Source organism: Oncorhynchus gorbuscha, linkage group LG03 (genome assembly GCF_021184085.1).
Source record: "Oncorhynchus gorbuscha isolate QuinsamMale2020 ecotype Even-year linkage group LG03, OgorEven_v1.0, whole genome shotgun sequence".
NCBI lineage: Eukaryota > Metazoa > Chordata > Actinopteri > Salmoniformes > Salmonidae > Oncorhynchus > Oncorhynchus gorbuscha.
In genome coordinates this window covers 29,643,182-29,868,572 of record NC_060175.1, presented here as the reverse complement: position 1 = coordinate 29,868,572, position 225,391 = coordinate 29,643,182, and the positions used below count along the sequence as shown (strand labels likewise).

General features: G+C 42.5%; 11 protein-coding genes, 1 long non-coding RNA gene and 2 pseudogenes across 26 annotated transcripts in view; 3 read left to right on the top strand and 11 right to left on the bottom strand.

The window, feature by feature from the left end:
* The window catches only part of LOC124031181 (natural resistance-associated macrophage protein 2-like), a 36,748-nt gene extending 18,171 nt beyond the window's left edge, over nt 1-18,577 (bottom strand). For 2 of the 3 annotated variants that reach the window (XM_046342120.1, XM_046342121.1), the window contains exons 1-4: nt 17,366-17,523; nt 13,748-13,848; nt 8,108-8,244; nt 4,222-4,341 (exon numbers count right to left, since the gene is read on the bottom strand). In XM_046342120.1, coding sequence (XP_046198076.1) covers nt 4,222-4,341; nt 8,108-8,244; nt 13,748-13,781 — 291 coding nt within the window. In that variant the 5' untranslated portion in view covers nt 13,782-13,848; nt 17,366-17,523. Of the gene's footprint in view, nt 1-4,221; nt 4,342-8,107; nt 8,245-13,064; nt 13,190-13,747; nt 13,849-17,365; nt 17,524-18,369 lie in introns of those variants that run through there. The other variant, XM_046342119.1, reaches the window with a different exon arrangement.
* An 11,030-nt stretch (nt 18,578-29,607) lies between these two features.
* Nucleotides 29,608-32,105, bottom strand: LOC124019402. Its single transcript, XR_006835775.1, has 2 exons — nt 31,930-32,105; nt 29,608-31,010 (listed from the first exon to the last, which is right to left on the bottom strand). It is a non-coding gene; the product is annotated as an uncharacterized LOC124019402 (long non-coding RNA).
* A 3,043-nt stretch (nt 32,106-35,148) lies between these two features.
* On the bottom strand, nt 35,149-36,945 carry LOC124031180 (EEF1A lysine methyltransferase 3-like). Of its 2 annotated transcripts, XM_046342118.1 has the most exons (4): nt 36,884-36,945; nt 36,486-36,643; nt 36,207-36,318; nt 35,149-35,928 (listed from the first exon to the last, which is right to left on the bottom strand). In XM_046342118.1, exons 2-4 carry the CDS (start codon nt 36,618-36,620, stop codon nt 35,531-35,533), a joined length of 645 nt encoding a protein of 214 aa, XP_046198074.1. In that variant the 5' UTR covers nt 36,621-36,643; nt 36,884-36,945; the 3' UTR covers nt 35,149-35,530. The 2 variants fall into 2 exon arrangements, with proteins under 2 accessions (XP_046198074.1, XP_046198073.1); XM_046342117.1 differs by lacking the exon at nt 36,884-36,945 and having other exon boundaries at nt 36,486-36,863.
* A 175-nt stretch (nt 36,946-37,120) lies between these two features.
* Nucleotides 37,121-49,929, top strand: LOC124031178 (syntaxin-16-like). Of its 7 annotated transcripts, none has more exons than XM_046342112.1 (10): nt 37,123-37,491; nt 38,612-38,641; nt 39,512-39,523; nt 39,667-39,774; nt 43,886-44,026; nt 45,523-45,685; nt 45,957-46,045; nt 47,889-48,032; nt 48,178-48,258; nt 48,409-49,929. In XM_046342112.1, the coding sequence occupies exons 1-10, from the start codon at nt 37,411-37,413 to the stop codon at nt 48,508-48,510; spliced, it is 951 nt and encodes a 316-aa protein (XP_046198068.1). In that variant the 5' UTR covers nt 37,123-37,410; the 3' UTR covers nt 48,511-49,929. The 7 variants fall into 7 exon arrangements, with proteins under 7 accessions (XP_046198069.1, XP_046198066.1, XP_046198070.1 ...); XM_046342109.1 differs by having other exon boundaries at nt 37,123-37,542; XM_046342116.1 differs by lacking the exon at nt 37,123-37,491 and adding an exon at nt 38,410-38,477.
* Nucleotides 49,930-50,318: 389 nt separating this feature from the next.
* On the top strand, nt 50,319-59,898 carry npepl1 (aminopeptidase like 1). The gene is made up of 12 exons (XM_046342108.1): nt 50,319-50,508; nt 51,383-51,568; nt 52,069-52,236; nt 54,534-54,623; nt 54,854-54,935; nt 56,510-56,652; nt 56,911-56,988; nt 57,139-57,239; nt 57,474-57,597; nt 58,246-58,422; nt 58,636-58,746; nt 59,184-59,898. The coding sequence occupies exons 1-12, from the start codon at nt 50,359-50,361 to the stop codon at nt 59,346-59,348; spliced, it is 1,575 nt and encodes a 524-aa protein (XP_046198064.1). The 5' UTR covers nt 50,319-50,358; the 3' UTR covers nt 59,349-59,898.
* Nucleotides 59,899-63,450: 3,552 nt separating this feature from the next.
* Nucleotides 63,451-76,155, top strand: LOC124031150 (cathepsin Z-like). Its single transcript, XM_046342103.1, has 6 exons — nt 63,451-63,624; nt 66,966-67,129; nt 67,895-68,074; nt 68,237-68,387; nt 74,099-74,264; nt 74,827-76,155. Exons 1-6 carry the CDS (start codon nt 63,509-63,511, stop codon nt 74,950-74,952), a joined length of 903 nt encoding a protein of 300 aa, XP_046198059.1. The 5' UTR covers nt 63,451-63,508; the 3' UTR covers nt 74,953-76,155.
* Nucleotides 76,156-76,344: 189 nt separating this feature from the next.
* On the bottom strand, nt 76,345-81,989 carry LOC124031166 (negative elongation factor D-like). 4 transcript variants are annotated; one of them, XR_006838083.1, is made up of 5 exons: nt 81,762-81,989; nt 81,258-81,559; nt 80,940-81,049; nt 76,822-76,951; nt 76,345-76,707 (listed from the first exon to the last, which is right to left on the bottom strand). XR_006838083.1 is itself a non-coding variant. In XM_046342104.1 (5 exons), exons 1-5 carry the CDS (start codon nt 81,776-81,778, stop codon nt 76,700-76,702), a joined length of 522 nt encoding a protein of 173 aa, XP_046198060.1. In that variant the 5' UTR covers nt 81,779-81,989; the 3' UTR covers nt 76,345-76,699. The 4 variants fall into 4 exon arrangements, 3 of the variants coding, with proteins under 3 accessions (XP_046198060.1, XP_046198062.1, XP_046198063.1); XM_046342104.1 differs by having other exon boundaries at nt 76,822-76,906; XM_046342106.1 differs by having other exon boundaries at nt 76,822-76,906; nt 81,258-81,556.
* A 1,688-nt stretch (nt 81,990-83,677) lies between these two features.
* LOC124031134 (lysine-specific demethylase 5B-like) lies at nt 83,678-110,568 on the bottom strand. Its single transcript, XM_046342102.1, has 26 exons — nt 110,253-110,568; nt 103,968-104,045; nt 101,997-102,119; nt 101,632-101,802; nt 99,499-99,624; nt 99,073-99,172; nt 98,784-98,884; nt 98,397-98,555; nt 98,011-98,130; nt 97,622-97,780; nt 97,135-97,316; nt 94,304-94,466; nt 94,097-94,216; nt 93,583-93,777; nt 93,124-93,305; nt 92,610-92,734; nt 92,145-92,295; nt 91,292-91,412; nt 90,700-91,055; nt 87,956-88,094; nt 87,502-87,681; nt 86,931-87,089; nt 86,105-86,627; nt 85,739-85,935; nt 85,093-85,350; nt 83,678-84,850 (listed from the first exon to the last, which is right to left on the bottom strand). Exons 1-26 carry the CDS (start codon nt 110,403-110,405, stop codon nt 84,716-84,718), a joined length of 4,476 nt encoding a protein of 1,491 aa, XP_046198058.1. The 5' UTR covers nt 110,406-110,568; the 3' UTR covers nt 83,678-84,715.
* A 787-nt stretch (nt 110,569-111,355) lies between these two features.
* Nucleotides 111,356-113,464, bottom strand: LOC124019387 (guanine nucleotide exchange factor MSS4-like). 2 transcript variants are annotated; one of them, XM_046334712.1, is made up of 3 exons: nt 112,768-113,464; nt 112,364-112,446; nt 111,356-111,478 (listed from the first exon to the last, which is right to left on the bottom strand). In XM_046334712.1, exons 1-3 carry the CDS (start codon nt 112,918-112,920, stop codon nt 111,406-111,408), a joined length of 309 nt encoding a protein of 102 aa, XP_046190668.1. In that variant the 5' UTR covers nt 112,921-113,464; the 3' UTR covers nt 111,356-111,405. The 2 variants fall into 2 exon arrangements, with proteins under 2 accessions (XP_046190668.1, XP_046190662.1); XM_046334706.1 differs by having other exon boundaries at nt 111,356-112,446; nt 112,768-113,448.
* A 2,943-nt stretch (nt 113,465-116,407) lies between these two features.
* Nucleotides 116,408-123,538, bottom strand: LOC124031094 (adiponectin receptor protein 1-like). 2 transcript variants are annotated; one of them, XM_046342097.1, is made up of 9 exons: nt 123,397-123,529; nt 122,701-122,774; nt 122,384-122,606; nt 121,722-121,829; nt 121,223-121,394; nt 119,086-119,272; nt 118,743-118,930; nt 118,301-118,494; nt 116,408-117,712 (listed from the first exon to the last, which is right to left on the bottom strand). In XM_046342097.1, the coding sequence occupies exons 3-9, from the start codon at nt 122,525-122,527 to the stop codon at nt 117,584-117,586; spliced, it is 1,122 nt and encodes a 373-aa protein (XP_046198053.1). In that variant the 5' UTR covers nt 122,528-122,606; nt 122,701-122,774; nt 123,397-123,529; the 3' UTR covers nt 116,408-117,583. The 2 variants fall into 2 exon arrangements, with proteins under 2 accessions (XP_046198053.1, XP_046198055.1); XM_046342099.1 differs by lacking the exon at nt 122,701-122,774 and having other exon boundaries at nt 123,397-123,538.
* A 572-nt stretch (nt 123,539-124,110) lies between these two features.
* Nucleotides 124,111-131,605, bottom strand: LOC124031118 (NADH-cytochrome b5 reductase 3-like). The gene is made up of 9 exons (XM_046342100.1): nt 131,447-131,605; nt 128,717-128,863; nt 128,440-128,512; nt 127,894-128,000; nt 127,534-127,663; nt 126,104-126,187; nt 125,894-125,979; nt 125,612-125,711; nt 124,111-125,153 (listed from the first exon to the last, which is right to left on the bottom strand). Exons 1-9 carry the CDS (start codon nt 131,459-131,461, stop codon nt 124,981-124,983), a joined length of 915 nt encoding a protein of 304 aa, XP_046198056.1. The 5' UTR covers nt 131,462-131,605; the 3' UTR covers nt 124,111-124,980.
* Nucleotides 131,606-133,148: 1,543 nt separating this feature from the next.
* On the bottom strand, nt 133,149-141,072 carry LOC124016770 (annotated as a pseudogene).
* Nucleotides 141,073-150,288: 9,216 nt separating this feature from the next.
* Nucleotides 150,289-162,370, bottom strand: LOC124031078 (annotated as a pseudogene).
* A 57,835-nt stretch (nt 162,371-220,205) lies between these two features.
* Nucleotides 220,206-221,762, bottom strand: LOC124016754 (probable G-protein coupled receptor 25). Its single transcript, XM_046332211.1, has one exon. It carries the CDS (start codon nt 221,760-221,762, stop codon nt 220,560-220,562), a length of 1,203 nt encoding a protein of 400 aa, XP_046188167.1. The 3' UTR covers nt 220,206-220,559.
* Between the last annotated feature and the right edge of the window lie 3,629 nt (nt 221,763-225,391).

Here is a 225,391-nt window from a genome sequence, read left to right as displayed (position 1 = left end):
TCTTATATCTGGAGTACTTCAGCTGATGTACAAAGGGCTATATAAATAAATTTGATTTGATTTGATTCATCTGACCACTTTTTATAGACCAAGTCACTGGTGCCTCCTGCTTTAATTTTTGCTTGTAAGCAGGAATCAGGAGGATAGTGTTGTGGTCATATTTACCAAATTTACAAACATTTGATATTATACAGCTTTTGATGTCCCGTTGGTAGGATATTTGTGATCGTACCTCGTCTAATTTATTGTCCAATGATTGCACGTTGGCGAGTAGTATTGACGATAACGGCAGCTTTCCAAGTCGCCTTCTCTGGGTACTGACCAGGCATCTGGCTGTCTGACCTCTGTACCTGCGTCGCAACCTCTTGCAAATAACAAGGATGTCAGCCCTGTGGGGTGTTTGGACAATGTCTTGCGCGTTGTCCTCGTTGTAGAAAAAAATCTTTGTCTAACCCGAGGTGAGTGATTGCTGTCCTCATATCCAGAAGCTCTTTTTTTCCCCGTAAGATACGGTTGCAGAAACATTATGTACAAAATAATTTACAAATAACACACACAAAAAAACCCACAATAGCACAATTGGTAGGCACCCGTAAAAAGCTTCCTGCCATTTCTTCCAGTGACATTTTAATTCGAGCCGATTTCAAATTCTCACAACAAAATCAGTAAATCAGCATTTTTTGCAGGTTGACCACCTGTTTAGCGAGTGCAGCAAGAAGCCAAGCCAAGGTAATTGCAAAAGGGTTTCTAATGATCAATTAGCCTTTTAAAATAAACTTGGATTAGCCAACACAACGTGCCATTGCAACATAGGAGTGATGGTTGCTGATAAATGGTCCTCTGTATGCCTACGTAGATATTCCAGCTACAATAGTAATTTACATCACTAACAATGTCGACGCTGTATTTCTGATCAATTTGATGTTATTTTAAAATGGACAAAAAAGTGATTCAAAAGAGAAAAATTCTAAGTGACCCCAAACTTTAGAATGAAAGTATATGTACAACATATTCAGAATGTTGATACCACTTGACTTTTTCCCACATTTTGTTACAACCTTACTCTAAAATTGATTCAATTGTTTTCTTCCCCCTCAATAGCCCATAATGACAAAGCAAATACTTTCAAATGTAAATTTAAAAAAATAATATTCTATTTACATACAGTACCAGGCAAAAGTTTGGACAAATCTAATTAAAGGGTTTTAATTTAGTTTTACTATTTTCAACATTGTAAAATAAGAGTGAAGATATCAAAACTATGAAATAACACATATGGAATCATGTAGTAAGCAACAAAAAAAGGCCTATAATTTTCATCATAGGTGCACTTCAACTATGACAGAAAAACAAAATAAATCCAGAAAATCACATTGTAGGATTTTTTATGAATTTATTTGCAAATTATGGTGGAAAAATAAGTATTTGGTCAATAACAAAAATTTCTCAATACCTTTGTTGGCAATGACAGAGGTCAAACGTTTTCTGTAAGTCTTCAAGGTTTTCACACTGTTGCTGGTATTTTGGCACATCCCTCCATGCAGATCTCCTCTAGAACAGTGATGTTTTGGGACTGTTGCTGGGCAATACGGACTTTCAACTCCCTCCAAAGATTTTCTATGAGGTTGAGATCTGGAGACTGGCTAGGCCACTCCAGGACCTTGAAATGCTTCTTACGAAGCCACTCCTTCATTGCCTGGGCGGTGTGTTTGGGATCATTGTCATGCTGAAAGACCCATCAGCAAGGGCATTGAAGATGACACGTGGCTGGAATGAGGTTTTTAACTCAAAATCTCACGATACATGGCCCCATTCATACTTTCCTTTACACGGATCAGTCGTCCTGGACCCTTTGCAGAAAAACAGCCCCAAAGCATGATGTTTCCACCCCCATGCTTCACATTAGGTATGGTGTTCTTTGTCCTCCAAACACGACGAGTTGAGTTTTTACCAAAGTTATATTTTGGTTTCATCTGACCATATGACAGCCCCAAAGCATGAGGTTTCCACCCCCATGCTTCACATTAGGTATGGTGTTCTTTGTCCTCCAAACACGACGAGTTGAGTTTTTACCAAAAAGTTATATTTTGGTTTCATCTGACCATATGACATTCTCCCAATCTTCTTCTGGATCATCCAAATGCTCTCTAGCAAACTTCAGACGGGCCTGGACAAGTACTGGCTTAAGCAGGGTGACACATCTGGCACTGCAGGATTTGAGTCCCTGGCGGCGTAGTTTGTTACTGATGGTAGGCTTTGTTACTTTGGTCCCAGCTCTCTGCAGGTCATTCACTAGGTCCCCCCGTGTGTTTCTGGGATTTTTGCTCACCGTTCTTGCTCACCGTTCTCATTTTGACCCCACGGGGTGAGATCTTGCGTGGAGCCCCAGATCGAGGGAGATTATCAGTGGTCTTGTATGTCTTCCATTTTCTAATATTTGCTCCCACAGTTGATTTCTTCAAACCAAGCTGCTTACCTATTGCAGATTCAGTCTTCCCAGCCTGGTGGTGCAGGTCTATAATTTTGTTTCTGGTGTCCTTTGACAGCTCTTTAGTCTTGGTCATAGTGGAGTGTGACTGTTTGAGGTTGTGGACAGGTGTCTTTTATACTGATAACAAGTACAAACAGGTTACCTGTATTAATGGCACGAGTGGAGGACAAGGAAGCCGCTTAACCTCTTGCTCCTACCTGACACGCAGGCGTCCCATCTAGACATCTGGAAATGCAAATGCGCTATGCTAAATGCTAATAGTACTAGTTAAAACTCAAACGTTCATTAAAATACACATGCAGGGTATTGAATTAAAGCTACACTCGTTGTGAATCCAGGCAACAAGTCAGATTTTTAAAATGCTTTTCGGCGAAAGCATGAGAAGCTATTATCTGATAGCATGTAACACCCCAAAATACCCGCAGGGGACGTAAACAAAAAAATTTGCATAGTCGTCGCTACACAAACCGCACGAATAAAATATAAAACATTCATTACCTTTGACCATCTTCTTTGTTGGCACTCCTAGATGTCCCATAATCACTATTGGGTCTTTTTCTCTCTCGATTAAATCGGTCCATATATAGCCTAGATATCGATCTATGAAGACTGTGTGATAAACGAAAAAAAATAGTGTCTTATAACGTAACTAACGTCATATTTTAAAATTAAAAAAGTCGACGATAAACTTTCACAAAACACTTCGAAATACTTTTGTAATGCAACTTTAGGTATTAGTACACATTAATAAGCGATCAAATTGATCACGAGGTGATGTATATTCTTTAGCTGTCCGTCTGGAAATAATGTCCGGGTAAATCTCAACCAAAATATCCGGTCGGAGACCTGAACAAATGGCTGGTCTCTTCTTCGTTTGACCAAGAAACAAAGCCTAGGCAAATGACAAGACTGTTGACATCGTGTGGAAGCTGTAGGTATTGCAACCTCAGCCCCATTTATTGTGGTTCGCCTTTATCAATGGGTTGAAGTGGCGGATGGATATATATTTCCATTTTCAGTGATCAGATTTTCCTGCGCTTTTCGATGAAACGCACATTCTGTTATAGTCACAGCCGTGATTTAACCAGTTTTATAAACATCTGAGTGTTTTCTATCCACACATACTAATCATATGCATATACTATATTCCCGGCATGCGCAGCAGGGCGCTGAAATGTTGCGCGATTTTTAACAGAATGTTCGAAAAAGTAGGGGGTAGGAGTAACAGGTTAAAGAAGTTACAGGTCTATGAGAGCCAGAAATCTTGCTTGTTTGTAGGTGACCAAATACTTATTTTCCACCACAATTCGCAAATTAATTAATTAAAAATCCTACAATGTGATTTTCTGGATATTTTTTTCTCATTTTGTCTGTCATAGTTGAAGTGTACCTATGGTGAAAATTACAGGCCTCTCATCTTTTTAAGTGGGAGAACTTGCACAATTGGTGGCTGACTAAATACTTTTTTGCCCCACTGTATCTACCACAATTACCTCGTACGCCAGCACATCAACTCGGTATTTGTACCCCATGTATATAGCCAAGTTATTGTTACTCATTGTGTATTACTTATCTATTATTTCTCTATTTTTCCTTTCTCTGAATTGTTAGGAAGGGCCCGTAAGTAAGCATTTCACTGTTAGTTTACACCTATTGGTTACGAAGCACGTGACAAATAACATTTGATTTGACTTGGTACCCCTGTCCCTTGAATGAAGGTTTGTGTTCACCTTAAAGCCAGCTTTAGCTCCAGACTGCAGGTCAGACTCGATGTTCCCTGGGTCAAGATAGGCAATGCTCATCAAGAAACCAGGTCCCGTAAAGGCCCAGAGTTTACGGAAACTGAAAACCTGAAAAGAGAGGATCGCAAATATTACAATCAACGCCTGAAAATAAATCTTACCATGAAGTATTACCAGTCTAAATTATTCTGTACTAATAGTATCTTTGTGTAGCACTTTATTCAGGTCATCAGCTTAGCATAATATGCTCTTTGAGGTCATACACACTTAGAAGATAGAGCCTATGGCATCACAGGGCCTATGACTCAACTGTGATGTAATATACAGTACCAGTCAGAAGTTGACATACTACTCAAACAAGGGTTTCTTCATTTTTCTACATTGTATAATAGTGAAAACAGCAAAACTATGTAACACATAAAATTATGTAGTAAGCTTAAAAAAGTGTTAAACTAAACATATTATATAGCCACCCTTTGCCACGATGACAGCTGTGCACACTTGGCATTCTCTCAACCAGCTTCATGAGGTAGTCACCTGGAATGCATTTCAAATAACAAGTGTGCTTTGTTAAAATAATTTGTGGAATTTCATTGCTTCTTAATGCGTTTCAGCCAATCAGTTGTGTTGTGACCACGGTAGGGGGGGTAAACAGAACATAGCCCTATTTGGTAAAAGACCAAGTCCATATGGTAAGAACAGCTCAAACAAGCAAAGAGAAACAACAGTCCATCATTACTTTAAGACATGAAGGTCAGTCAATCCGGAACATTAAGAACTTTGAAAGTTTCTCCAAGTGCAGTCGCAAAAAACATTAAGCGCTACGATGAAACTGGCTCTCATAAGGACCACAACAGGAAAGGAAGATCCAGAGTTACCTCTGCCGCAGAGGATAAGTTCATTAGAGTTAACTGCAACTCAGATGGCAGCCCAAATAAATGTTCCACAGAGTTCAAGTAACAGAAATCTCAACATTAACTGTTCAGAGGAGACTTGTGTGAATCAGGCCTTCATGGTCAAATTGCAACAAAGAAACCACTACTAAAGGACACCAATAATAAGAAGAGACTTGCTTGGGCCAAGAAACACAAGCAATGGACAATAGACCAGTGGAAATCTATCCTTTGGTCTGAGGAGTCTAAATATGAGATTTTTGGTTCAGTAGGTGAACGGATAATCGCTGCGTGTGTGGTTCTCACAGTCGTAGCTGAATGACGACATTATGAACATACAACTGGCAGGTTATACACTATCGACAGGACAGAACAGCAGCCTCTGGTAAAACACGTGTGTTTTTCTTACCACCACAGACCGATGCTGGCACTGAAACCGCACTCAATGAGCTGTATACAGCCATAAGCAAACTGGAAAACCCTCATGCAGAGGCGGCACTCCATGTGACTTTAATGCAGGGAAACAAATCAGTTTTACCTCATTTCTTTAGCATATTACATATGCAACCAGAGGAAAATAAAATTCAAGACCACCTTTACTCCACACACAGACGTGTCACTCACCCTCTATTTGGCAAATCTAACCATAATCCTATCCTCATGATTCCTGCTTACAAAAATTAAAGCAGAAAAGCACCAGTAATTCAGTCTATAAAAAAAAGTCACTTGCTTGATCAATAAGTGCATCGAGGACGTCGTCCCCACAGTGACGGTATCTACATACCCCAACCAGAAGCCATGGACTACATTCAACATTCGAGCTTAAAGGGTAGAGCTGCCACTTTCAAGGAGAGGGACTCCAACCCGGGGGATTATAAGAAATCCCGTTATGCCCTCCGACAAACTATCAGACAGGTAAAGCATCAATACAAGACTAAGATTGAATCGTATCGTACTACACCAGCTCCGACACTCGTCGGATGAGGCAGGGCCTGCAAACTATTACAGACTGCAAAGGGAAGCACACCCGAGAGCTGACCAGTGACACGAGCCTACCAGACGAGGTAAAAAAACTTCTATGCTCGCTTCGAGGCAAGCAACACTGAGGAATGCATGAGAGCATCAGCTGTTCCGGGTGACTGTGATAACGCTCTCCATAGCCGACGTGAGTAAGACCTTTAAACAGGTCAACATACACAAATCCGCAGGGCCAGACGGATTACCAGGACGTGTACTCCGAGCATGCGCTGACCAACTGCCAAGTGTCTTCACTGACATTTTCAACCTCTCCCTGTCCGAGTCTAATACCAACATGTTTCAAGCAGACCGCCATGGTCCCTATGCCCAAGAACACTAAGGTAACCTGTCTACCGACCTGTAGCACTCACATCTGTAGCCATGAAATGCTTTGAAAAGCTGGTCATGGTTCACATCAACACCATTATCCCAGAAACCCTAGACCCACTCCAATTTGCATACCGCACAAACGATGCAATCTATATTGCACTCCACACTGCCCTTTCCCACCTGGACAAAAGGAACACCTTTGTGAGAATGCTATTCATTGACTACATCTCAGCGTTCAACACCATAGTGACCTCAAAGGTCATCACTAAGCGAAGGACCCTGGGACAAAACACTTCCCTCTGCAACTGGATCCTGGACTTACTGACGGGCCACCCACAGGTGGTAAGGCTAGGTAACAACAGGAAACTAAAAACATTTGGCATGGGTCCTCAGATCCTCAAAAGGTTTTACAGCTTGAGCATCCTGACTGGTTGCATCACTGCCTGGTATGGAAACTGCTCGGCCTCTGACCGCAAGGCACGACAGAGGATAGTCCGTACGTCCCAGTACATCACCGGGGCCAAGCTTCCTGCAAACCAGGACCTATATACCAGGCGGTGTCAGAGGAAGGCCCAAACAATTGCCAAAGACTCCAGCCACCCTAGTGATACTGTTCCCTCTGCTACAGGAAGCCGTACCAGAGTGCCAAGTCTAGGTCCAAGAGGCATCTAAACAGCTTCCATCCCCAAGCCATAAGATGCCTGAACAGCTAATTAAATGGCTCCCCAGAGTATTTGCATTTCCTTCCCCCCTCTGGAACACTGCTGCTACTCTGTTATATCTATACTACCATATTACCTCGACACCAGTGCCTCCGCACATAGACTCTGTATATAGCTCTGCTATTGTTATTTACTGCTGCTCTTTAATAATTTGTTATTCTTTTCTCTTTTTAAAAAAAACATTTTTTTTATAGGTATTTTCTTAAAACGGCATTGTTGGTTAAGGGCTTGTAAGTAAGCATTCCACTGGGGTTAAGGGCTTGTAAGTAAGCATTCCACTGTAAGGTCTACTACACCTGTTGTATTCAGCGCATGTGGCAAATACAATTGGATTTGATTGATGGTTTGGGATAAGTTGGACCGCAGAATGAAGGAAACACAGAAAACAAGTGCTCAGCAGATGTGGGAACTCCTACAAGACTTTTGGAAAAGCATTCCTCATGAAGCTGGTTGAGAGAATGCCAAGAGGGTGCAAAGCTGTCATCGAGGCAAAGGGTGGCTACTTCGAATAATCTAAATTATAAAATATATTTTGATTAACACTGTTTTGGTTACTACATGATTACATGTGTTATTTCATAGTTCTGATGTCTTCACTATTATTCTTAATGTAGAAAATAGTAAAAAGAAAAGAAAAACCCTTGAATGAGTACGTGTGTCCAAACTTTTGACTGGTACTGTATTTTATAAGGTCATAATTGCACATGTGATGCCATAGGCTCTGGGTTCATCTGTGTGAGGTCATAGACTTGACGTCATAACCCTCGGAGTTAATACTTACTGTGATGTCATAGACCCTGAGATCATAGGCTCGGTGTTAATAATCCCTGTGGTTTTCTAGATAATCTGTGTGAGGTCCTGGGCTCTGTTTTAATAATGCCTGTGAGGTCATAGGGCACATGGCCTCAGTACCTGGGTGACATCCTCTGGAATGGGCACCTTCTCCTCAAAGTATGTGGAGAAAGGCTCGTTGTCTGAGGCCGGAGGGGAGGTGGAGCTGTACAGGCCCTGGGTGCTCTGGATGACCCCATTCTCCTGAGAAGGTTCCTCTGTGTGTGTGAGAGAGAGTGACAACAGCACAATTAGATCCAACCAAATCATGAGAAAACAAAAAGATAATGACTTGACACATTGGAAAGAATGAACAAAAAAACAGAGCAAACTAGAATGCTATTTGGCCCTTACACAGAGAGTACACCGCGGCAGAATACCTGACCACTGTGACTGACCCAAAATTAAGGAAAGCTTTGACTATGTACAGACTCAGCGAGCATAGCCTTGCTATTGCGAAAGGCCGCCGTAGGCAGACATGGCTCTCAAGAGAAGACAGGCTATGTGCTCACTGCCCACAAAATGAGGTGGAAACTGAGCTGCACTTCCTAACCTCCTGCCCAATGTATGACCATATTAAAGAGACATATTTCCCTCAGATTAAACAGATCCAAAGAATTCGAAAACAAATCCAATTTTGAAAAACTCCCATATCTACTGGGTGAAATTCCACAGTGTGCCATCAAAGCAGCAAGATTTGTGACCTGTTGCCACGAGAAAAGGGCAACCAGTGAAGAACACGCACCATTGTAAATACAACCCATATCTATGCTTATTTATTTTATCTTGTGTCCTTTACCATTTGTACATTGTTAAAACACTGTATATATGTATACATACATACATACATACATACGACACATGCATATATATGACATCTGTAGTGTCTTTGTTGTTTTGAAACTTCTGTATGTGTGATGTCTACTGTTCATTTTTATTGTTTTTTTTCACTTTATATGTTGTCTACCTCACTTGCTTTGGCAATGTTAACACATGTTTCCCATGCCAATAAAGCCCTTGAATTGAATGGAGTGTGTGAGTGAGTGACATGAAAACTACTGATCACATGACCCTGAGCAATATGAAGAGAGATTCTATTCTACCCACACTCTTCCCATGACCAAGCTATGTTGCACACCATTTGATTCGAGACAAGCAACACTGAAGCATGCATAAGACAATCAGCTGTTCCTTGACGACTGTGATCATGCTCTCCATAGTCGATGTGACTAATATCTATAAACATGTCAACATTCACAAGGCCGCAGGGCCAGACAGATTACCGGGACGTGTACTCCGAGCATGCGCTGATGATAGTGGAAAATATAGTTTAGATGATCAATTATGTATTCGTTAATGATTAGAAACCATTTATTCTAATACTATTATGTTATGATATGAAAAGTAAAGGTTATTGGTTAAGCTGTTACTGAAAATGTAAGCAGAACTAATTTGATTGTCTGTGCCTCTTGGGAAGGTCAAGGGGGAGAAAAAGCTTTTCAGACAAGATAAGAATGTTTGGGTTTTATTCCATTGTTGAGAGAAATCTGTATCTTTTAGACAGGTTGTAATGTCTGGTTTATGAGGGGAGTAGAAAGCATCTCCGGACCTAAACAAAAAAACAACGGGGCTATCGTGGGAAACTGATGATGTCATTTTGAGTTTATAACCTGTGGAAATCTGTGTATGGGCCAGTACTCTCTGGAATTAAAACGCTCTTTAACCTGGCTTTTAAGACTGGTCTCAATCTACTTCATGCATAATTAATGAACTTACAACTCATTAAATGAATTAGAAATGAGTGCTAATTGGTATTGGCAATTAAAACATTAAAGGAATTTAGAATTCCTCTATCAGCTGACCAACTGGCAAGTGTCTTCACTGACATTTAACCTCTCCCTGACCACGTCTGAAATACCAACATATTTAAAGCAGACCAGTCCCTGTGCCCAAGAACACCAAGGTAACCTGCCTAAATGACTACAGACCCATAGCACTCACATCTGTAGCCATGAAGTGTTTTGAACGGCTGGTCATGGCTCACATCAACACCATTATCCCAGAAACCCTAAACCCACTCCAATTTGCATACACACAAACAGATACACAGAGGTTGCACTCCACACTGCCCTTTCCCACCTGGGAAAAAGGAACACCTTTGTGAGACTGCTACTCAGTGACTACAGTTCAGCGCTCAACACCGTAGTACCCTCAAAGCTCATCACTAAGCGAAGGACCCTGGGACAAAACACCGCCCTCTGCAACTGGCTCCTGGAATTCCTGACGGGCTGCCCGCAGGTGGTAAGGGTAGGTAACACCACATCTGCCACTATAATCCTCAACACGGGGGCCCCTCAGGGGTGCGTGCTCAGTCCCCTCTACTCCCTGTTCACCCATGACTGCACGGTCAGGCATGACTCCAACACCATCATTAAGTTTGCCAATGACACAACAATGGTAGGCCTGATCACCGACAACGATGAGACAGCCTATAGGGAGGAGGTCAGAGACCTGGCAGTGTGGTGCTAGAATAACAACCTATCCCTCAACGCGATCAAGACAAAGGAGATGATTGTGTACTACAGGAAAAGGGAGGGCTGAGCATTCCCCCATTCTCATCGACGGGGCTGTAGTAGAGCAGGTTGAGAGCTTCAAGTTCCTTGGTGTCCAGATCACCAACAAACTATCATGGTCAAAACACACTAAGACAGTCTTGAAGAGGGCACAACAAAGTCTATTCCGCCTCAAGAGACTGAAAATAATTGGCATGGGTCCTCAAATTTGGCCGCCTTTCGTTCCAGTTCTTTGCTGCCTGTGACTGGAACGAATTGCAAAAATCGCTGAAGTTGGAGACCTTTATCTCCTTCACCAACTTCAAATATCTGCTATCTGAGCAGCTAACCGATCGCTGCAGCTGTACATAGTCTATCGGTAAATAGCCCAACCATTTTTACCTACCTCATCCCCATACTGTTTTTATTTATTTAATTTTCTGCTCTTTTACACACCAATATCTCTCTCTACCTGTACATGACCATCTGATCATTTATCACTCCAGTGTTAATCTGCTAAATTGTAATTATTCACCTACCTCATCATGCCTTTTGCACACAATGTATTTAGACTCCCTTTTTTCTTCTGTGTTATTGACTTTTTAATTATTTACTCCATGTGTAACTGTGTTGTCTGTTCACACTGCTATGCTTCATCTTGGCCAGGTCGCAGTTGCAAATGAGAACTTGTTCTCAACTAGCCTACCTGGTTAAATAAAGGTTAAAAAAAAAAATTAATAATAATAATAATAATTTTTTTAAAATTAAATCCTCAAAAAGTTAGTTCTACACCATCAAGAGCATCCTTACTGGTTGCTTCACCGCCTGGTATGGCAAGTGCTCGGCCTCCAACCGCAAGGCACGACAGAGGGTAGTGCGTACGGCCCAGGACAAGCTTCCTGCCATCCAGAACCTCTATACCAGGCATGTCAGAAGAAGGCCCAAACAATTGCCTAAGACTCCAGCCAACCTAGGCTTAAACTGTTTTCCCTTCTACCGCACGGCAAGCGGTACCGGAGCGCCACGTCTAGGTCCAAAAGGCTTCTTAAAAGCTTCTACCCCCAAGCCACAAGACTCATGAAAAGCTACTCACACAGCTACACCCATACGTAGAATGTATGCACACATGACTGTAAGTCGCTTTGGATAAAAGCGTCTGCTAAATGGCATATATTATATTATATATATATTATTATTATTATAGCTACTGGGACTATTTGCATTGTACTCCCCACACACACACATTTACACTGCTGCTACTCTGTTTATTTTCCAAACAGTCACTTTACCTATAATACATGTACATATTACCTCAACTACCTGGACTAACCGGTGCCCCTGCACATTGACTCTGTACATTGACTCTGTACTGGTACCCCCTGTATATAGCCTCACTACTGTTATTTTATTGTCGCTCCTTAATTATTATTTTTTATTTAATTTTTTTACTTCAGTTTATTTTAGTAAATACTTGCAGTTTTAAGAAAAGAAAATAGTATTGTTGGTTAAGGGCTTTTATAGCCTCGCTACTGTATATAGTCTTTTTACTGTTGTTTTATTTCTTTACTTACATATTGTTCACATAACACCTTTTGGTTAGAGCCTGTAAATAAGCATTTCACTGTTTATTCATCTACACCTGTTGTATTCAGCGCATGTGAAAAATAACATTTGATCTGATTCAGGTGCAAATTAAAGCAGAGATTCAATGGCAACCGTGCCACAGTCAAGAGATTGAAAGCCATACTTTCAGTCTCTACAAGTCTCTACAGTCACTTGAAAGCATGTATGACTAATGACAGAAGCGTTTGCCAACTTCAACAAGGAAGTGCCACATTAAAGTATGTAAAGGGAGTGTCAATCAACTCTTAACCTGGCTGAGTCTCCAGGAAGGGCCAACAAACCCATTTTTATGACACATTTTGAAACACTTCAGGTTATAAAGTAAAAGATATGTAATGTAAAACATTTTTTACAATATTTTTGTCACATACACCAGATAGGTGCAGTGAAATGTGTTGTTTTACACGATCAGCCGTAGTAGTACAGCTCCCTTGGAACAAATTAGGGTTAAGTGCCTTGCTCAAGGGCACGTCTGCTCATTTTTCACCTTGTTGGCTCTGGCATTCGAACCAGCGACCTATCCTTTACCAGAACAATGCGCTAACCGCTAGGCTACCTGCCACCCAATAGCTTAATAGAAGGTGTCATTTTTCTCTTTCAATGCACTTTTTACATGAATAGGCTACATCATACCTCTGAAAAGTAGGCTAAACAAAGAGCAATACTAAGGCCAAATATCTATTTGCGTAACAGGTTAAATATGAACAGAGTGATCACATGAATTGTCACATCATATGAATCAAAAGCCCAATAATCACATCATTACACAAGAATTCTAGACCCTTAATGCATCCTCCTCCTTACACTCTTACACTAACAGTGTACCACTCTACCGATGGTCTGATACAATGATCTGTACTTACTCAGGTTGGAATGTTCATTGGGCTTCTCTTCCTTCATCTCCCAAAGGTTCCTCTCGCACTACTGTCTCTTTGGGTCCAAGTCTACTTCTTCTAACAGGAGCGTTGCTTACATGGGCTATAACTTCCTATTTCAATACACGAGTCAGACTCAGGATGACAAAGACTAACTTACTAACCCGTTCCCCTTCAACCGAAGGAAAGAAAGCTTGGTCACAAACTCCTGATTTCTATTGCCACATCACCCCCCCCCACACACACACACACACACATATACACACATATACACACACACATATACACACACACGAGAACATAATAACACATCCCTTCTAAGTCCAAGGCACAAGTTCTTAAATTGAAAACAATGACCATGCTGTTTCCCAAAAGAGCAGTGTCACTTCTTGACACTTTAGAAGAGGGTTATCACACACACTACCACCAAGCTTATCTCATTGTGGTGCTGGGAGTTAATGCCCTAAAAACAACAAGGTGAATCTCACTTTGTCTTGAAAAAGGTATTGGATCGAAAATGTGCAGAGGTAAATCGTGTGTTCGGGAGTTATTTTTTCTACAATTTATTGTGTATACTGGCATAGAGCCTATAATGCACCATGTTTGCTGAGCTGACCACAGTAAGTCGTGGGAGTTAGTGTGGTGGAATGTCTTGTTTCTGTTAACGTTACCTTCCAGGAGGTCGGCTTCCCGCTCTGTCTCCATCAGTGTGGGTTGGGGTTAAAGGGGGGGCGGAGGGGGACCTCTGGAAACGCAGAGACTGGAGATCTGTCTGGAAACAGGCAACTGAAATTAAACTAAATATTAAGAGAGAAATATATATAATACAACACTGCAGAGACCAGTAACACTTATTTTGGGTTTGATAAAAGTATGCTTCCATCTCTAGCCTTAATTTCTGACCAATTACCCACAATGACCAGAGTTTATCTGCAGGCTGTCACTCCATTCACCCACTGAATCACTGAAGGATCAGTGTTAGTAAACAGTTGGTTTGGGATTTTATTAGGATCCCCAATAGGTGTTGCAAAAGCAGCAGCTACTATTCCTGAGGTCCACACAAAACATAATTTGACAAGAACAGCAAGGACAGAACTACATTTTTTTTAAAGGCACACGTAGTTTACATATCAATGCATACACAAACTATCTAGGTCAAATAGGGGAGAGGCGTTGTGCCGAGAGATGTTACTTTATCTGTTTTTTTAAAACCAGGTTTGCTGCTTATTTGAGCAAAATGAGATGGAAGGAAGTTCCATGCAGTAAGGGCTCTATATAATACTGTACGTTTTCTTGAATTGTTCTGGATTTGAGTCTATGAAAAGACCCCTGGTGGCATGTCTGATAGGATATGTGTGTATGTCAGAGCTGTGCGTAAGATGACTATGCAAACAATTTGGGATTTTCAACACAATGTTTCTTATAAAAAGATTAAGTGATGCAGTCAGTCTCTACTCAACTCTTAACAAAGAGAGACTGGCATGCATAGCATTTATATCAGCCCTCTGATTACAATGAAGAGCAAAACATGCCGCTCTGTTCTGGGCTAGCTGCAGCTTAACTAGGTCTTTCCTCGCCACACTGGACCACACGACTGGACTATAATCAAGATTAGACAAAACAAGAGCCTTTTGGAGTGTGGTGTCAAAAAAACAGAGCATCTCTATATTAGAGCAGTGGTTCCCAAACGCCCAAGGGGTCTGTGTGTTGGGGGGGGGGGGGGGGCGCGCGCAAACTCTGCTTTAAAACTTAATCTTGAAAGATTTAATAGTAGAATGCACAAGGTGCAATTTTGAAATTGAGTAGTGCATCATTAGTTCCTTTTATTACATTAGTCACTGCATACCTTAGAGAGCCATTTTTAACTTAGCAGAAATGTCCAGATAAACTAGACTATGTCAGCGAATGTTTTTTTTTTTTTAATTGGCTTTTTTTAGCCCATAGATATAGTTGTAATTTGTCTGTCACTCAAATAACACGAGTACACAGACAGGGCAAATGTATAAAATTACAACAACAAAAAATGCTTTAAAACTGCAACGTTTTCTTTGCACCTCGTGACAAAATGTGTAGAATTGCAGGAAATAAACTAAACCTGCAATATCATCTCCACCAACAAAACAGGTGTCAACAGTTTGTCATGAACAGTGCTTGTGTCCATAGAAAAATTCCAATGCTGGAAGCCCCCCCGAGTGAAAAAGTTTGGGAATACCTGGGTTAGAGTTCCATTTCTTTCCACCATTTCTCCACTTGGGTCTAAATACTGCTCTGCCTGAGAAGAGCAGGACCGCTATAGAAAATGGTGAGAGGCTGACTGGTGCATGCTTTAATTTGTAGCGCTAGACCAGATCTTACACAAGACAAGATAAACTAAAAAAAGGTAACCTAGAAAAAAGGTATTCACTACAATGGGAAATAAGCACTCTTGAAACTTGTATCAATAACCCATGACAGGAAACGACTGATATTGATGCTGCTGAGTAACTAGTTCTGCAACAGCAAAATGACTCAGCAAATGCACATGACTACTTCATTCAAGTTTAAATTCACATGTACAAGTACAGTAACGCCTTTCTCGCAAGCGCTAATCCCAACAGTGTCGTAAGCAATAGCAATGCAATACAAAAAAATATTACCCTGTGAGAATATTTGGTACAAAAGCCTTAAATTGACCTCAACATGGTCTCTGTGGTTAGAACACATATTATTCGGTAGCCACTGAGCAAATTTCACTTCCCTCAATGAGAAGTTAACAAAAACCTCCTGACATTCACACAGTGTACCTTCAACACTTTACAAATGCCCAAACAAGAAAAAAACTAATCAGGAGACGCTATTCTGTCAACCTTGGGCAAACACCCCTATCAATGTAAATAAAATAAGTTGTACAACACCTGTGTATATACTCAGTTAAAATTGTCAAATAAGAAGCCCGATCATTCATTCTTCCCAAGAAACAGAAGCATGAGGCTGAGGAGAATGGGGGGTTGTGAAAGCGTGCAACTATAAAGTCATGACTCATTGAAAACTTGGGTGGGAGAGAGAGAGAGAACAGAGTGGGAGTAGTTTGCTCTTCCCCTAACCTGGGGCCTTTCCTCTCCCCCCTCTCTCCAACAGACCTAATCTGTGAAAAACAGCTCACTCTATATAACCTCCCTAACGGAACAAGGACCTTGCACACACACACACACACATCTACTTTAAGGTATAGCAGCCTAGGAAGAAAACACAAACCTTTAGGCTATATTCTTCACATGACACAAGGAGTAGGCTTGAAATCAGGAAACAGAACAGTTTGGCCTAGAAATGTCTGAGGGCTGAATAAATGCCTGTGGCAACAGTCTGGCAAGTTTAGAACATATTATAGTTTGTCCAAATCAATGATTAGGCCTACATATCTGTCAAACCAAGGTCAGACTGACCATTTTCACATAAAATCTCAAAGGTTGTGGTTTAAACAGTGACGTGATTAAATGTATTTGATATTTATTCAAACTTGTGCAATGTAAAAACTGTCCATTAATTTCCATCTACACTGCATATACTAGATGCATTTATTTTAAGCTGTTTGGTGGCATGGGCTCACTTTGACATTGGAACACAGTCAAATCATGGGCTCACTTTGAAACCCAGTCAATAACAAATGACTGACAAGCAAGTGTGGTTAATAACTGGATAGGAAGGGGGTGCAGAAAGTCTAGACATTTCTATCGCAGCTATCTGAAATTAAGTAAAAGTACGCGTCAAAGGAGTACCATAACAAACCAATGGAATCTAAGCAAATGTAAGAAGTCAGTTGAAGTCAGCCAAATTTCCTGGCTGAACAGTATTCTGACGTCTATACTAACTAACTGTTATACATCTTAAGAAACATAGATTATCGCCAAAACCTTGGATAGGTAGCTAGCAAACCACAGGTAAACTAACTACATTCCCTGTCTAGCGCTGGAACATTGGGCAACTAACGTTAACATGGACTCTAGCTGGATAGTTACCAAACGTGTAACTTAGCTAGCTAACTTATGCTGCATTAATAATATAATAGTCGAAATAAGTGTTATTTAATTTACATAGCTGTCTACTTACATCATTTTACAGTAAATAATTGACAGCTAACTAACTAACCAGCTAGTTAGTTCACTTTGACCTATGATGTGGCAAGCAATTAGCCTAGCTAGCTAGCTAGCTAGCTAACGTTAACTTGGATGCCATGGTGTTAGCCGGCTAAAAAGCTAGATGTAAGTTAAAGTAAAACAAGCACCGGAATGAATGTATCAGCGTCATCTTACCTGGATATAGCTTATGTACAAAACGTGTGTTCATGTCAATTTCATTACGTTAAATAACGAATAGATAAACTGACATAACACTAGGACAGTAGGACGGTGTCCATTGACCCTGGTTTATTCGACAAAAGCAATGTCGCAAAAAAACAAAAAAATAAAGTCATTGCGACATGTGTAATGGAAACGGAAATTTCTAAAGATCGACATTTTTATCCCTTAGACTGAGGTGGATTTTTATTTTGTCTAACTTTCTTCATTGCGACAAATTATATAAACATTTTTTCGAATAAATAATGATTGCAGAATAATTTTAAGACACACGGGGCACGCGATGTAACCGCGTAACGTAACTATAAAGCTAAACTCCACGATTAATTCTAAATGCGAAATATGTTTTTTCTAATATAAAAATGTGTCTTTGCAGGACAATGATGGTCCTGACTTTAAAGAATTGCGTCACCTTGCATTTCTGGTTTGCTGGCAATATTTGTATAGCCTACATTATGATATTATTTGTATTTGTCAAATGCAGCCAAGCATCGATCATCATGTCACCAGAATAAGACCCTCGATATTTATTGGAAAGGTGCAACAAGCTCATCTCCTTGCACTTTAACCTCCCTATGAAGTTCATCATCATTCATTTAATCTGTAGCGTAAGAAACTGCATGTTTTCCTGACGAGTCGTAGTGGGTGGACCACACAAAATGTCGTGACTCCAGGTTTACTTTGATATGGTTATTATATCAATATTTTCGCATAAAAGCGTTTCTACCGATATATTTAATATGTATAATTATTAATATACGCCTACTGTATGATTACTAGCAAATTAATTAGCTAACTAAAGTTAGCCTATTTAGTTGGAACTTCTGAAAAATAACATGTTTTATTTCTACAATTTCCAAAAGATAACAAAAACATATGTACTTTTTACAAGACGTGTTTGTGCCGTCATGTGCATTAGTATCACAATTTCTAACTTATTTGCATTCGTATTTACTTACACTTGTATTTTGACTTCTCTATTGACGTTGTTTTTAAGTTTTGGCGGACATTTCTTAGCGGATGTACAATCGTCGCGAATTTAATTATGGGGAGTTTCAGGCCCTGGAGTGAACCTTTATGCACACTCCGTCTACAGTCCAAACACTTAAAAGACACACCCTCGTCCACTAACCCTCGCCTAAAACCCTTGGGAGAATACCCGTCGCCATCTTGGTGGGTGGTCCAAATGATTAGCCAAGCAAGGGAAGTTTGCAACGTAAGCCCCTCAGCCCTCGTTTTCAGTCAACTTTGCGAGTGTACAATTATGTTCTCTCCGAGGCCTGAAACTCACCAATTAGTGATGGGCATTCCGGGTCTTTTCAGTGAGCCGGCTCGTTCGGCTCTGGTCACCAAAAAGAGCCGGCTATTTTGACTCCCAAACGGCTCTTTAAAAAAGTATGTTTTGTATTTTTTCAAGTCAAACAGTTCGCGATATTTTGACTATTATTGGTGTTAAAACAATTCTAATTAAATTATTAAATTAAATACTCTACCTTAACCACAATGTATTTAAAAATGCATTGGTTTGTTATGAAAAATGCTATTACACATGTGCATTTAAAGTATAACTTTTTAATGTATATTAACAAAGTGCCTATAAATGTAACAATTCAAAACTAATACAATCTGAACAACATAATACTATAATATTGCACCATATCAAAGAAAAGTAAATAACAATGTGCAAAACTGCAGCATCCCACTTAAAACATTAAACTGGTCCCTCTTTTCTCTCTCTTCTTTATTGCCATGTTATTTTTTATTTCACCTTTATTTAACCAGGTAGGCTAGTTGAGAACAAGTTCTCATTTGCAGCACACAGCAATGCTGACCATATATTGCTTTTCTGAGATATTTGCATTCAGAAATGCAAGCTGCCTCACTTACGAGGGGCTGATTGGGTTTTTCTCTCAGTAATTATTTGTCCCGTTTTCGAGAAGACCCTCTCAGAGGGAACGTATGTGGCCACTATGCAGAGTCTCCCTGTCATGACTTCAGTAAGCAGTGGATAGACAGAGGCCTTGTTCTTCCACCAGCTCAGAGGATCTACAGATCTATTTGGAGGGGCTCCTCCAAATAGGATCGGACCTCCATTATGGCATCTGCTGAGGGATTCCTTCGTGCTGCATCCCCAGTTGCTCTCTCGTCAAACAGCAGACGTTTGTGGCACTACTGCTGGAGCTTCGGCTCCATCTGATCCATCTTCATCCTGTTGCCCTGGTGCCTGAGCCAGCTGACTGCTGGGGCTGTCACTCCCTGCTGATGAGGTTATTCTTTGAAGAGCCTCATCAATCGCTCTGGCATCACTGAAGGCTAACTTCTTAAACCTGGGGTCAAGTGCAGCGGTTTCTAATAGTACGTGATTATATTCCATTCTGTGGAACTTTCTGTCCATTGATGAACATAGGGTGTCCATCAACTCTGTCACAAGTCCTGTGGTTACCTTTGCTTCTCTCTGGCGGCTGGCTGTGATTCGCTGCAGATGCTTACACAGGACTATCATTTTTGAGGCTGTCACATAGCTGAAAAGAGAGAACAGTAACTTATTAGTTCAGGTTCATGTTTTGTCTACTGATACTACATTCTCATCTACTGCTCATATACAGTGGGGCACAAGAGTATTTAGTCAGCCACCAATTGTGCAAGTTCTCCCACTTAAAAAGATGAGAGGCCTGTAATTTTCATCATCGGTACACTTCAACTATGACAGACAAAATTAGAAAAAAAATCCAGAAAATCACATTGTAGGATTTTTAATGAATTTATTCGAAAATTATGGTGGAAAATAAGTATTTGGTCACCTACAAACAAGCAAGATATCTGGCTCTCACAGACCTGTAACTTATTCTTTAATGTCTGTCTGGCTGTTACATCTAGAATTGTGGTATGCTCGCAGTTTTGGACTGATATGTTAAACTGTCCTTTTTTCTGGATTTTTTCTCTCATTTTGTCTGTCATAGTTGAAATGTACCTATGATGAAAATTACAGGCCTCTCTCATCTTTTTAAGTGGGAGAACTTGCACAATTGGTGGCTGACTAAATACTTTTGTGCCCCACTGTACATATATAATACTGGATTAAATAATGATGTAGTAATAACTGCTTACTATATCTCTCTCCACTGATCTCCACAGTGTCCTGCTCAAAGGGTTCCAGGACTCTGCACACCTCCTCCCATTCCTCTTGGGTCAGAGCATCAACAGGTACATTGACAATGGTCAGGGTTGAGGTGATGGCATCCTTTGACTCAAGAAACCACTTCAACATATAAAATGTTGAATTCCACCTTGTAGTGCAGTCTTGTTTAGGCCTCAGTTCCGATATCCCCATCTGGCATTGGGTAGACTTTAGTTTTTCAGCACCTACTGTGCTCCTGTGGAAGTATTCCACAGCTGCTTTCACTTTGTCCACAGTGGGCTTCATCACCTTCAGAGCATCTCTTACAATCAGGCTGATTGTGTGGGCAAGACATGGATGATGGGTCCATTTTAAGATTTCCATGAGTTTGGTTATGTTAGCTGCATTTTCGCTAACACAACAGACCACTTTTCCATATACTTGCCATTCTCTGGCCACTCTCAACAGTTCCTCTGCCAAGTTCTCTGAGGTGTCTGTCGCTGAACTCAAAGCAGTCCAGAAGACAGCTATACATAGAAAAATCTTCAATGAAGTGACATGTAACCGACATGTAAGAAGTGGTTACCCTTGATGTCCAGGAGTCAGTGGTAAGGCTTTTTGGACTCTTTCCCGCACTGAAGCCTGCGTGCTCTCATACAGTTATGGATTAAGTGATTTTGAAAGGGTTTTCCTGCTTGGAATTGTGTACATTGGCCTTGTTTTGCTACAGACATAGACTTTGGCTGGTCTATAGAAAACTGTGTTGCTGTGGGTCGCTGAGTAGGCCTACTTGACTGAGTGGATACATCTCCACGTGTGGAGGTACTGGGTCCACCACTATCACTAGCAGGCCCGCTAGTTCCTGGAACAGCTAGCTTCACAGTTGTGTGCACAGTTCACATATGCCGATGTAGGTTGTGCGTAGAACCGGCTTTATATGAGATTTTGTTTATGGCAAATTCTACACTGTGCTCTGACATTGTCTACATTATTAAAATGCATCCAAATGCTACTGTGCTTCAGATTCATTTTCCAGCTGTTGTTTTCCCAGCTCCCCTTCCTCTCTCTCCTCAGCTGCTAAGTGTGTGACTGTGAGTGAGTTGGCTCTGCCTTCCCTCACGCGTCTTTGGTTCATTGGTTGACACTGCGTGTCTGATTGACAGGATCAACAGGTGAGGCTGTTAGTCTGAGCAGACAGTCAAAACGAATGTGTGTGTGCTTGAGCATTTAGGCCTATATTATTATTATTATTTTTTTCGTTCTTTGAATTAGTTAATTATATTAATTTAAATATTTTGATTATTCATATCTTCATTTTCAAATGTTTAAATAAATAGATTCGGCTCTGCTGATATGTGAGCCGCCTCCCAACGTTCACCTACAAGAGCCGGCTATTAATGTCGACTCATTCACGAACGACCCATCACTACTCCCCATAATTCAATAAGTGACGATTGTACATCCACTAAGGAAAGTCCGCCAAAACTTAAAAACAACATCGATGGAAAGGTCAACATACAAGTGAAAGTAAAAACAAATGGAAATAAGTTAGAAATTGTGCTACTATGTAAAAAGTATTATTTGGGAAATTGTAGAAATAAAACATTTCCCTTCTTCAGAAGTCCCATTTAGGCAGGCTAACGTTAGTTAGCTAATTAATTTGCTAGCTATCATACAATAGGTGTATATTATTAATTATGTTAAATATAAGTAGACATGCACTCAATTGAATGTAGCAAAAAACACCCACAAGCTACCGGTTGCTGAAAGAGTGGCCAAGAGTGGTCCATTTAAAAATAATTTCTTCAATCCAAATGTATTGATAGTGAGTGTGTTACTACAAATATTTGTACTACTCCCCTCACAGACCATAGGGCTATTTACAATGATATCAAAATATTTACCCCTGATACTAACCTTGGTAGAGCATCCTACTGGAAGCTAAATAGCTCATTATTAAATAATGATATAGTTAAATTTGAGGTTAAAAATCTGCTCTCACACTTTTGGGAAAGGGCTTATGAAGAAAAATCTTATTGCAAGAACTGGGAGCTTATCCTGAACTTATCCTGCCAACCACTATATGAAGAAGTTTAAGGAAAACATAAACTCAAATTGCTCCTTTTGTAATGACCACCCAGAAACAGTGTTGCATCTTTTTTGGCATTGTATGCATGTAAGAAAGCTGTGGCAAGACATCAGTAGGTTTATAATTGAACACATTTATGAAGATTTTACACTATTGTGGAGAGATGTACTGTTTGGATTATTTACATACAATAGAAATAAGATGAAACATTTTTATGTAATTAATTTCATTATTCCTTTGGCCAAATTTCATATGTACACATTTTTGTACCCTACAAAAAGAAATTGAACTGTATTTTAAGACTGTTAAATGCTCTACTAACAATAAAGCTGTTAGAATTGTAAGTATATGTATGTCCCTTAACGACTAGCAATCCCGGATCCGGGATTGTAATCATAGCCTCAAACGAATTAGCATAACGCAGCGGACATAAATACCCCTAGAAACTTTTCCTATTCATGAAAATCGCAAAGGAAATGAATGATATATATTAAAACACAAGCTTAGCCTTTTGTCATCTCAGATTTTCAAAATATGCGTTACAGCCAACGCTAGACAAGCATTTGTGTAAGTTTATCATGGCATAATGCTATGCTAGGCTCTGATGGCAGCAGGCAACATTTTCACCAAAATACGAAAAGCAACCACATTAAATAATTTACCTTTGAAGAACTTTGGATGCTTTCACTCAGGAGACTCCCAGTTAGATAGCAAATGTTCCTTTTTTCCAAAATATTATTTTTGTAGGTGAAATAGCTCCCGTTTGTTCATCATGCTTGGCTGAGAAATCGACCGGAAAATGCTACCACTACAACGCCAAACTTTTTTCAAAATTAGCTACATAATATTGACAGAAACACGGCAAACGTTGTATAGGATCCATCCTCAAGGTGTTTTTAACATATATATTAGATAATATATCCGTCGAGGCAATTGGTTTCTCATAAGAAGCGATTGAAAAAATGGCTACCTCAGTATTTTACGCAAGATTTTCTGCGGGAGACACCATGTGACCACTTGCTAAATATGCTCCCTTATGGCTATTCTTCAATGGAAATGTGTAAAAAGACGTCACAATGCTGTAGACACCTTGGGGAATACGTGGGAAACGTAAGCTCATTCGTAGCTCATTCACAGCTATATAAGGAGTCATTGGCATGAGGCGGTTTCAAAAAATGCGTCACTTCCTGGTTGGATTTTTATCTGGGTTTCGCCTGTAACATCAGTTCTGTGGCACTCACAGACAATATCTTTGCAGTTTTGGAAACGTCAGAGTCTTTTCTTTCCAAAGCTGTCGATTATATGCATAGTCGAGCATCTTTTCGTGACAAAATATCTTGTTTAAAACGGGAAGTTTTTGTTTAGGGAATTTTTATCAATAATGACTAATTATGTATACATTTCAATCAGGACTGACGAATCAGAATACTATTATGTTACTGTATATATACTAATCAGAATACTATTATGTTACTGTATATGTACTAATCAGAATACTATTATGTTACTGTATATGTATGAATTTTCTTTCTTAATCCTAGTACTGAATATAATGTGTGTAAATATAATCAAGAATTAGAACAATGACTGTCTGTTCCTTGGTAGAAATGAATGAACTATATCTTCAGACTGGCTAGAATGCTTATCTACACAAGAAGACCTTGGCTCGGCCATAAATTATATTAAATTGGTAGGGAGACGATTTGGGAAGGTTTGAGATACTGCCTTTGTACCAGGGTGGGAGAAGAGACGGGTTGGTACTGGAACTAATGATGTCATTTTCAGTTTATAACCTGTGGTAAACTGTATCGTGTTCAGTACTCTCGTGAATAAATTCTGCTGTTTGACTTTAAGACTGGGCTCTGTCCATTACTATAGAATAAGGGTCTTACAAATCCTTATGAATATTGTGTTTAATTTTAATTGGGTGTTAAAACATAGAGCAATTTAATTCCTGAAACAATTGGTCCTTCGAACCGGGATCTAAATATCCGTCCCTGCCATCTGGAGGTCGTACGCCGAATAAATTGTGCACGAACGGGTCTGGTCCCGTTATTTAAGACCTGGCCTCTGAATTGAGGGGAAAGACTAGGTCGATGTACACCCCAGACCACAGGGACGGTGACTAGATCCAAACGAACAGTGCTTTTCCCAGTCGGCAGCAGGTCAGTAGCCTTTATTCTCGAATTTGGAAGGGATTATTTGGGATATTTTTTGATTAAATGTTATAAAGGAGTTTGGATTTAATCAATGATAGGTGCTTGAATATTCTGAACAAATACAATGGGTTTCTACCTTGTGTTTTAACCAAAATCGATAGGAAGGAAACAGGTCTGAAATTGACCTGTGGTAAGGTGCACTACCATAAATAAACTAGAGCTTAATAAATCCTGGTTTTGCAAGCCGGAAGGTTATTAAGGAGAGATATAGTACGCATTGGGGAATAGGACACTTGTTCCGTACAAATAGGATAGCCATTAATTCAAAAAACATACCTAAATAAAGTTTGAACCTGAGTAGTCTATCTGTATATGGGAAGTAGTCTGACTATGAAGAAGTAGCAGATAGATATATATAAAACAGGTGAGGATAAATTAGGCTTGGTGAGAAGGCAGGGTAATTCTAGGCGAACAGAATAATTGAACCTGTACAATGCTGAAAGAAATTAATATCTAAGGGGAGGACAGGGTAACTTAGTCTAGAGTAGTGAGATATGACCTCAGTACCTCCAGGCTCTGATCAGGCCCTACACCCAAATAAGGGCACTGTGTTCATCCACCTCTGGCCTGCTCGCCTCCCTACCACTGAGGACGTACAGTTCCCGCTCAGCCCAGTCAAAACTGTTCGCTGCTCTGGCTCCCCAATGGTGGAACAAACTCCCTCACGACGCCAGGACAGCGGAGTCAATCACCACCTTCCGGAGACACCTGAAACCCCACCTCTTTAAGGAATACCTAGGATAGGATAAAGTAATCCTTCTCACCCCCCTTAAAATATGTAGATGCACTATTGTAAAGTGGCTGTTCCACTGGATGTCATAAGGTGAATGCACCAATTTGTAAGTCGCTCTGGATAAGAGCGTCTGCTAAATGACTTAAATGTAATGTAAATGTAATATGAGATATTAACATTGAAAGTCCCAAGGAAAATATCCTATGGGTGAAATGTAATGTCTGATCAAAAGTCATCTATAGATGAGGTTTCCAGGAAGGAAAAATACATACTGATTATCATTAAAGAGACACACACATAGTCAGACAGAAAAGCAACTAAAGTAACTAAGTAACGGTAAATGGCAGATTCATAGAAATACACACACATAGAAGGTCAAATTAAATATAGAAAGGCATAGATAAGTGATTAAATACCATAGCTACTAGTAATGGTAAGGATTAAGGATGGGTGGAAATTCCTCAAAGGAGGTGCCGGAACTAATGGGAGACTAGCGTTATATGGAACAGAGAGACAAGAGAAACATTGATTTCGGTCTAAGATGGAGAAAGAAATATGATTTTGATGGCCATCTAAATGTAGAAAAGCTGGAATCACTTATAAAACAGATACATAAGGAATGTGGAAAAAATGTGAAAAAGCAGGATAAACAGTGGTTATACACAGTTTGGCTTTCAGAAGCAAAAAAAGAGAGTTGGGGGGCAGATAGTAGTAAATCTAAAAATAGTCAAGATGCCCTGCCCTCCGCTCCCGCAGATGAAAAAGTTAACCAATTGGGTCGAGGTGAGGGTAACAAACTAAACTATCCTTCTTGATTATACCAAGAATACAGAGGTAATCCTGTCGATGAAATAGTGGTTGTGAGAATATGGTTGCAGGAGCTACCTGCGAAATTACCACCCATATATGTGAATCCTGCTGAAGCCGAGAGAGGTATAATAGAGTTAGAAAAGGGAATACAGTCGAGAAAAGTGGATAAGGTGAGTCAAAAGAAAAATATAAAATGTTTTAATTGTAACGAAATTGGATATTTTGCCCGGGAGTATAACACTCACTGCAAACGTCACCACCAATATTGTCATTTAACTGAGGGGAAGGTCAGAGGTGACAATCGGGTAAAAAAAAGAAGGGTCAGATACAAAGAGAGCGAGATTAATGAGAATCCTAATTGAGGGAAAATTTTGGGTCGTTAAATTAGGGGTATTTCCTGTTGTCCAGATGCCGGAGTAACAAATACAGACAACTGTTTGCGGAGAATCTCAGTCAGTTCCATAGTTTTAGTGGTATAGTGGTGAGCGTAGCAGTCTTACAAACTGCAGTCCAGGGTTCGAATCCCAGCCGAAGCGGTTAACTAAAATGTATTTTAGATTGTAATTCATCTATTTGTATGTTTTGCCTGAAAAAATACAGTCGCTCGTGTTTGTATAAGATATGAACTGAACGTTTAATATGTGGTTTTAGATTGAATTGAAAAAAGAAGTCATTAAAAATAATGGCGAGACAATTTCGATGTAATACGCTATTTTGCCCAAAATGATCTGCTGGAATAATGTATTGAGATGGGAGTCGTATTTAAATAAATGTATCATAGAAGAGAAAGTCACCTAAAGTTAAATGTAGGGATTAACGGAGAGATACGATACAATTTCGTGTTATCGGGATGTTATAGCTTTTTATGAATCGACTGATATACGATAAATTTGGCACAGAACATGGTACGTTTAAATGTTAGGGTATATAAATTTGAGAAGTTTGTTTGGTTATACTTCGTTGATAGAATTTAAAGCAGAACTCAATCTGAATAGGGATTCGGTTTACAATTGACAACACAGTTCCTCAAATTTAAACAGAGAAAATGGGTTGTGGCATTTAGAGGGAAAATGCGCGCATTATAGCTTAGAGTTACTTTTCGAAAAGTGGCTAAAAGTTCCAAATACATTTTTTTTTAAAGGAGCTAAATATCCGTAAGGATAGTCTGAAAAGATGCTACAGCTAGCAATTGCTAGGCATTCAATTGGGCTATATAGTGCAACACTTTGGACTATAAAATAGGTAAAAATAGTTTAATCGTAAAAAGTTGTGATTGTTTTCCCGAGTATTGATTTTTGGTTAGGTGACGCCAGTGAATTCGAACAAGAAGTTAACGTATTCTAAAAACATTATCTGTTATCATTACGAGGAACAAGTAAATGTCTTATCTTAAAGGGACAGTGCACGTTTATCACAGTGGTTTGAGTGTATGGCAGTGTATAAAATATTTTGGGACGACAATTTGAACATAGACTGAATGAGTTACATGAAACATCGAGGGATTTAAAACGAATAATGTGAAGGGATTATCATAATTATTAGGTTTCGTTGTTGTAGTAAAAGTTTGGGTGAAGGGGATTTCCCTGTTCCCAGAGACAAGATATCTTAAAGGGGTATACTGACATATGGATTATTAGGAGTTTTAATTAGACAAGTGAATAATGTATTGGGAATTAGAGTCGTAATTAAAATGCTAAGTCAAAGACGAGACAGTTACTTAAATCAAAAGGAATTCTAAATAATAACGAAGAGACAATTACGATTTATGCCCATCGAAATGTTTTTATAAAATTAGCGAATTTAGAGATGTTGGTTGATGTTGTAAATTATAATTCAAGATTTGAACAGATGTGATAAATTAGGTTTGGTTTATCGAACCCGTACTACTGTTGCTGCAGATAACCAACAATTATTTACAATTAATTGAAAATCGTTACGGATTGGGTCGAGGTTGAGCGCTTGTTGATGACATCACTCGCAAGGCACTTTTGTCGCCACGGAAATGATGTTGTGACTGGGGGTAACGGAGAAAATGGTTTGTCTTTTAGAAGGGAAATACGTTCATTAATGTTTTGACTCACTTTTCAGAAGTTGATAAAAATGTCAAAATACATTTTTAAAAGTAGTTTGTGAGTCGTCAGGATAGTCAGGAAAGAAAAACTAAAAACTAGCAGCTGATTCGCTAGGTGGGCATCATAGATTTCATAGATTTGTGGCGTTTATTTGGACTGTATTAGGCTATGAGAAAAGACTAGATGTCTGAATCGTGATAATGGATTCTGATGGTTACTGATTCCTGGTTTGATTGTTTATGTAACACCAGTGAATTTGAGCACTGTTTCCATTATGTGGAACAATGTTAGGGTATTAATGTTGAAATTTGGTTATTTGAGCTTTTCCCCTGATACGTAGACACGTAGACATCTGTAACAGGGGAAAGTTGTTTTTTTCTCTTGAGGAACAAGCTGATGATGATTTGTTTTATTGAGATGTAAATGTGAGTCTCTGAGTAATTTTGTCATCTGAAGCATTATAGTAGTGAGTTTTTGTATAGTTTGTTTTTTGCTGATAAAAGTGGTTTGTTTATTTGGTTACTGGTTATGGTCAATTTTAGGGGTTGATTTAACTTAGTTAAACATTGTATTCTGGTGTGTTTAAGTAGGATTCCTTATTCCGGGACGGATGGAAGTTATCTAAAATATGTAAATTGAAGGAGCCATGGGAGAATGTGATTGTATTTTTATTAAATATCTGGGATTAAATTACGGATTTCTTACACTGAGAAATGTACGACATTTGCGGCAGAGGGAAAAAGTAATACATTGGATAATAATGTTATCAGGTTAATTGTATCTAAGGGTAGCATGTTCATTTAAGTAAACATAGACGTTGTTTAAAATTTATGATTAATGATTTGAGTCAAAGGGGAATTATCATTAGGTTTAGTTTATAGTTCACTTTTGAGTTTCTGAATCGAAGTAGCATAGTGAATGCTAGTTAGGCGTGTTGTGTTCTTCTGGGAAAATGGAGGTTTAGGTGTCTCACTTTTAGATGTTTCCTGGGATTATAATCTTGGGGAGAGTGGGTGAGATTGCGGCCATAAACGACCAAATTGAAAAAGGCCTGGATGTTTTGATTATCCATTAAGGTTTGCAAATATATACATATAAAACATTTGTTAGGACTATTTGTTTTAGTGCAAAGATATTTTAAAGAGGCATGCTCACATATGGAACTTTATGAGTTTTTATTTTATGAGTTTTAATTACACAAGTGAATTTTATTTTAAATAAAGGTAAAATAAATACTCTGCTTAACTCACTGTTTGACACAGTTGTTAGGGGGGAGGTGGTGAAGAGTGGCAGAGAAAGGGGTTTTAGTGTTTCTCCAGGAGAACTTGGCAACCCTGCCACTCCACATGCGAGACACCAAGCAAAATATGGTCTCCTCTCTCTTTCTTTAGACTAACTTTCCTTTCTGTGGTGGCACAGAAAGGCCTTCTCACTGAGGTTGGCCATCAGAGGCTGTTGTGGGGACTGCAGCAGAGGTGAGAGTCTTTCAGACTGGATTGGCATGTTCTGTGGATGGGCTGGAAAGCCTGTCCATTGACCAACTACAACATGTCCTTGCTACCTATGCCCTCCAGGATCAGACCAGGTCCTCTGCTTCCACTCTTCTTTCATAAACTCATCTCCCCCTCCCCTTTCCCTATGAAAGTCTAGTACAGAGTAGTCTTGCTTCCTCGGAGTAGGCAGTGTGTAGTTTTTGTGTCTGTTAGCTCTCGGATCCCACCCTGATTACACAGAAGCCATGGCTTCTTTAGTGGTATATTTCTCAGAATGTTGCATTACTGGTGAAATGTTATGTGGGGTATTATAAGGTGAAGGTGGAATGTAGCCTGGAGGTTCACTAAACACTCGCTTCTGGTAGCTTGTCTCATTCTTCTTGGTGTCTGATGGGTATGTTATATAAGGAATGACCGGCTCAGACAAGCGGTGCCACATAGTTTGCTGTTTGTCCCTCCTCTCCCACTGTCCCTTTTGTCTTGGCTGAAGATGTAGTCCCGCCAGATGCATTGCACTTGCTATGGGTTCTGTTCCACTTCTGTTGCCCCATGATTCTCTCTCCAGGACTCTCTCACTCTCCGGTGCCCCCTCGTCCCCCGCCCTCAGCCCTGCCTCCAGGCGTCTCTTCCTAGGGAGTGAGTGGCTGCAGCAGGCCGCCCAGGCCTCCAGCTCCCGATAGTTACTGTCACTCAGACTTCTCTTGGCTGGCTCCCTCCTGTAGCGGACAGGACTACAGGGCTCCCACTTCCTCTGCCACCAATCCCTCTGCATCCTTCTCTCACACTCCCTTTCCCTCTCCATAGCTGCTGCTCTATGAGCCTCTCCCACCTGCCATTCCCTCTCTCTCTCTTCTCTTGAACCTGATAGTCCCTTAAGCCCTGGAGCTGTCAGAGCTGGTTGTCTAGAGCAAAAGGGAAATGAGGGATAGAGGGCGACAGATATTGATCAGTCCAGTTGGTATAGTCCTGTAGGACCCCTCCGGACCTAGAACCTGGTACTGTCCAACAACTGAGCTCCCTGCCCTGGTACAGTGGGAAATATAATGCCTGGTGCTTGTCCTGATATCTGTGGAAATAATAGGGTGGGGAAAAAAACATGAAGATTACCCCAATACCTAGCTTTGCAGGACACAGTGTAGAAGCATGTTACATGGACACCTAATAACCCATATAGAAAACAAAGAAAATATTGCATAAAGTAAATTCACTTGTAAGTGACATATATTTTGAATGAACACAAACAACCTTATTTACACATCTTTATGTGATACTAGGTTTCTTTTTCTTAGGGTTATGACTATTCTGCTCGGTTTAAGAACATTCTGCTCTGCTTCTGTTTGCGAACAAAGAGACATGAATACAAACTAAGCATAGCTATTTGTTTACACTTCTCATCTGGCAAGCTTTCACAGAGACAAACACACTAAATCAAATCAAATCAAATCAAATTTATTTATATAGCCCTTCGTACATCAGCTGATATCTCAAAGTGCTGTACAGAAACCCAGCCTAAAACCCCAAACAGCAAACAATGCAGGTGTAAAAGCACTATCACTTTAAAACAGCTTAAAGTGAACTGAACTCACACATGTGCAAAGTTTTGTCCGGGAACAGTCCCAAATTTGTCATATATAGGTGGTTGCCCCTCACTCACAGCCCAGAACTTTATCACAAGAGGTTTTAAACCAGAGATTGACTTCTGAAATTAATGTAGAGGAAAAACATACATTTTATTGTTGTTTCCCAAATGTAGATATGCCTTTTCAACTACAAAGTTGCTTTTAGCATTTTGAAAAATGTTTTCTCTATTTCATCAAATGAGATGCAGTTTCACTGTTGAAGTAGAAAACTAAACTTTTATTGTCCAGACTTGCATACAAAAGTCAAACTTTAGATTAAACCAACAAGTGTGAATTTGTATGAATTATAAATGAGATAAACTGAAAGCACATTTAATAATCCAATGACTGTCATATCACACATACCTCTGGTCAGTGTTTCTGGAGGAAGGTCCTTGCTTTTAGGGTATAATCTGATGCTGACCACACCAATTGAGCAACTTGTTTTAGAAAGAGAATGTTATTGATCCCCCTTCCTCGTCCCACACACCCTCACTCCCCCTTCACCGCCAGAGAGTCCATCCTCTTGTCCACAGCCAACATTCCCATTCAAAACGTCACAGTGGAATTATTTTAAGAGGCACACCCTGGTTGCAACAAACATTCCCCACCCAGTCACATTCCCTGGGCTGACAGATAGCAGGATGAGATAAGTGGGAATATAAACGGTGTCTGTACATACATACGGACCAATGTGACAAAGCAGTTTAAAAAAAAACTATGCCTGCTCCCAAATGCTTACTTCAGTGTTTTTTGGCTGAAGTTAATTGTTTGGGGCATCAATGGCTTTCTGTCATGAATTTACGGTCCTTGCTATCCGGTATCCTTGGGACGTCGCTACCCGATTTGAAGTTCAAATAAAAAATGGTTAAGGTTAGGTAAGTGTTGGGGTCAGGATAAGGGTAGGGTTTAGAGTAGAGACGTCCTAAGGATCACAAATAGCAATAACCTGAATTTATTGGGATTTAAAATCTGATAGTTTTGGGGTCAGATTGAGGATTAGGGACAGCAGTGGTGGAGGATTTAAAACCTGATAGTTTTGGGATCAGATTGAGGATTAGGGACAGCAGTGGTGGAGGATTTAAAACCTGATAGTTTTGGGATCAGATTGAGGATTAGGGACAGCAGTGGTGGAGGATTTTTAATCACATAGTTTTGGGGTCAGATTGAGGATTAGGGACAGCAGTGGTGGAGGATTTAAAACCTGATAGTTTTGGGATCAGATTGAGGATTAGGGACAGCAGAGGTGGAGGATTTAAGGATGACACTATGCAATATATCTTTCCAAAGATGTCATCCTTGGTTTTCATGTTTGCTTGTACAAAGCTGAAATGACACTGAGGTTTGGCACACTTCACATTGTGTGTACATGGTTGATCTGCTTAAAAGTGAATGACATTGCAAACCTAAGGGGAAAAAAGCATTACAACATGTCATCTATTATATCAACGACAATGCAGACAAGGAGATTGTTGCTGAAAGTTGTATACATTTTATTAACTTTATTTCTCAGAAGTTTTGGTTCTCAATCATTTGATAATTGAACAATTAATAATTTCTTACAGGCACTATAGGCATAGGAAAATAATGCATAACATTGTATTTTGTTGTACCACAGGTTACTTTTTGTCCAACTTGCTTGGGCATTATCATTACAATATCGATCAAAGGATTATTATACGCACAATGAATGACAGTTTCTCATTTGGGGACCTTGTGGACCACTAGTGGATATAGATAAGGATCTGTTGTTTTGTCGGGTGAGCTATAGCACAGAGAGAGGTGGGGAGGTAGGACGGCCGGCCTCTCTTTGAAACTATCCAGTGGAACAAACAGGCTTTTCTTTTCTAAACAGAAACTCTGCACATCAGCAGACAGCAGGAGAGTGAGGGGATGAAGTATGCCCAGGCGGAGGGAGTGGGGGCAGAAACTGTCAATTTTGCCAAAAAAGTTCTGCAATTGGATGGTATCAACAACATTTTCCCAGTAATCAACCCTGTCAAGCTAAACAATATAACACTTCCTCAAACCAGATCAAACACAACTTGGTTTGACTGTAGTAACCTGCCAAAGACAGGAAAATTCTATTTGCTATGCTTTTCCTGCCCACAAAACTATTAATTTGTTTCTTACAAGACTATACAGACTAGAGGTCGACCTATTATGATTTTAACGCCGATACCGATTATTGGAGGCCCAAAAAAGCAGATACCGATTAATCAGCAGATTTTTTAAATTTGTAATAATGACAATTACAACAATACTGAATTAACACTTATTTTAACTTAATGTAAAACATCAATAAAATAGATTTAGCCTCAAATAAATAATGAAACATGTTCAATTTGGTTTAAATAATGCAAAAACAAAGTGTTGGAGAAGTAATATGTGCCATGTAAAACATGTGCCATGTAAAAAAGCTAACGTTTAAGTTCCTTGCTCAGAACATGAGAACATATGAAAGTTAGTGGTTCCTTTTAACATGAGACTTCAATATTCCAAGGTAAGAGGTTTTAAGTTGTAGTTAATATAGTATTTATAGGACTATTTCTCTCTATACCATTTGTATTTCATATACCTTTGACTATTGGATGTTCTTATAGGCACTATAGTATTGCCAGTGTAACAGTATAGCTTCCGTCCCCCTCCTCGCCCCGAACCAGGAACACATCGACAACAGCCACACTCGAAGCATCGTTACCCATCGCTCCACAAAAGCCGCGGCCCTTGCAGCGCAAGGGAAATAACTACTCCAAATCTAAAAGCGAGTGATGTTTAAAACAATATTAGCGCATACCCAGCTAACTAACTAGCCATTTCACATTGGTTACACCAGCCATTAGTCATAAACAGCGCTGTGCTTGCGAAAAGCAGCTGGAAAAACGCACGAAAGTGCTGTTTGAATGAATGATTACGGGTCTGCTGCTGCTCAGTCAGACTGCTCTTATCAAATCAGATTTAATTATAACATAACACACAGAAATACGGGCCTTTGGTCATTAATATGATCGAATCTGGAAACTATCATTTCGAAAACAAAACGTTTATTATTTCAGTGAAATACGGAACCGTTCGGTATTTTATCTAACGGGTGGCATCCCTAAGTCTAAATATTCTTGTTACATTGCACAACCTTCAATGTATGTCATAATTACTTAAAATTCTGGCAAATTAGTTTGCAATGAGCCAGGCAGCCAAAACTTGCATATATCCTGACTCTGCGTGCAATGAACGCAAGAGAAATGACACAATTTCACCTGGTTAATATTGCCCGCTAAACTGGATTAGTAGTTATAACTAGTGATTATGATTGATTGTTTTTTATAAGATAAGTTTAATTCTAGCTAGCAATTTACCTTGGCTTCTACTGCATTCGTGTAACAGGCAGATTACTCGTGGAGTGCAATGGTTAGAGCGTTGGACTAGTTAACTGTGCGGTTGCAAGATTGGAACCCCCGAGCTGACAAGGTGAAAATCTGTCATTCTGCCCCTGGACAAGGCAGTTAACCCACTTCCTAGGCAGTCATTGAAAATAAGAATGTGTTCTTAACGGACTTGCCTAGTTAAATAAAAAGGTATAAAAATACAAATAAAAGAAAATCGGAAATCGGCGCCCAAAAATACCGATTTCCGATTGTTATGAAAACTTGAAATCGTCCCTAATTAATCGGCCATTCTGATTAATCGGTCGACCTCTAATACAGACCTTTTCATTCAACATGATGACCTATTGGTCTATATTTTGTTTAAAATAACACTTTTGGGAGCACTAAAATCAGAGTGAGGAGCCTTTGCTCTTTTGTGTCAGGTGCCTATTCTTTCTTATCCAGCTCCTGCACAAAGTTTTTTCGGAGAGGAAGGAACACCAGAGGGTTCAGAGAGTTAGGCACTGTTGTGTGGTTCTCTTCCAAGTCTCAACCTATTTACCGGTTCATCAGTCTCCCAGTCCTATCCAGTCTCATTTCTGTCACTGCTTCCCTCTCAGAGTAGCGCTGTAGATGTTGATGTTCTGTGTGGGGTCGCGGTGCTCCAGCTTTACATGGAACCTCTGTGGCAGAGTGTCTCCATAGAAGCCAGGCGTTCCGTGCTCTTCTCGCATCTTGGATGAGAGGTACACCACTGCCCTGTCCTTGCACAGGTGAGCCAGTGTGTCCAGCAGGAGGGGGTAAGTCTCAGACAGGTACACAATGTCTGCACCCAGTACCAGGTCCCAGTCCATGGGGAAGATGTGCTGGTCTTGGCCCCAGGAGAGGGGGAGGACGGAGGGGGCAACAGAAGGCCAGCCAGAGGACGGCATGTTGGCCGAGACGTTGCTTTGCAGTTGAGGGACAGCAAGGGGGAGGTCTGTCAAGGTCACATCCGCTCCTGTAACAGTGGGAAATTAGGTAAATACACCTTTATAAAATGATTATCTTTGTGATGTTTTACATTTTTATTGTAGTGTTTCAAAGTCTTTGAAAAGTGCATTTGCAGGCTATTGTGCGTGTGACAGGGTAGAACACAGTGTGATGGAAAGGAAATTCAAATTCTATAAACGCTATTAAAGTAAATAATAATAACTAGGCTATTGAAATAACAGTGGCTGCTACTGAAAATCGACATTGCCGACCTCTACTGGACGGACAAAGAATGAACCAACATACCCAAACGTGCTGCCAAAATGCCAACAATGCCAGTTCCTGCGCCCAACTCAATGATGCGCTTTCCTTTCAGGTTGAGCGAGTTTTCCTCGAAATAGCGGCATAGATGAAGCGCCTATTTAACCAACAGTAACCAAACAGTAATTACAACAGGCAGCTCATTAAATTCCTTGCATAACACTACTGTATTAAATGCACTACTACATAACCAATAAAGCTGTATTCATCATGTTCAGAATAAATGTAGCCAGTGTGTCCTAATGGAGTTAGTAGTGAACTTACGGCGTCCCACACTGGCGCTGCCACGCCGAGGTTGGCGCTGAACACCTGGCTGATCTTTAACTCTTGACCGATGAATTTGTACACGCTATCATCGGAAAATGTATCAGCAAATAAACCGTCGTCTACAGGCAACATGAATCCCTCTTCCTCTCCATATTCTGCCATTGTAAATAAAAATGGTTAGACTGTTAATGTAGTTTATCCTTAGCCATTAGCTTTACACATTCAAGGAAGCATGCGCAATAGAGATTCCAATGGGTACGTTCCTGTTCGCTGACAGTTACAGTTGGGGGTAGCGCTAAAAACCGAATATATTCCTCAATTGTATAGATGCCAATGCTTTTATTGCAATATAATACTATGCAATGCAGACCTATATATCATGCATCCTTGATTACCTTCATTATTTCAACTGTTCTTCAAAAATATCTGTGGACTGAAACCTTGTGGGATTGACCCGGAAAATAAAATGTTTCTCGTTTTTATGTATTTATTTTATTAATATAAAAGTACATAATATGAATATACATAAAATATGTTCAATGATGATTAGATTTAGTTTTAAAAATATATTCTCTTTGAGGTCTCCAATTCAAATTAAAAGTGTTAACCGGGAAGTGTTTGGTCACGAAGCTCTTATTGTGTGTTTACGTTTTCCACGTAGATGAGGACAGAACACTGACCTCTTCAGTACATGATTCATTGAAGTCAAACTTAATATTTTATTTATGTACTTCATAAAAGCGAAAGATAGAAAACAAACGATATGTTATTGTGAGGACAGAAAGGGGAATAACCCTTCGATTAGCCGGTACAGGCTAGCTCGCTAACTTTCCTTGCATTGTATAGTTAGCTAGTCGTTGTAGTCACTGTGCGCAGCGGGTTGTTATTTGATAGCTACACATCCTAAGTGTGTACATTAATCATGGCAACTAGGCGCTTGACCGATGCCTTCTTATTAATGCGGAACAATGCAATCCAAAATCGTCATATATTGGCTGAGCAAGTGAGTACATACGGCACCCGTCGTATTCTGAGTACACGTAGCAATGCTGCGGTGAGTCTAACGTTAATCGTCAGGATTTGACGTGTGTGTGTGTGTGTGTGTGTGTGTGTGTGTGTGTGTGTGTGTGTGTGTGTGTGTGTGTGTGTGTGTGTGTGTGTGTGTGTGTGTGTGTGATGGCTAACACATTTACTAAACTAGCCGTAGCTTGATTACGTCTCCTCGTTAGCTAACTAGCTTGTGGCCATCTACCACAGATTAATATAATGTTGGCTACTTGCAACTAGGTGCAGTTAGCTGTCAAGCAAGAACGCAACAACTAGGTACAGTTAGCTGTCAAGCTAGAACGCAACAACTAGGTGCAGTTAGCTGTCAAGCTAGAACGCAACAACTATGTGCAGTTAGCTGTCAAGCAAGAACGCAACAACTAGGTGCAGTTAGCTGTCAAGCTAGAACGCAACAACTAGGTGCAGTTAGTTGTCAAGCTAGAACGCAACAACTAGGTACAGTTAGCTGTCAAGCTAGAACGCAACAACTAGGTACAGTTAGCTGTCAAGTTAGATGCGCACATTTGCCTTGGCCTGAGTCATGTCACAGAGGCGTGCATTTAGAGTACTGATAGCCTCAACTTGCATTACCAATCATCTTAGAGCGTGCGTTCTCCTTTGGCATGATAAAGTCAATTGAAGCAATGCATTTGTCAAAGTAAGAAACCAATTAAAAGTTTGGCTTAAGCTAGAACATGAAGTAAATTTTAGGAGCAATGTTCAGTACTTGATAAAGAAGTCATAAGTGTATGCTGGAATGAGTTGGATGGTCAAATGTAACAATTAACGTGTTGCATTTTATGAGGTGTTTGTTTGTAGTGTGTGTACCCTTTTGCTTTTTAGTGATTTGCTTTCTCAACCCTACCCTTTTTAGATGGTGCTTTGCTCTGTTTTAGATTTAATTGATCCTGTGCTTGGTGTTGGGTTGTTAAACTGTTTAAGGTACTTTACACACACTTTACATTGATATAGCCTAGGCCTACTTGTTACTAAGATATTTGTATATGCTAATTTAGAATACCTAGTTTGTACTGTTGGTCACTGATATATATTTTCTATTCTTCATTATTGACCAGGATGCAGGGCCTTTTACAAATGCTGTCTATGTAAGTCCATAATATCTTAGCCTATTTATTTTGCTTAGTTTCAAAACTCTAAAGAGTTCATAGTTTTCCCTTTCAGTCCTTCTTTTATTCACCCTCCTACTTCTGGGCACTAAGGTGTTTTGACTATGGAACTGTTATTGTGTATAGCAAGTTCATAGTAGAACTCAAATCCAGACTTTGAAATGCCTTCTTTTCATCCACCTGATTGTGGATAGTCGAGGAAGCGTTAGGCCCAATTCATTACATGACAAATCAGTCGTCTGACGTTTTGGGGCATAGTAATGTTTGTTTGAATCAAAGAGCAAATCCAGTGTTTACTAGGCTTTGAGTTTCTGAAGTAGCTTAGGTGCTCCTCCTTGTTTTTATGGCATTATTTCTCTTGCATGGTGTTCTGGGTGCTCGTGCTGAGTGATCTGCATGCATATCAAAATCCTCTTATGTGAATCTTTGTCCTGCATCTTTCCTTTCTCTAGGCCTATATGAAATGCTTCTGTGCTTAGGCTAATCATTTGGAGATCAGGGACATAGGCTAGCCCTATTTCTTTGCCTTCGCACACACACTCTCATGTCACACTTCACTGACCCAATGTATTTAGGCCTAGCATAGATTTATCAAAGACAGGCCTACCTTTTTACAGGATGATTTTACATGTATGAAGAACCTCGATTGATATAAAATTGGAACATAACATTTTGGAACATTTAGTATGATCCCTCTTTAAACGGTATCTGTGACATTGCATGAAAAATGTCTGTATGAAGCTGATCACTGATTTTTGTCTGGGGCTCACTTACTGTTACTTCTCTCACTTCATCTCACCTCTCCCTCTCTCCTCATTGGACTTCGCTGGGGTCTGCCAATCACATTAGGAGCTTGATGAGGTACTGTCCAATCTCCTTGTATCCAAACTATACTATCAGAGTCACAAGGACCTATTTTTCTGGGGGAAACATAAACCATTCCCAGAAAGTCTGCTTGAAATGGGAAATTATATGCTGTGTATTATCTGTGATGTTCCTATCAGTTGGCTGATGACCGCATGGCCCTGGTCTCTGGGATACGTTTGGACCCAGAAGCTGCCATCGGAGTCACCAAGAGACTGTCGCCCAAGTGGGTAGATGGGGTCGATGAGGTAAGAACCAATCACATGCTTTCTACAGTACTTCAGTATGATAAGTTTTTATTTTGTCTTTACAGTGCATTCGGAAAATATTCAGAACCTTTCACTTTTTACACATTTTGTTGCATTACAGCCATATTGTAAATAAAATACCCCATAATGATGAAGCGAGAATGTTTTTTAGAAATGTTAGTAAATGTATTAAAAAAAAAAAAACATACTTTATTTACGTAAGTATTCAGAGCCTTTGCTATGAGACTCAAAATTGAGTTCAGGTGCATCTTGTTTCAATTGATCATCCTTGAGATGTTTCTACAACTTAATCGGTCAATTCAATTGATTGTACATGATTTAGAAAGGCACACACCTGTATATAAGGTCCCACAGCTGACAGTGTATGTCAGATCAAAAACCAAGCCATGAGGTAGAAGGAATTATCCGTAGAGCTCCGAGACAGAATGGTGTCGAGGCACAGATCTGGGGAAGGGTACCAAAACATTTCTGCAGCATTGAAGGTCCCCAAGAACACTGGCCTCCATCATTTTTTTTAAATGGAAGAAGTTTGGAACCACCAACACTCTTCCTAGAGCAATCGGGGGAGAAGGGCCTTGGTCAGGGAGGTGACCCAGAACCCGATGGTCCCTCTGACAGAGCTCTGGAGTTCCTTTCTGGAGATGGGAAAACCTTCCAGAAGGACAACCATCTCTGTAGCACTCCACCAATCAGGCCTTAATGGTAGAGGGACAGACGGAAGCCACTCTTCAGTAAAAGGCACATGACAGCCCTTTTGAAGTTTGCAAAAAGGCACTTAAAGGAGTCAGACCATGAGAAACAAGATTCTCTGGTCTGATGAAACCAAGATTAAACTTTTTGGCCTGAATGCCAAGCGTCACGTCTGGAAGAAACCTGGAATTATCCCTACGGTGAAGCATGGTGGTGGCAACATCATACTCTGGGGTTGTTTTTTAGTGGCAGGGACTGGGAGACTAGTCAGGAATGAGGCAAAGATTAACGAAACAAAGTACAGAGGTCCTTGATGAAAACCTGCTCTAGAGCGCTCAGGAACCCAGACTGAGGCGACGGTTCACCTTCCAACAGGACAACGAACTTAAGCACACAGCCAAGACAACGCTGGTGTGGCTTCGGGACAAGTCTCTGAATGTCCTTGAGTGGTCCAGCCAGAGCCCATACTTGATCTCGATCAAACATCTCTGGAGAGGAATAGCTGTACAGTGATGATCCCCATCCAACCTGACAAAGCTTGAGAGGATCTGCAGAGAAGAATGGGAGAAACTCCCAAAATACAGGTGTGCCAAGCTTGTAGTATCATACCCAAGAAGACTCGATGCTGTAATTGCTGCCAAAGGGGCTTCAACAAAGTGCTGAGTAAAAGGTCTGAATACTGATGTGAATGTAATATTTCCGTTTTTTATTTTTTTATACATTTGCAAAAATTTGCTTTGTCCATTATGGGGTATTATGTGTAGATTAAGGGGGGGAAATTATTTAATCCATTTTAGAATAAGGCTGTAATGTAACAATGTGGAAAAAGTCAAGGGGTCTGAATACTTAAACAATTGCACTGGATACAGTACCAGTCAACAGTTTGGACACATCTACTCATTCAAGTGTTTTTTTCTTTATTTTTACTATTTTCTACATGATAGAATAATAGTGTAGACATCAAAACTATGACATAACATATGGAATCATGTAGTTTAACAAAAAATTGTTAAACAAATCTAAATATTTGAGAGATTCTTCAAAGTTGCCGCTCTTTGCCCTGATGACAGCTTTGCACGCTCTTGGCATTCTGTCAACCAGCTTCATGAGGAATAGTTTCCCAACAGTCTTGAAAGAGTTCCCACATGCTGAGCACTTTTTGGCTGCTTTTCCTTCACTCTGCGGTCCAACTCCTCCCAAACCATCTCAATTGGTTTGAGTTCGGGTGATTGTGGAGGCCAGGTCCTCTGATGCAGCACTCCGTCACTCTCCTTGGTCATATAGCTCTTACACAGCCTAGAGATGTGTTGGGTCATTGTCCTGTTGAAAAACAAATGATAGTCCCACTAAGCGCAAACCAGATGGGATGGCTTATAGCTGCAGAATGCTGTGATAGCCATGCTGGTTAAGTGTGCCTTGAATTCTAAATAAATTACTGACGGTGTCACGAGCAAAGCACCATTACACCTCCTCCATGCTTCAGTGGTAACCACACATGCGGAGATCATCCGTTCACCTACGCTGCGTCTCACGAAGACACGGCGGTTTGAACCAAAAATCTCCAATTTGGATTCATCAGACCAAAGGGTAGAGTTCCACCAGTCTAATGTCCATTGCTTGTGTTTCTTGGCCCAAGCAACTGTCTTCTTATTGGTGTCCTGTAGTAGTGTTTTTAGTAGTCCTGATTCACGCAGTCTCCTCTGAACAGTTGATGTTGAGATGTGTCTTACTTGAACTCACAAACATTTATTTGGGATGCCGTTTCTGAGGCTGGTAACTCTCATGAACTTATTCCTCTGCAGCAGAGGTAACTCTGGGTCTTCCTTTCCCGTGGCGGTCCTCATGAGTACCAGTTCCAACGTAGCGCTTGTTTTTTTTCAACTGCACTTGAAGAAACTTTTCCGCATTAACTGACCTTCATGTCTTAAAGTAATGATGGACTGTCATTTCTCTTTGCTTATTTGAACTGTTCTTGCCATAATATGATCTTGGTCTTTTACCAAATAGGGTTATACTCTGTATACCCCCCTACCTTGTCACAACACAACTGGCTCAAATGCATTAAGAAGGATAAAAATCTGTTAATTGAAATGCATTCCAGCTGACTACCTCATGAAGCTGGTTGAGAGAATGCCAGGAGTGTGCAAAGCTGTCATCAAGGCAAAGGGTGGCTACTTTGAAGAATATAAAATATATTTTGATTAGTTGAAAGCTTTTTTGGGGTTACTACATGATTCTATATGTGTTTTATAGTTTTGATGTCTTCGTTATTATTCTACAATGGACAAAATAGCGAAGATAAAGAAAAACCCTGGAATGAGTCGGTGTGTCAACTATTGACTGGTACTGTATATAATATTTCTATTCACAGTGAATGAAGGATAACGATGTAAAGACATTGTACATTTTTCCTCTACCAATCTTTGAGGCTAAGGGAGGATTGATGTATTTCCAATCCAATAAAATCTGTCTGTGGGCCAACAGGGAGACAAAGGCAGTGTCATCTAGCTGTCTATTGGTCAGGGAAGGATTGTTGTTTGGTACTCCAAAAATAGTCTTTTCTGCACTAGGCTGCAACTCTATATCCAATGCTTCAGAAAGGGTCTTACATATAGTGGAACAATCTACCCGATGTGGACAGGACCAGAACATGTAAGTTAAGTTTGCCAAGGAGCTTTTACACCTGTCACATGTACCATCAATTTGGGCAGAATTTTAAGAATATGACCTTACTGAAATGGATACGGTGAAGTACCTTAAACTGTCTAAGGCTGAGCCGGGTACAAGAAGAGCTTCCATTTACTTTATTAAGTAAGCCACTACTTCAGACTTCATCAGAGATCTCTCCACCAAGTTTCTTTCCCTTTTGAGGACTATCTTTTTTAAACGTGTAGTTTACAATTTTACTACTTGATGTTAGATAGTCCCTCATCCTGAAAGTAGTTTATGGGTCAGGAGAAACTAATCCATGGTTCAGTTTTCTTTAAACAGCCGCACCTTACTTTAGCCACCACAATCAATGGTAGTGATGGGGACATGTGAGCATGTTAAAAAATATATATATAATATTCATGGCCAAATTACCTTTTTAAGTAACATCTAACCAAATATGGAGTTTCAGGGTGAGGAACAATCTAACGTCAAGTTGTAAAATAGTGAGCTAATCCTTTACGTTTAGGCTATTACATATGCCTAGTTTCCATTTACATTTAAGTCATTTAGCAGACGCTGAAACTGTTGAGCTGTAGATACTTCAGAAAATGTCATCTTATTAGCATTAGCCTATACCAAATTCCAAGGTTCCGTGTCAGTCTTCTTTAAAATGTCATTTTTATTGGAGCTTTCAGTGCATGTCCTGTTCTCCCAAGCATCTGTGTTAATCTTGTGCGTGGGCTTTCAGATTCAGTATGACATCACACGGGTCCAGCAGAAAACGAAGGAGCTGGCCGCCCTCCATGACAAGCACATGAACCGTCCCACCCTGGATGACAGCAGTGAAGAGGAGCATGCCATAGAGATCACTACTCAGGAGATCACACAGGTTGGTCAGTGACAGAGGAGTCCATACAAGAAACTCAATTGAAGAGAATATCATATTTATTATTCAAATCACTAATATTTATTATTCAAATCACTAATATTTATTATTCAAATCAAATTTTATTGGTCACATACATGTGTTTAACAGATGTTTTTGCGGGTGTAGTGAAATGCTTGTGTTTCTAGCTCCAATAGTGCAGTAATATCTAACAATTTCACAACAAACAGTGCACACAAATCTAAAATAAAGAATATATAAGTATTTGGACAAGCAATGTCGGAGTGGCATAAATATAGTAGAATAGAATACAGTATATACATATGAGATGAGTAATGCAAAATATGTAAACATTATTAGTGACTAGTGTTCCATTATTAAAGTGGCCAGTGATTTCAAGTCTGTATATAGGGCAGCAGTCTCTAATGTGCTAGTGATGGCTATTTAACCGTCGGATGGCCTTGAGATAAAAGCCATTTTTCAGTCTCTGTCCCAGCTTTGATGCACATGTACTGACCCCGCCTTCTGGATGATCGTGGGGTGAACAGGCAGTGGCTCAGGTGGTTATGGTCCTTGATGATCTTTTTGGCCTTCTTGTAACATCAGGTGCTGTAGGTGTACTGTAGGGCAGGTCGTTGGGCAGGTTGTTTGCCCCCGGTGATGCGTTGTGCAGACTGCACCACCCTCTGGAGAGCCCTGCGGTTGCGGATGGTGCAGTTGCCGTACCAGGCGGTGATACAGCTCGACAGGATGCTCTCAATCTGTAAATGTTAGTGAGGGTTTTAGGTGAGAAGCCACATTTCTTCAGCCTCCTGAGGTTGAAGAGGCGCTGTTGCGCCTTCTTCACCACACTGTCTGTGTTGGTGGACCATTTCAATTTGTCAGTGATGTGTACGCCAAGGAACCTGAAGCCTTCCACCTTCTCCACTGCGGTCCCGTGGATGGGGGGGTAGCTAGCTGTTTCCTGAAGTCCACGATCGGCTGCTTTTGTTGATGTTGATTGAGAGGTTATTTTCCTGGCACCACACTCCCAGGGCCCTCACCTCCTGTAGGCTGTGTTGTCTGCAAACTTGATGATTGAGTTGGAGGCATGCGTGGGCACGCAGTCGTGGGTGAACAGGGAGTACAGGAGGGGGCTGAGCAGGCACCCTTGTGGGGCCCTGTGTTGAGGATCAGTGAAGTGGTGTTGTTTCCTACCTTCAGCTTAAAATAAAGAAAGAAAAACCTCAATGTAGCCTATATATACAAATTGCACTATAATTATACATTTATGGATTAAAAAAATACATTTGTTTTCTCTTTATTCAACCCGACTCTTTATGAATCTAAACGCGCCTGCCCTACGTAGATAACCACGGGACTGTGGGTTGAGTTAACCTGCACATCACTAGTGTAGATATTAATGAGTTATTTTGAATTTAAATTGTACAAAGGTCAAATGTTTTTCTCTAATACAGCAAAGATATATTGAGTGCTTGCTCTTTTGCCTCTGTGTGTAGATGTTCCACCGGTGTCAGCGTGCGGTGAGAGGTCTGCAGTCTCGCTTTGGCCACTGCACAGAGCAAGAGGAGAGGCTTCTGAGAAACGTGGTGTCCTCGTTGGCAGGGAGCCTGCAGGAGCTGTCCACCAACTTCAGACACGCACAGTCCAGTTACCTGAAACGTAAGCGAGCACTCACTCAAACTGAACGGTGGTATTTCACCTTACTGTATTTACTCCTACACCTCTTCAGCTATCTTCCAACCCTCACTTCTCTCTCTTCTGACACACACACACACACACACACACACACACACACACACACACACACACACACACACACACACACACACACACACACACACACACTCTACATTTCTCTGGTCTTAGGTTTCACCTGCACCCTCATCATATGTCTCTTTTATTGTCATAATGTTGATGCTTTCTGTTACAGGCATGAAGAATCGCGAGGAGAGATCAAAGCACTTTTTTGACTCCGGTCCTCTAATGGAGGAGGATGAAGACATAGCACTATATGACAGGGTGAGCTTGGAACTGACACTGTCAGTGTATTTTGACATTTCCCTGATCAGCATTATTGCTTATACATACAGTTGAAGTCAGAAGTTTACATACACTTAGGTTACAGTCATTAAAAAATATCAGCTGATGTATGAAGGGCTATATAAATAAATTTGATTTTGATTTGATTAACTCATTTTTCAACCACTCCACAAATTTCTTGTTAACAAACTATAGTTTTGGCAAGTCGGTTAAGACATCTACTTTGTGCATGACACAAATAATTTTTCCAACAATTGTTTACAGATTATTTCACTTATAATTCACTGTATCACAATTCCAGTTGGTCAGAAGTTTACATACACTAAGTTGACTGTACCTTTAAAACAGCATTGAAAATTCCAGAAAATTATGTCATGGCTTTAGAAGCTTCTGATAGGCTAATTGATATAATTTGAGTCAATTGGATGTGTACCTGTGGATGTATTTCAAGGTCTACCTTCAAACTCAGTGCCTCTTTGCTTGACATCATGAGACAATCAAAAGAAATCAGCCAAGACATCAGAAAAAAATTGTAGACCTCCACGTCCGAAAGCCTAAAGGTACCAAGTTCATCTGTACAAACAATAGTACGCAAGTATAAACACCATGGGACCACGCAGCCGTCATACCGCTCAGGAAGGAGAGGCGTTCTGTCTCCTAGAGATGAATGTACTTTGGTGCGAAAAGTGCAAATCAATCCCAGAACAACAGCAAAGGACCTTGTGAAGATGCTGGAGGAAACCTGTACAAAAGTATCTATATCCACAGTAAAACGAGTCCTGTATCGACATAACCTGAAAGTTCGCTCAAAACCACCATAAAGAGCCAGACTACAGTTTCCAACTGCACATGGGGACAAAGATTGTACTTTTTTGAGAAATGTCCTGTGGTCTGATGAAACAAAAATAGAACTGTTTGGCCATGATGACCATCGTTATGTTTGGAGGAAAAAGGGGGAGGCTTGCAAGCCGAAGAACATCATCCCAACCATAAAGCACGGGGGTGGCAGCATCATGTTGTGGGGGTGCTTTGCTGCAGGAGGAACTGGTGCACTTCACAAAATAGAGGGCATCATGTGGAGGGAAAATTATGTGGATATATTGAAGTAACATCAGTCAGGAAGTTAAGCTTGGTCGCAAATGGGTCTTCCAAATTGAAAATGAGCTGAAGCATACATCCAAAGTTGTGGCAAAATGGCTTAAGGACAACAAAGTCAAGGTATTGGAGTGGCCATCACAGAGCCTTGACCTCAATCCCATAGAAAATTTGTGGGCAGAACTGAAAAAGCGTGTGTGAGCAAGGAGGCCTACAAACCTGACTCAGTTACACCAGCTCTGTCAGGAGGAATGGGCCAAAATTCACCCAACTTATTGTGGGGAGCTTGTGGAAGGCAGTGCTACCATCTACTAATTGAGTGCATGTAAGTGTCTGACCCACTGGGAATGTGATGAAAGAAATACAAGCTGAAATTAATCATTCTCTCTACTATTATTCTGACATTTCACATTCTTACAATAAAGTGGTGATCCTAACTGACCCAAGACAGGGAATTTTTACTCTGATTAAGTGTCAGGAATTGTGAAACTGAGTTTAAATGTACTAAGCTAAGGTGTATGTAAACTTCCAACTTTCTTTGTGTGGTGTATGAAGAGGTTACTGGACCGCAGGGAAAATTACCTGTGAACAGCACTATTCGACTGAACTATTTTCATAGCATTAAGATTGTAACAACTATTTTTTTCCCCTGCAGAAGGGAATAGGGTGCCATTTGGGACGAAGACAAAGTTTTATTCAGTGAGCCCATATTTCTGATCTCTCCCAGGGGTTTACAGGTGACCAGCTGGTCCTGGTAGAGCAGAATACAGTGATGGTGGAGGAACGTGAGAGAGAGGTCAGACAGATTGTCCAGTCCATCTCTGACCTGAATGAGATTTTCCGAGACCTGGCTGGATTGGTGGTGGAACAGGTCTGTGAGGGAAAACTCTATTCAGTGATTGGAAACACCATGTTTATACCTTGTGATGATTAACATCAATAACAAACTGTGTCGATATGGATATGACTTGGTATGTTTTCCCAACTGATTTGTTTCATTATTTATCCAATATCAGGGCACAGTACTTGACAGAATTGACTTCAATGTGGAGCAATCGTGTGTCAAAACAGAAGAGGGGTTGAAACAGCTACAAAAGGTAAGGACACAATGTTAGATTGTTGATGTTTCAGATGTGCGTTGCACAATGGTTCAAACGAAGCCCAATTGATGATTATGTCCATGAAAAAGGGTAAGATGTCATCTTGCCCACAAACTTAATTATAACATTTTCTCTGTTTTCTTGCAGGCTGAACAGTATCAGAAGAAAAACCGAAAGATGCTGGTCATTTTAATCCTTACTGTTATAGTTGTCGTTCTAATACTTATTCTATTTGGGACCAAGTTCTAGTGATTCATTCCTTTGCTTTTTGTATGTTGTGTGTGCTTGTATGAGGGTCTTATCTGTACTTCAAATGATGTTGATTACCTGTCCAACTTTTCAGTCAACATCTGAAGAATCATTCTTCCAGAATCTCGCGCTGTATGACTCATGGAGATGTTGAATGCATGATTCCTAAGAGAGGACAGCCAGGGAGAGTTCCTATTTAACTTTGGAACATGCCTGCACACACCCACTGTGCTCCAATACCCTCTTGAACATGACCATATCCATGTGTCATGGTACTGCTACAAAGAAACACAGAAAAAACATATTCAATTCCCTTGTGGTCGACTACTGATTTAATTGTTATGGCCATATAATTTGCTTGGTTTTGGAGAAAATAAGTGGTTTTCTTGTGAGAAATAACATCATCTGTCCAGTTTTAGTGTAAGCTATAGTTGTATGCTCTGCTCTTCCATGTATGTTATTCCAAGTGAAGAATTCCTACAATTCAGCTACTGCACAGATGAATACTGAATGTCTATGAACGAGGAACATTTTGTCTCGTGGTGTTGCTTTTACGGACCCTGGACTTTGCATACACTTCATTCGTTGAGCATTTGTTTCGTTTTCTGCTTTTTCATGGGAAAAAGGGAGGGAGAAATTACAATGGTTTTTGTGACTCAGTGGCTGAAACTGATTGATTGAATACCAATAGTTCTGTTTGGATTCAGACCATCCTAAATGAATGTCTCTGTACCAACAGCAGTGTCGTTCATGATGGTGCACATTTAGATCACATGACTGCTTTCTCTTGTTTTACGACCCTTTCTATTGTTCGGTATCACTAACTGATACATCAGTTGAGTTTATTTAGTCTTTTATACCTCTCACAGTTTGCACATATCGAAAGTCTGATGATTGGTTTCATGTCTGTCAAACTACTATCTGCTGTATATTATGAAATTATTTATTTTTAAAATTTAAATAATATAAAAGGTCAAGGGATTTAGTCTATGGCAAAGATGTATTGAATAGCCTAAATTGTGTCTGTGGCGGCCTGTGTTGGAATGAACGATGTGTTGCAAGCTTTTGCACTCAAATTACCTTGCCGATTCCGCTACAAAATCAACACTACAGTTTCTTATGAAGAATGGTCCTGTTTTTTTGTAAAGATATGTGACCCATTTCATGTTAAATTCTGAATAGATTTCAAAGTGTGCTCAAGTCTTTATTACTGATGATGAAGCTGAATTCATTGTGAAGTCCCAAATGGCACCCTATTCACTAAATAGTGTACTACTTTTGACCAGGACCAATAGCCAGGGAATAGGGTACAATTTGGGAAGTCTTGGACAGAATTAGCTATTTCCAAAACATTGTCCAAGTTCAGTTTTATATATATATAGATTTATACACACTTCAATTATAAATCATAATTGCTCATGTCTGGATGTTTTCTTTGGGTGGGGAAACACCTTCGTCCCAATGGTATATTATGGCTCATGTTATTCTTATGTTTTTAGTTTTGTTTTACGATTGTGGATATTAACGGTTTAAAGAAATAATACACGTGCATTGCTGCATTGGTTCGTATCCGCAGTTTGAGATATAGCTGCTTACCAAGAAAACATTATGCATAAGTAGGATTGGATAGTCTTTTCCACTGATTTACGGGGAAAATGGACTAAACGTACTGGTTTAAAAATATATTTCTCACACACTATGTACAACTATTGTACAGAAAAATCCAATCCTATTCAAGATCCGTGCTTAGTGCTGACTTCCCATTCAACCTCAGCAGTGACACAGCTCTTTGAAAAGCAGGATGTGCGATAAAGTGCAAAGGGCATCAATCCATCGGTTTGTCCAAAGATGGCGAACGTAGTGCTGGAGTTCAAGGCTTCTGCTGGAGATTCGGAGCCTCAAAATCGCCCTGTCCTAATTGTCGGTCAACTGAATAACTTGGCCCAAACAAACTGGACCCAGGTCAAGGGGAAATTGCAGCCACCTGTCAGCGAAAAGGTGGGGAACTAAGAAGTCGGGGCTGCTCGTGCTAGAGCTCCCCGGCAAGCACTCACTTGTCAACTGGCGCTGACATTGCAAGCTGGATAGTGTCAGTAAAAAAATCTAATTAGTAAGTTAGCTAACTAGTAATTATGATATGAAAAATGCTTAATTTTACTCTTGGTATTCTGTGAAATAGTTCCAATGGGCCATGCATAGTTCATTGGCTTGAATCTTACAATGCTAACAAAGTTAGCTAAATGCTTGCTAGCTAAATTAGCTATCACAAATCAAGTCATGCTAGCTTAGCTTTTAACATGCCCTCTCCACTCCAAACACATTGACTCGTTACTTGATCCCTGACAATATTTTATTGGCCTTTATTCTTAATTTCAAGAAATTCTCATTTACGTTTCCCCACCCCATTTTACTTGAAGAAGACAGCCTGTAGGAAAGTCAGTTTTACTGGATTAGCTAGTTAAATTATGTTTCAAGTTGCATGTGCCCGAATAACCTAGCTATTGCTCCTCGTGACTACTTGATGTTTGGTCCAGGCAGCTGCATGTGGAGTCAGACCAATTCTGATCTTTTGCCATTAATTGGGGAAAATGATTAGAATTTGGCTGCCTGTGTAAACGCAGCCTTTGATTACTATTTGGTCTTCTGCTTTGCTAATATATTATCACTGTTTGACAGCACAGTGTGTGCAACTTGCAGGTAAATTGTTCAACAATTTACCACATTGTCAGACAACTTATGTCATATGCTTTCACAAGTCTTACTGTATTCAGTGCCATTCAGAATCGATGTCAGCGCTTATGTGATCATCATAATATAGCACTCACAGTGACAATTTGCTATCAAAATGAAAACTTTTTATTTTTTTATCCAGGTCTGGCAGGCTGCTCTCACTGCTCTGAACCCTAACCCTACTGACAGCTGCCCTCTGTACTTGAGCCATGCAGCTGTGGCAGCCTTGCCCTCACGGGTTAGCAGACACAACAGCCCTTCCTCTGCCCACTTCCTTTCCCGTCTGGTCCGTACCTGCCTGCCTGGAGGGACAAGCCGCTGCATCCTGGTCAGTCAGTTCACTGCACTGGGATTAAAGACTAATTCGGAGCTATACGGGGCCGGTTTCCCAAACACATTAAGCCTAGTCCTGGATTTAAATGCACTTTCAGTGGAAGTTGTCCATTGAGAATAGTTTTTAGTCCAGGACTAGGCTTAATCTGTGGTGGGAAACATGCCCGTGGAGTTTAGGGTGATGCTGACCTTATCTGCCATTACGCGTCAGACACCAGACATTTATTATTCCATCCTTAGTGATAATGTGATCGTTAAGTCATAGATGGGCCCCTACAGCTGTCCGAAGTCTCAAACAAATATAGGTTAGGCCTACATGTGGTTGCATATTTAAAGTAGGCCTATGCGGTATTCTTTTGATTAGACTTTTAAGGCAATATGCCAAATTGCATGCTTTGTGATTGACACACACTGCATTTATTGATCATTTTAGCTTGACTGTTATTACAGATTTGTTATCAGACAGTGAAAGTATGTTTGTTCCTGTCTGTCCAGGTGGTGTGTGAGCGGTCTGATGTGTTTGCCTCAGCCTGTGCCATCGCCCGGGCTTTCCCCATATTCTCCCGTCGTTCTGCCTCCTCCCGCAGGACCGAGAAGAAAGTCACTGTGGAGTTCATCACTGTGGGCCAAGACAACGGACCACTGGACCCCACTATACTGCAGGTACCTCTAACTTCTATACTAGTCATTGCCAGAGCCATTGTGGACCTACATCAGCCACTGTTGTTGCTGCCAGCCACTGGTTTTGTAAATGACTGATCAAACTGACTACAAGATCTATATGGAGTGCTTTTATGATGTACTGCACAAGTATTCCTACCAAACCGTTTAGTATGGGCACATCTGTTCGGTCCGCACTGTGAACCTGAATGAATACATTAAAAAATATAAAAACCCACCTGGCCTATAGGCTATGCATCTTGAGTAAATCTGAGCTGAAAAAACATTGTAGGTTATTTATGTTAAAACCACTACAGTGCTGTGGCAAGTAAAACATTTTTTGGCCAAGCAGATTATAGATTTAAAAAAATAACTATCAAACAATTTACGCTACTCCAATCAGAATTGAATCGGTGTCCTCCGGATGCAATGTTTTGCTCATCCCAATCTCTGTAGTGCGCATCGGAGTCTAATTATTGTAGGCCAGCGTTGACAGGCACGAGCGGTCTTTCACTCATGCAGTCGCAAGATTGTTTTTTGAGATCAAATTGAGCTGTGTTTGCACTATTTGCATAAATGCAAATAAATTCATTAAAAATCCTACCTTTTTTTTCATTTTGTCTGTCATAGTTGAAGTGTACCTATGATGATAATTACAAGCCTCATCTTTTTAAGTGGGAGAATTTGCACAATTGGTGGCTGACTAAATACTTTTTTGCCCCACTGTACATGCTTTTTTCCCATCAGTCTACACACGTTACCCCATATTGACGAAGCAAAAAAAGGTTTTTAGACATTTTTGCAAATTTCTTAAAAATAAAAAACACGTTAAGTTTGCAGACCCTTTTGATATGAGACTTGAACTTGAGCTCAGGTGCATCCTCTTTCTGTTAATCATCAACTTGGAGTGCACTTGTGGTAAATTCAATTGTTTGGACATGATTTGGAAAGGCACATAACCTGTCTATATAAGGTCCCACAGTTGACAGTGCAAGTCAGAGCAAAAAACAAGCCGTGGGGTCGAAGGAATTGTCCGTAGAGCTCCAATACAGGATTGTGTTGTGGCACAGATCTGGGGAAGGGTACCAAAAAATGTCTGTAGCATTGAAGGTCCCCAAGAACACAGTGGCCTACTTTCTTAAATGGAACAAGTTTGGAACCACTAAAACTCTTCCTAGAGCTGGCCACGCGGACAAATTGAGCAATCGAGGGAAAGGGGCTTGGTCAGGGAGGTGACCGAGAACCCAATGATCACTATGACAGAGCACCAGAGTTCCTCTGGAGATGGGAGAACTTTCAGGAAGGACAACCATCTCTGCAGCACTCCACCAATCAGGCCTTTATGGTAGAGTGGCCAGACAGCAGCCACTCCTCAGTAAAAGGCACATGACAGCCCGCTTGGAGTTTTCCAAAAAGCACCTAAAGGAGTCTCAGACCATGAGAAACAAGATTCTCTGGTTTGATAATCAAGATTGAACACTTTGGCCTGAATGCCAAGCGTCATGTCTGGATGAAACCTGGCACCATCCAAAGTATGGTGGTGGCAGCATCATGCTGTGGGGATGTTTTTCAGTGGCAGGGACTGGGAGATTCGTCAGGTTTGAGGGAAAGATGAACGGAGCAAAGTAAACAGAGATCCTTGATGCCAACCTTCTCCAGAGCACTCAGGACCTCAGACTGGGTGAAGGTTCACCTTCCAACAGGATAACGACCCTAAACACACAGCCAAGACAATTCAAGAGTGGCTTTGGGATAAGTCTCTGAATGTCCTTGAGTGGCCCAGCCAGAGCCCCGACTTGAACCCGATCGAACATCTCTGGAGAGACCTGAAAATAGCTGTGCAATAACACTCCCATCAAACCTGACCGGGCTTGAGAGGATCTGCAGAGAAGAATGGGGTTAACTCCTCAAATATAGGTGTGCTAAGCTTGTAGCGTCATACCCAAGAAGACTTGAGGCTGTTGAAGCAACTTTGGCGGCAATTATAAAGTACTAAGTAAAGAGTCTGAGTACTAATGTAGATGTGATGTTTTATTTGTAATACATTTGCAAAAAATTCTGAACCTGTTTTTGTTTTGTCATTATGGGGTATTGTGTGTAGATTGAGGTTGGGGGGGGTTACTAATGAGGCTGTAACCTAACAGTGGAAAAAGTCAAGGGGTCTGAATAATTTCTGAATGCACTGTACATGCATAAATGTAAATCCAGAGTGCATGTTTGCATGGTTGTAATTCTCTCTGGATAGGAGCATCTGCTAAATGACAAAAAATTAACTTAATTTATGCTTTGGCTCTTGCCAGTGTCTTGCCAATGCTGCTGATGGAGTGAGACTGGCAGCACGGATTGTGGACACACCGTGCAATGAGATGAATACTGATCACTTCTTGGAGGCAAGTGATATCGTAATGTAGTTATCGGCTGCGTCACAAATGGCACCCTATTCCCAACATAGGGCACTGCTTTTCAGCCCTGTGGGCTTTGCTCAAAGTAGTGCACTATCGGGTTTAGGGTGCCATTTGGGACGCTACAATAAAGCAATAGCACACTCCAGTGACTTCTTAAAACAACTTAATTAAACAAAATGTACTTTTTTTGACTGGGTATGCCTTTTTGTCTTCAGGAGATTAAGGCAGTGGGAACTGAACTGGGCATTTCTCCTGTTATCATTCGAGGAGAGGAACTGAAACAGAAAGGATTTGGAGGTAGTGTATCAGGACAGGAGGGTCTTGGCTATGTGTTATGCTTGTCTGTTATGCTTCTATGTTTTGGACCAGATTATGTGAGTTTGCTAAATATTTTAATGAACTGAGTAAACACACCGGTGCAGAATGCTGAGGAGGGCCAAGAGCAAGAGAGGGAGTGTGTTGTAGTGTCCACAACTAGTCATCGTGGAATCTGAAAAGACCCGTATCCCGAAAGCATGATGGTCTACTTCGTCCACATGCTAAAAGAAAGGAATGAGGTGGGTAGCTAACTGTCATTGTAGAAAAGTATTTATAAACAATAAATCTAATCTCTTAATTTTCATTCTGTCTATACAATAGGCTATCATTGATTTTGGCCCAATAGGCCTGACATGTTACCTCTTTAAAGGAGCTTTCTGTTTTGATAGGGGTATACAAAATGTCAGGCCTACCTATAGAAAAATACAAAAACAACACTGCAATACTGCCTCCCTGGCAAGAGTGGGCCGAAGGGTGTTTAGCATCCCCAGTCGCTCTGCAAGCGCAGAGGTTATTCTCTGCTGCTGGCCTGCTCTGCAGGCACCATCACACGAGCCTGAAGCCACACTCTGAATTCACTTTTAGAAACAAGAGATTGGCCAAAGGCACTAATAATGAATTAGATTTTAATTATATTTAAGTCACAGCCTATATGCACAATTTATAGAGTACAATGACCTAATACAACAAAATGTTTAAATGCTGAGTGCTTAATGTTCCTGCCAGCCTAGTGTGTCGACACTCGCAAATGCTTCACTATTTATTTATTTGTAGGCTATAGCCTTGAAATATTAGGCTAATAATATAGCCTAAATGCATTTAGGCTACCCATCTGGTTCCTGACCTATTTAAAGTGTTTATATGCAGTTTAATGCGACACCTCGCCTATTTGAAATTGTGAATGCTTTTAGTTGCCTTTTCATGTTTATAAAAATACTTTATATAAAAATATGGTTTATAATATCATATGGTTTGTTTTCAATACTTCAAAACCAAGTAGTCACAAAAATAGATGGGTGTTGGTTAAATGGTGATTTTAAGGAATGGAGCGAATATGGACTGTCAGTTTATCCTGTGAGTGAGGATTGTATTTTCGAGGAACGGTTGGAAAGAATTTGGTATGCCAAAGCAACTCTGCTCTCATACTCTAATTGGGACTCAAATCTGTTTGGTGCTTTGCTTCCCATTACACAAACTGTGTGGGCCAGTTAGAAAAATATTTTTTAATCATGTGTATCAGCTCGCATGTATGATGACCACACGCTTTCTTCCACTTTCCTTTTGGAGTTTTTTGGGGGTTGGTTCTCCTCTCGGTCTTTGAATGCGCAATGTTTCTATTCTGATGTATTACTTTCTCAGTAAACTTGCTAATAAATGGGACCCAAAAGATTTAGGCCAAAAGGAATGTCAAATTAGTTTTTCCACATTGGAATAAAGCTTGTATTTTAGTTTGAGTTGTCTTGTGATGTAGATACACTCATGGTTGTTTTCCCTGATAACCACACTAATATTGAGTTATCAACTCAATTACTTTGGACTGTTTGGGCCCTCAGGCATCTATGGAGTGGGCAAGGCAGCGGTGAACCCCCCTGCTCTGGCAGTCCTGAGCCACAAACCAGATGGCGCCACCCAGACTATTGCATGGGTGGGCAAGGGAATTGTATATGACACTGGAGGCCTCAGCATTAAGGGAAAGGTAAAGGCAAGCATGAGGCTTGTCAGTTTAGCTGCATCCCAAATAGCACCATGTTCTCTAGTGCAGTACTTTTGAACAGAGCCCTATGGGCCCTTGTCTAAAGTGGTGTACTATAAAGGGAATGGGGTGCCATTTGGAACAGATCCATGATGTGCTCATTCTGTCTTTTGTATAATTAAATGGATATTTAACAGTAGCCAGCAAAATAAGTATTCAGTTTCAATGTTATAAAGGATGAATTTTTCCCCTCACATCAAGACCAACATGCCTGGGATGAAGAGAGACTGTGGTGGGGCAGCAGCCATTTTAGGAGCTTTCAAAGCTACTGTCAAACAGGTTAGATCTACCTACTACCCCTGGTTAATCTTTTAAATCAACCTCTTATTTTGCAACATTCGGTCCTGTTTGGAGACACCCTATGGGATTGTATTGAGCGTTTGAAAAGTTGTGTATAGACCTTTTTTGAAATGCATGTCTTTTTTTTAGGGCTTCAAAGACAATCTCCATGCCGTATTCTGCCTGGCAGAGAATGCAGTCGGACCTGCTGCAACACGGCCAGATGACATCCACACACTCTACTCTGGAAAGTGAGTACCCTCCTAAATGTTGGATTAATTTAAACCAGTTAGGCAAAGTAATGGGAAACAGGCTAATACAATGGCAAGCTGATGGAGGAAAGTAGGGTTTTTCCTTCTAATGGGCTTTGTGTGGGAAAGACACATTTGGCTGATATTTGACCAAGGATCCTTTATTATGATGCTGGCTTAGTTTGTGGTATGAATAGCGTTTTTTGTTCTCTTTTTGCTGCCTTTCTGATGAAGGACCGTGGAGATCAACAACACTGATGCTGAGGGCAGGCTGGTGCTGTCTGATGGTGTGGTGTATGCCAGCAAGGACCTCTCTGCTGACATCATCCTGGATATGGCCACCCTGACAGGGGCACAGGTGTGTGACTGGCAGGCTCTTCTATGGCCACAGCACTGCATCTTTGGCAACAACACACACCATATATAGGCTGAAATGAACATGTGCAAGGGTCAACAGGGCTTGTGACAGATAATTATACCCAGTAAGTTTTTTTTTATTTTGTTGATCTTTGCCCTGACTGAAATTTTTGTGGGCTACAGCTAAAACTCACCACATTCTCTGAGGAACTCAAAACAACGTATCAAGGTTGTTTCACACAAATGGATGGTGTGTTTGTGTCAAACAAAATCATTAGGCCTAAATATTTCCTTATAACAGTTGTTCTAACTCAAACACAGCTTGTGCTGACTGATAAAGCCACATCATGTGGTAACACTCATTATGCACTGATGAGCTCATTCTGAAAGTCACATGCACCACACAGTATTATTTTGGCTACCCAGTGAAGTAGTTCGCTAGTGAAATGTTAGTGAGGTCTGATGCACAAAAACAAGGCTGGTTTTTGTTGCTGCCCATCATAAGCGTTAGGTGAATTTGTACTCCATACATACATAATTGAACTTCTTATTACCACCTTTCACTTTAGTTCATTACCATAGTTCCTGTATAACAAATTACTACATAAGTATATGTTTCAAACCATGGTTTAATTTGTCTCTTTCCTAGGGGATCTCCACAGGGAAGTACCATTGTGCTGTGATGACCAACAGTGAGCAGTGGGAGATGGCATGTGTGAGTGCAGGCCGCAGCAGCGGAGACCTGGCTCACCCACTGGTCTACTGCCCAGAGCTTCACTTCAGTGAGTTCACCTCGGCCGTGGCAGACATGAAGAACTCTGTGGCTGTGAGTGGCACTACTACTCTTCTCTCTGCTGTATGCCCAGTCTACTAATCTTAGATCGGAGTACGATCAAGTAGCTCCGTACAAAGAGTTGATGCTTCTACAGCCTATCATGATTGTTGTCCATTTTCCTTCACCCTATTATATATTTTCTGGATAAGAGCATCTGCTGAATGACTAAAATGTAAAGGTATCCCTTTTCTGTGTGTGTGAAAGGACCGGGAGAATGCTACGAGCTCCTGTGCCGGCCTCTTCATCGGCTCTCACCTGGGCTTCGACTGGCCTGGGGTCTGGGTCCATGTGGACATAGCCTCCCCCGTCCATGCTGTGAGTGACTGGATATTTGGGTTTAGTGGGGGTGTTTTCCTGGACACCGATTTAAGCCTAGTCATGGACTAAAAAGCTAACTTAATGGAGGAATCTCCACTGAAAATGCTTTTTAGTTCAGGATTAGGCTTAGTGTCCAGGAAACCCCTTCTAATTAAATATTTTGGAAGTATAGACATAATCTATTAAATCCATTTCAGCCACTCTCATATCTTGACAGACTCAAACACTCTTCAGAACAAGTGTGCTCTAACCTGCTTCAGCCTAGCTCAAACAAATGGGGAACGAAAGGATCATCCTCTGTATACATTATCTATCTAGTGCTTGCAGATCGGTGAAAAAACAAATGTGTAAGAGCTAATGGAGGGGGGCTGGGAACAAAAACATATTTGAGTCATGGTGTAACCTGTTCTATCATTCTCTTCCTTCCTCTGCAGGGGGAGCGTGCTACTGGCTTCGGCGTGGCTCTGCTCATGGCTCTGTTTGGCCAGGCTTCCGACGACCCTATGCTCAACCAGGTGTCTCCTCTGGGGGCGGCCAGAATGAATGCTGCGTCCGGGGACCCGATGGTGCGCGACAGCAAAAGGCGGAGACTGGTGTAAAACCTCTAAACAGCCACCTCAGGACTCCTCTGCCTCACGAACTCCAGACCCACACACCTCCCCTCTTTACACTGGCATGCACTGTTCACCTAGAAAGCATTTCTTAGTCTACTTCTTCACGATGCAGTGAATAAAATGTGGGGAAAAGAGCAGGTGGCTACAATTTCTCTCAGATTTGTTTGTGTTGTATTTAATTGACTGTCTTTTGATTATTTGTCCCACAAAGAATTGGGAGGAATTATAGCATGTTGTAGACTTAAAGGTTTTGCTGTCCTTGAATAAATTACAAGAGCATTATCACAATTTGTGAAAATGAAATCAAAATAGTCTGAAATTGACTGTTAAAATAACTGAATGAGGTATGTGATCCAAGCGATCCTGTGAGCTAAGTGATTGTTTCCTTTTTCTTTCAATGTGTGTCTTGAGTAAATTCGCTAGGCAAACACATATTTTGGTTTGCAGCCATAGCTTATCCACTGTTGCCAAACTTGTCTTTATGGACATTGGGAATAACTTGTGAATAATAAAGAGATCTTTTGGAGTAATCTTATCTGCTTTATCTTATTCCTTGTAAAATGATAACTGCATAAAATAAAATGTTGACAAACTTGCCTGTAACAAATGTAGGGGGGGGGTTAGTTCAGTGTTACCAGCCAGGCAACATATTACCAAGATACACTTCTGCCATACTCCATCCCCAGGTGGCAGCACCAACTGGGTGAAGGGCTCTTCTCTGCCAGGAAGCCTGGCTAAATCAACAGGTGTGAGTAATCTGGATGATTGGCATTCTCTGACCAGAGGCTTCTTGGCCTGCCAGTGTTTGTGGGTTTTTGTTAGTTAACCTATAGTTTATGCTATCTAGTTTTATTGCTGTATATATTTAATTTGGGTTACCTCTTTGAACCAATGCTAATCTGCTTGGATTGGCCAACTATGGCACTCATGACTGAGCTATCCCTGGAGCTAAGGTGAAGTTGCTGTCTCCTGGGTATTTGCATTCAACACCTGGTCGCATAGGCTTACTTCTCACATTTATGCACACATCAAATCATGTTACAGACCATGTAGTTAGGCCTAAAACCCCAACATAATGGGCAGTTTTGTGGGCCGATTAAACCTAATCTTATATTCAATTTGCACTTTTTAAACTCAATTGACTGAAATGGCATTTCTCAGACATGCCCTAGTTTAGATTGGAAAAAGTCGGAAGTTTCCAGAAGGCTAGTGGCAGGTTCAACTTCAGATGAATGGATAGTGGCCCCCGGGTTGACCTTGGTAATGGAGGGAAATGGATTACTGGACATTCAATGATCAAAGAGCACCACCAAGGACTGACAGAAGGGCGGTTATCGACAGAAGCAACCCACTGAATGTGTTAGATTAAATACAGTTTCCATTACTGTTTCTGTATCTACAAAGTCAATGCAGCTGAGATCATTTGTTTGCTTGAGGTAAGGCTTTCATCTGACTATTTAGGGAAGGCCCATTCCTCCTTCCCTACAAATACTGAGGTTTTTGGCATCTGAAACCATTGTGAAACAGGAGATTTGTGTGGTGTAAGTGAACTGATTGAATGCAGATTAGTCCAGTCTGCACTGCTATATGTGAACTGAAAGACAATTACATCAAGTTCCCTGCAGCCCACGCCAACTACAAGGTAGAGTTTTATGAATATGGGAACTTGCCTGGAGTTATTGGCTGTATAGATGGATGTCATATTCCCATTAAGTATCCCTCTAATACAGCATATGCTGAGGAGTACAGGAATTGTAAAAACTGGTTCTCCCAATTTGCAGTTTTCCAACATTGTTGCACCCTGGAAAGGTACAATTCATGACTCAATAATTTTCAAAAATTCCTCTTTGTACGCTCAGCTTGAAGGAGGACAACATAGTGAAATCATACTTGGTGACAGTGGGTATGCATAGACCAATTTCTTGTTCACCCCCTCTGTTCATGCAATAAGACCTGAGCAACAAGGGTACAACCAAGCTCATATCCACACCAGAGGTGTTGTGGAGCTCATGTTTGGTGTGTTGAAGCCGTTTCCAGTGTCTCAAACACATTGCACTTTTAACCAAGAACGTTCTGCATTGTCATAATTGCAACAGCAGTGCTTCACAATTGAAGATGAGGAGGACCCAAATGTTCCCATGGTTGAGGTAGACAATGACAGAAATGGAATAGACTGCAGTGATGAGGCACTTCTCACAACAAAGATGGCTCAAGCTATTTTATCAAACAATAGCCATGGATTGGTTATAACCTGAGGGTTGGGGCCTCTAGAAATGTAATAACTCCAGAGATACTGGATATAATGTCAAGATGCTTGTCTCCTCCCTAACAATGTGACTTGTTGTCCCCATAGCGGAACAGCAGCTGTAAACCTCTCCAACCACTCTCAAATTCATAAAACCTATAGATGCAAGGACTGACCATGCATCCATGATATAAAAATTATAGTTTTCAAGATGCACTATGCAGAAATCGCTCCGCCATTTCCTGGTTGCTAAAAAGTCTAAAAGTTAGCCTAATTTCAGTTTGTGACGAGACAAGCAGTCATTGTGTATAGCAGGGTTCCCCAACTGGCGGCCCATGGGCCGAATTTGGCCTGCGGTGGTTTTATGTGCCCCCCCCAAGTCTTTTGAGCCCCAAAAAATAAAGTTTTTCATTTTGAATTTTCATTGTTGGACATAAGACTGTAATAACAGTGAATTTAAGTGTGCTCTCTCTAATTCTCTCTTTCTCTCTTACTTTCTCTCTCTCGGAGGACCTGAGCCCTAGGACCATGCCTCAGGACTACCTGACATGATGACTCCTTGCTGTCCCCAGTCCACCTGGCCGTGCTGCTGCTCCAGTTTCAACTGTTCTGCCTTATTATTATTGGACCATGCTGATCATTTATGAACATTTGAACATCTTGGCCATGTTCTGTTATAATCTCCACCCGGCACAGCCAGAAGAGGACTGGCCACCCCACATAGCCTGGTTCCTCTCTAGGTTTCTTCCTAGGTTTTGGCTTTTCTAGGGAGTTTTTCCTAGCCACCGTGCTTCTACACCTGCATTGCTTGCTGTTTGGGGTTTTAGGCTGGGTTTCTGTACAGCACTTTGAGATATCAGCTGATGTACGAAGGGCTTTATAAATACATTTGATTTGATTTGAATAACACCAGGAAATTAGTTCCAAGTGATATTAATTTAAGAAATCTGTTACAAGTGTTTCTACGGCATAATAGATACGTGATCGTAAACGTAAGCTAGCTTTGAAATGATTGTTTTAGTCAAACATCTGTTTTGGGCTTCTTGCGGTCAATTTGCAGTCTACAAGTTACTTGTAATTATGTTATGCCCCCCCGGCTCGATCTTGTTGATGATCACTGATGTAGAGAATCATTATTACATTTACATTTAAGTCATTTAGCAGACGCTCTTATCCAGAGCGACTTACACATTATACCATCTTAAGCCACTGTGAAATATATTTTCCATATCCCAAAATATTGTATTTTCAACTGTTTGAAGCTGGTGAACAAATTGAAAGTAAGAGAGACTGGAAAGCATAAAAATAACGCACAAACAACAGGTCTATTGCTTCTTAGACTTGCTTTCAATGAGAATGAAAGATTTGTAACTCACATATTTCTATGTGAATTTTGTCTGGTCGCCCAAAAAGTAACACATTGTAGCTTTAACTATGTTTTGAGGCTATCAATAGTGTTTGTTTACATTTTTTACACACATTGGAGTCAAACAAGCTTTTATGATTGGGTTTATCAATGGGTATATATCATTAAGTCTGCAAATGGACGTAGCAGCTAAAGATTCTTGCTTTGAAGGGCAGCAGTGGGTTCAGTTGGTTGGTTTATTCATTAATTAGAAGGTGCAACGTCTGTAAAACAAAATCAATTCAGCTTTTCCTGTTATACTGTATGTAGTGAGTCACTAATCATGGGATGAAATGTGCTATGTGGTTATGCACATAGGTCGAACTGCGCAGTGAGAATCATATCGTCCTGTCTGTAAAACTGGTAATCAATGACAGGGAAGTATAATACTTTTGACACAGTCTGCGCTGCGCCTGCGCCCTGTTCAGGTTGACCCTCGGGTGAAACCATACAAATAAAAGTTCCTAGGAAGTCATATGACTGATCTTTTCCAACATGGCTCGAGCACTGTTGTTGTTTGTGTTTATGTTGTCTGGTGTCTTTGCTGGACGCTACTTTAACGAGAAACAGCCATGCTATCGACCCAAGCTGACCAAGCACAATGGAGTCAGGTAACTTTAGCTGTCTTCTATCAGCTCATTTGATATGTTTGCTGTCTAAGTGCTTGCTCTCCAGCTAAAAATAGTAGCTAGAGTTGTTGCAACATGGTTCTAGTGATTTTGTTTCCAGTTGTATCAGGGTGTTTTCACACAGTCCTCTTTAAAATAACAGATCTCAGTTATTTAAAAAATGAAATCTGGGGTAAAAAGAAAAGAGCAAAATTCTTTGTATTCACGCTGCCCTTGCCGATGAATGAGGACTCAACTATTTTGCCAGTTCAATTCAGATATTTAGTGGCCCGAGTCATTGCATTCACATCACTATGTTTAGAAAGGAACCAAGATATTTTTCCAACATTCACTCAATGCACTCTGGGTTTTTGCGAAGTGCAGGACAAGCCATTCCATCAGACCTTGATGGAATGATGTACCTTGATACCTGCTTACATTTTGGAAGCTAATATATTGCATTTAATTAAGAGATGAGACTTAAAGGAACACATTTTTTTCCCACTTGCACTGACTTTAGTGATGAATACTTTGAGGGAAAATGTACTTGATACGATTGTGATGGCTTGTTGTTTCACGGTGCGATCTTAAGATGAACTCAGAAATTGTAAGTCGCTCTTGAAAAGAGCGTCTGCTAAATAACTAAAATGTATGAATGTTATGAGATACTATTAACATGTGAATATGATTGGTAACAGAATAAATGGCAGAAAATAACTCTATTAAATCATGCTGTAATTGAAGTGTACACCCGATGTAGGTTACTGCTCCTTTTAAGAGCTGTAATTGATTTTGTACACTATGTTGTGGTACTCCCTAAATATTTTGTCTCATCACACTAATCAAACCCACAATCGAATAAACAGCTTATGAAGCTCTCTTTGCAATATGTGATCTATAGGCTTTTCTCTGCATTATTGACAATCGCAAATGAAAAATCAAAAACAGCACACGTTTGTTGCGTGAACCTTTACATCATCTCCCCTTTGTGGCACCAATGTGAGGAGTTATGGCAGGGAAACGTTGCTGTAGCAGTCTCGTGCGGGAATAATGATAAGCGAACCTGGGGGACTTTGTATTCGCATTGCCGTAAGTGAACCGAACTCGGACCATCTCTCGAGTAAGTTTCGGGGGCTCTTTTGATGGGTTCCCTTGGAGTGTTCACACTGCACAAAAAAATCAGCGAACCGGGTTCCGAGTTCACAAAAGTTGTGTGAAAGAGACCGAGTGGGGCGGCAGGTAGTCTAGTGGTTAGACTGAACCGAAACCCTGAGCTGACGAGGTAAAAAAAAAAACTGTCGTTCTGCCACTGAACAAGGCAGTTAACCCACTGTTCCTAGGCTCATTGTAAATAAGAATTTGTTCTTAACTGACTTTTACATTACATTTACATTTAAGACTTGCCTAGTTAAAGTGTGAAAACACCTTCTGTCTAAAGATGGTCATTTATTTTGTACTTGCGCAACACTGTATAATTAGTCATTTTTGTGGTGTGTGTGTGTGTGTGTGTACACTCTGACAGCATACAATCACAGCCATCTCTCTGATATGGGAAGTACAGTGGCCAGCCAGCGCATGTCAGATGACTGAGTGCCAAAAGCTTGTTTCCGCATGGGTAGCGCCATTGAGGACTTTAACCATTTTTGAAGTAGTCAACTGGGATTTCCTGTGGGTTAAGGAAGGATCACATTATTCCATATGGGTCATCAGGAGGGATCAGTCAATTAATTATTTGTAAGCAAACAGTCCATAACTGCAGGTGGCAGGAAATCCCATCAACACCATTATCCCAGAAACCCTAGGCCACTTCAGTTTGCATACGGCCCAACAGATCCACAGATGATGCAATCTCTATTTCACACCAGACTGCCCTTTCCCACCTGGACAAAAGGAACACCTAAGTGAGAATGCTATTCATTGACTACAGCTCAGCGTTCAGCACCATAGTACCCTCAAAGTTTATCACTAAAGTAAGGACCCTGGTACTAAACACCTCCCTCTGCAACTGGATCCTGGACCTCATCACCAACAAACTATCATGGTCCGAACACACAAAGACCGTTGTGAAGAGGGCATGACAAAGTCTATTCCCCATCAGGAGATTTGACATGGGTCCTGAGATCCTCAAAAGGTTCTACAGCTGCACCATCGAGAGTATCTAGACTGGTTGCATCACTGCCTGGTATTGCAACTGTTCGGCCTCCGACCGCAAGGCACTACAGAGGGTAGTGCGAACGGCCCAGTACATCACTGGGAACAAGCTTCCTGCCATCCAGGACCTCAATACCAGGCGGTGTCAGAGGAAGGCCCTAAATTGCCAAAGACACCAGCCACCCTAGTCATAGACTGTTCTCTCTGCTAACGCACAGGCAAGCAGTACCGGAGCACCGTCTAGGTTCAAAACGCTTCTTAACAGCTTCTGCATATTCTGTACTCGATATCATTGGTCAGTAACTGAGTATGAGTTTATTGCATGTAATTCTTTCATACGTTTTAATAATGGTTCAAATGTTGCCAAGTTCCTGCAGGTTTCAGAATTGTCCCATAATGAAAATTAGCTGATTGGTAGGCTCCTACTTAACTTTCTTCTTTAAACAATATTCAAGTGCAGAATTTTTACCCCCTGTGATTTTGACTCAAGTGTTAATCAGTTTATTACAGAAAAGGCATATCATGGCTATCCAAAGTTTGAAATCAATGAAGCAATCAAAGCCGAGGGTGGAAACAAGGTAGCAAAGTTCTGACATGTCTGTGAGTGGAAGGAGATGACTGGGTCTCCAGTAGCATGGGCAGAAATAGTTTGGGACTTGACTTTTAAAGATTTTCATCCCATTTTGCTGTTGGGCGATCAAAATTCTGTCCTCTCCAAATATATAATTTGACAACTGCATGTCTACAGAAACATGCATGGCCCTTTCAACGGTAGTAGCTATTTGGCTTCTGAGTTTTGAAAGTATGATTGTGCTGTGGATGCTTTTGAGTGCTTGACCTTTGAATGGAGAGTCAGATATGCCAAGTTCGATCATGGGTGTATTCATTACACCTATTCTTTTTGTTTTTTTGGTTGCTAAACGTTTCTTAAACGAAAGCAAACTGCATGAAACTGGGAGGGATATACCTAAATTTGTCCAATTGATACTTGTTTTTCTTGCAACACATTTTGCAACTGTTTGGACTAATGATTACACCCCTGGTCAGGTTTTGAATTGTCCCGTCATGGTATGGGACCTTAAGTGCGCACTGCATTTTTGTTATCCGTCATGCTTGCTGAGACTGTTTTTAGCTGCTCTACATTAGAATTTTGTCTAGAGAACCTTGTACCCTGATGTCATGTCTTTCATCAGGACGTTGCCTAGACCCCACCAGTTCCTGAAACTCAATGAGCTCCCCAAGACGTGGGACTGGAGGAACATCAACGGCACCAACTACGTCAGCACCACTCGCAATCAGCACATCCCCCAATACTGTGGCTCCTGCTGGGCACACGGCAGCACCAGCGCCATGGCAGGTAGCTTAACCTCAAGTTCGCCTTTCCGCAGTCGTCCGACCTGTACAGCTCATAGAAATTAACAAACCATATACAATTTATTTGGTAGTTTTACAGACTCTCTTGCATCAGGAGGGAGCACCGTACAAAGGGACAAATGGATGATCAGATTGTGAAATTCTATTATTTGGCCACAGATGTCTCAAACCTCTGATTCACTATAAGTACAGTATTGCACATCTTGGTAATTCATCATCAAGATGGTCATAAAGATGATTTGTACCAAATTAAAGTCACTTGGAAACAATTTTATAACAAAGGTGGAGTAAACATTGTAATAATTGTTCAAACATGCATGTCTGTTAGGCATTTAACACATGACCCACTCCACTGACTCAAATTCAGGGTGGTATGGCAGGGAAGTGGTGAGGCAGTGAAGTGGTGGCAATGCCAACCTCTGAATGTGCTGACGTGCAGTTAAAGCTTCATGGTTTCCTGTAATTCAGGTTATGCTGTAAATCTTGTTCCTGTAAAGCATGTTTGTTGTAGAATGCAAAGTACAGTTCCTCCTTTGCTCATACAAGTAGTCCTTTGTCCTTTTATCATAACAATACCATGACTTCAGAGTTCTAGAGTAGTCCTTTGTCCTTTTATCATAACAATACCATGACTTCAGAGTTCTAGAGTAGTCCTTCCTAAGTTTGACCTTTGAACATCTAAGAGCAGATTCTGTCACCTGTACTGAATTAATGGACTGGTTGTTGGTGGTTTGCTCTCCTTTGTCAGATCGCATCAACATCAAGCGAAAGGGAGCCTGGCCCTCTGCTTATCTTTCAGTCCAGAATGTGGTGGACTGTGGTGAGGCCGGCTCCTGTCATGGAGGGGATCACTCTGGGGTGTGGGAGTACGCCAACAAACACGGCATCCCTGACGAGACCTGCAACAACTACCAGGCCAAGGACCAGAGTAGGGCCTCAAGAACTCCTAGCTGAACATAATTTTTTCTTGGTTGTACATTACATTTTTTTTCCCGTGACTTGATCACAAGAATTTCTGTCACATCAAATTAAGATTCTGTTAATTTACAATTTCTCAGGCTTAAAATGTTCTCCATATTGTGTCTTGCAGAGTGCAAACCATTCAATCAGTGTGGAACCTGCACAACTTTCGGGGTCTGTAACATCATCCAGAACTATACCCTGTGGAAGGTCGGAGACTTCGGCGCCATCAGTGGGAGGGAGAAGATGATGGCTGAGATCTACGCTGGAGGACCTATAAGGTTAGGAACTGGACCTGGTCAACATGGGCTGTGTCTCAAATGCAGGGGTGCAACTTTCACGTTCTGAAATTGCAATTTTGTCCCCTCCCCAGTTTTATCAATGCACTGTGATACAAAAATCGGCATGTGTGCTTTAGGACCATAGGGATGCCTCAGTGGTTGGGTAGGCTGTTTGGAGCCATATCGATTTCAGCCATATCGATTTTAGGGCTGGTCTCCGACACCACAGAGTGTGCAGACAGGCAGTGTGAAGACAAAGCTTCTGACCAGCACAGGGGTGCTGTCTACAGCTGCTGTCTCTTTGTTGTGCTTTTTCTCAGTTGTCAGAGCAGAAACTGGCAGCTCTTTATTTTACTGATGTAGCTGTCAAGGTAACTGCTGTTTGACTTAATAGAAAAAAGTATTTATTCCCAGTTCTGAGCTAGTAGTGTAACTGAAATGTAACGTCAGCTAATGTTTCATCTCGACTGAAATTCTGTTTGAAGAGAAACAAAGTAGCTAGCTAGTAGACCACAACGAGTTCAACTCTAGCGATCTATGAGATAGATCCTGCTAATAGCTGCTGTGTGTATGGAAATGTCCCTTGTGTCCCGTTTCAAGAGGTAAATTAACTTGGCAAATTTTTGTCAGTTGACGCACCATTAGAGCTAGCCAACTAGTTCACTCACTTGATGTACTTTAAAAAAAAGTAGACCTGAATAAAATCATGAAACCAGCAACCAAATGATTTAAGACCGATATTCTGCAGTTTTTTTTTTACAGCGCAATGTGAGTTTTTATTAGTCAGTATAGCAATGTAATGTTATTGATTTGTCAGATCCCCTACTTTTCACACTGATACAGTATAAACAGCTCTGCAGACTAAACTGTCATGGTACACAACACAATATTTTTATTTGATTTAACTAGGCAAGTCAGTTAAGAACAAATTCTTATTTTCAATGACGGCCTAGGAACAGTGGGTTAACTGCCTGTTCAGGGGCAGAACGACAGATTTGTACCTTGTCAGCTCAGGGGTTTGAACTTGCAACCTTCCGGTAACTAGTCCAACGCTCTAACCACTAGGCTACCCATGGCCAATGTGATTTATAGAGTATTTATCAGGATATTTTCTTACTTGCAGGCTGCAATGTTTATGCTTTATGTAGGTTATTAAATAGCTAGCAATGGAAATAAGTTACTTTTAGATTTGTATATTTCTCATTTAGATTGAATGTAGATTAACCATAGACAAGGATTTTGTGATGTAAAGATTATGAATGAAAATGTGCATATGAAAATCATGATTGGTAGAAATTGTCAAATTGGCACTCAGAATGGAAAATGTTGCTGACCGCTGGTGTAGCTCATTACCTACAACTTCAGGCCAGCAGCGGGAGGAGGGGGTTCGGGTTTTTTCCTTCTGGTTAGGCTCTCTGGCTCCTTGAGTCATTTATTTAAACAGCGTGTTTCAAACATATAGGGTGTGTCTCTATATAGGCCAATGGAGAAATATAAACTTTACAGAAAAGACTACTCTTAGTGCCCCCCCCCCCACTTCTATAACCAAAGTTACACTATGTAGGGAATGGGGTGCCACATGAATTTGTAACCACGGGCACCCTCATGGATATCATCCTGACCAACTTGTCCTCTAAATACATCTCTGCTGTCTTCAACCAGGATCTCAGCGATCACTGCCTCGTTGCCTGCGTCCGTAATGGGTCTACAGTCAGGCGACCACCCCTCATCACTGTCAAACGCTCCCTAAAACACCCCAGACTTGACTGCCCTTGACCAGCACAAAACATCCTGTGGCGTACTGCACTAGCATTGAATAGCCCCTGCGATATGCAACTTTTCAGTTAGGAAAGCTAAGGTTAGCTTTTACAACCAGGAATCTTGCAACACTAATTCCAAAAAATTTCGGGACACTGTAAACTCCATGGAGAATAAGAGCACCTCCTCCCAGCTGCCCACTGCACTGAGGCTCGGAAACCCTGTCACCACCGATAAATCTACTCTAGATCATTTCAATAAGCATTTTTCTACAGCTGGCCATGCATTCCACCTGCCTACCCCTACCCCGGCCAACAGCTCTGCACCCCCCCCCCCCCCTTCTCGAAAATCTCTCCGTCGCAAATGTTGCAACCCCTGTTACTAGCCTGTTGAACCTCTGTTTCGTATTGTCTGAGATCCCCAAAGATTGGAAAGCTGCCGTGGTCATCCCCCTTATCAAAGGGGGGAGACTCTCTAGACCCAAACTGTTACAGACCTATATCCATCCTGCCCTTCCTTTCTAAAGTCTTCGAAAGCCAAGTTAACAAACAGATCACCGACCATTTCGAGTCCCACCATACCTTCTCCACTATGCAATCTGGTTTCTGAGCTGGTCATGGGTGCACCTCAGCCACGCTCAAGGTCCTAAACAATATCATAACCACCATCGATAAGAGACAATACTGTGCAGCGTATTCATCGACAAGGCTAAGACTTTCGACCTTGGTTTCACAAATGACTGCCTCGCCTTGTTCAACAACTACTAATGAGTTCAGTGTGTCAAATCGGAGGGCCTGTTGTCCGGACTTCTGACAGTCTTTATGGGGGTGCCACAAGGTTCAATTCTCGGGCTGACTCTCTTCTCTGTATACATCAATGATGTTGCTCTTGCTGCTGGTGATTCTCTGATCCACCTCTATGCAGACGACACCATTCTGTATACTTCTGGCCCTTCTTTGGACACTGTGTTAACTAACCTCCAGACGCTTCAAAGCCATACAACTCTCCTTATGTGGCCTCCAACTGCTCTTAAATGCAAGCAAAACTAAATGCACGCTCTTCAACCGATCTCTCTCTGCCCGCCCGTCCATTATCACTACTCAGGACGGTTCCGACTTAGAATATGTGGACAACTACAAACCTAGGTGTCTGGCTAGACTGTAAATTCTCCTTCCAGACTCACATTAAGCATCTCTAATCCAAAATTAAATCTAGAATCTGCTTCCTATTTCGCAACAAAGCCTCCTTCACACATGTTGCCAAACATACCCACATAAGACTGAAAATCCTACCGATCCTTGACTTCGGCTATGTCATTTACAAAATAGCCTCCAACACTCAGACTATCCAATTTGCTATCACAGTGGCTTCCGTTTTGTCGCCAAAGCCCCTTATACTACCCACCACTACGACCTGTATGCTCTCGTTGGCTGGCCCTCGCTACATATTTCTTGCCAAACCCACTGGCTCCAGGTCCTCTTAAGTCTTTGCTAGGTAAAGCCCCACCTCCTCAGCTCACTGGTCACCATAGCAACTCTAACCCGTAGCACTGCTGCCAATGACTGGAACGAATTGCAAGAATCACTGAAGCTGGAGACATATCTCCCTCTCTAACTTTAAGCATCAGCTGTCAGAGCAGCTTACCGATCACTGTACCTGTACACAGCCCATCGGTAAATGGCACCCCCAACTACCTCATCCCCATATTATTTGTTTTGCTCTTTTGCACCCCAGTATCTCTACTTGCACATCTATCACTCCAGTGTTAATGCTAACTTGTAATTATTTTGCCTCTGTGGCCTATTTATTCCTTTTACCTCCCTAATCTTACTACATTTGCACACACTACATTTGCACACACTGTACGTAGATTTTTATTTTGTTATTGACTGTACGTTTGTTTGTTTAACTCTTGTTTTTGTCGCACTGCTTTGCTTTATCTTGGCCAGGTCGCAGTTGTAAATGAGAACTTGTTCTCAACTGGCCTCCCTGGTTAAATCTTCCTAGGTTTTGGCCTTTCTAGGGAGTTTTTCCTAGCCACCGTGCTTCTACACCTGCATTGTTTGCTGTTTGGGGTTTTAGGCTGGGTTTCTGTACAGCACTTTGAGATATCAGCTGATGTACGAAGGGCTATATAAATAAATTTGATTTGATGTGAAATTTGTAACTGGACTGGGTTAACATGGTGACTGCTTCCCTTCTCATGAGCTCCCACCTAACCGTGACTGTGTATGGATTCGCACAAGATGTAAAGCCAAGTCACAATCAAATAGGCACATATCTGATATGAAACAGGGTTTGTATTTGTACTATTTTCTACCTTGTAGACATCAAAACTATGAAATAACACATGGAATCATGTAGTAACCAAAAAAGTGTTAAACAAATCTAACTATATTTTAGATTCTTCAAAGTAGCCACCCATTGCCTTGACAGCTTTGCACATTCTTGGCATTCTCTCAACCAGCTTCACCTAGAATGCTTTTCCAACAGTCTTGAAGGAGTTCCCATATGCTGAGCACTTGTTGACTGCTTTTCCTTCACTCGGCGGTCCAACTCATCTCAATTGGGTTGAGGTTGGGTGATTGTGGAGGCCAGGTTCTGATGCAGTACTCATCACTCTCCTTGGTCAAATAGCCCTTACACAGCCTGGAGGTGCGTTGTGTCATTGTCCTGTTGAAAAACAAATGATAGTCCCACTAAGCGCAAACCATATGGGTTTATCGCTACAGAATGCTGTGGTAACCATGCTGGTTAAGTGTGCCTTGAATTCTAAATAAATCACTGACATTGTCACCAGCAAAGCACCATCACACCACCTCCATGCTTCATGGTGGGAACCACACATGCGGAGATCATCTGGTTACGCAGTCTTACAAAGGCATGGCGGTTGGAACCAAAGATCTCAAATTTGGACTCAGACCAAAGGATTGATTTCCACCAGTCTAATGTCCTTTGCTCATGTTTCTTGGCCCAATCCAGTGTCTTCTTATTGTGTCCTTTTTAGTAGTGGTTTCTTTGCAGAAATTTGACCATGAGGCCTGATTGACGCATTCTCCTCTGAACTGTTGATGTGTCTTACTTGAGTGCTGTGAAGCATTTATTTGGGCTGCAATTTCTGAGGCTGGTAACTCTCTAATGAACTTATCCTCTGCAGCAGATGCAACTCTGGGTCTTCCTTTCCTGTGGCGGTCCTCATGAGAGCCAGTTTCTTCATAGCGTTTAATCGTTTTTGCGACTGCACTTGAAGAAGAAACTCGAAGTTCATAATTTTCCAGATTGACTGACCTTAATGTTTTAAAGTAATGGACTGTAATTTTCTCTTTGTATATTTGAGCTGTTCTTGACATAATATGGACTTGGTCTTTTACCAAATAGCCCTATCTTCTGTAAACTACCCCAACCTTGTCACAACCCAACTGATTGGTTCAAATGCATGAAGGAGGAAAGAAATTCCACAAATGAACTTTTAACAAGGCACACTTGTTAATTGAAATGCATTACAGAATGACTGCCTCATGAAGCTGGGTGAGAGAATGCTAAGAGTGTGCAAAGCTGTCAAGGCAAAGAGTGGCTACTTATATTTTCTATTTTTGAAGAATCTATTTTGATGAACACTTTTGGTTACTACTTGGTGCCATTTCATAGTTTTGACATCTTCACTATTATTCTACAATGTAGAAAATAGTAAAGAAAAGAGAACCATGGAATTAATAACTTTTTAGGTGTTTCCAAACCTTTGACTGATTCTGTACTTCGAGTCAGCTGAACTCGTGGAGACCGTTTGTGTCTCTGTGTGTAGTTTGAAGGAAGTTGTTAACTAGTATTACCCATAGACTTCCAATCTGCTAGTCCATTCTGTTTCCTTTCACGTCCTTGCAAAAACATAAACAAAAAAGTGCTGACTAATTAGTTTCGCTTTAACTAAAGTTTTTGTTTTCTGTCCTTGGTAGCTGTGGAATCATGGCCACTGACAAGTTGGACGCCTACACTGGAGGCCTGTACTCTGAGTACATTGAGGAGCCCTTCATCAACCACATTGTATCTGTTGCCGGCTGGGGCATGGATGAGAACGGTGTGGAATTCTGGATCGTCCGCAACTCGTGGGGAGAGCCATGGGTAAAATTTGTACATTTTAGTCATTTAGCAGACGCTGTAATCCATAGGGATTTTTATTTTTTATAAATATATTTTTTAAATATTTCATTTTATATACAGTTGGTTCGTTCATTTTAAGGTAGCTAGGTGATATGACCACAGATCAAGTAGCTATCCACAAAGTCAGGGCTAAGACAAGTGAGTGCTGGTAAAAGTCTAGGATGTTTACATTTTTTTTATGGGGGGTTGGTGGGGCTATGAGGTTAATTAAGATGCATGGTGAAGAGGTAGGTTTTTTTTCCGGAAGATGGAAGTTATGGGGAAGCTTGTTCCATCCTCATTGAATGAACACTATGCATGCTATATTCGAGCTGGTAGTCTGTTGTGATCTTTCATGACACTAGCTGCAGCAGAGAGTTTAAAACCTCATGCTCTACTGTAGATTTACCAATCCCAGCCTTTAGCCGTTCCTGTAGTTTATTAACTTGACTATTACATAAACTTCACTTTCTATTGTTCATGTGTGTTCTAGCATCTTTATCTAGCTGAAACGCCAAATTGAGTAAATGTGTTTTCTTGCCAGGGTGAGAAGGGCTGGCTGAGGATCGTGACCAGTGCCTACAAGGGAGGAAGTGGCAGTCAGTACAACCTGGCATTGGAGGAAGACTGCATGTATGGAGATCCCATCGTGCCCAAGACCTACATGTAGACAACAGGGAGTGGGACCAACCAAGGTTTCTTCTAAAGACCTGGGGCCTCCATCAACCGTTGCGTAAATTTCACACTAAATATCTGTCCTCATCAAAACAGAGATTTTATGAATCAGACCTGTCGTAAAACTGCACGCGTGAACGAGTGTGAAAACTCTGCCTGAAATGCCCTCATTCACCTTTTTATGGTGACAATAATGCCCTTTATTTGCTGTATAAATTGGAACTATTGGAATTAGGCCACAGTTTCTAAAAGAAAGTACAAATTTGATCAAATGTTTTGAGGTGTTGACAGAATCTTAATATTTTGCAGAGGACAGTTTCTGAAAGGGAAAAAAAGTGTCACATTTGTGTGGACCTGTCAGTAGAACGTTTGAATTCAATGTTTTGCATACACTTTCCCCCACAACCTAAATATGCTGAACTTCCTGTGAAATCTGAAACATTGTCTAGTCTACTCTCAAACATTTTAATTTATGGTAAGCTACTGACAGTTCCAGGCTTTTACATTGAAGTATATCTTATAAACTGAGCTGCCTATGGGATTGCATGTGCTATATATTTACTAGGCCCATTTTAAATGAGATGGTAATTTGTTGTATGACTAGCATCCAGAAAAGGTGAGGAATTTATTCTGCAATGGTTATGAAAATAATTTCCTAACTATTTAAGATCCCAAAAAATGAAATGTGTACCTATACATTTTTGCTCTTCTTCTAACAGCAAATGGTTGCATTTATTTTTAAATAAGCGTGTCATCCACCATTTGCACAAAATACCAACTTGCCTGCTTAGAATACCAGACTTCAACCACTACAAAATGTGTGTTTGCATGGAGGTAAGCACATTTTCAGTTTTTATGAATGCCAACTTTTGCATGTAGGCAGCATTTATAAATGAGGCCCCTGAAGCTGTTACAAAGAATAGGCAGCATTGTATATCTATAGTTTTCTTTGACAATTTCAGGCTACTTCCACATTGTAACCATGGTAAAATCAGGAAGAGGGAAGTTATTTAAAAAAAATGTTGCCTTGATGTGCTTTCAGATCTTTTTCTTATACAAAATGTTACTGAACAAGTCATTATGTACTTTGTCTTTTGAACAAGTACAAGTGCTGATATTAGGTGCAATTTAGCTTAAGCTCAAAAGGCTAGGAATAATTAATTGTGGCTGTAAATGTTAAAGCTTTGATCAATTCTGATGCCACTTGTCTTTTGTTGTATGCACATTTTACTGAATGATTTCAGTATTCTGAAAGCAAGGCCAGGATTCAAACAAATGGACTGACATCTCACTGCACTTAGCTTAAAGGTAATTTATGCTTGTCGTCATGACGGTTTCCACAGTTCAATTTGTTTGAATCCAGGCCTGTTACAGAAAATTGTTTTAATAGTTAACAGTCAGTCATACATACATATTAACAGACCTAAACTTTAGCTCATACTAATGGAAACTACAGTGAAATGAATGGAGATGCACGAGTTCTCCACATACCTCCAGAGACGCAATAATAAACATCCTAATTCTGAGTCATGTGTTTACACCACATTTGAAAATAAAAAGTTGCAGGTGAAAGTTTACACCCAAGTGGTCAGCCTCAAAATCGGCAATGTTCCAGTCCTCGTTCAGCAGAACACATCCAGGGATTGGCTCATAACCAAAAGGTCCTGGTCTTCCCGCTACATCCTCAGTCAAGTTAAACCAAACCATTGTCATTCTCAGTTCATCATGATGAAGTTGGATTTTCAGTGGGCTGAAACGGAGCAAAATGATCAAATATAATTAAGATTCTATAACTGAGCAAAAGGAAAATATTAAACCATGTAGACACTTTTGGGCCATGAAAAAGATGGTATAAGAGATTGACCTATAAACTCCGCAACAGGGTCATGTTCTCCTTCTGTCCGAATGGTTCCAGCGACGCTGTCGTTCTCCAGGATGGGCAGGAACAGCTGGACAAAGTCCGAAGTGTATGGTGAGGCAATCAAATCCTACACCTGATAAGGCAAACACTATCAATATTTTACTACTATCCAACCAATTCAGTTTAGAGCATAACTTCAGTAGACTGCCTTTTCCACAAAGCTGCTGTTACCCCACTCTTCCACCAAGGCACCTGCAAATTCCCAGACATTTCTGGGGGGATTGGCCCTAGCCCTCACCCTCCGATCCCAGACTTACTCAATGGGATTCAGATCCGGGCTCTTCGTTGGCCATGGCAGAACACTGCCATTCCTGTCTTGCAGGAAATCACACACAGAACGATAGCCTCTGGAACTGCCGATCTGCAGCCAACAAGGCAGAGTTCATCTCAGCCTATGCCTCCCTCCAGTCCCTCGACTTCTTGGCACTGACAGAAACATGGATCACCACAGATAACACTGCTACTCCTACTGCTCTCTCTTCGTCCGCCCACGTGTTCTCGCACACCCCGAGAGCTTCTGGTCAGCGGGGTGGTGGCATAGGGATCCTTATCTCTCCCATGTGGTCATTCTCTCTTTCTCCCCTTACCCATCTGTCTATCGCCTCCTTTGAATTTCATGCTGTCACAGTTACCAGCCCTTTCAAGCTTAACATCCTTATCATTTATCGCCCTCCAGGTCCCCTCGGAGAGTTCATCAATGAGCTTGATGCCTTGATAAGCTCCTTTCCTGAGGACGGCTCACCTCTCACAGTTCTGGGCGACTTTAACCTCCCCACGTCTACCTTTGACTCATTCCTCTCTGCCTCCTTCTTTCCACTCCTCTCCTCTTTTGACCTCACCCTCTCACCTTCCCCCTACTCACAAGGCAGGCAATACGCTCGACCTCATCTTTACTAGATGCTGTTCTTCCACTAACCTCATTGCAACTCCCCTCCAAGTCTCCGACCACTACCTTGTATCCTTTTCCCTCTCGCTCTCATCTAACACTTCCCACACTGCCCCTACTCGGATGGTATCGCGCCGTCCCAACCTTCGCTCTCTCTCCCCCGCTACTCTCTCCTCTTCCATCCTATCATCTCTTCCCTCTGCTCAAACCTTCTCCAACCTATCTCCTGATTCTGCCTCCTCAACCCTCCTCTCCTCCCTTTCTGCATCCTTTGACTCTCTATGTCCCCTATCTTCCAGGCCGGCTCGGCCCTCCCCTCCCGCTCCGTGGCTTGACGACTCAATGCGAGCTCACAGAACAGGGCTCCGGAAGGCCGAGCGGAAATGGAGGAAAACTCGCCTCCCTGCGGACCTGGCATCCTTTCACTCCCTCCTCTCTACATTTTCCTCCTCTGTCTCTGCTGCTAAAGCCACTTTCTACCACTCTAAATTCCAAGCATCTGCCTCTAACCCTAGGAAGCTCTTTGCCACATTCTCCTCCCTCCTGAATCCTCCTCCCCCTCCCCCCCTCCTCCCTCTCTGCAGATGACTTCGTCAACCATTTTGAAAAGAAGATCGACGACATCCGATCCTCGTTTGCTAAGTCAAACAACACCGCTGGTTCTGCTCACACTGCCCTACCCTGTGCTCTGACCTCTTTCTCCCCTCTCTCTCCAGATGAAATCTCGCGTCTTGTGACGGCCGGCCGCCCAACAACCTGCCCGCTCGACCCTATCCCCTCCTCTCTTCTCCAGACCATTTCCGGAGACCTTCTCCCTTACCTCACCTCGCTCATCAACTTATCCCTGACCGCTGGCTACGTCCCTTCCGTCTTCAAGAGAGCGAGAGTTGCACCCCTTCTGAAAAAACCTACACTCGATCCCTCCGATGTCAACAACTACAGACCAGTATCCCTTCTTTCTTTTCTCTCCAAAACTCTTGAACGTGCCGTCCTTGGTCAGCTCTCCCGCTATCTCTCTCAGAATGACCTTCTTGATCCAAATCAGTCAGGTTTCAAGACTAGTCATTCAACTGAGACTGCTCTTCTCTGTATCACGGAGGCGCTCCGCACCGCTAAAGCTAACTCTCTCTCCTCTGCTCTCATCCTTCTAGACCTATCGGCTGCCTTCGATACTGTGAACCATCAGATCCTCCTCTCCACCCTCTCCGAGTTGGGCATCTCCGGCGCGGCCCACGCTTGGATTGCGTCCTACCTGACAGGTCGCTCCTACCAGGTGGCGTGGCGAGAATCTGTCTCCTCACCACGCGCTCTCACCACTGGTGTCCCCCAGGGCTCTGTTCTAGGCCCTCTCCTATTCTCGCTATACACCAAGTCACTTGGCTCTGTCATAACCTCACATGGTCTCTCCTATCATTGCTATGCAGACGACACACAATTAATCTTCTCCTTCCCCCTTCTGATGACCAGGTGGCGAATCGCATCTCTGCATGTCTGGCAGACATATCAGTGTGGATGACGGATCACCACCTCAAGCTGAACTTCGGCAAGACGGAGCTGCTCTTCCTCCCGGGGAAGGACTGCCCGTTCCATGATCTCGCCATCACGGTTGACAACTCCATTGTGTCCTCCTCCCAGAGCGCTAAGAACCTTGGCGTGATCCTGGACAACAAACTGTCGTTCTCAACTAACATCAAGGCGGTGGCCCGTTCCTGTAGGTTCATGCTCTACAACATCCGCAGAGTACGACCCTGCCTCACACAGGAAGCGGCGCAGGTCCTAATCCAGGCACTTGTCATCTCCCGTCTGGATTACTGCAACTCGCTGTTGGCTGGGCTCCCTGCCTGTGCCATTAAACCCCTACAACTCATCCAGAACGCCGCAGCCCGTCTAGTGTTCAACCTTCCCAAGTTCTCTCACGTCACCCCGCTCCTCCGCTCTCTCCACTGGCTTCCAGTTGAAGCTCGCATCCGCTACAAGACCATGGTGCTTGCCTACGGAGCTGTGAGGGGAACGGCACCTCAGTACCTCCAGGCTCTGATCAGGCCCTACACCCAAATAAGGGCACTGCGTTCATCCACCTCTGGCCTGCTCGCCTCCCTACCACTGAGGAAGTACAGTTCCCGCTCAGCTCAGTCAAAACTGTTCGCTGCTCTGGCTCCCCAATGGTGGAACAAACTCCCTCATGACGCCAGGACAGCGGAGTCAATCACCACCTTCCGGAGACACCTGAAACCCCACCTCTTTAAGGAATACCTAGGATAGGATAAAGTAATCCTTCTCACCCCCTCCCCCCTTAAAATATTTAGATGCACTATTGTAAAGTGGTTGTTCCACTGGATGTCATAAGGTGAATGCACCAATTTGTAAGTCGCTCTGGATAAGAGCGTCTGCTAAATGACTTAAATGTAAATGTAAATGTAACGAGCAGTATGGCTGGTGACATTGTCATGCTGGAGGGTCATGTCAGGATGACCTGGTGTAACTCGGGCAGTTGTTGTTGCCATCCTGTACCTGTCCCACAGGTGTGATGTTCAGATGTACCGATCCTGTGCAGGTGGTCTGCCACTGTCCGTCCTGTCTCACAGTATGGACATTGCAATTTATTTCCCTTTATTTCCCTCTGCAGTCCTCATGCCTCCTTGCAGCATGCCTCAGGCACGTTCACGCAGATGAGCAGGGACCCTGGGCATCTTTTGGTGTTTTTCTGAGTCAGTAGAAAGGCCTCTTTAGTGTCCTAAGTTTTCATAACTGTGACCTTAATTGCCTACTGTCTGTAAGCTGTTAGTGTCTTAACGACCGTTCCACAGGTGCATGTTCATTTATTTTTTTATGGTTCCTTGGACAAGTATCGGAAACAGTGTTTAAACCCTTTACAATGAAGATCCGTGAAGTTTTTTGGATTTTTACAAATTATCTTTGAAAGACAGGGTCCTGAAAAATGGACGTTTATATACACTGCATACTATAGGGTTTCTACTATACTCTGAGGGAAACACATTACATGCAAGAACAGAGAATTTAAAAAAGGTATATGATTAATCAAGTTTTTTTTCTAGGAGAGGAAATAAGAGTGAAAAAAACCAGCAAGCAAGCAGGTGTGCACCAGTTTTGAGCTATCATTCAGATCACAGCAAAGCATGGGTGGTTTGTCTTTCACTGGCGACTGATATCTTACCTCTCCCTCCACGGTAAAGATGGAGTCAGCCTTCTGGGGGTCAAAGTGCTTGGTCAGCAGACTCTTCAAGTGATTCTCTACCCGTTCCTGCACCTGAGCTGGATCTACACCTGCAATACACAGTCTGAAAAATCATACATTCCACTATGTGTCTCAAACAGTGTGAGAGGAACAAACAAAACACATTTTCAGTGTATGTGGAGTCCAGGGTTTTGTCCCAAATGGCACACTATTCCCCATGCAGTACATTACTGGTCAAAAGTAGTACACTGCATAGGGGAAAGGGTGCCATTTGCAGCCCAGTCCATTGTTGTTTACCCATCTGGAAGAGCCACTCTGCCAGCAGGTTGACAGTCTGGGCCACAGCGGAGTAGTTCTCTGACAGGAGCTGGATGACGCGTTCAGGGGAGCCACCAGCCTGAAAATATCTCAGAAGCCTCTGCAGGAAATGGTTTAACTCTTCACACACTAACGTTACTAGGCAGGCACACGCGATAGTGTGTTTACGTTTTAAGGGTGTTGAATACAGCAGGCTCCATGATGTAATCTCTGCTGGAGAACTTCTGTAGGCAGTCCTCCTGAACTTTCCCATCATTCTCCCCTTCAACATAGTCGTCCTGCTATATGAAAGTCACATCATTTCAGCCAAGGAAAGAACATTGAAGCTATCGCCATATAAATTCGCGATTTGGCTCTGTCAAACAATGAATCAACAGCCTGCAACAATGTAGATACAATATATATTTTTAGCTACATTGCCATTACTAGCGACATTGTACATTCACTAGCTGGCTACATACAGTAGCTAAAGATTGTGCTTACATTGCCATCCGGACCATCCCAGTCTCCAATATTCCTCTCGTAATATTCCTCGTCCATGATGAGAGAGTGAGTAGGGTTTATAATGTGAAGCACACGGCGAGTTATAATAAACCAGGCCTAGCTAATACTTTAGAAAACAATACAGTGTGTTTTCAAAACAATTGGATAACCTTTGCCTAAACTAACTTGCTAGTAAAAGAAATCTCAATCAGATATCTGAAGGTCCATAGTTACATGCGCCCATTGCGCCGCCTTGTGGCTTGGCAGAATAAATGCGTGTTTCCTGCTGTAGTGCAGACAGACAAACGAGAAATACAAACAAATATAGATTCATTCCAGTTGATTTGCTCTCGAAAACAATGGACATATTGTGGTGCGCCTTTTTTAACTGAAGATGCACGACTGTGGGGTAAAAAGGATATGGAACTGTTTTGATAACCGGTGTGAGGATTTGATAGAAGAAAACAAAATGGTGGAAAATAGAGCATTGGGGAAATACATCTCCCATCTTCACTCATCAGTGGTTAAAGAAAAGATGAGGACTTGGAATTACACTGAACACAAATATAAACGCAACATGTAAAGTGTTGATCCCATGTTTCATGAGCTGACATAAGATTCCACACATTTTCCATATGCACAAAAAGCTTATAAATTGTATTACATCCCTGTTAGTGAGCATCTCTTTGGCAAAATAATCCATCCACCAGACAGGTGTGGCATATCAAGAAACTCATTAAACAGCATGATCATTACACAGGGACACCTTGTTTGGGACAATAAAAGTTCACAGTTGTCGCAAGACAATGCCACAGATGTCTCAAGTTGAGGGAGTGTGCAATTGGCATACTGACTGCAGGAATGTCCACCAGAGCTGTTGCCAGTGAATTGAATGTTAATTTATCTACCACAAGCCACCTCCAATGTAGTTTTAGAGAATTTGGCAATATGTCCAACCGGCCTCACAACCGTAGACCACGTGTAACCAAGCCAGCCCAGGACCTTCACATCCAGCTTCTTCACCTGCATGATTGTCTGAGACCAGCCAACCAGACAGCCGATGAAACTGGGTTTGCACAACCAAATCAATTCTGCACAACCTGTCAAACTGTCTCAGGGAAGCGCATCTGCATGCTCGCCGTCCTCACCAGGGACTTGACCTAACTGCAGTTCGGTGTCATCTTCAGTGGGCAAATGCTCACCTTCGATGGCCACTGGCGAAGTCTGCTCTTCACAAATTAATCCTGGTTTCATATGTACTGGTCACATGGTAGACAGCGTGTATGGCACGTGTGGGTGAACATTTTGGTGGTGTCAACGTTATGAACAGAGTGCCCATGGTGGGGTTATGGTATGGGCAGACAAACTAGACACAATGAACACAATTGCATTTTGTCGATGGCAATTTCAATGCACAGAGATACCGTGATGAGCTCCTGAGGGCCCATTGTTGATGGCGGCGGCTGAATGGCACGACACATTTCAGGATAATGCAAAGCCCCATGTCGCAAGGATCTGCACACAATTTCTGGAAGCTGAAAATGTCCCAGTTCTTCCATGGCCTGCATATTCACCAGACATGTCACCCAATGAGCATGTTTGGGATACTCTTCATCGATAGCATGTTCCAGTTCTTGCCAATATCCATCAACTTCGCACAGCCATTAAAGAGGACAGGGACAACATTCTATAGCCTGAGGAAAATGGTCACATCAGATACTGACTGGTTCTGATCCACACCCCTCTACCCTTAAAAAAAAAACTATGACCAACAGATGCATCTCTGTATTCACAGTCATGTGAAATCCATGGATTAGGGCCTAATGAATTCAATTCAATTTGACCGATTTCCTTATGAATTGTTACATTTATTTAGATACAAATATGGAAAGAAATAGGCAAGCATCAGCGCGAACTGAATAACACAATTTGTAATATTTTATTGGAAGATTAGCATGTTAACAGTAGGGCTTGTTGACATGTACAGGAGGAGTTAAAAATAGTTTTTGGATTATATAATCCTACATATTTTATTGAAAGTAGCCAATATCATGTTTAGCCCACTCAGTACACCAGTGGATTATTATTCTCTGCCATTATAATCCCGTTATTCTTCAGATAATTAAATATTCTTGTCCATGGGACTCACAGATATTAAATGCCTACTTGAGGATAGCTTCTACACTGAGAAAATTACAGACAACATACTTGTGGGAACAAATTATTTTATTTCTTATGCAAACTGCAACGCATTAATCATATTTACCCAAAGGAGGAAAAAAGTTGAATGATACCCGTGGCAGTTAATTCACACAGTTCTTTATGTTAGCCATGTCGCAAGTCAAATCACTTTCAACCTACAAGGGCGTTCTATAGTATAGAACCATTTCTAAGCACAAACATAGCTCAGACAAACTGAACTCAAATTAACAATTCAGTTATTGCTCAGATAAATAATATTAGCTCTACAAGAGAAGAAAAGGGGTTCACATTGTTGTTCAGATGCATGTACAAAAACTGGGTTCCAAAAATGTTGTCCAATTGACTTCTTCTGGTTGAAAAATCCCTGCGTTGTCTTAATACACATGCAAGTAAAGTCAGTCATGTGAAAATGTCCTGTTTCCTCCACTTTATTCTGCTTCGTAAACAGTTGGAACCTCGCGCAGTACAATCTGCATCATGTCGCTGATGATTGGAAAGATTAAGTTGATTGGCTGTATAAAGCCAGCCACTATAACAAAACAGAGATGGAAGAGTCTCAATAGCTCTGAAAAGCTGTTTGGGCTGGGAAGGAGGAGGAAGGAGCACTGTTGTCACCAAGTAGAGCTAGATCAGGAAGGTCAATGAGGCGGTTTGGCCAGAGCATAGCTGAGAATGGGGAAGGGAAATAACTGGGTGGTTATACACCCAGAGCTGTGACTAAACTAAAACTGATGATCCTTCAAAACTGGTCTTCACTCCCTGGTGTGGTCTGGCTGTGTGCAGCTGATACAGATGTAGTCCTCTTTCTCTGCCTGCTCTGCAGACACTCCCACACAGATCTGGTGGAACCACTGCTGGCAGCTGCCATCACACTGGACCCAATTCACCTGAGAAAAACAGAGGGGAAATATAATGCACAACGCAGCATCATAAGATGCAAAATGCATCATACCGGCTGTATATCTGTATTTTGAAAGTGGAATCTTCCTTTAATACAAATCATACTACATACTATTTTCAATATACTACAATAAGTTTAATAGTCTAATTGTTAAAACAATGTGATGTTTGGGAAAACACACTGAAATGACCCACAACATAATAAGGTGGAGGTGGGTTTAATGCTAACCTGTTTCCCCTCTGGCTCTCTGCACCACGGTGCAGCACACAGGGTGAAGTCTTCATCAGAGTCTGAAAGGGAGAGGTCAGAGTGAGTGGTGGTGGGTGAACAGGTCCCCTTGGCCTCCTGACTCCTCTCCTTGTTCATCTTGGGCTTCTTCTTGCGGGGCTTCTTGGCTTTGTCCTTGCGCTCGGAGCCCTCCTTCTCCATGCACCTCTTGGTCCGCTTGCCGTTCACAGCCTCCTTCTTGAGACAGGCTACTCCGTTCTGGTGAAAACAGTAAACACGCATTTAAGTCACACACATGAATGTAAATGTTTTTGTATGAATGTAAATGTTTTTGTATGTATGAATGTAATTTTGTTTAAAATGTTATGTTTTTTAAACTTTGTCTTTTAAAATCATTAGAGGTTTGTTTTACCATCGTGGACCACTGAAAATAAGTGTTTTAATTAATGCTTTTAAGTGGCATCTTCTGGGATCCAGCACAGATCTTATATTATTTTTCACCCAAATAGATTCATTCAAAATCATTTTTAAAAGGTTCAACAAATGTGAACAAATGTTCAGAAACGTCTCAAATACATCAAAACAACCCTTTAATCAAGTGGTTGACCTGCTATCTGAGCCTCACAGTAGTAGACTAGTATGTTACCTGGTTGTGAGGGGGGCTCCCTCCCTGAGGGTTGTGCTGGTTTTGGTCCTGCTCTGTGCTGTGCTTGGGAGAGGGGCTGTCTGTGAAGTTGTGGGAGTCCAGTCTGGTGAGGGACATGTACAACTGCTGGGTCTCAGGCAGAGTCACCTGCAGCAGGAAGCCCTCCACCATCAGCTCCTCCAGCTCAGGGCTCAGTCCTGAAACACACACCAATAACACAGTTCAACACAGCCCTTAAAAAGGAATAGTTCATTTTTTGTATTCTGTGAACATACATTTTATGTGTTAGACATTGATGGAAATTTGATAAAAATGTGAATTGTTATGAGAGGTTGAGATATTAGATGTTGCTAGCCTGACACGGACCCTGCAGAGGAATGCACTGGTGATCCGTGTAAAATGATGCGCTGTATGGTTCCTGAGATGGAGCCGAGGTGGGACTGGATGAGCCCCAGCGCTGATGTGATGTCATAAGAGCCACCTCCAGCACCCCCTCTGCGGAGGCCTGCTGCATGCGGTGCTGCCAGCGGACTGTCCTCTCGATGAGGAAGCGTAGGGCATCTCCCTCAGGCAGCCGCACCCTGATGCGCTGCAGGGAGGCGAGCAGGGGAAGCACCCGGTCCAGAGGTGGCTTTTCAGAGCGCCGGCAATGGGGACACAGCCAGGCCTGGTTGGGTCGGGGGTCCTGGTTGGTGCCTGAGACACAGCTGCGGTGAAAGGTGTCACTGCAGAGCTCGCACTGCAGCATGGCGCCCAACGGGGCATTGTGGCACACGCACACCCTCAACGCCCCGCAGTCGCCCGCTTGGAGGAGCTTGGACTCATTGGAGGCCCTGAGAGCCAGCAGATTCTCCATCTCCTTCTGACGTACCTCGGCTAGAGTGGCCATCTACAGAAAGGGAAACCAGCACAGGTTGGCATGACAAAAACACAATACTTACTACCGCAACATGCATCTAACCAAACAGTAACTTACACAGTCATAGTATATGGAATTACAATACTGTATCAAACCATACATTTAATGATATGCACCTTCATATCATGGGTGCTCATATCAATGTGAAGGCTTCACTGATTGCGATAGTTGGCTGTCTTTAGAAAATAAATAAGTTAAATAAGTAAGTTCAATGGTCTGCTTTTGGTAAATAAAAACATGTCCCTAGACAGACTGAGTAAGAGCAGCACGTACAGCAGAGGCGGAGTCCTTGCTCTCTGAGAGGGCCTTCTCCACGTCACTCAGGCAGTCCAGCCAAGTTCCATTTCTCTTGTTGCACTGGGCCACATCCTTCGCCCTTTTAGACTTTGACTTCTGAGACCCCGTCCCAGCCTCACACCGAGGGCACAGCACCTAAAACAGACAGAGACAATGAGCCAAATCCCAAAAAAACTCAGGATAAAATTAACAACATTATCAGCACCGAAATAAAACAAATCCATTAAATAATACATTCAGCAAGAGGTATGGCAGGTTTCATTTTAAACTAATCTACCCAATACTGGGCTTGCCTCCACAACTATTTGGCAACTTAGTGCAAAACATCTCACCCGTAGCGACATTTTAACCAAAGATTCAGTCAGGAGATTTGAGTTGAATCCTGCACAGATTACAGTATCATCACAGCACCCATAGGAGTCTGGTCAAAAGTGGTGCACTATAAAGGGAATAGGGTGCCATTTGGGGTACAGACTGACTATTTAGTGAAACAACCCCTAAGGTGTCTGATTATGTGTTTCGCACTAGATTGTTGTAGGTAGTTTACCTCCAGCAGGGAGTAAGGGGAATTCTTCATTAGAAAGGTTTTGGTGGCGCTCTCCTTCCAGGCCTGCACATCAGAAACCAGGGCCTCCAGTCGAGCCAGAGGGTCCAGCCAGACAGGGATGGTCTTGGCCCGGGACACCAGGTCAGTCAGGGTATCCAGCACAGGGATACGGCCTCCCAGCTACACACAAACACACACTTATAAGCAGTCTGGCTTTTTTCCCCTTTCCCAACTTGTATTTTCAGTCTGGCATACCAGAAGCAGTTGTTTAAAAAAGATCCCAATATAGGACAGGTCTATATTCAGAGATGTCCCAATTACTTGGGTTAATAAATTAGAATTTTAGGCTATATTCCCTTCCTGGTGCACTACATTTGACCAGGGCTCTGTTCAAAAGTAGTGCACTAGATAGGGAGTAGGGTGCCACTTGGGACACACCCTAAGAGCCTCCTACCTGCAGGGTGTCTGTTTCCTGAAGCCATTCTTTAGCCTGGTCCACCGTGTCCTTCAGCAGCAGACAGTTGGGCAGATAAGCAGGGATACTAGCCACCTCCTGCAGAGCTGCCTCAAGAGTTTCCACACAGTGACAAGGCCTGGACAAAATACAAGCTACGCTTAAAAACACAAGTGGACTCAGTACTGCTTTTATCTTTAGTGTCAAGTTCTGTCAACACCTTTCACAACACCCCACAGTTCATATGGCTCTAGTGGTCACTTGTTACTTCAAATCAAATGTTATTGGTCACATACACATGGTTAGCAGATGTTATTGAGAGTGTAGTGAAGTGCTTGTGCTTCTAGTTCTGACAGTGCAGCAGTATCTAACAGGTAACATTAACAATTCCACAACAACACACACAATCTAGTAAAGGAATGAGAAAATATAAATATAAAATATATGGATGCACAGTGAGAGCAGTTAAGATCCAATATATAGTAAGAATTGATAGTGAAGGATACAGTATATACATATTTAAAATCCATAATGCGAGATATGTAAACATTCTTATTAAAGTGACGAGTGTTCCATTGAAAAATATATATATATTTGACCTTTATTTAACTAGGCAAGTCAGTTAAAAACAAATTCTTATTTTCAATGACGGCATAGGAACAGTGCCTGTTCAGGGGCCGAATGACAGATTTGTACCTTGTCAGCTTGGGGATTTGAACTTGCAACCTTTCGGTTACTAGTCTAACGCGCTAACCACTAGGCTACCCTGCCGCCCCAAATTACACTTGCATTTATTAAAGTGTCCTATGATATCAAGTCTGTAGGTAGGCCGCCTCTGTGCTAGTGGTGGCTGTAACAATCTGAATGCCTTGAGCGAGAAGATGTTTTTCAATCGCACTATGAGGAGTTACATTTCAGCATGTCTGAAGAGAACGAACCGAACCAATAGAATAAACCACCTCTGACGCAATGTTGCTTATGGACAGTGGAATTAGTGTTCTGTACATAACTTCTCTATTTCAAAAAGTTCTGAGTTCTCAAATAAGACCTTATAGTCTATGTTTCAATACAGGAGACCGCCACAGTTTACCCTCATAGCAATGGGAGCCAGCTCTGCAACTAGAGCCTGTGTATAAACTGTTGTGTGAGCCAGCTCTGCAACTAGAGCCTGTGTATAAACTGTTGTGTGAGCCAGCTCTGCAACTAGAGCCTGTGTATAAACTGTTGTGGGAGCCATCTCTGCAACTAGAGCCTGTGTATAAACTGTTGTGTGAGCCATCTCTGCAACTAGAGCCTGTGTATAAACTGTTGTGTGAGCCATCTCTGCAACTAGAGCCTGTGTATAAACTGTTGTGTGAGCCAGCTCTGCAACTAGAGCCTGTGTATAAACTGTTGTGTGAGCCAGCTCTGCAACTAGAGCCTGTGTATAAACTGTTGTGTGAGCCATCTCTGCAACTAGAGCCTGTGTATAAACTGTTGTGTGAGCCATCTCTGCAACTAGAGCCTGTGTATAAACTGTTGTGTGAGCCAGCTCTGCAACTAGAGCCTGTGTATAAACTGTTGTGTGAGCCAGCTCTGCAACTAGAGCCTGTGTATAAACTGTTGTGTGAGCCAGCTCTGCAACTAGAGCCTGTGTATAAACTGTTGTGGGAGCCAGCTCTGCAACTAGAGCCTGTGTATAAACTGTTGTGGGAGCCAGCTCTGCAACTAGAGCCTGTGTATAAACAGTTGTGGGAGCCAGCTCTGCAACTAGAGCCTGTGTATAAACTGTTGTGGGAGCCAGCTCTGCAACTAGAGCCTGTGTATAAACTTGTGGGAGCCATCTCTGAAACTAGAGCCTGTGTATAAACTGTTGTGGGAGCCAGCTCTGCAACTAGAGCCTGTGTATAAACTGTTGTGTGAGCCAGCTCTGCAACTAGAGCCTGTGTATAAACTGTTGTGTGAGCCAGCTCTGCAACTAGAGCCTGTGTATAAACTGTTGTGTGAGCCAGCTCTGCAACTAGAGCCTGTGTATAAACTGTTGTGGGAGCCAGCTCTGCAACTAGAGCCTGTGTATAAACTGTTGTGTGAGCCAGCTCTGCAACTAGAGCCTGTGTATAAACTGTTGTGTGAGCCAGCTCTGCAACTAGAGCCTGTGTATAAACTGTTGTGTGAGCCATCTCTGCAACTAGAGCCTGTGTATAAACTGTTGTGTGAGCCAGCTCTGCAACTAGAGCCTGTGTATAAACTGTTGTGGGAGCCAGCTCTGCAACTAGAGCCTGTGTATAAACTGTTGTGGGAGCCAGCTGAGCAGAGCATTGTCCCAACCCACTGATATAGTTAATCCATCAGTGAGCAGCTTTCAACTCCAAATGCAAACCTTGCAGTTTTCACTCTCTGCTGGCTGAACTTCTAAGCAGCTTTTCGCAAGGTAGGTGTCAGTGCTACATATTTACTATGAACTATGTCAGTGTGCTTTATTTGGTTTTAAATCTCATTCTATTTTAAACATCTTGTTTTGTGCATCTCGTAACCATTTCCTAATGAAAATATTATGTCTATGGCTTTACTATTAAAGTTTTTGTATTACTCAAGTTAGAAAAGGAGTCGACCTGAGACATGGCTGTAGACCATTACTACAGCTAGGATGAAAGGTGACAACTACTGAACCAAGAGTTTTTCCTGTACATCGTTTCATGTAGGATAGAACTGGTCAACTTGTATACTCAACTACAGTACTGTCTAAGGCGCTCTCCTCCTCTCACCTAGTCTCCATCAGGCTGAGAGCCCGCTCCTCCCAGTGCTCAGACATTGTAAGCAGCTCCTGCAGGCGCGCCATGGCTCTCTCCACCAAGGCATGCGAGGCCAGACCCACCCCCTGGTCTATCAGCCTCCGCATGGTGTCCAGACAGAGGCTGTGGGGCTGGCTGCTGGCCCCCTGAACCACCTCCAGCCAGCGCGCCTGCTCCAGCCTCTCCCTGAGCAGGCTTAGCTGGGGCAGCTCCACATCCAGGCTCAGGCTCACGTCCAGCAGGCTCTGCAGCTCCGCTGGGCTGGGGGCCTCGTCACAGAGGAGCCGCTCGCTGCGCTGCTGGAAGTCATCCACGCGGGTAAGCAGGTCCTGGGGGAAATACAAACAAGTAAAAGGGTCAATCAATGAACGCTGTTGTTTTGTTCAGTGTTATCCTGGTCCTGAAAGATCACTGAGCTGGACGTAGGCTTCTGCCACTGACTCCCAGCCTAGTGCATCATCAACTAATCAAGAATGTGCTGAGCGAAGAAAGGTGTGACAGCGAAGAGAGGAACACAGGAATTGTCACTGATGGTAGTGGATATATTCTGGCCCTATAGTTGTACCTTGAGTAAGGGGGCCTGGCGGATGCTGCAGGGCAGCTTGTGCAGCTGCCTGACAAACGCCCTGAGCTCCTCCACCGTCAACAGGTTCTGGCTCTGGGACTTCCCTCCACCTGAACGATACCTGACAACAACACACTAAAGATCAGAGAAACAGCTAGCCTACAGAGCACAAAAGCTGAAATTATTTTCACTAGGGCACATTATTGCTTTGCACATTAGTTAGGACTATTTGGCTAACCATGTCGCTAGCAATACGAAAATTAGAAGTGGTAAAGGATTTCAACTTTATAAAGTATCCAGCAGTTATACCTCACTGGTCATCCCCAAAGCCAACACCTCCTTTGGCTGCCTTTCCTTCCAGTTCTCTCCTGCCAATGACTGGAACTATTTGCAAAAATCACTGATGTTGGGAGACTTCGATCTCCCTCACTGACTTTAAGCATCAGCTGTCAGAACAGCTTACCGATCACTGCAGCTATACACAGCCCATCGAAAATAGCCCATACAACTACCTACCTCATCCCCATATTGTTTTTATTTACTTACACACCAGTATTTCTAATTGCACATCATCATCTGCACAACTTGTAATTATTCTGCCACTATGGCCTATTTATTGCCTTGCCTCCTTACTCCATTTGCACACACTGTATATAGATTGTTCTATTGTGTTATTGACTGTACTTTTGTTTATTCCATGTGTAACTGTTTGTGTCGCACTGCTTTGCTTTATCTTGGCCAGGTCGCAGTTGTAAATGAAAACTTGTTCTCAACTTGCCTACCTGTTTAAATAAAGGTGAATAAAAACATAAAAAATAATAATACAATAATAGAAATTGTGTGTGTAGCACACCTGGTCTGCCTTTTCCCATTGAGCAGTTGCTGGGCCACCACGGCACACTTCTCAGCATCCAGGGTAACAGTGCAGAGCTGCCGTAAGAGGTCACTCTGAGGGAACTGCTTCACCTCTGCATCCTCCACCAGTGACCTCAGCACCTCCAAGCCTGAACACAAACAAACAGTGCTTCAGAACACTGCTTTAGACACAGTCATCAATGCATCCAAAGAATCATGGTCCAATGATCAAGTGAACTGTACTATTAGCAAAGGGTAGAAAATACTCTAGTCTATTCTGGTATTATGTGTTTAATTAGAAGGGTGAAGAGAAGTAAAAAACATTCCATAACACATTTGAGAACATCCTGTCCACTTGGGGTTATGCAAATAAGCAACACTAAGTTTGTGTTATGTTATGACCAATTTCAATTCCATTGACGCCCGAACCCAAAGAGGTATCCTACTTAGGATTAGTACTTACTGCTTTTCTTGTCTTGTTTCGCCTCCAGTATGTTAGTGACATGCGAGACCCAGCCTGTGTAGGACTCGGCACGCAGTGTGACTGCTTCCATCATGGGGTAGAGCTCAGCCATGGTAAACCTGAAGCTGTAGACACACAACCAGGTAAACACAGGTTTATAATGTTTCTGGAATCTTGGCTGAGTAACAGCTGTCACAACTGTTTATGTTCTGGTCAGGTGACACGCGTTTGTTTCTCATCAGAAGGTTCTAGAAGGCCTTTAGACATTTCAATGCTGCACACTTTGAATTTGACCCTTACTTTAAGTTGATAGATGTTCTTAAAGGGGCATTTCAATTAAACTGCAAAACAAGTGTTATAATATGTGCATTGGATCTGAAAAACTAATGGCAATATTAACATGAGCTACTGTTGATTGCCCGTTTCTGTACAATGTGGGATGTACGTAATGAGGGATGAAAGTAAACATTTTAATGTGGGCATTTAGCATGAACTTAGCTGTTGATAGACCTACTTGAGTGTGAGGTTGTTGGGGGAGCAGGAGCAGAGGTTTTGGGCGTGGTGCAGACACACTAGCTGGCCAGGGTTACAGGGACAGGTGAGGGCAGACAGGTAGCAGGTGGTCCTGCACCTGGAACACTGGCGCTCCTCGTCTGGCAGCAGGTCGTACTCCACCTGCTGGGACTGCTGCACGCCCTGGGGACACAGACAGAGGAGTAGTGTCATAAAACACACCCACAGATTAGTAGTGTCATACTAGTAGAAACATGGATAACACAGGGAAAGACACTATTGGAGCAAAGTTAACTGTGGCCATTTGCTTCTCTAAGGATGTTGTCCAATTACAACTAAGATGCTTTGAATGGCATGCCTTTGAACAGGGGCACAGTATTGGTCAATTTGAAACCAGAAGGAAAAAAACATTGATATTCAAAAATCAAATTAATGTGTGCCAGCATGAGAGGCCCCTCACCATCTTGCCGACTTTGTCCCTCAGCTTGTCCTCCTCATGGAGCATGACGGCCATGTCCCTCTGCACGGCCGAGGCCAGGGCCACGTCCATGGTGTCTGCCTTGGATGCCATTTTGCAGACCATCTCGTCGTGGGAGAAGACACAGTACCTGTCCAGCTGTCGGTAGTGGTCCACACACATGCGGCCCATGGGCATCTGAAATGACAGAGCACAAGGCTTTGGGTTGAAACTGTACTATTCATTTAACAATATCGAGCTGAGCTGTATACAGTGCTGGTTACATCAGTAATACTCTAACTTGATCCAAAGAGCGACAAGGTATACAAGCCTCTTGTTCAATCCCAGCATTAACACACCTGACTGAGCAAATGTATTGTTCATCCAGACCATGATAAACCTGTACATCATGTAGCTCTCCAGGACCAGGTGTAATGACCACTGCTCAATAGAAACACCTTCCAGTTATTCAATTATTAGCTTATGTATGCTATTGAGGTACTTCAAATCATCATACCCAGTCCATCGTGCAGAAGTTGACAGCCTCAGCAAAGTTGAAACCCTGGTTAAATCCACTGTGGTAGGCTCTAGGGAAAGTGATGACAAACTCGCCAGCGCACTGATTGGTGCGATAGATCTAGAGAAGAGCGGGTATGAAGTTATGGTAAAACTATAACTATACTCACAGCGTGTGTGTGTGTGTGGGGGCGCGTTTGGTACTTACGGGAACACCGTGGTTCATGAGTGTGTTGGGGTTCATGATGGTGACCAGCTGGTGCAGAAGGTCAGGCTGAGACTCGAACAGCTCGGGGGCCAGTTTCTTCATCACCCCCTCCAGCTTCTCCGCAGCATACCCCGGAGCGCCGTACCAAGTCTTGGGCTCTCCCCTGAGGACATATGCCAGTTTGTCATAAACACTGACTGTTGTCACTCCTTGACCCAGAAAATATAAAAAACTAAATTGGCCTATTTTGAATCTCCCATTCCTCTCAAAAATGTTAGAAAAAGCTGTTGCACAGCAACTCAATGCCTTCCTGAAGAGAAACAATGTATACGAAACGCTTCAGTCTGGTTTTAGACCCCATCATAGCACTGAGACTGCACTTGTGAAGGTGGTAAATTACCTTTTAATGGCGAGGCTCTGCATCGGTCCTCCTAGACCTTAGTGCTGCTTTTCATACCATCGATCACCACATTCTTTTGGAGAGATTGGAAACCCAAATTGGTCTACACTGAGAAGTTCTGGCCTGGTTTAGATCTTATCTGTCGGAAAGATATCCGTTTGTCTCTGTAGATGGTTGTCCTCTGACAAAACAACTGTAAATGTCGGTGTTCCTCAAGGTTCTGTTTTAGGACCACTATTGTTTTCAATCTACATTCTACCTCTTGGTGAGGTCATTCGGAAACACAATGTTCACTTGCACTGCTATGCAGATGCACCAAAATTGCCTTTGCTGGAAGCCTGTGTTTCAGACATAAGGAAGTGGATGGCTGCAAATGTTCTACTTTTACACTCGGACCAAACAGAGATGCTTGTTCTAGGTCCCAAGAAACAAAGAGATCTGTTGAATCTGAAAATTCATCTTGATAGTTGTACAGTCCTCTCAAATAAAACTGAAGGACCTCTGCTTTTCTCTGGACCCTGATCTCCCATTTGACGAACATATCAACACTGTTTCAAGGACAGCTTTTCCTCATCTACATAACATTGCAAAAATCAGAAACTTTGTCCAAATTGATGCATAAAAATTATTCCATGCTTTTGTCACTTCTAGGTTAGACTACTGTAATGGTCTACTTTCCGGATAAAGCACTAAATCAACTTCAGTTAGTGCTAAACACAGCTGCTAGAATCTTGACTAGTACCAAAAAATGTGATCATATTACTCCAATGCTAGCCTCTCTACACTAGCTTCCTGTTAAGGCAAGAGGTGATTTCAAGGTTTTACTGCTAACCTACAATGCATTACATGGGCATGCTCCTACCCATCTTTCCGATTTGCTTCTGCCGTACACACCTACACGTACGCTACGGTCACAAGACGCAGGCCTCCTAACTGTTCCTAGAATTACTAAGCAAACAACTGGAGGCAGGGCTTTCTCCTATAGAGCTCCATTTTTATGGAATGGTCTGCCTACCCATGTGAGACACGCAGACTCAGTCTCAGCTTTTAAGTCTTTATTGAAGACTCATCTCTTCAGTAGGTCCTATGATTGAGTGTAGTCTGGCCCAGAAGTGTGAAGTTGAACGGAAAGGCTCTGGAGCAACGAACCACCCTTGCAGTCTCTGCCTGGCCGGTTCCCCTCTCTCCACTGGGATTCTCTGCCTCTAACCCTATTACAAGGGCTGAGTCACTGGCTTACTGGTGCTCTTCTAAGCCATCCCTATAAGGGGTGCGTCACTTGAGTGGGTTGAGTCACTGACGTGATCTGCTTGTCTGTGTTGCCCCCCTCTCGGGTTGTGACAGAGATCTTTGTGGGCTATACTTGGCCTTGTCTCAGGATGGATAGTTGGTTGTTGATATCCCTCTAGTGTTGTGGGGGATGTGCTTTGGCAAAGTGGATGGGGTTATATCCTACCTGTTTGGCCCTGTCCGGGGGTATTGTCGGACGGGGCCACAGTGTCTCCCGACCCCTCCTATCTCAGCCTCCAGTATTTATGCTGCAGTAGTTTGTGTCAGGGGGCTAGGGTCTGTCTGTTATATCTGGAGTATTTCTCCTGTCTTATCCGGTGTCCTGTGTGAATTTAAGTTCTCACTACCTCGCTCTCCCTTTGAGGACCTGAGCCCTAGGACCATGCCTCAGGACTACCTGGCCTGATGACTCCATGCTGTCCCCAGTTCACCTGGCCGTGCTGCTGCTCCAGTTTCAACTGTTCTGCCTGCGACTATGGAACCCTGACCTGTTCACCAGACGTGCTACCTGTCCCAGACCTGCTGTTTTCAACTCTCTAGAGACTGCAGGAGCAGTAGAGATACTCTTAATGGTCGGCTATGAAAAGCCAAATCAAATTTACTCCTGAGGTGCTGACCTGTTGCACCCTCGACAACCACTGTGATAATTATTATTTGACCCTGCCGGTCATTTATGAACATTTGAACATCTTGGCCACGTTCTGTTATAATCTCCACCTGGCACAGCCAGAAGAGGAATGGCCACCCCTCATAGCCTGGTTCCTCTCTAGGTTTCTTCCTAGGGAGTTTTTCCTAGCCACTGTGCTTCTACACCTGCATTGCTTGTTGTTTGGGGTTTTAGGCTGGGTTTCTGTAGAGCACTTTGAGATATCAGCTAATGTACGAAGCGCTTTATATATACATTTGATTTGATCACTTTGAAGATTGAAGAGTATTCTTGTGTTTAATACCATGTCAACCAATAAACGAATAAACTAACTCCAATACTAAGCAAGCAATTGTGTTTGACAAGATTCCTCAAAATGAAAGAAGCAGAGGCCATTTGCTTTGACCTATACAGTGCATTATACCACGGGCCAGGAGATTTTTCTGGTCCAGTTACAAGGTCAGGTAAAACTCCAGTGGGGCAGCCTTTATGTACCAGTGCAGGTAGTTGATGGAGTAGCTCCAGTGGTCCTCAATGTGCCAGCAGAAGGAGGAGAAGCACATGCCCACATACAGCCAGGGTAACTTCATCCCACAGATGTCAGCCGTAACATGAGTCAGCACCGAGGAGTCCATCACGGGCATGTTGTTCAGGTTCCAGCCACTGCTCAGGTAATCCTATGGGTCAGAGACAAGTTAAGTACAAGTTAAGGCTCGACTCAACTGCGGGCGATATTGGCTAGGGCTTAATCTCCTGTAGAACTCCAATATCACCTTAAATATAAGCCACAAGTGCTTCCGCTGTCTCTAAGAGCATAGATGTATGGGGGTTTTGAGCTATAGAACTATTTGCGAGAGTTATCCACAACAGTTCTCTTGGTCTGAAATTGTGTACTGTTGCCATGATGTTGTGGTACAGTCAACTTCAGAATCATCCCAATATCTAGCATATGTTAACTTGTAAGAGTAGAGCCTTTGTGTACCTCATCCTCAGGGGAGACATGGAATCGTCCACCCCTGATGGGGAAGCCGCTCCCAAACTCCTTGGAGGCAATGTCTGCTCCGTACTCCACAGTGACGTCCTCCTCGATGGTGCTGACCAGTCGCCAGAACTCCTTCTCCACCAGCTCTGTGGGAACCATCTGACAAACAGAGAGACAGAAAAAAACATTACCTCAACTCATTTCAACTACAGGCAGAGTTAAGTATAATACAGCTTATATCAGGTGGGGGTTAAGTAGGCACAATGACACTGGGAAAATACTTTGAAACAGAGGTTCCATCTTAAAACTTGTCTAATAGGAACATTTTCCTGTTTTGTCCCTGCTGAACATACCACTGATGAGGACAGTACATCTGCTGTCAAACTTACATGAACTGGCATGTTGAAATAGTCTGACTTGAAGGAGTCAGCCATGTCCCCAAAAGTGCGTAGAGAGTAGTCCCTGCCAGCCTGCTCGAAGCCAAAGGCTACCTGGGGTTTGCCACACTCCTGTAGGGAAGACAAGGATGAGAAGCACTAATGTAGCTAATATCAACATGAAGTTATACTTGCCGAACACCAACAGGAGTAGGATTCTACTGAGAAGCTCCGGTAAATAAGAACCACAAAATAGAGGTTTAGCATGCTTTTGTTTAGCTTTAATAAGAGTCGACTGCTGCTTCTGTATTCAGCATCCCCAGTGGATGGGGTGTGTGGAGTTTACAGAGTGACAGTGTAGTACGGTAATTGGGGCTGAGCGGGAGCATGTCTGTCACCTGAGCCAGGCACTTGGGGCATCTCCAGTCTCCTTTGGGGACATCATGCAGGGGCGGGATCAGACAGAAGGTGTGGTAGCTGTCATCACAGCCATCACACAGCAGCAGGCGGTCCTCTTCGCTCCCGCTGCCACACACCAGACACATGTACTGATCCACCTGAGACAGACAGAGACAGACAATGAGGTTTCTTATCCAATAATCAGTAAAAATGGCACCCAGGTGGGTGGATGGGATGAGTTTACATTTAATGGTTAGTTAAGAACTCAATAATTTGTACTTTTGTGAGAGATCTGAATAAATGCTATCCATTAGGATTATTATCATAGTCATAATGAAGAGACAATTAGCCTTGATTAGCTCAGCATATAAACGTATTTTTCTCACCGCAGGGTCGTTTTTTTTACTAAACACGCTTTCTTTGTCACTTGTTATTGGATCCTCGTGCTCAGTGAGTTCCAGTTTCACCTCAACAGGTTTCACTAGCACTGAAAAACATCACATGGTTAATGGAGGCCAGTGCATACAGTATGTATTCATATCAACACAACCCTGTTCTTATATAGATCTCAAATCTAATAATTATCTAAACTTAAATTAAACCAGAGAAACATTTTCATTTGTTCATGAAAAAAAATTACATTATTTCACAAGACTGCCAAAGGACTGTGTTTACCAAGCTGTGGCTCTGGCTTGGCCACATAGGAACCCATCCTCCTCCTCAGGTTGGGCCGGTTCTCACAGTCCTCCGCTGTCTCAGTCTTCATACAGCCTCCCTGTCAGAGAGAGGGGAGAAAAGGGAGGGGTTCATGCCACGTGGACTACGACAGGAGATGAAGAAAAAGCAACATATTTTTCTCGAGGTCACCACTGCACACACACCGGCTCTTTTGGTCAATATACAGAAACACACTCAAAGCTGTGAACCGCCGCTTGTCTGCATTGGTAAATTGTGCTACTGGACTTGTCACACAATGACTCGGACAAAGATGTCTTATTGGGTTCCCGGGAACTAATGTGGGTTAGAATTGTGACTTATGGGGAACCAGAGCCACTGACGGAGGTAGAACATTTACTTATGTGGACCCTGGAAGAGGTTCACCTCAGCTCTCATGCGCTTGGCTCTGCGAGCGATGCTGCAAGTCTCCAGGGGCTGTACAGACTGGCGCTGGGGCAGGTCATGGGGGATGTAGTCTGTATCCTTGGTGTCATTGGTCAGGGTAGGCTTCTGTAGGGGAGACATGGGGGAGTGAGTGGGCATGTAGAAATATAACACATTTTCACAGATATCAATCAAGGCAAATGACAATCATTCTGTTGAATGACAAAATAAAGTGCTTTACTTGCTCCTTGTCACTCCTATTATGCTGTGACAAATTCCATTTGCCAAGAACAAACTAGGCATCTATAAACCGAGGCAGGGCCATGTGGTTGTTTAGGTGCTTAGTTGTCTAACAGTTCCTTTGGGGGTTTGATTTCCAATATTTCATTGTTGCCTTTGAACAAAATAATTGTAATAGTTGTTGAATACCATGGCTTGATAATAAATTCAATCTTCGAATTCAAACTTCAACTGTTGATACTTGTTTTTGTCTTGCAAGATCAACACATGGGTCTCTGGTCTTTCTGTTGACACCACTCACATGACAAAGAGGAAGACAGGCAGCAACACTGAGGTGAGGTGGGGGTTGGGAACACTGACGCTCTGCTGTCTCTGGTGTATCAGGAGGACAGTGCAAGGGCAGCAGCCAGGCCAGAGACAGCTAGGCCTCTACACAGGGAGGGCGGGGCGAGAGGGAGGAGGGTGAAAGGGGAGGGGATCAGGGGAGGTCAACGCCAGCAGGCTGAGAGAGAGGCATGCAGCACTGCGGAGAGAGGATGAGCTGCTGCTAACCACAAAGCCCAACCAGGGCCCCAAGGTACAATCAGAGAAGCTGCAAGAGACAACTGAGGCCTTCAATAAAATAAACACGGAAAGAGGAAAACGGTACTAAGTTCTACAAAAATAACCCAATGGGGAGGAGAGCTTGCTAAAAAAAATGGTTGGCTTGTTGCCAGTTTGTTGTCAGGATTCAAGTCATGCTTTTTAAAAGTCCCAGGCTTCATCTGGCATATAACTCAATTTGTGTGCAAAACCCAGGCTCCTTCAACTCCTCGCTATACCAAGGAACAAAGCAGATCTACTGCAGTTAAGACTTACTGAATCGCTGGCCAAATATCAAACTTACAGAGTAGTGTGGAAAAGAGGCCATGTGAGTGCCAGTTCACTTCTGACGTGCCTCTTCTCTGCAGTAGTAGGACAGTTAATAATGAGATTGTCTGGTATTAGCTTAATTTAGGGTGATGCTCTACATTCAGACAGAGCAGGAAGTGACGAGTCACTTAATGCAGGAAATAATAACTGCCAAATATTTGTTCAGTTGACCCATTTATGAAGTTGACCCTGCTTCCATCTTGAGCAGATATTTAATGGAAAATAAATTCTCTCAACAGCTAAAACATGCATACATATATATACAAACACACCTGCCATTTCGCTATGGACAATGTCTACACCTTTGACGCAGCACAACCTCCTACACCATGCCCAAACCAGACCTCCGCATGTGCCATTGTCCCCCCACAACAAACAAGATCACAACACGCAGGTTGAAATATCAAAACAAACTCTGAACCAATTATATTAATTTGGGGACAGGTCAAAAAGCATTAAACATTTATGGCAATTTAGCTAGCTACCTTGCAGTTGCTGGCTAATTTGTCATGGGATATAAACATTGAGTTATTTGACCTGAAATGTACAAGGTCCTCTACTCTGACAATTAATCCACACATAAAACAGTCAACCGCATCATCTTTCCTCCTTCCAGGCTTCTTATTCTTCTTTGGACTTTATATGGTGATTGGCAACTAACTTTCATAATAAGGTGCATTACCACAACCGACCTCAGTTCAACTTTCAATCACCCACGTGGATATATGTTCCAAAAACCAATGAGAAGATTGGAGAGGCAGGACCTGCGTCACAAATGGAATCATCTATTTTTGCGCCTGGCAACACAGACGCTCGTTGCCACGGGTGCAACGATTGAATAACGTGTACATTTATTTTGAAGCACACGCGACACGACCGGTGTGTTCAGCATGTTAGTCCTCAACTTGAAATAAGAGCACATTAGTAAACAGCCCAGAGCAGAGTGCCATCTGCTGAGAGAGAGCAACCCATCTAACTCACCAGAAGGTTGGCTCCAGTCTGGAACAGGTTGTAGGGGTAGAGGATCCTCTCATAGTGAGAGCGCAGATGAGAGCCTATGGCCTTGCCTGGAGCAAAGCCCATCTTTAGGGCTATCTTAGACCAGCGTCTCTCTCTGCAAACCGCGTCAAATCCCCCATCATCGTTCACCAACTGGGAAAGAAAGGATGCCAATCAATGACCTTTACTGTGAGAGTGTTTACAAATGTGTAAACATAGCACAATAAGAAGCATATAGAGCTCCCATGAGTATATAAGTGTACAACACAAACGCCCCCTGGTTCATATCCAAGAAAAGCTGGCCAGTTTCCTGCATCCAGGGTGTGCCAGAAGTTGTAGCTACATACCTTGTTGAGTTGGTACAGGTCCAGATTCTTTCTTTCCACATGAGGGATTTTCAGGGTGCACCCTTGTAGCTCCCAGAACTTTGCGATTTGATCCAGGAAGTTGAGCTTGACTCTGGTTTGAGCCTACTCAACATCAACACAAGACATGGTCCATTTTACACATCACCAACATAAAAGAAAAAAAGAAAAAGCCATTGTTTCTACAATAATTCATCCCATGCTGTGCTACTTAAGTGCAGATGACAGGACATTAAGGTTAGGCGATATAGCTGGGTATTTTTTTAAATACCCACAGTATGATTTTAAATACCGTTGATACGAATGCTAGTTTACTAGATTTCGATATTTGTACTTTTAAATAAATACCTGTAGTCAAGTTGTGCACTAGGTTAAAGGATAAAGCAGATTGTGCTGTTCATTCCACATGTTATTTTTCACTATTACATTTACTGGTAGTTCCCCCAAAACAGCTGATCGAGCCCCTTTTTATTTATTTATTTATACACGTTTCTCTCAGAGAGATAACATTTCTTGTCCAAGAGAGACCTGGTCCAATAGCAGCAGGGGGAACAACATTTCAGACAAAACAACTTCAGACTAACACAGGATTAAACAAAACTATAAACACACAGTACAACAATTACATATTACGTTAAAAACACAAAAGTCTTGACTAAAAAAAACAGCTGACCTCAAGACAATTACACTCCATGGTAAATATGTCGATCAAGTGTTTCAACTCCACCAACGAAACTAGATCATCAAATAAAAAAATTCCAGGATCACGGAGCTGAGTAACATTTACATTACATTTAAGTCATTTAGCAGACGCTCTTATCCAGAGCGACTTACAAATTGGGTACCAAAAACGAATTCTACCATGACCTGTTCTAATTTTTGGTACTGTTAGAAGCAAATAAGAATGGGACCGTAATTGATATTTATTTACCGACCTGATTCAAAAAAAGAGAAAATAGCATTTTACCCAATATGGCCTTGTAAAAATCAGTGCATAAGGGGTGAGGTGAGTCACTCCCGCAGTGCAACTTAAGTGAGGTGATGAAGATACACTTGCATGAAATTCACTACTAATGTTCACAAGCTTCTTGAATCTTGGTAAAAGCAGAGACAATCCCCTCCTGGATTAAGATCCCGGCTGACTAATATTTGTTTTGTGTATGCTTAAACTGAGTAGCCTTTTGAGATACTTCACTTTATGAGCCGGGTTGTCTGTCCTTGCAATTTCATTTTGCATGCGAGCGTTAGAATTCAGTATGGGAACTCCTTAGTAGGTTAGCATTTCTTGGGGCGGGGTTTACCAACAAACAAAACAATAGCGGCCATTATGAGCAGCACCGGTAATAGCATGCAGCACCGGTATAGCACAGGCACAGTATTAAGTTATGGCAATATGGATACCACCCAAAACATGTATCAAAAGGGGGGGGGGGGTTAAAGAAGGTCTAGGTACCAGTGACCTTTGACTTGAGGTAATCAACTTTCTCTACAAGGCACACTTCAGGGGCCAGGGAGTACTCTGGCTTCAAAAGACACCCTGCTGCTGGGTGTTATAAGCCTGTTGAAGCCACTGTTCTACAGACAAATGTATCAATGTAGCTTTCTGAGTCACCTTAGCTAATTCTTTAGGCTTAATCTGACTAATGTTTTTATTTGTCCATTTTCTTTTATTTCTTTACCACTTAAAAGAGTAGGATAATAATGTGGATTGAGACGATGTACAAGAAAGGCCAAAACCCCCAAAATAACTTTCATTTTGAAAAAAGTCATCCACATATTCAAAATAAAAAAAACCTTGCTTACGTACATATTCAGTCTCTCATAATAACGGTAACTAAATATACTATTATTAAAAAGCAGTACTGTATGGATAAACCATTATTATTAACCATATTATTATTATTGCTATTATTATTATTATTATAAACCAGTTAAGTAGTAAAATGAACATACCTCCAATTCATTAAGTCTCTGGATCCGGGGAGTGAAGTGCAGTCTGTCCACATCACACGCAAACGGTGGCTGCCATTCCTGCAGGAGTAAACAACACCATCTTGTCAAACTGACTGAGGAGTCACTCACATTTTTCATAGCTCATCCTCCATTTTGAAGAATCATTATCAGTTGAGCCACATTCGATGCTGTATTTGAATACATGTCTATTTAAGTCATCTAAACTGCACCGTTTAGAAACATTGTGACATGGTAGGCCATGTTCCATACAAAAAGTAATGTAGGCTGTTCATCTTTAGTCTAAATCCATATTTGAGATGTCCTCCGTTACACTCTTCCTACTAAACACTTGGCTAAATGCCAATCAAACGTGAGTAAAATGGAGCAAAAATCTTAGAACACCTACGGATTCAAGGATGTTCTTTTTTACGATTTTCTACATTGAAAAGAAAATTGTGAAGACAATCAAAACTATGAAATAAAACACAGAATCATGTAGTAAACAAAAATAATTGTTAAACAAATAATTTGAGATATTTGAGAATCTTCAAATAGTAGGAATTTCTTTCCTTCTTAATGCTTTTGAGCCAATCAATTGGGAAATTAAGAACTTTGAAAGTTTCATCAAGTAGTGGCCAAAAGTTGAGAAACACACAAAAATTAATTTTCACAAAGTCTGCTGCCTCAGTTTGTATGATGGCAATTTGCATATACTCCAGAATGTTATGAAGAGTGATCAGATGAATTGCAATTAAAAGTCCCTCTTAGCCATGCAAATGAACTTAATATCCCAAAAACATTTCCACTGCATTTCAGCCCTGCCACAAAAGGACCAGCTGACATGTCAGTGATTCCCTCGTTAACACAGGTGTGAATGTTGACGAGGCCAAGGCTAGAGGGGGGCGGCAGAGTAGCCTAGTGGTTAGAGCGTTGGACTAGTAACCGAAAGGTTGCAAGTTCAAACCCCCGAGCTGACAAGGTACAAATCTGTCATTCTGCCCCTGAACAGGCAGTTAACCCACTGTTCCTAGGCCGTCATTGAAAATAAGAATTTGTTCTTAACTGACTTGCCTAGTTAAATAAAGTTAAAAAAAGAAAAAAAAAAGAGATCACTCCGTTCTGAATAACAGACTGTTCGAATAACAGACTGGAAGCTTCAAAAGGAGGGTGGTGCTTGGAATCATTGTTCTTCCTGTCAACCATGGTTACCTGCAAGGAAACACGTGCAGTCATCATTGCTTTGCACGAAAAAGGGCTTTAGAAAAGGATATTGCTGCCAGTAAGATTGCACCTAAATCAACCATTTATCGGGACTTCAAGGAGAGCATTTCAATTGTTGTTAAGGCGGCTTCAGGGCGCCCATGAAAGTCCAGCAAGCGCCAGGACTATCTCCTAAAGTAGATTCAGCTGCGGGATCGGGGAACCACCAGTACAGAGTTTGCTCAGGAATGGCAGCAGGCAGGTGTGAGGCAAAGATGGAGCATGACCTGGTGTGAAGGCAGCAAAGAAGCCACTTCTCTCCAAGAAAAACAGGGACAGACTGATATTCTGCAAAAGGTACAGGGATTGGACTGCTGAGGACTGGGGTAAAGTCATTCTCTCTGATGAATCCCCTTTCCGATTGTTTGGGGCATCCCTAAAAGAGCTTTTCCCAGAGAACACAAGGTGAGCGCTACCATCAGTCCTGTGTCATGCCAACAGTAAAGCATCCTGAGACCATTCATGTGTGGGGTTGCTTCTCAGCCAAGGGAGTGGGCTCACTCACAATTTTGCCTAAAAACACAGCCATGAATAAAGAATGGTACCAAGAGCAACTTCTCCCAACCATCCAGGAACCTTTTGGTGAGGAACAATGCCTTTTCCATCATGATGGAGCACCTTGCTCCAAAAGTGATAACTAAGTGGCTCGGGGAACAAAACATCGATATTTTGGGTCCATGGCCAGGAAACTTCCCAGACCTTAATCCCATTGAGAACTTGTGGTCAATCCTCAAGAGGTGGGAGGACAAACAAAACCCACAAATTCTGAAACTCCATGCATTGATTATGCAAGAATGGGCTGCCATCAATCAGGATGTGGCCCAGAAGTTAATTGACAGCATGCCAGGGCAGATTGCAGGGGTCTTGAAAAATAAGGGTCAACACTGCAAATATTGACTCTTTGCATCAACTTCATGTAATTGTAAATAAAATACTTTTGGCCACGTCTGTACAATCACAAAAACCATTAAGTGCTATGATGAAACTGGCTCACACAAGGAACTCCACAGGAAAGGAAAACCCAGAGTTACCTCTGCTGCAGAGGATAAGTTCATTAGTTACCAGCCTCAGAAATTTCAGCCTAAATAAATGCTTCACAGTGCTCAAGTAACAGACACATCAACTGTTGAGAGGAGACTGCATGAATCAGGCCTTCAAGGTCAAATTGCTGCAAAGAAACCACTACTAAAGGACACCAATAGGAAGAAGAAACTTGCTTGGGCCAAGAAACGAGCAATGGACAATAGAACGGTGGAAATATGTCCTTTCGTCTGGAGTCCAAATATGAGATTCTTGGTTCCAAACGCTGTGCCTTTGTGAGACGCAGTGTGGGTAAATGCATTTCCCACCGTAAAACATGGAGGTGGTGTTATGGTGTGGGGGTGCTTTGCTGGTGACACTGTTGGATTTATTTCAAATTCAAGGAACACTTAACCAGCATGGCTACCACACCATCCCATCTCATTTGCGCTTAGTGGGACTATCAGTTTTCCAACAGGACAATGACCCAAAACACACCTCCAGGCTGTGAAGGGTTATTTTACCAAAGAGAGTGATGGAGTGCTGCATCAGATGACCTTGCCACCACAATTTTCCGACCTCAACCAAATTGAGATGATCTGGCATGAGTTGGGCCACAGAGTGAAGGAAAAGCAGCCAACAAGTGCTCTGCATGTGAGAACTCCTTCAAGACTGTTGGAAAACTATTCCAGGTGAAGCTAGTTGAGAGAATGCCAAGAGTGTGCAAAGCTATTAAGGCAAAGATTGGCTATTTGAAGAAACTCATATTTTCATTAGTTTAACACGTTTTTGGTTACTACATGATTCCATGTGTGCTTTTTCATAGTTTTGATGTCTTCACTCTTACTCTACAATGTAGAAAGAGAGAGGCTGTTTGACTGGAATCATCAGGAGAAACTGTGGTGCAGATAGAACATTAAGGTCACTACAGCCTCCTTATCTTTGGAGACTACACGGTCTCTGTGACCTTGCATGGCATCGGAGTGCCAGCATTCCTGTTTGAATGTGCATAATAACTCCGGAACACAGAAAAGTATCATTTTAAATATGCTACACAAGCACTAGCCTCTATCTCACAGCAATTTGGCAAATTCATCCCAAGTGACAAATAGGGCAAAACCCTTTTTGATCAAAAGTGAAAGAGTCCATCCTAAAACCCAACTACCTAAAGAAGAAGACCTAACTGACACCTCAGACTGAGGAGTGATCCAGCTGGGAATGTGGACGAGTCAGTCAAAGTGCAGTTATCAAAAAATGCTGGGGGGGTATGGATCCCTGTGGCCGGGGAATTGATAAGACCACCATAAATTTGGCCTCCATAGATTACCCTTTGACTGCACTCTTCGTCTGCAGTGCACGGCCCAGATGGGAGCATGGCTTATGAAACAACAGCTCTGGCTGTATTTCCACCAGTCCCTTTGTGGAGTATTTGAGCAACGACAACAGACAGGCCAATTGCATAACCACTCCCATTCTGCACAAACAACTTCAATCCTCTGAACGGCTAGCCAAATTCAGCCATCATTAGACTACCTACAGCAGACACAGCTCCAGAGTGATCTGGAGTGCATATTTGTATGCTAATCCAGTGTTGTATGAACACAACATTTCAGATTACACAATTGCTGTGCAAGATAACCAATTGTAAATGTCTCAATTCAGCTTATTGTTTTGAAGCCTTTGGACTGAATTCATGGCAATGCTAATATGGCAAAAATGTGCTAACTAGCTAACCAACAACTGTAACGATGTATTTGACAACAAGTGGTCATTGTGCAAATGCATTTCTGTTTTCAATATACATTGTTGACAACATGTAAGTTATATTTTGTATCCAATCTAAGCCAACTTCTTCTGTTATGCCCCATGGCTGTGCATACGTCATTTGTCGCTTAACAACCAACCCCTGTATATGTAACTTTTTTGGGCGACTGACCAAATTCAAATAGATATAACTCATTATTCTGTCTCTCATTGAAAGCAAGTTTATGAAGCAGTAGATATGTTCTATGTGCAGTATTTCTATGCTTCCGGGTCTTGAGTTGAGTCTTTTACTTTCGGTATTGTACAAGCTTCAAAACATCTGAAAATACTATATTTGTGGAAAATATATTTCACAGTGGTTTAGATGGTACAACGATTCCTTACACTATGCTTGTTTTGTTTCAAACTGAAATTAGGCAAACTATTCAAATTTTAGCACCCAGGAAATGGCAGAGCAATTTCTACATGGTGTATCTTCAAAAAAGGTCCAATGCAAACTTTCTCAATATCAAATAATTTCTGGGTAACAATTAGGTAGCTTACCATGATTGTTTTTAATTAAAATGGTCAAAAATAAACAAAAATAATGATAATGTGAAAATAATGATAATGCCCTTTAAGTGTAAGAGCTGTTTGAGAAGACCGCCTAACATTCCAGCCTGTTTTGGTGGGATGGAGTTTTGACCTGACTGGTGACATCACCAGGTGGTACATTAGTTGATAGACCAATAAAGAGTTGCAAACCTCTCTGCCAATAACAGCTAAGACAGTCCAAGCAATATTCTTGTTTGCTTCTTAGTAAAGAGCTGTATATCAATGTTCATTTTTGACCATTTTAATTGAACACACAGTAATTTGCTTAATTGTTGCCCAGAAATGATTTGATATTGAAAGAAAAATGGCTGTATTGGATTTAATTAATTTACCACCAGGCAGGTCAAAACTTCATCCCACCAAATTGGCTGAAATTTTAGGCTGTATTTTCAAACAGCTCTTTCACAAATGGGCATGATCATTTTCACAACATTATTCCAACCTCAGTGTGGAAATGTAAAAAAAAAAATTCACTTGGACTGCACTGAGTCTTCAATACCTAGGCTACTTTGAGGTATTTGTTTTGATAACCAAATGTTCAGAGGCCACCCTTCGGTTACCATTGGAAAAGCGGTACATATTTTCACAGATTAATTATAAATTATCCTTAACAAAAATTGTAATATTCTTTAATATAAATGTTACTACACTCCAATGAAAATCCACTTGGTACACAATCCAGTCGACACCCAACCACAAAGACAACATGGAGGACATTAACAAGCTAGAAGAGTCTTCTCAGCAGGCCTACAACATACAGGCCTCTAAAAATCAGCCCCACTCTCAGTTATGATCAAATAATCTAGGTTGTGTAGGCAAGAGGAAAACATTTCAGTCAGCACAATAAGCTGTCCCTAATACCCTTGAAATTTAAGGGCGCTCGGTGCTCACCATTACCTAATGTGTTCAAATAAGCAATGGGCTGAAAGCATGAAATGTCACAAGTATTTCAGACCAATACAAAACCAGGAACCTTCCTCCCCCATGTGCAAGAAACAAGTAAACCCATGTATGAAAATTGCAGCACTGTAATCAACAATGCAGTTTCCTCACCAACTAATCGGTTTTCCTTTCCAACGAATCACACTCCATAAAGAGATCGTCATTGTGCACGTAGCTGTCACACGGAAATCCAGCATCAAAACATGGTGTTGTCAATACAAGTGAATATAAAATGCAATATGGTCTGATATATTACACATATTTTACAAAATCACATTCAAAAATTGAATTGATAACACGCTGGAAGGCATTAAAGTGACTTGGTGATTTGTCTTCTTTCCGTATAATTTTACAATGAACAACTCCCGGGAAGAGAAAAGGTAACCAACCTTGTCACCCATCAATTTAACCAAAAGCCTCTAGAGATGCATTGTACTTGGGTTGAACGTTCTATGGAACATAAGCGATACTTTATAACTTTGTCGCGAGTCTGTCTGCACAGAGATCACTGGGCGTGTACTTGCACACCTACACAGAGGCACACACAACCTACGATCGCATAGAAGCTGGCAATTCAATTCAAGCCGCAATCCGCCATGTTGAAAATATGTCTAAAAAGATAACTAAACGACCACAAATGTCAACAACAGTTAGAAAATGTTTTCACTCAGAGTTTGACATTTTACCCTAATTAAAGACACCCACCTTCGGCGGTCGGACCTTGCAGATGCCAGTTTTCTCTGCAATAGGTCGTATTTTGTTGATATACGCAAATGGGTCGGCAAATTCCTCCCAAGTGGGCTCAAAAACAGGACACTCCGGTGGAGCAATGAACTCGTTTGGCCGAGATTGGGTCATCGTCGCATCTTCGTTCTAAATAGTGGAGAGTTACGATTCAAAGTATTTTAATTAAAGTTCAATGAAAGCTGTCCCCTTTGAAGAACTGCTCCCTTTAACTCCGTCAATTAAGAACATCACCACACACTCATTGAAGTCGCACTCGCATTATCTGGTCGGGGGACAGCACCTAGGCTGCTTCCGCTTCAGAAAGTAGATACCCTCACACACACACACGACAATGGCATACTAGCTACAAAACATAACATATTTGTTTGAATAAATAACTACACATGGAAGGTAAATTCATGGCATGCCATTTTTTCGGGGATTGGTGCTTGTCTAAAAACATACCTCAATGCACTAGCAACGAAACTAAATTAATTACTGTACATAAAACGGTCAGTAAACAAAACAAAAACCCATGAAATCAAAATATGGTGTACACAACCTACCGTTTGTAATTCACAATTGGTCTTAGATAAATATTGAAGTGAAAATAATTGTCCTCTAGGCCTGTACAGTTTACAATAAAAACGAATACATGTACCAAACAATATATTGATTCTTATTTATTCATCCTACAGTACACAAAAGTATAGGCTACATTTGAGTTATGCATTCTAGTGGAAGTGAAACAGATGAGCGCATTCATACTAAAGCCTCGTGGTGACCGGGACTTGTTTTTTTTAAATGGACTCGATGGGCTCGATGATTGGGTGTAGTTCCTTGGATTCTGGTGTGAGGGAGGGTGCACAGAGAGGGGCCACCGACTTTACAAGTGATATGTAAAAATGACAAGCCATAGCCAATAGATAATGTGTGTAAATTAGATAAAATACATGTCCCGAACCAATTAAAGTATTCCATCAGCTAAAAGGGGTCTTGAAATTGACTTTCGATTTCCTATGCAGTCAAGTCAATGAGGGTGAACTCCATTCTAGAACTAGAATTTACAAACAGGTCAAAAATCACAGGGATACATTTTATTTTACAGAGTTAATAACAGTTTGAAAGAGAATCAAAATGATGAGTCCATGATGAGCATGGACTGTGGAGATCTCATGGGGTCCTCTGGAGTTTGATGGCAATAGCTGAGGGCCAACATAGAGCAGCAGTCAAAGCCAATGTGGTATATCAACAGACAGAACACTGTCACTTGAAGTGTATCAGCAACAAATGCATACAGCACACTCAACAAATACAACCACTCCCATTATTCAGAATGTGAAGGGTGTGCTATGCTGATAAGCACACTAATCATTCAAACAGTAGAAGTACAAATGGGCCACATTTGTAGAATCAGAGATAGTCTGATAATATTTCAAGTAAGCCTATACAAGTAATACAATTCCAAAGGCTGTAGGGTTAAGCTCAGACCAAAGCATAACACCTGAATATGGGATAGTTACAGTATTAGATTGAATAACAGTTTTATAGACTGATAAGACAGTTGTTCAGAGAACCACATCAATACCATTGTTGATCAGTAATAAACAAAGGAATTGAAGAACACTTGGCTTTGAAGAACTAAGGAGTCATCCAGCACCAGCCAGAGGGAAAGTGAAGGCCGGAAAGAATTAAAGGACAAGAGATACCAATGCTTGTTGCCCATGCACAGTGGGTGACCGTCCTATCGCCTCTGACCACAGAACATTTGCCGCCATTTTCTGTTGACTTCTCTACATGTTGAATAGGCACTGTCCGTCGACACCCAACAAGTAATCTACTGCGCACGGCTGACGTTCGTGTTGGTCTGTCTTGTCCTTCAGTTCCAAATGTGTACACTCTCAGGTTCTTACAATGGGCCACACTAGGCATGATTGACTCTTTCCAATGCAACATAGAAACTCTTTTTGTCATCCAGGCAGTGCCAGCCTATGGGTCCAATCTCACAGTCTGCACAAATGAGGTACTTGATTCTCCCCACATCCTTTGTGAAGCCCACATTCTCAAAAGTGTACATGTCGTCGACTAACCAGTGGGTAGTCAGTGTGTCCCCATCCACGGATCCCTCTGATTGGGTGATAGTGGTCTTCTTGCGCATTGAGGGCAGGAACAGCTGGTGGATATTGGGGAGGAAATAGAAGGCCAGATTCATCATGACAATGGCCACAAATATGAATAGATATACAGCAGTGATTTTCCAGTCCCTGACATTGTTTAGTCACATCATGGCATACATAGCAAATTGCACATTGTATGCAAAATATCAATTTTGAGCTGTAGTTTAGGTGGTGGTTAGACAGTGCACTGACTTGAAATAAAACAACTGATGAATGCCCATTCGGATAGGAAAATAGGTCTATTGTGAATAATATAACTCGTAATTTAAAAGGGTCATTTGTCTTTAGGGGTTACTACTGTCTAAGGTAAACCTTACCTCCTTCTCCGTAAACACCGCCATCCCTGGGCAGAGGACCTTCGATCCACAACGTTGGCACAAAACTGACTTGATATTCTTTCCAACCCCCGACACCAGCGTAGACAGGTCGACGCATCCTTCAGTGGGAGAGCACTGTTCTTGGTTGTCCATGTTGAACGCAATTTATGTGACTATACTACACTTATAAAGCGAATGCTAAGGTGGTTAGCTATAGTCAAACCACTGCTCTATATATTTCTTTCAACTAATGTAACCAATCTAGCTAAATTAACGTGAATTTTGAGGCGTCAACTCACCTCTGCTGTATAAGCTGCCCAGAAAGAGTATACCTAAACTATTACCAAGCGGCTAGTGCAAGTAATGTAACTAGTAAAAGCACACCGCCATATCAACATTTTGTACAAAAAAACGACCAAACAAGCGTTGCTGGAGTGTGCACCCGCTGAAACTTCCGTTCAGAGTCCACATCGCTCAATTATATCGTTCCTTCTTCATATATGATGATTGATTGGTTTGATTTTTAAATAACTGCTGCTAGGTTGTTCTTTATCTACAATTAAACAAATAATGTAATTTCATCTATATTTTGGGGAAATAGTTAGTCTACTATATCGCATATGTTTAAAACCAAACCATTTTCATTTGGATAAGATCAAAATAGACATACACTTGTGATAAAATCGGATTAATCTGAGTGATAACCATATCCACCCAGTTTACCAATTCGTCAGAGTAAGGTCAACAATATAGAAGGTGCCATCATGTGACTGATACCGCACACATTATTCATAGTGAAAGGGCACCATAGAAGGGAAAGGGGATATGAGTCAGTTTCACAACTGAATGCATTCAACCAAAATATCTTCCGCATTTAACCTAACCTCTCTGAATCAGAGGTGCTGGTGCTGCCTTAATCGACATGGGGCAGTTGTCGTTGGGGGTTTACTGCCTTGCTCAAGGACAGAACAGCAGATTTTTCCACCTTGCCGGCTCGGGGATTCGAACCAGGGACCTTTCAGTTACTTAACCGCTAAGCTACCTGCATTGACATCCAATTGAAACAGATTTTTGAGTTATCATACATAGACTGTACCTCTCTGGAAGTTCTAAGATACTGTATTTATAATCAGTGGAAGTCATTGCAAACAACCAGTCTCCCCATCTCTGGTACCTTCAGGTAGAATTATAGAACTCCCAAGGTGTGTGGACTCAAGAGACATAGTTTGCATTGGGTAAAGAGAATGTTCCAACTTTTTGTGACCATGCACGCAGCTAGCTACATAACTAGCCCAGACGAATAGCCCCCTGCATGAAAGTAACAATTACATTCCATAACATTTAGAATGAGTGATTAACTGCTACGCAACACCCCATATAAAATATATTTTGTAAAGCTGGGGCTATAGACAAAATGTGGCATAAATATGGTCAAATATGGAATTAACTACATTGAAGTAGCATTGGTAACTCTAAAACATACAGTGACTGAGCTAAAGGGTAGAGCTGCCTCTTTCAAGGAGCGGGACTCTAACCCAGAAGCTTATAAGAAATCCCGCTATGCCCTCCGACGAACCATCAAACAGGACAAGCATCAATACAGGACTAAGATGAATTACATTTACATTTACATTTAAGTCATTTAGCAGACGCTCTTATCCAGAGCGACTTAATTACTCGTACTACACCGGCTCCGACGCTTGTTGGATGTGGCATTGCTTGCAAACTATTACAGACTACAAAGGGAAGCGCAGCCACGAGCTGCCCAGTGACACGAGCCTACCAGACGAGCTAAATTACATCTATGCTCGCTTCGAGGCAAGCAACACTGAAGCATGCATGAGAGCATCAGCTGTTCTGGACGACTGTGTGATCACCCTCTCTGTAGCCGATGTGAATAAGACATTTATACAGGTCAACATTCACAAGGCCGCAGGGCCAGACCGATTACCAGGACGTGTACTGCGAGCATGCATTGACCAACTGGCAAGTGTCTTCACTGACATTTTCAACCTGCCCCTGACTGAGTCTGTAATACCAACCCGTTTCAAACAGACCACCATAGCCCCTGTGCCCAAGAACACTAAGGTAACGTGCCTAAATGACTACCGACCCGTAGCACTCACGTCTATAGCCATGAAGTGCTTTGAAAAGCTCGTCATGGCTCACATCAAAACCATTATCCCAGAAACCCTAGACCCACTCCAATTTGCATACAGCCCCTACAGATGATGCAGTCTCTATTGCACTCAACACTGCCCTTTCCCACCTGGACAAAAGGAACACCTTTGTGAGAATGCTATTCATTGACTACAGCTTAGCATTCAACACCATAGTGCCCTCAAAGCTCATCACTAAGCTAAAGACCCTGGCACTAAACACCTCCCTCTGCAACTGGATCCTAGACTTCCTGATGGGCCGCCCCCAGGTGGTAAGGGTAGGTAACAACATCCGCCACACTGATCCTCAGCACGGGGGCCCCTCAAGGGTGAGTGCTCAGTCACCTCCTGTACTCCCTGTTCACTCATGATTGCATGGCCAGGCATGACTCCAAAACCATCATTAAGTTGGCTGACGACAGACACAACAGTGGTAGGCCTGATCACCGACAACGATGAGACAGCCTTATATGGAGGTCAGAGACCTGGCTGTGTAGTGCCAGGACAACATCACCCTCAACATGATCAGGACAAAGGAGATGATTGTGGACTGCAGGAAAAGGAGTACCAAGCATTACCACATTTTCAACGGGGCTGTAGTGGTTCAGGTTGAGAGCTTCAAGTTCCTTGGTGTCCACATCACCAACGAACTATCATGATCCAAACATACCAAGACAGTCATGAAGAGGGCACGACCAAGCCTATTCCTCCTCAGGAGACTGAAAAGATTTGCCATGGGTCCTCAGATCCTCAAAAAGTTCTACAGCTGCACCATAGAGAGCATCCTGACTGGTTGCATCACTGCCTGGTATGGCAACTGCTCGGCCTCCGACCACAAGGCACTAGAGGGTAGTGCATACGGCCCAGTACATCACTGGGGCCAAGCTTTCCGCCACCTTAGTCAAACTGTTCTCTCCGCTACCGCACGGCAAGCGGTACCAGAGCACCAAGTCTAGGTCCAAGAGGCTTCTAAACAGCCTCTACCCCCAAGCCATAAGACTCCTGAACAGGTAATCAAATGGCTACAGACTATTTGCATTGCCCCCCCCCTTTAAATGCTGCTACTCTGTTATCTATGCATAGTCACTTTAACTCTACCTGCATGTACATATTACGTCAACTTATCTGTACACATTGACTCTGTACCGTTACCCCTGTATATAGCCTCGCTACTGTTATTTTTAATTATTTGTTATATCTATTTCTTAAAACTGCATTGTTGGTTAAGGACTTGTAAGTAAGCATTTCACTGTAAGGTTGTATTTGGCTCATGTCACAAATAAAATTTGATTTGACAACGACAAACCATGTTCATGTGTGTGAAATGTAAAGTGTGATTAAGTGTCATATCACTATATGGGACAGAAAATGCATCACTTGGGTTAGTTTCCCATTTTAACATTAATAAATATTTATTATGTGTTTACATTTCAGGGAAATGTATGATCCATCAACTTGTCTACACAGGACACAACACAAAGTCAAGAATACACAGATTGTTTAGTCTTTGTAATAAAGCCACAGAAAGTCAGCTTTAAAAAAAAAACATTCTTAAACAGCAGTTTGAGAAAACTATTGGTGGTCAAAAGTTTAATAGTGATTTCATTGGGTATAAGGACAAGAAAACAAAAAAGTTTGTTATCATTATATCTGGAGATCCTAATGAAGTTCACTTGACTGCAATATTGGCCCATCTATTTAAAAACTATTTCCATTGGCCTAAGGCACAGGAATACTAGAATATTATTCCTATTTCCTACTCACTACATGGTGGACCCCATGCAGTGACAAAGTTTAATGGTAATAACATATTGTTAAGGTGCAATAATTTGACCTTTAGAGTTCTGAAATATAGCCTTAAAATTAAACAAATCTCAAGCTGAGAAGGGAAAGAGTTGACCTATTCCCAGATTTGCCCATTGTGCGTTTCCCGGTTAGCTTCATACCAGCTATCAATCATACAAGATCCTGTTCGATTGAAAAAGGACATGAGGGGTAAGGGTACCAAGCAGAGTGTCTTTTAGGTAAGTCATTCAATTGACTAAGTTCCATAACCCATACCTCGATTGGAGTTGATTGTATGTCAACTAAATTTAAATCAACAAAATACTCTTAATCAATTGTTGGAATTGCCCACTGTTTTAAATGATGACTTTTACATTTAAAAAAATGAATTTAATTTCGATTAATTCCTTATAATTACAGAATAATAATGGAACGAACTGACCCCAACCCGGACCCTTTCTATCACATAAGCCTCCTACAGCTTGATTTGGGAAGCTCTGGAGGGCAACGCCTCTCAGAGGTTCCCATCCTTGAAGGAAACATGTAATCAATCTGGTCAAAATCCCCTGTTGTTCTTCATGAGCTAAAGTGGAGCCTAGAGCTCCCTTTTGATAAAAAAAAAAAAAAAAAAGTGCTGCTGCATCACCGGGATGCCCCTCTATATAGTTCACTGGCTAAAGCTACTTTATATGGGGAAAAAGTAGCACAAGCAGAAAAACACACCACAAGAAAACCAAAAATGACATGAGCAAATCGGGTGGGTGGGGGAGGGCGGAGAAAAGGAGCTACAGAGGACCATTGCGTGTTCCAGCAGCACTTTATAGGGATGGGGAACGACCAGGAAATGGATGAGGGGGCCACAGATGGGCATCTCAGAGAAGGGTGTCGTCAGTGCACCCTCCCTCCAGGCCGTAGCGGAACTCCTGCAGGTTGGAGACGCCGTAGAAGTGGATAAAGGCTGCCGCCACCACCAGGACGTGGAAGATCTGGTGGGAGTGAAACTGAGGAGAGAGGGAGGTCAGAGGCTGCTTACCATATGGCACCCTATTCTCTACTTAGTGCACTATTCCCATATGGCTCTGGTCAAAAGTAGTGCACTAAATAGGGAATGTATGTCCAAAGGTTCCTCTGGTTAGAGCATGGTGTTTGCAACACAAGTTCTAGCAGTTTGATTACTACATGGGCCACATATTCCTACAGTACAGTTCAGTACTATATAGGGAATAACCAGAGTCCTCTGTGGTGTACTATATAGGGAATAACCAGAGTCGTATGTGGCGTACTATATAGGAAATAACCACAGTGCAGAACATGTGTGACTCACATCGCATTAAATGACGATAACATTGTAATAATCATATAAATGAGGACATGGGGTTAGTTCAGGAGCTATCTACAAGCCTGCGTCTACATCCCAAATGGCAGCCTATATCCTATATAGTGCACCACTTGACCAGAGCCCTATTTAGTATTTTCTTATGATCCCCAATTAGCCGCACTCTTTCTTGGGTCCCCCTATGGGCCCTGGCAAAAAGTAGCGCAGTATAAATGGAATAGGGATACATTTTTTGCCTCTGTTACACACTTACCCAGATGTCACATTTGCCAGGGAAGTAGCGTTCGGGGATCCTGGCGGCGTACAGTCCGGCGCCAGTGATGTACATGGCGCCCATCAGGTAGAACCAGCCCATCTGTCCCACAGTGGTGGCCTTGACGAAGCCCTCCTCGATAGTGAAGTGCACTGTGGGGACGATGCCACTCAGTCCCAGGCCCATGAACACTCCTGTGAGAGAAATGGAGGGGAAAGGTTGGTTGGTGGAAGCAGGAGCAGCTGGATCAGTCATAGTATAGGATACAATAAGATGGTCAAACTTATACCAGCTATTCACACACATGTAGAAGAAAAATGCATTTCCTGATGATTTTCTCATGTTTTTAGCTGTTGTATTAACACATTTACATATATGTCATTGCTCTGTATCCATGTCACAGTACACTCTCTAACAGGCTGGTTAATATGTGGTGCAGCACCTGCTCGTGTGGGCCGATGTGCGGGCGTGGAGAAGCGTTCCCACTGGGCCACTATGATGGCGGCAATGCCCAGCACACAGACAATGGTGAGGTAGATGAGGCGTGGCTGTGGGGAACAATAGAATGAGTAGTAGAGCCAGGGCACAAATGAACCCATGATCAGCAGGGCGATACCCGAGTAGTCAAGTCTGAGGGAAAACAAAAACACTGAGGTTAGAAGAGGAGCATCCATTTAAATTACACTTTAAAGTATAAAAACCTGAACTGAAACGTCACATTTCTTTTCAGAAATACAGGAGAGCTAATCAAAATGAGCAAGAGGGAGGGGGGCATGCGGCCTTACTTGGAGAAGGTCCGGGACACTTTCTCAGAGTGGCAGTAGACGGTGTGAAAGAGCCAGGAGAAGCTGAGGCAGAGCACAGCACCCAGAAAAAACATCCCAAACACCACTTTCTCCTGCAGCGGGGCCATGAAGTACATATTGGGCCGCAGAATGGTGTAAGTGCCCAGACCAATAAACAGGATCAGCCCTGGGGGTTGGAGAGGTGAGGGCATCATTTGTGAACTAGTAATCATACAGGGCATATCATGACAAATGAATATTAGCATATAGGAAGGGGTCTCTATGGTGCACACTGTATAAACACAATGGGGGACACAATCGGGAGCATTGTAAATGGAAATGTGTTGTGTAAAAGAGGCACACTTCTTTGCTATGTAGTATAGACAAGTAAACTGCACAATACATACAGTTGAAGTCAGAAGTTTACATACACTTAGGTCGGAGTCATTAAAACTCATTTTTCAAAAACTCCACAAATTTCTTGTTAACAAACTATAGTTTTGGCAAGTCGGTTAGGACATCTACACATTTTTACAACAATTGTTTACAGACAGATGTAACTTATAGTTCACTGTATTACAATTCCAGTAGGTCAGAAGTTCACATACACTAAGTTGATTGTGCCTTTAAATAGTTTGAAAAATTCCAGAAATAGAAGCTTCTGATAGGCTAATTGACATCATTTGAGTCAATTGGATGTGTACCTGTGAATGTATTTCAAGGCATACCTTCAAACTCAGTGCCTCTGCTTGACATCATGGGAAAATCAAAAGAAATCAGCCAAAACTTCAGAAAAAAAACTCTAGACCTCCGCAAGTTTGGTTCATCCTTGGGAGCAATTTCCAAATGCCTGAAGGTACCACGTTCATCTGTACAAACAATAGTACGCAAGTAAAAACACCATGGGACCACGCAGCCGTCATACCGCTCAGGAAGGAGACGCGTTCTGTCTCCTAGAGATGAACGTACATTGGTGCAAAAAGTGCAAATAAATCCCAGAACAGCAGCAAAGGACCTTTTGAAGATGCTGGAGGAAACAGGTACAAAAGTATCTATATCCACAGTAAAACGAGTCATATATTGACATAACCTGAAAGGCAGCTCAGCAAGGAAGACACCACTGCTCCAAAACCGCCATAAAAAAGCCAGACTACGGTTTGAAACTGCACATGGGGACAAAAATGGTACTTTTTGGAGAAATGTTGTCTGGTCTGATGAAACAAAAATAGGACTGTTTGGTCATAATGACCATCGTTATGTTTGGACGAAAAAGGAGGAGGCTTGCAAACTGAAGAACACCATCCCAACCGTGAAGCACGGGGTGGCAGCATCATGTTGTGGGGGTGCTTTGCTGCAGGAGGGTCTGGTGCACTTCACAAAATAGATGGCATCATGAAGAAAGGAAAATTATGTGGATATATTGAAGCAACATCTCAAGACAACAGTCAGAAAGTTAAAGCTTGGTCACAAATGGGTCTTCCAAATGGACAATGACCCCAAGCATACTTCCAAAGTTTTGGCAAAATGTCTTAGGGACAATAAAGTCAAGGTATTGGAGTGGCCATCACAAAGCCCTCACCTCAATCCTATAGACAATTTGTGGGCTGAACTGAAAAGGCGTGTGCGAACAAGGAGGCCTGGAGGAATGGGCCAAAATTCACTCAACTTATTGTGGGAAGCTTGTGGAAGGCTACCCGAAACATTTGACCCGAGTTAAACAATTTAAAATGCAATGCTACCAACTACTAATTGAGTGCATGTAAACTTCTGACCCACTGGGAATGTGATGAAAGAAATAAAAGCTGAAATAAATCATTATTTCTACTATTATTCTGACAATTCACATTCTTAAAATACAGTGGTGATCCTAACTGACCTAAGACAGGGAGTTGTTACGATGATTAAATGTCAGGAATTGTGAAAAACTTAGTTTAAATGTACTAAGCTAAGGTGTATGTAAACCTCCGACTTCAACTGTACATTGCTTAATGGCAGCATGCCGAACTTAGGACCCACTGAATGTGCCCTAGTTGTGGGGAACGTGGACTTGTGCTTCACTGTAACTTTATAGGCAATGGTGTGATGCTCAACATGTGAGGATTCAGTCTCCTCAGATCTCACACACTCACTCACTCACCCAGAAGGTGGGTCCAGATGTTGCCTGTTTCTGTGTGGATCCTGAAGATGCTTCCAAAGCATGCGCGGAAGGAGGGCATGGGGGGACGGTGTCCATGCAGGAGGTAGTCGTTGTCCTTCAGCCACTCCGGCAGGACATGAAATGGGATGACCCTCCAGCTACCCTTCCACACCTTAAAACAAAAGGGTTTAAGGCTACCATGAATGTCCTGTTCATCTCCGCACTCTTATTCTCTCTGTGTATGAAGTTAGACAGAGCAGCCATGGGGGCTGTTCCAGAAAGCAGGATCAATGAGTTAGCCAGCTAACTGTCCCAGAAATTCTTTTCGAGAAATATAGACTTGAAATGGGCATGGTATAATTGACTCGACAACCAACAACTCATATTCAAGTTTAGCTTTCTAAATGAATCAGAAAATCAAGAGATACTTTAGCTGCTTATCAAACTTAGCTGGCTAACTTATTGATCCTGCCATCTGGAACAGCCCAATGATGCCTACTTTGTGCACAAACTCCTCCATCTTCTCCATTGCGTGGTGAGCCTGGAGGGGCAGCGTCAGGACCTCTTCCACCTCTTCATCATCCTCATCAGGCAGAACTGAGGCCTCCTGCAGAGAGAGGTGATTTAGTTGGGCAAGTAGAGCATATGCCTTTTTGCAGTGCAGGATAAAAGTGAAAACTTGGGAACGAATCCCAGTTGGTTTGGTCTACATTTCCCTGACCATTACTTAGGTGCGACCCCACCTAAGCTTAGCTCTATTGCCCAATGACCACTTAGATTGGTTTTGTCTTCAACTGGGGCATATTCACGAGGGTGCAACGCTATAGAACATTTAGATAGAAACTTATTTTGTAGAACAACCAGTTTGTTTGGATGTAGAATAGGCCAATGGGGAGATCTGCAACGTTCTGAACTTTCACCTCTCTGAATACACCCCATGGTTCACTAGACACCTGAATCTTCCAAATGTTGATTTGGAAGATTCTGCGCCCACTTTAGAAAATACCTAATACCTGTGGTAATCGAGGAGTTGAGTCAGGTGGCATTCCAAATGGCACCCTATATAGTGCGTTACTTTTGACTAGGGCGCTGATCAAAATTTGAGCACTGTGTAGGGAATAGGGTGCCATATGGGACATAACCTGTCTCCCCCGCTCTCACTTCTGACATCATGCCTTTCCCCGCTGTCTGCCGTCCTGTCTCCTCCAGCAGGGGTCCCAGCTCCATCAGCTCCACATCCGGGACCCGGCAGTCCTCTGAGATCCGACAGTCTGCATCACTCGCAGACCCGTTTCGGCCTGACATAGGGAGACTGCCTGATGACCTGTCCTCTGCCTGTGAGTACTACTAAAGCCTGGCACTCAAGTCCGCAGTTGGCCCAGCGCTGAAGAGTCAAGAAATCATAATGACAAATAAATGCTTTAGTTAATTTAGTTTTTCACTGAAATAACTTTATTCCAAATTGTAACTAACTTCACCTGTGACAATTGGACCTGATGTGGACTTTGGTAGGTCTATATTTCCCACCGACAGATGGTCCTTGCACTCAGCACTGAAGTAAAAATGGCAGCTTCCAGTATTACTTTGACATAACGTTACATTTTTACACCATCAACAAAGTCTTATAATACCATGTCGTGAAAATGTTCACTCGTTAAATGAGTATTTGACAACAGTTATGACGAATAAGCTACTCGGCTAACATGGCAGGAAGACCAAAATCGCTCTTGCGAGACGGCCGGAAAATGTAGTTAGCTAACGGTAACGTTAGCTGGCAGCTAACAAACAAAACTGGGAAAGACTGTCAGCTGGTTGGCTACCTTAGAACAAAGAAATCATACAATAGCATCCGAATAAACATGGAACTGGAATAGCAAGACAACGACTTCAATAATATGATTTGGCTGACATGATTCATGACGTACACCAGCAAATTATAGCTAGCTAGAGCCCCAAAGTAACGTACGCTAACCGCAGATGCTAGCATTACTAATGCCATTAGCTAGCATGAAAGGCTAGCTAGTTAGCTTTCGCATACACGAAGAAAACTGGTCACGTCTGGCTGTATCGAACCAATGCCAAACACACGGACACAGTTGCAAATACAGTGCTACAATATTGTTCATTGTTGTAGCTTGTTAACGTTTGCATTTTCATTCAGCGGACGTAGCTACCTGATGCTCCAGACGTCAAAGGAAATGTGATCCCTTCCCGATTCTCACAAAAACAAGCCGAACCCCCGAACGAACAGTCAACGCAGCACGGTTAACGAAAATGACAGTCAATGCCAAGCAGAGTTCCAACTGGTTCTCATAAACGTAACAGCGTCTCCATCTAGTGGTTAAAATTAAATATAAAATGTTTTAGACGTAACACCAAAATACTGTCTGTATATGTAGCCATTATATCAAATCAACATAGATTTGTGGTACATCGTTTTATTCCCAGGTCATGCACGTACTTCTCCTATAAATTATTGAGTGGAATCACATTACCTCCATAATGGTGCCTGCATGAACCCCCAAACTTAACAGTAGTGGATGTACAGTATGTGAAAAGTTGGCTTCAGCACTGAGCTGTCTAAACCACATTATAGCAGCACAAGAAAGGCTCAATTTAAAAAAAGATACCCTCATCCATCTCTTTACTTGTGGTTAGAGATACTCCTACCTGTAAACCAACTACCATCTGCAACTCCAATCCTCAATAATCGCTGTCAAAGGGGAACTGTACTGTAGTAGGCTGTGGAATTAGATTTTTTCCAACTACCACCCAGCATTTGGACCACACTACATTGTCTGCAACAAGCACAGATTACTCCTTGTCGTGACAGTATTCAACTGTTGCAATCAGAGCCACGTTGTTCCGGCAAACTGAATGTCCAAATATTTAACCTCCACAATACTTTATTTTACAACAAGGGATAATAGCTAAGGAACAATCCAGTCAATACATAAAGAGAACAGGATTATGAGTGGAGACAATTTTAAGTAGTGGCAGAAATGTCTTTTCTCTTCATAAACACAATCCATTTTTTCAAAGACTGTAGTGCATTGCAGATTAAACTCTGAAATTACATATAAAACAAAAGAACCTTGAATAATTATGCTCACACAATCTCACAGAAATACAATAAGAAATGCAGTCAGATCGCATACCCACATCAAAAAGCCCCACATGTGCCAAAATACAGTATAACACATCTCTACATAAGCTGTAATACTTAAGTGCATATCATTTGTTGTGTGCGCATTTAAAGCAAAGCTGCCTGGGCAGCCTCCTTATATTCAGCACTGCATCCCTGGGCATAATTCAGTTCAGTATGCAGCTTTAAGTTATATTCGCTCTGTCCTGTTTTTAGGACTGCTCAAAGCTAAGATCATCAATAATAAATCAAAGCTTTAAAACCTCACCTAAAAATACAATTCAGCAGGAGATGGAGGCTAATAATACAAAGGTAGGACTTGGTTCCAAGTGAGCATTTAATGCTCAACCTGTCTGCACTTACCATATGGGGCTTTTGGCAGTAGATTGATGCAGTGCTTTAAGCAGACTGAAAATGGTGCACATACTTATTTTGGGTGCCAGTACTGTATAAATTTAGGTGCTGGAACTCTGCAAAATTTTAGCCAATAATCTATAAGAGATGCCGGTACTCAAGCAGTAGTTCCAGCCCAATCAAGCACTGAATTGATGTCATTGTGGCATTGAGAAGGCCCATGCCGGGGGTGGCTGGGAGGATAGTTCCTAGGCAGTTACTAGTAGGCGAAGCACTGACTCTGCCAGTAGCCCAACTTGTCCAGGTTGGGGTTGCAAGCAAACTGGATCATGGGGGGTGGACCGCACATGAGCACCAAGGTGTCCTCACTGGGGGTGGGCAGGTGCTCCTGGATCATATCCACATTGATGAAGCCCTCACTGTACTCCCAGCCTGAGTGACACAAATTGATCATAATTCAGTCTTTCATGGGGTCGTAAACAAGTACCAATATGCTTAATGACTCTGCAATAAAACAACACAATATGCAAAAATATTTAGCTTCTATGTTTATATAGATTGTGTATAAGCTTGTCTCCCATATTTAACTTCTCTTTGGTGCCAGACTGTTCAAACGCCTTCTGCATGCATGTGTTATTTACTGCTATAGGGATTTCATTATTATATTTTCACTCTTTATGTGATGCGCAATGCAGAGAACAGCGGAAGAATCATCATTGAATTATTGTAATATTTGTTTACATTTCAATTCATTCCATTTGGTATGGGTTGCCAATTTGACATGAACATTTAAAAAGAATACAATTTAAATATGTACACATTTTGTTCAGACTTCTGAACTCTTGATGTCAACGCTTGAGTAATGCAAGCAAAAGCCGTAAGGCACATACCCTCGGGTGCCCTGTCCACTGTAAACCATAGCTTGAAGCGGTCTGGGTGTCTGGCCTGGACCTCCTCCAGCTCATCCCTCAGCAGGATATCCTTCTCAGTCTGCCATGAACACACCACACACAGACAGTTCAGTGTTAACTCTAAACCTAAGCAAACCTATGAACTACATCCACAGTGAAGCTAGTAGATTTACAGTATCTGTTCTTTATTTATATAAATTACCCTATTGATATTAAAAGCCTCTTTTAGGAGAGAGGCCAGTGTGAGCAGCGGCCACACACCTGGTTGGCATACAGCAGGCTGCAGGTGGTCCTGTCACTGGGGTTCTTCATGATAGCACGCACCAGCTGCAGCATAGGGGTGATGCCTACAAATAGGGAAGGGAGTTCAGCACCAGGAACTAAAATCACTCTACATTTACCCATGGGCTATAACAAGACAACATTTAAGTGTTTTGGTTCAGAGTGCAGGGTTGCGAAGGGAAAGTTCACCTGTTCCTCCAGCTATCAGACCCACAGTACGGGCAACTTTTATCTCCGCAGGAGACTTCTTGTCTGTCTGAACTGCAAACTGCCCTGTTGAATGGGAGAAAGCAATGAGACAAATTATGCCAAAACAATCCAGAGATTATTTTCTATTTTCATTTTCCAGTGTGCTTTGGGAGCAAATGAACAGTTATCTGGTCCCAAATTGAAGACAGGATGATGGACACATCCAACAACTATGTTGTGGAACATTGTATCAAATAATAATGTGCGCATTAGTAAACATTTTAAGTGACAACACAGTAAAAGTATATTCTTTCGGCAGTGCTTTTCTGGAACCTTTGTGGAATGAAAGTTGCAAAATGCGTTGCAGCAAGCCAGGAAATTGCTCAGAGATATTGTACATTTACTGTTGACATATTCAGTAGACTTAAGGTTGACTATAAGTGTGTGCACACAATCAGTCTCAGCCAGCCACACCCAAGTACAAAGCTAAAACCCCCATTCCATTAGACTGTGTGTGAATCCCAAATGGCACCAGATTCTCTAAAGACCAGAGCCTTATGGGCCATGGTAAAAAAAGAACGCACTAATATTAAGGCTGGGAATTGCCAGGGGCCTCACAAATGTAGGTTTCAATAAGATATGTATTCACGCCTCCCGAGTGCCGTAGTGGTCTAAGGCACTGCATCGCTAGCTGTGCCACTAGAGATTCTAGTTCGAGTCCAGGCTGTCGCAGCCAGCGATGCACAATTGGCCCAGTGTTATCCGGGTTCTGGGAGGGTTTGGCCGGCAGGGATGTTCATGACCAATTATGCACTAGCGACTCCTGTGGCGGGCCGGGCGCAACGCACCCGGTCGCCAGGCTTAGTGTTTCCTCCGACACATTGGTGCAGCTGGCTTCCGGGTTAAGCGGGCGTTGTGTCAAGAAGCAGTGCGGCATGGCTGGGTTGTGTTTCAGAGGACACACGGCTCTCGACCTTCGCCTCTCCTGAGTTCGTACGGGAGTTGCAGTGATAGGACTGTAACTACCAATTGGATACCACAAAATTGGGGAGGAAAAAGGGGTAAAAAAAAAAGAATATGTATTGAAATGCTCATGGTTTTGTATTGCGGTTTGATACTGCAATTTTATTGCGATTTGATGTTCCAAACATATTGCTCGCTATACGTCTGCTGCAAAAAGACGAGATTATGAAAAAAATGAGTTTATCAATGATAGAAATAAAAAGTGCCGAGTTTTGCCACAGGTACAGCCAACTAGCGCTAGCTAATGCCATTTACATTAGCACTTAAAAAAAAATAAGTTTAAATTGTATTTTTGTTTAACAAATTGATACTTAGTCAATTATCGATATTATATCATCCAAAAATAACATTGCGACACATCATTAGTAAATATCAGGAGGGTGTGCCGGGCAGTGGACTGGTTGTACCATGCCCCCTGTACTCCAGCAGTCCTCCTGGTCCTCTGAAGTCCACAACATCTCCCAGGTGCAGACTCTCCAGGTACTGGGACATCTTGCCTCCATCAGGAAACTTCAGGTGCACATTACTGAAGTAGATCTGGGGAGGAATTTTCTACATTAAATATGGTTTGCAGATCAGGGTCCTTATATATCAAGCGCCTCACAGTAGCAGTGATTATTTAGGATAGGTTTTTCTCTTTTAGATCCCAAAGAATGAGATGATCTACTAACAGGTCCAGCATGTCATCACTCCTACTACGAAACGCTCAATACATACGGTAGTACTAGTGTTCAGTATAATATATAAGATTGCTTTGACAAACATACCTTCACAACCAAGTCAACATATCCTTTGTCGTCGTGGCTGGACACAGGTGTGTATGGTCTGACTACCAGGCTGCCGTCAATACGGGCAGAGAGGTATACATGCTTCCCTAGAGGAAAAAAATAAGGGGATTAGAAACACAAAGACAACACTGATTTGAAAATTGATTGATTTGGTGTGGCTTTATCCTCTGATTGTTCTGCTAAATGACTCATACACTAGAGGGCATTCAAGGACTGGGAAGCTAAGCGTTCTAGTTCCCATCAGTGCAATACAACGGCATCAAGTATTACATTTTGAGGGTAGTTATAATGCTGGTGAGCTAAAGGACTATTTGAGAGTTGGGCCAGTAACCAAAAGGACGCTGATTTGAATCCCCAAGACGACTAGGTGAATAACAGATAGATGTAAACTTGAGCAAGACACATAACCCTAATTGCTCCTGTAAGTCTCTCTGGTAAGAGGGTCTGCTAAATTTCTATTAAGGGCATGGCACTGTATCAAATAATAATAAATGATCAAACACTGTCACTTGACAAAAGACTTACCTACGGGCAGCCCCAGGATATGTTCTGCTGAGGGAAGCCGAAAGCGGAACCTGCGAGTATCATGGCTGATCACCTATGGAAAGAGGCCAAAGACATATCGAACTATTCATACATTGGTTGTCAAATAGTGTGTAAATTCAATGCAAAGACATCAACTACAAACATTTGGTTAAACGTTAGATAATAATTTCCATGGAGTATATAATTTAATTAAGCACAGGCCTCTGACACACATAGCAAAATGTCTCATTTATTTCAATAGCACACATGTACGTACCTCTTTATCGATGAGCGTTAGCTGGTATTTCTGGGTAGGGTCAAGCAAGGTGACTGGAGGCTTTTTCTTCTTGCCTAGGTAGAGGGCTATAATTATGCCCACAGTGGACAGCAATAACACCCCAGCAGTCACAGCTACTGTCGAGTACTAAATACAAAATAGAAAGAAAATTGATTATGCCAAAACAATGTATAACATGGCTACTGTTGAAAAAATAAAACAAAAATAAGAGAAGCAGACATAAACAGATATTGGACTGTTTAAATGGGCAATCTGCAGTTCGTACATCAATTTTTGGACTTAAATTAATGTTATATAGATAATGATTCTTGAAGAATATCACTTAAAAATGCCTGATGAACATAGTTCAACTGTCAAACCCCTTCAGTACCCAAAATATAATCATGTTTTACACTAATATTCATTTACATTTACAAACTGTATAGCCCCAACACATGCTTGAAACTATCATTTTGATATAGTGGATGGTCAGTCCTTGCATCCAAAGCTCTGTTTTTTAATTTAAGAGGTTACGCTTCTCCAGGCCCATCCCTCAGCTTTTTACCAAAACACAGGCAGTGTTTGCTTTGTTATCATTTCAACTAAGGATTGACCCTTTAAATAAAAAAAGGTGATAAACTCAGAAACCAAACTCATAAGGTGAATTTCATATTGCAAATGCCCTGCTATTATACAGTAAATTACATCAAGGCAGTTATTGTCAGGCATAACATTGTCGCAGAACAATACATCTGTTTAAGGATAACGTACAAAAGGGAATCAGCTTGTGTAGGCTACTAACAGTACTTGAGTAGTTGTTCTTCAAATACAAACAATGTCAGACAAGGAAAAAAATAAAATGCAACATTCAATGTCAAAGATTTTACTGAGTTAGTTCATATAGATAAGTAAATTGAAATAAATTAATTGGGCCCTAATCTACAGATTTCACATGACTGGGAATACAGATATGCATCTGTTGGTCAAAGACACATTAAAGGTAGGGGGGTGTATCAGACAACAGGTCAGTATCTGGTGTTACCACCATTTGCCTCATGCAGCACGACACTACTCCGTCGCATAGATCTGATCAGGTTGTTGATTGTGGCCTGTGGAAAGGAACCCACTCCTCTTCGATGGCTGTGTGAATTTTCTGGATATTGGCGGGTACTGGAACACATTATCGTACACGTCGATCCAGAGCATTCCGAACATACTCAAATGGTTGACAGGCCATAGAAGTGGGACATTTTCCACTTCTAGGAATTGTGTACAGATCCTTGCATTACAGGGCTGTGCATTATCATGCAGAAACATGAGGTAATGGATAATTGGCATGACAATGAGCCTCAGGATCTCGTCACGGTATCTCTGTGCATTCAAACTGCCATAAATAAAATGCAATAGTGTTCGTTGCCCATAGCTTATGACTGCCCATACCATAACCCCACCATTGGGCACTCTTTTCACAACATTGACATCAGCAAATCACCCACCCACATGACCCCATACACGCTATCTGTCATCTGCCTGGTAGAGTTGAAACTGGGATTAATCCATTTAGAGCCCACTTCTCCAGCATGCCAGTGGCCATCGAAAGGTGAGCATTTGCCCATTGAAGTCAGTTAGAATGGCGAACTGCAGTCAGGTCAAGACCTTGGTGAGGACGACAAGCACGCAGATAAGCTTCCCAGAGACGGTTTCTGACAGCCTGTGCAGAAATTATTTGGTTGAGCAAACCCACAGTTTCATCAGCTGTCCAGGTGGCTGGTCTCACACGATCCTGTAGGTGAAGAAGTTGGATGTGGAGGTCCTGGGCTGGCGGGGAGACACATGGTCTGCAGTTATGAGGCCGTTTGGACCTACTGCCAAATTCTCGAAAACGTTAGATGCTACAGAAATTAACATTAAATTATCTGGCAACGGCTCCTGCTGGACAGTCCTGCAGTCAGCATGCCAATTGCATGCTCCCTCAAGACTTGAGACTTTTGTTGCATTGTGTTGTGTGACAAAACTGCATATTTTAGTGGCATTTTTTGTAACGTCTCCAACAGAATGTGAATCTGTGTAATGAGAATGCCATTTAATCAGCTTCTTGATATGCCACACCTGTTAGGTGGATGGATTATCTTGGCACGGGATGTATACAAATTTGTGCACAACATTTGGGAGAAATAAGCTTTTGTGCATGGAACATTTCTAGATTTTTTTTACATTTAAGCTCATGAAACCAACACATACATGTTTCACTTATTTTTGTTCAGTAAATGCTTAGATGTCTGTTATCAACACGTTGTCAGATGTACCAGGACAGTTGGTTGCTTGGCAGACTGCTAGCCAAGACGAATCGCATCCACAAGTTTACAACATGAGTTTCTATTTTTATTCGTCGTATGTACAGGATACAAATAGTATACGCTGTCAAATGAAATGCTTACTGTACTTGAGTCACTTAGCTAACTGCACTAGGATAGTTAGTGATCTTTTAATCAGGTCAATCGCAGAGCCAAAACCTCAAATTTTGTGCATTTAATTTGACATGATATGACCAGTTCAGGGCAGATAAATGATCTGACGGAGTGATAGCTGCGGTGCCTTGTTACTACTCTCTGTTTAACTTATCAAAGTAACGTTACAGCGTTAGCTGACAAGCTACTTTTCTACTACCACCACAGACAAAAAGGGGAAACCAATGTAACCCTGGAAATAATTTCTACAGGATATTCTTACCAATGCGTACTTCATGGCGATTCCGAATCCTCAGCGCAAAGAACTACTTGGCTATCTAGTTAGTTTCTCATCAGAGAGGGCACACCCCCCAAAAAAGATTGTGTTGACGGGAGGACGTATTTAGCGGTTACACCAAATGTGTACAACATCCGTTGGAGAGAAGCGGAAATGCCACCAATTTATACAGCAGCACGATTATGATACAACAATAGGGAGTATACCAGATTTGTTCTCTTCTCAAGTCAAATTATATATTTTACCATGAAAGTATACTGAAAAAAATATAAACGCAATATGCAACACATTCAGAGACTTTAACGAGTTACAGCTCATATGACGAAATAGTCAATTGAAATACATTAATGGCAAGTCAGTTAAGAACAATAGCGGCCTGTCCTGGCCAAACCCGGACGACGCTGGGCCAATGATGCGCCGCCCTGGATATGACTGGGAATACAGAAACTTTTTTTTTTTTAAATGGGCCCTACTATGGGACTCAGGATCGCGTCACCGTATTTCTGTGCAGTCAAATTGCGATGGATAAAGTGCAATTGTGTTCGTTGTCCGTAGTTTATGCCTGCCCATACAATAACACCACCGCCACCATGGGGCAGGGCACTCTGTTCACAACGTTGGCATCAGCAAACCGTTTGCCCACACAACACCAAACACGTGGTCTGCGGTTGGGAGGCCAGATGGACATACTGCCAAATTCTCTAAAACGAAGTTGGAGGCATTTTATGGTAGATAAATGAACATTAAATTATGTGGCAGCAGCTCTGGTGGACATTCCTGCAGTCAGCATGCCAATTGCACACCCCCTCAAAGCTTGAGACGTGTTGCTTTGTGTTTTAACAAAACTGCACATTTTAGAGTGGCCTTTTATTGTCCCCAGCACAAGGTGCACCTCTGTAATGATCATTCTGTTTCATCAGCTTCTTGATATGGCCCCTCTCAGGTTGATGGATTATTTTGACAAAGGAGAAATGCTCACTCACAGGGATGTAAACAAATTTGTGCACAACATTTTAGAGAAATAAGCTTTTTGTGCGTATGAAACATTTCTATGATATTTTATTTCAGCTCATTAAACCAACACTTTCCATGCTGCGTTTATATTTTTGTTCATTGTAATAAAATAAAGTATACAGTGAACAGCAAATAAAAGCAATAAGACATTGAATCTTTCAGGAGGAAAAACACTAACCACTACAGATTTACTTCAAAATAATGTATTTGTATTGTTTGGAACAGTTTTTAAAATACAGCTTAGTTTGGATGAAAAAACAATAAAAATGTTTTTATACATACTCAATACATCAAAAGTAGTAATTAAATTTTTCCTTATTAATCCACTTGATTTTTTCATCACAAGTACTGCTTAATTAGCATGGGCAAATCTATGCTTTAGGCAAGATATGCCCAGAGCAGAGCCTTTCATGCTGGGCTGTGTAAATGCAAAGGGTTTACCATTCAAGCTGCATGTGAAATATGTAAAATTGCCTCTTTTCCTGTAACCACTGACCAGGCTACAGTAAAAAACAAGATAATGTTGGCATCTCAACCTGACAGTACATTTAAGGAACAGGCCAGCTAAAAGTACTGGGACAGACCACTACTGCTACTCCTTCTCTATAATATCTCAAGTCCAGGGTCAGCTAGACTACACTCTGGATCTCATGTTCAGCTCTTATGACGGCACTCAGGCGATGATCTTCTTGACGTAGTTGCGGACATTGACGTGGAGCTGATGTGATGTGGCACTGTGATGTGGCCTCCTCCGATCCATTCCACAGTGCACGGTACACAGGCAGAGTGTACATCTGTTTCCCCTGGGAGCAAGATACAATGAAACAATCTATTTATTCATATATTATTGCTAAGATACTACTATTTACATGATGTTTAAAGACACTAATCTAACTTTAAACTGACACTATAAAAACACACCTTATATCATAAATATATACATTATATTTACTATAATAAAACATTAAACTGGCCTAAAACACTTGCTTGACAAATACTGTAATTGATGGTTGAGGACCAAATGCATTTGTTTTTCTAACCTGGCAGCTGAGGAAGCTGCGCACATGTTGATATCCTGGCTGGTGCCGATTCTTGGAAATGATCTGGGCCCAGCACAGTCGTAGCTCAGCGTTGTTTGACTTCACGATGTGAGGGTACTGCTCCTCCTGTTTCTCTATATTACCTTATCAAAGTCAGAGTGAAGGTACATGATTGGTGTGACTAATTTCAAAAGTACTTTAAGCACATCCAGACTTACAGATGCAAGGTACAAAACGTAAAGTCATGAAATAAAGAATAGATAGATATCCTGACACTGATGAATTGGGGTGAATCACATTCTGGTAAATCACATGTACAGTACCAGTCAAAAGTTTGGACAAGGGGTTTTCTTTATTTTTGTACTATTTTCTACATTGTATAATAATAGTGAAGACATCAAAACTATGAAATAACATATGGCATCATGTTGTAACCAACAAAAAAGTGTTAAACTAATCAAAATATATTTTATATTTGAGATTCTTCAATGTAGCCACCCTTTGCCTTGACAGCTTTGCACACTCTTGGCATTCTCTCAACCAGCTTTGTGAGGTAGTCACCTGGAATGCATTTCAATTAACAGGTGTGCCTTGATAAAAGTTAATTTGTAGAATTTCTTTCCTTCTTAATGCGTTTGAGCCAATCAGTTATGTTGTGACAAGGTAGGGGCGGTATATAGAATATAACCCTATTTGGTAAAAGACCACGTCGATATTATGGCAAGAACTGCTCAAATGAGCAAAGAAAAATGACAGTCCATCATTACTTAAAGACATGAAGGTTAGTTCATGCGGAAAATGTCAAGAACTTTGAATGTTCTTTAAATGCAGTCGCAAAAACCATCAAGCTCTATGATAAACTGGCTCTCATGACGACAGCCACAAGAAAGGAAGACCCAGAGTTACCTGTGCTGCAGAGGATAAGTTCATTAGCGTTAACAGCCTCAGAAATTGCAGCCCAAATAAATGCTTCACAGAGTTCAAGTAACAGACATTTCAACATCAACTGTTCAGAGGAGACTGCGTGAATCAGGCTTTCATGGTCGAATTGCTGCAAAGAAATCACTACTAAAGGACACCAATAAGAAGAAGAGACTTGCTTGGGCTAAAAAATACAATCAATAGACATTAGACCGGTGGAAATCTGTCCCTTGGTCTGATGAGTCCAAATTAGAAATTTTTGGTTCCAACCGCTGTCTTTGTGAGACGCAGAGTAGGTGTGATCTCCGCATGTGTGGTTCCCACCGTGAAGCATGGAGGAGGTGTGATGGTGTGGGGGTGCTTTATTTAGAATTCAAGTCACAGTTAACCAGCATGGCTACCGCAACATTCTGCAGCGATACGCCATCCCATCTGGTTTGTGCTTAGTGTTTTTCCAACAGAACAATGACCCAACACACCTCCAGGCTGTTTTAAGAATGGCGCCGAAGGATGGCAGCCATTTTACGATCCTGTAACCAATTGTGCATGTTTTCTCGCGTTATTTGTAAGTTATTTTGTACATAATGTTTCTGTCACCTTGTCTTATGACCCGAAAAGAGCTTCTAGATATCAGGACAGCGATTGCTCACCCCATAATGGAGGAATACTTTTTCCTTCAACAAGTCAAACAGGAAGGATTTACTTCAGACGCCAGAGAAGGCCCTCATCCCCATCATTTGCAGGAGAAAGAGACGGAGGTATTGTGGACGAAGATCTGGGTGCCTTGTTAGGATCCGTCGCTGAGAGGGTAATCTACCTTTACCATCGGTCCTATTAGCCAACATACAATCAATCAATAATAAAAATAGACAAACTACGATCACGTATATCTTACCAACATGACATTAAAAACTGTAATATCTTATGTTTCACGAGTCCTGACTGAACGACGACTTAACATATACAGTGCCTTGCGAAAGTATTCGGCCCCCTTGAACTTTGCGACCTTTTGCCACATTTCAGGATTCAAACATAAAGATATAAAACTGTATTTTTTTGTGAAGAATCACCAACAAGTGGGACACAATCATGAAGTGGAACGACATTTATTGGATATTTCAAACTTTTTTAACAAGTCAAAAACTGAAAAATTGGGCGTGCAAAATGATTCAGCCCCTTTACATTCAGTGCATCAAACTCTCTCCAGAAGTTCAGTGAGGATCTCTGAATGATCCAATGTTGACCTAAATGACTAATGATGATAAATACAATCCACCTGTGTGTAATCAAGTCTCTGTATAAATGCACCTGCACTGTGATAGTCTCAGAGGTCCGTTAAAAGCACAGAGAGCATCATGAAGAACAAGGAACACACCAGGCAGGTCCGAGATACTGTTGTGAAGAAGTTTAAAGCCTGATTTGGATACAAAAACATTTCCCAAGCTTTAAACATCCCAAGGAGCACTGTGCAAGCGATAATATTGAAATGGAAGGAGTATCAGACCACTGCAAATCTACCAAGACCTGGCCGTCCCTCTAAACTTTCAGCTCATACAAGGAGAAGACTGATCAGAGATGCAGCCAAGAGGCCCATGATCACTCTGGATGAACTGCAGAGATCTGCAGCTGAGGTGGGAGACTCTGTCCATAGGAAAACAATCAGTCGTATATTGCACAAATCGGGCCTTTATGGAAGAGTGGCAAGAAGAAAGCCATTTCTTAATGATATCCATAAAAAGTGTCGTTTAAAGTTTGCCACAAGCCACCTGGGAGACACACCAAACATGTGGAAAAAGGTGCTCTGGTCAGATGAAACCAAAATTGAACTTTTTGGCAACAATGTAACACGTTATGTTTAGCGTAAAAGCAACACAGCTCATCACCCTGAACACACCATCCCCACTGTCAAACATGGTGGTGGCAGCATCATGGTTTGGGCCTGCTTTTCTTCAGCAGGGACAGGGAAGATGGTTAAAATTGATGGGAAGATGGATGGAGCCAAATACAGGACCATTCTGGAAGAAAACCTGATGGAGTCTGCAAAAGACCTGAGACTGGGATGGAGATTTGTCTTCCAACAAGACAATGATCCAAAACATAAAGCAAAATCTACAATGGAATGGTTCAAAAATAAACATATCCAGGTGTTAGAATGGCCAAGTCAAAGTCCAGACCTGAATCCAATCGAGAATCTGTGGAAAGAACTGAAAACTGCTGTTCACAAATGCTCTCCATCCAACCTCACTGAGCTCGAGCTGTTTTGCAAGGAGGAATGGGAAAAATGTTCAGTCTCTCGATGTGCAAAACTGATAGAGACATACCCCAAGCGACTTACAGCTGTAATCGCAGCAAAAGGTGGCGCTACAAAGTATTAACTTAAGGGGGCTGAATAATTTTGCACGCCCAATTTTTCAGTTTTTGATTTGTTAAAAAAGTTTGAAATATCCAATAAATGTCGTTCCACTTCATGATTGTGTCCCACTTGTTGATTCTTCACAAAAACATAGTTTTATATCTTTATGTTTGAAGCCTGAAATGTGGCAAAAGGTCGCAAAGTTCAAGGGGGCCGAATAATTTCGCAAGGCACTGTAGCTAGCGGGCTTTAAGATTTTTCGGCAAGATAGAAAAAAAACCTCTGGTAGGCCATGGGGTGGCAGTCTATGTATATTTGTAAACAACAGCTGGTGCACAAAATCTAAGGAAGTCTCAATGTTTTGCTCACCTGAGGTAGAGTATTGCATGATAAGCTGTAGACCACATTATTTACCAAGAGAGTTTTCATCTGTATTTTTCGTAACCGTCTACATACCACCACAAACCGATGCTGGCACTAAGACCACACTCAATGAGCTTTATACGGCCATAAGTAAACAGGAAAACGCTCATCCGGAGGCGGCTCTCTTAGTGGCCAAGGACTCAAATTTGTTTTACCTCATTAAATCCGTTTTACCCGTGAGCTGTCCAGTAACACAAGCTTGCCAGATGAGCTAAATTACTTCTATGTTCGTGTTGAGGCAAGTAACACTGAAGCATGCATTAGAGCATCAGCTATTCCGGATGACTGTGTGATCACACTCTCCATAGCCGATGTGAGTAAGACCTTTTAAACAGGTCAACATTCACAAGGCTGCAGGGCCAGACGGATTACCAGGACGTGTACTCCGAGCATGCGCTGACCAACTGGCATTTTCAACCTGTTTCAAGCAGACCACCATGGTCCTTGTGCCCATGAACATTAAGATAACCTGCCTAAATGACAACCGACCCGTAGCACTCACATCTGTAGCCATGAAGTGCTTTAAAAGGCTGGTCATGGCTCACATCAAAACCATTATCCCAGAAACCCTAGACCCACTCCAATTTGCATACCATCCTAACAGATCCACAGATGGTGCAATCTCTATTGCACTCTACACTGCCCTTTCCCATCTGGACAAAAGGAACACCTATGTGAGAATGCTATTCATTGGCTACATCTCAGCGTTCAACACCATAGTACCCTCAAAGGTCATCACTAAGCGAAGGACTCTGGGACTAAACACCTCCCTCTGCAACAGGATCCTGGACTTCCTGACAGGCCGCCTCCAGGTGAAAAGGGTAGGTGATAACACATCCGCCAAGCTGATCCTCAACACGGGGTGCATGTTCAGTCACCTCCTGTACTCCCTGTTCACTCATGACCGCATGGCCAGGCATGACTCCAACATCATCATTAAGTTTGCCAATGACACAACAGTGGTAGGCCTGATCACTGACAACGACGAGACAGTCTATAGGGAGGAGGTCAGATACCTGGCCGTGTGGTGCCAGGACAACAACCTCAAGACAAAGGAGATGATTGTGGACTACAGGAAAAGGAGGACCGGGCATGCCCCCATTCTCATCGACGGGGCTGTAGTGGAGCAGGTTGAGAGCTTCAAGTTCCTTGGTGTCCACATCACCAACAAACTATCATGGTCCAAATACATCAAGAGAGTTGTGAAGCGGGCATGACAAAGCCTATTCCCCCTCAGGAGGCTGAAAAGACTTGGCATGGTCCTCAAATCCTCAAAAAGTTCCACAGCTGCACCATCGAGAGCATCCTGACTGGTTGCATCACTGCCTGGTATGGCAACTGCTCAGCCTCCAACCGCAAGGCACTACAGAGGGTAGTGCTTACAGCCCAGTACGTCACTGGGCCCAAGCTTCCTGCCATCCAGGACCTCTGTACTAGGCGGTGTCAGAGGAAGGCCCCAAAAAATGTCTAAGACCCCAGCCACCCTAGTCATAGACTGTTCTCTTTGCTACCGCATGGCAAGCGGTACCGGAGCACCAAGTCTAGGTCCAAAAGGCTTCTTTACAGTTTCTACCCCAAAGCCATAAGACTCCTGAACAGCTAATCAAATGGCTACCCAGACCCCTATTTTACGCTGCTGCTGCTCTCCGTTTATTATCTATGCATGGTCACTTTAACTCTACCTTCATGTACATATTACCAACAACGTTTTTCTTCTTAACTTCTTAAAGCTTTGTTGGTTAAGGGCTTGTAAATAAGCACTTCACAACAAGTGCTCAGTATATGTGGGAACTCCTACAAGACTGTTGGAAAAGCATTCCTCATGAAGCTGGCTGAGAGAATGCCAAGAGTGTGCAAAGCTGTAATCAAGGCAAAGGGTGGCTACTTTGAAGAATCTATAATAGAAAATATATTTTGATTTGTTTAACACTTTTTTGGTTAGTAGCTTATTCCATATGTGTTTACTATTATTTTACAATGTAGAACATAGCAAAAATAAAGAAAAACCCTTGAATGAGTAGATTTGCCCAAACTTTTGACTGGTACTGTATATCCAGAACAATGATAGTGCTAGGGGTATCAGCGCAGAAGTGTTGTTACCATCATGTCCTACCTCTAGAAAGTGGGGACTTCTCTATGATCTTCTCCAGGAAGTAAGTCTTCCAACCCTGGATGTTGGTCTTCATGATGCTGGCCATATCCAGGCCCTCGACAGCCCACAGCTCTGACAGCTGCTCAGCAGGCTTCATCAGGCTCTGGCCAGCCGACAAGTCAGGGAGATAGAGAGGCCAACCAGGCACATTGAGCCAGCTATCAAGCTCCAGACCTAGCAAAGGAACCACAGGGAGAGTGACAGGTCAGTTTGTGTTTTTAAGCATGAGAGTGAGCTTGTAACAGCTGTCTAAAGTCAACTACACTGCCCTTTACCTCAATCTTGTGTACTCCTTTCTTCTTCAGGTCTGGGAAATACTCCAGGAAGAACTCCAGGGCATCCTCTGCCATAACACTGCAGAACTTGAACTTGTCAATGTAGGCCTGTGAGAAGAAACACCTACATGTCAGACTGCCACCCTCAGACCCTCTCTGCAAAAGAGCCTACTACATGCAAGAAGCCTTCATTTCTGTCAAGTAGGACAGTCGAGAGAGTGCTTATGTATTAACCTTTAAAAAAAGTATCAAGCAGACACTCAGGGTATTTACTGATGAGTAGCACAGTAATATATACACAAAATGAGAAGTAACAGCAACCTTGAGGAAGGCATCGAAACAACTCTGATCTCCAGCTAGGTGGGCCAGGTAGGAGACGAAACAGAAGCCCTTCTCATAGGGCATATCATTATAGGTGTCATCAGGGTCAACACCTGAGGGAGGGGAGAAAATACAGATGACATTTGTTGCTTTAACTTAAGTAGTCATGATCAAGTGTATCAGTTCAATTGAGTCTGCAGCTTAAGGCAAAATCTCAGTCAGTTGAACTAATTAAATTGGACTTGGCCTTAGCAGTAAAGGGTAAATGTAAGCCAAGTCTGACCTGGTTTGATCTTCACACGCAGTTTGTTGAGTTGGCGGTCCTCTCCGGTGTTGTCCAACTCATGCACAATGACGTCAGCAAGCGAGCAGTCTCAGGCCAGGATGCAGGTTGTGATGAAGGTGTGTCAGGGGTTCTCCATGCTCCCGAGGGGGAACGACGGCGTGTTCTCCCTTACTTTCACTCATAACTGCCGTGAAGTCGTCAGGAACCTGTGAGAGGTAGACAGGGCAGTCTTGTGCCAAGATCAATTAATTATCAATCAAATGTATTTATAAAGCCCTTTTTACATCTGCAGATGTCACAAAGTGCTTATACAGAACCCCATCCTAAAACCCCAATGAGTAAGCAATGACTGATGATGGTATAATCCATTACTAATACAGACATGGAGTAGTAGTAGTGGTGGATTAGACCTATTATTCAGAGTTCTGTACTATTGGATATCAAGCAGAGTATGAGATTTAATAACAGCACAAAATTGAGTCAACAAGACGATAGACAGAAAAGGGGAAAAAGCTTGTTTACACTGCAAAGAGAAAAATAAGATTGACATACAGCAGCACACAATATTTTTCTGTGGTCATCCTCCACTGGACATTTGGCTCAGTCAGAGTCCAGTCCAAGGGCTCACCTTCACGGAGGGTGAGTAGGCTTTCTCAGCAGTCTGCACTGGTTCCAGCCAGCACACCTAGTGGGTCAGGGGGAGCAGAGAGACCAGGGCTTGAGTGTGATGGTAGGGGCTCACGTTATCTTCACAGCAGCTGAGTAGGGGGCGCTTAGTCAAAGGCTCTTTCTTCTCGCCAGTCTGAACAGGCTCCAGCCATGACATCTACAGATGTACGCTGGGTTTAATAAGGGTGGTGCAGTGGTTTAAGGGAGAATCACTGTTTATTCATGAATAGGCTCTAAAGTGTTGCACATATGTAAAAAAAATATTTGCAAGATATGAAGTGAAACTAAAATTATGTAATGCTGCTGGCTATAAATATATAATGCATAGACAACATAGTTGATCTCATTTGAAAGGAAAAAGGTTTTCAATAATTTTTAATGTATGTGTTGTAGCAGGGGTGTTAAACCTTTTCTTCCCCAGGGACCCCCTGCCAGGCAAACCGGAGGCCCAGGGATCCCCTGCCAGGCAAACCGGCGGCCCAGGAACCCCAATCACATCTTATCAGCTGAATGATAATGGCAAGGAGAAGTAATCAACATCCCAATTAATATATTTGTTAGATAGTTTTCATTATTTTGACCTTCCCACATTATAAATTGGAGGAGGAAGTGTAAACTAACACAATTGATTAGCTTCAAAAAGGTAACTCCAAAAACATTTTCGCTAAGAGCAGCGTTTAAACAAAGGTTAGCCGTGTGTTGCCAAAATGAATGTCCAAGTCAAGAATGCTTAAAGCAGCCAGCGGCATTTGCTGCACTGGTAGTCTTTTGTGGGTATTTTTCAAAGCCAATGTCAGATATTCCACTCAGTGTAATTTGATCAATATTAGAAGTTGAGAAATAAAGTTGAAATAATATATTCTCCTCTTTTCTACTGTATGTATGTAATTCATAATTTATTCTGTTGTTGCCGGCGACATTCATAACATTGAAAATAATATACACACACACACACACACACACACACACACACACACACACACACACACACACACACACACACACACACACACACACACACACACACACACACACACACACACACACACACACACACACACACACACACACACACACACACACACACACACACAGCCTTCAGAAGATTTCAGACCCCTTTACTTTTTCCACATTTTGTTCGGTTACAGCCATATTCTAAAATGTATTAAATAGTTGTTTTCCCTCATCAATCAACACACAATACCCCATAATGACAAAGCAAAAACAGGTTGAGAAACTTGTGCTAAATTATAAATAAACTGAAATTTCACATTTACATAAGAATTCAGATCCGGCTCTGGCTGGGCCATTCAAGGACATTCAGAGACTTGTCCCGAAGGCACTCCTGTACTGTCTTGGCTGTGTGCTTAGGGTAGTTGTCCTGTTGCAAGCTGAACCTTCGCCCCAGTATGAGGTTCTGAGCGCTCCGGAGAAGGTTTTCATGAAGGATCTCTCTGTACTTTCCTCAGTTCATCTTTGCCTCAATCTTGACTAGTCTCCCAGTCCCTGCCGCTGAAATACATCCCCACAGCATGATGCTGCCGCCACCATGCTTCACCATAGGGATGGTGTCAGGTTTCCTCCAGACGTGACACTTGGCATTCAGGACAAAGAGTTCAATCTTGGTTTCATCAGATCAGAGAATCTTCTTTCTCATGGTCTGAGTGTCATGTATTGTATTGTCATGTCTTGTCCCTGTGCTTTCTCTTCTCTTCGTTTCCCCCTGCTGGTCGTATTAGGTTACTTTCTCTCTCTCTATCTCTCTCTCTCTCTATCGTTCCGTTCCTGCTCCCAGCTGTTCCTCATTCTCCTAACGACCTCGTTTACTCTCTCACACCTGTCCCCTCTTTTGCCTCTGATTAAGTCTCTATTTCTCTCTCTGTTTCTGCTTCTGTCCTTGTCGGATTCTTGTTTGCTTTGCCCTTGTTCCGTCCTGTCGTTGTCTGCCTCTTCATCAGATGCTGCGTGTGAGCAGGTGTCTCTGTCCTCTACGGCCCGCGCCTACCCGAAGGGACCTGCAGTCTGTTGCCGCTAGTCCTGCAATTCTCCTCTACTACTAGAAGGGGGATCCTCCTGTAAAGATTGAGGATTTATGTTTTCCCTGTTTGGACATTAATAAACTCTGTTTCTGTTAAGTCGCTTTTGGGTCCTCACTCACCCGCATAACAGAAGAATCCGACCAAGAATGGACCCAGCGACTTCGGATCCTCTCTACTCAGCCGTCAAGATCCAGGGAGCGATGCTTGGCAGACACGAGCAGGAATTGTCTGTTGATCGACATGCCGTTGAGACCCTGGCCGCTCAAGTCTCCGACCTCTCAAAACATATTCACAATCTCCGCCTCGATCCACCGGCTACCTCCAGGGCTTCCGAGTCTCCGGAGCCCAGAATTAATAACCCACCGTGTTACTCTGGGCAGCCCACTGAATGCCGCTTGTTCCTCACCCAGTGTGATATTGTGTTCTTTCTCCAGCCCAACACGTACTCCAGGGGTACAGCTCATATCGCCTACGTCATATCTCTCCTTACTGGACGGGCTCGTGAGTGGGGCACGGCAATCTGGGAGGCAAGGGCTGAGTGTACTAACCAGTATCAGAACTTTAAGGAGGAGATGATACGGGTTTTTGATCGTTCAGTTTTTGGGAAAGAGGCTTCCAGGGCCCTGTCTTCCCTATGTCAAGGTAATCGATCCATAACGGATTACTCTATAGAGTTTCGCACTCTTGCTGCCTCCAGTGACTGGAACGAGCCGGCGTTGCTTGCTCGTTTTCTGGAGGGTCTCCACGCGGAGGTTAAGGATGAGATTCTCTCCCGGGAGGTTCCTTCCAGCGTGGATTCTTTGATTGAAATCGCTATTCGCATAGAACGACGGGTAGATCTTCGTCACCAAGCTCGTGGAAGAGAGCTCGCGTTATCCGTTTCCCCTCCCTCCGCATCACTACCATCTTCCCCCACTGGCTCAGGTGCTGAGCCTATGCAGCTGGGGGGTATTCGCATCTCGACTAAGGAGAGGGAACGGAGAATCACCAACCGCCTCTGTCTCTATTGCGGTTCCGCTGGTCATTTTGTCATTTCATGTCCAGTAAGAGGCCAGAGCTCATCAGTAAGCGGAGGGCTACTGGTGAGCGCTACTACTCAGGTCTCTCCGTCAAGATCCTGTACTACCTTGTCGGTCCATCTACGCTGGACCGGTTCGGCAGCTTCCTGCAGTGCCTTGATAGACTCTGGGGCGGAGGGCTGTTTTATGGACGAAGCCTGGGCTCGGGAACATGACATTCCTCTCAGACAGTTAGGGGAGCCCACGGCCATGTTCGCCTTGGATGGTAGTCCTCTCCCCAGGATTCAGTGTGAAACGCTACCTTTAACCCTCACTGTCTCTGGTAATCATACCGAAACCATTAATTTTTTTATTTTTCGTTCACCTTTTACATCTGTTGTTTTGGGTCATCCCTGGCTAGTGTGTCATAATCCTTCTATTAATTGGTCTAGTAATTCTATCCTCTCCTGGAACGTTTCTTGTCATGTGAAATGTTTAATGTCTGCTATCCCTCCTGTTTCTTCTGCCCCCTCTTCACAGGAGGAGCCTGGTGATTTGACAGGGGTGCCGGAGGAATATCATGATCTGCGCAAGGTCTTCAGTCGGTCCAGGGCCACCTCCCTTCCTCCTCACCGGTCGTATGATTGTAGTATTGATCTCCTTCCGGGTACCACTCCCCCCCCGGGGTAGACTATACTCTCTGTCGGCTCCCGAACGTAAGGCTCTCGAAGATTATTTGTCTGTTGCTCTCGACGCCGGTACCGTAGTCCCTTCCTCCTCTCCCGCCGGAGCGGGGTTTTTTTTTGTTAAGAAAAAGGACGGGACCCTGCGCCCCTGCGTGGATTATCGAGGGCTGAATGACATAACGGTTAAGAATCGTTATCCGCTTCCCCTTATGTCTTCAGCCTTCGAGATCCTGCAGGGAGCCAGGTTTTTCACTAAGTTGGACCTTCGTAACGCTTACCATCTCGTGCGCATCAGGGAGGGGGACGAGTAGAAAACGGCGTTTAACACTCCGTTAGGGCACTTTGAATACCGGGTTCTGCCGTTCGGTCTCGCTAATGCTCCAGCTGTCTTTCAGGCATTAGTGAATGATGTACTGAGAGACATGCTGAACATCTTTGTTTTCGTTTACCTTGACGATATCCTGATTTTTTCACCGTCACTCCAGATTCATGTTCAGCACGTTCGACGTGTTCTCCAGCGCCTTTTAGAGAATTATCTTTATGTGAAGGCTGAGAAGTGCGCTTTTCATGTCTCCTCCGTCACATTTCTCGGTTCTGTTATTTCCGCTGAAGGCATTCAGATGGATCCCGCTAAGGTCCATGCTGTCAGCGATTGGCCCGTCCCTAAGTCACGTGTCGAGCTGCAGCGCTTTCTCGGTTTCGCGAATTTCTATCGTCGTTTCATTCGTAATTTCGGTCAGGTGGCAGCTCCTCTCACAGCCCTTACTTTTGTCAAGACGTGCTTTAAGTGGTCCGTTTCCGCCCAGGGAGCTTTTTATCTCCTCAAGAAGCGTTTTACATCCGCTCCTATCCTTGTTACACCTGACGTCTCTAGACAGTTTATTGTTGAGGTTGACGCGTCAGAGGTGGGCGTGGGAGCCATTCTGTCCCAGCGCTCCCATTCTGACGATAAGGTCCACCCTTGCGCGTATTTTTCTCATCGCCTGTCGCCGTCGGAACGTAACTATGATGTGGGAAACCGCGAACTGCTCGCCATCCGCTTAGCCCTAGGCGAATGGCGACAGTGGTTGGAGGGGGCGACCGTTCCTTTTGTCGTTTGGACTGACCATAAGAACCTTGAGTACATCCGTTCTGCCAAACGACTCAATGCGTGTCAGGCTCGTTGGGCGTTGTTTTTCGCTCGTTTCGAGTTCGTTATTTCTTATCGTCCGGGCTCAAAGAACACCAAGCCTGATGCTTTATCCCGTCTCTTCAGTTCTTCAGTAGCCTCCACCGACCCCGAGGGGATTCTCCCTGAGGGGCGTGTTGTCGGGTTGACTGTCTGGGGAATTGAGAGGCAGGTAAAGCAAGCACTCACTCACACTCCGTCGCCGCGCGCTTGTCCTAGGAACCTTCTTTTCGTTCCCGTTTCTACTCGTCTGGCCGTCCTTCAGTGGGCTCACTCTGCCAAGTTAGCCGGCCACCCCGGCATTCGGGGTACGCTTGCTTCTATTCGCCAGCGTTTTTGGTGGCCCACTCAGGAGCGTGACACGCGTCGTTTCGTGGCTGCTTGTTCGGACTGCGCGCAGACTAAGTCCGGTAACTCTCCTCCTGCCGGCCGTCTCAGATCGCTTCCCATTCCCTCTCGACCGTGGTCTCACATCGCCTTAGACTTTATTACCGGTCTGCCTTCGTCAGCGGGGAAGACTGTGATTTTAACGGTTGTCGATAGGTTCTCTAAGGCGGCTCATTTTATTCCCCTCGCTAAGCTTCCTTCTGCTAAAGAGACGGCACAAATCATCATTGAGAATGTGTTCAGAATTCATGGCCTTCCGTCAGACGCCGTTTCGGACAGGGGTCCGCAATTCACGTCTCAATTTTGGAGGGAGTTTTGTCGTTTGATTGGGGCTTCCGTCAGTCTCTCTTCCGGTTTTCGCCCCAGTCTAACGGTCAAGCAGAACGGGCCAATCAGACTATTGGTCGCATCATACGCAGTCTTTCCTTTTGAAACCCTGCGTCTTGGGCAGAACAGCTCCCCTGGGCAGAATACGCTCACAACTCGCTTCCTTCGTCTGCGACCGGGCTATCTCCTTTTCAGAGTAGCCTCGGGTACCAGCCCCCTCTGTTCTCGTCACAGCTCGCCGAGTCCAGCGTTCCCTCCGCTCAGGCTTTTGTCCAACGTTGTGAGCGCACCTGGAAGAGGGTCAGGTCTGCACTTTGCCGTTATAGGGCGCAGACTGTGAGAGCCGCTAATAAGCGTAGGACTAAGAGTCCTAGGTATTGTCGCGGTCAGAGAGTATGGCTGTCCACTCGTAACCTTCCCCTTATGACAGCTTCTCGCAAATTGACCCCGCGGTTCATTGGTCCGTTCCGTATTTCTCAGGTCATTAATCCTGTCGCAGTGCGACTTCTTCTTCCGCGACATCTTCGTCGCGTCCACCCGGTCTTCCACGTCTCCTGTGCAAGCCTTTTCTTCGCGCCCCCGTTCGTCCCCCCCCCCCCGTCCTTGTCGACGGCGCACCTATCTACAGGGTCCGGAAGATTATGGACATGCGTCCTCGGGGCCGTGGTCATCAGTACCTAGTGGATTGGGAGGGGTACGGTCCTGAGGAAAGGAGTTGGGTTCCATCTCGGGACGTGCTGGACCGTTCGCTGATCGATGATTTCCTCCGTTGCCGCCAGGTTTCCTCCTCGAGTGCGCCAGGAGGCGCTCGGTGAGTGGGGGGGGTACTGTCATGTATTGTATTGTCATGTCTTGTCCCTGTGCTTTCTCTTCTCTTCGTTTCCCCCTGCTGGTCGTATTAGGTTACTTTCTCTCTCTCTATCTCTCTCTCTCTCTATCGGTCCGTTCCTGCTCCCAGCTGTTCCTCATTCTCCTAACGACCTCGTTTACTCTCTCACACCTGTCCCCTCTTTTGCCTCTGATTAAGTCTCTATTTCTCTCTCTGTTTCTGCTTCTGTCCTTGTCGGATTCTTGTTTGCTTTGCCCTTGTTCCGTCCTGTCGTTGTCTGCCTCTTCATCAGATGCTGCGTGTGAGCAGGTGTCTCTGTCCTCTACGGCCCGCGCCTACCCGAAGGGACCTGCAGTCTGTTGCCGCTAGTCCTGCAATTCTCCTCTACTACTAGAAGGGGGATCCTCCTGTAAAGATTGAGGATTTATGTTTTCCCTGTTTGGACATTAATAAACTCTGTTTCTGTTAAGTCGCTTTTGGGTCCTCACTCACCCGCATAACACTGAGAGTCTTTAGGTGCCTTTTGGTAAACTCCAAGCGGGCTGTCATGTGCCTTTTACTGAGGAGTGGCCTGATTGGTGGAGTGCAGCAGAGATGATCGTTCTTTTGAAAGTTTCTCCCATCTCCACAGAGGAACTCTAGAGCTCTGTCAGAGTGAACATGGGTATCTTGGTCACCTCCCTGACCAAGACCCTTCTCCCCCGATTGCTCAATTTGGCCGTGTGGCCCGCTCTAGGAAAAGCCTTGGTTGTTCCAAACTCTAGGAAGAGTGTTGATGGAGGCCACTGTGTTTTTAGGGACCTTCAATGCTGCAGAAATGTTTACCTACCCTTCCCCAGATCTATGCCTCGACACAATCCTTTCTCGGCACTCTACAGACAATTCCTTCAACTTCATGGCTTGGGTTTTGCTCTGAAATTCACTGTCAACTGTGGGACCTTATATAGACAGGTGTGTGCCTTTCCAGATCATGTCCAATCATCTGAATTTACTACAAGTGGACTCCTATTAAGTTGTAGAAACATCTCAATGATGATCAATGGAAACAGAATGTACCGGAGCTTAATTTCGAGTTTCATAGCAAAAGGGCTGAATTCGTATGTATATAAAAGGTATCTGTTTTTTTTTTATACATTTGCAAAAAGAATTGAGATCTGTTTTCGCTTTGTCATTATGGGGTATTGTGTGTAAAGTGCTGAAGATTCTTAAAACATTTAAAAAATAATTTTTTTAGAATAAGTCTGTTAAGTAACACAATTTGGAAAAAGTCAAGGGGTCTGAATACTTTCCGAAGGCAGTGTATATAATATTTATTTTTAGGGGTAAAAATAAGTATAATTGCGGACCCCCTGCAGTACCTCAGGGCCGCGTACCCCTAGTTGAATGCCAGGGATTGAAGGTTCTAATCACTGATCTATAATAAGGTTCTAATAGAGTTCCACAGTATGAGTCATAATACCCATAAAACTTAGCAGTCAAACAAGGATATGATTCCAATCGTTTTTCCCCATAGGGAATTTCAGAAACACCGAAAATAAGGGCTGTGTTTCGTGCAGGCTTACCCTGGCATGACGTTTTGATAACCGTGTAAATCTCTCTATATTTATCAATATATTCACCTGTATTTACCCCCCCCCCAAAAAAAAATAAAATGCTCATTTGCTGCTAATGTGGCTATCATAAAGAACTATACTTAAAATATAACGTCAACATATACAAAGTGTTGGTCCCATGTTTCATGAGCTGAAATAGAAGATCCCAGAAATTCCAGATGCACAAAACATTTAAGAGAAATAAGCTTTGTGCAAAAATGAGCTTACATCCCTGTTATTGAGCATTTCTCCTTTGGTAAAATAATCCATTCACTTGACAGATGTGGCATTTCAAGAAGCTGATTATAAGCATGGTAATTTCACAGGTGCAGCTTTTGCATTTCAGTTCCTTTCAAAGTTCTTGGTTAGATCCAAGTGGAAGTGATTTTATCTTGAATTGAGGAAAGCTCGAAGACGTGGTCAAGTCCTCTGCTAGATCAGAGTGCAGCTTGAGAGATTGTTCCATATTGAATGAATGGGTAAATGTGATTCTTAAACTATTAGCTGTCGCCGCGTCTAACTTCCGATGTAGTGAAAAAAACAACTTGCAGCTGTAAAAACGGTTGTTTTGAATTTAGATTTACTGCGCAAAAGTGCCACCTTAAAAAAATGACCTTTAACTAGGCAAGTCAGTTTAAGAACAAATTCGTATTTACAATGACGGCCTATCCCGGCCAAACCCAAAAGCCGCTGCACAACTCGGGAACCTCTAAATCATGAGTTGGCTACAAATAGCATGGATACATTTCAGAAGAGATTCAGAGATACAAACTTTATTTATTGAAACAAATACTTAAATTTATGAAATGTAGTTTTACAGGAACTGTGCACATTAATCAACATTACTGTAGAAGTGCCAGTTTTAGCCAGCCAGCTAAAACTCTTATGTAAACAAAAAAAAGCCAGAACCTGATTACAGATCAGTACAACTATTAATATCATTCATCGGATACGTGGAATATGAGAGAAATACATGTGACATCCATAGTAAAATGGTACAACTTAAGTATCATGTATCTATGTACAGAAAGTGTATTCATATGCATAATAAAATGGTTTATCAATGGCGTAATTAACGTCCATAAGCAGGTGGCAAAAGGTAAGAAATAAAGGCATCAGTTGAACTCAGTTGCCATTCAATTAGCTTTTTGCTCTAAATGTTTGCCAGGTAAATAGTAAATTGATAAAGGATAGTGTATCTTCAATGCTGAATGGTCGATTGATGACAAAAAGAATACTGGTACTTATTCTGATCCTATGAAACAAAAGACCGGTCCAAATTCCTGTTGGAATTGAATTCCCAATTCTGAAGAAAATTACGTTCATAACAGAATGACACCGACAGGATTAACAGTATAAATCTTTATTTATTAACTTCTACAGAGAAACATTTTCTTTTAGAAAAACAGTTTAGAAACATTTTTCATAGTACTAAACAGATCCGTACAAAATAAAGCTAACTCTGAATTAATGTTCAAAACAGTAGCTCTTTCACAGTAAAAAGGGTGGCACTATTTTAGCATTGTGGTCTGTTACTTCCTGCCTTCAGTTGATCTTTTGTTGTTGCCCAGGTAACATTTTGAGGTCAATGGTATAAAGCCTCAGGCCCTCTTTCATATTATGCCTGGTCTCCCTCATCTCATATCTGCACCAGGTCCATTAGTGTAATACATTAATGAATAAATAGGGCTTTGTGGACTGGGGGCAGAGGTTAGTGTTCCAGAGAGGGTGTGGCACTTGGGGCCCTCTCCCTAGTCCTACACCTGACTGATGAGCTCTGACTCGTCACCCACAAACCACTGCTCCGGGGTCCCATCCGCTGCCTTCTGGAGGACCCGTCTCTGGGGAGCCTGCAGGCAGAATAACAAAAACAGGGAACATTTATTTCAATGTCTGGTTTGTCAAGTCTACCAAGTCAGTACTAACAGAGTTATACTTTTAAATATCACTAGCAACAACATTATTGGAAGGTCACAGTATGGAAAGAAGGCAACAAAGTAGATCCGTGCCTACAAGCACAATGAAGTTTCTGCTTGTGTTTCCCTGCAACCCTTCTGGGCCAGGAGTGACAGCAGAGACCATGTCCTCAGCTGCTATATTACCCAGTTCTCACAACACAAGGAAGTTGGAGACACAAATGTGAAGTGAAAGGAAGTACAGTACATAGCACGGTGTGGTATAACTTCACCATTTAGAGCTCCATAATGAGAAGGGCATAAACGTTCAAACCAAAAAAAACCTAATTTGAGTTCAGCCATTATGTTTTTAGCAGCTGATCCACAACAAGGGTGTGGTGTTTTTCTTTACAGTGAACCACACTATGACTCAGTGACATTGCGTGATTTACTTTCTGTGATCAGAACCTCCCCTCGAATATAGAATAGTCACCACTACTACTGAGAAATATTCAACCCAAAAGCTACTGAGAAATATTAGATCCACAACTGTACTACAGCTGTATTACCATGCGATGTAAATCATCGCTGAAGAGTAAAGACAGTAAAACGATACAGGAATGTGGCACCTGGGTTTTACACTTACGCAAGACCTTTCCCAAGCCTTGCCCTCTGGAGAGAATCTCAGGATACCAATTGCCTCTCATATTATAACCATTTCAATGTCTCAAGATCACATTGCCTCCATAGATCTTCTTAAACAGTATCAGCTCAAAAGATGACAAATAATTGTTGTTAATATAAGTGGCCGTTCTTTATCAGGCATTTTGAGGTTAATTTTAGATTGATAAAGTATGTAACGAAATAGGCTTTGTCCTGAAGCGAAACTCAGGGTCATTCGCAGCGTTTTATGACGCACAGTGTGCGAGTTATCTGTGAGGCTGACAAAACAGCAGTAAGGAGGCCATGGGGTGGGACTGGAAAACCGTGTATGTCCCAAATGGCTCTCTATTCCCTATATAGTGCACTATTTTTTCTTTTACCCGGGCCCATAGGGCTCTGGCCAAAAGTAGTGCACTATGTAGGGAATAGGGTGCCATTTCGGATGAACACAAAGTGTATCATGCTTCTACAACTGCATTGCTTGCTGTTTGGGGTTTTAGGTTGGGTTTCGGTACAGCACTGAGATATCAGCTGATGTACGAAGGGCTATGTAAATACATTTGATTTTGATTTGATTTATCATGGTTTCTCTCTCTCAATGCAATTTAGTGAGCGTGAATATTGCCCTTGGACAATGGGACCAGAATAAAACGATATTGTGTGAACAGTGGTTCCTGAACAATTCAAAACAACCATTGGAAGTCATAAAACGAGCTGAAACAAGGATCATTGAACAGTTGCATTTTGTCCAATGACTCCTTTTGTCACAGTGTGCTTACTAGTTCATGGAGGTAATACTGGAGGTATGCACACATGACTGTAAGTCGCTTTGGATAAAAGCGTCTGCTAAATGGCATATATTATTATTATTATATTAATACTTGTTTGTGTGTCAGGTGTGATTGCCAAACTCACACAGTTCAGTAGAACACAAAGTAAGTTGGCTTGTAAGTAACTGTATTTAGATATGGCACAAGCTTCTGAAGCTAAGCAGGGTTGGTCCTGGTTGGTCCCTGGATGGGAGACCAGATACTGCTGGAAGTGGTGTTGGAGGGCAGGTAGGAGGCACCCTTTCCTCTGGTCTAAATATCCCAATGCCCCAGGCACATTGCCCTGTGTAGGGTGCCATCTTTTGGATGGAATGTTTAATGGATGTCCTGACTCTCTGTTGTCAGTAAAGAGCCTATGGCACTTATCAAAGATTAGGGACCCTGGTGTCCTGGCTAAATTACCAATCTGACCATCATCCCCAGCTTCTAATTGGCTCATTCTTCCCTGTAACTATTCCCCAGGTTGTTGCTGTAAATGATTATGTGTTCTCTGTCTACTTACGTGGTAAAATAAGGATCAATTTAAAAAAAATATACTCCAGTGATATTCATTATTACGGTGGTGCTGACAGTAACTCCACAAAGGCAATAATTTAAGATGGGGCAACTACATTGTAATCATGTAGTGAGTGAAGTGCTGTCGTGGCTGTTTACCTGTTCAGGGTACTTGTGGTGGTGGGAGAGAGGTGACTCGTGGCCAGGTACGTTCCTCACCCTGATCGCAGTCTGTCGGTCGAGGGAGTGAGGTCTGAACTGGTTGCGCTGGTGCCATGACTTGAGCTCCTCGTTTACCACCTGCCGGGGGGAAGCCTCTGGAGGGGTGGTGGGGGTACTCTCTGAGTGAGGGGGCGCGGGACAGTCTGACGTGGGGGGAAAGGGACGTGAGAGCCCGCTGGGGGTGCACAAGGGCCTCCTCATACCAGTGCTCATATCGGCTGGAGTGACAGGGGGGCGGAGGGCCGTGATACAGCCTGGCCATGTCCATCTCTGAAGGGTAGACCATCCCGTGGTCATAGTAACCCCTGTGGAAGCTGGGGGTGGACTGATGCTGGTGATTTTGGTAGAAGCCGGGGCCTGGGGGGGTAGGCCATCGGTCCATGATTGTCGTTGGAGCTGGACTGGTACCTATAGGTGGGCTGACACTGCCATGGCAGGTCACGACACAGGGAGCTAGTATAGGATGGGGCAGAGTGTTCAGAGTTACTGTTCTCAGTCTCAGAGCTGGAGTGGTAAATGTGGTTTCTGTAGCCTCCCCTCTGGACGGGGGACTCGCCTGGAGACGTTACCACATATTCCGTAAGTAGCCTCCTGGGAACACGGGTACGACCCCTGTTCTTATCCAGGTTCAACGGAGGCTCACTGTTGGGAAGCCTGTAAAATATCACAAAGAAGCATTACAAACTAGGCCAAAACCGTACAAAATGAAAATAATTTGTAAGATAATGTGAGACAGTTTCAAGATTTAAGCAGTGTGGGGACAGTGTGGATGAAATATACAATGGTGGTGCTGTGTGACTGTGATATGGGGTTGTCTTACCTACCTTATTTGAATGAACTGACTAAGTTGCTCTATAAGAGGGTCTGCTAAAATACCAAAATGTTTAAAAAAATGTAAAAAAATGTGCTGACCTGAGAGAAAACTGACGGCGAAGGTGCATCTCTGGGGTCGAGGGGGCGCTGTTTGACTGTATTGGGCACAGTCTGAGATGGGAGAACTGCAGGGGCAGAGCAGTGTCTTCATAACAGGCTTCCACTGGAGGCAACACAGGGGTCACGGCTGGACTATTGCAGAAAGGTAACATGGACAGGAAGGAGAGATAACATCTTCAGGGTTTAGTCATTAACCCACTTATCATTCAGATGGAAAACAGGCCATGAAGGGGCCAAATCAGTGCATGTGCTTTCCATGCTTAAACCTGTTCCATGTGCCCTTATCTCAGTCCATTTGCACTGCCACTCAAAGACAAGTTGTGACTGAATCAGAATGTTCCAGAGTAATATCCTCCCCGAAATAACAAGGTACACCTTAATGCCTACTTTAGCAAAACCACTTCAAAAGGAACTCATTTTTAAAATATCAAATGGAGTTCAAGTTGCAGAGAAGTGCTGCCAAAGCATATTTTGTATACACTGAGGATACAAAATATTAAGAACAACAACTTTTCCATGACAGACTGACCAGGTGAAAGCTCTGATCCCTTATTGATGTCACTGGTTAAATCCACTTCAACCAGTGTAGTTGAAGGGGAGGAGACAGGTTAGAGAATGATTTTTAAGCCTCGAGACAATTTAGACATGGATTGTGTATGTGCGCCATTCAGAGGGTGAAAGGACAAGACAAAAGATTTAAGTGCATTTGAATGGGGTACGGTAGTAGCTGCCAGGTGCACCGGTTTGTCAAAAGGACATCCAGCCAACTCGACAACTATGGGAAGCATTGACGTCAACATGGGCCAGCATCCCTGTGGAACACTTTCGACACATTGTAGAGTCCCTGCCCTGAAGAAATGCAACTCAATATTAGGGAGGTGTTCCTAATGTTTGGTATACTCTGTATTTGAGTTCAACTATGAAGCTTAGAGCACTACAAATGCATTAATTCAAAAAGTCAAGGCAATCTTACATGAGGCTACATAATGGCTTGTGTATAAGAGGTTTCACCAACCCGTGAGGCTTCCATTATGGCTATTCTTGGGCTTTCCTGTACAATAAATTCAAGGGTAGCGTTGATATAAAATTACAGGAGGCACGCTGGGTTCTCCCTTGGCCTTTACCTTGACTTGCTGCTACAAGAGTGTGACTTGTTCTTGGTTTTCTGGTAAGGCTGGTCCAGACTGGACTCAGTCCAAGGGGAGTGCTCGATGGGAGGGGCCTCCAAATCCAGGTTGGTGTTGAAGCTGGACTGTAACTCCTCCAGAGTTGGAGTAGTATGGGTTGGTTTGTGGGGGCTAGGCCCAGGGAGGTGTGAGGGGTCTGGGGGGGGCTGGGGAGGGTCTGCTGGTCCTCCTGGGCGAGGGGCCTCCAAGGATGGTTGAGATGCCTGACTGATCAGCTTTTCTGGAGAAAAATATAAATAATGAAGTTAAGACAGTACTCTGGTGCCATTGTCAGAGCATGTTTATCTATACAACTTTCACAAGAGTCATTTTTGCTTAGTAACGCTCTAACCTTCATCGAGCAGCGCCGAATCGGACAGAGAGCTATCATCAGAAGTGCCCTGATCTGGAAACAAAAGCAAAGCAAACAACCGTATTAATCCACGGGAATGGCACTGGAATTACATACCTCTCAGATCAGAGAGGAGAGATGTTAATGTTGTTTTATTAGTCGGCCAGTAGATCATCACTCACCTCTCTGTGTGCTGATGCAGCCTGGCCGTGGTGAAGACCGCCCGTGCTGTAGGTGCAGCTGAAATGCTGTCTGCAGTTGTTTGACTTTCTTCTCCTCACGCTTGCACTGCTGTAACTGGCTTGTCTTCTGCGCCTTGCTGAGGTGTTCCTCATGGTACAGTCTTCGGGCCGCTTTGTATATCTGTAGCTGAAGAGATAACTCAGCTTCCACAGAATTCAGCTCTGAGTCCTACAAAAAGCAAAAAAAAGGACGTTGGGCAGAAGTGAGTGGTTGAACATCATAGATCTCTTCCTGGCTCTTACAATGGCAGAAGCCTGACTAATGACGATTGGTGTCAAGGAAGGTAGGGCGATGGGTTGAATTGAGAAATGTAATTTTTCCCTAAGGGGAACCACAGGAGTGGCCTTCAGTATTAAGTACACCTGTGTGTGGGGCTTTACAACCACTGTTTAAGGGAGAGTCAGTGTAAATGACAATAGTGTCCATGTCCAACCCCTGTCAGGCTCTTTACCACTGCTCCATGTGGGATGCTCTGCTCGTCTTGTTTGAAGGCCGCTCCGATGCGTTGGAGAATTTGAAGCGGCTTCTCCCCAGGCAACACTGGGTAATCTGCAGACAGCCGACCAGTTAGCTCCTATATGACATGGAAAGAAGGCACCAGATTTAAGTCAAATGTGTTGAATCATATTTTAATGCAACACAACAAATCATGTGCTGTATGTTAATATACAGTGTACTCCAACGGTATTGGGACAATGACACGTTTTGTTGTTTTGGCTCTGGATTCCAGCACTTAGGCATTGTATCATTTTAAATCCAGTGAGGTTATTAAAGTGCAGACTGTCAGCTTTAAAATTGTCATCCATATCTAGTAAACTGTTTAGAAATTACAGCACTTTTTGTACCTAGTCCCCCCATTTTAGCAGACCAAAAGTATTGGGACAAATTCACTTGTGTTTATTTAAGTAGTCAAAAGTGTAGAATTTGGTCACATATTCCTAGCACAAAATAATTATGTCAAGCTTGTTCGTCTACAAACTTATTGGATGCATTTGCTGTTTGTTTTGGTTGTGTTTCAGATTATTTTGTGCCCAAAATAAATTAAATGGTAAATAATGTATTGGGTCATTTTGCAGTCACTTTTATTGTAAATAAGAATGTTTCTAAAGACTCCTATATTCATGTGGATGCTACCATGATTACGGATCATCCTGAATGAATGATTAATAATGATGAGTGAGAAGGTTGGACGCACAAATATCATAACCCGAAAATGCTAACCTCCCCTGTTATTGTAATGGTGAGAGTTCTTGGGAGTATGATATTAGAGCGCTTGTAACTTTCTCACTCATTATTATTCACAATTTATTCAGGACTATCCGTAACCATGGTAGCATCCTAATTAATGTAGACGTGTTTAGAAACATATTATATTCTTCTTTACATAAACGTGACTTCAAAATGACAATACATTATTAATCATTAATTTCTATTGGGCACAATATTATCTGAAACACAACCAAAACAAACAAGCTTGATGTAATCCGTGCTGTAATTTCTAAATGGTTCACAAGATATCGATGAAAATACACTCAAATTATAGCCGACAGTCTGCACTTTAACCGCATAGTCCTTGTTCTGGAGTACAGAGTCAAAACAAGAAAAATGGTCACTATCCCAATACTTTGAGCCCACTCAGTTGGAAAATAAGAAAATTATGAGAGGACCACTATTACTTCAGAGGTAATATGTCCCCATTCCCCTCAAATCAACCAGGTTGATGAACCCTTATTGAGTTCATTTTGAAATATTGTACAAAAATCTTTGCTTCCCAAATGACACTTTAGATCATTCTCAAGTGTCAGTTACGCAATGCTGCCTTTCCATAGAATCCTACTTTCATAACAAATTCTCAGGGCCTCACCTGCCCCGTGAATGCAACCAAACTGGCCTGCCCTCGAGCTAAACCTATATTCAACCTGAACGTGCGATAGTGCATATTATTTATTTCATTATCCCCCCCCCAGACAATAGTGTTGTTCATGATCTCAGCCGCTGTCGTGTTCCTGAGAGCAGGAAGAGGAGTTATCAGAGCCTCCATCTAGGCAGCACACCTCGACAGGACAAGTCCCGACAGGAGAGCCGCGCCCAATTGTCAACAGAAAAGAATGATCAGACCTGGGCGGCGTCTCAAACGGCACCCTATTGCCGACATAGTTCTCTGGTCAAAGGTAGTGCACTATATAGGGAATAGGGTGTCATTTGGTACACCCCTCAACAGCAGCTGAACAGGGGACTGGCTCCCCCATAGCTCGTAACGATGACGGATGGCACAGTGACATTCTTAGGGCTGAATTTGTTTCTGAGACAGATATGAGAGATATAATCTAGTGTGGTATAATAGGGACACTTAAGGTCCATTGGCTGCCTCTCACATCCCAACAAAGCAGCCTGACTGAAAGAGAAGGGAACAGTAGTGTTCTCATTGGTCAGGAGCGCCAAACCAAATAATATTTTCAGCTCAGACTAGGCAGCCTTTATTGGCTAAGTAGTTTGATTGCCAGGCAATTATTGATTAACATCTCAAAAGAATATAAAAAACACACACACTGTTCTAGCTGGTATCACTTTAGTTTATAAAGCCGCTCTGCCTTTGTCAGGTCTTGAATCACATCACTCCTCCATCTATTCTACTATCTATCTAAATAATGTGTAACTGTAGACATGTTTGTATTGAACCTTTATTTAACCAGGCCAGTCAGTTAAGAACAAATTCTTATTTACAATGACAGCCTACCAGGGAACAGTGACCAGGGGCAGAATAACAGATTTTTACATTGTCAGCTCGGGGATTCGATCTAGCAACCTTTCGGTTTCTGGCCCAACACTAACAACTACACTACCTGCTGCCCTATCACAGTATCACTTATGGGGAAATCCACACTGATATTATGGTGAAAACGATCTGAACCCTGATGGAGTGGAGAGTGTATGTGCTATATCCAGGGGTACTCACAGCCTCTCGGATGCAGAGTTTCTTCAGCTCCAGTAGGCAGAGCTCTAGCCGGTCCTCCAGAGACTGATGCTTGAGCTTGACGGCCCGGGTATGAGTGATCACGTCCTTCATAATCGTGAAAGGACTATCAGGGCCTTGGACACACAGTGACAAAGAGGCTACTGTAAGGTCTCAGGGTTGAAAACAGCAAGGCTATAGATAGCTGGACACAATCTTTTGGCATGCTTACAATTGGTAATGCTTGCTTGTCAATTTCATATGGTTGCAGCTGTATCCCACAGATAACCCAACTGGTTGGGGAGAATAAACTGTGTCCAAATTGAGAAAAGGTGGCAATACAAATGCAAACAAAAATGTTGCTCCAATCCTGACTTGTTTCTGCCCACTCCTGAGCAGCAACGATCAAGATAATGAACCCAGATGACACCTACAGTAGACAAGACAAGGTTATTTTGAGAGATAATGAGTGTCTGTACTTGTACTGTTGGGCAATTTCACGGTAACAGAGTGACACTGAGACTCAGGTTTTTCACTTTCAAATGTACGTCAAACAAAAACCAATGATTGGAAAGTTAAAACTATACAACTATGCAGAATGACTAAAATTCCCACTGTAAATTGTAAGTAAATACATTTTCTGTGGAAACTTAAAAGTATTCTTTGTGCATAGAATTTTATGGTTTGTTTAATTTTGCAATCATTGATTTATGTTTGACATACATTTTAAAAGTCTCACTCTGCTACCATGAAATTGCCCTGTTTTATTGATCTATACTGAAACTGTCATGAAAGTGTGATAGGATCAACCTGTGAGTGAAACCAAGGCGATTAGCAATGTGATTGCTCTACTACTGGAACAGTTAGGCGTCTCTCCAGCACTGCCAGTGACCACTGACAACTGGTTGCATCCCAAATGGCACCCTACTCTCTACATAGTGCACTACTTTTGACCACAGCCCTAGTAGTAGTGCACTATATAGTGAGTAGAATGCCATTTGGGACACACCTCGGAGTTCATTTACAGGACTAATAATGACTCCAGGCCAGTTGCATTTTGTGTGTCACATACTTTCAGAGATGATCTGTACTGACAGACAGCAGAGCAAGCCACCGGAGGTGTGACGGAAACAAAGAGGTCACACTGTAAATGCACCGGAACGGCAACCATGCAGGAGAAAATAAACAGTAGAAAACATGCCAACAATAAAATGTATTCTGTCTGTATGTATAATCTCCCATTGTGGGAAGCAGACAGCGTGTGACTAAATTACATGTGGTGAAGAAAGTGACCAGCAATAGCTTAGCTACTGATTTATAGAAATGATTGGTAGTGGCAACTGCATTTTCTTAGAAATGGAGCACAAAATAATAAATAACAGGATTCTAAACCACTTTTGAATAGTGTGGCTTGCTGGCTTACTACTTCGTTATAACTGGAACACAAATAGGTTTCTAGGCCACAACCCATGGCATATCAAGTTTGAAAGAATGTTGACTAATGTCTCACTACAGGCATCCCATTATAGTGAATAACTGTTAGTGTCATCCAAGTTGAAAGGTATTTGGTGGCTTGATGCTTACCAGAGTGGAGAATGATGCCACTGATCTCTTCTTTGCCCTCCATGTAAGTGGGTCAGGTGGTATTCATAGGGGGGGGGGCGGGTGGCGCAAGGGAAAGTTCACTTTCACAATGCCCTGCAGAATTACACAATTATGTTCATCTTCTTCAACGATACAATATACTTTATTGTCCATCTGCATGAAAATTTGTTTTAAAGTCAGAATGCAAATAGAGCACTTCTATACGGTCTCATTACACTACAGAGAGTGATTCCATTTAATAGTACTAAATTGTTGCTTTTCAGCACAATTAGAATATCTCATTTTAGACAAAGTTAATGGGATCCATCCACCATTGAGTGATTAGACTTCTAACAAAACACTTAACCCTTCAACCATGAAAGTCACAGGGGTCAAACCAAATTCTCAGAGACTTTGCTCAGGAAACAATGATGCTTAAAAGGGCCACTCTTCCCATTACTTTGAGCCATTCCCTCCTGTTATGTCCTGTCAGCACAGCCTCACCAGGGTTCAAACCAGAGTGGATTCCCACTGTGACCATCTAACTCACAGTATAAGTCCTGAATGGCACCCTAAAACCTATATAGTGCCCTACTTTTGACCAGGACCCATAGGGCTCTAGTAGTGTACTATGTAAGGAGTAGGGGGCCATTTGGGACACTAACCCACACTGGTCTTCCTCAGGTGAATGTTTTGCCTGCAGCTAATGGGCTGGCTACTTTAGGGAGAAGTTGAGGAATGCCTGAACACAGGAGAGGAGAGGCCAGTCCAACAACAATTAGTCTTATTCTTTTATAGGCCTATCTTAAAGACTACCAAAAAAATACAGACTTAAGAGTCTGGAATAATATCTTAATGTCCTCCAGAACTATGAATTATCAAGTAATACAATACAAATTAATAAAATTATTATATTTGACTCTGTGCCAATTTAATCTTGCTCCTACTCCAAATTGTCTGTTGTAATCTCAAATAAATATTGGAACCTACATGCACATGTAGAACGCTGGTGACCAGATGTAAGTCTCCACCTAAGCTCAGCATTACTCAATAGCTACAAAACTTTCTTGACATCCTTTCACTAGAGCTCGCCATGGCTTGTGTGAACAGCGCCAAGGAAAGGACATTAGATACATTCAGTAGAGCAGTCAAAAAAGGTCAAAAGCTTATTATGAGTTCATGTAATCATGTTTAAATTCATCAACTGTATTTTGAATATCTGTATTGAATATTGATGTATGCAGGCTGACTTTATTCAAGTGTCCCTTGTTCCTCCAAACAACTGTAGAAACAGAGGAGTTATCCATTATGTTTTGTTTAAAGCATTGATAGTGCCTTCAGAAAGTATTCACACCCCTTGACTTTTTCCACATTCTGTTGTTACAGCCTGAATTTATAATAGATTAAATTGAGATTTTGTGTCACTGGCCTACACACAATACCCCATAATGTCAAAGTGGAATCATGTTTTTAGACATTTTACAAATGAATTAAAAATGAAAAGCTGAAATGTCTTCAGTCAATAAGAATTCAACCCCTTTGTTATGGCAAGTATAAATACTTTCAGGAGCAAAAATGTGCTTAGTAAGTTACATGGACTCACTGTGTGCAATAGTGTTTAACATGATTTTTGAATGACAGCCTCATCTCTGTACCCCAGTCATACTCTGTATGGTCCCTCAGTCAAGTGGTGAAATTCAAACACAGATTCAACCACAAACAGGGAGGTTTTTCAATGCCTCACAAAGGGCACCTATTTGTAGATGTGTCCAAAATTTAAAAAAGCAAACATTTAATATCTCTTTGAGCATGGTGAAGTTGTTAGTTACACTTTGGATGGTGTATCAATACACAGTCACTACAAAAGATACAGGCATCCTTCCTCTCCCAGTTACCAGAGTGGAAGGAGGTCAATGGTGACTTTAAAACAGTTACAGAGTTTAACAGCTGTGAAAGAAGAAAACAGATAATGGATCAACAACATTGCAGTTACTCCACAATACCAACCTAAATGTGTTATTTTTACCTTTATTTAACCAGGCAAGTCAGTTAAGAACAAATTCTTATTTTCAATGACGGCCTAGTGGGTTAACAGCCTGTTCAGGGGCAGAACGACAGATTTGTACCTTGTCAGCTCGGGGTTTAAACTTGCAACCTTCCAGTTACTAGTCCAACACTCTAACCACTAGGCTACCCTGCCACCCCATGACAGTGTGAAAAGAAGGAAGCTTGTACAGAATAAAAATATAACAAAACATGCATCCTGCCTGCAATAAGACACTAAATTAAAACGGCAAAAAAACAAAACAATGGTCTGTCTGCCCTATATAAAGGATCCAACCTGGCAGAGGAATAAAAATAGCATTGTGAGGAAAGTATACCAGTTTAACTTGAGGATCAGGATGTTGACAGCTGTGCCATACAGAAAGCCAATCCTCAGTAAAAAAAAAACACAACAGCCCACTTGGATTTTGTCAAAAGGCACCTAAAGGTCTCTCAGACCATGAGAAACAAGATTCTCTGGTCTGATGAAACCAAGATTGAATTCTTTGGCCTGAATGCCAAGAATCACACCTGGAGGAAACCTGGCACCATCACTATGGTGAAGCATGGTGGTAGCAGCATCATGCTGTGGGGATGTTTTTCAGCGGCAGGGACTGGGAGACTAGTCAGCATCGAGGCAAAGATGAACGGTGCAAAGTACAGAGAGATCCTTGATGAAATCCTGCTCCAGAGCGCTCAGGACCACAGCCAAGACAATGCAAGAGTGGCTTTTGATAAGTCTCTGAATGTCCTTGAGTGGCCCAGCCAGAGCCCGGACTGGAGAGACCTGAAAATAGCTGTGCAGCAACACTCTCCATCCAACATGACAGAGCTTAAGAGGATCTGCAGAGAAGAATGGGAGAAACTCCCCAAATACAGGTGTGCCAAGCTTGTAACACCTAAGAAGATGCAAGGCTGTAATCGCTGCCAAAGATGTTCAAACAAAGTACTGAGTAAAGGGGCTGAATACTTATGAAAATGTGATATCAATTTTGTATTTTTTATACATTCACAAAACCTTCCAAAAAATTAATTTTGCTTTGTCCTTATGGGTAGATTGTGTGTAGATTGATGAGAAGAAAAAAACACAATTGAATCCATTTTAGAATAAGGCTGTAACGTAACAAAATGTGAAAAAAAGTAAAGGGGTCTAAATACTTTCTGAATGGATTGTAATGCAAGGAAATGAGGCTTGATTGTTGTTCAGTGACCGAATATCCCAAACTATCCAACGTGCAGTGGCAAATATAAAGAAAGTTATTAATTGCACTACAAATAAAGATGAAATTGAACATTCTCTGGTATTGTCTTACTGGTAATCCATGTACTGAAAAAGGTTGATCAAAGTGATACACTTGAGTGTCAATAGAGATAGCTCTGAATTCAGTCAAATTTCAATCAATCAACTTCACAAACAGACAGCCTAAAACCCCAATGAGCTAGCAATGCAGAGGCAGTGGCTGGGAAAAACTCCCTAGAAGGCAGGAACCTAGGAAGAAACCTAGAGGAACCAGGCTCCAAGGGGTGACCAGTCCTCTACTGGCTGTACTGGTAGAGATTTAGAGATATATATATATATATGCCATTTAGCAGACGCTTTTATCCAAAGCGACTTACAGTCATGTGTGCATACATTCTACGTATGGGTGGTCCCGGGGATCGAACCCACTACCCTGGCGTTACAAGCGCCATGCTGTACCAACTGAGCTACAGAGTACATGTGGCCATTTAGGCCGGATTCAATCTGTCCACTGATGTTCTACCAACCAAATGTTAACTTGGTTGACCATGTCCTTGAATCCAAGTCAGACGATTTGGTTGCTTCAGATAGAGGCCAGTTGGTGGAATGACATGATCCTGGTGACATGACCTTGATCCATACACCATTGCTGCGTTCAAGACAACTGGGAAGTCAAGCTTTTACAGGGAAAAATAATTTTGCATGGTCATCCAACTTGGAATTCTAAGTCGAGAACTCGTCCTCTTTCTAGAGCGCTGACTTCCCGGCCTGAAGATCACTGACGTCATGATTTGACCTATTTTTTTCAGAGTTCAAATGCTGTGTTCAAAATAACTGGGAACTAATGAAAAATATTAGGTCAAATCATGAGGTCAGTGATCTTCAGGTCAGAGCTCTAGAAAGAGGCCCGAGTTCCAGAGTTGGAATTGCCCAGTTGTTTTGAAGCACTGAAGTCGTTGATTTCCGAATTCCCAGGTGTTTGAACGTGGCACCAGTCGTATTAGTATGACACATACTTCTTGCTATACAGTCTAGGGAGCTTCCTGTGATTGTCGAGCTGTTTGTGAAACTTCCACGTCATTAAGACTGCAATCTCAGTTCGGGCAATGATTGACAGAGAGAAAAAAAGCAGGGCTTTAATTGGCTGATGCAACTGTGTGCTGAAGGCTTATTGACAACAATGCGTTTATTGTCCCGAAACTGCTTGAATCCAAAGGCAATACACTTTTAGCGCATGAGGCATGTGCGAAAAGATTATAGTGGAATTCATTTGAAATCTCATGTCTATAGTATGCAAGGCACGTTAGGTTTTGTGGAAACGCTAGGACGATAATTATAATTAGGGAATTCTTAATATACAACATGGAATAAACTTTATCATAAAACTCATGACGCGTGGGAACAGAGGCATAATTTATTACCCGAGACTTAATAGGGTATTCATGAGTAAAATACTAGAACCTCCGTAATATTTATAAAGCCAAATGATAAAGTATACAAGACAAAAGACAAAGCCTAAACATTTCAACGAAACACGGATGTAGACTTTAATCAGGAAACGATTGATTCCGCGCATCTCCCCAGGTCGCTTGCATGAAGCATAAAGACTGTATAACAATTGAGACAATAGTCCCCCGTCACTTTCAAGAAACTGTTTAATCTAACATGTCTACACGACCTCCCACACACTTCCAATAGCCATGGTTACAGAGTCAACTAAAACGAAGATGTTACATTTTCATTAAAAGGGCATTACGCACTAAACGCTCTCTTTTCAATCCCAACGAGGTTCTCCTAGTAGAGGATAGAGGACAGGGGATTCCAGCAGAATGAATGAAAATCAACCCAGTTTTAAAAAAATAATTTAACGTAACCAAAGTATTTCGACTGTATAAAAAGAGTTAAAATCTGATCATTTCAACTGAACACCTCGGAAAGCATGTTGCGTAAAGTTAAAGCGCTTTAAAAGAGCGTGCACTCACATTTGCATCAATATGGTTCAAAAGTCGACTCTTGAAAACTGCCTTACCAATACTATTCTCGTATTTCCCACTTGAATTGAAGTGATTGAAAGGCGAACTGCCTTGATTTGAAGTAAGGTAGAAGAAGGACGACTCACACTCAAAAGGGGAGTGGTCCGCAGAGGTGGTACCAAGTCACTATGATTTGAGTCACAAGGTTCAAGTCCAGTCCTAAATAGAACGGGTCGAGACTCGAGTAAAGACTAAGTCGTGTATTCTAAGAGCAAGTAAAGTCGAGTCCAGTCACAAGTTAAAGTCAAATATGAATTAAAACAAAAAAACAATGACTTGTTCAACTACAAATCTGTCTATTTACTGAGGCTTCCAGGCAGCCCTTTCATTATTTTGTCTGTACATTTTATGTGATAATTAATTTTAACAAATTCCAAACGTAACATTCATCAGTAAATTATCAATTTGTACCGAAGCCACTCCAGCGTTGTCTTGGCTGTGCTTAGGGTCGTTGTCCTGTTGGAAGGTGAAATGTCACCCCAGTTTGAGGTCCTGAGAGCTCTGGAGCAGGTTTTCATCAAGAATCTCTCTGTACTTAGCCCTGTTCATCTTTCCCCTCGATCATGACTAGTCTCTCAGTCCCTGCCGCTGAAAAATAACCTCACAGCATGATGCTGCCACCAACATGTTACGTGTTATTTCTTACATTAGTACCCCAGGTCATCTTAGGTTTCATTACATACAGTCGAGAAGAACTACTGAATATAAGATCAGCGTCAACTCACCATCAGTACGACCAAGAATATGTTTTCCGCGACGCGGATCCTGTGTTCTGCCTTACAAACAGGTCAACGGAATTGATTCCATGCAGCGACCCCAAAAAACGACTTCGTAAAAGAGGGAAACATAGCGGTCTTCTGGTCAGACTCCGGACACGGGCACATCGTGCACCACTCCCTAGCATTCTTCTTGCCAATGTCCAGTCTCTTGACAACAAGGTTGATGAAATCTGAGCAAGAGTAGCATTCCAGAGGGACATCAGAGACTGTAACGTTCTCTGCTTCACGGAAACGTGGCTCACTGGAGAGACGCTATCCGGGGCGTCGCAGCCAACGGGTTTCTCCACGCATCGCGCCGACAGAAACAAACATCTTTCTGGTAAGAAGAGTGGCGGGGGCGTATGCCTCATGACTAACGAGACATGGTGTGATGAAAGAAACACACAGGAACTCAAATCCTTCTGTTCACCTGATTTAGAATTCCTCACAATCAAATGTAGACCACATTATCTAACAAGAGAATTCTCTTCGATTATATTCACAGCCGTATATATCTCCCCCCAAGCAGACACATCGATGGCTCTGAACGAACTTTATTTAACTCTTTGCAAACTGGAAACCATTTATCCGGAGGCTGCATTCATTGTAACTGGGGATTTTAACAAAGCTAATCTGAAAACAAGACTCCCTAAATTTTATCAGCATATCGATTGCGCAACCAGGGGTGGTAAAACCTTGGATCATTGTTACTCTAACTTCCGCGACGCATATAAGGCCCTGCCCCGCCCCCCTTTCAGAAAAGCTGACCACGACTCCATTTTGTTGATCCCTGCCTACAGACAGAAACTTAAACAAGAGGCTCCCACGCTGAGGTCTGTCCAACGCTGGTCCGACCAAGCTGACTCCACACTCCAAGACTGCTTCCATCACGTGGACTGGGACATGTTTCGTATTGCGTCAGATAACAATATTGACGAATACGCTGATTCGGTGTGCGAGTTCATTAGAACGTGCTTTGAAGATGTCGTTCCCATAGCAACTCTAAAAACATTCCCTAACCAGAAACCGTGGATTGATGGCAGCATTCGCGTGAAACTGAAAGCGCGAACCACTGCTTTTAATCAGGGCAAGGTGTCTGGTAACATGACCGAATACAAACAGTGCAGCTATTCCTTCCGCAAGCTAAGCGTCAGTACAGAGACAAAGTAGAATCTCAATTCAACGGCTCAGACACAAGAGGCATGTGGCAGGGTCTACAGTCAATCACGGACTACAAGAAGAAACCCAGCCCAGTCACGGACCAGGATGTCTTGCTCCCAGGCAGACTAAATAACTTTTTTGCCCGCTTTGAGGACAATACAGTGCCACGGACACGGCCTGCAACGAAAACATGCGGTCTCTCCTTCACTGCAGCCGAGGTGAGTGAGACATTTAAACGTGTTAACCCTCGCAAGGCTGCAGGCCCAGACGGCATCCCCAGCCGCGCCCTCAGAGCATGCGCAGACCAGCTGGCCGGTGTGTTTACGGATATATTCAATCAATCCCTATACCAGTCTGCTGTTCCCACATGCTTCAAGAGGGCCACCATTGTTCCTGTTCCCAAGAAAGCTAAGGTAACTGAGCTAAATGACTACCGCCCCGTAGCACTCACTTCCGTCATCATGAAGTGCTTTGAGAGACTAGTCAAGGACCATATCACCTCCACCCTACCTGACACCCTAGACCCACTCCAATTTGCTTACCGCCCAAATAGGTCCACAGAAGATGCAATCTCAACCACACTGCACACTGCCCTAACCCATCTGGACAAGAGGAATACCTATGTGAGAATGCTGTTCATCGACTACAGCTCGGCATTTAACACCATAGTACCCTCCAAGCTCGTCATCAAGCTCGAGACCCTTGGTCTCGACCCCGCCCCTGTGCAACTGGGTACTGGACTTCCTGACGGGCCGCCCCCAGGTGGTGAGGATAGGCAACAACATCTCCTCCCCGCTGATCCTCAACACGGGGGCCCCACAAGGGTGCGTTCTGAGCCCTCTCCTGTACTCCCTGTTCACCCACGACTGCGTGGCCACACACGCCTCCAACTCAATCATCAAGTTTGCGAACGACACAACAGTGGTAGGCTTGATTACCAACAACGACGAGACGGCCTACAGGGAGGAGGTGACTGCCTTCGGAGTGTGGTGTCAGGAAAATAACCTCACACTCAACGTCAACAAAACTAAGGAGATGATTGTGGACTTCAGGAAACAGCAGAGGGAACACCCCCCTATCCACATCGATGGAACAGTAGTGGAGAGGGTAGCAAGTTTTAAGTTCCTCGGCATACACATCACAGACAAACTGAATTGGTCCACTCACACAGACAGCGTCGTGAAGAAGGTGCAGCAGCGCCTCTTCAACCTCAGGAGGCTGAAGAAATTCGGCTTGTCACCAAAATCACTCACAAACTTCTACAGATGCACAATCGAGAGCATCCTGGCGGGCTGTATCACCGCCTGGTATGGCAACTGCTCCGCCCTCAACCGTAAGGCTCTCCAGAGGGTAGTGAGGTCTGCACAACGCATCACCGGGGGCAAACTACCTGTCCTCCAGGACACCTACACCACCCGATGTTACAGGAAGGCCATAAAGATCATTTACATTTACATTTACATTTAAGTCATTTAGCAGACGCTCTTATCCAGAGCGACTTACAAATTGGGATCAAGGACATCAACCACCCGAGCCACTGCCGGTGCATCAAAGCTGGGACCGAGAGCCTGAAAAACAGCTTCTATCTCAAGGCCATCAGACTGTTAAACAGCCACCACTAACATTGAGTGGCTGCTGCCAACACACTGACATTGACACTGACCCAACTCCAGCCACTTTAATAATGGGAATTGATGGGAAATTATGTAAATATATCACTAGCCACTTTAAACAATGCTACCTTATATAATGTTACTTACCCTACATTATTCATCTCATATGCATACGTATATACTGTACTCTATATCATCGACTGCATCCTTATGTAATACATGTATCACTAGCCACTTTAACTATGCCACTTTGTTTACTTTGTCTACATACTCATCTCATATGTATATACTGTACTCGATACCATCTACTGTATGCTGCCCTGTACCATCACTCATTCATATATCCTTATGTACATATTCTTTATCCCCTTACACTGTGTATAAGACAGTAGTTTTGGAATTGTTAGTTAGATTACTTGTTGGTTATTACTGCATTGTCGGAACTAGAAGCACAAGCATTTCGCTACACTCGCATTAACATCTGCTAACCATGTGTATGTGACAAATAAAATTTGATTTGATTTGATATGAACATGCTTCACCGTAGGGATGGTATTGGCCAGGTGTTGAGCGGTACCTGGTTTCCTCCAAGCGTGACGCTTGGCATTCAGGCCAAAGAGTTCAATCTGAGAGTCTTTAGGTGCCTTTTGGTAAACTCCAAGCGTGCTGTCATGTGCCTTTTTTTTTACTGAGGATTGGCTTCCATCTGGCCACTCTACCATAAATACCTGATTGGTGGAGTGCAGCAGAGATGGTTCTCTTTCTGGAAGGTTCTCCAGTCTCCACAGAGTAACTCTGGAGCTCTGTCAGTGACCATCAGGTTCTTGGTCACCTCTCTGACCAAGGCCCTTCCCTCCCCTGATTGCTCAGTGGCGGCAGCGTAGCCTAGTGGTTAGAGCGTTGGGCTAGTAACCGGAAGGTTGCGAGTTCAAACCCCCGAGCTGACAAGGTACAAATCTGTCGTTCTGCCCCTGAACAGGCAGTTAACCCACTGTTCCCAGGCCGTCATTGAAAATAAGAATATGTTCTTAACTGACTTGCCTGGTTAAATAAAGGTAAAAAAAAGAAAAATTGAGGCCACTGTGTTCTTGGGGAACTTCAATGCTGCAGACATTTTTTGGTACCCTTCCCCAGATCTGTGCCTCGACAAAATCACAATTCCTTTGACCTCATGGCTGGGTTTTTGCTCTGTCATACACTGTCAACTGTGGGACCTTTATGTGTGTGCCTTTCCCAATCCTGTCTAATCAATTGAATTTACCACAGGTGGACTCCAATCAAGTTGTAGAAACATCTCAAGGATGATCAATGGAAACAAGATGCACCAGGGCTCAATTTCAAGTCTGAATACTTATGTAAATAAGGTATTTTTATGTTTACTAAATGTACATAAAATCAAATCAAATCAAATCAAATTTATTTATATAGCCCTTCGTACATCAGCTGATATCTCAAAGTGCTGTACAGAAACCCAGCCTAAAACCCCAAACAGCAAGCAATGCAGGTGTAGAAGCACGGTGGCTAGGAAAAACTCCCTAGAAAGGACAAAACCTAGGAAGAAACCTAGAGAGGAACCAGGCTATGTGGGGTGGCCAGTCCTCTTCTGGCTGTGCCGGGTGGAGATTATAACAGAACATGGCCAAGATGTTCAAATGTTCATAAATTACCAGCATGGTCGAATAATAACAAGGCAGAACAGTTGAAACTGGAGCAGCAGCACAGTCAGGTGGACCGGGGACAGCAAGGAGTCATCATGTCAGGTAGTCCTGGGGCACGGTCCTAGGGCTCAGGTCCTCCAAGAGAGAGAAAGAAAGAGAGAATTAGAGAGAGCATATGTGGGGTGGCCCGTCCTCTTCTGGCTGTGCCGGGTGGAGATTATAACAGAACATGGCCAAGATGTTCAAATGTTCATAAATGACCAGCATGGTCGAATAATAGTAAGGCAGAACAGTTGAAACTGGAGCAGCAGCATGGCCAGGTGGACTGGGGACAGCAAGGAGTCATCATGTCAGGTAGTCCTGGGGCATGGTCCTAGGGCTCAGGTCAGTTGAAACTGGAGCAGCAGCATGGCCAGGTGGACTGGGGACAGCAAGGAGTCATCATGTCAGGTAGTCCTGGGGCATGGTCCTAGGGCTCAGGTCCTCCGAGAGAGAGAAAGAAAGAAGGAGAGAATTAGAGAACGCACACTTAGATTCACACAGGACACCGAATAGGACAGGAGAAGTACTCCAGATATAACAAACTGACCCTAGCCCCCCGACACAAACTACTGCAGCATAAATACTGGAGGCTGAGAAGGGAGGGGACAGGAGACACTGTGGCCCCATCCGAGGACACCCCCGGACAGGGCCAAACAGGAAGGATATAACCCCACCCACTTGTCATATACTGTATCTTATAATAGTGCCATGTCAATTAAGGGACCAACTGTCAACTCAAGCTCCATAGGATTGAAATGGTTAACTACAGTTGTGGACCTTTACTCTGTGCATCACAAGTTTACATCTTTTTCTAAACCTGTTTTCACTTTGTCATTACTGGGTATTGTGTGTCGATTGATGAGGATTTTTATTGACTTATTTAGGCTTACAAAATGTTTGTCAAATGGCACAATCATTTATGTTTTAACAAGCTACGTAGTTTTGAGGATAGGCATGACAGAAATAGAGTAGGATTTCACATTTGAATCATCTTTGAAAGATTACATCTTTATGTTTTACAGACAAACTGAAGCGCGGAGACCATAAGTTAAGTGCATGCATAGAAATGGAGTCAACTAGTTCTTCTGGCCAAGGCCAAGAGATGATATCAACTGGTATGCGGATGACCAGATTGTGCATCTGATGCCAAAGCCGCTGCCACTGAACAAAAGATCAGCTCAGATTGACCACGGTATCTGGAAGTACTTTGTTAGATTACTTGTTAGATTTGTGTGTATTAGGTAGTCGTTAGGAATTGTTAGATAATTTGTTAAATATTACTGCACTGTTGGAACTCGAAGCACAAGCATTTCGCTACACTCGCATTAACATCTGCTAACCATGTGTATGTGACCAATATAATTTGATTTGATTTGATTTACTAGGATTTACTTGAACGTGTGAAAGTGGCAGATGCGAACTGGCTACCAGAGAAGAAGCCTTCAGAGGCTAGAAAGCAATGGAGACTTGGAGATAACAGATGGATGTGACACAATAACATTGCAAAGACAAACATATGGACAAACTTTTCTAAAGACAAACACATCTCAAGTAAAAGTGAAGCTAGTATGGGAATTTATTAGTATGGGAAAAGTTAGTACAGGAAATAGGCCTATTCCATGAACATGTTTTACTGCATATACAATGTTTGTATCAATGCTTTTGGGAAAACTTAGTCTTAGTTTACATTCAATGTTGTGTTTCTATAGTTCCAATAGACATGTTTTATGTTTGTACGACAATGTTGTGTTAGGAAATACATTTTAGTCAATAGGGTTCATCTTTTGGTCTTAATCTTTGACCAGTAACTTCCATTTTATTGTTCATATGAAATCAACACGCTATAAAATTATTTGTAATAAAACATAAATATGACTAAATAAGTCAAATTTGTATGGAATAATCCTATGTCATTCGTTTCACATTGTGTCACAGGTGTTGGTGTTCTGGCATCAGAGTTTCCCATTTTCATAGAATGTTTATTTGTATCTACCCAACTGCTGCTGCATTCATTAGTATGCATTTTAAGAATATGATAATCACATTTTGATGACTCAACCTCAATTATTTCTGATTTTACAAGAAAAACCAAGTGGCAGAAATATAAAAATATTGAAAAATATAACTTTTCACATATTGGTTTAAAGTAAATTACTAATCAAAAATTGTCTTAATATTAGTATTAACCTTTTCTGTCTGATTATATATATGAACATTTAATTGTGAAATTAGATTCAGGAAAGCCTGAATTGTCATCTAAAATATAAATAACACCAGTGACAAAAAAGGAAGCACTTGCAATAAAATACATTAAGCTTGCATTTATGTTGATTGATAATGGTACGAGTTAACTATATACGTTTTGGTAAAAAAATGTTGGCTCTTAAAAATCTATAATTTCTGTAGAATCATCTTTATATACATGTATACTGTACATGAGTGTTTCATTATTTTAGCTCAATACTGACTGAGTAGGCACATTGTTATTCATGTTTTTGTTGTTATTGCATTTCAGTTGGATAGGGAAAGCTGTTGTTGCACTGCAGAGGAATTACAGTCAATGCTTATGAACTGAATATTGTGTGTAAATTGCCTATTAAATCATTGGCACTAACAAAAAGGTTTGATTGTTCAGCAACATGAGCTGTACATGCCAACACTGCTTTGGTGATGAAAGTGTGTGGTCCTGTGTAGCTCAGTTGGTAGAGCATGGCGCTTGTAACGCCAGGGTAGTGGGTTCGATCCCCGGGACCACCCATACGTAGAATGTATGCACACATGACTGTAAGTCGCTTTGGATAAAAGCGTCTGCTAAATGGCATATATTATTTATTATTTATTATATTAAAGTTATGTCACAGAGGTGACTATGTAGAAGCTACCCACATACATTGCATTATATGCCCAGAAACTAATTCACCTGGTACGGGTTTCACCCAGACAAATATAAGGTGCGCACCTCTTTGCCCCTGGTAAGTCTTTCCCCTGTTGATCACAGGAGTAATTCATGCACTGGTCACTGATTGGGACCTGGGAGTTGCTTGCACCTGTTCTTTATTTAAGGTCAACGCCAGAAGCAGCACACCATGGATATGAGCAGTGTGGCAGCAGAGCCAGAACAATTGAGGAAAACGCCTGCTTTTACTGGAGCAGACCGGGACCAGTGTTAAAATGGAGAGAGAAGCCCTTTATGGGAATTGGGATGGTAAATGCTTACCCTTTCCAAATCTAAGTACTTCTCCATACTAATTTCCAACCTTTCACCTGCTAGCAATGCCTGCCCACGTTCTCTACTGCTTTGTGAGCTATGCACTCAATGCCAGTCTGCCTACTGTGAACAAGAAAGATGGCCTTTTGGGATACTGGGATAAATTAAGTAGCCTACACTTTTAATTCCATTCGTACCGATATAGACACTCAACCAGGGCGAATTCCTTTCGATTGCACTCTAGAAATCATTGTCGATTACAGCTTTTCTGCCTTGAACACTATCCACTCAAATCTGGGCTATTTGAGTCACTGGTGTCCACCCCTCACTGGCTCTTACTACAAAGACTATTGAAAACCTGAGCTTGGATTGGACTTTATTGACACCAGATACCATGACTCGAGCCACTATCCCTGCCTCCATTTATTTTGGTTTAAATTATTGTATCAAGCCTAGTTGACTTTCCCATTAAAATTGTTTAAATCCTTTGACCATTTCCCCATTAAAATTATTTTTTGCTTTGATATTATTACTAATTTCCTCAATTCCTTTGTGGCTTATTGTTATTTTGTTTCATTATTTTTGGAGAGGTATTGTGGAGGTTTATTGGACTTGACCTACTGTGTCTCAGCACAATCTGCTGACAGAATATTTGTCTTTCACTCAATTCAACACAACCCAGGAGAGGCCTGCTGTGAACACTGGATCCCTCAGAGGTTGCCTGCCATGGTAGGACCACAGAACGCTCCTCAAGGACTTTTAAAATAGGACTTTTACATTTAATATTTTTGGACATGTCCACTTCGGACTTAGCTATTGTTCAATAGCTAGTGTAGAACACTCTTCTGTGTTTTGGAAGGTGTACCTTTTTAAAATATATTTTTTAAACTAATCATTCATACAAATGCAATAACTGACTTGTCTATTGTCCCACTCTTCATCATGGTCTTTGATATACACTGAGTGTACAAAACATTAGGAACTTTGCACAACAGACTGACCAGGGGAAATCTATGATCTCTTATTGATATCGCCTGTTAAATCCACTTCAATCTGTGCAGATGAAGGGGAGGAATAAGGTTAAAGGATTTTACTTTTTTAAAGCCTTGAGACATGGATGTGTGCCATTCAGAGGGTGAATGGACAAGACCAAATATTTAAGTGCCTTTGAACGTGGTATGCTAATAGGTGTCAGGCACACCGGTTTCAGTGTGTCAAGAACTGCAACGCTGCCTGGTTTCACTATCAGTTTCCCGTGTGTATCAAGAATGGTTCACCACCCAAAGGACATCCAGAAAACTTAACTGTGGGAGGCATTGGTGTCAACATGGACCAGCATTCCTATGGAACGCTTGACACCTTGTTGTCCATGCCCCGATGAATTGAGGATGTTCTTAGGGCAAAAGGAGTGCAACTCAATATTAAGGTGTTCCTAATATTTTGTATGCTGTTTTCATTGACATATCTATGTGATGTCTCATTCATTAATAAAAATGTATTCACCCTGGACACTTGAATCATAAGCTCTAAGTGTTGTCTTGATTGATGCATGTTTAAGTTACCATAGTAGTTTTTTTTTTAAATGTGAAGATCATTTTTTGTAACCTAACAAAATATACAATTTATACACAGCTTTATTGCATTTAAACATCCCTTAAATCCGGCCATTGAAAGCCTTGATCGTTGTATCCTTCCCCAGGGAACGACCTGCTGACAACATGGTGGCATGTTTTGATGTGCTGCTCTAGAGTTCCATGGCCCAGCAGACTCACCTGGGGACAGGGGAAAAGATTCATGTTAGTTTTTTATTAAAGTCTGGGAGACTGAGGGAGGAGAGAGCATGAGTTTAAGTACAGTAAAATTAAAATAAATATTATATAAAAATAACCAGTGATTAAACGCTATATCACAGACAGCAATAGTGAAGGTGCATAAGTATACTCTTACGAGCATAGCTTACTTCTCTGCACTCAGAAGAGATCGCAGGTAGTTGGTCAGAAGGCTCTGGAGGCCCTTGGAATATTCTGTCTCTGTTGCACCTGGAGAGAGCTGGATAGAAGTACTGAGTGTGTTTGAAAGAAAGGGAGCGATAGTTAATATGTAACAAGTACTACATTATTGAGGAATATAAAGGGGCCTTCAAATCAGACCAATTGATGTGTAAGAGACACAGCAACTCAATGGTTGTCAATGGGAGGAGTGTGTTGGAAAGCGCTAGCATTGTAGTGCTCTGTCCATGAAAAGTTGCAAAGATGTATCCATTAAAAATATAGAAGAGTTTCTCCTTACCACACCGCTGCGTCAGACATGCATTTTAGGCATTTTGATTTGAAGGCAGCTTTACTCTGTTTGAAATTGTATCTTCATGTGTTACATCGCTCTTACTTGTCACAGATGAGTGGAGATTTCACTTAAGCACCAATGGAATGGTCTAAAATTGGAAAACTCTACCCACCCGGGGGACTGGGCCATGTTAAATGAATTGGCCCACTCTCTGACCCCTAAGCCCTCTCCAGTGAACCCTTATTGTCATAGGGTCTCCTGTCTAACCCTCTAATCAGTGTCTCTGACAGGGTTACTCCACTAGACAGGTTTATGGTGCATAGGTATTCTTCGCTCCTCATATGCCTGGAGTATTAGTTCAAATAGTATCGGTTGGGAGCCCAGCGCCTAAGGAGTTGGATCTATAACCGAAAGGTGCTGCTTCAAAGCCCGGGCCAGGTGCTAGAAAAAAAGGAGGGAACTGATCTGGCAATTGTAGGGCTGCTGGGCTCACATCCTATAGAAATCCCCTACTGTTGGGCCCTTGAGCAAGGCCATTAACACCACATCATGCTCGCCATACAGGGGCACTGCACTGCAGCATGACCCTGTGCTCGTCTCAACTGTTAGTGATGTGTGCCGTCATGACTTACTGACACAGTGCTCCATGTTCCTGCTGGTAGTAGACCTTAACCTGGATGAGTATGGTTGCATCTATCTGCACCAGGCTCCTTGGAAATCAGATGACACATCACATTAGCAAAATAAAATTGTTCCTGTATTTCGACAATTGTAGTCAAGACAGACAATGTTTCTTTTAAGCAGGAGTGTACAGGTTTTTGTTCCAGCACTAACACTTCACTGAATTAATTGTGGTCTAAATTGAAGACCATGACTAGTTGAATGAGATGTTCGTGCGAGACAGGAATAATAACGTGCACAGTTCAGTCCCCTGGGACTGGAGTTGCAAAAATCCAGTAACTTTCCCAAAATATTGGTTATCCAGAAATCCTGGTTGGATGATTCCAAATTTCCTGCTGATTTGGGGAAACTTCCAACCAGGTTTTCTGGAAGACTGGGTAATTTTGAGAAAGTTACCAGAATTTTTGCAACTACATGTCTGTATTATAGAACAAGCTCCCTAAGTTACAATGAGATGTCAATTCTGCATGATAGTGAATAACATTTGTGGATCTACAGGTAACTGCCAAAATAAAAGGTAACACCAACAAAGTGTCTTAATAGGGCATTGGGTCTTCACGAGTCAGAAATGCTTCAATGCACGTTGGCATAGATTCTACAAATGTTGAACTCTATTGGAGGAATACCACACCATTCTTCTACAAGAAATTCCAACCCTGGTGTTTTGTTGGTGGTGGAAAACACTATCTCTGGCACCGCTCCAAAATCTCCCATAAGTGTTAAATTCAGTTGAGATCTGGTGACAGACGGTCATGGCATATGGCTTACATCGTTTTCATGCTCATCAAACCATTCAGGCACTTGTTCCCTGTGGATGGGGGCATTGTCTTCCTATGAGGGCATTTCCATGGTAGCCAAAATAATGGCCTGCCCAGCATTTTTATACATCACCCTAAGCATGATGGGATTTTAATTGCTTAATTAACTCAGGAACCACACCTTTGTGGAAGCATCGGCTTTCAATATGAAATGTATCCTTCATTTACTCAAGTGTATCCATTATTTTGGAAGATACCTATATATGTATCTAACATGTTACACCTTACTGATTTAACCTCAGATTTTCCTTGTGCTTAGGAGATCCTTAAAGTTCTACATCTGTCTGGGTGTTATGTGCTTAAGTCTTAAATATAACTAGCAAATATATAGTTTTGTTTCTAGAAACCTATCATTAGCTACATTGATGAACTCAGCTGATGGTGGGACTTCAGCTTAGCTAGCTACCTATCTTTATAGATGAATAAAAATATATTCATTTTAGTCTCGCATCTAGAGCTGCCTAATATAGCAAGCCAGTTGATAGTACAGTAGCTAGGATGAATACAATGTGTGACAGTAGCTATGGGCGACATTATACAATTGAGTGAGATGTAATCCGAAGGAATGACATCACAACAGAAAAAGATTTATAGCTAAACTAAAATAACTGATTCTACCATCACAGATATCCACTGGCAAATCTTTACACAAATGAGATCTTCAAAAACATGTTGAAAAAGCATTAGGATGAATTGGCTAGCTAGCTTTTTTAAGTAAAATAATCACCTTGCGGGGAGTCCTCCATGTTGCAATGTGGCTAGCTACCTACTCAATGTCTAGGTTTACCTCCACTATATTCACACCCTTGTCTGTACATTATGCCTTGAATCTATTCTTCCGCGCCCATAAACCTGCTCCTTTTACTCTCTGTTCCGAACGCACTGGACGACCAGTTCTTATAGCCTTTAGCGGTACCCTTGTACTACTCCTCCTCTGTTCCTCTGATGATGTAGAGGTTAATCCAGGCCCTGCAGCGCCTAGCTCCACTCCCTTTCCCTAGCCGCTCTCATTTGTTGACTTCTGTAACGATAAAAGCCTTGGTTTCATGCATGTTAACATTAGATGCATCCTCCCTAAGTTTGTTTTATTCACTGCTTTAGCACACTCTGCCAACCCGGATGTCCTAGCCGTGTCTGGATCCTGGCTTAGGAAGGCCAACAAAAATCCTGAAATAGATATCATCCTGACCAACCTGCCCTCTAAATACAACTCTGCTGTCTTCAACCAGATTCTCAGCGATCACCGCCTTATTGCCTGCGTCTGTAATTGGTCTGCGGTCAAACGACCACCCCTCATCACTGTCAAACGCTCCCTAAAACACTTCAGCTGGCAGGCCTTTCTAATTGACCTGGCTCGGGTATCCTGGAAGGATATTGACCTCATTCCATCAGTAGAGGATGCCTGGTTATTCTTTAAAAAAGTGCTTTCCTCACCCTCTTAAATAAGCATGCCCCATTCAAAACCAGGAACAGATATAGCCCTTGGTTCACTCCAGACCTGACTGTCCCTGACCAGCACAAAAACATCATGTGTCGTACTTCATTAGCACCGTATAGCCCCCACAATATGCAGTTAGGAAAGCTAAGGCTAGCCTTTTCAAACAGAAATTTGCATCCTGTAGCACAAACTCCAAAAAGTTCTGGGACACTGTAAAGTCCATGGAGAATAAGAGCACCTCCTACCAGCTGCCCACTGCACTGAGGCTAGGAAACACTGTCATCACCGATAAATCCACGATAATTGAGAATTTCAATAAGCATTTTTCTACGGATGGCCATGCTTTCCACCTGGCTACCCCTACCCCGGTCAACAGCACTGCACCCTCCACAACAACTTGCCCAAGTCTACCCCATTTCTCCTTCACCCAAATAGCTGCTGTTCTGAAAGAGTTGCAAAATCTGGACCCCTACAAATCAGCTGGGCTAGACAATCTGGACCCTTTATTTCTAAATGAACTGCGGCAATTGTTGCAACCCCTATTACTAGCCTGTTCAACCTGTCTTTCATATCGTCTGAGATCCCCAAAGATTGGAAAGCTGCCGCGGTAATCCCCCTCTTCGAAGGAGGAGACACTCTAGATCCAAACTGTTACATACCCTACCCTGCCTTAAGGTCTTCAAAAGCAGAGTTAACAAACAGATCACCGACCAATTCGAATCCCACAGTACCTTCTCCGCTATGCAATCTGGTTTCCGAGCTGGTCATGGGTGCACCTCAGCCATGCTCAAGGTCTTAAACAATATCATAACCGCCATCGATAAAAGACAATACTGTGCAGGCGTATTCATTGACCTGGCCAAGACTTTTGACCTTAAATGACTGCCTCGCCTGGTTCACCAATTACTTCTCAGAGTTCAGTGTGTCAAAGCGGAGGACCTGTTGTCTGGACCTCTGGTAGTCTCTATGGGGGTGCCACAGGGTTAATTTCTGGGGCTGACTCTTTTCAGAGTATACATCAATGATGTCGCTCTTGCTGCTGGTGATTCTCTGATCCACCTCTATGCAGACGACACCATTCTGTATACTTCTAGCCCTTCTTTGGAAACTTAATTATCAAACCTCCAAACAAGCTTCAATGCCATACAACTCTCCTTCCGTGGCCTCCAACTGCTCTTAAATGCTAGTAAAACTAAATGCATGCTCTTCAACAGATTGTTGCCTGCACCTTCCAGCCTGCCCGAAGGACATCACTACGCTGGACGGTTCTGACTTAGAATATGTGGACAACTGTTACGCACGCCTCTATGAAGAGGGAACGCAACACCCTGCTACAACTAAACTCTCCGTGAAGTGAAAAAGGTATGGACTGTAGGTGCAAGTAAGAATGACAACAGGCAGAATGTGATACCGTTTATAAGGACTTTATTCCTTTACATGGTAATATGGGGAAAAGGGGTTGGACGGAACCAAAGCAAAGAAAGTACATCAAAGCCCCCCCCCCTCTCCTATCTTACCTGCCTACCCACTACTTACCTAATTTAGCACCACCTGGTGCCCTAACCAAAATACAGGGGGTGGTCCGCCCAGGTCTTACCTAGTGTGCCTAGACAGCGAATATGCTACGGGTATATGTATGCCCGCGGGCCTCTTGCCTAAGCACTCCCTAGGTGCCTTCCCCTTCCCCCCTGGGAACAAATGAAACAGAATATTAAACCATTTTCACAAACAAACTATGAAACAAAGGACATCAAATAAGCTCTATCTGAGCAACAAACTCACAAAGCATACAAACTCTGCAATGAACTCCCAGCAGAATCTCCAGCAAAATCTCTAGCAAACTCTCTCTAGCAAAATCTCTCCAATGACCTCCCAGCAAATCTCTAGCAAATCTACCTCCAGCAAAATCTCTAGCAAATCTACCTTCTGCAAAATCTCTAGCAAATCTACCTCCAGCAAAATCTCTAGCAAATCTACCTCTAGCAAAATCTCTAGCAAATTTACCTCCAGCAAAATCTCTAGCAAATTTACCTCCAGCAAAATCTCTCCCTCCTGAACAGAACACTGGCATTTATATAGCTTCAGAATGAATGGGTAATTGGAGACAGCTGTGTCTTGACGAGGGGGCAGGGTCAGCTCTCCAATTAGCCAATCAGCTGCTTGAGGGATTTCAGGAAGCGATTTCCTGAAATAAACACATGCAAATACACAAACTATAACACATAAACTGGGGAACGTAACAACAACTACAAATACCTAGGTGTCTGGTTAGACTGTAAACTCTCCTTCCAGACTCACATTAAGCCTCTCCAATCCAAAATCAAATCTAGAATCAGTTTCCTATTTTGCAACACACCCTGCTTCACTTATGCTGCCAAACATACCCTTGTAAAACTGACTATCCTACCGATCCTTGACTTCGGCGATGTCATTTACAAAATAGCCTCCAACACTCTACTCAGAAAATTGGATTCAGTCTATCACAGTGCCATCCGTTTGGTCACCAAAGCCCCATATACTAGCCACCGCTGCGACCTACATGCTCTTGTTGGCTGGCCCTCGCTTGATATTCGTCGCCAAACCCACTGGCTCCAGGTCATCTATAAGTCTTTGCTAGGGTAAAGCCCCACCTTATCTCAGCTCACTGGTCACCAAAGCAGCACCCACCCATAGCACGCGCTCCAGCAGGTACATTTCACTGGTCACCCCCAAAGCCAATTCCTTCTTTGTCCGCCTTCCCTTCCAGTTCTCTGCTGCCAATGACTGGAACAAACTGCAAAAATCACTGAAGCTGGAGACTCATATCTCCCTCACTAACTTTAAGCATCAGCTGTCAGAGCAGCTCACAGATCATTACACCTGTACATAGCCAATCTGTAACTTGCCCATCCAAGTACCTCATCCCCATATTGTTATTTATTTTTTTGCTCCTTTTGCACCCCAGTATCTCTACTTGCACATTCATCTTCTGCACATCTATCACTCCAGTGTTTAATTGACAAATTGTAATTACTTCTCCACTACGGCCCATTTATTGCCTTACCTCTCTAATCTTACTTCATTTGCACACACTGTATATAGATTTTTTCTATTGTTTTATTGTCTGTACGTTTGTTTATTCCATGTGTAACTCTGTGTTGTTGTTTGTGTCGCACTGCTTTGCTTTATCTTGGCCAGATCGCAGTTGTAAATGAGAACTTGTTCTCAACTAGCCTACCTGGTTAAATAAAGGTAAAATCAAAATACCTGGGGATGTAAACGTCATGTATGGTTCACGCATTACATTTAGCTAGCCAATCAATGGCATTGTAACAAAAAGCAGTGCTATGATTGGTCAAGGCTGCCAATCATATTTTATTAACATGTCATTGTAGATTTGCGAGCACAGGCAAGTATACCGTGAGCAGGGAGTTGCGTGCTCAATACTTAATTGGACTCCATCTCAGCTCCTCAACATGATCCTCTGCACCCTCTTTTTTTGTTGATCAATTCTCTTCACCCACACTCAACATTATTGTCCACGTTCTCGACACGCCCCACGTTCTCGACACGCCATAGGTTGATACCATTTTAACAGAACAAATAAGAGTGAATCCTCGTTAGCTTTAAGTCTGTTTTCCCCTATATCTTCACAGAAATGTTATTATGGCAAAAACTTTGGGCTTTGGCAACAGCTCAGTAGGGCATGCATACTAAAGGTTTGTTAATGAGAACCACACAAATATGAATAAGTAGTTACTTTACCATATTTATACACAAGCTGCATCACTTTTAAAACAGAAACATTCACTGATTTGTTAGAATGTACATTTACTGCCCTCTCCTGACTGTTTCAGTTAATTGTCTTGGAACGGGGCCTATCCAAATGAGTTTGGTTAGCATTTGGTTTGAAAATACAGCAGCTTAGAGAACCTCAAATAACAGAGAAAAGGGGGATACCTAGTCAGTTCCACAACTGAATGCATTAAATTGACATCCACATCCTTGGTGCCCGGGGAGCAGTTGTTGGTGGTGGTTAACTGCCTTGCTCAAGGGGCAGAACAGCAGTTTTTTTGCACCTTGCCAGCTCGGGGATTCGAACCAGCAACCTTTCGGTTACTGGCTCAATGCTCTTAACTGCTAGGCTACCTGCTGCCAAAAACAGACTATTTACATAATCTGGCAGTGACATCACATAGAGCTATTCCATGGAGAATGTAGACCTGGTAAACCATCAAACACTTTAGTCATTTTCAATGAGTTTCAAGTTTCAACTTTGTCACATGCACTGTATACAGTAGATGTAAAACAGAACAGTGAAATGCTTACTTGCAAGCTCTTTCCCAACAATGCAGTATTCAGTATCAAGGTGAGAGGAAATAATATAAAGGAAATAACTGGGCTATTTCCTGTAATATTTGTAATCCTCTGATTGCAGTTGAACTCACTGCTCAAGTGCAGTCATATCTTTGGTTTAAGGAAGCATAGCCTATTATGAGTGTGTGAACCAGCGGAGGAGCCACAATGCACAGTGCCCACCAGGGAGGCAAACATAGTGGTGGGAATCAGAATGTGTGGACACAGCACCTGCTTCACCACTGCATGGCTGACATATGCTCAGAATCTCAATATTCACTCAGGCTCTCAAAGAATGCTGAGGCTTAGGGACCCTGAAGAAAGCCCCCACAATTCCCATACAGCAGGGTATCAATTCACCAACACACCAAGCACCAAGACAGCAGCAATTAAGAAGGAGGCCTTTATCTGGTTCAGTCAATTCCATTATTAACACAGTGTAAACCCCAGTTGCTTAACGTTTATAAATGAGCCTGGTAGTAAAGTAGTTATAACCTAAAAGTAGGCTAGCATCTGTTGTCTTGTCTGAGTGCATAGAAGCCCTAGAGAAGAAAATTGTTTGTAGATACTTTCAATTTTAAAAAATGTTTTAAAGGCTGGCACATTCCACAATTTACTCTGTCAAATCTAAAGATAGTACGCAAGTCCAAAGACGCATGTGAGGAAAATCCAACTGGCCCAAGAAGTGAAAGGAAATCATGTGTTGCACAGCCACACAGAGCTTTGTTTAACATCTATAGGATTTCCATGGGACTGAGGAGAGAGCCTGCTCATTAAGCCTTGTATAAGACTAAATCTCCATATTCTCTGAGGCCCTGATGATTTCTATTGTCACACTTCCTGGAACTGCATTCCAATTGGCACCCTATTCCCTAAATAGTGCACTACTGTGCACCCTTTGACTCGGTTAAAAAAAATAGCACACTATAAAAAGGGAATAGAGTGCCATGTTAGACACCTCCTGGGTCTACAGTGGGTGGGAACTGAGTGTACACAGGCGACTCTGAGGGGGTGTTGTTGTGGTGATTCCTCCACAGTCCTGCCTATTCACACAGGGAGCTCATGTGTACTGAGTGTGGTGATGAACCATGGCCCGGCACAAAGCTGGGAGTAGCACAGTCTGCTTTTACACCACTCAACTGTGGCAACAAAAGCCTCATGGGTGACTAGTCTCTGCATTCTCCCTCTCCTTTCTCTCATGCTCTGTGATTTCCTTCTGGGGAAGTCTGTCTCAGCCAGGGCTGAGGTCTACAGACCCCCCAGACATTGATATCAGTGCTGCCGAGAGACAGACAGGCTCCAGTCCGGCACAAAACCAACCTTGCCTGGGTTCACATGGAGGATGTTACGGATTTACCAACTTGCAATCTCAGAGAGACAGATTGGATTTTGTTGAAGGGAACATAGCAACTGGCAAAACAATATTCCCTGAATATTCTTGTCCTTATAACATAATGGCACTGCTAGGCTATATGTAGCAACTAAGAAATACCCTCAGTAAGCTGCCAGGATGAGAAGCACTTCAGGCAACAATCAGACCTTTTCAACAAGTAACACTTAGCAACTTTACTGGCTCCGGCATCAGTAATTAGTCATTTGCAGATTACTAATGCTCTGAAAGTAATTGCCAGTTGAAAGAGGTCTTGAGAAAGCTAAGTAAACCAGACTCTCAGGGCTACTGAACTCTCGCACCCTTCTGGTCAGTGCCTGTATGGCCTTGTGAGGCTCCAATAATGAAGATGTGTAACGGAAATGTATTTGAGACGAGCCAAAGCAGAGACTGGAGCATCCTTGATGTGGATGGCACAGGTTACCTCCTAAATGACACTTTTTAAGTAAAAACCTGCAGTCAATTTGGAAATAAAGAATAACTCTTTCTTCATTTCACCTGTCACATTTTTCATTATGAAGCTTACCGGTAGTCCCCAGTCACATGATGTTTGTTTACAACAACACAATAATGAGAGACCGGAGCCTTGTGAGTCACTCACTATTGTGCAGCACATGCCAGGTGATTTAGCTACAGTATGGAATTCAAAATGTAATGTTAGCTGGCTAGATACACTACATGACCAAAAGTATGTGAACTCCCCTTTTCTGCTATAACAGCCTCCACTCTTCCACTAGATGTTGGAACATTGCTGCGGGACTTGCTTCCATTCAGCCACGAGCATTAGTGCGGTCGGGCACGGATGTTAGGCCATTGGGCCTGGCTTGAAGTCTGTGGTCCAATTCATCCCAAATGTGTTGAGGTCAGGGCTGTGTGCAGGCCAGTCAAGTTCTTCCACACCAATCTTGACAAACCATTTCTGTACGGACCTCGCTTTGTGCACTGGGACATTGTCATGCTGAAACAAGAAAGGGCATCCCCAAACCGTTGACACAAAGTTGGAAGCACAGAACCGTCTAGAACTGTGGTCACCAACCTTTTCTGAGTCAAAACGCAAGCTGAGATCTCCTGCTCATATATATATTTTTTTACATTAACCTCACACTAACAGTTTTGTAGGAATGAGGTTTGGGCAGTAGGCCTAATACATTATTACAGCATATTGGCTATATGATTGCCTTGTCAATATTGTTAATCAGATTATATTATATTTCAAAACTGGAGCTTTGATAACAAAATAGATCAATTGGTTTAGCACTTGTGAGGCACTGTGGAGCATGAATTGAAATAATTTGCTTTTTTTGATTAACTGGACTGCGTCTGATGGTCAACGAGGTCCAATCACGACGTCAGTGATCTTCAGGTTGAAAAGTCTGAGCTCTAGTAAGATGGCAGAGTTTCTGACTTGGAATTACGAGTTGGATGACCATTCAAAATTATTTTTTCCCAACCACCTCTCACGGTCCCTGCTCACTCCTTCCTTTCCTCCGGTGAGACTGACCAGAGAGGGGACACCGAACTCGGTAACTTTCAACGTGGCACCGTCATAGGATGCCAACTTTCCAACAAGTCAGCTTGTCAAAATTTCTAGCAGGGCAGAAATTTTATACAGGTGTGGTTGAAATAGACGAACCAACAAATTTGAAGGGGTGTCCACATACCTTTGTATATAGGGTGCATTCGGAAGTATTCAGACCCCTTGACTTTATCCCCATTATGTTACGTTACAGCCTTATTATAAAATGTATTTAATTATTTTTTTCCTCATCAAGCTACACACAATATCCCATAATAACAAAGAGAAAACAGGTTTTTAGAAATGTTTGCAAATGTATTACAAATAAAAACAGATACGTTACTTACATTAATATTCAAACACTTTGCTATGAGACTCGAAGTTGAGCTCAGGTGCATCCTGTCTCCATTGATCACCTTTGATGTTTCTACAACTTGATTGGAGTCCACCTGTAATAAATGCAAGTGACTGGACATAATTTGGAAAGTCACACACCTGTATGTAAGGTCCACAGTTGACAGTGACACTTTCTGCAGCATTTGAAGATCCCCAAGAACACAGTAGCATCCATCATTCTTAAAATGGAAGAAGTTGGGAACCACCAAGTCTCTTCCTAAAGCTGGCCGCCCGGCCAGACTGAGCAATTGTGGGAGAGGGGCCTTGGTCAGGGAGGTGACCAAGAACCTGATGGTCACTGACAGAGATCCAGGTTTATTTGGAGATGGGAGAACCTTGCAGAAGGACAACCATCTCTGCAGCACTCCACCAATCAGGCCTTTATAGTTGAGTGGCCAGACGGAAGTCACTCCTCAGTAAAAGGCACTTGACAGCACGCTTGGATTTTGCCAGGCCTCTAACGGACTCTGACCAGATTCTCTGGTCTAATGAAACCAAAACTCTTTTGCCTGAATGCCAAGCGTCACATCTGGAGGAAACGTAGTACCATCCCTATGGTGAAGCGTGGTGGAGGTGCCAGCATCATGCTATGGGGATGTTTTTCAGTGGCAGGGACTGGGAGACTAGTCAGGATTGATGGAAAGATTAACAGAGCAAAGTAAGATCCTTGATGAAAACCTGCTCAGGACTGGGGCGAAGGTTCACCTTCCAACAGGACAATGACCCCATGCACACAGCCAAGACAATGCAGGAGTGGCTTCGGAACAAGTCTCTGAATGTCCTTGAGTGGCCCAGCCAGAGCCCGGACTGGAACCTGATCAAACATCTCTAAAGAGACCTGAAAATAGCTGTGCAGCATTCGCTCCCAATCCAACCTGAGAGAGTTTGAGAAGATATGCAGAGAAGAATGGGAGAAACTCCCCAAATACAGGTAATCCAAGCATGTACTCAAGAAGAATTAAGGCTGTAATTGCTGAATACTTATGTAAATGTGACCTGTTTTTTGATTTTATACATATGCAAAAATGTCTAAAAACCTGTTTTTGCTCTGTCATTATGGGGTATTGTGTGTAGATTGATGGGGGGGGGGGGGGGGTATGATTTAATACATTTTTGAATAAGGCTTTGCTTTGTAGCACCTACAGACACAACGTTATGGAGTCTTAAAGGGATAATCCACTCCCATAAATAAAAATCATTCAACTCCTGTCAGTCTGGTGAAAGCATATGTTCAATCAGTGGGTAAAAAAACGAATGTCCCCATAATTTAACTTCTAAGTGGTCTGCCTGTGAAGATCAGGAAATCGTTTAGGAACGCGTCATAGTTATTTAATTCTTATCACTGGGGATGTGGGATTACACACTACCTATTAAAACAATTACCTGCACTCCAGATCGCCATGACAAATTATAGATTTAGGTAAAATGAGCTCACTCTAAACAGTGTACCAACAATGGCAAGATGGCGCTGACAGACATGGCAGCTCTGCTTCTAGCTCCTAAGCAACTTTGCAATATTTAGTTTTTTTTGTATCTTCTTTCTTCCATTATTAGCCCAGAACGTTTTGTGTCATTACATACAGCCAGAAATAACTTTTGGATATCAGAGCGGCGGTAAACTCACAAGCTTTATGACCAGAAATAAAACTTTACAGAATTTGATCCTTTGTTCGCACCCCCCAGGCAAATTGAACTTGCCCCAGAAGCTGCTCCAAGGGATTATAACATACTTTGTTTCACGGAATCATGGCTCTCTCCGGATATACTGTCCCTGTCCATACAGTCAGCTGGGTTCTCAGTAAATTGTGCAAACAGAAATAAAGAACTCTCCAACAAGAAGAATGACGGTGATGTATGTTTCATGATTAACCAGTCATGGTGTGATTGTGATCTTCATAAACCAATTCAATCAAACTTCTCAGTCTGCTAGATCAGGATTTGTAAGATACTGATAGAAATGAAGCAGACAGAGGCCCAGCTAAAATAGTCAATAAGGTTTATTCACAGGAACGTTTTAAAGTCAAGAATACAAAACAATTCATTTTATACTGGCTTCTCACGCAAACACATTCACACAACCATACGCACACACATTCACACTAACATTAGCACATAATGTCCAGCTACGCACACACATTCACACTAACATTAGCACATAATGTCCTGCTACGCACACACATTCACCCTAACAGAAGGTATCCTACGCACATACTGTCTCACTACCCAGCCGACAGAGATTAGGGAGACCTTGAGACGTACTCCCCGTTCTCTCCCAAATCTCGAGTCAGGTCGGCGCCGAATTTTGCTCAGGCAGTCTGTCTTTAAAATAGCATAAAGACAAACATTATCTATATTGTTTTACCCTAATTCTGACTAGAACTACACATTTATTGATTATAATTTTATACATTCTAATCAATTCCATACAATTATATGGTTTCAGGGTGGAATATTCTAATCATTCAATTAACAGATAAATCCCATTAACAATCCACCTTTAATGACTAAATATTACACACTGATATATCAATTGTATACAAGAATAATCGAGACCAATACATTGCTTATCATATCCTGCCATATGTTACACAATCTATTGCAGTCCCAACGGTTTCTCCCCTCTCTGGGTGGGGAGACATCCTTCCCTGTTATCAGATTCACAGTGGTCATAAGTTGTCTGCCACAGTTCCTTGTCTGCTATGATTCAAACACATTTCCATATGTTATACAGTGACAGGGTGGAATACTGTTAATTATTGCCTAAACATTAACTACAAAAAATTACACATCTATTTGTATTAATATTGTTAATCAAAATCACTCAAAATCAACCTCACAAAACCAAGATATGTATTTTCATTCCTTATCCATCAATGACTGTTATAGGCCTACATTAGGTATCCTAACACTTCCTGTTAGGGTTTTTATTACAATCTTCATAAAAAACAGTCTTAAAGATCAAAAATAGTCTCATCCAACATTGGCTCCTCGTAGTTAAAAGAAACAGGGCCATCTCCTAGACCTGGAGGCCTGTATTCGTCAACCCACTGGCCGGAGCTCGGAATCGGTCCGTACCTCACCATCTGTTGAGTCATTGACCTCTCCAGAGTCCTGGTAACCAACCCTCTCACACAGGGGACCAAACAACATCCACACAGAACCAAAACACTCATACAGGTGAAAGTTGCCCACAACACAACACACATTTTTCCATTTCCCAAACACACTATCAAACCAATTTGTTAGAGCATTATCTACCCCAGAGTTCTCTGCCATTTCGTGAGCTAATGTGGTTAACCAGCCAGGGCCTTGGTCACTGATCCGTCTGGATCTGTGTTATCTGGGATGAAAGTACAACATTCTGCTCCGAACCTCATACACCCCCACCCTTTTCAGCCAGTAACATATCCAAGGCTATTCTATTCTGCCATACCATCAAACTATTTGCAGCTGTTACCACCAGAAGATGCTTGATTCCAATCCAGAACTCATCAGGTACCCCCCTTGGAACTACAATGCTATCAATGTAAACTCTATTCTCAAAAGATCCTAATGGATCACACCTTCTTTCTCTTCTACCTGGCCCTAGGTCTTTGTGTTTGATAAGGGTGAAGGGCCTGCCTAACTGCACTAGTGCACAAATACCGGTCCAATTGGTAGGCAGGTTGGGCCACAGCTTCATACCTCCACAAAACCACCAGACATCCGCTCTAGGCCTTTTTATCTTACTAAAGTCCTCGGAACTCAACCACCCATTCAGGTCCCTCATTGACTTGTCGGTTGTAACGTTCTCTGTCCTATTGCATGTTCTTATTTCCCCTATGTCCCATCCGTGTGTGATGTATCGAGCCATACAATAATAATGTCCTCCTGTAACTATGAAAGGGGGAAGTCTGGATGTAATGGGCACATGGGGATACAGATAATGCAGATCAATGCAACTGTCATTGTCCAGCTTCCCTGCCCTCATGAACAGCTTTACCATACAGGCCATTCCCCTGGGTGCATCGATTCCATCAAATGGAAAGGGAATGGTTGTCAACTGAGGTTTTGCTGTGGCGCAGGCATAACATTCTTCTTTCGCTACTGATCTGGCTGTATACTGAATCCATTCTAACCATAGGTTAGAATCCCCATAACCAGTTTCCACCTCAATCACTTCCTTAAATTCTTTAGTCTGAACTATCCGCACCGGCCCTTGGCTCTAGATGACTCCAAGGTCAGTATCTGTTTTGTCAGGGGCTCTGCTTATATTCTGGCTAGCTATATAACTATCACCTGCACTAACCACTTCTACCCAGAATGGTACTACGGTGTCAACCGAAACCTGGTCAAAACCAACATACCATAACCCTAGATCCTATTTCATTAAGTTTTTAATGGTAATTTGTACCTTTATGCAATACTTCTTTACCTATGTAAGAATGCTCAGCTCAGCCTTCAACACCATAGTGCCCTCCAAGCTCATCATCTGTGCAACTGGGTCCTGGACATCCTGACGGGCCTCCCACAGGTGGTGAAGGTAGGAAATAATACCTCCACTTCACTGATCCTCAACAGAGGGGCCACACAAGGGGGCGTGCTCAGCCCCTTCCTGTACTCCTTGTTCACCCATGACTGCGTAGCTACACACGCCTCCAGCTCAATCATCAAGTTTGCAGACGACACCGCTATAATAGGCCTGATTACCAACAATGCTGATACAGCCTACAGGGAGGAGGTGAGGTCCCTGGTGGAGTGATGCCAGGAAAATAACCTCTCCCTCAACGCCAACAAAACTGATTGTGGACTTCAGGAAAAAGAAGAGGGTACATGCTCCTATCCACATTGACGGGACATCAGCGGAGAAGTTGGAAAGCTTAAAATTCCTTGGCGTACATATCACTGACAATCTGAAATGGTACATCCACACAGACAGTGTGGTGAAGAAGGCACAACAGAGCCTCTTCAACCTCAGGAGGCTGAAGAAATTTGGCTTGGCCCCTAAGACCCTTACAAACTTCTACAGATGCACAATTGAGATCATCCTGTCAGGATGTATCACCGCCCACAACTGCAGAGCTCTCCAGAGGTTTGTGCGGTCTGCTCAATGCATCACCAGGGGCGCACTGCCTGCCCTCCAGGACACCTACAGCACCGATGTCACAGGAAGGCCAAAAATATCATCAAGGACAACAACCACCCGAGCCACTGCCTGTTCACCCCTCAAAGAGTCTGAAAAACAGCTTCTGTCTCAAGGCCATCAGATTGTTAAATAGCCGTCACTAGCCGGCTACCACTCGGTAACTCAAACCTGCATCTTGACACTGGTCACTTCAATAATGCTTATATACTACTTTACTCATTTCATATGTATATACTGTATTATATTCTACTGTATTTTAGTCAATGCCGCACCGACATTGTTGGTCCTAATATTTTATATTTTTTTACATTCCATTATTTACTTTTAGATTTGTGTGTATTGTTGTGATTTGTTTGATAATACTCCACTGTTGGAGCTAGGAACACAAGTATTTCCCCACACCCACAATAACATCTGCTAAATATGTATGTGTATTTGACCAATAAAATGAAATTTGATTTAATTTGTAGGGTCATAGTTTTGTTTTTTTTCACCATTATTTAACCAGATAGGCCAGTTGAGAACAAGTTCTCATTTACAACTGCGACCTGGCCAAGATAAAGCAAAGCAGTGCGACACAAACAACAACACAGAGTTACACATGGGATAAACAAGCGTAGAATCAATAACACAATAAAAAAATCTGTAACCAGTGTGTGCAAATGAAGTAAGCAATAAATAAGCCAATAGTGGTTAAGTAATTACAATTTAGCAATTTACACTGGAGTGATATATGTGCAGATGAGGATGTGCAAGTAGAAATAATGGTGTGCAAAAGAGCAGAAAAACAAAACAAATATGGGGATGAGGAAGGTAGTTGGTTTGATGGGCTATTTACAGATGGGCTCTGTACTGTGATAGACTGAATCCAATTTTCTGAGTAGAGTGTTGGAGGCTATTTTGTAAATGACATCGCCGAAGTCAAGGATCGGTAGGATAGTCAGTTTTTCGAGGGTAAGTTTGGCAGCATGAGTGAAGGAGGGTGTGTTGCGAAATAGGAAACCGATTCTAGATTTAATTTTGGATTGTAGATGCTTAATGTGAGTCTAGAAGGAGAGTTTACAGTCTAACCAGACACCTTGGTGTTTATAGTTGTCCACATATTCTAAGTCAGAACCGTCCAGAGTAGTGATGCTAGTTGGGCGAGTGGGTGCGGGCGACAATCGGTTGAAGAGCATGCATTTCATTTTACGAGCATTTAAGAGCAATTGGAGGCCACGGAAGGATAGTTGTATGGCATTGAAGCTTGTTTAGAGGTTTGTTAACACAGTGTCTAAAGAAGGACCAGATGTATACAGAATGGTGTCGTCTGCGTAGAGGTGGATCAAAGAATCACCCACAGCAAGAGCTACATCATTGATAAATACAGAGAAAAGTCAGCCAGAGAATTTAACCCTGTGGCACCCCCCCATAGAGACTGCCAGAGGTACGGATAACAGGCCCTCTGATTTGACACACTGAATTCTATCTGAGAAGTAGTGACCCAGGGAAGGCAGTCATTTGAGATACCAAGGCTGTTGAGTCTGCCGATAAGAATACGATGATAGACAAGGTCGAAAGCCTTGGCCAGGTCGATGAAGACGGCTGCACAGTCTGTCTTTAATCAATGGCGGTTATGATATTGTTTAGGACCTTGGGCTGAGGTGCACCAGAGACCAGCTTGGAAACCAGATTGCATTGCGGAGAAGGTACGGTGGGATTCAAAATGGTCGATGATCTGGTTGTTCACTTGGCTTTCGAAGACTTTAGAAAGGCAGGGCAGGATGGATATAGGTCTGTAACAGTTTGGGTCTAGACTGTTTCCCCCTTTGAAGAGGGGGATGACCGCGGCATCTTTCCAATCTTTAGTAATCTCAGACGATACGAAAGAGAGGTTGAACAGACTGGTAATAGGGGTTGCAACAATTGCGGCAGATGATTTCAGGAAGAGAGGGTCTAGATTATCTAGCCCAGCTGATTTGTAGGGATCCAGGTTTTGCAACTCTTTCAGAACATCAGCTGTCTGGATTTGGGTGAAGGAGAAGTGGGAGGGCTTGGGCCAGTTGCTGCAGGGGGTGCAGAGCTATTGGTTGGGGTAGCCAGGTAGAAAGCATGGCCAGCCTTAGAGAAATGCTTATTGAAATTCTCAATAATCGTGGATTTATCAGTGGTGACAGTGGTTCCTAGTCTCAGTGCTGTGGGCAGCTGGGAGAAGGTGCTCTTATTCTCCAAGGACTTTACAACGTCCCAAAACTTTTTGGAATTTGTGCTACAGGATGCAAATTTCTGTTTGAAAAAGCTAGCCTTTGCTTTCCTATCTGACAGTGTGTATTGGTTCCTGACTTCCCTGAAACGTTGCATATCGCGGGGATTATTCAATGCTAGTGCAGAACTCTACAGGGTGTTTTTGTGCTGGTCAAGGGCAGTCAAGTCTGGAGTGAACCAAGGGCTATATCGGTTCTTAGTTCAATTTTGTTTTGAAAAGGGCATGCTTATTTAAGATGGTGAGGAAAGCACTTTTAAAGAGCAACCAGGCATCCTCTACTGATGGGATGAGGTCAATATCCTTTCAGGATACCCGGGCCAGGTCGATTAGAAAGGCCTGCTCGCAGAAGTGATTTAGGGAGCGTTTGTCAGTGATGAGGGGTGGTCATTTGACCGCGGACCCATAACGGACGCAGGCAATGAGGACGTGATCGCTGAGATCCTGGTTGAAAACAGCAGAGGTGTATTTAGAGGGCAAGTTGGTCAGGATGATATCTATGAGAGTGCCCATGTTTACGGATTGGGATAAGAAGACTTGAGGCTGTAATTTCTGCCAAAGGTGATTCAACAAAGTACTGAGTAAAGGGTCTGAATACTTATGTAAATGTGATATTTCCGTTTTTATTTTATTTTTTATAAATTACCAAAAATTGCGAACCTGTTTTTGATTTGCCATTATGGGGTATTATGTGTAGATTGACGATGGGTGAAAAAACAATATAATACATTTTAGAATAAGGCTGTAACCTAACAAAATGTGGAAAAAGTCAAGGGGTCTGAATTCTTTCCTGAAAGCACTGTGGTACACAGCTATTTTCAGGTCTCTCCAGAGGTGTTTGATCGGCTTCTAGTCTAGGCTCTGGCTGGGTCACTCAATGATATTTAGAGACTTGTCCCAAAGCCACTTCTGCTTTGTCTTGGCTTTGTGCTTGGGGTCGTTGCTCTGTTGCAAGGTGAACCTTCGCCACAGTCTGATGTCCTGGAGCAGGTTTTCATGAAGGATTTATAAAAAAAAAAAAAAATGTAACCCCTTTTTCTCCCCAATTTTGTGGGATCCAGTTGGCAGTTACAGTCTTGCATCATCGCTGCATCTCCCGTACAGACTCGGGAGAGGCGAAGGTCGAGAGCCGTGCGTCCACGAAACACAACCCAACCAAGCCGCACTGCTTCTTGACACAATGCCCATTTAACCTGGAAGCCAGCTGCACCAATGTTTTGGAGGACACACGGTACACTGGGCGACCATGTCAGCGTGAACTGTGCCTGGTCCGACACAGGAGTTGCTAGTGTGCGATGGGACAAGGACATCCCTGCCGGCCAAACCCTCCCCTAACTCGGACGGTGCTGGGCTAATTGTACGCCGCACCATGGGTCTCCTGGTCGTGGCCGGCTGCGAAAGAGCCTGGACTCGAACCCAGAATATCTAGCTGCGATGCACTACTAGCACTGCGCAATTCGGGAGGCAGGATCAGTTGTTAAGATGTTGCCGAAGAGGATGGCTGACGTTTTACATGCTCCTAACCAACTGTGCTATTTTGTTCATTTTGTTTTGCGTTGTTTGTAACTTATTTTTTAAACTTATTTTCTACATAATGTTGCTGACATCAGAACAGCAATTATTCACCTCGAATTGGAAGAAGCTGTTTCCTTCAATGAGTTTGATGAGAAGGATATACTGTTTTCTCTGGAACAGTCCCAAGTCCCTGTCGTTTGCGTGAAGAAAAGACTGAGAAAAAGGGGGTGGATGTCAGGCTGCCTTCTGAATTACCATCCTTTCTATTGGCTAATGTGCAATCGTTGGAAAATAAAATTGATGACCTGCGATTTAAGATTATCCTACCAATGGGACATTAAAAACTGTAATTTCTTATATTCCACTGAGTTGTGGCTGAACGATGACATGGATAATATAGAGCTGGCGGGATTTTCCATGCACCGGCAGAACAGAGAAACTACATCTGGTAAGACGAGGGGTGGGGGTGTTGGTCTATTTGTCAATAACAGCTGGTGCGTGATGTCTAGAGGTATTGCTCGCCTGAGGTAAAGTACCTTGTGAAAAGCTATAGACCACACTATCTACAAAGAGAGTTCTCACCTATATTATTCGTAGCCGTCAATTTTCCACCACAGACCGATACTGGCACTAAGACTGCACTCAACCAACTCTATAAGGCCATAAGCAAACAAGAAAATGCTCATCCAGAAGCGGCACTCCTAGTGGACAGGGACTTTAATGCAGGCAAACTTAAATCAGTTTTACCAAAATTTACCACGTCACATGTGCAACCAGAGGAAAAAAAACTCTAGACCACCTTTACTTCACACACAGAGATGCATACAAAGTTCTCCTTCACCCTCCATTTGTGAAATCTGACCATACTTATATCCTCCTGATTCCTGCTTACAAGCAAAAACTAAAGCAGGAAGTACCAGTGACTAGCTCAATATGGAAGTGGTCAGATGGTGAAGATGCTACGCTACAGGACTAGCACAGACTGGAACATGTTTCGGGATTCATCCAATGGAATTGAGGAGTATACCACCTCAGTCATCGGCTTCGTCAATAAGTGCACCAATGACGCCGTCCCCACAGTGACAGTACGTACATATCCCAACCAGAAGCCATGGATTACACTAATCTGGATGCTTATAAGAAATCCTGCTAAGAAATCCTGCTCAGATGATTAATTAAACAAGCAAAGCATCAATACAGAATTAAGATTGTATCCTACTACATCAGCTCTGACACTCGTCGGATGTGGCAGGGCTTGAAAACTATTTCGGACTACAAAGGGAAACCCAGATGCGAGCTGCCCAGTGTCGCGAGCCTACCAGACAAGCTAAATGCCTTTTATGCCCGCTTCGAGGCAAGCAAAACTGAAGTATGCACGAGAGCACCAGCTGTTCTGGATGACTGTGTGATAACGCTCTCGGTAGCTGATGTGAGTAAGACATTTAAACAGGTCAACATTCACGAAGTCGCAGAGCCAGATGGATTACCAGGACATGTACTCAAAGTATGTGCAGGCCAACTGGCAAGTGTCTTCACTAACATTTCCAACCTCTCCCTGACTGAGTCTGTAATACCTACATGTTTCAAGCAGACCACCATAGTCCCTGTGCCCAAGGAAGCGAGGGTAACCTGCCAAAATGATTACCGCCCTGCAGCACTCACATCGGTAGCCATGAAGTACTATGAAAGGCTGGTCATGGCTCACATCAACAGCATCCTCCCGGATACACTAGACCCACTCCAATTCGCATACCGCCCCAACAAATTCACAGATGACACAATCTCAATCGCATTCCACACTGCCCTTTCCCACCTGGACAAAAGGAACACCTATATGAGAATGCTGTTCATTGACTACAGCTCATCGTTCAGCATCATATTGCTCACGAAGCCCATCACTAAGCTAAGGATCCTGGGACTAAACACCTCCCTCTGCAACTGGATCCTTGACTTCCTGACGGGCTGCCCCCAGGTGGTAAGGGTAGGCAACAACACATCTGCCATGCTGATCCTCAACACTGGTGTGTGTGCTTAGTCCCCTCCTGTACTCCCTGTTCACCCACGACTGCGAGGCCAAACCCAAACCCGTCCAAACACACCAAGACAGTCGGGAAGAGGGTACGACAAAGCCTATTCCCCCTCAGGACACTGAAAAGATTTGGCATGGGTCCCCAGATCCTCAAAAAGTGCTACAGCTGCACCACTGAGAGCATCCTGACCGGTTGCATCACCGACTGGTATGGCAACTGCTCGGCATCTGACCGTAAGGCGCAGGACGTATATAGGACATGTATAATAGGCGCTCCAGGATGTGTATAATAGGCGGTGTCAGAGGAAAGCTCATAAAATTGTCAGAGTCTCCAGTCACCCAAGTCATGGACTGTTTTCTCTGCTACTGCACGGCAAGCAGTACCGGAGTGCCAAGTCTAGGACCAAAAGGCTCCTTAACAGCTTCTACACCCAAGCCATAAGACTGCTGAACAATTAATCAAATGGCCACCAGACTATTTATATTGACACCCCCCCTATTTGTTTTGTACACTGCTGCTACTCGCTGTTTATTATCTATGCATAGTCACTTCACCCTTACCTACATGTACAAATTACCTCAACTAACCTATACCCCTGCACACTGACTCGGTAGCGGTACCCCCTGCATGTAGCCTCGTTATTGTTATTTTATTGTGTTACTTTTTATCATTCTTTACTTTCGTTTATTTGGTGAATATTTTCTTAACTCTTCTTGAACTGCACTGTTGGTTAAGGGCTTGTAAGTAAGCATTTCACAGTAAGGTCTACACTTGTTGTATTCAGTGCATGTGATAAATAAAGTTTGATTTGATTTGGACTTTAACCTGTTCATCTTTCCCTCGGTCCTGACTAGTCTCCCAGTCCCTGCCGCTGAAAAACATCCCCACAGCATCACCGTAAGGATGGTGCCAGGTTTCCTCCAGATGTGACTCTTGGCATTCAGCCCAAGTTCAATCTTGGTTTTATCAGACCAGAGAATATTGCTTCTCATGGTCTGAGAGTTCTTTAGGTGCCTTTTGGCAAACTCCAAGTAGGCTGTCATGTGCCTTTTACTGAGGAGTGGCTTCCGTCTGGCCACTCTACCATGAATGCCTGATGGGTGGAGTGCTGCAGAGATGGTGGTCCTTCTGGAAGGTTCTCCCATCTCCACAGAGGAACTCTGGAGCTCTGTAAGAGTGACCATCAAGTTCTTGGTCACCTCCCTGACCAAGGCCCTTCTCCCCAGATTTCTCAGTTTGGCAGGGTGGCCAGCTCTAGGAAGAGCCTAGAGATGATCAATTGAAACAGGATCCACCTGAGCTCATTTTCAAGTCTCATAGAAAAGGGTCTGAATACTTATAGAAATAAGCTATTTCTGTTTTTCTGACAGGATGCTCTCAATTGTGCATCTGTAAAATTTTGAGGGTCTTAGGGTCCAAGCTAAATTTCTTCAGCCTCCTGATGTTAAAAAGGCGCTGTTGCACCTTCTTCACCACAGTCTGTGTAGGTGGACCAGTTAAAATTATTAGTGATGTGTACACAGAGGAACTTGAAGCTTTTCACCTTCTCCAATGCGGCCTCATCGATGTGGATGGGGTCGTGCTCCCTCTGCTGTCTCCTGAAGTCCACGATCAGCTCCTTCATTTTGTTGACGTTGAGGGATAAGTTATTTTCCTGGCACCACTCCTCCAGGCCCCTCACCTCCCTGTAGTTTGTCTCGTCATTGTTGGTGAGTTTGCAGACTGTTGTTTCGTCTGCAAACTTGACCAATGATGTCACTGCGTAGCTATACAGATATCAAGTTACACCCATTGATGCTCACCATTGGTGTGTGGCCGTTTCTTTCGCGTTGGGACAACAGTTGTTGACTATTGTAGCTAAGCCTGAAAGCCAATTCAAGCTTGATCTGAAAATGTGGTCTGAAGCTTAGTTTGGAAGGTGTTATGCAATTGTGGAACCTCTGGAGGTATGTAGAGGCCAAATCAAGCTCCGTACCGCAATGCCATGCGACTCAAATTTTGTAACAATGCGGAGGGCTCCGTATAGCTCCGCATTGACATGATTGGTTGATGGAAGGTGGGGGCGGTACGTTCTGTATAAACACAAACTCACTTCCTTGACAACTTCCTTCTCAATAGGTCTGCTCCTCTAAGCGCAAGAAGTATGAAAGTCCTGACACCTGCGGAGGCTGCATCTCAGTAAATTCTATACTGCCACTTCAGATGTTGGATTGACCATGCAAAGCATTCGACCCTAACCCTTTTCCTAACCTTATCCTCATTCTCATAACCTTCCAATCGAATTCATCTAACCTGCCACTGTCATGTATTGTCATATATTGTCATGTCTTGTCCCTGTGCTTTCTCTTCTATTCGTTTCCCCCTGCTGGTCTTATTTGGTTTCTTTCCCTCTCTCTATCCCTCTCTCTCTCTATCGTTCTGTTCCTGCTCCCAGCTGTTCCTCATTCTCCTAACGACCTCGTTTACTCTTTCACACCTGTCCCCTATTTTGCCCTCTGATTAAGTCTCTATTTCTCTCTCTGTTTCTGCTTCTGTCCTTGTCGGATCCTTGTTTGCTGTGCTGTGTTCTTGTTCCGTCCTGTCGTGTTTTGCCTTCATCAGATGCTGCGTGTGAGCAGGTGTCTCTGTCAGCTACGGCCTGCGCCTACCCGAAGGGACCTGCAGTCTGTGGCCGCTTATCCTGTTATTCCCCTCTACAAACTAGAGGATTTCTGTTATCCCCGTTTGGACATTTCCTGTTAAGGATTCAGGATTTGTTATTTTCTGTTTGGACTTGAATAAACTCAGTTTCTGATAAGTCACTTTTGGGTCCTCACTCACCTGCATAACAGCCACGTCAGTTATCATTTACATTACATTTATATTTACATTTAAGTCATTTAGCAGACGCTCTTATCCAGAGCAACTTACAAATTGGTGCATTCACCTTATGACATCCAGTGGAACAGTCACTTTACAATAGTGCATCTAAATCTTAAGGGGGGGTGCGAGAGGGATTACTTATCCTATCCTAGGTATTCCTTAAAGAGGTGGGGTTTCAGGTGTCTCCGGAAGGTGGTGATTGACTCCGCTGTCCTGGCGTCGTGAGGGAGTTTGTTCCACCATTGGGGGGCCAGGGCAGCGAACAGTTTTGACTGGGCTGAGCGGGAGCTGTACTTCCTCAGTGGTAGGGAGGCGAGCAGGCCAGAGGTGGATGAACGCAGTGCCCTTGTTTGGGTGTAGGGCCTGATCAGAGCCTGGAGGTACTGAGGTGCCGTTCCCCTCACAGCTCCGTAGGCAAGCACCATGGTCTTGTAGCGGATGCGAGCTTCAACTGGAAGCCAGTGGAGAGAACGGAGGAGCGGGGTGACGTGAGAGAACTTGGGAAGGTTGAACACCAGACGGGCTGCGGCGTTCTGGATGAGTTGAAGGGGTTTAATGGCACAGGCAGGGAGCCCAGCCAACAGCGAGTTGCAGTAATCCAGACGGGAGATGACAAGTGCCTGGATTAGGACCTGCGCCGCTTCCTGTGTGAGGCAGGGTCGTACTCTGCGGATGTTGTAGAGCATGAACCTACAGGAACGGGCCACCGCCTTGATGTTGGTTGAGAACGACAGGGTGTTGTCCAGGATCACGCCAAGGTTCTTGGCGCTCTGGGAGGAGGACACAATGGAGTTGTCAACCGTGATGGCGAGATCATGGAACGGGCAGTCCTTCCCCGGGAAGAAGAGCAGCTCCGTCTTGCCGAGGTTCAGCTTGAGGTGGTGATCCGTCATCCACACTGATATGTCTGCCAGACATGCAGAGATGCGATTCGCCACCTGGTCATCAGAAGGGGAAAGGAGAAGATTAATTGCGTGTCGTCTGCATAGCAATGATAAGAGAGACCATGTGAGGTTATGACAGAGCCAAGTGACTTGGTGTATAGCGAGAATAGGAGAGGGCCAAGAACAGAGCCCTGGGGGACACCAGTGGTGAGAGCGCGTGGTGAGGAGACAGATTCTCGCCACGCCACCTGGTAGGAGCGACCTGTCAGGTAGGACGCAATCCAAGCGTGGGCCGCGCCGGAGATGCCCAACTCGGAGAGGGTGGAGAGGAGGATCTGATGGTTCACAGTATCGAAGGCAGCCGATAGATCTAGAAGGATGAGAGCAGAGGAGAGAGAGTTAGCTTTAGCAGTGCGGAGCGCCTCCGTGATACAGAGGAGAGCAGTCTCAGTTGAATGACTAGTCTTGAAACCTGACTGATTTGGATCAAGAAGGTCATTCAGAGAGAGATAGCGGGAGAGCTGGCCAAGGACGGCACGTTCAAGAGTTTTGGAGAGAAAAGAAAGAAGGGATACTGGTCTGTAATTGTTGACATTATCCTAACCTTCAATGTACACAAATAATCTGTGTCCAGAAACCATCAGTTTCATAACACAAGAGTTGACCAATGGCAGGCACCAATGGCTTGTCCTGAAATCAAGGAACAACCACATCAAGAAACTATACTTTTTTTTAAATTCAAAATTCAACTATAGAATTTATGCATCATATAATGATAACGTAAATTGTTCATAGGAAACACCCTGAATTGTGGTCTGCAATTACACCATATTGGAGCGAGGCCCTAGTGAGTGAATGCATTTTCTAACCAGAATGCATACTCTAACCTGCAAACACTAGGTGTCAAGAGTGCATTGTTTATACTTTTTGCAGGTAATGATACATCACCACACAGGCTATAACAACTCTTCCATTTATTTTGTATCCTATGTTCCCTCAGTCCGTTGCATCTATTATTAAGATCATAATCATTCTAATCATGGTTGGGCATCCTATTTGGTAAGGTAAAGGATATACAGTGCCTTTATAAAGTATTCCCCCTTGACTTTTTCCACATTTTGTTGTGTTAAAGCCTGAAAATGTAGATTTTGTGTCACTGGCCTACACACAATACCTTACATTTACATTTACATTTAAGTCATTTAGCAGACGCTCTTATCCAGAGCGACTTACATGTTGTGCACAGATGCTACAAATACAATGTGTAAAGTGTATGTGTGAAGAAATGGTGAGAGGATTGGTATCAGAGCAAACTCCATACATGCATCTGTAGTGGCAGGCAGTCAAGTAGTAGAACATACAGCAGAATAGGAATCAAACTGTCAGATAACATTTCTAAAGCAATGTTAACTATGATACCACGTTCAGCAGAATATTGTTGATTTCATGAATTAGAAAAACTATCTACATTTGTTCATCATTCTCATATATCTGGCAGCATTTGGTCCAACCGTGTTTTAAAAAGTACACTTGCATATCAGATCTCCATTAAGGACTGGATGGAATAGTGTTTGCTGTGCATCAGGTCCGTGTGACAGGGCACCAGTAGGATCAGATGAAACACTGTTCACCCTGTGAAAGCAGACATTAACCAGCTACAGTTTTAAATAGTCACAGTACATGTCGGTGTGGTTGCTCCTATCACTATTCAGTCAGTGTAATCATGTGACCAAACTCATTTTCACTAAGAGTAATAGAGTATTGAAAAGAACCATAATAATGACCGCATTAAACAGTACCACAGAGTACTGAAGAGTACCACAGCGAAATTCTGTGTATTAAAGAGCACCATACTAATTACAGTATCGTAGCATACCACAGAGTACCACAGAGTAATGATGAAATTGAAGAGTGCAACAGTGTATTGCTGTTAAGTCCTTTCAGTCATTGTAAGTGCTTTAGACAGCGAGTCATCCTGCCTGTTCTTCTCAGGGGTAGAATGTGTTAGTGTTCTGTTACTGTATTCATGTTTATTGTCTTGTATTTTCCTGGACATCGGAGCTTATTCACCCCCACAATCCTCCTCTTCAGTACGACTAGGAGTCTACTCATACCTCATGGTTTCAAAGTGGAATTATGTTTTTAGAAATGTTTACAAATAATAAAAAATGAAAATCTGAAATGTCTTGAGTCAATAAGTATTAAACCCCGTTATAATGGCAATGCTAAATAAGTTCAGGAGTATTTAAAAAAAATATAAAGTAACATAAATTGCATTGACTTGGTGTGCAATAACTGTGTTTAACATGATTTTTGAATGACTACCTCATCTCTGTACCCCACACATACAATTATCTGTAAGGTCCCCCAGTTGAGCAGTGAATTTCAAACACAGATTCAACCACAAAGACCAGGGAGGTTTTCCAATGACTCGCAAAGAAGGGCACCGATTGGTAGAAGGGTAAAAAAAATGACATTGAATATCCCTTTGAGCATGGTGAAGTTATTAATTACACTTTGGATGGTGTATCAACACACCCAGTCACTACAAAGATACAGGCATCCTTCGTAACTCAGTTGCTGGAGAGGAAGAAGCCGCTCAGGGATTTCACCATGGGGCAAATGGTGACTTTAAAAAAGTTACAGAGTTTAATGGCTGTGATAGGAAAAAACTGAGGACGGATCATCAACATTGTAGTTACTCCATTTGTCACGTTTGTTGGAAGCATACTCGGACCAACGTGCAGCGTGATCTGGGTTCCACATTTAAAAAATGTAAAGTAAGTGAACCACACAACAAAACAATAAAGCATAAACGAAACGACAATGGCGTGCTAACATGCAACTACACATAAACAATATCCCACAAACACAGGTGGAAAAAAACTACCTAAATATGATCCCCAATTAGAGACAATGATTGCCTCTAATTGGGAATCATACAAAATCACCAACATAGAAAAACAAAACTAGAACCCCACATAGACTAAAACTATACTAACCCCCAGTCACGCTCTGACCTACTCTACCATAGAAAATAAGGGCTCTCTATGGTTAGGACGTGACACCATTTTAACCTGCGTGTCCTGATCACTCCTGGTGTGGGTAAACAAAATCAACTTCCACGCACATGGATGCACACTCGTGCGGTATAGTCAGCATGAGAGCCTATTACATTTGGTTGAATAATGGTTTGTAAATGCACTTAAATTGTTAATAAGACAAACTCTTATTCCATCATGTAACCTTCCAAGGGTTTCACTGTTGAGGAACATTCTCACTTTTGGATGGATGCATTCAATAATGTGCATAAACCCTGGATGACTGACAGGGGGCACTGAATTGAAGCCACCGCACAGCCATTTTGGCACCTTCACAATTGTAAACAATATTTTGGAAGCTATAGAAATGCATTTATTAATCATGTCTACATTCATTTTTGACACATTTATTTAAAATTATATTACGTGAGCTTAAACATTAGAATAAAAAATACTTAAATACATGTCATTTTGTCCTTGAAACATTTCGTTGAAGTACTGTAGAATTCAATTCATTCCTGTGGAGGACAGCTCCTACTGGGGAGTGCCAAAATATCTGACCGGGGGCTTCAAAGCCTCTCAATGTTCAATACATAGCATCAGCAATCCAGGGCTTGTATACGTCTTTGCCAAATTGTAAGCCTATTAATTGGTGCAATTATTTATTTATCCCAGTAATTAAGGCATGTCAACATCGGGCCCTAATTTGAATGGGCCCAAATTTGTTGACAGTGACATCATGTGACAGTGCGCAAAAAAACTATCAAGAAGAAGGTCATGTTGCAAAATCAAGACATGATAGATTTCCGTGAAAGAAACAAGGTGTTGTAGACAAGATGAAAACGTCAACACAGGAGACAGAAAGTAAGTTTTACATGCAATTTGTTATGCTTTTTTGTATAAATTAGCATAGGTAGTTAACTGAACTCAGCAAAAAAAGAAACGTCCTCTCACTGTCAACTGTGTTTATTTTCAGCAGTAAATATTTGTATGAACATAACAAGATTCATCAACTGAGACATAAACTGAACAAGTTCCACAGACATGTGACTAACAGAAATAGAATAAAGTGTCCCTGAACAAAAGGGGGGGGGGGTCAAAATCAGTATCTGGTGTGGCCACCAGCTGCATTAAGTACTGCAGTGCATCTCCTCCTCATGGACTGCACCAAATTTGCCAGTTCTTGTTGTGAGATGTAATCCCACTCTTCCACCAAGGCACCTACAAGTTCCCGGATATTTCTGGGATCCAATAGGTCCTAGACGTGGTCAATGGGATTGAGATCCGGGCTCTTTGCTGACCATGGCAGAACACTGACGTTCCTGTCTTGCAGGAAATCACGCACAGAACGAGCAGTATGGCTGGTGGTATTGTCATGCTGGAGGGTCATGTCAGGATGAGCCTGCAGGAAGGGTGCCACATGAGGGAGGAGGATGTCTTCCCTGTAACGCACAGCGTTGAGATTGCCTGCAATGACAACAAGTTCAGCCCGATTATGCTGTGACACACCGCCCCAGACCATGACGGACCCTCCACCTCCAAATTGATCCCGCTCCAGAGTACATGCCTCGGTGTAATGCTCATTCCTTCGATGATAAATGCGAATCCGACCATCACCCCATGTGAGACAAAACAGCTAATCGTCAGTGAAGAGCACTTTTTGCCAGTCCTGTCTGGTCCAGCGATGGTGGATTTTTGCCCATAGGTGACGTTGTTGCCGGTGATGTCTGGTGAGGACCTGCCTTACAACAGGCCTACAAGCCCTCAGTCCAGCCTCTCTCAGTCTATTGCGGACAGTCTGAGCACTGATGGAAGGATTGTGCGTTCCTGGTGTAACTCACTCATGTTGCCATCCTGTACTTGTCCAGCAGGTGTGATATTTGGATGTACCGATCCTGTGCAGTTGTTGTTGCCATCCTGTACTTGTCCAGCAGTTGTGATGTTTGGATGTACCGATCCTGTGCAGTTGTTGTTGCCATCCTGTACTTGTCCAGCAGGTGTGATGTTTGGATGTACCGATCCTGTGCAGGTTTTGTTACACGTGGTCTGCCACTGTGAAGACTATCAGCTGTCTGTCCTGTCTCCCTGTAGCTCTGTCTTAAGCATCTCACAGTACAGACATTGCAATTTATTGCCCTGGCCACATCTGCAGTCCTCATGCCTCCTTGAAGCATGCCTAAGGCACATTCACACAGATGAGCAGGGACCCTGGGCATCTTTCTTTTGGTATTTTTCAGAGTCAGTAGAAAGGCCTCTTTAGTGTCTTAAGTTTTCATAACTGTGACCTTAATTGCTTACCGTCTGTAAGCTGTTAGTGTCTTAACGACCGTTCCACAGATGCATGTTCATTAATTGTTTATGTTTCATTGAACAAGTATGGGAAACAGTGTTTAAACCCGTCACAATGAAGATCTGTGTCTATGAGGATTTTTACGAATTATCTTTGAAAGCCAGGGAGTCTTTGAAAGACAGGGAGTTTAGCTAGCTAACATTTGCTCGCTAGCTAGCCTAGTGTCGGCCCCAGCCGCAGTCAGGCTCTGTGTGTAGTTAATCTGACCCTCCCTGCCTAGTCAACGCCATTTTACCTGCTGTTGTTGTGCTAGCTGATTAGCTGTTGTTGTCTCACCTACTGTTTTAGCTACTGTTTTAGCTAGCTCTCCCAATTCAACACCTGTGATTACTGTATGCCTCGCTGTATGTCTCTCTCAAATGTCAATATGCCTTGTATACTGTTGTTCAGGTTAGTTATCATTGTTTTAGTTTACAATGGAGCCCCTAGTTCCACTCTTCATACCCTTGATACCTCCTTTGTCCCACCTCCCACACATGCGGTGACCTCACCCATTACAACCAGCATGTCCAGAGATACAACCTCTCTCATCATCACCCAGTGCCTGGGCTTACCTCCGCTGTACCCGCACCCCACCATACCCCTGTCTGCGCATTATGCCCTGAATATATTCTACCATGCCCAGAAATCTGCTCCTTTTATTCTCTGTCCCCAACGCTCTAGGCGACCAGTTTTGATAGCCTTCAGCCGCACCCTCATACTACTCCTCCTCTGTTCCTCGGGTGATGTGGAGGTAAACCCAGGCCCTGCATGTCCCCAGGCACCCTCATTTGTTGACTTCTGTGATCGAAAAAGCCTTGGTTTCATGCATGTCAACATCAGAAGCCTCCTCCCTAAGTTTGTTTTACTCACTGCTTTAGCACACTCTGCTAACCCTGATGTCCTTGCCGTGTCTGAATCCTGGCTCAGGAAGGTCATCAAAAAGTCTGAGATTTCCATACCCAACTATAACATTTTCCGTCAAGATAGAACTGCCAAAGGGGGAGGAGTTGCAGTCTACTGCAGAGAAAGTAATGTCATACTTTCCAGGTCCATACCCAAACAGTTCGAACTACTAATTTTGAAAATTACTCTCTCCAGAAATAAGTCTCTCACTGTTGCCGCCTGCTACCGACCCCCCTCAGCTCCCAGCTGTGCCCTGGATACCATTTGTAGCGTAGCCTCTTCTGTAGCCTGTCAACTATGTGTCGGTTTATCCCTGTTCTCTCCTCTCTGCACAGACCATACAAACGCTCCTCACCGCGTGGCCGCGGCCACCCTACTCTGGTGGTCCCAGCGCGCACGACCCACGTGGAGTTCCAGGTCTCCGGTAGCCTCTGGAACTGCCAATCTGCGGTCAACAAGGCAGAGTTCATCTCAGCCCATGCCTCCCTCCAGTCCCTCGACTTCTTGGCCCTGACGGAAACATGGATCACCACAGACAACACTGCTACTCCTACTGCTCTCTCTTCGTCCGCCCACGTGTTCTCGCACACCCCGAGAGCGTCTGGTCAGCGGGGTGGTGGCACCGGGATCCTCATCTCTCCCAAGTGGTCATTCTCTCTTTCTCCCCTTACCCATCTGTCTATCGCCTCCTTTGAATTCCATGCTGTCACAGTCACTAGCCCTTTCAAGCTTAACATCCTTATCATTTATCGCCCTCCAGGTTCCCTCGGAGAGTTCATCAATGAGCTTGATGCCTTGATAAGCTCCTTTCCTGAGGACGGCTCACCTCTCACAGTTCTGGGCGACTTTAACCTCCCCACGTCTACCTTTGACTCTTTCCTCTCTGCCTCCTTCTTTCCACTCCTCTCCTCTTTTGACCTCACCCTCTCACCTTCCCCCCTACTCACAAGGCAGGCAATACGCTCGACCTCATCTTTACTAGATGCTGTTCTTCCACTAACCTCATTGCAACTCCCCTCCAAGTCTCCGACCACTGCCTTGTATCCTTTTCCCTCTCGCTCTCATCCAACACCTCCCACACTGCCCCTACTCGGATGGTATCGCGCCGTCCCAACCTTCGCTCTCTCTCCCCCGCTACTCTCTCCTCTTCCATCCTATCATCTCTTCCCTCCGCTCAAACCTTCTCCCACCTATCTCCTGATTCTGCCTCCTCAACCCTCCTCTCCTCCCTCTCTGCATCCCTTGACTCTCTATGTCCCCTATCCTCCAGGCCGGCTCGGTCCTCCCCTCCCGCTCCGTGGCTCGATGACTCATTGCGAGCTCACAGAACAGGGCTCCGGGCAGCCGAGCGGAAATGGAGGAAAACTCGCCTCCCTGCGGACCTGGCATCCTTTCACTCCCTCCTCTCTACATTTTCCTCCTCTGTCTCTGCTGCTAAAGCCACTTTCTACCACGCTAAATTCCAAGCTTCTGCCTCTAACCCTAGGAAGCTCTTTGCCACCTTCTCCTCCCTCCTGAATCCTCCGCCCCCTCCCCCCTCCTCCCTCTCTGCAGATGACTTCGTCAACCATTTTGAAAAGAAGGTCGACGACATCCGATCCTCGTTTGCTAAGTCAAACGACACCGCTGGTTCTGCTCACACTGCCCTACCCTATGCTCTGACCTCTTTCTCCCCTCTCTCTCCAGATGAAATCTCGCGTCTTGTGACGGCCGGCCGCCCAACAACCTGCCCGCCTGACCCTATCCCCTCCTCTCTTCTCCAGACCATTTCCGGAGACCTTCTCCCTTACCTCACCTCGCTCATCAACTCATCCCTGACCGTTGGCTACGTCCCTTCCGTCTTCAAGAGAGCGAGAGTTGCACCCCTTCTGAAAAAACCTACACTCGATCCCTCCGATGTCAACAATTACAGACCAGTATCCCTTCTTTCTTTTCTCTCCAAAACTCTTGAACGTGCCGTCCTTGGCCAGCTCTCCCGCTATCTCTCTCTGAATGACCTTCTTGATCCAAATCAGTCAGGTTTCAAGACTAGTCATTCAACTGAGACTGCTCTCCTCTGTATCACGGAGGCGCTCCGCACTGCTAAAGCTAACTCTCTCTCCTCTGCTCTCATCCTTCTAGATCTATCGGCTGCCTTCGATACTGTGAACCATCAGATCCTCCTCTCCACCCTCTCCGAGTTGGGCATCTCCGGCGCGGCCCACGCTTGGATTGCGTCCTACCTGACAGGTCGCTCCTACCAGGTGGCGTGGCGAGAATCTGTCTCCTCACCACGCGCTCTCACCACTGGTGTCCCCCAGGGCTCTGTTCTTGGCCCTCTCCTATTCTCGCTATACACCAAGTCACTTGGCTCTGTCATAACCTCACATGGTCTCTCTTATCATTGCTATGCAGACGACACACAATTAATCTTCTCCTTTCCCCCTTCTGATGACCAGGTGGCGAATCGCATCTCTGCATGTCTGGCAGACATATCAGTGTGGATGACGGATCACCACCTCAAGCTGAACCTCGGCAAGACGGAGCTGCTCTTCCTCCCGGGGAAGGACTGCCCGTTCCATGATCTCGCCATCACGGTTGACAACTCCACTGTGTCCTCCTCCCAGAGCGCCAAGAACCTTGGTGTGATCCTGGACAACACCCTGTCGTTCTCAACTAACATCAAGGCGGTGGCCCGTTCCTGTAGGTTCATGCTCTACAACATCCGCAGAGTACGACCCTGCCTCACACAGGAAGCGGCGCAGGTCCTAATCCAGGCACTTGTCATCTCCCGTCTGGATTACTGCAACTCGCTGTTGGCTGGGCTCCCTGCCTGTGCCATTAAACCCCTTCAACTCATCCAGAACGCCGCAGCCCGTCTGGTGTTCAACCTTCCCAAGTTCTCTCACGTCACCCCGCTCCTCCGTTCTCTCCACTGGCTTCCAGTTGAAGCTCGCATCCGCTACAAGACCATGGTGCTTGCCTACGGAGCTGTGAGGGGAACGGCACCTCAGTACCTCCAGGCTCTGATCAGGCCCTACACCCAAACAAGGGCACTGCGTTCATCCACCTCTGGCCTGCTCGCCTCCCTACCACTGAGGAAGTACAGCTCCCGCTCAGCCCAGTCAAAACTGTTCGCTGCCCTGGCCCCCCCAATGGTGGAACAAACTCCCTCACGACGCCAGGACAGCGGAGTCAATCACCACCTTCCGGAGACACCTGAAACCCCACCTCTTTAAGGAATACCTAGGATAGGTTAAGTAATCCCTCTCACCCCACCCCCCCTAAGTTTTAGATGCACTATTGTTAAGTGACTGTCCCACTGGATGTCATAAGGTGAATGCACCAATTTGTAAGTCGCTCTGGATAAGAGCGTCTGCTAAATGACTTAAATGTAAATGTAAATGTAAATTTGTGAATTGATCGCCCCCCCATCTAGCTTCAGAGTTTGTTCTGTTATGTGACCTAAACTGGGATATGCTTAACACCCCGGCAGTCCTACAATCTAAGATAGATCCCCTCAATCTCACACAAATCATCAAGGAACCCACCAGGTACAACCCTAAATCTGTAAACAAGGGCACCCTCATAGACGTCATCCTGACCAACTGGCCCTCCAAATACACCTCCGCTGTCTTCAACCAGGATCTCAGCGATCACTGCCTCATTGTCTGTATCCGCTACGGAGCCGCAGTCAAATGACCACCCCTCATCACTGTCAAACGCTCACTAAAACACTTCTGTGAGCAGGCCTTTCTAATCGACCTGGCCCGGGTATCCTGGAAGGACATTGACCTCATCCCGTCAGTTGAGGATGCCTGGTGATTCTTTAAAAGTAACTTCCTCACCGTTTAAGATAAGCATGCTCCGTTCAAAAAATGCTGAACAAAGAACAGATATAGCCCTTGGTTCACTCCAGACCTGACTGCCCTCGACCAGCACAAAAACATCCCGTGGCGGACTGCAATAGCATCGAATAGTCCCCGCGATATGCAACTGTTCAGGGAAGTCATGAACCAATACACGCAGTCAGTCAGGAAAGCTAAGGCCAGCTTCTTCAGGCAGAAATTTGCATCCTGTAGCTCCAACTCCAAAAAGTTCTGAGACACTGTGAAGTCCATGGAGAACAAGAGCACCTCCTCCCAGCTGCCCACTGCACTGAGGCTAGGTAACACGGTCACCACCGATAAATCCATGATTATCGAAAACTTCAACAAGCATTTCTCAATGGCTGGCCATGCCTTCCGCCTGGCTACTCCAACCTCGGCCAACAGCTCCGCCCCCCCCGCAGCTACTCGCCCAAGCCTCTCCAGGTTCTCCTTTACCCAAATCCAGATAGCAGATGTTCTGAAAGAGCTGCAAAACCTGGACCCGTACAAATCAGCTGGGCTTGACAATCTGGATCCTCTATTTCTGAAACTATCCGCCGCCATTGTCGCAACCCCTAGTACCAGCCTGTTCAACCTCTCTTTCATATCGTCTGAGATCCCCAAGGATTGGAAAGCTGTCGCAGTCATCCCCCTCTTCAAAGGGGGAGACACCCTGGACCCAAACTGTTACAGACCTATATCCATCCTGCCCTGCCTATCTAAGGTCTTTGAAAGCCAAGTCAACAAACAGGTCACTGACCATCTCGAATCCCACCGTACCTTCTCCGCTGTGCAATCTGGTTTCTGAGCCGGTCACGGGTGCACCTCAGCCACGCTCAAGGTACTAAACGATATCATAACTGCCATCGATAAAAGACAGTACTGTGCAGCCGTCTTCATCGACCTTGCCAAGGCTTTCGACTCTGTCAATCACTATATTCTTATCGGCAGACTCAGTAGCCTCGGTTTTTCTGATGACTTCCTTGCCTGGTTCACCAACTACTTTGCAGACAGAGTTCAGTGTGTCAAATCGGAGGGCATGCTGTCCGGTCCTCTGGCAGTCTCTATGGGGGTGCCACAGGGTGCAATTCTCGGGCCGACTCTTTTCTCTGTATATATCAATGATATTGCTCTTGCTGCGGGCGACTCCCTGATCCACCTCTACGCAGACGACACCATTCTATATACTTCCGGCCCGTCCTTGGACACTGTGCTATCTAACCTCCAAACGAGCTTCAATGCCATACAACACTCCTTCCGTGGCCTCCAACTGCTCTTAAACGCTAGTAAAACCAAATGCATGCTTTTCAACCGTTCGCTGCCTGCACCCGCACGCCTGACTAGAATCACCACCCTGTATGGTTCCGACCTTGAATATGTGGACATCTATAAGTACCTAGGTGTCTGGCTAGACTGTAAACTCTCCTTCCAGACTCATATCAAACATCTCCAATCGAAAATCAAATCTAGAGTCGGTTTTCTATTCCGCAACAAAGCCTCCTTCACTCACGCAGCCAAACTTACCCTAGTAAAACTGACTATGCTACCGATCCTCGACTTCGGCGATGTCATCTACAAAATTGCTTCCAACACTCTACTCAGCAAACTGGATGCAGTTTATCACAGTGCCATCCGTTTTGTCACTAAAGCACCTTATACCACCCACCACTGCGACCTGTATGCTCTAGTCGGCTGGCCCTCGCTGCATATACATCGCCAGACCCACTGGCTCCAGGTCATCTACAAGTCCATGCTAGGTAAAGCCCCGCCTAATCTTAGCTCACAAGTCACCATAGCAACACCTACCCGTAGCACGTGCTCCAGCAGGTGTATTTCATTGGTCACCCCCAAAGTCAACACTTCCTTTGGCCGCATTTCCTTCTAGTTCTCTGCTGCCAATGACTGGAACGAATTGCAAAAATCACTGAAGCTGGAGTCTTATATCTCCCTCACTAACTTTAAGCATCAGCTGTCAGAGCAGTTTACCGATCACTGTATCTGTACATAGCCAATCTGTAAATAGCACACCCAACTACCTCATCCCGATATTGTTCTTTATCCTCTTGCTCTTTTGCACCCCAGTATCTCTACTTGCACATAATCATCTGCACATCTATCACTCCAGTGTTAATGCTAAATTGTAATTATTTTGCCTCTAGGGCCTATTTATTGCCTTACCTCCCTACTCTTCTACATTTGCACACACTGCACAGTTGAAGTCGGAAGTTTACATACACTTAGGTTGGAGTCATTAAAACTCATTTTTCACACACTCCATACATTTCTTGTTAACAAACTATAGTTTTGGCAAGTCGGTTAGGACATCTGTTTACAGACAGATTATTTCACTTATAATTCACTGTATCACATTCCATTGGGTCAGAAGTTTACATACACTAAGTTGACTGTGCCTTTAAACAGTTTAGAAAATTCTAGAAAATTATGTCATGGCTTTAGAAGCTTCTGATAGGCTAATTAACATAATCTGAGTCAATTGGAGATGTACCTGTGGATGTATTTCAAGGCCAACCTTAAAACGCAGTGCCTCTTTGCTTGACATCATGGGGAAATCAAAAGAAATCAGCCAAGACCGCAGACAAAAAATTGTAGACCTCCACAAGTCTGGTTCATCCTTGGGAGCAATTTCCAAACGCCTGAAGGTACCACTTTCATCTGTACAAACAATAGTACGCAAGTATAAACACCATGGGACCACGCAGCCGTCATACCGCTCAGGAAGAAGATGCGTTCTGTCTCCTAGAGATGAACATACTTGGGTTCGAAAAGTGCAAATCAACCTTGTGAAGATGCTGGAGGAAACAGGTACAAAAGTATCTATATCCACAGTAAAACGAGTCCTATATCGACATCATCTGAAAGGCCACTCAGCAAGGAAGAAGCCACTGCTCCAAAACCGCCATAAAAAAGCCAGACTATGGTTTGCAACTGCCACCCCAGGGCTGCCCTAGGGCAGGGTAGCCTAGTGGTTAGAGTGGTGGACTTGTAACCGAAAGGTTGCAAGTTCAAATCCCTGAGCTGACAATGTACAAATCTGTCATTCTGCCCCTGAACAGGCAGTTAACCCACTGTTCCTAGGCCGTCATTGAAAATAAGAATTTGTTCTTAACTGACTTGCCTTGTTAAAAAGATCGTACTTTTTGGAGAAATGTCCTCTGGTCTTATGAAACAAAAATAGAACTGTTTGGCCTTAGTCGTTTAGTCGCAAACGGGTCTTCCAAATGGACAATGACCCCAAGCATACCTACAAAGTTGTGGCAAAATGGCTTCAGGACAACAAAGTCAAGGTATTGGAGTGGCCATCACAAAGCCCTGACCTCAATCCTATAGAAAATGTGTGGGCGGAACTGAAAAAGCATGTGCGAGCAAAGAGGCCTACAAACCTGACTCAGTTACATGAGCTCTGTCTGGAGGAATGGGCCAAAATTCACCCAACTTATTGTTGGAAGCTTGTGGAAGGCGACCCAAAACGTTTGACCCAAGTTAAACCATTTAAAGGCAATGCTACCAAATACTAATTGAGTGTATGTAAACTTCTGACCTACTGGGAATGTGATGAAAGAAATAAAAGCTGAAATAAATAATTATCTCTACTATTATTCTGACATTTCACATTCTAAAAATAAAGTGGTGATCCTAACTGACCTAAGAGTGGGACTTTTTATGAGGATTAAATGTCAGGAATCGTGAAAAACTGAGTTTAAACGTATTTGGCTAAGGTGTATGGAAACCTCCGACTTCAACTGTACATAGATTTTTCTATTATGTTATTGACTGTACGTTTGTTTATGTGTAACTGTGTTGTTGTTTTTGTTGCACTGCTTTGCTTTATCTTGGCCAGGTCGCAGTTGTAAATGAGAACTTGTTCTCAACTGGCCTACCTGGTTAAATAAAGGTGAAATTAAACATTAAAAATAAAAATAAAACAAGTAGGTACCCCTGAAGATACATTTCATTTTAATTATGTAAATCCTGTGTAACACCTAGTAATTACATTGTACGTATGCAGATATTCCATGTGTAATAGTGTGTTTATTTTCTCCCTTGGGTGGTGCTTCCAGAAACTTTGCAATTAGGGCCGGGTTATCAGGATGGGTAATGTACTGTATGACTACACATTAAGTACAAGTACCCATCAAGATACACTTCATTTTAACTAGCTTAATCCTGTTTAACACCTAGTAATTACATTGTACTTACGCAGATTTCACATGTACTCTGTGGTGTACTACTGTGTATATTTTCTCACATGGATGGTCCTTCCAGAAGCTTTAAAATTAGGGCCAGGTTGTCAGGATGGGTAATGTACTATAAAAGCACACTTTAATTACAAGCAAGGACCACTCAAGATACTCAAGATACTCTTAAGTTAACTAGATAAATCCTGGGAAACACCTAGTGGTTACATTGTTCTTATGCAGACTTTACATGTCCTCTGAGTTTATCCTCACACTTGAGGATGACACCTGTATGGTAGACCCCAGTCAGTGAGATTAACCTACACCTTATCTATTTTTGTAAAGTCAACCAAGTTAACCCATATGGTACACTTTTTGGGGGCCAGTGCTATCAACGACATTGAGTGGAAATGTTGACGTGTGCAGTCACGGGTAGGTTATTAGAGCCTATGTAACTTTGGGACACCCAGCGCATCTGTCCACGAGATTACAACCTTGTGATAGTTATTACTGAATCAGATGCAGCTAAGAAGAAACAAAACACTAAATTAGCTAATTTAGTGGAAAGTTACCCATTTGTAACAAGCGTGGTAACAAGCATTCGTTGTTACACCTCTGTAATTACAGACTGCAATTACCACCAGTTACATGTTGTTACAGTGTAACTATGAATTTTTACAATGAACTACACTCTTGTTCCAGTGTAATTACACATTTACACATGTACACATGTCATTACACTGTAATAAGAACCCCTTAAAATGGACTGTTAGCATTTTCTAATTTTGTCATTATGGGGTATTGTGTGTAGATGGTTGAGAGTTTTTGGTGATTTTATCCATTTTTAATTCAGGCTGTAACACAACAAATGTGGAATAAATCAAGGGGTATGAATACTTTCTGAAGGCACCTTGTTTGGTAAAGCTGCCAAATAATTTTCTGATGGTTTCTTATTCTGTATATATAGTGTAAATGAGCCACTAGGAAACCAGCACAGATAAACACTATTCCTGCATTTTCACCCTTTAAAAAATTGTTTGGTAAGGCTGCCAAAGGTCAATTGCTGATGGTTTCTTATACTGTATATATAGTGCATATGAGCCACTAGGAAACCAGCGCAGATAAACACTATTCCTGCATTTCCACCCTTTAAAAAGGAACAACAGATCAGCCAATTTGTTTAAATGTTCTATTTAGGTGTTGTCCACTATAAAGTAAAAATAATTCATATGCTAACTGTAGATCAGTGTTCCTTTACAATGAAGGAAATGAAACCAAACCACAGGCTGGCAGTGCTGTGTGATCACTTCAGTGTGAGGTGTTGACTGTTTTGAGGTTCTGGTTGTTTTCACACCTTCTGCACACTCCTTTAGAGCGTAAGCTCATGTCTTATCTAGGTTAAATCTATTCTCTTCTTTTCATTTGCTCTGCCCACAGAATTGAAGTAAACACATCCTCAGCTCTACTGTCATTGAGTATAGGCTACACATCTATCTCTCAAAAATATATAATCTATCAATCATCCGATGTTCAATTTGTGATGGTTTTGTTGAAGGACTTCACCTAGGCCTAATGATTACACATCAATCTCTAGTAAGGTTGACTCAAACAGGTTTCACAACCATTCTCAAATTGAGCAACTGAGTGTACACTGTGTGCCAGCGGGTCACAGATAATGCCATGAGAAAATGACAGGATGTTTGTTCTCATCACTGCGAGCACAGAGAGCACTGACAGATGCCTCGCACCCTGTCACCTAAAGCAGTGCCTGGTAGTGAGATTAAAGGGTAATGGGCCATGCTTCTCATTTCATGTGGTGTGATTGATAGAGAAGGAAAGTCCCAACAGTGAGGCCCTCAACTTGTCCACAGTAAGGCCCTCAGCCTGACCCCCTGCAGAAAAAATAACAACTACTATAAAGTGATATGGGTTTACAAAAGGAACCAATTGAGAAGGAAACCATATCCTTGCCAGAGAGACCTCTTGGTCAAAAGATAAGGATTCTGCTAGGCAAAATCATCTCATCTTCATTAGTGATCAAATCAAATTATATTTGTCTAAAAGTGAAATGCTTACGGGTCCTTTCCAATGACGCATGCATTTTGTATGTGCTACTTTGAAATAACTTGCAATAACTTACACTGAACAAAAATATAAACGCAACATGTAAAGTGTTTGTCCAATGATTCATGAGCTGAAATAAAACAAATCTTATTTCTCTCATTCTGGGCACAAATTTCTTTATATCCCTGTTTCTTTGCCAAGATAATCCATCCACCTGACAGCTGTGGCATGTCAAGAGGCTGATTAAACAGCATCATCATTACACATTACACACATTCTAAAATGTGAAATTTTGTCACACAAACACTATGCCACAGATGTCTCAAGTTTTGAGGGAGCACGCAATTGTCATGCTGACTGCAGCAATGTTCACTAGAGCTGTTGCCAGAGAATTGAATGTTAGTTTCTCTACCATAATCCGCCTCCAACGTCATTTTAGAGAATTTGGCAGTACGTCCAACCGGCCTCCTAACCAGAGACCACGTGTATGGCGTTGTGTGGGTCGGTAGTTTGCTGATGTCAACGTTGTGAACAGAGTGCCCCGTGGTGGCGGTGGGGTTATGGCATGGGCAAGCATAAGCTACGGACAACAAACACAACTGCATTATATCGATGACAATTTGAATGCACAGAGACACCGCAACGAGATCCTGAGGCACATTGTCGTGCCCTTCATCCTCTGCATCACTTCATGTTTCAGCACGATAATGCACTGCCCCATGTCTCAAGGATCTGTACACAATTCCTGGAAGCTGAAAATGTCCCAGTTCTTCCATGGCCTGCATACTCACCAGACATGTCACCCATTGAGTATGTTTGGGATGCTTTGGATCGACGTGTACGACAGCGTGTTCCAGTTCCCACCAATATAGAGAATCTTCACTCAGCCATTGAAGAGTGGGGCAACAATCAGGCCACAATCAACAACCTGATCAACTCTATGCGAAGGAGATGTGTATGTACGCTGCATGAAGTAAATGGTGGTCATACCAGCTACTGACTGGTTTTCTGATCCACGGCCCTACTTTTTTTTGAAGGTATCTGTGACCAACAGAGGCGTATCTGTATTCCCAGTCATGTGAACTCCATAGATTAGGGTCTAATTAATTTATTTCAATTGACTGATTTCCTTATTTGAACTGTAACTCAGTAAAATTGTTTAAATTGTTCCATGTTGCATATATATTTTTATTCAGTATAGTTTTCAGTGACTTGACTAGCAAGCATGACAAGCAAGCAGGTTTAACAACCTGCCATCATTCTTAACCATTCTGATTAAGTGGAACAGAAGGTCAGGTCTGGGCTCCAATGCAGTTTTTTCACACGTCTGAAGGGAACTTCGGCTGAAGTACAGTTATGCCTTAGGTTCCCACAGACTGGCATCTAACCCAAGTTTCTCAAAACCATTTGAAACTGGATGATTCATAGTGTAAATGCAACTGAAAAAACACGTGGGCATGAATGAACATTTGAACTTTCAAGTCATATAACCAGCCAACAAATTCCCATGCGAAGAACTCTTCTTATCTCATTGAAGTTTAATTTTGTGTCATTTATGAGAGAATCTGTTTTATCAATCAAAGTGGATGTTATTTTGTTGTCACTGGTCAGCAACCAGCACTCTAACTTGCAAATCCAGCAGTTTGCCACTGATTTGAGTGCAAGTCCAATCATTTTTAGGAAGCAGAGAAAACATTGTTGAGCTTTTGGATCTATTTTGATTGGTAAGTTTGTTTTGATGAGTTACCTAGTCACTGAAAAAATAAACTGAGAAGTGTTTTGACTTCATAATATGTTACTATGTAGCGTGAACATCTAATGCCAATAAAAGCTATGAATAGTAAAGTTATGTTATAAAAATAAGCCTTTCGATACAATAAAGTTATAGGAACTACTTATGGGAAATTTTTATATATTACTTTTTTTATTATGCTTTCTTTCAATATGCCTAAAATATAGCTTTGTTTTAATTCTTCTGTGTTGCTTTATTGTAAAAAGTACACACAAATCTAATCAAAGCATTACAGTTGATATTAACCTCATTTAGAATGTTTTCAGCTGAATGCCCATTGTTAAACTGCAAAAAGACTTAGTAAACTATGACATAGTTTGGGAAAAAGTAGTTATTAGAGCAATCATATAAACACCCAATTTATTCAAAAAGTGCATTTTTTTGTATTTATAATGCTTAATATGTCATCTTACTAATGATATGAACATGGAAAACCATTTAGAATATTATTGTAATAGTTTTCATACAGCAGAAAGGAACCACTAACAAATTAATGTTACTGTTAACAAATTGCTATTTAATATTAACATGAATTTACGAATGTTAACAATCATAATAAACAGTCTAATGGTGAATTTAATCATATTCAAAATATAGTTGTTCGGTTAAAAAAAGAAAGCAAAAATAAATAAGTAATATAAATGCAAACATCAATTCAAACTTTTAATGATAATGAAATAACTTTTATACATAAAATATATTATAGTGTATGCTTTCTTTCACTGAGCTTTTGAATTACATACAGTAACACCTAAAATCATAATACAAAATTATTCACCTCAACTTTTAGGGCTTTGGACTACAAAAATGCTATAAAATGTGCAGAACCCTGCTATCAGACTTTCTGGTCGAACGACTGTAAACGAGTTCTGGAGGCTGTTGTTCCACAGCTCTCTGAGGTGCCGTTGTAGGAGAAGTCTGTGGACGAGGCATAGCCCTGGTGCAGCCCACGCTTCCGCACGCAGCTCAGGAACAGTCTTTCCGCCTGCCGTCTGAAGTGGTGGTCCAGGAGCAGGTAGATGGCCGGGTTCACGCAGCTATTGAGGAAGGCCAAGCAGCAGGAGAGAGTGAGGCCCTGACTCAGGACAGACTGGGTCTCATTGCTCAGATCGGCCCCAGACAGCCTGAAACCAATTAGGAGGGTCTTGAAGATGTTGAAGGGAAGCCAAGACACCATGAAGGCCACAATGATGGTGAAGACCATTTTGAGAGAGTGGCGGCGGCGGGCTTCCGCACGGGGGTTGCCGGCGGCAACACAGTGTCGGCGCAGGCGGGCTAGGAGGGAGCTGTAGCACAGGAGGATGATGAACACTGGCAGGGCGAAGGTCAGGAAAACCGTAGTCAGGCTCAGACCCAGGAAGAAGGACGACTCTTTGTCCTCCAGGCAGAAGGGCTCACCGTTGGGGGTACGTACACTACGGTACACCAGGGAGGGGGTACCCAGAGCCAGGGATAGCAGCCAGACCATGATGCAGGTGAAACGCACACACTGGCTGCTGCGGAGGAAGCGGGAGTCCATGAGGCGCACCACGGCCAGGTAACGGTCCACGCTCATACAGGTCAGGAAGAAGATGTTGGAGAAGCGGTTGACGGAGATGATGTAGCTGCTGAGTTTGCAGAGGAGGTTCCCAAAAGGCCATTGTCCCTCCTGTCTGGAGGAGACGGCCCACAGTGGGAGGGTGAGGACAAACACCAGGTCCGCCAGCGCCAGGTTAACCACAAATGTATCCACCAGACGCCCACCCCTCTTCCCCCTACTGCCCATGACCATGATCACAAAGAGGTTTCCCAGGAAGCCTGTGAAAAACATGAAGAAATAAAGTAGTGGCAGGTAGATGTGAGAATGGGGAAGAATGGAGTTGGAGTGCTCCCCAAGGTTGGTTTGATTGTAGCTGTAATTGTATAGCATGTCAGTGTCATTGTCATCGCTGTAGAAGTACTTGTCGTTATCATACATTTCCATTCTGTGGTCAAAGAGAAGTGTCTCAGCTGCTTGCGCTCTGTGTGTCTGGCTGGCAAGCTCAATACTTCTAGACATACTATCCTGCGTCACATTCTTAAAAACCACAGACAAACTGTCAAGTTTTCTTCTGTGATCTCTAGCATGATCTCTGTATGTTTTCTTTCTGGCATATTCTTGCACAAAATTCTGACACAAATTACTACTATTTCTCATGATAATATTTTACAATATACTCTATTTGCGTATCAGTTTTCAAATAGAAACACTTAAGATACTTCCTTACATGCAGGCAAAACTTTAAGCAAGAAGAAACATAAAAACATATCAAGAGAAAAAAGTACATGTACAATCTGGGCAATGGCATTGAACAAAAATAATAAAAAACAACTAAGGACTGAATTATAATTGCAGATCAAACAATAAAAGCTAAAAACATTTGGCAGGGATAGGATGTTTATGGTATTCAAGGGATTGATATAGGCATACTTTAATTATGATTTTTACATATTAAAAAACCTACATTCACAGTGGATTTGTAATTTCAAGACAAGACATTGAAAATCAACTTTATATAAATCAACTTTTATATATATATATATATATATATATATATATATATATATATATTTATTTATTTAAAATGAACCTTTATTTAACTAGTCAAGTCAATTAAGAACAAATTCTTATTTACAATGACAGCCTCCCCCGGTCAAACCCGGAAGACGCTGGGCCAATTATGCCCTATGGGACTCCCAATCATTGCCGGTTGTGATACAGCCTGGAATTAAACCAGGATCTGTAGTGACGCATCTAGCACTGAGATGCAGTGCCTTAGACCGCTGCGTCACTCGTATTACTCATAGTCTCTTGTGTGAAAGGTGTGAAAACAGCAAACACTGTTATCAAATTGCATTTGTCACGTGCCGAATACAACCGGTGTGGACTTTATTGGGAAATGCTTTCTTACAAGCCCTTCCAAACGATGCAGAGTTAAAAATAATAATACACATAAAAATAGTAGCAAGAGGAATAACATTCACAAGAATGAAGCTATATACAGGAAGTACCAGTACCAGATCAATGTGCAGGGGTACGAGGTATTTGAGGTAGATATGTACAAAAAGGCAGGGTCAAAGGACCTGGCATCAGAATAGATGATAATAATAAGAGTAAAATAAAGAACAGAGTAGCAGCAGCAAATAATGAGTGTGAAAGTGAGAAAGTGTGTGTGTGTGAATGTGGGCGGGTTGTGTGTGAGAGTGTCAGTGTAGTTTAGTGTAGTGTGTATATAGTCTTGTGAGTGTGCATAGTAAGTGCAATATAGGGTCAATGCAGATAGTTTGTGTGTAACCTTTAATGAACTATTTAGCAGTCTTATGGCTATTTAGCAGTCTTGGGGGTAGAAGCTGTCTCGGAGCCTGTTGGTCCGAGAGCCGATACCCCCGTACCGTTTGCCAGACGGTAGCAGAGTGAACAGGCCTTCAACTGACATCACCTGATATAGAGGTCCTGGATGGTCGGCCCGAGTGATGTATTGGGCCACCCGTACCACCCTCTGCTCAACATTATGCGAAAATGCTTGCATGTGGAAATCAAAATGGGACTTGCCAGACCCGATATGATCGTGCACATGAATAAATCAGACATCTCATCAGATGAGTCATATTATAGATAAAACTTACTATAATGTGAACTTGATGAGAACTTGATGTGAAAGGCTATGAAAACCATACATGGAATGACAGCTTCATTTAACCAACCACTTCTCCTTTTGACTGATAGTGGTGTGTGAACATGAACAATGGACAATGATCTCTGTTAGAAATGTAAATCATCATATGAACAGTTATAGAACAAAGTGAAACTAATAATATAATACTATAGTTATATAATACTATAGGTATATAATACTATAGGTATGTAATACTATAGGTATATCATACTATAGGTATATAATAATATAGTTATGTAATACTATAGGTATATAATAATATAGGTATATAATACTATAGTTATGTAATACTATAGGTATATAATACTATAGGTATATAATACTATAGGTATATAATACTATAGGTATCTAATACTATAGTTATGTATATAATACTATAGGTATATAATACTATAGGTATATAATACTATAGTTATATAATACTATAGGTATATAATACTATAGGTATATAATACTATAGGTATGTAATACTATAGGTATATAATACTATAGGTATATAATACTATAGTTATGTAATACTATAGGTATATAATAATATAGGTATGTAATACTATAGGTATATAATACTATAGTTATGTAATACTATAGGTATATAATACTATAGGTATATAATACTATAGGTATGTAATACTATAGTTATGTAATACTATAGGTATATACTACTATAGTTATATTATACTATAGGTATATAATACTATAGGTATATAATACTATAGTTATATAATACTATAGGTATATAATACTATAGTTATATAATACTATAGGTATGTAATACTATAGGTATATAATACTATGGGTATATAATACTATAGTTATATAATACTATAGGTATATAATAATATAGGTATATAATACTATAGGTATATAATACTATAGGTATATAATACTATAGTTATATAATACTATAGGTATATAATACTATAGGTATGTAATACTATAGGTATATCATACTATAGGTATATAATAATATAGTTATGTAATACTATAGGTATATAATAATATAGGTATATAATACTATAGTTATGTAATACTATAGGTATATAATACTATAGGTATATAATACTATAGGTATATAATACTATAGGTATCTAATACTATAGTTATGTAATACTATAGGTATATAATACTATAGGTATATAATACTATAGGTATATAATACTATAGTTATATAATACTATAGGTATATAATACTATAGGTATATAATACTATAGGTATGTAATACTATAGGTATATAATACTATAGTTATGTAATACTATAGGTATATAATAATATAGGTATGTAATACTATAGGTATATAATACTATAGTTATGTAATACTATAGGTATATAATACTATAGGTATATAATACTATAGGTATATAATACTATAGTTATGTAATACTATAGGTATATACTACTATAGTTATATTATACTATAGGTATATAATACTATAGGTATATAATACTATAGTTATATAATACTATAGGTATATAATACTATAGTTATATAATACTATAGGTATGTAATACTATAGGTATATAATACTATGGGTATATAATACTATAGTTATATAATACTATAGGTATATAATAATATAGGTATATAATAATATAGGTATATAATACTATAGGTATATAATACTACAGTTATATAATACTATAGGTATATAATACTATAGGTATATAATACTATAGGTATATAATACTATAGGTATATAATACTATAGGTATATAATACTATAGGTATATAATACTATTGTGATGTAATACTATAGGTATATAATAATATAGGTATATAATACTATAGGTATATAATACTATAGGTATATAATACTATAGTTATGTAATACTATAGGTATATAATACTATAGTTATATAATAGTATAGGTATATAATACTATGGGTATATAATACTATAGTTATACAATACTATAGGTATATAATACTATAGTTATATAATACTATAGGTATATAATACTATAGGTATATAA

What these genes read in the sequence shown, in the direction of transcription:
- LOC124031180 (XM_046342117.1), bottom strand. Translation starts at nt 36,650, where the DNA reads ATGGCAGAATATGGAGAGGAAGAGGGATTCATGTTGCCTGTAGACGAC. An exon ending in CAGCGCCAGTGTGGGACGCC is followed by an intron (nt 36,319 to 36,485) that starts GTAAGTTCACTA and finishes TTGGTTAAATAG; the next exon opens with GCGCTTCATCTATGCCGCTA. An exon ending in CATTTTGGCAGCACGTTTGG is followed by an intron (nt 35,929 to 36,206) that starts GTATGTTGGTTC and finishes CCACTGTTACAG; the next exon opens with GAGCGGATGTGACCTTGACA.
- LOC124031178 (XM_046342109.1), top strand. Translation starts at nt 37,411, where the DNA reads ATGGCAACTAGGCGCTTGACCGATGCCTTCTTATTAATGCGGAACAAT. An exon ending in GTACACGTAGCAATGCTGCG is followed by an intron (nt 37,543 to 38,611) that starts GTGAGTCTAACG and finishes ATTATTGACCAG; the next exon opens with GATGCAGGGCCTTTTACAAA. An exon ending in GGTTGAAACAGCTACAAAAG is followed by an intron (nt 48,259 to 48,408) that starts GTAAGGACACAA and finishes GTTTTCTTGCAG; the next exon opens with GCTGAACAGTATCAGAAGAA.
- npepl1 (XM_046342108.1), top strand. Translation starts at nt 50,359, where the DNA reads ATGGCGAACGTAGTGCTGGAGTTCAAGGCTTCTGCTGGAGATTCGGAG. An exon ending in ATACTGATCACTTCTTGGAG is followed by an intron (nt 54,624 to 54,853) that starts GCAAGTGATATC and finishes TTTTGTCTTCAG; the next exon opens with GAGATTAAGGCAGTGGGAAC. An exon ending in CACACACTCTACTCTGGAAA is followed by an intron (nt 57,240 to 57,473) that starts GTGAGTACCCTC and finishes TTTCTGATGAAG; the next exon opens with GACCGTGGAGATCAACAACA.
- LOC124031150 (XM_046342103.1), top strand. Translation starts at nt 63,509, where the DNA reads ATGGCTCGAGCACTGTTGTTGTTTGTGTTTATGTTGTCTGGTGTCTTT. An exon ending in CAGCACCAGCGCCATGGCAG is followed by an intron (nt 67,130 to 67,894) that starts GTAGCTTAACCT and finishes CTCCTTTGTCAG; the next exon opens with ATCGCATCAACATCAAGCGA. An exon ending in TACGCTGGAGGACCTATAAG is followed by an intron (nt 68,388 to 74,098) that starts GTTAGGAACTGG and finishes TGTCCTTGGTAG; the next exon opens with CTGTGGAATCATGGCCACTG.
- LOC124031166 (XM_046342104.1), bottom strand. An exon ending in AGAGTGGCTCTTCCAGATGG is followed by an intron (nt 81,050 to 81,257) that starts GTAAACAACAAT and finishes TGTGTATTGCAG; the next exon opens with GTGTAGATCCAGCTCAGGTG. An exon ending in TCTTTACCGTGGAGGGAGAG is followed by an intron (nt 76,907 to 80,939) that starts GTAAGATATCAG and finishes GACTTTGTCCAG; the next exon opens with CTGTTCCTGCCCATCCTGGA.
- LOC124031134 (XM_046342102.1), bottom strand. Translation starts at nt 110,405, where the DNA reads ATGACCCAATCTCGGCCAAACGAGTTCATTGCTCCACCGGAGTGTCCT. An exon ending in AATGGGAAAAGGCAGACCAG is followed by an intron (nt 91,413 to 92,144) that starts GTGTGCTACACA and finishes TGTTGTTGTCAG; the next exon opens with GTATCGTTCAGGTGGAGGGA. An exon ending in GCCAGGCCCCCTTACTCAAG is followed by an intron (nt 91,056 to 91,291) that starts GTACAACTATAG and finishes TATTTCCCCCAG; the next exon opens with GACCTGCTTACCCGCGTGGA.
- LOC124019387 (XM_046334706.1), bottom strand. Translation starts at nt 112,920, where the DNA reads ATGGACAACCAAGAACAGTGCTCTCCCACTGAAGGATGCGTCGACCTG. An exon ending in CGGTGTTTACGGAGAAGGAG is followed by an intron (nt 112,447 to 112,767) that starts GTAAGGTTTACC and finishes AATATCCACCAG; the next exon opens with CTGTTCCTGCCCTCAATGCG.
- LOC124031094 (XM_046342099.1), bottom strand. Translation starts at nt 122,527, where the DNA reads ATGTCAGGCCGAAACGGGTCTGCGAGTGATGCAGACTGTCGGATCTCA. An exon ending in TGGAGGAGTTTGTGCACAAA is followed by an intron (nt 121,395 to 121,721) that starts GTAGGCATCATT and finishes TTTTGTTTTAAG; the next exon opens with GTGTGGAAGGGTAGCTGGAG. An exon ending in ACATCGGCCCACACGAGCAG is followed by an intron (nt 118,495 to 118,742) that starts GTGCTGCACCAC and finishes TTTCTCTCACAG; the next exon opens with GAGTGTTCATGGGCCTGGGA.
- LOC124031118 (XM_046342100.1), bottom strand. An exon ending in TATCCTGGGGCTGCCCGTAG is followed by an intron (nt 128,001 to 128,439) that starts GTAAGTCTTTTG and finishes TTTTTCCTCTAG; the next exon opens with GGAAGCATGTATACCTCTCT. An exon ending in TCTGATAGCTGGAGGAACAG is followed by an intron (nt 125,980 to 126,103) that starts GTGAACTTTCCC and finishes CCCTATTTGTAG; the next exon opens with GCATCACCCCTATGCTGCAG.
- LOC124016754 (XM_046332211.1), bottom strand. Translation starts at nt 221,762, where the DNA reads ATGTCTAGAAGTATTGAGCTTGCCAGCCAGACACACAGAGCGCAAGCA.